Consider the following 288,358-nt stretch of genomic DNA (forward strand, 5'->3'; position numbering starts at 1 on the left):
GCTGGAGAGGCCCCATCTTCCCCCTCTCCCTCCCAGGCTGGAGGGCTGGGGAGCTGGGGGGGTGCTGGAGGGTGCGGGGTGGGCGGTAATTTCCAGCCTTAAAGACGATTTCCACTGTAATTCACTGTGAAGATAGCAATCGGCAGTGTCTCCAGGTATTTACTCACACCCTCCTTTTTATCGGCGCAGGACCCCGCCGTACAGTCGCTGACAGTGTTTATCTAAAATGCAATCTTTCTGAACTCGAAAGCACAGAATTTGTTGCCCCGGACTCAATGAGCGGGGCACCGAGGGTCAAAATCAATAACAACTTACAAGTCGCTGTGCGCCGGAGAGTTGGGTGGCTAGAGCCCGCGGGGACAGCTGGGGAAGTGGAAAGTCTCTGGGAGTGTCCGCAGGCACATGGACAGGCGCGCTTATCTTGTTGCTACCGGGGGCCGGAATCACAGATAGGAATTCATAGCAACTGGAGAAATTTCAAGTGATTCTCCAATGCTCTGAGACTTCTGGTGCTCGTGTCATGCTTTTGTGTTGTATGCTATGGCTGGGCCAGTTTGCAGAATTCCCAGCGTCTGTCCAGCGATGTCTTCCGCATTCTGATGTTTGACTCTTCTGTCTCACATTTCGAATTAAAGGATACGGCTGGTGTTTTTAAATGCATTTCTTACCGTCAACAAATCCTATGAAAATAACAAAATCAACAATGCGTTTGCTCTACTCCCATTAATTTCCGACTTCCCACGTTTCCTTTTTAGCCTTCAAACCGCAAGTCATGGGCTCCAATTGTAAGCTAAAAACCTTGAAATACAGCTCACAAACACATAGTTTCAATTTTAAAAATCGCTAACTGTTACCATGAAGTCAGGCTGTTGTAGTTATTACCAAATCAAATTCAAATGGGAACAAATTCTTCATTACAACGGGGACTATTTTCGGTGCTACGGAACTACTTTCCTGAGATGGAAAACGTGTTTACGGCCGGCTTATTAAGTTGTTTGAGGAAAAAGTCGGCTGGTCCGGTGCATCGCGATGATGAAATATGCTGCCCAGAGCAACATGCCGTTGCTCTGGGCAGCATATTTCATCACAGCTCTTGACGTGTTTTAATCATTTTTTTAATACAATGGAGTTCTATGGCTACTGTACATGGCTTTATTGGGCATTGGCTACATGGACGAGACAGCAAATTCATTGCTGATTTTGTTGTTTTCATAGGATTTGTTGACGCTAAGAAATGCATTAAAAAACACCAGCCTTATCCTTCAAGATTGATCAACTTTTTTCTCTCCGTGGTCAAGAGAAAGTTTGGTCATTGAAAAAAAAAACTCTTTGAGAAGCAGTCCCCTGGGGAATCACAGTTGAATGTGTAGGCTAATGCATTTCCTATTTTCCTTTCCCTCCTGCATGTTGCGGCGTGAATTGGATCTGTCAAAAACACCCGTGGGTGTGTTGCTTTTTAATCAGGATCCATCAATTCATAAATTAAGGCTGATTAAGTCATCAATTTACCTTTGTCATAGTTCTGTCATCATCAGTTAATGGGTGTCCTCAGAGAATAAATGAGGAGATAAGTGGGAGTGAAGGCCCGGCTGTATCCTGTGGGATGATGCGAGGTCCTCTGGGATGATGACGGGCTGATATATCAGATTTGTATTATGATGTCTCACTTTCCTCCCATCGGAGCGCTGGAGACAATTTTGATTTGTATGCAAAATATTCTCGGGGTTGATTTGTTTTCTAAACAGCAATCGGCTCGGTGTTTACCAGCAAATACCTACTGCTCCTACGCTCACCTGGTAATGTAGACAAAGTGGCATCGCTGATCTCAACGAGAGAAGAATGTTCAAAAGGAAAAATGTTCCTGAAACTTGAGGTTAAAGATCATGGAATATGCTCTTTTGGCAAGTTCGTGAAAAAGTTTGAGAGGTTGAGTGTTTACATGCACACCAATATTCTGTAATTATTCAAGATATCCATGTATTGAGTTCTGCCTCATGTACTGTACATATCATATCTACTTATCCTGATTATTGGAAACCCCAAAAAGATAGCTGGGATTTACAGTTCTGTTATAAACTGGGGCACTGACGCATAGATATATGTATTTTATCCGGCAGTCTGCATAAGCCCTATTTTTACCGTAATCTTTGTAAAACTTAATATACACAAAGGATATTTGATATGAAGATGCATGGAAACAGCTTATCCTTAATGTGACTTATTATCCACAATACTGTGTGCATGTAAACTCACTCCCTGGAGGCAATTTGCTCCAAGCGAGCAGAAGAACTTCAGTTGTTTAGCGTAGAGGAAAAGTGATTTTATTTAAAATGAGAACTGAAAATGTATACTCCCCCCTCAAAGATTCTGATCTGATAAATAGGCTGACATAATGGTGCTTGAGGATCGGACCCGGGGGCTTAGGGACGTCCTCTAAATGGAGGGAGTCGTGTTAATCATTGCCTGTGATTAACCTTAACCCACATCTGATTGCAGGGGCAGTTTTTGCAGGACATGGGGTTTCGACAGAGCCCCGCTTAACATACAAAATCAGTCCAATAAAGGAAATCAATAACCCAAAGACAAGAGGGAAGGGAGATTCTTCCTGCTTACCAAGGTGGCGTAAAGTTATTTGAACAAAGTAAAATGAACCACTTCCCCTTTGTAACCTCTGGTAAACAATATGTGATAAACTCTGACAGGTCGCTGAGTGGTCCTCGGAGTCCTCAGCCTGTTGTAGAAACACAAGGGATTGAACAAAACCAAAATATAATGCCATCACGTATATTGAAATATCACAGCTCATACTTATTGGATTTCCTTCACCATCTACGCACTTGAAGCGAGATACGATGCACCGCTTAGAGCTGAAAAAAATAGATACGCAGTAATCTCATCAAGTGAGAAGTTCACTTTGAGGAGAAAAAAAACATTTAACGCTCCATTCCCCTTTGTGTGGATCATGTCTTTATGAATGAATATGTAAGTAATCAAAAAATAAATCCAAATTCACCACACCTCTCGCTAGGTTATACAATCAAGACCATAAACCTGCACTAGGCAACTTCGCACTTTGGCGGCCCCAAGTGGCAGCGGGAGATAATGAATTTTTGAAAGTTTGAAGGACTTCATTACCCAGAAATCCTGTAAGGCGATGTCAGTAAACTAACGTAAGTGTCTTCTTCTTAGTGTGTGGAGGGCTGGAGGTTCAACCATTGTTGGTGAGTCCAGCTTTCTGTCGATGGAGCGCTCACTCTCTGAACTTCACTCTCAGAATTTCATTTGGGCAAATACACTAGAGAGATTCTGCTCGGTCTCAATTGGAACATTTTTCTTTGTTGCAGACAAGACAGGTGGAGTTTTACATCAAAAATATTGCCTGGTGCAGCTTTAAACACTAGCTCAAGGAGATGCTATTTTCTCCATTAGTCCATTAGTCTCTTGCTAGCACAGGGCTATCGGATTGTATCGATTTCCACTGACCTTCAACGCAATTAATGTGCTGTTTTCCACATTCAAAACCCATCTTATACTCCTTGCTTGCCACATGGACAGATCACAGAATGGTCCCGACCCTCCCGTCATGCCTCCCTCAGATCTTTCACACATTTCTGAGTGCTCAAGTACTCGTGAATGACATGCACCAGCGTTGTCTGAGGCCATCAGATGGGCCCATCGGTGCGGGTAATAGGTAATCAATGCTACAAGTCTTTAAATGGTGGCTGGCACTGACTAGTTAAAATAAAGCTGGCAGAGTGATAACACACTGGCAAATCGTAGCATCTCCTCAACGTTGAAAATGAGCATATTGGAAGCTATTTGGGACAATTAAGAAGGAACACTTTTACACCCTAAAGTTTCACATGATCCCTTGTAGGCACACTATGGCAACCTCATGGCAAAGTGTGGACAGCAGCAACTTGTGCTTGGTGTGAAGTTGAGTGTGGCTGCCAATAAGAACCGCGAAATTCCCTCAGCCCCAGCATGCACAGCAGTGATGCTCGTAACTTTAGGGTGTCATAGAGATTAATAGCTTTTAATCGGGCAATCAAATGCCACACCTGCTCAGATCATTTGTTCGTATGATTTACTCGTTCGACGGCACACCCCTCCGCTCTCCTACTTTACTCCTCAGAAACTCCCGATCGGCCTCTTTTATCATCGGGAGTGTTCCTCCAGATGTCTCCTCTTATAGTCTCTTAAGAACCTGGAACAAACACAGGCCATTAGGCCGATCAATACCGCCCTGAACCGCTATTATATCATATCATGGCCTCATTTCATGCACTTTACACACGGAGGAGCTGGACGCCACAGATGGATATAATGTGATGCTTCCATTAACGATAAGAAAACACAATACGGCATAATTGCATCAGAAATCCATGAATAATAACAGAATGTATCAGTGATATGTCAGTTGCAAGCTGCTTTTATATAACAAATTAGGGCAGATGAACACAGCCGGTGCCATGCATAACAACTTTGCTGCAATGATGTATACTATTTGTATTTTAGAAGACACATTGATGCAGTGTGGTTTTGAGTACAGTCTTCATTAAGCAGTGTTTCTTGGCTGCCTTACCTCAGCTGCCTTTGTCTCCCATTTTTCAATACTGCTTGCCAACTTCAGAATCCTATTTTTTTCTCTCCGTCCTACCTGTTGACCTACTGTGCTTTTGAAAGTCCAACACATTTTGTCCATCATAGTGGAAAGATATTGCTTTTCTGCACTCAAAGAGCCACTGTGCAGCCGTGCACAAGATGCTATACTCTTACTGCATCCAAATACTGTTTTCACATCATCTAGGAATCTTTGGATAACAGCAGGAGCGCTTTTATGTGCCACTGATCAGAGGCATCGGTGTCATGACTAAGCAGTAACAGATGGTATTGGTTAGCGCCTGTGACTCTATTCTTTGCTCCAGTTCCATTTATTTAGCACTGTTCAGTATACAATCTGCCCGGCCCCCTTCAGTATACAGTCTGCCTGGCCTGTGTGTGGCAAATCAGCTCTCATCTAGCCTGATGAGAAATGACATAAATAGATTTGGCCTGAAAGGTTTCCTTTCCCGTGATTAAGAGCCACACAGGATGCAGCGAGAATCCTGATTCTAATAAATTTGCTTTCCATATGCAAACCAGCCGCAAAACAAACTCATCAATTTCGCATCAGCTTTCATTTAGCTTAATGGCCAGCCATTAACAAAACCAATCGCCTCCCTCCGCCTCCTCCCTCCTGATTTTCCCTCACTGTGATTCTCTTTGTTATTAAAGCAGTCATATGCACACACACATAAGCATACACACACACACACTCACTCATACCCATATGCACATACATCACTTTACTTACCAAGCGGCTCTGTCCCCCTTCAGGCAGGCTTTGGATCACACTTGAGCCGTTTATCCGACGTATTGTGCAAATATGATTAAAAATTGTGGTGTTACCAGGGAGTGCAGGGGGTTTGCTTCTCAAAGTGCTAAAATATGAGTTGTGTGTTTGTAGTTGCATCAGATAGCAGAGATTGTTACCATCACCTAGGGTTGGGATGAGCAGCGTGAGGAATTTATTGCAAATGTCTCAGAGTCCTGTACATCTCAATGCATTTCAATAATCTGGCACCTTCAAGCTGCGCAGTGCAACAGCTATGCAAAAGAGGCCGTCATGAATAAATGCATTTTTTAGCACGAGTTTAAAGACATAACAGCGCCGGTCGTGATAGAATCGTGCCCCGTAAGCGGTGGGATTGCTCCGTGCTGAAATTGCTCCCGTCTTTGCTCCTTCGATTTTTAAAGTGTGTCAGGATGGGAGGAGAAGGCACGGGCCGTGGGTGGAGGGCGGTTGAGTGGTATATGACAGTCAAACATACTTAAGATAAATGTTTTTAACAGTGTAATAGTCCGCTGCAAGCGCATACATGTGGCGCTTAAAGCAGAGCAGAAGGCTGCCTGGCTGGCCGCTCGCAAAGCGAGACGTGAGTTATGGCTGCCGAGTGTCATTTGTATGTAGCGGCTCCTCTTCCCATAAATCAGAGCAGGAGAGGCGATGCAAAATAACCACATTTCTATTCCCTCTACGGTATTTTGCAATTGTTGAAATGAAATTGCAGGGAAGCAGACTGGATATTGCGTCTTATAACTCAAACCACTCATGCTATCATCAGTGAAATGCATTTTAAAATAAACTGTCTTGTTATTGTAGACAGTTATAAAACGTCAAACAATCAGGATAATACCGGAATATCGCATTTTCTTCATGGCGTATGCTTTTGTTTTGAGAAGTTAATGCTGGTGTTTAGGCAGATTCCTAGACAATGTGCACTTGAGCTGCCTCCTCATACATTACTAAATATTTCAGAGCCTTTGGTCCCTGCTTTTCTCGATGGCTGGCCCACTTCACACATCTCCCACCACTTCTTATATACTTACGAGACTCATCAGTGTGAGCCTTAAGCACTCGTGTGGTTATTGTTTTAGAGGGATAGTTGTGCAAAGGGAAAATAAAACACTTAAAGGCCTGTTATTTCACTGAAATTAGCCTTGGAGGCTCAATTTGCTTGGCCTCATACTGCAATTTTATAGTGTGTTTATATATTTGCGGTTGATGCCACTAAATGCCCGTACGTTAACAATATTTCTGAGCGTTGCACACATTGCATATAATATTTTCATGACACATATTATCTCCAGCCAGTGATAAAATACGATTTTAGTAATGTAGTAGATGTTTTTTTGCTTTTATTAATGCTTTTGTGACAATATGGATGATGTTTTGAGGTGCAAGTACCCAACCTAACACATTTGTTTTTGACATGTTGAAGTTCAAAAGTCCTCATTTGACTATAAATACAGGAATAGTGTTTGTAAGGTGTGCACATTAGACATTAAACCTACCATCTTACAAAAGCTGTCTTCAGCCGCCCACCATTAAGAGCCAAGACATCTCTCTGATGTATTTCTACACATACACAAACATAAAAAAGCCATTATGCTCCTCTTCCAGCACTAGCGCTCAGATGTGCAAAGTGGAAGTGGAAGACTTCCCCTTCTTATGCAGTCTTCACCCTGGAGGACGGGCTGCCACAAGCAGTGATTCTTTAAATAATAGTTTTGGTGTCATGGACACGCTGTCACATACAGTATGCGCAAAATCACCCTGTGATAGTTTGTTGAGCTCCAGCATGACAGGAAGGCCACTTGAAATGGGTTTTCCGACTAAATACAAGGTTGTTTTAGTCGTGTTTTTGTTGCCACCATGACCCGTTTGAGTGCTATGCTCCTTTGAGCAAATTGCATCTTGCGCTACCTTGCCATCTTGGCACACATTATATTTTCAGGCCACATATAGTAAAAAACACTAAGATTTTACATATAGACAAATGTCAGTATCTAGATCAAAACAGCCATTTTCAAATCACACATTCGGACAAAAGCAGAAATTTACATTGGGTCATCTCACCTCAGACACGCAGCCTGAACCGAAAGAAACAGAAAGAGGCGTATGATTTTCTCTGTCGTGACGCTCCTTTTCTCCTGTTGAAAAGGTCAGCCGGTGCAGAGGTATTTGAAGCGATAATTTTCCCATCAGCAACTGTCAGATGCACCACCCACCTCCCACCAGGATACCTGGGGAGGGCTGGCCTCCTCCACAGAGCCCCCAGCCATGGAAACCTGTCAGTCAGCCGGACCTCCGCTTCTGCCGCAGCCTACTCACCAGCAGCATGAAGCTTGCAGTCTGAAAAACGCAGCGAAGGATACCTTGTCTCAGTTTCTTTCTGTTTTCTTCTTCTGCACTTTCCGATGTAAAGTTTTGCGTGATTTGAAGAACAAAACACAACAAGGTATCATTGTTATCAAGGCTCCGAGAGAAGTGGGCTTGTTGTTTTTGATACTGAACTTCAGCAGATCGTGGGAGGCGATCTGCAAGAGTTAAGAAAGACCATTGTGATGCATTTGAGGACAAAAAAAACTGCATTTGATCGCAACCAGCTGTAATCTTTCTCTCCTCCCTTTTTCCTCACCCTGTGAAAGAAAGCAGCTTCTCTCGGCCACAATCATCACCTCCATTTCACCTTTTTCCAGAGCTGCGATCTCACCACCTCTGTTCATCTCAGCCCTCGGGGGAGAAGAGCCTCGGCTGCTGGTTGCTTTTCTTTTCTCTCAGTAATACCTTTCTCTCTGACTCTCTCTCTCTCACAAACTCATAAACATGAAGCAGGTGGAAAAATAAGGGAAACACCTAACGATATATGAATATGAAGTATCTAATAAGGAGTAGGGCCTCCCTTTGCCTTCAGAACAGCTTCAGTCTTCTTTGGATTGCTGAACTGTACAGTTTTTGTTGAGACTGAGTCACAGGTTTAAGCCATTGCATCGACATCTATCTCATCAAAATGTCTGCTGGGTATCCTGTTACAGTGAACCTTGATTTGCCCGATATATGAATATGAAGCATGTAATAAGTTACAGGAGTTAAGTGTACAGTTTTTGTTGAGACTGAGACAAAGAGGTGTTGGTTCAATTCTCTCTTCTTAGCTATAGATGACTACGAATGTCATTATGTTTGGGCTGATATTTGATAATATCGTATATCGCGATATTTTGGTGGGAAAGTATCGCAATATTCAATTTTGGATATCGCCCATGCCTTTCATTTTGACGCTATTTTACCTAGGTTTTCAACGTTGGTTTAGGCCATTGCATCAACATCTATCGCATCAAAGTGTCTGCTGGGTATCCTGTAACAGTAAGTGTCCATCTATCCCTGTTGGTGAGCTTCTACTTGCCACCACTGCTCCTCTTTACTGATGCAGTTTGTATTTGGCAGATGCTGTCATGATTTTCCAGACTGTTACCTTCGCTACATTAAATAATTTTGCAGTTTTTGTGACCGATGTTTCCTGTTTGGCTCCGTTTGATCTCCGCTCGCTGCCTCGCGCTGCTTTGAAAACCTCCCATGTAAAATCAGTGACTGTCAGACCTCTTTTAAAGCTGACACTTACTACTTATTAGCATTCATCTTCACATGACTCGCCTGTGTAGCTGCCTTTGCATTTGGGATTTCGCTACTTCAAAGTCCTTTTTCATGCAGTGTTTCCATTATTTTCTTCGCCCCCTGTACCTTTTTCCTCATTCGCTCCATCTCTAGTCGTCTCTCTGCGCGTGCGTGCGTCTGCGCGCGGCCCGTCATCGTCTCACCCGAGTGAAACTGACACGCACATTTATGATCCTTGCCTAAACTCATCACGTCTCGCCCACCAGAGTAAGGCTGCTAATGGAGTCTTCTACCAGGCACGTACCGGAGCTTCCTCTACTCATGGGGGAAAAGGATGGATGCATAAATAAAAAAAAACAAAACACAGTGCCGACAGTCGGAAACGTCCGCCCACGTGTGCCGACACGCACCGGCTCGACGCCACACTTTGTGAATAGTGACACCGAATTGATTTTTAAAAAGGGAAGGTTCAGGGGGTAAAAACAATGATAAACACTGCTTTGGAACAATAACTAATTGAAAGTCTTCACAAGCCGTCCCTGGTACTTTGAGTGTCCTTTGATGAATACAAACACCATGTGGCAAGCAGACAGACGTAGAAACCCATTGCACCACCATCTAGCAGAAGATGTGTACGCAGTTTCGAGAAAGTTTCCGAGAAAAAGAGGGGGAATCAAAGCAATATAGACAGGTGGCTTTCACATTTAAAGGCCACGTCTCAAACTGCAGAGGAGCAATCTGAATGATGCAGATGTGATTTGACGTGGGATCGCACATGGGCAGGCACGCACACACACACACACACACACACACACACACACACGGATGTCCTGGTTGCCAGGATGTACTCTAAACAGCTTTAAGTCCTCACCACAACAGTGTTTTATCTTGTCAGGACGCATCTACTCTTTCTAGTCGCTCATGAATATTGTAGCTGCGTTATGGGGCCTGACAGAGATTGCAGAGAAAGAGTTGGTCTGTGGTTTGTGTTTGCATGCACTCTCATGCCTATTTAAATGAAATTCACTGTAGATTCACATTGCTCCTACTTATCCAGGGGTCTATTCTTAAGTTGAACATCTGCCACAACAGAGAGCTATGTGGCCAGAGGAACCCTGTGGATTTGAGTGTATGTGTGTGTGTGTGTGTGATGTTGCAATGGTCCTAAAGGGAAGGTGTCCTTCAGAACTGGTCGGGATTTCTCGATCTGACAGGGTGTTCTGTCTTGAGGGTCGTCCATAAACTTTTTCACCAAGTCCTCAAACCGCCGGCATTATCCTCATATACTCTTTCTCCTTTTCACACAAATGCCACATGCAGGAGAGCTGCGACGGGGAAGGAAGCTGTGTGATTTTTTTTTGTGAATGGGGAATGTCCTTGTCTCCCATGTGTGTCGCTGGGTGACTCACACCTGGGTGTGTCTGTCGCCGAGCCAATAATGTCAGCTCCATCAGGATCGTTTAACAGGATCAGTGAACTTCCCTTAGATAACTTCGGCGCACATTAGATCTCATATAAGAGATGTTTGTTGAAGTGATACAAACACGAGATTCTTGTTTCTCTTGATTTTGGCGACACCTTTGGTGATCAGCAATTGCTTTGATGTTTTCTGCTCCTCATTGTCCCTTCCTATCTTGGAGAGATTTCATCTTCGGAAGGCAATGCTGATGTTCGCTCTAGTTTTGGCTCGGCTTTCCTCTGTTTCTTTCTCCTTGGATTTTCTGTTGATGAAGTTTGAGTTTCTGTAGGTTGCGCTATTTCCTTTGTCAGCCAAGGTGGCTATCACTGCTCATGCTAACTTCCCAGTTCTTCTTCTGTTTATTGCAAACATCTGTAGCTGCTGCAGGAAACATAAAATGCATCACTTGCTGTGCAGCAAAAAGATATTTGCCGGGAAAGACGGATCTGTGCATAGGTGTTTAGAACAACATAGAGGGGTATAGAGGCGCCTATAGAAGGGTCACAGTTTGGAATACATTTTCTTATTTAGCAGATTTATCTCCCTCCTTAAATGCATTTAAAAGAAACATAAAAGAGGTTCTGATTTTAGACAGCTGCTAATGTTCATAGTCATACATTTGATCGCTTACCACATATCCTGGAGATTCTTGTCATTTATTAATATTGGTTGTATTAGTTTACTAAATACTATTATGTAACTATATTTCAGTGATTGCATTTTTGTTTATTGTAATAAGAACTCTCAATGATTGTAACTTCATTAGTGTAACCTCGGTGAGGTTTTGAGCTCATATTGGGCTTTTTACCTCACCTGCACAATTTATTTTTTCTCTTCTTTTTTATTATTATCATTATTATTTATTATGTATATATATTTCTTGTTTGTTATCTGTTTTTAATATGTGCAAATAAACTGAAACTGAAACAAATGTAGAAGCTTTCATGAACTGGCTGTAGGTGGAATCACTGTTGTGCGGTATCAGTAATAGAAAGTAGCAAAACGGACATTTATTTCTATTAAAAAGTTGCAGTTTATTACTTTAAGATTAGCTGAGGTTAAAGACAGGTCAGCCAAACATGGCCAGGCGAGGCGTAAGTGATTCCATCTCACAGGGCTCGACAGCGGTTGCCAGCTTGAAAATACATCTGCTGAATAAAGCATTTGCTCAATCTGGCTTCCCACTCAAGGGTATCCTTGTCTCATACCTGCCATTAAAAAACAGCAATAATGATAAGACAATTAGCAGGCTAATTTCAATTAGTGGGCCTTAATAAGTCATTAAGAGCTGACTGTTCTTAATGATCACTGGAGGCAAGCAAACAGAGCGATGTAAATGCCACTATAGAGTGGTCTAATTTAAACCCAGGTATTACATACTCTCCAGTATAATTAATGAGCGCTGGGGTGATTATATAACATGACACTAAATTGCAATACTGAAGTGACCCCAAATTGATCTGTTAATAGGGTAAAGCCCTTGAATGTGGTGTTTTTCTCCCTGGGTGGGAGTCTACTTCTTTAATGTTCAAGCAAAGGTAATCTGGTAATCATCTCTCTCTGCAGCAGAAACTCCTTTGCCTCCTCTGTGGAATCCACAAATTCCACGTCGACTTTAATTGAATATCGATTTGTTTGTTTCACTTTTTTTTTTTCTTATTCACCCTTCTCAAAAATGTAATTAGATATTTTGCCCCCGCATTGACCATACATGTCTAGGAGGGGTTCATCAGAGGCTGTGTAGCCCTTGAGGACTGATTTAATTCTGATATCAGGGTGGGCTCCATAAACACACAGAAGGCACATAAATCACACTTTAGCGTGCTGGAACATAACATGAGACGTTTAATGGGAGTGGAATAGGGGCTGTTGTCGCTGATGCCATTTCTTTTCATATGTTACTGTGTAATTGCTGGAAAGAAAGCAGGCAAGAGAGAGAGAGAAGAGTATATTAAAATTCCAATCCTTATGGTCTTGTAATTGTGTCTATTTAAGCTTCATATGATGATTAATGTGAACATAACAAGGTGGCTGTAAAGAGCACTGCAAAAACATTTTCATTAGATTAGATTTACAGTTTTACATTAACAATATCTCACATTCATTGAAAGTGCATTTAGTCTATTTTGAGGATGCGGGTGGCAGCAGCACTGCCACAGCTTACAGTCAACAAGTGTGCAATTCTAGTCATGTTTTCATTTCATTTGCCACCTAATTGAAATGTATGTACAGTAGCAAACCTATTTCTATCCATTAATATGGTTCATATTAAAAATATCCAATTTTAATCAATCTCGTCACTGCACATATGAAAAATGGGATAGACTGGGTAGGGTCAGACTGATATATGGAGCCATACTGACCTTTTATTTTATTTTATAAAATCGGCCAGTTACTGTGGTCCACCTTTGATATGATGGATATGATACAGTTTGACTGGTTACATATTTATTGGAAGCCCTTAATCTCAACTAATTACAATGCAACATTTTTTACTAGATTCTACATAAGTATGAAATATGTTATTAATATTAGTGGTAGTAGCAGTAGCAATAGTAGTAGTAGTAGCAGTAGTAGTAGTAACAGTAGTAGCAGTAGTAGTAACAGTAGCAGTAGTAGTAGTAACAGTAGTAGCAGTAGTAGTAACAGTAGCAGTAGTAGTAGTAACAGTAGTAGCAGTAGTAGTAGTAGTAGTAGTAGTAGCAGTAGTAGTAGTAGTAGTAACAGTAGTAGCAGTAGTAGCAGTAGTAGTAGTAGTAACAGTAGTAACAGTAGTAGCAGTAGTAGCAGTAGTAGTAGTAGTAGCAGTAGTAGTAGCAGTAGTAGTAGTAACAGTAGTAGCAGTAGTAGTAGCAGTAGCAGTAGTAGTAGTAACAGTAGTAGCAGTAGTAGCAGTAGTAGTAGCAGTAGCAGTAGTAGTAGTAACAGTAGTAACAGTAGTAGCAGAAGTAGTAGTAGCAGTAGTAGTAGTAGTAGCAGTAGTAGTAGTAACAGTAGTAGCAGTAGTAGTAACAGTAGCAGTAGTAACAGTAGTAGCAGTAGTAGTAACAGTAGTAGTAGTAACAGTAGTAGCAGTAGTAGTAGTAGTAGTAGTAGCAGTAGTAGTAGTAGTAGTAGTAACAGTAGTAACAGTAGTAGTAGTAGTAGTAGTAGCAGTAGTAACAGTAGTAGCAGTAGTAGCAGTAGTAGTAGTAGTAGCAGTAGTAGTAGTAGTAGTAACAGTAGTAACAGTAGTAGCAGTAGTAGCAGTAGTAGTAGTAGTAGCAGTAGTAGTAGCAGTAGTAGTAGTAACAGTAGTAACAGTAGTAGCAGTAGTAGTAGTAACAGTAGTAACAGTAGTAGCAGTAGTAGTAGTAGCAGTAGTAGTAGTAGTAACAGTAGTAACAGTAGTAGCAGTAGTAGCAGTAGTAGTAGCAGTAGCAGTAGTAGTAGTAACAGTAGTAGCAGTAGTAGCAGTAGTAGTAGCAGTAGCAGAAGTAGTAGTAACAGTAGTAACAGTAGTAGTAGTAACAGTAGTAGCAGTAGTAGTAGCAGTAGCAGTAGTAGTAGTAGTAGTAGCAGTAGCAGTAGCAGTAGTAGTAGTAGTAGTAACAGTAGTAGCAGTAGTAGTAGCAGTAGTAGTAGCAGTAGCAGTAGTAGTGGTAACATTAGTAGTAGTAGAAATAGAAGGCTAATAGTAATAGTAGTAGTAGCAGTAATAGTAGTAGCAGTAGCAGTAATAGTAGTAGTAGTTGTAGTAATATCCTCGTTTTGAATGGAGAGTTTTAGTGTCCCATGATGGTCTAAATTTCAGAAGCTTTTCCACCATGAAAAGAATAAAATTCAGGGGGAAACACTGAATAATTGCCATTGTAGGTATTTCTGGCAGGAAAATGGTAATATAAGATTCTGAATATCACTACAAAATATGAACTATCGGCAGACTCACTCCAAATGTATCTATCGGCATCAGCTCTTAAAAAACCCTATCAGACAAACCTTCAGACTGGGCTGGGGAATGTAACAAATTGTCAAATTCCTTGCAACAAAAAGCAGCAATCTGCACACAAATCTGCAGACATGCACACTTATCATTCCGCAGGCTTTTTGAAAGCTCGGTATCGCCGTATGCAACGCTCAGCACCTTGAACAGCTCCCCATTTACTGTCCTCAGACGTCTCCACTCACTGTTCCTGTGTTCAGACCTTGGACTGAAGCTCCTTAACTCTGTCAGAGCTGCTGCTTCTTATTTCAGGACCTTGGAAAGCTCCACATTCATCTTGGGGAGAATTGCTGCTGAAAACTTCCACTCTTCTATACAGACAAACTTCCACTTTTGAATGCAGACAGGAAGACACATGCAGGCAGACGGACACACACACACACAAACCCTTTCCTTGTTATCTGCCATTTAGTTGAGTTTGAATAGTTGAGGGGAATGTGATGCTTTGCCTCTTTGCTCAGTGAAATTGCGCTTTGCTTCTGTTGTTGCTCATGTACAAACTGCTCGACTTGGCAGCTGATGATGCCGACTGTTGATGATGATGGCTTTAATCTTTCCTCAGTATCGCCTTCACCATTAGACGTTTTAATTCACCGCAGTGGAAGACTCAAATCAAAGCGCACACCATCCAAAAATTGAACTTGAGCTACGAGGGAGGATGGAAATAATGTCTCTCCGCAAGTTTGAAATGGCTTTGTGTGTAATGGAGCAAATTAGAGTGCAGGCTTTATCACAGCCATGATAACAGTGGCAGAGCCAGAGAGACTCTTTCAACATAATCATCTGCATCAAGGTTTCATCCCCATGCTTTTTAATCCACTCACATTAGTCTTTCATTACTTACTATGCGAGTAGTGGCTTTTTGTGTGCTCTTTGTATCCATGACAACTGCAAATATCATGTGAAAAAGCACAAAGAGAATTAAAATGTCCACATCCACTCAACACGTCTTAAAAATAGACTGTTTATGTAGTTTCACTACATGCCGTCTCGTGAATTAATCATTTCACCTGCTGTTACAAGGGAAATATTGGCGTTAAGCTACAAGCTTACAAGCTTAAATGAAACAGTAAGAGAGAATTAGGAACATTTTAATTGTTGCAAGCTTAACGCAGCATTTGCGAGCGATTTCCAACTAATCTGCAACCTTGTTTTTTGCACAGTGCGCCGCTTTTGAACTCCTGCACAAGTTTTTAATGATCCGCGATAAGAGATATCGCTGTGATGAAAAGGGATTCACTCACTGTTTCACAATGCAAATGTGGAGAGGAGACTGTGTCTTGTGCCGTCTTGAAAGTATTACTTTAATTTGCCTCAAAGTCTGGAGCACCCCGGGGCGATGGCTCCGGCTTTATCAGAGAACGTGTGCATCTAAACGCTCCCTTGTAGCGAGAGCAATTTGTGCACACATAGTTTTAGTTATGCTGGCAAATTTGTAAATAAATTTGGAGATTGGGACTGAGGTGGGGGATGCAGTTTCCCTTCTTGAGAGGCGGCCTGATAATGAGGGTGTGGGGAGGTGCTTTATGGTACATCTGTCATTTTGTCTTTTACACTGAAAATCAGATTGCTGAAATTGCAGTTATATACAACACAACTATATACCAGGGATGGGACGATATATAGAAATTCAATATATCGCAATATATCAATATATTCAAATTGAATAGCGATATTAGCTCCATTTTATTCTGCTGTAGTAATCACAGATGAGATGCTTGCCCATCACAATTTCACAAGCTCTCCATTGAAATTATATTATTGTCACTTTGTAATGACATTTTTAAATTGTTGTTTACATTCTATCAAGACAATACCATCGCTAGAAAGATTTGTGGCTCAGGAATAAACATAATTCTGCACAGTCAGACTTTGTTGTCAGTGGACTTTGATTTATTACATCGTATCATATCGCATATCGTATCGCAAGATAAGCATATCTTCCCATCCCTACTATATACCTTATAGATTTTGGTATTCATATGTTGTATGAAACATACATGATTGCATTCCTGCTATGTGCAGGGAATCAGCTGTTTGCACATGGCTTTGTGGCTTTGAGGTGTTATAGAAGATCAGCAAAGGTCCATTTTGAAACAGAGACAAGTCACCTAAATTCAATATCCACAGCAGGAAATCAGACGTCATGGTGGCAATCTGGCAATGTGAGAAGGCAGCCCATGACCGCTTGAGGACTGTAATTAACTGATTATGCCAATGGCAGGACACAATTAGAGAGAAAATAATAATAACACAGAATAACAAATATGTTCAGTTCTCAAACTGCTCCCAGCGAATAATTACTGCTCTTGGTTATAAATGAGTTTTCTCCTTGTTAAATCCTTGCCAGGCCAAATGGGTGAGAAATTGTTTTGACAAGGCAAATGGGGAAAAGGCAATTACGACGGATAGGTTGCTGAGAGGGTAGAGACGACAGGTGGTCACGCGAAAAAAAGCGGGGCATCCGCACGGAAAGATGGTCTTCAGAAGATGACTGGGAGAGTGACGAGCTGCGTTTGTTGTCGGGGGGGGGGGGGGGGGGGTTTAATCGTTCTTCGGAGGTAACACGCAAGCCGGCGTGACAGGCGCAACATCTTTTCTGCCTTAATCTCCGCGCCGACACCGCCGATATCCGCCTGGAAGAAGATGTAATACAACACTTGAATGCTTTGGCTGCCATTATCTTTTCAAGATGGGTGTAAGTACGTGGTTCGGGTCATATTCAAACACAAGGGAAGACAAGTGTTTTTGTTGAATATTAGCATTATTATTAGCATCATTAACCTTTACATTCAGGTTAGGAGAGTGGTGCTGTTCTGTTTTAGGATTAGATAAAAGAACTACAGTGATTAGTGCTACAGAGCCAGCAGCAGACATTGCATTCCCCCCCTCATCTCAGCAACATGCTTGACTGGAGAACAACACGATATTCTTCTACATTGGTACACCTCTTTAGTGTTAGATGCTTCGGTTTCTTTCTGATCTTCCTGAATGACGCACGGGACTCTCTGCCTCCATCTCCCGCCTCCCCTCCAGCTCCAATCTGTTCTCTCAGACACCAGGCCGGTACACACTGTACAGTCCTCCACATCGCTTTATTAATTCATAACAAACTTCCGGCCCCACCATCCACCGACTGTAAAGTATTCATCTCGAACACGGACCACCTCGGTACGCTTTGAGAGGAATCTAACATAACATCATCCACGCTCCTGCATCGCTCCCCGGCCCTGTTGCCAGGCGGAGTGAGCTCCGGTTTCGGCCAATTAACAGTAAGAGACAAAAGTCCCGAGCCGTTAAGAGTTTCATGTTGTGATCGGGGGGCCATGAATTGTTAAACACCCCCCGGTGCTTTCACCAATCGGAGAGAGCTGACAAATGCAACTGCCGCGTCTGCCAGACGTGCGCTAATTTGACCGTCTACAATCAGGGGAGCTCATATTATCGCCGTATCGATCCGAGTGAGGAGAGAAATGAGCACACATGCCCGGCTCGGTTAGACTCCGTTAGCCCGTCTAATGGGGGAGAGTCATGACAGTGGGGGGAAACCGAGGAGGACGCTGATGAGAATCATTTGGATGTGATTGCACACAACAGGCTATCAGTGACGGCGGTGTGTAGGGAGAAGCGACATTGCGATGGATGTCAAGATATATTACAAATGTCATATGTCATGGTTAATGTATTGTCATGCAGTGTGATTTAAAGGACTCTAAATATAGCAATTTAGATTTCTATACATATGTGATCAAAGATGTTTTATGGAGACATTGTTAAAATTTGATGTTGTTTGAGCAGATACGTTTAAAGTTTAAAGCATTTAAAGCAAAAATCCATTCTTTTCAACAGGCAGTTTTGGACCTAAGTCAATACATCACAACTGAACTTGCTCCTGATTGGCTCACCACTCTAAACAATACTACATTTTACTCCTATCCTGAGCCATGGTAGGCTATATTTGAAAACAAAATCATGAAAACTATGAAAACTGATAATATGGGATCTTTAGTACATCACATGTACAGTCAGGCAACGCACTGTAAAATGTGGAGTTCAAGGAAAGTTTTAGGAGAACACGACTGATCTTAACTTTCACGGCGCTCAGATGTTCGACTTCTTATCAGTCTGATAATATACCAAGTGACTGCATATACAACTTCATCCTTGAGCTGTGCTGTCAGCAGAAAATGGATCACATTCGGAGGATTAATCATGCATGCTGCTGTAGAGCCATACAGTTGTGAATGGTTGCGAATATTAAAGTGGGTTGCACTTAAAGCTGCAATTGGACAAGACATTGACTGACTCTTGCTAGATTCTTGTTTTTTCCTCTTCTCATTTCAGTTTCCATTTACAAATACTGGCTTGCGCTCCCTTTGTGGTCGCTTTGACTCTAATACAATTCAAAAGTGCCTCTAAAGTACCTCCACTTTGTTTCAGCTTGGGTATTTCACCACTGCAAAACCTTTAATTGCTCGAACTGTGTTTGCGGAAGAAACATCAGCTAGCAGCAGATAATGAACAATAGTACAGAAGTAAGCTGCTAGTTTCCAAAGAGGCTGTTAGTTTTGTCTGAGGGTGTTTGTTTTCCGGAAAGCCAAATAGACATCTCCAAACATGTAATACACTATTTTAAAGCTCTGAATACAAAATTTAATAATTCATGTAAAGCAAACTTTTATGTCTTCCCACAACGAGCCTGTTTTTCTTGTCTTATGGGATATCAACTGCACTCAAGGAGTATAAAAAGTATGGGGGAAGTGGCATTCTGAACTTTTGAACTTGTAGACTTAATCTTATCAAATCACTGTTTAGTCACAAAATGTGTGTTTTGCTCAGATGGTTTGCAGATACCATGATGTAAGATGCAAATTTGGTATAAAATATGTATATAACGCCTCATAACTGATTACAGTAACATTTGGCCTTGAAAAACCCTCCGTATGTTACTGTTACCCTCGGATTACATTGTCCAGAAATAAGGAATCTTAAATCACATGGGCCATCGACCAGCTATTTGACGAAGAGCCAGACAATGTAATTGGAGTTGCAGAATGCTCCGTCCATTGAGACACATGCTGGATCTTAAAAGGGGAACCTGAGCACTTTGCTGGTGGCTTGACATCAAATATTTTTAAATCATTTGCCCTCCAATTGTCCCTTATCAGTTTCAGTGCCAAAATAACCACAGTTTCCCAAAAGAAAAATTATGAATTTAATGCTTAAAAAACTACTTATATACAATAGTAAGAGGTGATTCAAGTCATTGTAAGTGCATCATAAAATTACTTACAAACTATCTAAACTTAAAAATATCATTGACTCATCATTAACACTAACCAATCCAACTACTAGCAGTACTACTACAATACTGAAAAAAGACAATATGGAGAAACAAGTCTGCAGGCAGAATGAAGCATTGTTTGGTGTACCCACTGTGTTGCCTTGAAAAAATCAAAGTCAACAGTCAATAATAATCTCATGAATTGAGCTAAACCTCAGTGGGCAGAGCCAAAGAAGTTTTTCAGAGTTCAAATCAGCGAACTGGCAAACTTGAATGACAAAGAAGGAACTCTGGTCAAATGGCTAGATTGCATACTGTCCTGTATGTCCTGCAATCTAAATCTGAAATACATACATGTTCGGCAGCCAACTGATATTCTGTTTGGTATGTTGATAATATGACTCAGCGTAATTGTATATGGTACAAAGCTCAATTCTAACTGCAGACTAGACTTGGACTTGTTTCTCCATGTTGCCCTGAGCAAATTAACTGTAACAATCCATACAGTACAGCAATCACGCTACTGATCTAAATGGCCTGCTCTTCTCCACCAACAGCAAGAATCATACTGTACTCTACCTGGCTGCTTGCCTGGTAATGAGAATTCAATACAGCCAATCGATGTAGCAATAATGGCACTCTCTGGCCCTCTAATTCTGCAAGAAGTGTACAATATACAAAGGAGGCAGATTTGCCATTAAACAATTAGAACGAAACAATAAGAGTGTGTGTGTGTGAACTGTGAAACCCCTTCAGGGACTTATGAGTGCATGAGCTGCAGCATGTGTAGGTTTCATTCAAAGAGAACCGCCTCTAGCCCCCTCTCGCCCGCTTTTTTGTTCGAAAAACTCGGCTCGTTTAAAACAGATGACATGGCCGCTCCATTGACTTTACATCTCTAACAGGCTAAGGAGCATCAATCTCTGAACACGCATTGATGATCTTTTAATTTGCTCCAGCCTCTGCAGCCCGTCCCTCCCCTGCTCCTCCGCACACACAGAGAAATTAAAGGCTGGGCCGGTGCCACGCGAATTCATTATCCATGTCAAAGCCTGTCTTCTCCATGTTATTTCGCTATTTTAGAGCTGCGGCGCTGTCAAGTTAAGCCTCCATTGTGTTGGGCAAGAGAGGAAGGCTGGCATAATAAGACTGCAACTAAATGAGAGCTCGACTGCTTAGAAACAGTTCAGCATTATGCTCAAACAATGCCGAAACATTGAGATATCTTTTTTTCTCAGCGGTTGCGTGTCGCCTGGAAAAAGTAGCACAACGGTCTCAAAGCTGTGATCTAGCTGTATTATTTGGTACCAAAGCAGCCTGCGAAATAATTGGGACTTAAGATGCCATGTAAGAGTAATCCCCTTTATTTGGTTCAACTCGGTTTGCAAGGAAAGTGAGCAGCCTCTTTTGTGCGAAGCCAAGAAGAGGAGAGGAAACGTGGATGAGAGAGGTGGACTGAGATGGCCAAGACTTAGGCCTCTTTAGCCTTTCCTGTGACCAACCAAGACTGAAGACTGAAGGACGAGAATCCGTGTGGAGGTGGAGAGACCCAGGAGTGGCACAGCCTGTCAAGAAAGTGCACCTGCACCTTATTGAATCTTTCCCTTTTATACAGTATCTGTATGTTTCAATAGATGCTGGCAGAAGAAGCTGGCAGTGAAGGACGTCGACACACACAGCCACATCTAACGAGTCAGGAGCCTGAAAAGGCTGGTGGTTCCTATGCAGACTGTTGGACTTGGAGTATTATTCTAGCAGGCGTGGAGCAAATTTTGAGTTCAAGTTTGGACTGCAGATTATTTTTTGGGGCGGAATAAAGTATAGACAGAACCAGAGATCTCGGGATGGAAAGAAACAGCATGGAGATGATGGAATCTCTGCTGTGGAAAGTCCTGCATTACTTTACATCCAGGCTTAGGAGTTTGCTGGAGAAATTCAGTATCCATGTCCCACAAACCGACTGGGTCCAGTGCTGCCAACCCTCCACCCTGGCTGCAGCCGCGACCCCGGTGGAGAACCAACTCTCCCTGCAGCTGACCATAGGAGGATGTCCTGGGGGAGGACAACTCAGTGGCCCCTACTGGCTCTTAATTCCAGAAACTACCTTATCCTGTCTTCACTGTTTCTGCTTCCCTTATCCCCATACCTCACCCTTCTCTCTCTTTCTTCAACTCCATCTACCTACGTTCCTGTTTCCTCTCCCTTTGTGGGTCTGGACCTGCAAGAGGCCTCTCAAAACACAGTGCTGGTAAGTTGGGCACCTCCGAGACAGCTGTCTGTTGATAGAAGTCTGTTTGATAGGAGTCCAGATTGTCATAACCTCAGCTCCCTCTTCTGATCCATACCATATACCAGTATGTAGTGTCTGAAATTCACTGGTGAATTTCTTGATTTACGTATTAAGAATAACTCTTACTGACCAAAATAATGAAAATAATATACATTTTCTCACATAAATATATCACTATACCATTTTCAATGCTTTTTCATGTACAGAATGCAGTACTGTGTGGAACATTCAATAGAGACAAGAGACAATAATTTAAAACTTGCTTGCAATGGGTCATTTGTAATTCATCATGAAGTGACTCGCCACTGGAAATAATGTTAAGTTTTAACTAACATCAGGCTAGTTCACCATCCAGGCAGCGGAGAAACAGAAGTTTAGATGATACTGCTTTGTCCAGAGCAGCGTAACAGGCGGCCAATCAGGAGCCTGTTTAGTGAGACGTTGTTGTCCCCCACCAAAGGAGGGACTATGGATCGGTCTCCGTCCATTAGTGCGTTCGTTCGTTAGTTAGTTAGTTAGTCACACTGTAACGTTGACTTTCTGCCGCTAGGGACCGGCTGGACGCAATACACACACATTGAAAAGACATGAGAACCTGAGAACCATGTGGACTCAATCACAGGATCACAGAGCCAGAAATTTAAGTTTCGTTTCTCCGCCATCTTGTTTCTCTGCTGAGATCGGGAGGTAGTTCGTTTCTCCCACACAGTAAGCAGGCTGACCAATATCATGCATGTGATAAACTGAAGCTTGAAAAGTAAAAGTAAAATCTATACAATTATATCATATCGCAGTTTATTTCCATGCATATGCGCGAGCGCTGTCCACCTGACAGCCCTCTGTTCTGTCGGCGGAGAGAGAGACACAGACAAGCATGGAGCTTTCGGCGTTACTGCCGACGCTCCCCGGGAGCACGGTGGCGGCCAGGGCTGATGGCAGGGCGCTGATTTGTTCCCAGTGATCCATCCGAGATTTCCCGACGCCGATGTGTCACCGGGTGCCCGGCGAACGGCGTTTTCGGCACCGATGGGTACCAAGGATAGTTATCAAAGTTATCATAGGTAACATAATAGTCTACACACGCTACTCACTTGGAGACATCAGACTGGGTTGATGTGTTGAAGTGAGAGTCAATGGACAAAACTTCTAACCACAAGACACTGTAGTTATTGTACAGTTGTTGGACTGTTGTACTGTTATTGCACTCATCACTGCACTACCACTGTGCCGTCAGTGTTGACTACTTATATCATATTACCACTTACCTACTGTGCAATTCCATATATCACTTATCATTTAACATTTATATTATTCATAACACTCACGCTCCTGGTGTTGTGTGTTATATTGTATATTGTATTATAAATTGTATTGTAGTGTACATTGTGTAATGTACGGATTGTATTTATTGCGTATTGTAGTTCTTATATTTTGTACTGTATTGAGTAAAAACAGGACAATTACAGTTACTACATTTCAAGATATAACTTGTAAACCTAATTCTGAGGAGAGTAGGCAACAGAAATATATGGTCAATCTGTCCTTTCATTGTCCCACGAAAATGCTTATACAATTTCACTCATATTTCAAGTACACTCAGCAATCACTGACTGACCCAAGGGTGGAACTACATCACTGGTTGGGGACAACATGTTTACTATTTGCTTGTTTTGCTTTGCTTTGATTGGCTCGCGGTCAGAGTGTATGGTGCTCAGCAGGGACAAAGTTTGAAAATAGGCAGTTTGTGCATTACAGTAGGACATCAGCCTATCATTATGTACTACAATAGCCTGGCTCTAGAGAACCCAGCCCAGCATCAATACATTTACTGCTCCTCTTGCCTATTTGATTTTATGTCATTTTATGTTATTTGTGTCAGTTTATGTTATCCCCAAAACATGAATTCCTAATGAAATCTTCCTCTATAAGGCTGGGAATCTGTCAGAATCTGTCTGGTCCCATTTCGCAGTCTCCCTGTGAATTCATCGCATTCAACGCTAACAACATTTGATCATGTAGACACAGCAAACATATTACGACTCCTTATTTATCGGCACACAGGTTTCATTCACATGGGAAGCTCTTCATAGCTCCAGCGTAAAAAATAAATCAAAATAACCTACACACCAAAGCCTAACAGTAGACTACATGCCGTAACACACGTTTTTATCCAGTCAAGAGGGCTTTTGCACACAAATGAGCCGCAGTTAAAGTAGTCTAAATGAAATCAAATGCATTAAAATCACTTTTTAGTCTTGTCTTCCTTTACAGCCTACTGCTAGTACCTAATTGCCGACTGCATCGCCTTGCACTTGCCTTTTATGACAGCCTTTAGTTCAAGTTTGCGGCCCATTTATTTTCATTGCTGAGTTAATAATTTGACCACTTGTATTAGTTACATTTTAACTTGCAGAAACTGCTATGGTATTTATAGTATTTACCCATTTAGACATTTTTTTTTTTAATGTATTTTCCTATTCTTGGGGCTGGCTTCTTGAGAAATAGTGATGAGGCCCCAGTTATTATCTCAAAAATGTACTGATTTATCCCATTATCCCCTTGTACCTTTACCCTTAAAATTCCCCTTAAGTAGCTTCAAAGTTAGAATTTTGTTTTTTCCTAACTGTACAACATCACATCCACATTCTGTATCTGCTGTTCCAAAGCTTTCTTGAAGCTAGCTGCTTATATCGAATTAAATATTCAAATACAAGACGGCATGTTTTTATGGCTGCACCATTACATCAAATGGAAAAAATCTAGGTGTTTGTGCATCATTATATACACATCTCTCTGTATGTAGCATGACATATTCGGTGTCTTTGGAAAACTTGTTATCTTGACTATAATTTAAAATAAAGTTCTGTCGGTTTGAACAAAGCTTGGCCGTGCAACCTGCGTTTGTAATGATGGACCCAGTGGCGGGGCCGGCAGGGAAGAACAGGTTAAGACAAATTTTACCGGCATTTGGTGCTTAATTTCAGACCATGGCAGTATATACAAGGGGGTACACACAAGGCTGTTGGTCAGGAGGCAGGGAGAGATATAAGATGCACCTGCACCTATTTAAATCCCTCTCTTTATATTATGTGTGTGTTTCTGAAGCACACAGCTGCATCCGATGAGCCAGGAGCCTAAAAAGGCTTGGTGGCTCCTATACAGAGTGTTGGACTCGTCCCTGACAGCTGGATGCGTATTCTGAGTTTCGGCATGTGAATTATTGTTTGATGCTAAATAAAGTACGGACAGAAGCGGAGATCTCTCGGAGCGAACACTGCTACGAGCACGCTTCCAGCATGTTTGTGTTGTGACAATGCAGTAGATGTTGCTCTACTAGTGGAACAGCAGAGTGCATAATGGTGTACCTGACAGCTGAGGATTTCAGAAGCTATGGGACAGGTCAGGTGTTCAGACAGGGAGGCTTTTGCATTTCTTTTTTATCTCTGAAGCGCTGTTGAAGTTGCCGGAATGCAGGATTTTGCAGGTAAGCCGTGCCATCGCGAGCATTTAGGGGAAGTCAAAGGGAAACCAGCCGTCACCTCGATATTTTTTTTTGGGGAAAGCCAGTGTAAACAAGAGCGCCGAATGAGGCTGGGGAAAAACTGCTACAGGAAATTGCCTCGCTCATTCCGCCGATATCAAGGGAACGAGCGTGTTTTCTGAAATGACAACGGCGAAAGATAACGCAGGAACAAAAACAAAATTTGCAGCGTTCTCCAGACTCATATACGGGGGGATTTCTAAAGGTAAATAACAAATCCCTTGCTTTCCTGCTCTAATCCGCCAGCAGCGATTTAGGGCCATTTGCTTTCCTCAAAACTCTGCCTGTCTGGAAGAGCTGCCGTCTTTCTCTCTCTCTCATTCTCTCGCTTTGTAATTTCCAAATAGCAATCACTGTCCTGTATTCTCCGTGGCGCTAATGAGCGATGATCAAAGTGTAGTAATCATAGGCCGCAGAGCCAGGGCGGGTGGGGCAACCGGCAGGATTATGCACCAATTACATGGCCGTACAGGCTAGCAGCACATCCCTGTGTTAATTGATCAGTGCAACCTTCCATAATAGGATGAGGGTCATGTAATGAGACTGGGACGGCTGGTGTTTTCATTCATTCGTGTGTAGGGTTTGCATCGACATTCCTCGTCCGATCTGCAACCATATTCTACAGCAGTGGTTCTCAACCAGGGGTCCTCGAGGGGGCTCCAGGGGGTCCCCAGCAAATTGATGAATTGTTTAATTTACAGTAGATTTTACAGAATTTACAGTTTGTAGGAAAAAGACTATTTTGGTCATAGTTTCACTGTTATCTCTCTACCTACAATACAGATAGTCATGGAATTCTGGACAAAATCATATGACAATAAAAATATTCTCATCAAATAGGGGTCCGTGGCTCTAATGTGGACTAAATTAGGGGTCCTTCATATGAAAAAGGTTGAGAAACACTGTTCTACAAAAGAGGCTTGATGAAAGCGGTGTAAACTCAAGTCCTTAACAAAATAGTTTGTTATTTTAAGCATAATCCTCATATTTCTTCACAGCTAGGCTCCTGGATGTGACATTTCGTTACTGTATTTACAACCGTACCGTCAAGCTGTTGCACATTGTCCTCCCGTTGGGACCGGGCCGCACCTGCAGAGAAACCTGCAGAGGAGTTTTCATTAATCACGGCGGAGCGCCAAAGAAAATAGCGGACACCTCTCAGGACAACGTTTGCATAATGATAGTTGATTTTTACCTTAATAAGCATCTCAGGCACTCAAATGAACTGCGGGGAAAAAAGACTTTGCGAGTGGATTTGATTTATGCGTGTGGCACATTGGCCCAATTGTTTGGCGGTGTGAAAGCAATGCAAAAGCAAGGTCTCCGTTTTTAAGCAACTGCCACTCATGCTTATTAATCTCCAAATGGTGTTACAGTGACAGTTGAGTGGAGTCACTTCAGTGGAGTGTTTGTTGCAGGCATTTCTCCAGCATGGCAGGACACACTGCATCTACCTAAAGCTCCATCAGCTCCCCTCCAACACCAGGTGACCTTTAGCCGCACCCAACCTGCTCCGCATTAGCACTAAGTGGGCCAATCAGCACTCCTTCACTGTCAGTTAATTGGGGTAACATTTCCAAACTGATCTGCAGTTGAAAACTGTTTAGTGGTCTTTTAAAGCCAATTAGCTGCTCAGAGCAGCAATGGGACCTGGCGCGACTGGAGGAAACAGTTTCAGCTGTGAAGGAAGGAACACATGCTATTTTTGCTTCTGTTCAGTGCATGCATTGAAAGTGTGTGTGTGTGTGTGTGTGTGTGTTTTGAAGGCTTTAGTGGAAGGGGTCTACAGGCATTTGGGAATCATCCCTATGGAATCACAGATCCCTAGTAAGATCAGAGAAGAAGGAGAATCCCCTTTTCCATTTAAAATTTGCCAAAAAAAAATCTCCTCCCTTAAGCCACTTAGCTGGAGATGGTCAAGTGAAGAAATTTACAATCTAATACCCATTTGCTAGGACCTAATTAATCCCATTAATTAGCAAAGCGGAAATTTTTCACAACAAAGGGAGTGCAGGAACATGAATTCCCCATGTGCCGCGCTGTTATTTGGGCATTCAGCGCTCTGGAGAGATGACAAGATGCACTTAAAACAGATGATTTTCCACTTTATTGCTGTTAATAAAAGGCACAGTGTGCTGTCTTCAGGGTGGGAGTCCAGCAGAAGATTGTTCTGGACTTGACAGGCTGTATCGGTACCACTTTCGTGAGCCTCTATAATTCAATGCGTGTTGAATGTGTCCTTAAGACTTGAGAGAAATGTGAACATGGATCAGCGAGTAAGAGGGATAATCAAACAACAGCATATGGTTTCCGTCGTGGACCGCACCTGACTAGAATTTCAATTTGTCCCGGGTTCCCCAGATAACACATTCAGACACGCTTTATTAGGTAAAGAGGACTCCTTGTGTCTTGTGTTAATCCTTGTGCAGCTCTTTATCTGGGAGCATCTATTCTGAGAAGCGCTTGTATAATTTCTTCTGTCATCACTCCCTCCCTCCCTCTCTTCTGTTCTCTCTCTTCCTCTGAGAACATGGAGGAATTTGGATATCCTTCGCTTGTTTTCATCTCTTGTCTTTGAATTCCTTCCATTTTTTCCACCTCTGCTTAAAGCTGCACTAAGGCGAGATTTTTATGTAATGCACCTGGCTTATGAGCCTGAGTCACAACATGGGGCTGCAATAGAGAAGAACATAGATTCACCTTATTTGCCCAAAATTCTGACAAATCGAAACTAAAGAGTAAAATCCAACCTGTCTCCTAAACAGCAGAGAAAGCTGGACTCACCGACATCAGATCTTTTCCTCTCTTGTCTCTTTGGTTTCTTTGGTATAAAGCATCACAGACTGGCTGGTTGGTAAACATGAGTGAGCTGTGTGCAGTTCACTGACGTCACCCTACAAGATTTCTGAGCATCGAAGCCCTTAAATTCCAAACTATTTCTCACTGCCTTTTGGAGCCCGCCAACCTGTGAAGTTGCCTCGAGCTGCTTCAAGGTCTGTCTTCTCTGTACAAATGGAAACTGTTGAGCCATGTTGCAGTGATTCAACTCCCCAAAGTGCTTTACCACGCAGAAAAGCCAACCAGGGGTGGGTGAGAATCTCAAGGATGCCCGGGACGGTGTGGGAGTCGATGTGCATTAGGTTCCACAGCCGCGCTCCCAATTTGCTTCTCCTTTTACCGTTTTATGAGATTAAGGAGGGGGTTTAAATCACCTTTTAATCTGCTTGGGCCTTTCTTCAGCTGCCGAGTGGCATCGCAAATCATTCCTGTGTGAAGCGACGCCCCCACCGTCAAGGCTAGTCATGAGACGCCTGGGAAAATACGTTGCAATGCACTCCGTGTTTGCTCTCTGCACTCGGAGTCTTCACATCGACATATTGGGAAGGAAGGGGAGATTTTACCGAGATACATCAGGGGCGAGGGAGCTAATCTTGTACGGTCGGTTTGTGTCATATATTGAATGGCTCCTTGAGTCAGCAACAAGCAGAGGGAGAGAGAGGGGAAGAGATCAAAGACGCTGCACTGTCATCCCACTAATAAACCTCTGTTTTGCTTGAATAACTCCAGACATAAATAAAGTCATGTGGGCGGTGCTGCTGCCTGAAGGGCTCCATCCCATCCTATGGGCAAGGCATGCATGCCCGCTGGCTAGGATTGAATAACACCACCTAATTTACCTTGAAGTGACTCTTGACGCGGTGCGAATGTGTCAAAAAAGAAAAAAAAGGCATGCAGTATCTAAAATATTCTGACATTGTGAATAATGAGTACATTTTGAGTTGTACTGAATACATTTAGTTGCTCTAAAATGAACATAATTATGGGCTGGTTATTTGTGTAATAATGCCATTCGATTTCTGTCAGTCTGAACAGTCCTTCGGTTCTGCCAAGAGGAAATGTAATAAGGTGAGGCAGGTAAACAAAAAGCCAATGAGTGTCCTGTCAGCAACGAGTAGGTACACAAATGAACACAACACTGTATGTGTGAGTGTATGAATTGGTAGAAATTGTATGTGTGTGTACGTATTTGTGTGTGTGTTCTAGTACGTCTGTCCTTATGAGGAACCAAATGTGCTCTCGAAGATAGAAAGATGAGGAAACCTGTCCAAAGCTGGTCCTCACTTCTGCAAGAGGCTAGTTTAGGATGAAGACTTGGGTTTAGGGTTAAGATTAGAATTAGGACTAGGTTTAAATGAGGGTAAAGGTTAAATCTGCAATAAGCACATTTTCTGACCACTAGAGGGTGACAGAAACTGCAACACATTTGTAAATAACACACAGCAAAGCCACTGCACTACAGAGGCCTACCAAGGACAAACTTTAGAAAGCACCGTCCATAAAGGCTAACAGCTAAGCTAACCGTATCTACGGAGAAGTCTGGCCGGTCTCGCTTTGCCAGGCCTTTCTCCATCTGAAGGTTACGTGTCCCGCAATGACAAGTGAAGATAGGTAGCAATTTTACTAGTTTGCTAAGTCTACTTGCTCGCTTCATCGATTACGCTAGTACGAGAACATTTTCAGGAAGGGGAGGGGGTGAGCGCCATTTTTAAACAGCGAGGGAGGAGACAAGCTAGCTTAAAAAAATGAAAAGCTACTGAATGGAGCGGGAGGAGCTTCGTTCCAGAGCGGAATTTGACAACAAGCTTTAGAAAAGAGGTGAAAACAGCAACACTAGTCAACTTTGGACGCTGGCAGCTCCAAATGGCAGCGAGATATTAATTGTTTGAAAAATTTAAACTTCAATACCCAGAAATCCTGTAACATGATGTCAGTAAACTGCACACAGCACGCTCATGTTTACGAACCTGACCGGTCTGTGTTGCTTTATACCAAAGGAACCCAAAGAGACGAGAGAGGAAAATATCTAACGTTGGTGAGTCCAGTGCTGACTCACTTGGGATTTTGCTCTTAAGTTTCAATTCGTCACTCCCAGTGTTTGTACCAACCAGAATTTAATTTGGGCACATAGGGTGACTCCAGGGCGTCTCAATTAGATGGGATGGGACGCTCTTCCCTGCTGCAGCCCCACTTTGTGATTTAGGCCGATAAGACGACTGGATTTTTACTTAAAAGTCTTCCACAGCACAGCTTTAAGGTTAGCGTTAGGATTGGGTTTAGGCTGCGGTAAGATTAGAGTTAGTTAGTTAGGGAATGAATGCGGTCAATGGAGAGTTCTCGCAAGTATAGTAATTCAAATGTGAGTGTGTGGGAGAAGGGGGAGTGAGGAAAGCATCCATCTTAGGTGTTCCCTGGCTTTTTCCCAGAGCGGGGCTAGTCTAATTACAGCCTGTCAGAAACACAGCAGCCTGAGGGGGGTTGTTACGGCTCCGGAGAGATCCACCGGGAACAGAGGGAGTTCCGGTAACGACAGACCCGGTCCCCGGAGACACGTTAACGGATCTTCGAGGTCACGGTGCAGCCTCTCAGACGTAACCAAAACCACTAGCTTTTACTTATTTATTCTTTTTTTTTTACCCACTCGGATTCAGCTGCCAAAATCAAGCGCCTCTGGCTTTCTAAGTCCTGAGGGAGGCAGAGGCTGCGATGGGAACTGAAGGTGTGATGCAATCAGAGGTACGGCCAGAGGTGTGACAGCTGGTGTGTTCGTCTCCTGGAAAGGGACATGCTTCATTCGCTCTGATTCATCCTTGATATATGATATGGGAGACACCTTTGTGGCTCATGCCACGTTCATGTAATGTCAGATTTGATGTAAATGCGTAAATGCGAGCTGCCAGCTGGGGAAAAACGTTCACGTCAGCCTCCTAGTCGTAATTACGACGCCATATTAGGGCCACTGTAGGTGATTCTTTTTTTTTTTTTCTTGCAAATTTCTGACTTTAATCTCAGAAATTTTGAGTTTTTTCTTTGAATATTATTCCACCTACAATGGCCCTAATATGCTGTCATAGGTAATTACAAAAACACATGAGGGATTTTTTTGTTGGCTCTTATATCTCAAACATGCTGTCATGAAGTGCGAAAGAGTGTCAACTCAGGCGGCAAACACTGCAGCTAATCCACTGACAGTCCAAGGTAATAAAAATCCTAATTATGAATTATATTCACATGAACACAATCAACACTACAAGTGAGTAATGTCTGGTCTAGTTTGATTATGGTTGATTTTACATTCATAAATAAAAATGATTTTGGATGTGGGCTAAACACGTGAACGCTTCCAAGTTGTAGCAACGAGATGCCATCCCATTCTTTTGCTTCTTCCGTTATGACATGAATGTGGCATTAAGGTGTAGCTTTACATAAAGCAGCTGTATGTGTAATAGTATATGTGTAATAATATAATTCATTCAGGTTTACCTATCGATTTGCTCTTGCTGCTCCATCTTCACAGTTAGCGAGAGCTCGGCCCGTCTCTCCAGAGACACAGACGGGCTCGGAAATCATGGAAGAAGCAGTGAGGTGAGACGGATTAATTGTCCTGTGTACACCGGATTTAAATAGTGAAATAGCGCAACTGGTTTTTCGTGTTCTCCATGGTTAGAAACAGAAGAAAGATACTCGAATTGCCCTCGCAGGCTTTTATCCCAAGGTTCTGTAAGTAGCCTTCTCTTAGGAATGCACACACCACTTTCCTATACACACATGCGCACTTACATCCACTTACACTGATCACTTTAAATCCACATATACAAGCGTCAGAGAAACCACATCATATTCCTGTAAACCCTTTTGAGGACCTGAAAGTGATTTTCTTTTTTTCAATTAATTTATTTCTTTTCAGGGTTACCAATTTTGAATTTAAGTCGAGTTTTGTAAAGAAAAGCCCTGAATTAGCCGATTTGGGGCCGTCACTCAGCAACGTCGGTTAAATTTATACACTTTGTGCTGTTTTATGACCTTGTCCTTCAACATTTGAATAAATACAGTGAGTCTGAGTCTGAAAATAATTCCGGTCCCACTGTTGGCCCAAAGGTAGCTAAACTACCTTGTTTTCAAGGAAACTCGACTTTTGAAACATCGCCGCCTTGCCCTCTCTCGGGAATGATCTTACATCTTCTATTCTCGACACAATTTTTTCAAAATTGGACTAGACCGCCCAAGCTAATTTTGAAATTAAGTATACGAGGCAGAACAGCCCATGGAGTCAAACCTCCCGAGAATAGTATTCATCTGTTTGACAGCCACAGGACCTTGGCGCCCTTCCTTTTATCATCACAGTCTCTGATTCGGCCCTCTAGGTTTGCAGGTAACAAGGCCGCTCTGTGTCAGACTCTGATCGAGAGGTCACCATTTATATAGCCGGCGCTGCCAGGGGCTTCGTCTTAGAGACACACGGCGCTGCTGTTTTGGTCTCAATAATTCAGATGGATTTGCCCCACAGTACATTTACACTCACACACACACACACACACACGCAGAAAGGCACCAGCCTCTTTCAAGGTTCCATTATTTTCGCCCGGCTTCCCGCCCAGCATGTGGCGGGGGAATGATCACAGCAGTCATCTATATTCTATGAAACGGCGTGGGTTTTGCATTGCAAATATGAGTAAGATCTCATGTGTCAAGTGTCTCAGCTCACGGTGGCAGCAACCAGGCAATCTATTTTCATCAGCGTGAAGTGGGGGGTCAATTCGCCCGGTGGAAAAGGAACAAACTCTGAAGCAACCTCACTGAACTTTGGAATTTGTTGGAAGAGTGAACAAAACAAGCGCTCCTTCGGTCTATCTGTCTCTACATTGACGTGTGTCCGTTGGATCGTTGGTATTAGTGCAAGCGCAAACTGAATTGCGTTGTAATGGTTCTTAAAAAACAGATTTTTGCTATGAACCGAGAGGGTCGATGAAATTTCCTGGAATGCCGGATGCACCCGAGACTTTGGCATGTTCCATATTCATAATGTATTTATAGCAGAGGCATTGTAAGGGCTGGGTATGCCCCGAGGTAAAAATTGTAATGAGGCACGTTTCTGATCTGTTGACAGAATGAAAGCCGCAGGGACGGATGCACAGCAATCGACTCCTATATACACACACCTACTTGTGCTATTTGAATTGTGCATGCGCTCCATGCAAACGAGCGTTAATGCGTGTGTGTGTGTTTGTGTGTGTGACCCTTGGGGGAAGAAGTTGGGCAACTTTTCTGTGTTCCATACAGTATGTAAAGTATGTAATGCACTGTGAGCATGGAATAGTGGGTGGGTGCACATACAGGCAGTATCCCTGACTGTAAGCTTAGGTGTTGCATAAATCAGTGTAGGTCAGCACTGCGGTTCAGAGGTGAGAGCAGCTTTGTGTTTCTGTGTGGGCTTACGCTCACAAGCTAAATGCAATATAGATAAGCTCAGGAGGTGAACGTGTTGGACTCGTTCAGTCAGCCTGAAAGACGAGGACCCGTTTTAAGTTGGCGATTGCAATCAAGAGACACAGGAAACACACGCCATGTGCTCGCTGCACAGGCCGAGCGCCGCCTGAAATGTTTGCAGTTAGGAGCCCCCCGGGAGTTAATTATAGAGGAAAAAGGTGTGTGATTTACCCTTTTTTTCCTCTCATTATTCCATAATCAAATGTTTTCCCGAATTGAGGTCTCGACAGCGAGTTGCTTATCTGTTAATCACGCGCAGTTCACACCCACACGAGGTGTATATTTAAAGCCGGGAGGTAAGTTCGAAGGAAGAACACCCTTTGCCCCCTTCTCTCCTCACTCTACTACCCATCCAGCCAGTAGAAGCTGTGAAGTTTAACCCAACTGGTCAGGTAAAGTGAGATTCTGACATATTGTCTTACTTACATTCAGCCAACGTGGGGTTTACTTTTGCTGAATTCAAGTAAAATGTCAGCTAATAAAACCTAGCTACAACGGCTTTAAGCAGTCATGAGTAGTAGGTCATGCAATATTGTCATGGGTATGGACAGGTATAATAAACTTTATTGCTATACCACCTTTTTTTTTAACATTGTTACAAAGTGCTTCACAGAGCAATGACAAAATACAGCAGTAAAGCAGAATAAAAACACAAAGAAAGGTCAGAAAACATAAAAAAAAAGAAGTAAAATATAAGGAAAAAATATAAAAGAGGACATAAAATCAACATAAAACCAAATCATGACTTAAGGCTTTTTTTAAATATTTTTTTATTTATATACTGTAGTTTAGGCTTGACTTGCTATATGTTACAACAGAGGGATTCCTACTAATGAAGCGACTTCTGATCATCATCTTTATACAAACCACAATGTTGACATTAGGACACGTGAAAATTCCATAATAAGCAATGTGATTGGTAAAAAAACGAGTGCCAATCATGCTGAAAATTTCCCATAAAGCACTGTAAGAAAAGCACCATGCTTTATTCATTTCTATGCCGACTGTTGTGGCAACCAGGGAGCTAGATAGCGATCTCTGTTGTTTTCAGCTGTTTTTTATTCATATGTATGGACACTTGAAAACCTCTCAGACGGTTCCCATGTGCTGGTAACCATTGTATAGAAGCCGTTTGTTGCTGTGATTATGGGGACTTCAGTGCTGCCAACACTCTCGCCTACTCCTCACACTGACCTATAATCACAGCACACACTCTTGGGTGTTATTGCTATAATAATAATTCCGCTGTAGAACTGCCTCTTAGCCAATCAGATGACAATAAATCCGACATTAAAACAATCGATCAATACCACAAGAAAGCGCACAATGCAGGATTATGGATGTATCTAATTATGTTTCTTAGGAACAGGCAGGTATGTAATGTGTTCCTACAGTCTTTCAAGCATTCTTTTTATTCTTTGGATTTATTCACCGCACACAACACCAGCGCTATTCTGGAAGTCATTCTGACTGAGAATTTGCATTACAGTGACAAAAAGAGTTGCTGGTATTAATTCATCAACTGCTCTTGATGCTGAAAATCCCATTAGTTTCCCAGATGCAAATGTCAAGTCAATTTCTTAGACCGTAAATTCTCATAATGAAAATCTATGTTTGTTGTAATTCCTAAATGCAAAAATCTTTCAAAGCTAACTCTTTGCTCGGCTGCTTTATATTTGAGCAAAAAAAAAACCCAACAACAACCGCATAGTCCACCGAATGTCAAAACACATCCCTTTTCGTTTGGATGCGTTTAATGAAATTGTTCTCATGGATGTGTTTTCTTTTATTTGTCATTGTGCGAGTGGAATTTAATTTAGCTTGGTCCCGGTAACATTTTCAGCCACTTACTGGAAAAGAGGGGTTCAGCACATTTTGATATACAGGTCCTTGTTGAGAAAGAGCTTTTTAATTCCAACTGGATCCGCTGCATGAATAAATAATGAGCAACTACAGTAATATCACATTTGTCACTGTGCCATAGCGGGGCAAACACGCTGCACATTTGTCCTGAATGCAAGCATTTTTTAAGGAAAACAGTAAATTAGGAACTTCACTCAGTCAAATATTTGTAAGACGTGATTAACTGTTGCACTTTCATTGCTGTTCCTCCCATAGTCTGGAGTAAACAACATGGCAGGAAGCGCCGTGCTCAGCATATTGTGAAGTGGCTCTTATAGCTCTCCTCGGAAGTCATAGGAGTCCGCTTAGGTAGTCCGCTATAGTCTTGGTGCTACTCAGTAGAGAAAGTAACATTCAGCTGAGAAAATGATGTTGATGAAGCACAGGATATTCATCTGAAGTGCAGAGGCCGAATCATGGAGCATCGATAGCTGGGAAATCTCGAGGGGAACGCTCCGCCGGACGGACTCGGGAACGCCGATGTCCGCATCTGCTCGATAGCGGCGTTTCATCATCTCCTCTGTATCCCACATGGGTGCAGCGGCAAACAAAGCGGCATCCAATGCACACACGAGATGCCGCCCGTCATCTTCCTCCTCTCGGAGCTATCGATTGGTCGAAGAAATGCAAACACTCTTTTTCTTAACCTTTATTCCTCCCTGGTAAAGCCTATGCCGTACTTTTCTTCTGGTGCTGGTACAGTGTTGAAACAAAGTGAAGCAAAGTGCAGAGAGAGGTCCGGACCATAAAGGTCGACTGCAAATTTTGTTAGTGTCTTTATCTTTGGCATTTCCCCCGGACGGAATCCGCAGCTCAGGTTAGCACACTGCAAAAAAAAAAAAAAGCTTGTAACAAGTCATTTTTCTCTCTCAAAACGAGTGGAAAAAAAAATCTTCCAGATGATTTCAGTTGTTGGAATTTCCAATGGAAATCAACATGTTTCTTGAATTTTCCTGCATTAAGTGTCATTTTCTTGATACTCTGTGGAGTGATCAGCCTCGTCCTGCCTTGTTTTATTTTGTTTGACGCTTTCAATGCAGTTTCTGACACAACTGCATTGAAAGCAAATGGAATTGTCTCATCCCATCTGCAGAATTTTTCACTTGTTTTAAGAAATAAATAAGATTTTAAGACTGAATATGAAACTACAGTACATGACTGTTGAGATCTTTTACTAATATTTTTGGATGTAGGTATTTTACAAAATTTCTCTCTCTCTCTCTCTCTCTCTCTCTCTCTCTCACACACACACACACACACACACACACACTTGTCTTATTATAACTGTGAGTACCTTCACTGACAATTCCATCATTCCATCACCTAAACCTAATCCTAATTCTTATCATAACCCTAAACCCAAATCCTAATTCGAAACTAGCATGTCCTCACATTTCCTTACCTCTTTCCAATCTTGTGAGGACATTTTCCCCTTATGTATAGAAATACAAGAACACACACACACACACTTGGTATCGTCTTGTGTGCTGTAGGTTGGAACACCACCGTGCTTTTCCTCCTATCGGTCTGATCTCTGCTCTGATCAGATAGTGGAACAGAGATCTCCCGCCGACACGAATGTCAGGACCACAAAACGCATTGTTAACACGTGATATGTTGCCCTGCCAACACACTGTCCCCTCTCAGTCTGTAGAAAGGAAGAAAAAAAAAAAAAAAAGCTGAGCTCGGGTGATCCCTCCAGCAATGTCATCAGCTTGTTTAGAGACTGGATTTGTGCGACTCTTCAAGGCCTCGGAGAGAGGCGGCGGTTGTTGATTCAGATCATCGGAGCTGGATTTGTGCACTTTTGCACTACAACTTCAACTGAAGTGTTATTTTTTTAAATTGATTTTCCCATTTAGTGTATCTAAAGCAATATCAAGCGAATATCCACAGTCTGAAAAGATAAAGGGAGTTGCAAATAGGCATGGGACGATATACCAAAATTCAATATATCGCGATAAAAAAATGTGACAATATGTATCGTGGGGCAGAAAAATGAATCGCGATATTAAGACAAGCCAATGCCATTGCTAGAAAGATCTGTGGCTCAGAAATAAACATAATTCTACACAGTCATACTTTGTCATTGAGCTTTTATTTATTACATGGTATCATGGTTGTATCAAATCGTGAACCCCGTATCGCGAATCGTATCATGAGATAAGCATATCGTCCCATCCCCAGCATCATGACACTGGATAATATCATCAGACAGTTCCTATAATGGGGTTAGACCAGTTGAAACACAATCACAAGAGAACCAAATACATGAGGCTAGAAAAACAGTGTTATCCATTTACCACTAAAACAAAACAAACCACAGCAACCACAGCGAGAAGCAAAAAAAGAGAAAAAGAGAGAGACAAAGCACCTGTGAATACACAGAACATCCCCTACTTGCACTGGTGTGAAATAGCTCGCGGCCATAAATTGACAGTTCAAATTGGGTGGGATAAGAAGAAACAAGCAAGCGTTTAACCTTTTCCTCTCTTCTGTCTCAGCATTGTTTATTCCCCGGACTAGGGTGGAGGAAATGCATGCGGAGAAATGTGAAAGAGGAGGTAGAGTACTCTACCAATTGAAAAATTCTGTCAGGGAGTTTCTCCACAGATGCGTCTTTCACCTCAACGTCTTCACCGCTTTCCGTTCATTATGATCCTATTTAATTACAACATCACAAAGACGCAGCGCTGGAGCCTCTGCACAGCCGCGGGGCTCGCTGGAGTAATGGTGTCTTTTCTGTCAGTGCGGATGACGCTGCGCTCTCCACTCGTACCCCACCCCCCGGGCTCCGAAACGATCCCAGCACACTTTGGAGAGGGATCTGCCAGCCTCTAATTAACACGTAAACTTTTGTTCTTTTTTTTTTTCTCCGATTTTTAACAAAGCAGCAGTTCCTGCGCCCCTCAACGGCAACACACAACTTAATCGGCGAGAAAAGCGGGGTGATATTCCTGTACCTGGGACTTGTGAAGAAGTGCGAGGGGGTCCCATCTGAGTACGCTATCGTCCCAGTCGCTAATTTTGGGGACGGCGTGTTGAGGCACGATGGAAATAGCCCAAAGCGGAGCAGCGCCACCGAAGTAGCTCAGATCAACACGTGGATCAGAGCGTTTAATCCCGGGTTCTCGATCGGTTGTGGAAAAAACCTTTTGTTTCGCCCAACACCCCCTTCCTACACATTCCTACCTCGCAACGCCACACTGAAAAGCAGCAAAAAAACAAAACATATTCTGTCAAATGGGAATAAAAACTAGGAACATGATGCAGAGAGGGTTTTTTTTTTCTTCTGCTTTTATCTTCCACCTTTACTAAGAGGTTGTCTTCTTCAGCACCATGGCAACGTGATTATGTCTTAAGCTCAAGCAACCACTTTCAAGGACATGGCAGCGTCGTGTTTGGCAAGCCCCAGGATGTACCTTGGATCGAATGAAAAACGTCTCCAGCACACACAAAAAAAACCACTGTTGACGCCAAGATGCTGTGATTCATTGGACGTCTGGAAGACATTCGTGTCGTATTGTCGTTCGTAAAGCGGGGTAAACCCAGAACTCGTTTTTTTTACCCACGTTTTCACATCAATTCATAGCATACGCTACCGGTCAAAAGTTTGGACACACCACATTTTTCTTTATTTTTTTTCTCCACATTTTAGAATAATAGTAAAGACATCAAAACTACGAAACAACACAAATGGAATTATGCAGTGACCAAAAAAGTGTCAAAACTATCTTATATTTTAGATTCTTTAAAGTAGCCGCCCTTTGCCTTGATGGAAAGGCAAAGACTTTGGAAAGAAATTCATACATAGGATCAACTTCACTATTTATATTTGTCTAAGAAACAAAGTTCAAGCATTTAAAGCAGAAGCCTTTAGATCAAAATGGCTTTAGGAGAATGAAAAACATTCATTCATCATACATTCAATCAGGTGTGTCCAAACTTTTGACTGGCAGTGTATATCATAGTGAGTTATATGAAGATAGATTTTACAGTGATGTAGCGGTAAATAAAAAGGTGGGTACACTCTGACTTCTAATCAGCGATCATAAGGCAAGCAATCACTGACATCAAAAAATCAATTACATCTTCATAAAGCTGTCGAATTATGCTTTGATCCTTAAAAGGCCCAATCTTCATAAAACTTACACCAGTTCGATACTAATTAATAACTAATTATGATGTATACTATGTGTGAACATCATACATCCCTGTCTATCTTTTAAGGAAAAAGTATAAATGAATGCTTTTCTGAGCCTCTAATTGTGTTTTAATTAGATTGGCGGTTGCTTGCTTTCTGATTCTAATCACCGACTGGATGTCATGGTTTACCCAGCTGTTTGTTTACCAGCTCATCATTCTGTATACCGTAAGTCTGCTATGAAAAGTTTGTTGATTGAGGTTAGGTGGGTTTATCCTCCACTATATCTGAATTAACCAATTAATTCATCATGTATTGAGTGTAACATTTGCATTGGCTGTTGTGGAGGAATCCGAGTCTTTTCCTTCCACCGCAGTCTATTCTTCTTCTCCGAGAGACCCGTAGCGCAATTAGTTCGGCGGCTGTTAAACGTGTTAAATGGCCTAAAGCTCGCCATGAACCTCCGAATGGTTTGCTATAAATGCCATGTTAATGTTACAGACTATTAACAGCCGCACTAAAAGTCTCGGGAAGTACTTAGAGTTGAAAAGAAGTCATACTCCGCAGTGGAAATGATGTTATGAATCGGTGCCACATTAGACAAATGAGAAGTCATTTTTTTACATTACTGACGATACGTTTTTTTTTTTTTTTTTTGTCCGTAGCGAAATGATTACATAGCCCAAGCGAACGCGATGCCATGACGAGTTATCGCACGCCGACACCCAAGAAGCATGACTCGAGCCGCTTCTGGTAATTAACTGCGGATATGAAGGACACTTGAATGAACTGTTTTAACTCGCTAACTGTTGATTTGATCTGTGATTGTGACATTCGCTCCGCCGGCTCGCACCACACACCGAATGAGAACGTAATTTAAAATAAGGAGCGCCATTTCACAATTGCTATCTCATTCTCTCTCTCTCTCTCTCTCTCTCTCTGTGTCTTCCTGTCTCACCCAGACACATCTTATCACTTGGAGTAAGCCTGCTGAGAGCTTTTACATGGAGGTTATAATAGGCAGTGGGAGGGGAGGGGAGGTGGATGGGGGGGGATTGGCAGTGGGTTTAGAGTGGAATGACGTGGGAGGGCTACATGCGTCAGAGGATGGATGAGAGAGTGAGTAAGTGAGAGAGAGAGAGAGAGAAGAGAGAGTAGTTGGATCCCCACTATCTCCAGCGCTGGTTAGACAATGTTCTCTGCCGACTTTCCTCTGATCAGACAGGAATGGGTGACAGGCTCAGTGTGAGGCAGAGCTGCGAGCCGAGGAGGCTCACCACTACATAAATATGGCTCTACTTTGCTAAAGCTACTGTTCTCTACAAATGCTGCACACACATTCACTTCAGCGAAGGAACAGTGGAATTCATATTGTTAAATATTATCAGATGACAGTCGATATTGGCTCAATTTTCCATGAATTAATCAATCATAAAAATACTATAACTGTTGGAATTTTTGCAGACTTAAACACCCAGAAGACCTGTTAACGTCAGCAAACTGTACACAGTCTGATCACTAAATACTAGAGGTGTGACCAACTCAACTCTGCTCGAGTCCCAAGTCAGTCTCAAGTCTTGAGGCACAAGTCTCAACTCAAGTCCAAGTCTAAATGTAGATGTCCAAGTCAAGTCCATGTCATTAATGTCAAGTCTCAAGTCTAAATGTAGAACAGCAAGTCAAGTCAGAACAAATCAAGAGTCCAGTATCAATTTAATATCTTAAAGAAAACTAAATATCTAGGACTTTTCAATGCAATATGGTTTTAATAGGATAAAAACTTGGTAAGAGCATCATGAGTTTGATTTCTAGAATCAGTTTCAACTTCAATAAATTCAATCATTCCATACAAATTCAGAAAACAGAATTTAAATTCAGTCGTCTGCTGGAACAAATCTCATCACTTTCAATCTAAGTCATTTACACAAACACAAGATCTCAAGTCAAGACTTTAGAAACCTTTTCAAGTCATCAAAGTACAAGTCAGAGTCAAGTCCCAAGCCACCAGAACCCAAGTCAAGTCAAGTCTCCAGCAATTCAAAGTCATGTGACTCAAGTCCCCACTTCTGCGAGAGGGACGAGAGAGGAAAAGATCTAACGCTGGTGAGTCCAGCTTTCTCTGGACGGAGCGCTGCTCACTGCTGTTTAGGAGACACTTCAGATTTTGCTCAAGTTTTGATTTGTCATTCCTGTGGACAGAGAAGGTTTTCCAAAATTTCCAGCAGAATTTAATTTGGGCAAATAGGGTGAATTTACAGAGTCTAAATTAGAGGGGATGGGACGCTCCTCTGTGTTGCAGTCCCACTTAATGATGTATTTTTACATAAAAATGTTGCCTAGTGCAGCTTTAAAGAAATTAAGCTTTTATATCAAATTGTGTAGATGAATGCACTGCAGCACATTTTCTCAATGTCGCCCCTAGAAAATAACATTAGCAGCGATTTAATGTAATTGCAGGCCGTAACAGCATTCACACTCATTCTGGAAGTAATCTGTGAGAAAGGTTACAGGATTGACTCCGTAACACAATTAATCGCGGTCTGAAGCATAAAGTGAAAAGGACATCAGGAGAGTATTATGTAATCATATTCTCTTATATTCTCTTCTTAACTCCACTCTTTCTTTATCCACTCAATCTTTTCCTTTGTTTTTCCTCATCCCCCTCTCTGTCTCGAGGTTCCTTGTTGCAGATTTCTTCTGATCATGCTTCCCCAAAATCACCAGCCTCCATAAAAATTGGCCTTCTCTAGGGTACCGCACCAGGGACTTGTGATTCTAATTTAATTTCAGGCACTGAGGGGCATTGCCTCAGTTAATCCCAGTGTTCAGAAAGATCATTAGTGTTTGGAAGAGAGGAGGATGACTAAAAGCCAGAGCCTTAATTGTGACGAAAGGAGGAAATGAGGGGGGGGGACTGCTAATGAGACATGCTGAAAAGAGTGGCACTGGCTGACATAATTTCTTATGAAATCCACACTTTTGGGGTTTAGGTAACTGGCTGCACATGAAGCGAGGTTGTAAAGAGGCACCAAAGCATCAAAGTGTCCTCAAGAAGCTTGAGAGTTTCAGAGGTACTCAAATGCTAAATTTAGGATCCTTATGGCAGATTGAGGTGGTAGGATTTAAAATGATGTCTCCGGCTGTGGGTTAATTAGGGTCAGTGCAGTTGAGGGTGCGACACCTAATGTTCGTTGTCTTTGGTCTGAACTGTAGTGGAAAAGTTTACTTTGTTGCAGGGGCGGCGCCATCTTTTCAGAAGTGAGAGGGACAAACTTGATTCAAAACTTTTTTTTTTATTTGGGGCCAGCTTTGTGGAATGTCCCTGTCCAAGTCAATTTTTTTAAATGTATCCTGCTACAAGATTCAAATAATTATTCAGATACTACAGGCCTATTCAGTGCAGAAAAATAGTACAAAGCAATGCTAAAGTGTAGAGTAGGTAGAAATCAATAAAAGGATCTCTAAATTGTATAAATACCATGACTGTCATCTGTATGAAGCCAAGCTAACTCTAGCTAGCTACAGTAATAATAGCTAATATCAGGCAGAATGTTTAGCTATTTTCTGTGGTCGTGTCCTGCTGCCCCTCTGCTCTTCTTCCTATTCTTTCTATTGGTAGAACAGTAAAATAAGTGCCAAACAATGTTGGAATTTGGGCTAGCAAGTGAAAAGATTGTCTCCTACATGCATACTTTGACTCTTAGACTGCATAAAGCTGGTGTGTAGCTAGCTAGGTGACTATTTTAAAACATGACTAAATGCAGTAAGTCAACTTACATTTCTTGATTTGAGGTAAATATCAATTGTCTGCTGCCTTTTTGCTGGCTTTATGAACATTTTAACTACCTCTTAAAGGATAAGGCTGGTGTTTTTTAATGCATTGCTTAACGTTAACAAATCCTATGAAAATAACAAAATCAGCAATGATTTTGTTTTGCCAACAAGTCTCGTCCATCTAGCCGGTGCCCAATGATCCATGTCCCAGCAGCCATAGAACTCCATTGTATTAAAAAAACGATTAAAAACACGTCACAGAGCCATGCCGTTGCTCTGCAGCATATTTCATCATCGTGATGCACCGGGCCGGCCAACTTTTTCCTCAAACAACTTAATAACCCGCTGTAAACATGTTTGCGATCTCAGGAAAGTAGTTCCGTAGCACCGAAAATAGTCCCCGGCGTAATGAAGAATTTGTTCCCATTTGAATTTGATTTGGTAATAACTACAACAGCCTGACTTTTCATGGTAACAGTTAGCGATTTAAAAAATTGAAACTATGTCTTTGTGAGCTGTATTTCAAGGTTTTTAGCTTACAATTGGAGCCAATGGGTTGAAGGCTATAAAGGGAACGTGGGAAGTCAGAAAGTAACGGGAGTAGAGCAAACGCATTGTTGATTTTGTTATTTTCATAGGATTTGTTGACGGTAAGCAATGTATTAAAAAACACTAGCCTTATACTTTAACACCTTAAATTGAGTATCTGGCATGTGTGGATGTTTTAGGGTGATGTGTGAGTGGCTTGCCAGGGCTAAATCAAGAAAAGAAGTTGCCAAATCAATCATTCATCTATAGGTTCCAAAATGAATCTCCCATCTCGACTGTGCTGCTAGAATCCTTGTATGCCTCAGAAGTAATTTTGCCTATTTGCATTATCATTATTACCATTGATGAAACTATAAGAGCTAGTAATTGATTAAGTGATTTTTCTTTCACTTGTTCCACCATCTGCCTTGGCTAGAAACTCTGAAAGCTCTAACTCCATTTGCTCTGGAAAAACAGCGCCCTCTTCCTGTTTTGTGCCGTAAAGAAATCCAGCAGATTTCCCGCCAAATTCAACCTGGTGGCTCCCAATGTAAAAAGTAATGTAGAAGCCAGTAGAGGCTGACAGTCTTCTCGGCGATGGGCTTGTTTGTTTACAGTGATTATACTACTGTCTCAAAATTGATGCGGTAATCATTTAATGATGTTAAAATGCTACAGGTAGCACCTTTAAATATACATTAATATATCAATATTCAAATATGCAGATGACACAGTCATCCTCGCATTGCTCAATGACAAGGACTCTCTCTCTGCCTACCAGCACTCCATATCCCACTTCAGCACATGGTGCGACAATAACTTTCTACACCTCAACATCTCAAAAACCAAAGAACTGCTCATAAGCCCTCCTGCAACACTGGATCATACCCCCAGTCACACCATAATTAAGGGAGAGAAGGTAGAGGTGGTTGAGGCCTTCAAATACCTTGGAATCACATTGGACAATAACCTCAGCTTCAATCAACACACCACAGACATTCACAGACGCTGCCAACAGAGACTCTCAGCCATCCGCAAATTAAAACATCTGTCCGTCCAACCTCATCTCCTCCTCCTCCTGTATCACAGTATCATTGAGCCAGTTCTTCTGTATGGTGCCATCTGCTTTTTCAACATGCTGACAGTTGCTAATAAGAACAGACTCCTAAAAATCACCCATTCAGCCACCAAACTAATCGGTCTTCCTACTCCCAACTTATCCGACCGTACCACCAAAACTCTGACCCGTAAAGCACACATAATCGCACAGGACCCAGAACACCCACTTCACCAGCACTTTACCCTCCTTCCCTCTGGTTGTAGATACAGAGTACCCATGTGCAGGAGGGCCCGCTTCAGCAAGAGCTTTGTCCCTTCTGCCATACAAGCTTTAAATAGGAACGCCCCCCGTCCTGGTGGATATTAACTTTCTGTAACTTGTTTGTACAATGTCAGTATGTTTTTGTCTCTGTAAAACTGTACAATGTCAATGTGTTTTTGGGTTTCTGTTTATTGATTGTGTTTTTTTCTGTTATTTTCATCATGTCTTTGAACTGTTTTCGTGTGTGCATCAACTGTGAAAAGAATTTCCTCTCTGAGGACAAAAAACTAACTAACTACATTACAGGGGCTAATTTCAGAGGTGGAACTTTCTTTGGAGTAAACATACCTAACATTGAAAAGAATTACTTACAAAGCAATTTCTTTCAGTCAGTATTTCATTGAACACACTGCTTTTCCCATTTGTACAAGTTTAAGGTGTGATATGTGAAAAGAAAAACAACTCCCCTTATCTCAGATAGAGCTTACTAATATTGAGTTACAAGACCAACTCTGCAAGCCACCCATTTGGCCGCAAGGCAGCTGTTACACTCCATTTAAGCTGTAGCCTCACTGTATCCCCACTGAAGGCTGAGGCATCTTGTTAAACTCCATTTGTAATTCGTTCATTAGCAGTGATACTCTCGGCTCTGTCTCAGTGTGACAGGTTCAATTAGCGCACATGTCTGCGCACAACATATATTTTGCTGAACGTGTCTGGGGGAATCACGGTACAATTACTGTGCATGAGGTGTGGGTAGTGATCTCTGTCAACCTGACAACTGACACTTAAAGGGGCAATAAGGAAGATTTTTACTGACCCATACAACATAATGACCATAATATATCTGCGAGAGAGTTGACAGGGTTGTTGATCAGTACCAATGACTCAATGATTACTTGGCCAGGTGCTGAGATTTCTGGCTTCCGAGACTCACTTTCCAGCCTGTACTCTGTTGTGGAATAAAAACTCCATGCCCCCTCCCACCTGAAATCTAAATACAGGACTGAGGGTGGTGTTAGATCACAAAACTACAAGTTTATCCTGTTAGTGGCAAGCGCCACAGGAAATTGAATTTGAGCGGCCTGAATGCTGGTGTTTCATTTATTCAGATGAATAAGGAACTCAAAGAATGGTACTGGAGTCATTTCCTTTTCTCGGTTATCTTGACATGCCAAACTGTACCGGCGCTTTTCAATCTAATGGTGGCAAAGGATGGGGGAAGGACAAGGATATCACCTTTTACCACTTATTTTATCTGCTTTCTCTTCTTCCAGGATGCTTCAGCTCGCAGTATCACTTTAAAATCTCTTGGCAAGCCTTAATCAGAGGTTTGAGAGGCAGCCGTGGGAGTTCTTCTCAGTCTTGTGGAGCAAGAGAAAATGTGAGAGTTTGATTCAACTCGCCACTCAAACAACCCAGCAACGTATTGACTTCCCTCTCTTAATTGACTTATGTGAGTTCATCCGTGTGTTTGCAAACAATTATTAAGTTTTATAAGTTTATCAATAAAACACCTTCATAATAATGTCCAAACACTAGGCATATAAGGCACACAGTAAAGTAAAGGCACAGAGGCTTGTGTGTCTGACAATAACATTTTTGTGAATCAAGATGACACATTATTGATGACTCAAGTTTTTGGGTGCAAATATTGAATTGAGTTCTCTGCATTACCATCAAGAATCCTAAAACCTTTGGAATTATTGACTTTTTGACATCATTTTAAGCTAAGGGGTAGAAAATACTTGGAAAGGGACTAACTCATGGAAGAATAAAATGAGGAAAAGCATGGAAAGCAATATGAAAATAACAATGAATATCACACTTCCTATAGGTACAATATATAGTATACTACGAATTCACAAAGTAAAAGAGATTGAGTAATGCCCTGCCTGAACTCCCACTGTGGGTTCAATTTCACTGCGGTATATGGCACTGCCATTAAAGGAAAAAATCACATGAAAAATACAACACACACACACACACATGCACACCCACACACAAGGGTATTGCATGGTGAACTCTCATGGGAAGGGAGGCAGTTCCACCTCAGGGAGCTGTGAAGGCCGATGCTGGGTGGTGTAAACCCTGGAATGGAGCCACGGAGGCTGGGCGCATACAGATGACTGGGTGCCTGTATGGGTGCATGCTGGAGAGAGAGAGGGCTCCCACGTGTATGTTGGGGGAAAGGGCAGTACATGCTACTGCAGGGCCTTGGGAACAGATGGTGTTATCAACTGGGACTCGAGAGGAAAGGGACTCCAGGCTGCAGAGAAGAGAAGGTTACAATGTATAGTAGAGTATATGTAGAGTTTAGGTTATGACACATGGTAACATTTACAGTTTGGCTGTCTTACTGATGTCTAATAGCAGGATTCAGTGAGACTTTATTCTCTTGTACACTGTTCGTTTACCTGATAACATACTAACTGTGATACTATGTTGCTTTTTACACACAGTATTGCTATGAATTGGCTGTAATTGTGCATGTGTGACCCATATGAGTTAGCCCACTGTCTCATTTCACTGTTGATTCGCAGATACCCCTCCCCGCCATTATTTTCAGTTGGTAGTTTGGTAGTTTCTTCCTAATTCTTTGCCACTAAGGCCAGTCAGCTCAGTCTTTTTTCTTCATATGATTCCAGGTGGGTTTTGTGGACACCAGGCACCCAGTACAGTATGTAGTAATATATGCTTGCTAACAGAGGTACTGTCGTTCCTGTATTTTTCCTTAAAATGTAGTTTTATCTCTTCACATTCTAAACGACCGTTGGTGCTAGCAATGCTAACGTCAGCCCGCTAGCTAGTGAGTGAAGGCCGTTTATATTATGGAATGCTGGTATGTAACTGAGAACAGAGAAATGTTTCGTCCTTCAGCATTCAAGGGATAAGACCAAAATGTTTGTCTAGTCTCTTCCCTTGAATGATTCAGTAAAATTTGAAAAAAATATTCCATTAGTGCCTACCTTTAGCCTGATTTTCATTTTTTTGGTTGACGCACCAGTTCTGACCATATGTGACTCAGTTATTTGGGAATGGGACACTGTCTTTGTCTATTTAGCAGCAAAAACAAAAGATAATAGAACAATCATTTTGATATATATTTTTGTAAGTGCACTGTGGTTTTGTAATTGAATAGTATAGTCTAGTATTTACTGATTATCTGTCTTGAATCTGTCTTGAATTCCATGTTAATACGTGTAGTAGTTAGTTTTAGTCCTTCAGTTGGCTGTTTGTGCCATCTATCTAATTCTTTGCCACTGAGGCCAGTCAGCTCAACCTTTTTTCTGTATATGATTCCAGAATAAATCATCACCTTTCTAGCTAAATATGTCACCCTGAGTCATCCTTGTGATTTATGGGTGCAACACATGCATTTTACAATACTGCAGTTGAGCAAGTTTGGTCTTGTCATCGCAAAGTCTACAAGCTTGAAATCTTCCAAATTCAAGCTGAACTTGCAATGCATTTACATCTTGCTATACTGTGAAAATATGTGTTTTGCTATTTGTTTGTTGCACTTTTATTTCATACACTCTTCTCATTTAATACAGACAAATCCAGGGGTGCTTATGAATTCTGGGGGCACCAGTGAACTTTTTCTTGTGATCCTTCAATCATTTCTCTCTTAACCTTATGCTCATTGCATTGATTTGGAAAGCAGTACATGATGAGTCATCCTGGACCATGCATAAAAACAGCCCCTACCAGCAGATGCTATTAGTCATATCACTGGCCGTCTGACAAGTCAATTTTCTCTGTAGTGTTTTGCATATTTTTAAAATTGACAAAAGATGTATCATTTATCTCAAGCCTTTTTCACACTGTGCTTATCTCAAGGCTAAGAATGTTCCAGAGCGTTTTTTTAAACTCCCTGGGTGACTGAGACCAGGACCAGCAAACATTTCACACTGGTGCACACTGAAGAGGGCTCTGAAATAAAGTTTTCCCCGCAGGGTTAACAATAGGCTCTATAATCAGGTAATTGGTGTAGTGTTAGAAGTAGCTAAATTATCCCTGGGGTTAATTTAATTAGTGCAAGGCCCGAGGAGAGGAGGCGAGCAAATTATCCGTTTAAAGCACACTTCGATGCATTGGCATCAGTATGGCATCAATTCACTAAACACTCAGGTATCATTCACGACCGAAATTTCGAAAGCTGCTTATACCAATTAAATTTCTGTGGGCAAAGTGGAGCAATGGCTGATGACTGTCAAGATATTACTTAGTGAGTGTGAGGAATTTCTAGACATAGGTCACTAAACTATCAGCTTAAAGGGAACATTTTATTTTTGAACATTTATATATGGTCCCCCAATAAATTTGGGGGTATTTTTGCCCTACTTTATACTGATAAAGACCACAAGATCAAATTTGGACTCACTTAAGCTAAGGTATGGAAAGCACAAGACCTTGCCATACCCAATTGACGCCAATGTCTTCTTCACCTTAGAGAATCTAGTATCGCATCCTAAAGCTACTTCAGTTGCATTACCTCTGTGGAACTTTCTTCCTCTAAAGGTATACCTAAGGAAAAAGATAACCCTATAATTTGCATATTGCAAAATCCTCATAGTTCCAGAAAGGGGAGTCCTGAAATTTGGGAATTGCAAGAGTCTCAAAGTTTCAGTAAAATACCATCGGTTCCACTTTATTTGGATAATCCAATGCTGTTACTCAGTTTACCATCAAGTGATTATCATGTGTTACTAAAAAGTCTACTGAGGACTAGGTGGTACAATAGTGTAGATATTCAGTGTCTGGGATAGGATTAATTTTAGGGTTGGGTTAGGGTTCCATAGTCTGTAGAGATTCAGCAAATAGGCAAGAAAGACTTTGTTGAACATCCACTTTCTTCCACCCGATAGTTAGCTGAGTTTCCACACTGGACTATCCAAATAAAGTATTCCCTAAAAAGCTTTTTACCGTCTCTGTATGTGTAAGATGTGGTGTCCAGGTTAGCAGAGGTTAAGTGTCCAGACACACACTGCACTCCAGTACCCATCCTCTACACAGCAGGGCCACTGCACACTCAATATGTGGACTGCAGCGCAGTAACGATCCCACGCTGAGGCTTCCGCGTGTGTGCGTGGGGTTGTGTTTGTGTGTGTGTACGTACATGTCGGTGCAAGCGAGCAAGTATGTCGGTGCGTGTTTGGGTATGGATGTGGGTATTGTGGGTGACTGTGTGAGTCTTTTTAAAGGTAGGCTTTTTGTTAACTTCCTAACCCCTGGGTGCTTTAAGTATTCTGCTCTGCTGAACACACTCTAAACCTCACCATCCGAGAGAAAGAGAGCTGCTTTCTGCCAATGCATAAGTTCCCATTGATCGTGGGTTAAGAGGGATAAACACATTGATTCCTGACATGTACTGTGTGTTTGTTTGATTTGCACTCGATATGTATTGCGTTGGACCTAATCATCATTGAAACGTATACAGCATCGCCTCGACTCATACAGATGAGGTTAGCCTCCACATAAAATGACTGGAATTGAATGCCAAGAAATCCGTTGGGATCCAGACGCGCTCAGCGGAGCACCGGCAAGAAAATTCTCAAAATCAAACTGCCACTATAAATCTCTGTTTTGCTCATTAAATGACTCAAATCCACCGATGAGGAAAAAATTCATTGGCACCTGGTATATGCTTTCAAGGTAATAAATCCAGGGGAATTATCAGAAGGGAAATGCCGCTCCTCACCTCTCAGATCCATTCAGGTTTGTTTATTTTCTCTTTTGCTTGGTTCGTTGGTAAAAAATTTGAAAAGGCCAAAGGCCAGTATGTGAAATGTTAAAGTTGTTTGTGTCAGTTTGACACGCTAACTCCTGCGCCCCCGGGTGACCTGCAGTAGCAGATTGTCCCAACTGTATTATGCACCTTAATCCCAGATTATGCCTTTAGTGTTCTGAGGTTATAAACAGGTAATCTGCTTGCACTCTTTAATCAGACAAAATGTTGGGTATTAGGGCAGGTGTGCCAGCTTAACTTAGCCTTGTACTGTGCTGTGTGTGAATTTTTTCAGAGTAAAATAGGTCAATGTCACCTTGCCTTCTAAAGTGAAAGTAAAAGCTCTTTGTCGGCCATTTCACATGAACCCAAGCGAATGGGAACAAAATCATTTTCATCTTTGGACACACTTGCTGAGCGTCTTTCATGCCCAATGTGAGAATTCATACACATGCTGATTGTGTTTGGCAGATATGGATTAATGCTATTCCTAGAAATAAGGTTTTAATCCATTTGTGTGTGCATGTGATATTACATACCTTGCAACCATATCTAACACCTCATAATCTATTTTATAGTATCAGAAACAACATAAATCAGCGAATGATTGTTTCCAGCACAAGCGTGGTCTAGAATCACCAATTGGTGTGAATAGTTTTCATATGTGAACATTAGTGTTCAGACAAGCTCACTCCTCCTGCAGAGCTACAGTACAAACTTATTTAAGGAACACACACCCTGGTCCTCTGTTTTCATGGTGCATCCTTAAAGCTACAATATGCAACTTTTTGCTATCAGGCAGCAAAGTGTTTTGCAAATCCCGCCCTCCTTCTCCTCAGTTGGTCAAGTTCACGCCCCAACACTCATCTTGATGCTGTCTGACAATCTAGCTTGCAACATAGGAAACGTAGCAAACTAGCTAGCACCTGTCTAGCAGTAGACAAGCTAGCTCTTTGTGTTTTTGAATGGTTCTTGCCTGCCGCATGTTTAGCTTTGCTGTTGTTTCGTTTCTTACTGTTTTCCGTTATTGATGATGTTGCAATGACTTCCCTGCGCTGTGACCGCTAGCCACCTTGATAGCCACAACGCAGTTACCTGCTGGCCACGCCCACAGCAAATGGTACTCGCCCCAAAGCATCTCCAACATCATTGAAAAGCCAGTTTCAGGCAAACGGGGACAAAAACTGATTATGTACGATATAGCCTCTTTAATTTGTGTTATTTTAATGTAAAAAGCTTTAATTATCAGTTTATCTGAATGTGACCCCATCTCCCTGGCTCCCAAGCTGAAGAGCTACCTTCATCTCTTCTTTGGGGGATGCAGGTTCGTCTTTCCCATGAAACGTGAAAATGTCAAATTTGTGCTATTGTGTGTATCTTTTCGTGGTGAAGGAACGCAATTCGCACACCAGGTAATCTGCTTTTCCGAGTTCATGCTCATTTGACGAAGTTTTGCGAGACGGTGTTGGAAGTGACACATTTTCCAGTCAATGTGCTACAGCCAACTGGGACTTTGACTTGGATGTAGCCTACTCAGCCTCAATATACCAAATCGCTTCTTGAGAACGTCCTGGCAGATGCTTACTACCTCTCTCGCCCCCCTCTCTCTCTCTCTCTTTTTCTCGCCACCCGCACTCAGCCCACAGCGACGCCGGAGTGGCACGCCCGTCCCGCAGGAACCTGATAAGTCTTGGAACGCACCGCTCGCTTTGCTTTGTCTTTTTTTTTCCACAGGCAGGCCATATCTCCGCTAAACCCCGAGACCTGAGCTGATTGACGAATACCCCGGACCCGCAACAATCTCCGTCATCCTTTTCTTCCTCCCCCCGCCCTGGAGACGCGCTCATAAATGAGATTTTTTCTTGTTCATTGTCGAGGCTGCTTGTCTTGGCTTCTTATTTCACGGTGAAATTGACCTCTCTTACTCCCCATGTTGCCAGTACATACATAGAAGCATGGCTTAAACACCAAGTGCTTTATAATACAATTCCAGAGTATGTGTTGTCTTACCATCATAAAGATTTAGCTATACTATATCGCTATACACTAAATCACAGCAGTGCATGTAAACTAATAGATGAAGAACCCAGAAGTATGTTCACTCATTGAAATTCGTATACGAAGATTATTGGACATGAAAATTGCAGCTAAGGTGTTCGATTTTCACAATAATACAACTTTTAATTCCTTCTTTCTTAATTACTGCTCAATAAAGACAGACGTGATTTGCAGAAAATAATTTTTACAACACTATGACAAAGTTTCATAGTGTCAATTTTCACACTAAATTTGGCTCTTGAACACCAAAAAACAAACGACTGGCTTGGAATAAAAGGTAATGGAATACCAGAAAAATGGGTATACCGTATATGTGTAGGAGAGTGGAGAATAAAACTTAAAGGGCCTCTAAAGCGTATTGATCCTCAAGTCATATTCTCTCAATATGTTTCTGGGAGAAATATGGAGCATGGTGAAGCATGAGAATAACTTCTCCGATACCTGACCCCGCATCCCTCGGGACGCTTAAACTGAAATCAAAAGACTGAGGCAATGCGCATGCAGTAAAATATTTACCATGAATGCCAAGGCTAATGCTCTTATCGAAAATTCAAGTAGGTGAATAAACTCCCAAGTCCCATTAAATAAAGATAATAAGATGGGTGTATGAGAGTGTAGAAACGCATGCTCTCGCTTTACTTTCTGCCAACTTTTAAAAAAATTTCACATCAAACGACGGAGCCGTTTCAGCGCAGATGAAACAATTCTCATTAGTGGCGGTAAGCTGATAAGTATCGTCGGGAAGGTGGATATTTTTAAACTCCCCCACCATTTGCTGATTGATAGATGATGTTTTATGGTTATCAGGTAATCTCTCTCTAAAGGCCGCTCTGATGTGCGTGACTGAGGTTTGAGGAGGTTAACTGACAAGAAGTGCTTAATTAAAGAGCTGAGTTTTAACTGCAGTTTGGAGAACTCTGTTTTTAGGACTTAAACGCCCTGAGCCACAATCAGAGACTGTCTGTCCTTGGTGGAATTTGATGTTGGAACGCTTAAAAAAAAAAATGTCTGGTCCATTGTGGAGCTGTGACTTTTAACCTGATAAGAGTTGAGTTGCTATCAGAGGGAGAGAGCGAGAGGAGAGCGAGAGCAGAGCGAGCAAAGTGCTTTGTTTTCCTCTCCACCGTCAGACAAATGAGTCTTTACGTAACGTCCTTCAATCCAAGTTGTCATCTCTTAGAAACTTATATAAAGAAACAAAGAACGTGAAAGAGTGAGAAAACATAAACGTGTGCAATCAAACGCTGATTAGTCATTCCATTAGTCATCATTCACTGACTTTGTGAAGCATATTTTTGAAAAATAGCTGAAGTTCATCATTTAATGAGGAGGATCCACTCTGTACAAGTGTTCTTATTTTGTCAACCAAAGACTTAAGTTACATGCTATCCTTCAAAAAGTACCACAACTTGTTTTAATTCTGTGCTGTCAGTCAGCTTAGAAGAGTAGTTTTCACTGTTTTTTTTCAGTAAGTGGAGATCTCATTATGAAACCAACCTCTTCACTTGTAATTTGAATAATTATGCTGAAAGAATACAGAGCAACTGATCACTCCAGCCAGCTAACCTTATTAAGAAACAGTGGCAATACATTTTTACCTTCAAGCACAAAAGACCATAACATTCAAATAAAGTTAGATAAAATAGGAATTCATGAAATTAATTGGGGCTATTACTGGTATAGTGTAACAATAGTGGTAGAACAATAGTAAACTGTGGTGATTTATTTGTATGTGTTAGACCCAGTGGTGAGGTGGTAAATAAAAGGAGGGTAAATTATGATTCTGCAATTAGTGATCATCATAAGGCGAACACCCACCAAATCACTTCTATTTTCAGAAAAGTGCTATTTCATGCATTTTCCTATGTAAAAGAAGCTATAATCATATAAATTACATCAGTTTGATACAGTTTACTATGACTTATAGTTGGAATTAATGTCAGAAAGTTTTACGTCTGCCTAAAAATAGAAAATTGGACATTGGACAAATTACAGCTAATAGAATAAAAAAATAGAAATGTGGGTGAATTTACCCACATTTCTATATGCATATTATAGTTTATTCACCTTTTTTAGGCAGATGTAAAACTTTCTGACATTAATTCCTACTATAAATCATACTACAAACAGGGCCGGTTTTAGCCTGCTATATTAGGGTGGGCTGGTAGAAATAATAGGTGGGCAACTTGGGGGTTAGGTAGCCCAGAGGTTAGAGAAGCAGACTAGTAGTCCGAAAGTTGCCGGTTCGAATCCCTGGCCAGATGGCACAAAAATCTGGCAAAATGACAGCTGGCAACCGGAGGGTTGTCAGAGTCAAGATCAGATACAAGCTGCTGCCATCGTGCCCGCAGGCCTCTCCAGCTTATGGCTGTGTGTTTGTGTATGGGGTGTTTGGATGGGTTAAATGCAGAAGATTAATTTCCCCATGGGGATTAATAAAGTAGTATTCTATTCTATTTTATTCTAGTCTAATTTATAAAGAACAATTTGAAGCAGGGAAATTGGGAGGTAGTGAAGCAGCATTTCTAAGTTTGCTGCTACCCTATGATTTGAGTCAGTGGAGGGCAGATTGATTTACCCTAAAATAAAAAAAATCCTTCATCCAGATTTTAACATAATTAACTCCATAACATTTCTTTTCATTGGATGAGCTTAGTTCTCAAATAAAATTAAAACCTAATCCAGTGAGCATTCTCACCATAGCCAATATCTACAAAAATAGAAGGTAGTCTTATTCAAACTCAAACTGAAAAGTGACAAAGAAAACAACTTTGACAGCAGATTGACTTACCCTAAAATAAAAAAATACCTTCATCCATATTTTAACATAGAAGAGCGAGAGAGAGAGAGAGAGAGAGAGCAGCGGTGGCCGAGCGAGCTAGAGAGTGAATGAAGAGAGGGAGCGGTGGTAGCGAGAAAGCCGGTGAATCAGAGAAATAAAACGTTATTTTCTGATTGTTTCGCAGCGGTTACGTTCTAAAGCACAAATAAACACGCCCACACCCCTGCACAACCCTGCGGGAAGTGCCGCAATGCCTGATTTGGTGTGAATACGGCCACACTCTGTGCAGCGGACGGGTCTGCTTCAGAGCTCTGTGTGTTTGTGCCTGACCACGATCAAACTAATGTCATTTATATGATTGTGGCTTCTTTTACGTAGAAAAATGCATAAAATAACACTTTTGTGAAAACACAAGTGATTTGGTGGGTGTTCGCCTTGTGACGGCGGGTTTACCCTCCATTACATGCCACACCTGAAGCAGACAGGCGTCATATTAACTATCTCCTTGACTGACGCGCTCGGCCCTCCCGAGGCGGACGAAGCGCTGTCTGTTTCCAGCCGCAACACGTCTGTCACCGCGAGAGGCGGAAAAACAAAACCCCGCCAGAATAACAATGAGACCTGGCCATCTTTGAACACACATATTCCGAATTAATCATAATTAGCCCGAATGAAATCTTTCAACATGTTGCATTTTTCCTCTCACTCTCTCTCTCCTTTTTTCCTCTGTGCGGCTAATCTCTCTCTTTCTCTCTTTTCTTCCCCCTCTCACTCTCTCTCCATCTGTTTCGGAGAAGGCGAAGTCATTGAAGAAAAATCAAATCATTTGGCTGTCCTTAATGTGTTTTGATTTTCCCATTAGCAACCCAGTCATTCTTCCTCGCGCCGCGTAAGCATAATTAGTGTCTTTCATCTGCATAAATTTGGCCTCTGAACCGCGAGAATATCGATCAGGCTCAGAGGCGCGGCCCTACCTGCAAATTATGAAGTCCGCTATGAAACCAGGACGGCTCCCTTGTTTATCAGAAACACATTAACGCCATCAACTCCGGCTCGGGTCACTGTCACGCGCGAGGCCGCCATATCTTTTCACTAATGCTCCGATTGAGCGTTATGTCCTTAACGGAGTGACATATTCAAACCTGAGATGTCATCTTCCTGTGGCAGCACCATTAGCATTAAAAATTCAGATGTCATCGTCCCATTAGTATTCACATCTCCCCATTAGCCAGCGTGAGATAATTGATATCACCCAAAAAAGCTCTCCGCTATCTCTACACTCACTGAAAACTGAGAATTGTGGATGCAAGGAAAAGCCTGGCTGAGCTAATGTTAGTGTAAAGCCTGTATCTGTATATCTACAGGCAGACTGAAAGGTTTCAATTCTGCATAACAGTGTTTCTCAGAGGAAAAAGTAAACCTATCATTAAAATGGTCGTTGTTAATTGGGATCATTGCTAGCTATCTATCTATCTATCTATATATCTGTCTTTCTATCTATATCTATCTATCTATCTATCTGTCTATCTATCTATCTATCTATGTCGTCTATCTATCTATCTGTCTGTCTGTCTGTCTGTCTATCGATCTATCTGTCTGTCTATATCTATCTGTCTATCTATCTATCTATATCTATCTGTTTATCTATATCTGTCTATCTATCTATCTATCTATATCTATCTATCTATCTGTCTATCTATATCTATCTACTGTATATCTGTCTGTCTGTCTGTCTGTGTCTGTCTATATCTATCTATCTATCTATCTGTCTATCTATATCTGTCTGTCTGTTTGTCTGTCTATCTATCTATCTGTCTGGGAGAGACCCACCACATACAAGTTGGCAAGCTGGAGGCATACACACACACACACACACACACACACACACACACTGAGCGATCTCATGGAAAATGCTGCAAGCTGTTTGCGAGCTCCATTTAACCCATGACAACAGACACCATATGTACTTATGAATCCAACCACCAAATACTGGATGAGACACATCTCATTCTTATCTCATAAAGTTTGGAATTTTTGCATGCAGCTATTTCAAATCCCGAACAGTGAGGTCATATTTTATAATTATGGCTTGTTTTTCTCTTGCTTGTAATTGTTTGTGCCCTTTAGTTTGTCCTGTAAAGCGTTCTGCGCCAAACTACTGTAATAAAAAGTGCTTCCTTAATCAATTTGATTTGAGTGCAGCGCCTCAGAAACAATGTCAGTCATCAGAAAGGCTCGGCCTATAACTTGTGAACTCCTCTCCGCTGCAAATAGCTGCCGCAGTGGTGTTTAACAGCGCCGCCTGGAAGGCATGGCTACATGTTTCCAAGTCTTTAAAGAGATCATAATATTAATTGCTTCATTTAGAGTAAAGTGTGCACTCTGTTGAGCTTGTTGGAGTTGATCCTAACATCTGCCTGCCCTCTAGTATCTGGAACGAAGTCTACAGAAGGAATTAGGGAACTTACTCTTCTAACTTTGAATGGCTAGTAGCAAGTAGTGTGTGTGTGTGTGTTTGTGTGCCAACGAATGTATCACTGAGCATTTAAAGGTGCTATGTGTAGCATTTTTAAACATCAATATATCATTGATATATTGGTTTAATTCGTGTAAAAAATGGCAATTAGTAGCCTCCATCTGACACCAGTGGTATTGTTAGTGCTAGTGTTGCTCAAAATGAAGACTACATTTCCCATAAACCTTCCTGTCGCAAAGAGGAAATATGTTCTCCAGTCAAATCAGGGCTCCAGACTGCGACCATTTTTTGAGAGTGTGCGAGTTAAAATTTCACGTGGTCGCATTCGTGCGAGTGCATGATGATCATTAGGCTGTTTTGGTGCCCCTCCGGCACGGGTACTGCGTTAGCCATTGTGGTTGAAAGTAGTACTTTTTCTTCTTCACTGGCTCAGTCTACAGCAGAGTTTTTACCGGCTGGCTTGATGCATTTGGGACAGAGGGACCGCGGTAAGTCAAAACAAACACACACAATCTATACATTTATATCATATTGCCGTTTATTTCCATGCACATGCGTGAGCTCTGTCCACCTGACAGCCCTCTGTTCTGTCGGCGGAGAGAGAGACACAGAAGCATGGAGGTTTCGACGCGTCGGTCGACGCTTCCCGGAGGTTCCCGGGGGCACGGTGGCGTATGAGAAATACGAAGATTTACGAAGAAAAAGAAAAAAAAAGAAAAAAAAAAAAGGGTGCGACCAAATCATGTGCTGGTGCGACCAACTGAGAAAGTTGGTAGCACCAGTGCTACCAGTGGAAAAGTTAGTCTGGAGCCCTGCAAATGTTTTCTCTCTCTCTTTACTGAAGAGGATCAACATGTTGGAAATGATTTTTTTTCCATTGGCTTTTCACTCCTTCCACCATCTGCTGCCAGAAACTCTGAAAGCTTTAGCTCTGTTTGCTCTGGAAGAACAGAACCTCTTCCTGTTTTGTGCCGTAAAGCGATCCAGCAGATTTCCCACCAAATCTGACCCCACAATGTAAAATGCAGTGTAAAGGCTGGTAGAGACAGCCAATCTTCTTGCTGATGTCTCGTTTGCTTGTGGTAATTATACTAATGTCTCATAATTAATGTGAGTTATTGATGCTAAAATGCTACATATAGCACCTTTAAAGGGGCCTTATTATAGGAATTCAAATGTTCCTCTCTCTCTCTCTCTCTTTATACATATAAAAGACCACTAACTGTGTGTATGTGTGTGTGTGTGTATGTGTGTGTGTAGACGTTAAAATTAGAGTTTAAGTGGTTAAATTTAAAGTCATTGCATTTTCAAAAATCGTTTCAGACTAACTGACAGTCAATGCTTCACAACTGGACTCAGCCTTGATTGGCTCCCCTCACTAAATAATTGCTAAACTCAGGCAATCTTCTAGTCAGGCAAGTTTGAAGTCTGAAGGCAAGCAGCATTTGAGTATTGTGACTGTTCATTCAATAATAACCCTTTTAACTAAACTGCATTTATTTGCAAACCATCATGAAAAACATTATTCTAGCATAGCATATTTGAAAATAAAATCATGAAAACTGTATATATGGCACCTTTTCATGTAATACGGCACCTTTAATGAGTGAATGAAATGAGCGAGTGAATAGGCGTATGAATGGGCTTGGAAAGCCGCACTGGAGTTGTGAAAACAGCAATTTTCTCATGCCGCCAGCACAAAGAGCATTCAGCCGGCTGAATAACAATCATATCTCCAGTTCCTACAGAACGCACTATTGTGTGCTTTCAGCAGAAAGTAACCTTTGAAAGATTCCCTCTTAAAAGACGCTGCTTTAAAACCAGGCCCCCATACTGGGAAAGAGATACCGGATGAGACTTGACGGGTAAAAGCATTTTGGTCCAAAGGGACGGGGAGTCTGTGGGGATGTACCTCTCTGATGTGGAAAAGTGGCACTTGAAAAAAAGCAGCCTGTGTACGGTATTGATTGCCCGTCATTCTCTACCTCCCGCCCCGGCTTTTGTTACTCGGAACATCACAGGGGCCACAAGCGGGAAGGGATAAATTGAGGAAAATCATAGCATTAAGTCCTTATACCTTCAAACACCCCGACACGTTCGGACAAATTCGGGGTTTTCAGACGCCGACGCCAGAGAAAATAACAGGCGGAGTAATAGGATTGGTATTTTTCGAAGATAGTGGCGAGGAGACTTCAGCGGTTACCTCGATAGCTGCGGCCCGCATTCACACGATGCCCTATAGAGGTGTTGCGGCGTGATGGTGTGAATGGTGCGGTTCGCATTCAAATGGAAGCCGAGCTCAGACAGTAAGCCTTGTTATTGACAAGGAGGGATCAATACGTGCTGTGGGTGTTTGTTTGAATGTGATATTACTGGGCAGACATGCGTGTGATATCCAGCTGATGTCTGTTGAGGAGTTTCAGTAAAGAAACGCTGATGATACTGTCGTTTCTGTTACTGACCTTGACTGATACAGTGTTTGGTTTACAAACATATTCAAGTGGGAAGCTTTTGCCCTGGGAAAAAGAACTATAATATATCACATAAGGACTTGTGGCTGTGGTACTCAATAGTAGGGATGGGACGATATATCGAAATTCAACATATCGCGATACAAAAATGTGACAATACGTATCGTGGGGCAGAAAAAATGAATCGTGATATTAGCCACATTTTATTCTGCTGTAGTAATCACAAATGCGACATTGAGAAATTTCACAAGCTCTCCATCCAAATTATATTATTTGCGCCTTGTAATATTTTTAAATTGTTTACATTTTAGAAAGCCAGTGCCATCACTGGAAAGATTTGTGTCTCAGAAATAAACAGAATTCTGCACAGTCAGACTTTGTTGTCATTGAACTTTTATTACATTGTATCAGGTTTGTATTGAATGGTGAACCCCATATCGTGTAGTGTATCGTATATCGTATCGTATCGTGAGATAAGCATATCGTCCCATCCCTACTAAATTTAGGTATTTTTTTTTATCTCCCATCACCATAATAGGCCAGATATTCCTATCCTCTCTTAAAAGGGATGTGTCATTTTCAACACAGCTTTATGTCTAGTTTGAGACAACACACATAGGCCTAATATTAGTATAATGTGCCATGAGTATGTTGTTATTAATGTTAATGTTATGTTGTTATATATTGTTAGAAAGTAATGCACTCATGTGTTGTCCCAAACTAGACACACGGATATGTTGAAAGTGACACATGCTTTGTATGTAGGTTATAGTTTTGTTGTGACATTTGTGTAATATCCTTCTAAAATATATTATGGGATTACTATAGTTCATTTTCATATGGGGAAATAGAAAAATTGGAACATGTGAAACTGTGTTTTGCAATACATGATGCATGGAATTCATGATACTGTTTTTCAGTTCTGGTAGAATCTATACCGCTCCCCACTGAACTCAGCATTAAATTAAATATAATATATACAGGGAGATAAACATACAGCCACAGGACTCCGTGTCAATCCGGATAATCCTATCAAAACAGTGCACTCAGCAACAGTGAAAAATGATGTGAAAGATTCTATTTTTTTGACGTGTGGCACCGACAGAAAACACAAATGATTTATATGTATGAAGGGAAACAAAAACATTGTGAGGACTAAATTACACGGTGCGCCTCATGAGTCTCTCTCTCTCTCTCTCTCTGTCTTTTTCATTTTCTCACCCTACCTAAATTGAACATCACACTGCAAAAAAAGAAAAAAAAACCACATTAGCAAGTCTTTTAGTCTAGCTTGAGTCTGGTTTTCCTTAAAACAAGTAATAAAATTTGCCCATTGGCTGAGATAATTTCACTTGTTTTCAATGTAAATCATCTTATTTAAATAATTTCCTTGTATAAAGTCTTTATGTTAGTGGGACGATCTGCTTTATTCTGCCGTATTCCTTATTAAACAAATGACTCTGCACTGGAAAAAAGAATTCACTCACTGTTTTTTTTATTTTTTTTAACAAAAGCAATATTTCAAGACCGAATATGCGACTCAATACCTCGTTGAGTCTGACATTTTCTGTAGTGCGCGGGTCCATATCCACCTGTGCCCCCGCTTGTGCGCGCGTCCGCCGCGCACGTGGCCGCGCACGGTTCCTCCTGAATTCCTGATCATGTGTACTACACCCGCTAAACTGTGCCAGATTGGACCAGCAACTCCACTAAAAACCCGTTAATGAGGACTCAACTGGGTCTGCGAGTGCAGCTTTTTTTTTTTTTTACATTTGGATATGGAAGTCATCATTATTATAAAAAATATCATTAAATAATATCATTTTTTAAAATTTATTTTAGGGTATTCCTTAGATCAGTATTGCTTTTTTACAAATTTGGCTTTCTTTTTTCGTCTTTTTTTTTTTGTATGTAGTTTTAATTTACATTAGGCTACATTGCCGTGTATCAGGACACGATATTCTCTGGTGCGTCAAAGCTGCGTGGTTCGGACCCCCTCCCCCGCCCCCCAGTCCTATTTGTTTGCAGTGACTTTGTCCTCAATCGTTGTAAGTGTATTTTAATTTTTCCCCTTATGTATATCCAACACTCGGTCTTATTGCTATCGGCAGCCTGTGATTTGGAAGAATATGTGCCCCGGTTGTGTGGGATGAATGGTGAAGCGCCAAGCTGCGTCAAACTGTCCAGAGTGAGCCAAAGGAAGACCGGAAATTAGGCGATTTTACCTTCAAAATAAAAGCGTAAAAGTACTGGGGTGTAAAAATCGTGCCAGAATACTATTAAGTTAAACATAAAGTGAAGCTAGATGTAAAACGTGCTAAAAGATTATATTGTAATATGGTGCCTTAAGGAGGCATACATTTAAGGCGAAAAAATATGACTTCAACACAAGAAACAAGCTGAAAAATTTGAGTTTTTTTCCCCACTATCTTATGGAAAAGTCAATTTTAAGTCCATTTGCCACAGTTGGCCGCTATTGTCCCACTGAAACAGTTTAATATAGACTTTATTATGACAGTATATATCCTTCCAAGCTATCTGGTTTGGTGTTTATGAATTTCTTTGTATATTTTTGGCAGCCCAGTAGGCCTACATATGGCATATATAGGCCTATATTCATAGACTATGCTATGAAAAAGACACACTTAAAAAAAAAAAAAATGTAGATTTCCCATTGCCTTCTTTAATTGTTGCTGTTATTCACTTCTGTACTCAGAAAAAAAAAAGAACCTTGCAACTCATAGTCAATATGGCTTTTATTTTGAAAACAGTGACCGGAAGTGTTATTGTTGTTTACTCTGTCTGGCTTGACGCTGGTCCCTCGCAGAGAGAGAGCGAGAAGTCTCAATCGGAGGCTCGCCACCTGGCGATGCGAGTTTCTGCTGAGTTCCACGCGTGTCCAGGTGTTAAATCCTACGACGAGCTGTCCCACTCACCGAGTTCACGTGTTTCTTTTTCTTTCTCTCTTCCCAGACCGAGATTTTCTAAAGGAAACGACGATGTGTGACTTTACGCGGAGAGACGGGACGCCCGCTTGGTGAAACGGGACCGGGTGGATGGATGGATGGATGTGTCCGTCCTAGGGCGCGCTGGAATAATACAGTGAATACCGACTGACTTCGCCGCGGATCAGTAGGCTCTACCTGTCTCTTCTTCTTCTAATTCTTCTTCTTCTTCTTCTTTTCCTTTTTCCTCTTGTCTGGAGTTGACCCGTTTCCCATCTCTGGAATTGTACATTTAGCGGAGGGAAGGTGCGACGTTTCTCCGGCTTTTTTTTGTATTACCTGCTATGAGTCTGATGTGGAAAATACCTGGTGGAAGGTGTACAGCGGGATCCAGCCTGGGAGGACAAGCCATCCGCAACTGATAAAGCCGCTTCTTTTTTTTTATTCCTTTTCTTTTCTCTTTTTTTTCTTTTTTTTTTTTTTACCTGAGCGTAATGTACCTGGAATGAAGACAGAGGATGGATATAATTTGGGAAATATTGATCATTCTCCAGGCCAATTTCATTGTCTGTATATCAGGTGAGTTATGGGGCGTCGTTTTGGCGGCCGCTGAAGGGGGGCAGGTGCGTCAAATTAAAAATCACCGCAAAATGAATTTATCTTTTAAAGTTTTACGAGGGATTTGTGCGGGATGAGTGAGGCGCCGCGGGCGGATGGCGCCTTTTGGGGCTTCGTATTCAACTGATCAAGTGGAAAGGTATAGATAGGGGGGGAATGGGGGGTCTTACTCATTATAGGTCTAAATGTTTCAACGGGACGCGCTGTGGCAACTATTCAGCCTGTAGAAAATTGCAATATGGATAGATGTAGGCTGCTGTGTGTGCCTGGCGCACCGTGATTACCATTCAACATAAAGGTTCGTGACGGTGGATTTAAAGGAGGAATTTTCCTATGCTTTCAATAATTGGTTACCTATGAGACCCGTGTGTGTGCGTGTGTGTGCGCGTGCGTGTGTGTGTGTGACTGAAGACGGGCACGGTGCACAGGACTTGATGCGTACTGGCGCACGCGTGACATGGGTGTTCCAGCACTTATAGTGTCATACACTGATGTTTTTGTATATACTGTGTATATATATATATATATATATATATTTTATTTTTTTTTTTACATTATACTATGGTCATATTGTGACATGCCAGACCCCCCCTTCCTCACTTGGACCCACGGTCCCCTTCGTCGCGGTGAAGTCCCCGCGGGCTCCCATAACAAATCATTCAGAGTTACCGTCACATAAAAGCAGTTGTGCGCACCGGTGAGCGCACCGCACTCTGCGGTGATGCGCGCGGATGCGGCGCCCGCATCATAGCAGCCAGGCCATATACTGTAATACTGTATAGCCTACGACTCCCTGTTTACTGTGCAGGGCCATCTCCACTTCTCAATGGAAATGTTTTTTTTTTCTCACTGAAGTGTGTATCAATATGTTAGTGTTGTGCCATTCCCTTTATTTGAATGATTTGACACGGTTGGTTCAAGTATGACGCCTCTGCTGTATGCACACTGCAAAAATAATCCATTTGTACAAGTTATTTAATCTAGTATTGAGTCTTGTCTTGTTTTTTTTCTTAAAACAAGTGAAAAAATCTGCCATTTCGGTGAAATAATTCCTCTCGTTTCCAGTGCAAATCATCTTGTTTCAATAATTTCCTTAAATCCAGTGTGGTTTTCTCGATACTAATGGAGCGATCTGCCTTATTCTGCCTTGGTTCAACATATTGACGCTAGAAGAAAAACCCTGAAGCCAGTGAATCTGCATTGGAAACAAGTGGAGCTATTTCATCCCAACAGCAGAATTTCCCACAATTTGAATACGATTTTAAAACTGAGACTAAATGAATCATCAAGCTGGATATTTTTTTCAGTGTGGAAGCTGTGACGTGAGTCTGGGAATACTACTCTATAATAACTTGTGCGTAATCCGTGACTGTGGGAGCGTATTACGCACGACAGGCTCTCCTCTCTATACCTCAGCCCTCAGGTTTTTCTTTTTTTGTTTTTATTGCAAAAGATAATGTACATTCGCTCAGCCCTCAGGTCGGGAATGCAGAAAAGAATAGTGACAGCATCCTTCGTCACTGCCCCCCCCCCCCCCCCCCCCCCCCCCGATTTGTGATTGGTTCCCCCTTAAAAAGTGATATTTTTCAATTTAGGTCAGCCAATCAGAGGTGAGAGACTTCACTCAACTAACTTCATCATGGTGTGGTACAGAAAAAAACCCAAATCTGTTCTAATCTAATTAATAAAAGGAAATGAAAGTATTAATTGTGAAAAGTAAATTATGAATCTTGATGCTGCATTCAAGTCCCATAGATATGAGCTTTCTACCATTGACTTCAGCTTTCAGATGGTAAATACTACTAGAAAACACTGTTCACCTCACCACCTAAATTCTACATGGGAACTGGAGGTTTGGCAATGAAACCTGAATTCTCTGACTTACTGAAGTCAGACTTGACCAACAAGTAAATACCTGTAGTCAAGTGTAGGGAATCATAGATTCATGTCAAATAAAACCAACAAAATGAATGATTTTCATCACATAAGTCATTTTGTGATCAGAACTCTTAAAATGCCATGGCAGGACATGACTACTTTTTTTTATGTTGTGGTTGACATTACAATTTTTGTTTTGCTGTAAAACATGAACTCAAATGCATCATCACTCAGTGTGTTCAGTGTGGCAGAAAACTTCCATCATGGCATCTTGACGGCTTCAAACGAGTTTGAATGCGTGAACGCTTCAAGTCGTTTCTTTGAACCGTCAAGCTGCTCCAATGACTATTCCCATAGGACATGAATGCAACATCACATAGTCTGGCATTTTATAATAAAGCACATTGTTATATAAGCAGCGCTTCTATACAGTATGTACTATGCCAGAAGCTGTTTTTGCTAAAGTTACTGTATTCTCCATAGAGATGAAGGCAGCTGATCAACTGGGGAGCCAGAGAGCTGAGATCAAATTCAATTAAACTGATAATTAATTAGGTGTGTTTGTCATCACCGAGTCAAGTTATTAAATCGTTTTGTCACTTTCATCCACATCTTTCAGCCACAAATGTCTGTGGCTGAAAACTGATATGGAGCTCATCATGACATGGCAAAATATGGCCATGTCAACTGATGCCAAGTTCAACTACATCTACAGGAATCATCATGCAGCTAAACCAGACTTCAAAAGCAACATGTTATTCCCATCGCATAGAGTTAAGCTTGGATTTGGGGACATGAAAGTCTCATCAGTGTCAAGACTCTCATCTATGATGTAATCAAGAGACAACGCTTGGCATGGCTCCAGTGACAGTGACTGGGAGACTGACTGCGGACACTGAGACAGCACCCTTAGGTGATTTTCCAGAGGGGTGGAGCTGCTCTTGTGATTATAAAATAAACCTCAGTCGCATGTAAAGGAGACACTATAGCTAGCTAGATAGATAGATAGATAGATAGATAGATAGATAGATGCTTTATCCCAGGAAAAGGTCTTGGTTGTCTGATTTTTGATTGTTGCTCATATTGCATTTACAATCAGAAATAGCATATGAATCTGAATTCTACTTAGAGGCTTCAACCTTTATATACCTGTGATGTTATACAAGGTTAGATTGCACCAAGCAAGACCTGTTATTAAATTAGCTGTGGACTATCTCTCCATATTTGAAGGTGCTATGTGCAGCATTTTAATATCAGTAATTCATTACCACATTAATTTTGAGACATTAGTATAATTACTGTAAGCAAATGAGACCATCACTGAGAAGATTAGCAGCCTCTACCAGCCTCTACACTGCATTTTACATTGTGTGCCACCAGGTCGGATTTGGCGGGGAATCTGCTGGATTGCTTTATGGCACAAAACAGCAAGAGGGCGCTGTTCTTCCAGAGCAAACAGAGCTAAAGTTTCAGAGTTTCTGGCAATAGCAGACGGTGGAAGGAGTGAAAGGCCGATGGAAAAATCACTTCCAACATGTTGATCCTCTTCAGTAAAGTCAAAGAGAAAACCTTTGACCAAAGAAGCAACATCATCTTCAAGGAAGCAACAGGGTTTATGGGAAATGTAGTCCTAATTTGGAGAAACACTCGCACAAACAATACCACTGGTGTGAGATAGAGGCTACCAATCATCTCCACCATGGTCTCATTTGTTTACAGTAATTATACCAAGGTGATGGGGAGAGCAGCTGCATACTCATAGCTCTGATACAAAGATCTATTATAGTAGAGGTAAAAAAAAATTTTAGACGCCATGACACCATGACAATACATGGGCCTACATGGTATTCTATAGGGTTAACTTGAACTACAGATATAACACTCTTATGGATGCTGTGGATGCTATGCACTGTCATTTGGATGTAAAAGGTCACTCAAACATTAAGTCCAAGAAATCAGCACCATTGACTATCAGTGATGTAGTCCTAGGTTGAGTTTCTTGCTGATTAGAGCCTTGGTTCTTCAGTTTCTAGCTTTGGGATATACAGTATATTTTTTCATGCCCACAAATATTGACAAAACTGTCTAAGATCATAAAAATGATCAGTGTGGCTTTGCTCTCATATTGACCGAATCAAAGATCAAAAATTCAAGCTAACCAGATACACAGAAGAGCTAGATTTCTCAGACGTTTCTGAGAGAAGAGTATTGACTCACGCTGGACTCCAGCTGTGGCGAAATCTGAAAAGACTCGCTGTGTGTGTTTCTGCAGTTTATTTCTTTTATGGCAAAAATCCAGAGAGAGACTATGTTATAGTGCTGTGGAGCACACATTGAGAAAAGCGATTTTCACTTACCCTCAATTACAGTATCTTTTTCCCCCCCTGCAGCAGTATGCTTTCCCCTGACTAGAAGTGCTCAAAAGAGCATTGTATAAAGGATTTGACATTATGTGCCAGGTAAACAGTTTTGTCCGTGATTCTCCATCTGTTCAGACACAGAAATGACTTTTTTTGTCCACTTTGGCCTTGCCTTAACATGATCTCAGCAGAAATCCTCGCATCCCTTCACACTGGTACAAAAGAACCGGTTCTCTTTTTTTTCTCCCCATCACCTTCTGTTTATCACTTCACCACACCAAATATCCATCATTGAGTCTATTATTGAGTCTTATTTCTTATTTTTCTTAGAACAAGTGAAAAAATCTGCCAGTGGGGTGATATAACTTCACTTTTTTCCAATGCAAATTTGCTTGAATCAAGTGACAATTTGATACTAGTGCTCATTTGCATTTCTGTTTGATTTTTTTTTTCACTTGTTTTATGGAAAACAAGATTTTAAGACTCAACACTAGACTAAATAATTTAAGAGGGGCATTTTTTTTTTGCAGTGTTCTTGTAGTTGACATTTTTCCACTACAGCATCCAGCCATTCCTCTCTGACTCTTTCTTTGCCTGTCTCTCAGTGTCTTTGTCTGTCTTCTCTCTCTACATGAGAAAACCTCAGGTAGACACAGCAGCACCATTACCTTAGATCATATGCTGTAAAAAATGTCCATCTTAACAAGTCATTCAGTCTCACATTCAGTCTGAAAAATACTGTTTTTCTTAAATCAAGTTGAACATTCTGCCAGTGGGTGAGATAATTTCACTTTTTTCCAATGCAAATCAACTTGTTTCGGGAATTTTCTACTGTCAGATTCTTGAAACAAGTCAAAATGAAGCAGATCATTCCACTAGTATGAAGAGAATGCTTGGAACAAGTTGATTTGCATTGGAAAGAAGTGAAATTATCTCATTCCATTGTCAGATTTTTCCCCCTTTTTTAAAGAAAAATATGATGAAAAAATTTGAGAGTACAGTAGCCAAATAGCTTTCCAATGCTGCTGACAGGCTTAGCTGGTTTCTAATAAGTAGGGTTTTTGTGTAGTCTGAAATTGAATGTGATGGTATACTTTATAACAACAGCAAAATGGATGCTAATAAACAGACTGAAGTTCAAAATGTCAACACAAATTCTTTTCAGTTGAGAAACTTCTTGGATGACTGTGGGAAGCCTATCTTCCTCTTTTTCTTCCTTTGTCTCTCCCCCTTGAAGTATAGGCAAGAATACCTTTGTTTGAAGTAAATCAAATAAAGGGGTTTTTATGAATTTTAGAACCCAACTAGAAGATATTTAAATGTTATAAAAGCAATGAACGAATGGCTTAAATTTTTCTTTGGTCCCCAGAGGAAAGCTTGCCATATATTTTTTTCCCCCCTAAATAATGACTATGCCTAATGCTTATTTATCATGCTGCTCTCCTGGCATGCAAATACTCAAGTGAAAAACAATGCAGTTTATTCTGCATAATTTGAATATGGCTTTTCATGTTCCTTTGTTGTGCATAAAGAGGAATTTGTCCTTAGTTAATGTCACTTGAGATATCACCTTGGCAAGCTTGATGCCAATACTATGTTTAATATGTAAAAATTTGATACTACTGCAATACCATGGTAAACATGAAAAAACAAACATAAAAAACATCAAGCAGTGTGTCACCACATTGACTTTGTAGCAACTTTTGTACAAGAGTTCTGATGTGTTGTTGGGCGTTCGTCTTTGTCAGTTCTTAAGGTAAAATAATTCCAGATATGGCTCCCAGTACCAGTTTGTCTACCAGTTCAGGTGGACTGGGATCCAGTTCAAGACATGGTGGACAGTTTGACAGTTTTAGTTTTAACTTCTCCAACCTATGCTCCAACCTATGCTAAAATGGAATTTCAGCTCGCAGAGAACATTTCGTGAAAGTATTGAAAGTACGTCCAATTCTTCATGGAACTTGACCCTTTGCAACGGTATCGAAGCAGTATGGAGATCTCGATCATCGTGACAACACTTGTAGAGGCAGCGATAAAGCCCCCCACCTGACAAATGACTTGAAAACGATTGGTTTCCGAGGCAAAGCAGGAGAAACAGCTGATTACTGCCAGGGGAGAAAGGCCCATCAGCGGCTCCACGAACTGTTTTCCCTGCTGCACCTCATTTTGCGCGGAACGATGACTGGGGGAGATAATCACACGTTACCTTCTGAGAGGAATGTGCCCTTAGGGAAGCTCAGGAATTGAAATGGGGGAGATGAAAACACCGGGTAGATAGGGGCCTTTAGTGAATTCGTGACAATAACACGTGTCTCCACCAGCTGGCCGTATGCCACTAAGCGAACTCCTGTGTTACCGAGGACGCCCGCAATCACTCCCTCCTACCCGGTCAGTGGATGTGTCTCATGTTGCAAACCCAACGCCACATGGCGCCTGCAATGTGTGCCCGCTTGAATCCCTGCCCGCCCACTTCTACACGTCCGTCTGGTCCGTCTGTGTGTGTGTGTGCACTTGTTTTGCTATCCTTGTGAGCACAAATTTGAGTTTTAGAGCTTTGGACTGAGGACATTTTTGCAAAGTGAGGTCGTTTTGGTCGGTCCTCACTTCTACAGGAGGCTAGGTTAGGATTGGGGGTTTAGGTTTAAGGTCAGGATTACCATTAGGTTTTGTTGGGGTAAGGGTTAAGGTTAACGTTAAGGTTAGGTTAGTTTAGGGTTAGGTCCCGCCCCAACATTCTGTTTCTCCTGGCAATGACAGTCACTCACCAAAGCTTGCAGGTGATAGTTTTCTATAGTATTCTGTTTTTTATAACCACACCATGTCCATGGGAAAGAGGATGCTCCCTTTTCTTAGACAATCTCTTCCTCATTTTTGTTGTTGGCTTTTGTTTGGTTGGAGAATGGGAGGTGTTCTCATTTCTCTTTCACTTTCACTTCCCTCAAGCCTTGTGTTTTCACTTGCATAAACAAACGCACATGGGTGCTGCTCGTAAAGTGTGTTTTCAGCAATTTTGTGACTAATGACAAACTGCTTGACGATAAGTCATCAACATAAATACATCCGCATTCAACCAAAGATTGTTCTGGGGCATTGAGTAGAAACAGTATGGGAAAACCTAACCTTTAGCACAGATTCCCACTGGTGTATCATTTCTACATTATACCGTCCACCACTAGGTTACGATTAGTTTAGGATTATTAGGTTAATTAGGATTAGGTTTAGGTTAGGGTAAGGGGTTAAGTTAGTTATGTAATCGTGACGTTTAAGGTTAGGGAATGAATGTCGTCAATGGAAGGTCCTCACAAGTATAGTAGTACAAATGTGTATGTGTGAATGTATGTGTGAGACTGACCACCTTGTCTGTCCCCATGCAGCCGTAGCTCATCACATCTGCTGCTCAGGAATCTCAAGTCTATATCAGCCAGCTGGAGTGAGACGACCTCCACGCCAGCTGTAATTTACCATGGGGAGATGGGATGGCAAGTGTGTGTGTGTGTGTGAGGGGGGAAGCGAGAAAAAGCAAAATGAGTAAGTCGGTAACAGGGACAGGCAGAGGAAGCGGGACGAGAGGGAGGAAGGAAGGAAGGGGGTGTTGGTGGCGGTATGGAGGCGTTGCGCTGCAGGTGGGCAGCGAGTTTTCATGAGCGACAACGCAAAGCGCTTTCTGCAGTTTTGTACACGGCGGCCATAGCAGCAGCAGCAGCCTGCCGCCCCAATTCACTCACCATCACACACAGGCCCTGCCAGGGAAGCCAAATCTCCAGCCGGTAATCTGATAATCCTGTGCAGATGTGTGTCCTGTAAGGGGAATAGATATTGTGTGTGTGTTTGTGTGACAGAAAGAGAGAGAGAGAGAGAGAGAGAGAGAGAGAGAATGAGTGAGTGAATGTGTTCTACAGTGTGCGGGCGGGTGCGACAGAGACACGGAGAGCCAGTGTTTATCCGGGCTTCACTTTCCCCTCTGTCGCCGTTACAGTAGCTGTTCGTTTCGCCATGTCACCCCTTCTTCCGGAATAATTTGCATTGGTGATTACACAATCTGCGGTGGGTTTACATTTAACACAGCGCTAAGCTATTTGGCCAACTCTTTAATCCAAATTAGCTTACACTGTCACGGGTATAGGGACGTTTTTAGTATACGCGGTCCCGGTGGAGAACGAAGCTCTAACCCCCCGGGCGGCACGCGCTCCATGCTCTACCCATGGAGCTATAGGGGACTGGAAACAGGCATCCACACAATGGAGTTGTGCGTTGGCCCTTAAGAGCCAGTGACCCAAAATGTGTTCGTGACACGCCAATGCCGTTACATAACATCCATGCAAAGGTGGAGCCACTGAACCTAGCCTGCATTGCTGTAATGTTGTACTGTATATAGAGGCATGGATTTCAGTGTATTATAAACATGATTGGCTACAGTCTTCGGCAGTGATGTAGTGGTAAATAAGAAGGTGGATAAACTGTGACCTTCAGTGATCATCATGAGGCAAACAACCACCAGTATGCACAAAAATCAATTATATTTTCTGAAAACTAGTATTTTATGCTTTTTCCCTCTTAAAAGGCCCTGTCTTCATACAGCTTACACTGTAAAAAATCTCAATCTTAACAAGTCATTTAGTCTATTATTGAGTCCTAAAATCGTAATTTTCTTTAAATAAGTGAAAAATCTGGCAATAGGGTGAAATAATTTCACTTGTTTCCAATGCATATCAACTTTTTTCAAGACTTTTTTAGAATCAAGTGTCATTTTCTTGGTAGTAGTGCAGTGATCTGCTTGTTTCAAGATATTGACACTCATTTCTAGAAATGTTTTCTCCTCATTGGCAGAATTTTTCTCTTGCTTTAAGGAAAAATAAGATTTGAGGGCTGAATATGAGACTAAATGACTTGTTAAGATGGATGTTTTTTTGCAGTGTACATTAGTTTGATACTGCTTACTATGTTGAATTCTCTGAATTTATGTCATGAAGTTTTATGTCAGGTCAAAACGGTGGGTAAACTACATGCCACAAATAAAAGTGTGGGTAAATTGAGTTTAGGTGTGTTTACCCTCCACTGTGTCCCTGGTCTTCGATAAATTATCCTTGTGTGACTTTGCGTTCTTATAGTTTATTGTTAGGACACCGCACTGGACCCTATTTGTCTTAACTATTCTGGGCTCGGCGTGTATGCGTGTGTGTGTGTGTGTGTGTACGTGCCGAGACAGAACCGACTGCTGCTGAGCTGCTACAGAATGTAGTAAGTACAGTGTCTAGTCACTGGCAGGCGTACAGAGGGTTTTATGGCTTTCAACTCAATAGGATCACAGGCCCAAGAGGACAAAGGTACTCACCTACTTTAAGCCCCTTCAATTATTGATGGATGCTTCCCTTTCTCTGCCTCGGCACTCCTTTCTCCTGCTCCTCTCTTTGAACACAAACAAAATAATGGATTTCTTCTTCATCCTACACTCAGTAGAAGGAAAACACTGACAAACTTTTAGACAAGAAGTGAGGGGGAAAAGGGCGGGGGGGTGTTAAAGAGAGTGTTCTTGTCAGCCTTGGAGTCAGATTCAGTGTTATCAGCGATCCCCACACACTCAGCCACTTCTCCCTGGCTCCCCTGAATAAACCTCTGACACCGTCCTGATAAGATGCGGAAAAGAACACCGCTCTATTGGCCCAACTTTGCTTATTAGCGGTGAGACAGTTTGCTTTTTTTCCCCCTTATCTGATGTTGGATTATGTCAAGATATTATAGTTGTTCTCAGCGACATAGCTCAGGCTGAGAGGACCAACTAAATAAAGTTACTGAGATAGTAAAGCTACAATATGCAACTTTTTGACATTAAAATAATAAACAAATAGGATATATTACATATTATCACACTGTCTGTGTCTGTGACCCTGTGTGTGTACATGCCTAAATCCCCGTTTCCCTGAAATTGGCTTTACAATAATGTTGGGGATGTTTTGGGGTGTGTACCATTTGCTGTGGGCGTGGCCAGTGATGAGCTGATTGTGGCTATCAAGGTGAGGGTAGCAGCCACAGCATAGGGAAGACACAGCAACAACAACAATGGGGGAAAGCAGTAAGAAAAGAAAGAACAGTGAAGCTAAACATGCGGGAAACAAGACCCATCGAAAAATACGGTGAACATCGGCTTGTTTTCTGTCTAAATCGCAGATTGGCTGCGTTCGCTGCCTGCTTCTTAAACGCCTGCGGTGGCTTTACAGATGCCGGTTACGTCGGCCTCAGGCTACATGCTGGTTCAAGGTAGACAACTTGATGAGTGACAAGTGTTGGGGCGGGAACTTGACCAACTGAGGGGGAGGAGGGCAAGGGCAACAATATACTTTCTGTCTCAAGGTTAGAAGTTGCATATTGCAGTTTTTGAAGTAATAATGTGTGACATTCATTGTGTTCTAAACACCCGGTGTCAGGTAGGTCTTTCCTGGGAAAAATCCTCTGGCACACAAGAAGTGATTTACATCTCTGGTTTGTTTGGAATACATAGAAGAAGAACTGGGTAGTTAGCATGAGCAGCAATAAGAAAAAGACATCAATATTGGCCACACTGATTGACAGGTGATCTTTGGGAAATGCAGTGCAGAAACACCTCAGCAATGAGCGCTTAGCACCAAAGATGGAGACAAAATATAAAAAAAGAGCCAATAAGGAACTCACGGATTACCACTTTAATAGGCTGAAGACAGAATTTGATCTTTTTAACTACAAGCAATTTCATCAGGAGAGCCATCTGGACATTTTATTGCAGTTTCGCCTGTTATGGTAGATTTCCGATGCAGTATAGCTCCTATACTGTCCTGCCTGCCTGTCCCACTGAGCGACCAGTGTCTCCTGAGCCAGCGGATGGAGACAAAGCTGCACTGGGACAGCATATTGCCTGCTGCATTTCAGATTGGGACACCAGTTGTGGATGCTTTGGTTTGATTCAGGGTGTCTTCAGGGCCCGGGCCTTTCACTCTCTGACACAGAGGCAAATGCGACCTGGCACACACACACACACACACACACACGCACACAGCTGGGGCCATTAAAGGGAGGCACCAATAGGAGCTCGGTGAGAGATAATTGTCTCATAAGTCAGTAAGCACAGCTGTTGGCAAGGTCAAGTTTCATTTATGGACGCACATTGCCACTCTCAGTTTTGTCTCAGTGTCTTTTCCAATCTGTCTGCTACTTTCCTTCTCTTTCCTCCCTCTTTCTCTCCCCATCTCTGCTGTCTGGTTATTTACCTGTCCTCCTCCTCCTCCTCTTCCGCCTCCCCCGTCTTTCTCTCTCCCTCTCTCTCTATCCCTCCGTCTTTCCCTCCCTCTCTCTTTCTGCATGGTTGGGCTTCAGGATTGCCTCTGCCCCGCGCTGAATATTAATGGAAGAGTTTGGATATTATATGAAAATGAACTGTTTATTTACAGCGTCTCTCTTTGCCTTTATGGGAGGTGGCGTGGGCTGGCTGAACGCTGCCAGACTCCTAAGTACGAGGATGAAATAGGCCTGTGCTCTGCTAAATGGGATTCAGGTCAGTAAGAGGCTGTGGCCAACTAGATCCGTCATACGGCTTTACTTTAGAGGAGCCTTCTCATTTCAAAACAACACTACAGCAAAGCAAGTCGTTGTTTGGGAATGGGGGATGGATGGGGAACGTCCCAAAGGCGTTTAAAGATCATTCAGATTTGGATTGATTGGTTCTGTTCAGTAAGCTAAATCTATTTATCAAGCCTCTATAAGGAAGCAGTGCAAATTAAACATCAGTGACCAAGTTCTCTACACTTGCCTGATTGTCAGTACCATTAAAGGCAGCAATTATTCTAGATTTGAATTTAGTTGAACTGCCATGATTATCCATCTTAGCAACTCATTTAGTCTAGTATTGAGTCTTATTTTGTCAAAACAAGTGAAAAAAATCTAATGGGGTTAGGTAATTTCACTTGTTCCCAATGCAAATCAACTTGTTCCGAGGCTTGAATCAAATGACCCACCTCATGTCAACATACTGCCACTGCCACAGCATTACAAAGATGTCAGCTCTTACCGTTTTATTGTCCGCCTACAGCGGAGACAGCCAAATGGGCCTGTGTAAAGGTCAACGTTGCTGACATCATAACAGGCTGACAAATACACAAAATGCACATTTACTCCACTTGCAATCTAAAGTATGTGGTTTGGATAGAACTGACAAGAGGACTGGGTTTGAAACCGCCAAGCCCAGCCGGTGTGCATCTATACTTACTGTCAAGAGACTTAGAGAGACAGATCGCACTCCAAACCTGCACTGATGCTGCAGTCCAGTGAAACCGGGATTAAAATGGTTTTTGTTTAAAATGGAGATCATTGATTATGTTACTTGATTATTTGATTGTTGGTTACTTGGCCCTTGTTCTAAGGGAAATCAATAGCCTCATGTTTAACCAACTGATCACTTCACATTGCCTGTTGGGAACAAACTCACAAAAACGTAGCTCATTTGTATAGCTTTCCACCAAGACGCTTCCATATTAAAGGTGCAACAAGAGAGATTTTTACTGTCCCATAGCACAAAAAGACCATAATATATCTGCAGGGGGTTGATAGTCGTTGATCAATACTAATAACTCAACGATTACTTTGTCAGGTGTTGAGAGTTCTCGCTTTAAAAACTCACTTTTCAGCCTGTACTCTGTTTTGGAATCAAAATTCTCCTTCCACTGGAATATTGACTCCCAACACCCCCTCAGTAACGCATTAAAATATGTAATAACTTTGTAATTTCTACTTACATTGTTTCACACATTTAAAGAACAGAACAATTGGCCAACAGGATCCAAAAATCTCATTCGTTTTTTCTAGAATCCAAAAATCTCGGCAACCCTCGAGAGGACAATTTTCAATTGCTCAATGATGAAGCACAAGCAGCCATAAATGTAGTACAAGCGACCAACCAGCGTTGCATGACATTTAAGCTAAGAAGGCTAAAAAGCCTCGTTCTCAAGGCAAAAAAGCGAATGACAAAGCAGTATCATTATTCCAGGGTATAGCATGGTGATATATTACCTCTTCACTAGACATTTCTGTTGGAGCTCTGCTCTAATTAGCTAGCTTACACTTCGATTGTGAAAATGTGACTTTACTTTAAGTGTTTGACATAATATCAGCTGAAGTACGCTTCCAAAACAAAAGCACACTAAGAATGGAGGGAGGATAAAGACCCCAGAAGTTGGACAAAACATCAAGGATGCATCGGATGGTATCTTGAAAGCCCCAAGATTCATTGTGAGAAAGACATATCACGTCCCAACAACGCTAAAGTCTGTAGTGCAGAGCTGCTTGAAGCAGATGGGAAAATGAATAACTGTGCATCTTAATTGATGTCATGCACACAGTCCATCTCAAACTGGAACATGCTCGCTCTCTCTCGAGAAGTGCGTTCTCTCCAAGACAACTTTAGAGGAACTTTCTCCTCAAGGACACAAGCGACGACTCGATACTCACCTAAGGATTACCTAGTGTAACTTTGAAGTTTTGGAAACGGTCTGGCCATAACAAAGTGAAACATACACTGACTCAGTAATGAATTTTGTGACTCGCCTGTATCCATCCGGTGACTCATTGTGACTCGTCCTTAAGGGGCTTGTAGGTGTTGGTTAGACGTCCCACAGTTCAGACAGTTTTTAATTGGTTTTCACTTTGGGGGAAAAGGTCATATTAACATGTGAAAGGGAGGCGTATTCCTTAAAAGCCGAACTAATACTTCCTAATACCTTATCAGTATGCGGCGTACCCTCATCCGCCACTTCGCGCACGTCTCTATTAATCAATAGATTAGACGTCTCACCGTATTCTACCTATAGGATAACCGCTGTCTGACTCGGAAGCCAGAAAGTGGCGATCCATCATTTTCCGCCGCACTCATCCTCCACTCCATGCCTACTTTTCTCACTGCACCCCCCCTCCCCCCCTCCAAACCCCCCCACCCACCTCCTGCAGAGTCTCGTCTGCATTTCCCTTTATAGATTGGAGGCATTTCCTTTCTGCTGATGTCAGGAAGTGTGTTTTGGGGCCACGGCCAGACATTGTGAGAAATGGGACGGTGCTTGTTGTGCTGCTCTGCTCCTCTTTCTTTCTTTTTCTCTCTCGTGCTCTCTCTCTCTCTCTCCTGATGAACCACAGGATGTGATTATGTCTCATCTGTAGGCAAAGTTGCTACCACTTCCTATCAGCTACAATAGAAACCTACAGGATTACGTGCCTGCATCTCAACAAAAAAAGAGATCGAACCTTCAGTAGTATCCGAAAGGCATCCTATTCTCAGATTTCTAATTTGTTATATGTTGCATTTATTTTGATAGCCTGATTATCATTTATTTTCATACGCCATATGTTTCCTGTTTTTAGTATATTGTTTTAGATTCATTCGTTTTCTTTGTCACAATATGCTCTACTGCTGTTATTTTGTACATCCTGCATAAGTGCTGTAATTAATTTATTTTCATACTTTCTACTAATATATTAAAGTGTTGTAACTGTTGGTTGTGTTTTTTTGTTATTGTTTTTTTCTTTTTTCTTCTGTATCCTAGTGCTATTATTGCCCACAGGGACCATTAAAGTTTCATTTTATGTTATGTAATGTTATTCATCAGTGTAGTATTTCAGTACCACTCTCTCTAAAACCAATTGTGATGCAAATGGTTTGCAGTCAATTTTTGCTCATTTTCCATCCCTTTAATGTTAATTGTGACAGTTTTTACATGCATGCACCATGATTAAAGCTATTTTTAAATCAATTTTGCCATACCCTCAGGCTCATTCGCTCCCATCCAGTTTCAAATGGCATAGATAACAAGTCCAGAGACTTAAAATTCGTTTAGTTAATGTAATCCATCACTCTGAATGAGAAGCTGACAATCGCGTTTTGCAAAGTTGCATCAGAACGCAAATATCACGCAATAAACTTTTACATTTTGAAAGAAGTTCCGGTCACTGTTTCATATTAATGCACACATTCTGTGTTTTCCTCTCCAAAATAACATTTTAAACCAATAGCTAATGTTCCAGCTAATGCTAATGCTCCAATCACGCTAGAATTGTCCTTTAAGCAGACACATATAAAAGTGATGGGAATATCAATCCAGAAAGTATGTTTTATTCTTTTTTTTGGTTAGAGACAGCAGCTATGTTATAATACATTACAGTACAGATGCACAGAGAGAAAGAGAGGCTAGAGAGAGAGAACTATTATCTGTATTGTTGTCAGCAGCTTGTAAGAGGATCATGTCCACAGGCCTCCAAATCTCCTTTATATTATTACTTACAGTAGCTGGGATCCCAAGGGCCTCTCTCACACACTACACACACACACACACACACACACACACTGAAGCAGCACTGTACACAATAGATACTATTGTTCACTCTGACCCCTCATTGCTTTTCTCACTCCTGAGGTTTTATTTCATAAGTCATAATGAAAGAATTCCATGGCCGATAAAGTGGTATATACCATCATTATGTTCCCTATTAATCTATACAGTAAGGTTAGACATGTAATTCCAATGCATTACATAGCTAACCATATAGCAAAATATCTGTTTTACTACATTGCTATGCTATGTTCATTTGACTGCTATAGAGTTATTACATTTTCTTGTAAAATCGTAATTTTCTTAAAACAAGTGAAAAAATCTGCCATTGGGGTTAGATCATTTCACTTGTTTCCAATGCAAATCAGCTTGTTTCAAGTAGTGCAGTGATCTGCCTTATTCTGACTGGTTTCAACAGACTGACACTCATTTCTAGAAAATTCTAGAAAAAAAGTGAAGCTGCATTGGAAACAAGTGGAGTTATCTCTCCTCACTGGTAGAAATAAGATTTGAAGGCTGAATATGAGACTAAATGACTTGTTAAGATGAATGTTTTTTTGCAGTGTACCAATCAGGCTACCAATCATCCCAATCGTGGTCTCTATTTTATGGCAATTACACAAAAATATTACAATTAATTTGACAATGGTATATTGATGTTTAAAATGCTACACGTAGCACTTTTAGTAACTGTGATGCTAGAGGATGAGTCTGAATTTTTTTGTAAATTTATCACAAAGAAAAGTTCAACACATAAATGATCTTGTTTATTTTCAAGCGGTGGAAGTTAAAGTTTTGCCAGGGTCCAGCAGAGCTGGGCAGGGGGCCAGGCTCCCTCTAATGGTTTGGAAACTCCGACTTCGCTATTGTTGTTCAATTGGCCACCGCAGTGATTTAGACACGCTCCGATCAAAGGTGGTGTTTACTTCAAGTTCATTTTACATCGAAACGGGAGAAGCAATCTATCATTTTGAGAAACAACTCGACAAACAGGATTGCAAAGATCCATTTTTCGTGGGAGGCCAGCTGCTATGCAGCCCCCTTTTCGGCTTTTCGGAGCGGAGATTGCCCTCGAAGAAAATAGCCTTTTTCGGACCACCATGTCCAGCCGGCCCACCCACTCTGAAATTGAACCACTCTCCAGTGCTGCTGGTACATGGCTGTTCGGGGTGGGGGGGTAGTGTGTGTGTGTGTGTGGTGGGGGGGATGGTGGTGGCGGTTTGTTCGGCCACCTCTACTTCCATTAAAGACAGGCAAGGCACAGCAACCTCTAGCCCCTCTATTAAGCCTCGCTTTGCACGGCTGGTGAATGAACAGGGAAAAAAAAAAGAAAGTTGAGGTGTAAAAAGCAATATCCCGAAGGCTCGGTGGGTAATTCTCGGTCGCAACCCTCCCTTTGTAGCGGGACCTTTGCTTAGTCACCTCAATTATACTGTACCACCCTGCTCTAATCTGGGGCTTTCTTCCACAGCTCACACAACATGACAGAACGCATTTCCATACTAATGCCTGGGGAGTCAAAGCACAGAGGAGTTTGTTTGTGTGTGTACATGTGTGCGTGTGTGTGTGTGTTTGTGAAAGAGAGAGGATGGGTGGACGGAAAAAGAGGGGTTGAGATTCCAATCGGAGGCCTGTTTGCTCCGAGGCGGTCTCCGGGGACTACGTGTTTGCAGAGGCCTCTCGCTGAGAAGGTTAGCGGGGCGTCTGGAAATGATGAGGGTGGAAAAAACTGCGCCGTTTCAGCTCGAGAGCGACTGAACGCAGCGGGACGGGTGTATGTTTTTTTGCCGTCTCGTCTGAATTTTTGGATGCGAGTGATTGATGTGCCTGTTCTGTGTTTCTTCTCCTCACCTCACAGCGCAGCCGAATCCGCCGAAAATTCACGAAGGATGGTGGGCGTACAAAGAGGTGGTGCAGGGGAGCTTTGTTCCAGGTAAGCCCCGTAACAACGTACAGTACCTTGATGCATGGAAGTTTCCCAGAGAATGCTGTTTGTCTGCGTGCACTTTAACCGCATTGTGCGTTTGATCCTGAAGTGGAAGGCTTTCTTGCATATTTAAGATTCTGCCAGACCACCTTGCCATTGGCAAACAGTTTTATTTTCTCATTCTGACAAGACCTCTTTGCCCTTCTCGCGCAGTTGACGTTGTTTTCTCGCTGATTGATTGACAGCAGCTCACTGTTCTTTCCACCCCGTCCATCTCGTTGTGTATGTGTGTGTCAGGCCAATTATTTTCCCAAGATTGTATTTTTCTGCTGAGCTAGAGTGCTTTTGATAAAGCCTGCAGGTGTCTGCGTGTATGTGTGTGTGTGTGTATAGGAGGGTCCGTCTATCCTTATGAGGACCGAATGTGTTCACAAGGAAAGAAAGGAAAATCCTTCAAAGTGACTACAAGGGGCTAGTTTAAATTTAGGATTTGGGATTAGGGTTAAGGTTAGAGCTAGGATTAGATTTAGTTTAGGGTTGAAGTTGCACAAGACAATATCACACATTGGCGGCCCCAAGTGGCAGTGAGAGGTAACTTTGAATTTTGTGGACTTCATGTAAGGTGTCATCGGCAAAACTAGATTTCTTCTCTTAGTTGCTGGTGGTGGAGAGGTTCAGCCATCGTTGTTGAGTCCAGCTTTCTCTGGATAGAGAGCTTGCTCACTGCTGTCTAGGTGACACTTTTCTATTTCGCTCTTAAAGCAATATTCAAATTCGTTTTAACATGGGGGTTATTCGGCACTTGACCGAATGAAACCCAGATGAAAACCCGATGAAATCCAGAATATAAACTAATCACCAAGTTCGGATGCAGCTGGACGAGTTTGTAGCATTCAGATTTTTACTTCCCATTCATTTGAATGAGGCCACGAAAATAGCCTGAAAACTGACATTTAACACGTTCGTGAACAGATTCAACAACAGATCCCGTTACTTTGATTCTCAATTGACTGTGGGTCCAATGTTTTAGAACATAATTTCGCCAAATAGCATTTTTATTGATAGAAGAGAACATAGTGGAGGGATACCAATTAGGAGAGATAGTTCCTGTTTGGGAGACCGGATCTACTTTAATTTTTAAATACTAATTTCAGTGTAAACCAAGTATAGAAATGCAAAATGACAACGGACCAATTACTGCTTTATTGTGTTAAAAGCAGGATATGTTCACGAATCTGTTCACAAACGAGTTAAATGTAAGTTTTCAGGCTATTTCCGTGGCCTCATTCAAACACTACAAACCCGTCCAGTTGTATCCAATCTCGGTGATTCGTTTATATTCTGGTTTTCATGGCGGTCAAGTGCCAGATACTCCCCATGTTAAATTATAGGGATAGGGGGTTAGAGAATGAATGCAGTCCATGGAAAGTCCTCACAGGTATACTAATACAATGCAGCCGTGCCATATGAGGTGTGTGCATGCAGGCATCTGCTTCTGCGTTTCTGCTTCTGAAAACAAATATATATAATAAATATCTTTCCCTGTGCATATGCAGGCATAAACATAAGCAGGTGTCTGTCTGTTTGTCCTTCCATCTGTCAGCAGCCAGTTGACGGTTCGTTGGTTCGTTTTGTTTTTTTGGAGCTCTGCTATCACTCCAGTTCTCCCAGTTCTCAAAAGGCGTACTTGCTTTACTAACCACCGTACAACAGCTGGAGCGGTTAAACACTATTCATGATCCTCCTGTGGCCTTGCAGAGAAATCCCACCTCTAGTTACCTTGTTCTGCAGCAGGCAGGATTTCATAGTTAGGACATAAAAGAGAAAGGAACTCTTTTCACTGCAAATGAAGCACAATTTAATGGTGTGGAGGGAAATAATATTGATTGAACATATTCGTACTGCGCCTATTCTACTTTTAGAGTCAGTGGGAATACAAGATTTTTATTGAAATTTGAACAGTTTGTACACTGGCGTTTCAGTGAGATGTGAACAGTACAGTGTTGGGCACGCCAATGAAAAGTAATATAGCACTCATGACTCGTTACTCATTTCAAAGGTATTACTTGGATTATTACTCCCTGGGAGCAGTAATTCATTACACTGAGCGTTATATGACTTTTCCTTATCTTCTCTTACCATCAAAAATCAGGATAAGTCAATTTCGTCACCTGAGCGCTTCTGTCTGAATGATCAGGAAACCAAACAGCGTTGATGTCCAAAGTTCTTGTCGGCCTTTTACTGGATAAAATCAAAGTGGTGGGAATACTTCCACCCAGAGAAAGTCAACTGTTCTACCATTTCTAATTTAGGTTAGCTCACTATGAGACGATGACAACTAATTAATAGTATGAGTAACATGACTCAGGATGGAGGTGGAATCTAGTTTTTGGATAATTCAAGTTAAATTTAGATGTATTCTATCATTTTTTTCCTCAAATGCTCAGTAATGGTAAAACATCTTGAATTGACCATGTTCTCTCAAGCATATAATAAAAATAACAAACTAAATAAAAATGGGTACCCAAAAAAACAGTCTCCTAATGTTGAGTGCACTCAAGGAAAAAAATGAAACATCTTCCCCTAGCACTCGTGGACAAGTCGAGAGTTCATCCGCATTATAGGGAAAACATCTGGTGCTAACTTTAGCGATGATGAAGAGCACAGAGTACCATACATTCAGTCACATTCTGTCCATAAAACATTTCAACAAATTTCCTTTACCTCAAAATGTATCTCAAAATGTCAACCAACAATTTAAACAGCATGAACTCATTACTATATAACCCCATTAAATGGTTTTGACTTTGTTATCCTGACTGGTTGACTTAACTTTTTGCATCATCACAAAACAAGCTAGCATTCGCCAGTTAGCCATAGCAAGTTTATACACTCACCTCTGCTCGCAACTCCAAATTAACAGATCCAGCTCTCTTCTACGTCAAGAAAAATCGCCAGTCATCAGTTACTTCTTCTTTCAAAACTTTTCTTTTAACTTAACGTCAATCCTCCTCAAGCGAGAGAGAGAAAGTGAGAGAGATCCGCACTATTCACAAGACCATGTGTTCCCCCTAGGGGCCGTTGCCAAAACACAGAGGGACCGTCCACAAAGATGCGCTTGATACTAACATGGGTTACAATAACAAATGTAACCAAAATATTATCACAGAAGTTGAAAAAGCAATTTGTTATACTACTCATCATTACTGGTAAAAGTAATAATGTTTCTCCCTGAAACTTGTGAGAAACCATCGTCCGGCGGCTTGAGACATTCTCTCCGCAAGGTTATGACAGCAAGCGTAATCCTGCTCTCAGGTCTCAGTGTCACAGCGGCTGACCTTTGGAATATTGCGTACCCTTTCTGAGCTCTCCCAATTAGCTTTAACATTTGAAAAAGGTCAGATATGATTTTAAGTGCTGTACCGATCTCCACTTCGCTCTTACCTCCTCTTCTTCAGCCACGCCTCGATGTTCCATCTCATGAGCTCTTAAAGTCTTTGACGGGGTCAAAAGGTACAGTATGTGATACCACCAGTTTCACACGTTATTAAGGGTTTTTCTATACTGTAAAAAGCGTTCATGTTAAGTCGTTTAATCAAGTATTGAGTCTTAAAATCTTTCAAAAATATAGAAAGAACTTCTCGAACACAAAACTTATATTAGACAAAGGGAAGGGTGTCTTCTTTAAAGTCTTCTTAAACCTATTTCAGTTGTACCTAACAGAGTTTCGTGTTTGGGAATTCCTTTGTCTGTTTTTGATAGCGTTTCAGTGGCAGCTGGCTTTAACAATTGTGACATTGAAAAGATTAAAATAGACTTTTTCCACATCAATGTCCTCTCTGGATATGTCAGAGAAGGCCAGTATTCCCCCCCAGCAGAACTCTGTGTTTTAAAAGAAGAGGTAGTGGCACATAAAGCAAAATCGTTTGGAAAAGACATGGGAGGTTGTTCATAAAAGCTCATGTTTTGGTCTGAGACCCAGGGGCGTCAGTTCACTAAACTCTAAACTATGACAAAGCCCCTGCCATCCAATGTTATTTGCCACCAAAATGTCCAAACACATTGACGTAGGTCAGCAAACTATAAGTTTAGAGGGAACATTGGTCCTGAATGCTCCCTTCAAACGTGTGACCAAGTCAACTTTGCTCAGGTCCCTAGTCAGTCTCAAGTCTCGAGTCAAGTCCCAAGTCTAAACTTAAATTCAGTCGTCTGGTGGAACAAATCTCATCACTTTCAATCTAAGTCATTTACACAAACACAAGATCTCAAGTCAAGACTTTAGAAACCTTTTCAAGTCATCAAAGTACAAGTCAAAGTCAAGTCCCAAGTCATCAGAACCCAAGTCAAGTCATGTCTCAGGTCTTCTCTTCATGCATCAAGTCAAGTCTCAAGCAATTCAAACTGTGACTCGAGTCTGACTCGAGTCCCCACCTCTGGCTCCCCTGATATGACTTTTCTAGATATGGCTTCCAGACAGATTTATGGGAATTTTGCTTGATCTTTGCTCTCCATTATCATGATAAAAACTACAAGATCCAATTTGAACTCACTTAGGCTCAAGTATGGCGAGTGTCACACCTTGTCCAACTGATACCCACGTTGAGTATCAGTATTTTCTGATTCTTAAACATGAATTACCATGTCAGTCTCAATATACCTTCTCACTAGAGCAGGTGGTATTTTCTGTGCTTTTATGAATCGCTTCCGAATAAGAAAACTCTACTGTGACAGTCCCAGCCCATAGTGAGTTTTATGAATAACCCCTATGTTGTGTTATTTATGGGTCTCTGTATAGTACACAGCCAGTTTGTGATTTGTTTTTCTTCGTTCTCTTGGCATGAACATACAGCAGGGACCTCATGTGGAGGCGCTAGGCAGGGGAGAGCCACTGATTTAGGGATGGGACGGTCTCTGCGCGCCTTAGGGTGCTGCGCATGTGTTTCCCTTTAAGAAATTATATTGTCACACTTATGAATGTTTGGGGACTGCGCAAGGCAATATGTACGCTGGGAGAAGTGGGTCTGGTTGTATTTAAATGTTGATTGTACCGGGGAGGGCTGCCGGCGCTTTAAATATTGATATTGTTGGCTGTGTGTGTGTGTGTGTGTGTGTGTGTGTGTGTGTGTGTGTAAGTGAGTGTGTAGGTCTGTGTGGGAGTTTTGTGCACTTTTAAGTAGGGCTGAACAATTAATCGAAATTTTACCAAAATCGCAATATGGCCTACTGCAATTTTCAAATCGCAGGAGGCGCAATATTTGTTAAAGGCAAAATGTGTGTCAAAATACCATTTTAAATGTACAGATCCCCGCAAAAATCACACCATAATCATTTTAATCCGTTTTTCAATGAAAATGAGAATAATGATGTAAAAATGATCATCCCCTCTAATATCGCAAATCATATCGCAATTGCAATATCAGTCAAAATAATCGCAATTAGATATTTTTTCAAAATCGTTCAGCCCTACTTTTAAGGTGATTTTAACCTGTTTTGTTGTGATGTCTTCATTAAAGAACATCAAAAGTCAAAGTCTATCTCAGTGCTAAAATATCCGTCTTAACAAGTGCCATTTTAGTGTCATTTTCTTGATTCTAGTGAAGTGATCTGCCTTGTTTCAAGATTTTTTTGGTAGAAAACAAGTGAACCTGCATTGGAAACAAGTGGAATTTTCTCACCCCTTTGGCAGAATTTCTCACTTTTTCTCAATTTTTTAAGATTGGATAGAAGACAAAAATGACTTTATTTTGCAGCACTGTCCCTCTCTCTGATTCCTCCTCTCTATTTCTAACTCTCTTTCTGGAGAAACAGCAGTCTGATTTCCAGTGTGCACCAATGCAACTGGGGTTCGGGTAAATTTGTCCCACTGCGTGGCCAGTAGCCTGCTGGTAGTCGTCCAGTTGGACGTGATGGGACTTGGAGTTAGGAGTTTGGACCAGTAGGTCTTTCCCCCCTGCTTTATCCCATCCAGGGCTAATGACAGATCTGGAGGACAACGCTGGGGAAAAGGAAGAGTTGGACGGAAGGAGAGAGGGAGGAGGTGTAGAGAGGGTAACCGGAGGGCAGAGAGCGACCAGGGAGAGAGAGAGTTAGAGATAGATAGATAGATAGAGAGAGAGAGCTGCTTTTATTGGGCTAATGCGGTAACAATGAATCCACTCTGGATAATGTGGATGGGAAAGCTGTAAAGCAGGGGTTCTCAATGGTATTTATTGAATTAATTTGAAGTCCTGAAGTCCTCACAGTACTTGACCCTGACTGGCCGACAGCAGCAGCTCCTCCAAATGAGGTAAACCTGCTGAGTGGAGGCTCTCTAGTTCAAATGTTGCAAACTGGCCTGATTGGACGGATTTCAGTAATGCTTCGGCGAGGGGAGCCAATCAGGGCCGAGTCAAGTTGTGATGCGTTTACAGGAGTTAGTCTGAAAACTGCCTGGAAAAAAGGATGGATATTTGTAAATGCAATAACTTTAAATTTAACAAACAAACAACATAAATTTTGAACATTGTCTCCTACTCCTAATCATTTTTGACCATATATGCATATCAATAGAGGAAAATTTGAATTCCTATAACAGGGCCCCTTTAAATGATAGACTTCGACCCCTCTTCGTCCTTTGAGGTTTTACACTTCAGACGTTCTCAGGGCGAAGCTGACGGAGTGATCAGTTTGGGACCCGCTCTCTGTTTGGCACATCTTACTGGCACAAGTGTTGTGTAATGCACCGCGCCACTCTGTTTGAGATTATTGTTCTGCTTTTCGCTGTTAACAAAGCGTGGAGGACGGCTCTTGATCTTGAACAAGTGCAAACATCAGATCTAATCACACAACCCCAGATCCTCCGACAATGCCGCTGACGCTCCGCTGCGAAGGCCCTCAGCACTGTCAAAGCATTTTGTTCCATTTTCCCATCACCGGAATTCAATTTAATCCTGTGTTTTCCCCTCCTCGCGCTCGTGTTTGATAGCCACTTTTGTTTCCAGCAATCAAACAAGCGCTTGCAGTTTTTCTAGCAGCCTTGTGAGCTGATTAACAAATGAGAGATTTCTTCTTTTTTTTCTTTTTTCTTGCCGTTTACATCCCACTGAGACAAGAGCCGAGTACCAATTATAGCATTTTTAGCCCGCAGTCGCAAAGTCCAAAAAGCAGTGTTCTGAAAAATCCCCCTTAAATGCTTTTTACTTAATACTCCAGTTAAGCCCCCCCCTCTGAATCAATGGAGGAGGCTAATTGGCAGGTACTTCGTATATACGTCTGGCAGGTAGAGAGCTCTTCTGCGAGTGACAATCGCTGATCGAAAACCAATTAAAGGAGCGCAAGACGCCGACCAGCGGGGCCGCGCGCCATTTGCCACCAGCGGAGTTTATCGGAGGAAAATGGATATCCAATAGTACATCGCCAGCTCTTTTTTTCGAGCCTGTAAACGGTGTAAATAAGATTCTCGGATTTAAGGTTGCGGCTGATGAGATGAAGCCTCCCAGCGGTAGGACCGTTGCCTACAGAGCGGAGGAGATGGGTTCTGACAGCCAACACCGCACACCAGAGGCTGTTCCTCGGGCCCCCAGCGTCTGACTAAACACATTTGGCCACAGTGGGGACGACGGTTGCGGCGGATATTTCTCCTACCTATCACGGTGAAATATTACACCCCCCCCCCCGCGCGCTGATACGCCGCCGCACTATTATGCCGAGCGGTACCGTCCCGGTCTTTTTGCTCTTTGTAGTGCGGCACTATCCACAGATGGATTGGGTAACACTTTGGATCAATCAGCTCCGCTTGACATATTTCATTTCAGCGGCGGTGGCTTTGTGAGAAAAAAAAAAAGTCTTCCTGGATTTTGCGCTTTTATCTGAGGAAGGGTTTAGTCTGCTAGTGCCATTCAGTTCTACAGCTGTGTGTGTGTGTGTGTGAGAGAGAGATCATGTGGCTTATTCTGCTAATTTAATACACAACTTATATTCACTATTTCATCCAAATAAATTGCCATGCTGTATGCACACACACACACACACACACTCAACCACACACCCACCCACCTCCACACACCTACACAACATACTGTACATCCACTCACACACATACCTGCAGACACACATACACACACACACACACACTCATACACAACCACCCAGCCACACGCTCACACACACAGACACCTATCCATTTACCCACTCATAAACACACAGACACGCACATACACTCAACCTCCCAGCTACACACACAGACGCATACACACACACAAAGCAGTGTGTGTGCGATGCAGACAGTGCTAACCCAGGCAGACCCAACAAGCCTCTCCAATAAACTCCACACTTAAAATTTACTTCCTTTTTTATAGGCCACAAATAATTCATAAGGCCTCACCGCTGTGTGTCCCGACACAACAGTCCCTCCACATTTCAAAGTTTTCCTCAGCGAAAACAGCGGATCATTTTTTTGTCATTGCAAGCAGTTTGATTTCACAAAAAAAAACAACTAGCTGATCATCATCTTTCTCAGTGTGCTGTGTGTTCACGATCAATACCCTGGCATCAGTTAGTTTCTGGTATCACTTAGTTTCCAAAGCTGTCGTAATATGAATTTTATCTGAACAATTATATCAATTTAGACTGCCGATATACTGAGCCGATATTAGCCTTCTATTAAATATCAAATATCATGTCTTCTCATCCACCTCTGATATGATGGAGGTTCCTCCCTGACCACAGGTACAGAAAAACAGTCTGTAAAACCTGCAATGCAATTTAATGCAATTTGCACATTTTATTTATTTATTTAATTGTTCAATAATGTCTCCTTGTAGATTAATTCATCATTTAAAGGCCTAATGTATCCCATTTTTCCACAATTGAATATGTGTGGTGGGTCTCCCTGCCTTAAAGAGCTTATAAGCCTAAAAGAATTTGATCAGTCTGGGTTTCAATGGAGAGTTTTAGTGTCTAAATGCTGTTTCAGAGGCTTTTTTTTCTACGCTGCTAATAGTAAAATTCTGGAGGAAACACTGAATCATTCTTATTTTTGGTCAAATTTAAAGATACTGAATATCAGCACAAAATATTACCTATCAGTAGTCTAAAAATATCGGTATCGTTATTGACCTTCAAAAACACACATCAGTCAAACCCATATATATACAGTATCTTTATCCCACCATGATATCAATGATCATTTTGTGCTTGTTTGGATTGGCACTGAACTTGCTGCTACCTGCAAATGCTTGCTGGGTACTTTCCTTGTCCCAAACAGAAGATTTCTCCTCTAGAATCCATGTGCTGCTGTTTCTGTGTTGTTGCTCTCTGTCAGATTGAGTGTGTGTTCGTGTGTGTGTGATAATGTTCAGATCCAGTCTGTTCAGACACGTAAAGATTCTCTGTGGGAAAACATGTGTGGTGTTACCGCTCACTGTCAGTCAGAGAGGGCTGGAGGAGTGAGTGGAGCACACAGACACACACACACACACACACACACACACAGAAATGCACGCGTATACACATGCAGGAATACACATGCAAAAACATGCTGCAAATACATACACACATACAGAGGCGGGCACGCAGGTTCATCACAAAGGATCACACACACAGAAAACATACAGGCACAGTCATAATCACACACACACACAAACATGTGAGTGCACAGACACACTGTCTCACACACACATACAGGAACAGATACACACATGTAAATATACTGCACAATCACACACACACACACCCCGATACACAAGTGCATGAAAACACAGACACACACACTTGCACAAAACACACTAAGGCAGACACATACACACATGCACAAACACACATATATGCAGGAATGCGTGCATACACACACACACACACACACACACACAGTGAATGATAATTCAAACTAACTAACACTTTCAGCAGAGACAACAGTTACATTTTTTGTAACCTTTCATCAAATTATGTACTATTTGGAAAATCCTACACGTACCGTAGCAGCTTTAAATAGATCAACCAACACACACACACTCACACATATATACACTTACACACAGTGACAGCTGTGGGTATTAAGTGGCAGTGTGATGGATGGGGTTCAGACAGGATGGCCCTCATAACCTCCCCTTTATTTACCCTCCACTGACTGACAGCAGAGAGAGAGACAGACACAGGAGAGGAGGGGAGGAAAGGCGAGGAGAGAGGAAAAGAAAAGAGGAGAAGAATATGGGAGATGAAAGGAGATGAAATGAGGAGTAGAAAGGAGAGGAGACGAGGAGATGGGGGAGAAAACAAGAGAGGAGAGGATAGGAGAAGAAAGGGGACGAGATGAGGAGATGAAAGGAAAGGAAACAAAAGGAGAGGAGGAGAACAGAAGAGGAAAGGAGAGTAGAGACGAGGCGAGGAAAGGAGACAAGAGGGGAGGAGCTGTCGGAGTGGGAGATGAGAGGGGGAGAGGAGGGTGGCAGAGGACTGAAGGGAGAAAAGTCAAGTCAGAGTTAGACCAAGCGAGGAGATGAAAGCCGAGGGAGGTTAAAAGAATAAGAGCGCCAGGATAAATAGAGTTGAAGGTTGGTGGAGGGGCGGGGGGGGGAGGGGATTTTCTTAAAAGACGACGCAAAAAAAAAAAAGATCTCGGAGCCTTGGAAATATGACACATGCTTCACAGTAACCCTCTGACAGTTTCCTCACCTCCTTTTTAAATCCTTCAATTCCGCAGGTCAGCGTGTAGCCCCGGCCCGGCCTGTCAATCACCCGGCGACGGCGTGGACTTACGCAGGCGGAGGCAAACTTTCTTTCCCAGACTTGCCCTCTTTTGATCTGTACAGATCACGTAAGCTCATGCTCAGTCAGAAAACCCGTGTCTGGGCTCATCTGCACTTTCCCTCCATCTTCATTTATATCAAATCTGCGTTTTCTCTCTCTCTCTCTCTTTCTCTCTCTCGCTCTCTTTCTTCCTCTGTCTTTCTGTCAGCGCCTTGATTTTTTTCTCTCTCTCTCTCTCTCTCTCTTTCTACTCTCAGATGATGACTTTCCTTGGCTGTCAAATATAGGCTGGTAGCTCTTTTACAGTCCCGCAGAGTGCAGCTTCAATTGAAACTCTCTTTCTGGTTCTATTCATTATGAATCTGAATTTCATTTGCCCCTCAAATCATGTTCTCTTTGAAAACGAGAGCCTCCGCTGCACTGAAGTTCCCCAGAAACGATGCCGTGACGTCGGTGTGCATGGCGTGAGGCTGCATGTTTTGCATGAGCCGATTCCCCCACAGTGCATTTCTTCAGCCCCATTGGTTAACATGCGCTGGGCCCACTGTGATGCAGCATTAAAGTCAAGATCCAAGCCATGCTAAGTAAGGGAAAGCTCTAAAGTCTGTATTCCACACATTAAAAACCCATATTAAAGATGCAAAGATAGCCTGATTTATTTCTCAACATGGACGTCTTTGCAAAAGTGGCATGTGGCTTTTTCCCTTTTTTTTTTAACAATGAAACTGATATTGTGTACAAAGGGGGGATTACTGATATTGTGATAAAACTCAAATAATCTGCCGTCGCCCAGGACAAAGAAGATTACAGGGGAAAAAATAGAAAAAAACCACACCACTACATCCGATTCCCCTCATCTGCTCGCCGTGTTTATTTTTCGGCGACGCGGCACTCCGCCGCGGCGTGTGTGTTTAGCCTCTCCGATGGGGAGAAGTAGTGCCGAGTTGCCGAGTCGCTGACGCGCGCAGTATCCGTGCGTTCTCCGAATCTTCCCTTTGATTTACATCACCTTTGGTAAATCGTGTCGCGTCGGAGCTGAAAGTGAGGTGCGTTCTCCCTCGGGGTGGGTGGGGGGGGAGGGGGGGGACAAATGGCATGTAGTACTGTAGGGACGGATTTGCTTACAGATGCCACACTGTGCTTTATGACACGCCTCCGCTCTTTCATACATCAACTGGTTAGCGGCGTACAGGGCGAAAAGACGAATAAGACATGTTTGTGGATTTATAGTGGTTTTTTAGGGAGTTTTCTATGAGATTCAGCAGCGATAACCGAACCTGCAGCGAGAGGCAGGTAAATAAAACATTCGCTCTGGAGTGATAAGACTTCTTTTTGTCTTGGGGGGGAATCTGCAGAGGAATGTCAGTGGAATGCAAAGGCTGAGTGTTATATCATCAGCCCGGAGAGATGCGGAGATTAAGCCGCACACTCGTACTCCCATTTTGCTTACGGAGGCAGAACGGCAGCGGTGCATAGTAAGTGCGAGACGCCCCGGGTTCTGGAGGCATTATGCAGAGTGGACCGGCAGACGCTGGCTCCATCAAACGCAGACAGATCAATGGCGGTTGGAAGACATCGACTCCTACAGTGGCGAGCGAACGCTCGGCGGACGGAGGCGTGCGGGAGGGAGGCCGAATTCAACGTCAAACCCAAACAAGAACATGTTCTTCATATTCTGTTTTAACTTTCATTTTGGCGCTAGATTTACACAGGTTTTCATCTTTTAGTCTCTCTGTCTCCTTATCTATCTCTTTCTCCACCTCTCTCCCCCATATGTTGGTTCCCCTTGCCAGTTTTAACACTAGAAATGACTGTTGTGTGAATTTTAGAACTGAAATATGACTTTTCCTAGACCCAATTTCTGTACAAACCAGCAGTAGTTACATTTAATCACATTTCTGCAATTGAGTAGCTTTTCTGTGTACTTGTCTTACTTAAGTACATTCTTATTGAAGTATTGTACTTCACTACATTGTAAATCCCAGCCATTGCAGAGGACAGATTTTGTGTCTCTCCATAAGCAACAGAAACTGGACAGTCGTAAATTGCCTAATTGTGGAGCCATTTGCAGTAAACAGTCAGCCGGCAAAGAAGAAGAGTAATCTGGCTTTACTGTGTTCACTTTATTTTGTCATTTCTAATTTTCCAATTAAAAGAATCAAGTTTGAACTTTGTCCTCTCTGCTTTTAGAATCACATGGAAAAGATCACAGCTAACAACGTTCTCTTTTCTAAAAAGGAACTTAGGAACTTTTACTCTGAGGACATTTAAAATTAGCTCCTTCTTACTTTTACTGAAGTAGATTTTGACACCAGTACTTTTACTTCTAGTTAAGTAAAATATCAACAAGTAACAATACTTTCTATTACATTCTAGTACTCTTTCCACCACTACAAACCAGTGTTTTAAGATGTTCAAAACCATGCAAGGAAGTAGTGGATATAATTATATTGACTTCTTTCATTCTGCTAGACGCCCTCCCAAAAAACAAATCACTGACCCTCCTAATTTTCAAACAGCAGTCACTTGAGCTACCAGCCAAGCAAATGAGATTTCTACTCTGCCCACAGCCAGAGATCCAATCCCAGTCTCAGCATCTCCTCCAACCCAGCTCCACCCGCCCTTCGCCCGACATTGAGACAGCGCTCGTAAATACATCTCTTACTCTGAAACAGGTGGAGCCGGCCGAGTCTCCATTAAGTCGGGTAATACGGCACGACACTGTTTAAACAAAGCTCCTCGGCGGGACCCCGCCGTGGTTCGGCCTGCGGGACTCCTCGGGACGGTAATGAGGGAGGAGCGCCTCGGAACCGGACCCCCCACCGATGGAGAAGTCTGCCGTGTGGATCTGGGCAAGGACACAGAGACGAATTAGCGGCGCGGAATTCACAGTGGGATCTGACCGGGATAGGCAGATAATGACATAACTGCTCATTTGCCCTCATCTTTTCCCTTTCATTTTCTTTGTCATCTGTGCCCGGCAGTGATTTTTATGATTTATTTTTTTTTAGCGTGTGGGATGACATTGTGTTCAGTCTCTTTGGGAGTGCAGGATGATGGCAGTGTGGGAGATGTGAAAGGTGTGTGTGTGTGTGACAGAGAGAGCAAGGGAAGGTGAGGTGTGTGTATATACTGTTGATGCAGTGTGACAGCTCCTTTACCCAATACGTTTTTCTGGGGATGAGAACCGTTTCCTCACTCTGTCTGATGGAGCGCTCACATCAATTTTACAGGAAAATCAATTCAACTTAAACAAAAAAATCATTTAAAATAACAAGATCAATTTTTACATCACTCCCCCACTAACGCCTATTTCATTATCTTTATCTCAAAGGTCATAAAAAAAAAAAAAAAGCCCCTGTGCGATTTGTAACCAAAACCCTGTTGACTCACCGTTTTGCAAAGCAACACATTTGTAAGATGTTGACTTGAGGAGAATTAATGGTGTTTTTCATGCATGGCAAGACAGATTACTCCTTTTAGCTTCACTGCAGCTTTCACTGGAAAGTTTACGCACCATCTTTCACGGCGCTGTTTTTCCCTCGCCGTAAAACTTGGAAACTCAGCGAGCCCTCTGCATAGCAATGAGCGAATCGATGGGCGGCGCGAGGCAGGTTAGATTATGATATTATCTACAAGCAGGCAATCGTACCGGTCCAAATCAATCAATCATAGAGCAGCTGGCAGGGGAAATGACTCCATTACGACACCCATCGAACGCGCCATTGTTGAGGCGGATAACTAGTTCCTTTTTGTAAACGCGAGCGCTGTGTTGAATTGTATAGGCTTGTGATCGGCGCATCGCTTTGATTTTTAATTCATTAAAATCAAGATGGAAAATTTACCTCGGCCATAAAGTCTCCCAATCTATTAGATAACACTGTATTTGCCTAAATGTTCTTTATCCACGGCCCCATCACAGTATCTCATTTCCCATTTTTAAGTCCAAACCCAAACTACAAAATAAAAGTCTATTTTAAGAAGTCATTTAGTCTCAAATCTTATTTTTCTTGGAGTGGGAAATTCTGCTAATGGGGTGAGATGATCCCACTTGTGTCCAAGTGCCTTTTTATTCTTGTATTCTCTTATATTGTCAATATATAGGCTAATATCAATAAAGGATCCCATTACCAGGATGGCTGAAAAATTATCTAATGTACTCCATTTTAAATAGTTCCATTTGTCAAACAAATAACTAACCTGTATATATCTAAAGTACTTTGTGTCAAAGATAACATAACTTAAAAATATAAACAGTGCTACACTGTTCTGTTTGTTGCTTGCTTTTGTCTACAAGGTGAAGAATAGAAATGAGACCCCTTTTACAGAGAAATCTGCTTTTCTGCCCCTCTGCCCTGCTGCATCTCTCTGTGCTGTCAGTCTCACCTGTATCTTTACATCGTTACATTACAGCCTTTGACATTATTATCTGCTCTGTTTTACTGCTCAGCAGCTCCTCTGGTCCAGACTGTCCTGCTCCATATTAATCTGGATTGAGGGAGCAAACATTCAGAATCAGAGTTAAAAAGTTAATATTAACGTTATCAGTCCACTCAGTGGATACTGACTAGCAGCTAGGCTATACAGCGTGCTAATCTCGGAAACTCAGCTGTATTCCGAGTAACGTTAACTGTTAGTTCTTCTTTTCGGGAATTCAGTCGGCTGTCTTCTTGGCATGGAAAAAAAATCTCCCTCACGCGTGTGCAGTGGGAGGCGAACAGACGGGTCCGGTGAGAGAGCGAGAGAGAGAGTGAGAGAGAGAGCGAGAGAGAGAGACAGAGACCGAGCAACAGAGAGAGAGAGGGGGAGCAACAGAGAGAGCAAGCGAGAGAGAGAGAGAGCGAGAGACAGAGAAAGAGAGAGAGCGCGTGGAGCAATTAGGGGCTGACCGAATCAAAGCGCTACACGCAGTTCTACAATTAAGTAGTGAAAAAAAAGAAAATTTGTGGCGGTCAGTGCTGATATTGTGGCGCCCCGCCACAAAGTTTTCCATGTGTGGGAAACCCTGGAGGGGTAGAGCGAGGGGAGATCGTCCACTAGTTAATCGATCGCGGATGGCGTCGTTCTCTCGGACGGATAAAAAAATAAAAATAAAAAATGCTAAAATGGGTCGCCAAATATACTTTGGCGGCCGTTAATATACCTGGGCGGCCCGCCCAAGTAAAGTCTATGTGTGGGAAACACTGTACCATTACATTATTACCAGTAGGATGCCAACAGCTCACCTCCTGCCCTCACACGCAGACAGCTGACTTCTCAGAGCTTTAACCGTCTCTCACGGCGGCCCGTGGGCGCCTGCAGGGTTCTGCTCCTCAGCTAAAGGTTAACCAGGGTAATATCGGTTTCATTATCACCCTCGCTTCATTTGACTTCATTCGCTTTTCCCTCTGGGTATAAAAGGGGCGCATGTCAGCCTGTCAGGCCAGAGACCCGGGGAGGAATTTACGCCCCGGCCGGCCTGATGTAAATTCAGCCGGCGTTTTTATGAGCTGCGGCGAGGCGGACCGAGCCGTGCTGCCGCTGCTGGGAGAGCAGACAAATGGATCTGGTTGACCAGCATCTGCAAACAAATCACAGCCTGGGAGGGCCCAATGTGATTTGTGCGTGTGTGTGTGTGTGTGTGTTTGTGTATGCGTGAGTGCGTGTGTGTGTGGTCAGAGTGGGGAAGGATTGATGAATATTTCATTCATTAAAACTGCAGCGGATGGAGCGGGGAGAGCTCAGGGTCACTCTCATTCGCTCACGCATCTCTCCTCTCCAGCTCAAGTCTGTCCTCTGGGCTCTGATACTGAAAAGGAGCTGGACAAATGAGCTGTAAAAAACAACTCATGAATCTGTAAAAACACAGCAAACATTTGGACATGGAATAGATGTTGATAAAACATTGAAAACCTGTCTAATAGGGATGGGACGATATATCGGAATTCAATACAAATGTGACAATACGAGGCAGAAAAATAAATTGCGATATTAGCTCCATTTCATTCTGCTGTAGTAATCACAAATGAGACCCTTGACCATCACAATTTCACAAGCTCTCCATCCAAATTATATTATTTGCACTTTGTAATGATATTTTTAAATTGTTGTTTACATTCTAGCAAGCCAATGCCATTGCTAGAAGGATTTGTGGCTACGAAAATCTTTCTGATAGTAGTTCTAAAGCTGTTTTATTCTGAATTTTTACTGTGCAAGGTGAGGCTGAATCAAATGCTGGGAACTTTAAATCCACTTTATGCAAGAGTTGAGTCTTTGCAGTTTGACCCTACTTACAGCTGACCCCATCTGCTTCCCATATTCCAGATATACTGATTAGTTCCAATTATTTTGATGTTAATTTACCTGGAGAAGGCTTGCTGAGCAATGCCCTCCTTGCTCCTTCACATCCTAAACATTCACGCCTGTTAGCTTCCCAGTATGACCAGTCTGTTTCTGTTGGATGGGAGAACATATGGGGATTTGAAATTTGCGTCTCAAACCTTTAGGCGAATGCTAATCTCAATGGGAAACAGTGCAAAGCGAGTGAAAGTTTCTGAACGAGAAGGAGATAAAGGATTTGGCAGCTAAAAACACATACATAGAGGCAGTCTTTCACTGTAAGCACTACTATCAGTAGGCCTAATTAGTCTGCACTGTTGTTGTGAAGTTTCAAATGTTTACTCCGTCTCTAGGTAACAGATAGCGGGCAAGATTTGCTTCGAGAAGCATGCGTCTTCATTAACAAATTCTAATTATATTTGTTAATGCGCAAAGTCAAGCAGGACATAACCAGAGTGGGTAAATTATTCATTATTCATGTCTTTCATTTTGCCACGAATCACAACAACAGCCAGAACTTCGCTTTCACTGAATTACTAATATCACTAAGGCTCTAAAGCGCCTGTTTCCCAGTGTAGACACGTGGCTAATGATATCAATAGCAATAGTAAAAAAATAACATTAACAAACCACAGCATAACCTGTTTCCTCCCAGTTTATGCAGCATTAAAAGATGAAGTGTGGTATTAAACATATGTGTGTGTGTAGTTCATCGTATCCTGACATAAATACATATGATTTCCATAATCTCCTTATACTGGTGCTAGACTATATTTACCAACATCTGCTGGCTTACTGTAAGTATCACCTCTGCTTTAAGACCTTGATGCACTGAGCATAAGTTGCACTCGGCAGATGGGTGAAAAAAAACGTAGACGTTTCATTTAGCTTACTCACTTGTTTCCCCAGAGAGGGAGCGGGTCTTGTATAACACTGATTGTGTCCCTCTGTACAGCGCTCTGTACAGCAGCTCCCACCAAAACACAGTGTCTTTTTTCAGTATAGGCCTATAGGGTTGGAGTGACATCTATGTTCAGAATACATCTTCCACAGCATGTCCCTTACGCTCATTAAAGGCAGCAATTTCATTAATTTATCACTGCAGGCTTATAGAGATTCTCTGGACTGTGTGTGTACGTATGTTGTTACAATTATATGCAAATTTCCCCGCAATTGCGAACCCATACATACATTTACATGCATGTGTGTGCGAATGCTTGAGCTCGTTTCCCATGTATGCCTGCGCAAATTTCACATGTGCTAGTGCGTTTATAATGGGAACATATGGCGGGAGGAGAAGCAAACATAAAGTAATTGTGTACTGTGCCGGGGCCTTCCCCCCCCCCGCTCCACATCCTCTACATCTGTCGGGGATCTGCCTGTGCAGGTTTTCCCCCTGCAGTACTCCTCAGAAGCCTCTCTAATATTAGCTCCACCGGTGCTGTTCCCACCCCCACCAAGCCGTGTTCGGATGGATTCATTATGCCGACGTTTGCCTTTGTTTCCCCATTGTGGAGCTACTTATCTATTTTGGCTGGTGCGGTTTATTCCAACGCGTCACAGTCGATCCTCCGCTCTTGTTTGTCTTCCCGCCATACGTGGCGTCCCAGTGGAGCCGCGCTCTCCTTTCATTTGCTCTATATCCTTCTGCTTCTGTCTTTGTCTTCCTGCGTCTTTTTATGTTTTTGGTTTCTTATCAACTTTCTTCTTCCGTCTGTTATCGGTAGGGATCGACTGATATGGGTGTTTTGAAGGCCAATACTGATGCGGATATATTTGGATTGAAGCTGCTGATAGCTGATGTTTTGTGCCGAAAATTTTGATTTTCATGCCCAAAAATTCCCAAAAAGTATTCAATGTGTCCCCAAGGATTTTATTCTTGTCCTCTGGAACAGCATTTATACCACGGGACACTAAAAGTCTCCAATGAATGATAATAATAATACTAATGACAGTAACAATAACATATTCCACAGATTCCACAAAATCTGATTCCATGCATCAGAATCAATTCAGGTTAAATCAATTCTACAATAAATATGTAATCAATCAAAATGCATCATACCCATTATATTAAACTGACTGGCCGATTTTTCATAAAAGTCCAATATCAGTCCCTGTACATCGGTCTAACCCTAATTATGGGGGCAGCGCCTCTTCACTGCAGGTCAGGAAAAACGACCCAGACAGACCAGGACTATTGGCATTCCAGAGTGATCATGTCTGGGGCATGCTGGAAATCAGAGGTGTCTTATCTAATCAATTCAATCTGGGCCAGCGGCTCGCCTGGGAGAGAGAGATAGAGAAAGACTGAGAGAGAGAGAGAGAGAGAGAGGCAGAATGATCAGCAGAGAAAGGACAGCCCTCCCCCCCTTCCTTGAAGCGGTGCCCCAAACCATTGATCCCCTGTTTCCCCCTCTGGCAAAACACCAAACATTATAATAAATAAGCCCTTTGACCAGCAGGCCACTGGATCTGTGCAGAGATCTGAGGGACTCTTGGACCTCTTGCTCTTCTTCTATCCTTTTGTTTACTGAGGACCCAACAGTGAAAGGAATACACAAAGCTTTGGGGAGTACAGCTTTAAAGTGATGAGAACATAGACACCAAATTCATCCATGTGTCCCCGGTAGATCGTTGGCTCTGGTGCTCCATGCTAACACTTTAGCATTCACTATGTTGAGTGATAGTAGGCGACTAGCATTATCCAAAGTAAGACTGACCTTTTAGTAATAAGAAGTTGTCAGCAGTTTCTATTAGGCCTATACTGTATATCTTGTATATTCATAAATTTCTAAAAAATGAAATATCATTAATTCAATATTGTGGATGTAGCCAGGTTTATTACTGGAACTATTTCAGGTGAGCAAACCACATATTCATCTATTGCACAGTGATTTTTAGCTGTAAACAGTCTCCCACTCAGTCTCTCACCTTCACTTCCTATGGAAACAGGGAAAGTAGTCCCTTCTAGTTCAAAACAGCATGTTATTTTTATATCATATTTCATGTAAATATTGCCAGTCACAAAACTGCCAGACTAGGCTGCATATCATGTAAAATGACTTACCATTTATCTTTAGAGCTGCTGCAAGTTCTCATTGCCTCACTTTTGAGATAATGCTAGTCGCCTACTATCACTCAACACAGTGTATGCTAAAGTGTTAGCATGGAGCACCACAGCCAATGATCAACCGGGGACACATGGATGATTTTGGTGTCTATGTTCTCATCACTTAACAGGTAAGCTGACCAATGGGACAATGTCCCCAAAACCAGGTGTATTCTCCTTTAAAGTAGCCTTTACAAAGGCACTGAATCAATTATACCATGACAAAATGACATGAGATGACATGTTTATGCATCTGTGCACATATATACACATGCTCATATAGACCCAAACACCACAGCATCAGTATACATGAGTGAATACACACACCCAGACACTTATGCATGCATGCACACACATTCATTTTCAATCATCGATTCAAACGCACCGAGTCATGCCAAATGTTGCTCATGTTTGCTCATGTATGTGTGTACGCATACATATACGAGTGTGTGCGTGTGCATCTAAATGTGCCACCTCACTCATCCAGACCTCCAGCTCCAGCACAACAGCAGACTGATAGATATCCCCGCCGCTGCCGCCGCCGCTGTTGTTGTTGTGATTGCTGTTGATTTGTATTCAAATCAGCCTGCCGAGGCATTCAGATGAGATTCATTGTATATTGTGTTATTTCATTTTACAGCCAACAAACGGCCCCAGCCCCTCGCTGGCCCTCTCTACCCCGCCGCATTACTGCAGCTCAGAGGCTTTTAGGCGAGTCCATTTGCTCAATTCCACCCAGTCAAACAGATAAACTCCCCGCAATGTGCATCAGAGGCAGAGAAAAGAGAAAGAAGCAGGTGTTTCAAAAGGGAGTCCAAGAAAGAGGATGTGTGTGTGTGTGTGTGTGCTGGAGTGTGTCTGTGCGTTCTTGTGTGCAAGTGTGTGCACGTAAACACATGTATACAAAAGTGTGTGTGTGTGTGTGTGCATGTGAATGTGTTTGCGTCTGAAACTTATTTATGTATACACAAGAGCGTGTGTATATGTGTGTGTGTGTGTGTGTCTTTGTTCGTGCAAGTGTGTGCATGCATACAAAAGTGTATATGTGCGTGTTTTCGTGCATGTGTGTGTGTTTGCTTCTGAAAGTTGTTCATGTATACAAAAGAGCATGTGTGTGTGTGTGTTCCTGGGTGTGTGTGCCTGCTTTTGTGTGTGTATGTGTGTTTCTTTCATGCAAGTGTGTGCATGCATACAAAAGTGGATGTGTGTGTGTGTGTGTGTGTGCGCGGTTCTGGGAAGTGATGAATCACCTCAGGCCTTAGTGTGTTTGTCTCTGGAGGGACCTGGGAGTGGGACCACAGCCAGGTGAATGTCTTGTGTGTGTGTGTGTGTGTGTGTGTGTGTGTGTGTGTGACGCTCGCTGCGTCTCAGTGTTTTAATAAGCCGACCCGGGGAGTCACAGAGGCTGCCAGGTGGAGCTGCTCTCCCCTGAGATGCCTTGTCACAGAAGGAAAGGCAAAAACAGAGGAGGAATGCCAAAACCTTGCAGGCGCTGTGGTGTGTGTGTGTGTGTGTGTGTGTGTGTGTGTGTGTGTGTGAAGTCCCCCCCCCCCCCATCCCTACCAATTTTCTCCTTTGCCCTTTCTCCTCTTCAAGAGGCAATTTTTAATCAGTCAGGAAGAGATATGCTATCAAATTCCATCACAGTGGGGAATAATCTTTCTGCAAATCATGTCTGTTCTTTATTGAGTAGTATCTAATGAATAAAAAGAAGATTTCACTCTGACTATGAATCTTCACACCTTAGCTGCAATCTTTCAAACAGCTCCCACAGTTCTCCTCTTGCATTCAAATTAATTGACACGATGTGAGATTGTACTTCTGGGTTCTTCATCTACAGTGATGTATGGCGATATGTAATATGCTATAAGCTATGTTTGCTGTATTTCCCATAGAGGATCAAGTAGGGAGCCAAAGAGCTGAAATCACATTCAAATCAACTGATTTGATACTGTAGACCAATGAATTAGGTCTACAGTATATAGTATTGTGGGACTGTACAGAATCTATACTTGTCTTTATTAGTGTTGCGGCTGGTCTGTTGATAAGGTGTGTGTGTGTGTGTGTGTGTGTGTGTCTGTGTCTAGCAGTAGGAGACAGCAGCTGTGGATTTCACCCAGGGACTCCAAAGTGGGTCCACCTCTTTTTACAGTTGGTCCGACATGGCCCCCTCTGACCCCACCCCCCTACACCCCAACCCACCAACACACACACACACACACACACACACACACACACACACACTCCACCCCATGCCTCGGCACTCCACTCAGATGCCCGTCTGCTACTTTATTATGACTGCAGGGCAAGGGGCTCAAAGGCTGACTAACGTGTTGCGATACACCCTGACACCGCCACACACACACACACACACACACACACGCACACAAGACACCTTTCATCACATGCCATGTTTGCCCTTTTTAAGTCTGAGTGAGTAGAGAAGGAATAAGATGTGCAGGCAGAGATATGGAATCCTATATGGAAGGATTACAGAGCTTTCAGTCGACTTCGCTTCATGTGCCATACTTTCATATCAGTGTGTCATCTGTAAAGCCTTTTGACTAAGTGTGAATAAACATCACAGAATTATCAAAATAATGACTTAGAAGAACAGCGTAAAAGTTCATAATATGGAGAGGTAATGATGCACACTGGCACATCTGCTTCTAACCTGTAAATCTGCCAACGAAGATGCTTCATCTTTATTTATCTGTTTATGCTATTCTCACTATGTTACTGGAGTTGCTCGTTATACCGTCTTCCATACTCTGTATTTGTTCTATTCTTATCTATATCTCTCTCTGCCACTTCAATTTCACCTTATCTCATCTAATTTAATCTTCTGAGTGACATGTTGGTAGATCATGTGTGTGTATTTGAGTATGGCAGGAAGGCAGGTTCTAGTACCTCAGCAGCACGGGTGCTTGAACATTTCTCGAGGAACTTGAGTGACTCTTAGCTACCAGATGGCAAAACGTAATTGGTTGGAAAGCACAAGAAAGGCAATGCACCCTAGACAGGTAAGACCTCTATAAAAATTGGAACAGGACAATTCCTGGCATAATTTTCATTTTAGAAGGTAGTTGGCTGACTTCAAGCCCCACAACGACCCAAAGTGTAACCACAAAGCCAAAAAAACAAATGTGACCCAAATCCTCTCCCTTACTATAAGCAGAGTGGGGTTTTTTGTCACATGCTATTGTTGTTTTACCCTAGTCTAACCCTAATCCTAACCTTAATTCAAGATGATAATCCAAGAGAATCTCCCTTGGCAACACCTTTGGAGTTTTGGACTGCATTTCCCTGTGATTACTTTGTTACAGTGTTGCTAGTGGTTTGACATCACCTGTTTAGTTACATTATTACTGCATATCTGTTACTATCGATAGCTTCAAGCAAATATTCAACTGATAACGTATCAACAAAAGACAGCGACTGCTTACAGTAACGTTAGCATTAGACTAGGGTGAACACATTTTCAAACCCCCAAACCACATGTATGCGCTTATGCACGCACCATAGGCGTTTTCATCAGGATGGGGGACAACTATTTCAGCGCTTAGCACACCTAGTGACTGCACCGTTCAACACCATGGACAGCGCCTCAGCAAACGAAAAATGATGTTTTGTCTCCAAAAATCCACCAAAACATAGTTTATTTGAAAACTGTATAATAACACTAGTAAACACAAAACACAAGGATTGCACTGGTGTAATATAACATATTTATTGATTGTCAGATAACCTTTCAAAACTGCCAGTTTCAGATCACTGTCACCGGCATTTGCCCCGCTGAAGTAGGTCGCAACGGTGCTACTACTAGCTTGTAGCCACCGCTTATGTTTGGCCGTCTTGATATGATCTTTTATGTCGGCATTTCCACCGTGCGTCACCGAAAATGTACTCTTGCAGTGTGTGCAGAACACAGCATTTTCGTTGCCGGCTACTTCACGAAGAAAAGAGTAAGCCTTCTGGAGGTCTTTAGAAAAGACCGACTTTCTCTTCAGCATGACAGCTAACCGTTAGCGTACTGACAGATTCTGTCAGACAGAGCCACAAGCGTCATAGGCTAGCAACAGCCTTGACAACGACACATTAATTGATTGACACACATACGGACAAATCAGTGTTGAATTCAGACGCGTGGTGCATTGTTTATGTTTTTTGATTAGGTAATAATGAGCGGGACAGAACATGATAAACATCTATGTAAGCGCTGAAAACAAGTATAATACTATTATTATTATTTTAATTGTGGTGAAAAACGGGACAATTTGGTAGTGAATGTTGAAAACCGGGACATTTTAGTGTTTTACAGATATTTGTTGGGACTCGGGACACCCATCTTGAAACCGGGACAATCCCGGACAAACTGGGACGTCTGGTCACCGTACATTAGACCTATATCAGCAATGTTGACAAGCTATCACTGAATTTACCAAACTAAGCTAGTCTGCTAACTCGCAGCTCAATGTTGGCACTGGCCCAACATAATAATAAAGACAATAAAGACAGAATATATACTGTGGCTACGATAGCAAAACTAAACATTCCAAAAGAAAAGCACCACATCTGTATCATTCCTCATTGTTCCTTCTCACCTTGGAGTGCTTTTCATCTTGGAAAGGCAATGCCGATGTTCACGCTAGTTTTGGCTCGGAGACGGTCGCTTTCCTTTTTAGCAGCCTGTCTTCCTCTGAGTGATTAATCCGTTTCTTTGGATTTCCTTGGATTTTCTGTTGATGCAGTTTGAACAAACTGCTGTTCCTGCTGCTAGAACATGCGTCACGTCCCGTGCGGCAGAGGAAAGATCTACCAGACCACGGGTGTTCAGAAAAGTGAATGGAAAAGCTTTCAAGCTTTCAGTGTAAAAGTTGGCTATAAGCTGAGTCACTGTTGTATGGTATCAGTTGGTAATAGAGTAGCAAAACATTTATTTATATGGAAAAGTTGAAGGTTATTACTTTAATGCTGCACTATATGAGAATTTTTATGATGTAAAAATACCCCCGTCTTAAAATCATGTTGCAAAATTGCCTAGTGCAGCTTTAGGTTCTTCTTTCTGCCTGAGCCAAACCATATATTAGAAATTATGAATGAAAAGAAAATGTCAAAGATGTACAAGATTCATCACTGGATGGACTGCTTATGCATAGCCTTTTGTAAATATTGTGCAAATCAGATTTTTGGAGGCATTCTGTGAACACAATAATGTAATCATGTTGAATAGTGACAGCAAAAGTATTAGTATTGTGCACTGAAGATTACTTACAAACATGATTTATCAGAAGATTTTTCACGTACTTTGAAGTGGAAAAGCATCAATTAGCATTTTGAAATTAAATGTAAAAATGCACCAAAGTGTCGCCACTTTATTAACCCCGCTGCCCTGAAAGTGAGACAATAGTTCCTCTGGTAAGTCACAAGCTTTTTTCGGTGACTGTGATCTTTGAAGCAGTAAAATGCGGTAAGACTTGAAGGAAGGATTTTGAAAGCAGCCAGAAAGCAGAATAAAAAGACTTTGGCGTGAAGGAGACTGTGGCGCACACAGAGGAGGCAACAAATGAGCTCTCACTGTGCATAAACAGTTCAGCCTTGATGGGAAGTTGAGACGGTGCTCGGATATTGCATCAGCGTTTTAATTACAGCGCTATAGTATGTCGAAGTAAACAACGTAGACGAGGTTAGGAGAAGACAAATTTTGCGTTTACAATTTGCGTACAGGCCTTGAAAACGTTACATTTCAAACGAGGATGAGAGTTAGCCAAGTGGCAAAATGTAGCAGTGACTACTACAGGCTATTGTGACAGTTAATTCAAAAGACACACACACACACATGGACTTGCACAGAAATGACAGAAAAGCTGCCCATCAACTCACCACTAAACCTCAGGAAACTGACAGAGGCAAAGCTACTTTAGAGAAAATATGGTAAATATGATAAAGCTGATATACTGTTAAACCTGGGATGCATGCAATGAAAATTTAATAGCTCTGGCATTTAAAGAATAGAGAAGGATTTCAGTCAGGAAGTGTGAGGAATGGGACATGGAACAGGAAAAAAAACATTGGCTTTTAGTTTTTTATATGTAGCGTTCTGTATGGAATTGTAACATTTTAATAATAGCCACACCGCAATTAAGACCATGTAATAGCATAGAGCTATGGTAACAATTCATCTACGTCGGAATATTTTGTACACAGTGAGAGCTCATTTGCTGCCTCCGCTGTGCGCGCCTTAGTCCCCCCTTCATGCCCGGGTCTTTTATTCTTGTTTCTGGCTACTTTCAAAAAAATCCTCTTTCAAGTCTCGGCTCTTTTCATTTCCTCGCGGCTCACACTGTGCTCGGCCTTAACTCGTGTGATTGGGAGGCTCAGCTAAAAGGCACGGCTCCGTCTGCACCGGGGCGGATTCGCTCCTGGTTCTCTTAACACCTCTGACAGACTGGAGGGGGGGGGGGGGGGGTACAAAGGATGAAAGAGAAAGGATTTCCCGTTAGTTTTGCCCGTGTACAGCTTTGCTGTTTGTCACAATGTTTTCCTTGATTGAAGCCACTGTGGTGTTTCATGTAATTGCGCACGGTAGATGGTGGAGGGTAAACCCACCTTAAGTCAGTTTACCCTCCGTTTTAAGCTGTTATAGTTCATTCTGACATCAATGAGTCGTAGAAAACGAATATAAGTTACGTAGAGTCTTTTGAGGAAAAAGCAAAAATGAATGTTTCTCTGAAAATATAAATGATATTCATTCAATTGGTGGTTGTTTGCCTTGCGATGATCACCGACTGGAGGATAGTTTACTCACCTTATTATTTCCCACTACATCACTGTTAATTAGTCATAGGGGATATGTATCTATTATATATATATATATATATATATATATATGTATATATTGAAATTGAATTTCAATATCGCCCCATATATATATATATATTTATATATGTATATATATATATATATATGGGGCGATATTGAAATTCAATATATTGCAATACAAAAATGTGACAATACGTATCACGGGGCAGAAAAATGAATCATGATATTAGCTACATTTTATTCTGCTGTAGTAATCACAAATGAGACGCTTGACCATCACAATTTCACAAGCTCTCCATCCAAATTATATTATTTGCTCTTTGTAATGACATTTTTAAATTGTTGTTTACATTCTAGCAAGCCAATGCCATTGCTAGAAAGATTTGTGGCTCAGAAATAAACATAATTCTGTATAGTCAGACTTTGTTGACATTGAACTTTTTTTTTTTTTTTGGTTTTATCTAATCATAAAACCCATATTGCGTATCGAATCGTATAGTGAGATATGGATATTGTCCCATCCCTAGTATCTATGTATATGTAATCCATTCTTTGATTGGATTTGGCTTACAATATTCCTTCACACACTGACTGTGTCAGAGTAAAATTACAGTTATTCTTTAGCACTCAAGTATGACAGGTTTCTAGAAGCCGTGGTTTACCCATCTTTGTATAGGCCAACTATGAATTTAGGCGAAGTCGTAAAGGTTTAAAAAGCTAGCCTATACTCTATTTCTCAAATATAAAAGTGGGTGGACTGAGTTTAGGTAGGTTTACCCTCTACTCAGTCCCTATATTTACATCCAACACCCAGGAACAACTAACTCAAATGTGGATCCAGCTGCAACACTGCATTCTTCCACAATTTACTATTATGGGATTTCACCCCAGAAAAGACACATTTGAGAGAAAACAGCGAAACAAAGGTTCATGCAAAACAATGGCATTGATGGAAAATAATATTGAGAGTATTTGTAGAAAAATTGTCTGGGAACGAATTAGATCCAGAACGAGCCGAGGATTACTGTACAGCATTTCTCCAGTCATCCATCCCTCCCCTCGCGCCTCCATCTCCATCCCTTCCTCCCTCCATCCCGGACTCCTAGTGCAACTTCTACAACAATAAGGTAAATGTGTTGTGACTGATGGGAGAAAGCGCAGGGCTAAGTATAGCCCGGGCCCTTTGTACTCGTACCTTTTTCCAGGTCACAGGGGCCCGGGGGATTACAAAAGCAATTGTACACCTATAGCCCCTACATCAAGTGATACGGCCACGTCTGCTCCTTCAGGCCATTAGCCTCCTGTGTGTTGGTGGCCTTGCACTCCCCATGTGATAACCGCCGAACACACGGCGCCCACCTCCACACACACTCATGGCCTCAACCTCCAAACACAGCAACCTACTTTAGCACTCGCTTTTTTACTTGTTCTGTCCATGACATCCTGGTCAAGCGGTGAGTTTACTCCATATATAGTTATAAGACTTGGGAGAGTGAGATGTTTTTTTTAAACATGTTAACTGGTGGTCAAATACCTACTATCATTTAAATTTTATGAGCCCTTATGAGAAAGTCACATGTGAAAACCGACATGTGAATTCAAAGCACATATACCTTTTTGGACACGTTGGTTTTCATACAAGAATATTTTCTTTCATGTTGTATTCTGACACCACATATGACAGTTTATTCTTTCGATGTGAAAAATTCAATTCATAGGTGAAATATTTTTTCCAAATGTGAACATTGTGTTTCACATTTTCACCTGCTCATGATAATATTTGTTTGACATGTGAAAACTTAATTTCACATGCAAAGACACAATTCACAGGTGAAAATGTCACTTTCACATGGGAAATGGGAAATTTCACAAACCTACATGTGTCCAAAATGCACGTGCTTTGAATTCACATGTGAGTTTTCACGTGACTTTTGTTTTTGCAAGGGATTAGAAGTAGAGATGTAGTGGAGGGTGAACCCACCTAAACTCAGTACATCCACCTTTTTAGGCTGACATAAATCTTCATGACTTAAATACATACTATACAAAATAGTAAGTAGTATCAATATGATATAAGTTATATAAAAACAGGGTCTTTTAGGGGAAAGATAACGTAATGTTTCTCTGAAAAACAAATACTGACACTTGAAGTGGTGCTTACAGAGCATTAAAAGGCATCATAAGTGCATTAGAGGCACATTGTGAGTGCATGATAGTTATTATAATCCGAGCATGACATAATAAACACATTGTGCTATAAATATAAGGGGGTTTGCTTACTTTATGGGACAACTGCATAGATAATTACATGGTATTAGATTGAATGTAATTTTCTGGTGTTTGTGTGATGACTGTATTGTAAGAAAAGTTGATCTGAGCTTCTAATGGGCTTATTATCTGCTTGGAATGTATTACAATTAACTTCAATTTTTGCTTATATTGGTAGTTGTTTCCCTTGATGAAAGTCATACAGTAGTTGATCCGCCTTTTTATTTACATCACAGATTAGCAGTCACTATGTCTTGGTCACTGTGACAAGGGAACCTCTGCAAACGTGAGCCAGAGTTACTTTTCTTTCACGCCAAAGGAGACATAACAGCTTTTCTCTTGTTCAACACCCTTACCTTGTGACTCACAATGATATACGGCCACTAAAGGGCCTTTTTCTTTATTTTGCTTTCATCACTTCTCTCTCTCTCTCTCTCTCTCTCTCTCTCTCGCTGTTTCTCTCATCTCCCACTCATGCCAGGAGTGGTGGCTGCTCTCAGCGGGGCGTCCATTTTGTAAGTGCAGCAGGAGTTTCTAGAGTGGCAGTTCTGCTCGCGGAGCTGTAGAGGAAGGGGAGAAGAAGAGAGAGTCAAGAGAGAGGTGATGATGAAAGAAGCAAAAAAAAAAAAGATCCAGCGGCATGAGTGTAGAGGACGAAAGAGAGTCCGAGGAAAGGGGGGGCAAAGCAAAGAATGATTCATCAAATCGGAGAAGAAAGGGGAAAGGAAAGAATGGGATAGGAACAGAGAGAGAGAGAAGGAGCTATGCCTGTCATGACGCCGGTTGATCAAAGGCATTCATGTCCCCTTCAAAAGACGGAACTGTATGCACAATTCCAGTCTTCAGAAAATCTAATTTTGCTGCAGAGATCAACAGTGTCACATTCAAGTCATGATTTACTGTGTGCCAATGATTGCCTTCAATTTCCTTTGATATACGTATATTTGAGGAATACAAATCCCAACATGTTTGATCAAAATCCCTATCTCAAAGTTTAAGGGAATTGCGATGGGGGGGGGGGGGGACAGGCATGAAACTTATATCCCCTAATTTGTTATTCATGCATAGGCTCTGGCTCCTCTTGCCTCATTCATATCATACTTCAAATGATTTGGCAATCAGGCCTCGGGGGTTGTGCTGCAGAGGAGGGGAGCGGAGACAGGAGAAATATTGCTCGGCGTTTCAGCTGTTCAGTAATTATTTCCCGGGCACTGGCGAGGACGCCCGGAGGCTGATGAAAGACCAGTAGATCTTCGGGGGTCCTCGGAGAGCGACGCGGCTCCTTGAGAGGCGCTCCATTAAGCCGAGGCATCATGGGAAATCTTCCTTCTCGGAGCTGGACAGTAGCCCGCTGCGAAGCCTCTCATCGGGCACCATCTCCATCTCCGCCACCCATCTTGGTTTCCTCACAGATGGATTCCTAGCATAACACTCTTAAGGGTTTATGTGGTGTTGGTTGAAATATAACATGTACTGTTATCATTTTTCATCCAGATGCTGACTGATCTTCTCATTATATGGGATGAGTTTTTGAATTATCCTTATCTAGGGATCTATGCAACAGTAAGTCACTCAAAATGTTTATAATAATATCAATAATCTTATTTTATGTGGCACTCTTCAACGCAGTGACAAAGCGCTTTACAGAGAAGTAACAAACAGATGTAATGGAGAGCAAAAGCAATGAAAGCAAGATAAGAACTATAAAAGCAAGGCAAACAACATAATAGTAAACCACAATATGGACAATTTTTAGTAGGTCATTACATAAAAGTAAGTGTGTAAAAGTGAGTTTTAAGAGGTGATGAAGCAGATTTAGCAGCAGAAGTTCCTCAGGTAGTTCAACCCATATTCTAAGAACCTATAATTTGCATAAATATGTCAATAATCTAATATTAGCTGTAATAGCTTGGTGTTAGACCCACCCCTGCCTTAAAAGTGATCAGTCAAATCTTCAAATCAATGTAAAGATGCTAAAATCTGGGTGATGTATTCTTTTCTTTTTGCTTGAGTAAGACTCCAAGCTGCTCTTGTCCAAGTTCCAGTCCAAGTTGAAGATGAGAGAGGGACTTTTGACTGAGGTAGGAATACAGAGAGTCGTCTGGATGAACTCAGTTACTGCAGGAGGCTTTCATTAGCTTTTTAAATCATAGGTGGCTTCCAAATTGCTACGGCTCAGCGCTCTTTTTATTTTGTTTTAAAGAAATCCAGGTTCATCTGCCATATACGCTCAAGAACTTCATTTTAATCAGACACTGCTTGGCCCACAGAGATGCGTACCTTGCCAGGTCCCTCCACTCCTACAAGTCAGCCTCAAATCCAGATATTTCCCTGTATTGACACAAGCCTTTGTAAGACACTATCATATTGGCACTGCCCTCTCATACAGGTGGCCCTGCTTTGTTGCGATGTCAGGCTGCTTCTTAGCAGTTACAAAAGATGAATGGAGGGAGAGGAGGGAGGCAAGATCGGTGTGATCTATAGAGATTATTTGATTAAGTGCATGCCAACTAATGGAGTTTCGTAATTTGAAAGCAAACGGTGCATCTCGGGTCATGAAGGCATTTAATTCAGTCATTTATCCATTTATTTGTTTATTCATTCAGCCCGCTGAGTGTCTTAATTTCCAATTTCGGACGCCTTCTATCTTTTTCCCCCGCGTCCCTCTGACTCTGTTTTGTTTATGATTCATGCAAGTCGAGGCGATCGTTTAATGAAGGTCCTTCCAGATCTGTCACATCAAGCATGGATACCATCACTACCAAAAGGTCAGATATACAGTATATACAGTATATATTCAATATATCGCGATGTGACAATACGTATCATGGGGCAGAACAATAAATCACAATATTAGTTACATTTTCTGCTGTAGTCATCACATATTAGTTTGAGCAGCCTCTCTGTTCTTTGAATGACCCTCCAGGACTTACCAAGCTCAGTGGACTAGTCTGACACCTCTTTAAATAAACGCAGATTATTGTGTTATGGATGCTCATCACAGCAGTTGTCATATACAGTCCTCAGCATTTCAAATACAGGGCATTGATTATGACCAACATTGTAGTTTGGAATTGAAGTTGTTTCCAACCAGAGTTTTGCCTGCAGTCTGCCTGAGAATAATAAATCTTTCTGTTAAATCAGTGCTGATAAGAAATCAAGTCAAGATGCAGTTCACAGGTTTGCTCATGCTTGCTGGGATCAGATGCAGTTCAGTTACATTAGAAAAATACATTTCACATACTGTATATTTCAGAATATATTTAGAGAAATGCTTGAAAATATACTGAAATTTGCCAGATATTTATATAAATGTAGATGGCATTAATTTGAAATGTAATTTGACACTGGAACTACATTTTCTTGGGATGTGCTGTTGATAATGTGAGCGACCTCTCACACACACACTCTGAAGAGATGAGTGTGAACAGCTCAGGCACAATGTTTATTCCTACACTTTCTCTACAGTCAACTTTCTCTCAAAAGTCATCTTTAAGTTCAAGTGCAACTCAAATATTAAAAATGTATTTCAGTGTCAAAAAATATAAACAGACATCTCCCTTTAAACTGCACTTAATAGTCTACTATGCATTCACTCATATAACTACCAGTATAATTTCTTACAAACACACACACAATTACCTGAACCCAATCACGTTAATACATTCTCAACATTAACATTCAAATTGGCCTTAAAACAAACAATCAAATTCTGACCTGACAAAACCTTATTCTCCAAAATATACCTTAAACCCATTTTCCTTATTAATTGTAGTGTGCTGTTACACTGTAATAAATATTAAGTGCATCAAAATCACTTACTGACTAAACTGCAGCTAAACTCTTTCTGAACTGTACCAACTTCAGTCTCTAACACATACCAAGAATTCAGAAGAACCAAAAATACTCTTTCCAAACACTCACTACTAACTGGAATAATATTAAATCACATTACACTTCTTGTACAGATTTAATAAACCCAGAAAAAAATTTTTTTTCACTTTAACCAATGTTAACACAGAATCTTTGAGGGCCCAGTCAGTCAGGAGGACCTTGGAATCTCAGTGGCATCACACATTGTGGTATCACAATGAGAACATTGAGCAGTGTAATGTCAGAACTCCAGAACTATAAAAGAGGGTCCAGTGGCCCACAGAGGCATTTGGTTTCTGAGCATGATGGAGGCGACACAGAAAACAAGACGACAAAGAGGCAAGAAGAAGAAAGGCTGGGAGGTACAGCAGAACCCATAGCAGCAGGATGCCCAGGTATGGCCCTCCCGCAGACCAGCAGGGAGGAGAGCCTACCTAACTCCTCTCCCTGAGGAGAGAGAGACCGGGGTCCCACACCATCTCCAGAACTACAGCAGACAGGAGGACAACTGGACTAGGCGTAGGGAACGGGTACGGGCCCAGGAAGAGGTCTGGATCCGTGCCTGGGCCAAGGAACAGACTGAGGTCCAAAAGCAATTTGGCCCCGAGAAGTATCAGAAGATAATGGAGGAAGAAAATTCTCTGAAGCGGGCTCTGGGCCTGGACTTCCTGATCCAGACCCATGAACAGCCCCAGGAACAGGCCATCAAGACTGATGCTCAGCTGGAGGAGAATCCTGCTGGTCAGCAGACCCAGGCTGCAGAGGATTCTCTGTCAGACCTCCAGCTGCAGCTGAAGGAAGCGCAAAAGCTTGCAGAGCAGCAGGCCAAGAAAATCCAGGCCATTGAGCAGAAGAACAAGGCTCTGCACAACAACATCGAGCAGCTTAACGAGGATCTCCAGAGAGAGAAGAACCTCAGCGCTCAGGCTGAAGAACAACATCAGGCTGACCTGCTGGAACTGCGGCTTAAATTTGCTAAATCGGCCATCCAGGAGACAGATGCTAAGCTGAAAGCAGATGCACTGAAGGACGCTCTGCGAAAGGAAAAAGAGGAGACAGAGAAGGCCAAAAACATCACCAAGCAGGCCGTGGAGGAGACCCAGAAGGCCGTTGAGAAGTACCTGGCCGCCCAGCTGGCTCTGAAGCAGGCTGAGGAGAAGCTGAAGAAACATCTCCTCCAGTGGCAGCAGGAGAGGGCCGAACTGATCAAGGCCAAAAATGACACCCAGCGGGCCATGGAGGACAAGGAGCGAGAGTGGGCTGAGAGAGAGCGCTTCGTGCTGGAAAAGATCACAGATCTGGAGCAGGACATGAGTGAGACTTTGGTGAAGAAGAAGAAGAAGAAGAAACGTGGCCTTCTGAGAAGACTCGCTGATGCCCTGACTCCCAGCCGCAAAGAGAGGAAGAAGAAGAACAAGGAGGACAAGATGGAGTCAACCTCCAACTAGCACTCCACTAAACCTCCAATTCCTCAAGTGAAGCACCATGACACCTGTGCTCACACACCTTGCACTTTGCATCCTGAATAAAAGATATCAACATGATATCTAAAATAATGTACTGCCTGTATAGTTTTACTTCTGTAGAGAATTGTACGTTCCACTACAGTCAACAGTGTGTGTGTAACTAAACTACCAATTGTCATCCTGAAGTCACATCATGGTCTTGGAATTTTAAGGTTCCAGTTTTACTCAAAAATAATTTACTCATACAATGCACCTCTAAAAGAAGTCTTAACATATTGCTGAAGTTTGATATAGATGGGTATATTAACTTAATAGACTACTAGCTGTGAGAAACTAAAAGCTTAATATCACAAACAGTCACAAAACAAGCAAGAAAACCTAAATTAAAGACATACTGTCAAATCAAGAACACTCATATTACAAATGACTTCTGTCTTTATGAATTTCTTCTGGCTAGATGATTATGAAAAACTTGAACCATGTTTTAGAAAGGGAAGTTTCCATATTGCTCGCTCCATTTGTAAAGCATGGGGAAAAAGGTAAACTATTTTGTTTGTGTGATACCTGAATTTGCTGCATCTTTTTCCTTCTTTTACTATTATGCTGTACACCCATGTAACTAAGTGATAGTGTCACGCAAGTCCATGTGGGCTGGGCGTGTATGACACTTCAATCAATCGTCAATCAATCAATCAATCAATAACAAGCAGCTCCTGTGACAAAAGCTACAAGTCTGTACCTTGTTTTCTGAGAGTGTAGCTGAATGCAGATGGAAGTTTACATTTCCAAACCAACAATTATATTATAAAGTTCCACATGGAATAACTGGGTTCTTTTCAGTACAGTGAATCTTACTAAACTCCTACACTGACCTACAGTATATACTCACTATATAAGTCAAGGCACATGACTTAAGCTGCAGGGTGAGAAGGCTTTAGCTGTTTACCAGAGCTGGAGATGCCTGACTGATTACATGCAAGTCTTGACATATACAGTTGGACGGCCTTGTCCAATCCATTCATGCGCCACATGCTTGTTTAATGCTCGCAGGATTAGTGGATACACGATCAAGGCTCACCAACACACTAATGAATGAATTACAACACAGGCTTGTAGCTTCCACACACACACACACACACACTCAAATAGTGTATCCTAGATTTGACGTGAAATGTAAATGAGATATTGATGCAATGGGGAATAAGAGATCCATGTAATTAATAAGGGAGATGGAGTGGAAGAGATGTAGAGGGTGGACCAATTGGTGTACAGTGTGAGGAATTAGTTTGTATTAAAACTCTGCTCGTTAACACTCTTCCTTCATTTGCCACGAAGGGCTGAACAAGAACATGTTCTAAGGCACGAAATTAGGCAATTTTTATCCTTTGGCAATCTGGAGAAAGTCACCCGTGCTTTTATCTCTTCTCTTTCAAGCTACTGCAAATCTTTACTCCTGCTTCAGTGAAAAGGTCCTCTCGTAGGCAGCTTGTACAACACGCTGCAGCGAGGCCCTTAGCTAGAGTTAAGAGACGACATCACGTTACTGCAGTTTTTGTGTATTTGTGACTTACTGGCTTGTAGGATTTAGAATTGATTCTCAGATTTTTCATGTGTCACGGCTGTATTTTGCTCCTGGCTATAGCACTTAACTTTTAACTCCCGTTGACTACATAAGATCCTGTTTTAAACTGAAGACTCAAGGTCACCTGACTAGCAAAATCAGTATTGTATTTTTGATTTGTTTTGATTTATCACTTCTGGCGGGTAGAGAAGTGTAGGGTAAATCTTTGGGTAAATCTATGGGGATGGGATCTTCTCTGCTGCAGCCCCACTTTGTGATTTAGGCTGATAAGACGGCTGTATTTATACATGAAAATGTATAAATAAACTTTTTGCACTCACACATACCTGTACAGGTATATAGACATTATAATGTAATCAGTAAAGCCAGGTGTTCTTGACATGTACAGCACTCAATTCTAATTGAAAGTACAGCTTCCAGTCATATCAAATGCCACGATAGCTACCATGGAGTAAGTTTCACTGTGATTTTTAAAGCTAATGTAATTGTACTGCCATAGCAAAATGAATATCTCAGGTTTGAATATGTCCCTCAGGTCGACATGCTGTATCTGAAATGGAGCGGTGGACACAGCAGAAAAAAAGTGCATGAAATTGGTAGAGATATGTGTTTGAATAAACTGAATATTCTTCTGTTTTGGATGTGTTTCCAAAGCCCCATCGCCGCCCCCCACTTTTTAACAATCACAGTGACAGCATTCGCACTGCTGTAAATGCAGAAATCATCCTAAAGCAAATCGGACCCCGCTTGACCTCTTCCAGAGACTACAGGCGACAGAAACGACAACATCTGACTCGAGCGGAGGGCTTTTGTAGTGTCTGGCGTGAGAGCGCTTCGCAACGGATTCCGGAGCCAAGTCAACATTTGGATGTGTAATACATTGCCGCAAAGCAGAGGGAGTTTCTTCTCTTGTCTGCTCAGTATTCCCCACGCACTCCCAGCTGCCAGAAACCAGCCTTAGGGCTAGCCCCCAGCTCCAGACACACAGCACAATACTGACTCTTAAAGTTCTGCTCGGGACACGGGGAGAGGAGGAAGAAAAAAAAACAACACATATATTGTCCCTAATGGCCTGCAACCTTGAACGATGACTCATCCGCTTTACCTCGCGATATCGTACATCATCCGCTATCTGTCACGCAGGAGTCCCATGTAATGCATTTTTAAAAACTGTTTCGGGTTTACGTCGCGGGAGGAGCCGTCGGTCGCCGAGCTACGTGAAGTAACAGAGGGAGGAGGAGGGGGGGGGCAAGCATAATGAATAGATAGATGTAAGAGTGATCTGGATAGAGAGAAAATCAGATTAGGTGCCATTGATGTTGCCTGGCTGTTTGCAGCCCCGGGGACACATGACACCAGGGATAATCTGGTGAAATAGCTCACAATAATTAAAACATTTTTGACACGCATCACCCCCCCCCCCAATCCATTTTCCTTAAGCATCACACACACACATGCACACACATATATGCATGTTAGCACACACATCCAAACTCACCCCAGATTGTGACCGAGCTCCACATACCTCAACACACAACGCACATCAATGGCACAAGCTGTGGAGCTTTACAATTTAAGGCTGACACGCAGATTGTCATTCATAATCTTTTTGTCGTTTATTTTGATTATTACTAACTCTTAATACCAGCACATGGTAAAACAGATGTAGTGCTTTGAAGACGAAGCAAAACTGTAATCCTTTATGAAAGATAATTTTCCTGAATCCTTTTAACTTGGTTCAAAACAAATGCGCTAATGCTGCTTTTGTAATGCAGGCGATACTGCCTTTTTATCCATGCCCTCTGAATCATTATAGTGGCATTACACAAAGCCAGTGATAACCTATAGTCCGCATAGCTCCATTAGCCTGGTTCCTACAGTAGTGCCAGTGGAGGTTTACCAAAACCTTTTTACAATACCGGCTCCATTTTGCCAACGTTTTCTATTGCCATGTCTCAACAAAATAATCTCTTGAAGTGAGGGAGTCATATTCATTTAGCTTTGTGTGTGGAGGCCCTCCTGACTGTGACTGTGACTGAGGTTTAACCACACCTACTTTTTGTTTTCTTTGAACCATAGTGGGAAAGTTCCCTTTGTTGCATTTTTGTATTTGGTTTGTTTAGATTCACACTGTCCAATTACAAGCAAGCCAGGGCTTGTAAACAAAAGTCACATGACTCACAAGCAGCTTGTTTATTGGACAGAGTTTTGGTAACCTGTCATCCTGCCAGGTTAGAGATTTTGGTGATGGAGAGGTCAAAACAAATCTGATTCCAGTTCCAGTAATTTAAGATAAGCAGGATGGACTTGTCTGCGCTCTTTACTGTAATTTACCTTCTCTGGTGTTCATACCAGTTAAGAACACATGAAGAAACAGCTGAATGTGAGCATCAGTCTAGAGCATGAGCAATTGCTGGCTATCAGATATTAACATCCGTGTCCTTCTACCCATAATCCCTTGTGTTTTGGGTTAATTTCCTGTAGTTGCTTCAGATTACGTTCTCACTCCTAATGAACCGCACCACAGTTCTCTTGGTAGAGGACTGAGACTCACATTTTCAGGCGTCTCGGTGCCATTATTTGATGCCAAATGGAGTTCAAATGGCATTGTCCTCACCTGGCCAAAAAACACGAAAGGTTCAAGCGTTCCCGAGTGTGAATAAACCGCTCCGAACATGCCTGGTGTGAACGCGCCCTGAGTCTGCCCTGAGCCCGGTGTCAGGCGGCACAGCATTAGTCGCCGTCGGTCAGGATTGCACTTAGAAGTCAAATCTGCACATCTGCTGTCGTCTCTCCCCTGCTAGGCATCCGGCCCAGATTTGACTCTCCTCTTCAGAGCTGATTAGATTTTTTTTCCCTCTCTCTCTCTCTCTCTCTCTATCATACATCTATCCCTCTCTTTGTCCGAGTGCGTGTTTGGAGCACAGGAACGTATTAGCTGTTTACTCTGTTTCTTCCAGTGTGGTCCATATGTCCAATCCATATGCTGAGTTAATAATACCAGGAAAAGGAAAAAAAAGAAAAAAACAAACAAACGTGGGTGTGTGTACGCATGCCTGTGTGTGTGTATGGCATGTATGCATGTTTGAGTACGTGCATATTACGCGATCCGACCTCCGCTATCGCCGCAATGACCTTTACATCGCAAAAACCGGGGGAAAATATTAAGGAAGATCTATGGAGGCGTTGGACTTCATTGTCAGTTTATCTCTCTGTGGCTGCTGTGTGGATGCGATCCTCGGCCATGCATGGAAGGAGCTATTTGTATGATAATGTAAAACAGACTCTGCGGACCGGCTTCTCTATGTGATGCCATGCAGGAGACAGCTGACATAAGCACTTATTGAATCTCGCAAACGATTCAATAGAAATGCGAGTAATGCGGGGGGGTGTGGAGAGAGAAAATAAGAAAAATAGGTTCCGCTGGTGGGTCGGCCCCGCAAATGTCAGCTTGGCGGGGCCTCGTCTGCTTGTCTCCGGGCTTTTTAGCATTTAAAAGCGGAAGAATTGAAATCCCTACAAGACGCGAGTCCTCTTACGGTTGTTCCAGCGCCGTGTGTTGACTACGCCGACCAGATTAATGAGCAGCCAAGTCTCCATTCCGCCCACTCTCACTCCCACGCTGCCTTTAGAAGAGCGCTCCGACACATTTCGGGATGATACAACACGATACAACGCACTCTCCCACCTCAATTCATATCTCTTCGGTGAGACGCCTCCTGAATAATGGGAATGTACATTAGTATACTCGGGGCTCCGAAAGCCTGTCTGGAGACATTACTGGCAAAATGGTTCATCCAAGACAAAACACAAATGCATTATGAGGGATGAAAAGTGTGCCATCAGTGTAAAATATGAGCCATTGATTAGTTGTAAATCTATTGAGGTCGGTGCAAGTGGTATACAGCATAAAGAGCATTTCCAAATAGGGATCTTATAGATTTTTCACAGGCTAGCCTTAATAAGTCTGCGAAGGTCTTAGTCTAACTTTAAGGCCTTAGAAGTTAAAACGCATAAAAAACACATAAAAAAATGCTGCATGTGTTTTTTTTTTGTTATTAGAGATATTACGTTTTTTACCATTCAATGACCGATTTCTTTGTGCTGCACATCCCCTCTTAGATTAATACAGAACAGGGTTAATAACAGAGACAGTATTATATAAGACACTATCAGTTTTGAATGTGAAAATGAATGAAAAAGAAAATCCAGCTATCATACTTTCAGGTTGACCCAGCAGCAGAACTTTACTTAACTTTTGTTATTTATTTTACTGATGCAAGTGGGTGGCAACAACTCCGGGACAACTTTGACAATAATTTGAAGTAACATTTTAACAACATATTCCCAGATGTTACCGTCAGCTCCCTACTGTGGACTGCATGCATGACATGACTGTTTACAGTTGATACCATGGCAGTGACAAGTGTATTGGACTGCTGTAAACCAGACTGCTCTGGTTACCGTTTCATCAAGCATGGCGCTGCGTACAAGCATCAGTAAGTGGAAAAAATGTGTTTTTCTGTGACAACAGTGTCCTTTGGAACATTTTAAAACTCCATGTAGTATACAATTTGTCAGTGTTCCTAAATATGAAACGCAAATGATAATACACGTCTGAACTTTAGATACAGACAACTCCCCATTCAAAGAGATCTTGTTAGAGGTATTGTTAGTCACAAACTTGCTGCCCAGGGGGCGTTACCATTGGTGCTGAATTATCTTAAAGGGACTTAATAGTTAATAGTACAGTATTTTTCATCATATTAGCTTTACTAAACACAACTGGACTTCATGTTGCTTAACAGTTAATTTCCTGCTGTTCATATTCTTATAATGACCATTTATAGTTGCTTTTACTAGCTATGCTCAATCAGAAGTGGGCTGGTTTTGCCACCTTTCTTTCTTCATTCTGGTTTTGAAACTGGTCTTAAATTCAATTCCAGGTAGTGCTGAAAAGGTCTTAACAAGTCTTAAGCTTTCAGGGTGACAGACGTAAAGACTAGATGCACCTGGATCCCTTCACCCAGAGGTCCCAGGTTCTTGAGCCAGATGCTGAATCCCTACCAGCTCCCTCCCTTGACCTTTGACCTCCCTGTGCACAAACACAATCTCCCTACAGAGCTCAATAACGTATCACATTCTTATTATTCGGCTGTTCGCACCCACATCCCGTAAGAGGTGTGTGTGTGAAACATCATTGTCATGTCACTGCCGGGAGGGAAGAGGTCTCTAATACCAGTGACAACATTGAGCAGCCCGGGCTTTCAGCTCTAATACCCTCCATCCCCTCATTAGCAGGGACAGCGTGTGTATGTGTGAGTGTGTGTGGGTGTGGGAAAGAGAGAGAGAGAAAGAGAGAAGAGCAATGTTGAAAGATGCTGTCACTCTGCTGGCGTTCCGCTTCAAAAAAAAAAAAAAAAAACACTCACTGGTGGACAGAGTCAAAGGAGAGGCCCTTATTAATATTTCCCCTCTGAAATGAGTCTAAAAAGAAGAAGCATATGGACCATCATTGTCTGTCGCCATTGAAGTCCCTTTTTTGGGGACATGAAAGCGGACACAATGATTTCTATTACCGGGCCTTATCGGGCGCTTAGCCAAGAGATTAGTACTAGTAATTCTCTCTTTTTCAGTGTAAAAGTCTTTTTTGAAATTCAGCTTCATTCTTGGCTCATGGGTTGAGAGGGAGGTGTGAAAAAAAAAAAAAAAAAAAAGAAGGAATGGATTCATTAGCGTGGAACCGGCCCCCTTCAATCAATAGCCACATTTTCAAAATTCCTTTTGTTATTCGGGGGCCTGTCCTCGCCCGGCTTCTCAGAGTATCGCCAAATGAAATGCGGTGAACTTCAGCGCCGACTTATCAGCATCCTTTCAGAAACAGTGGTGCTTTGCCAAACCCGCGGAGAGAGAGAGAGCGCCGCGACTCCGATTGTTCACCGGGTGAGACTCTCGGCGGGTTGAGAGAGAGAGAGACGATCCGGCCGCTATTGAATTGGGTTTGAATGCCCCCGGATTTTTTTCGCCGCCGCCGACAACCCGCTCCGGGGACGGTGGAGAGGAGGACATCATTCAGACGGGAACAATGGGGCAAAGCGAAAACGTAAATACAGAAGTGAGCGCGGAGTCACTGAGCTGTAAGCTTCTTTACCCCTGCTTATTAATGCTGGCTCTATTCCTGGCGTTTCTCATTTGCTTTCTACAAGAGATGTACATTTTGAGACTCCCCCCCCCCCCCCCCCCCCCTCCTCACTCCACCCAAGGGACTGGAGTCAGTGTCGCTGTGTGTTTTAATCATATTCCTTCCTTGTCCATATAGACTAGGAGGCCAAGTGCTGGCTAGACGAAGAGCAGACTAGAGAGAGACATTTCTCCCAGGGATTTTCGAAGCCCACATATAAAGCCCCACGTACGTTACTTGGCCATGCCCGACACGTACTCCGGCAGACCACAATAAAATGTAATGACATGGACTGCGGGGAAGGCCGGAGCACCCCACCGTGATGGAAATGGAGCCACAAAGACGTGGGGAAATTGGAAGAAAAGCCGGCCGCTCCTCGTTCTACCGCTGCACCGCCGACGTTGTTTTACTCACTTCTGGCATGTAAGCCCGCCGCCCTCGTGGTACGCTAAAGTTAATATCGCAAACTCCTTTTAAGCGGGACCATTAAGCATTTTGCCCATTATGTCTGGTTACCCCTGCGAGACGTCCGCCTATTTAACTCAAACGACTTTGCACGGTAGCTATCTGCAAAAAACAGATTATCCCCAGGACAGATTGGCAAAACCATGGGTCTTTTTACCTTGAGGTAATTACTACCGTTGTTTTCGCGGCGCGTACCTGTCTTTAGTCTCTATGGGGGCAGAGTGAGCGCCGCACAAACTCCCGGGGATGAAAGTACATTTGCCGTGAGTCGCAAGGTGGCTATCAGTCGGGGGTCGGGCTTCCAAATGGAGTCTGGAGTCTGCCCTCAAAGATCTGCCAGTAATTAACACGCCAAATGACTGACACACTCTCTCTCTCTCTCTCTCTGCCTCTCTCTGTCTCGCTGTCTCTGTCTTTGAGGGATAAGACTATTTAGCCGTATTAGAACTCAGATAAGGACAAGTCGCTAATGTAGTGTGAGAAGTGTTGGGGAGTTTGACTGCAGTAACTCATTGCATCAATATTTTGTCAGGTTTTCACTGCCAGCCTCTGCTTACATGGTAAATTGCATGATTCCCATTCAAGGCAGCTCACGCTGCTGATTCTGTCTAAGGCTGGGGACACACTACATGACTTTTAGGCCGATTATAGCCACGATTTGGCATCACGGCTGGCTTTCATCAGATCAGAGCTAGTTTGTGGCAGTCAAACCTGATCTTGTAGAGTGTGAGGGTTCAGGACATAAATCACCATTATTTCAAACAGTTTTATAACTCACATCTGCAAGTCTTGATGTTCTCCTGTAGTGTGACCTGGTCAACAAATCAAATCTGAGTGGAGACTGGTGATAGCCAAAGAGAGTTGAGCACCAGACAAGGGAAAAGATAGAGCAAATGTGGAAGAGAAAAATGCTCCACCTCCATGTTTGATTTAGTTCTGTGTTGCAGTAGTGTGAGAGTTTATGTTTTTGTGACATTGGAGGGTTGAGTTGTGTTAGAACTTGGGAGTGTGTTTTCCCCAAATGCAACTGGTCATCAAGTGTGTGTTGCCTAAATCCAACTGGTCATCAAGTGTGAGCTGCCTACATCCAACTGGGCATCAAGTGTGTGTTCCCTAAATCCAACTGGACATCAAGTGTGTGTTCCCTAAATCCAACTGGACATCAAGTGTGTGTTCCCTAAATCCAACTGGACATCAAGTGTGTGTTCCCTAAATCCAACTGGACGTCAAGTGTGTGATCAAGTGTGTGATCCCCAGTGTGTGTTTTTTGTGTATATTTATTTGATTAAGTATTATTTATCCACATCCATTTGGGTTTTACACTGAGAATAATTTGTACATTTGAGAGACAAAGAAACCAAAACAACATACAACCAAAGCCATACAAATATTCGTACTCAACTAATGGGAAAACAAGACAAAAAAAGTGTGTGTTCCCTGTTCCCTAAATTCAGCTGGTCGTTATGCGTGTGTTCCCCAAATCCAACTCGCCGTCAAGTGTATGTTCCCTAAATCCAACTGGTTGTTAAGTGTGTGTTCCCCAAATCCAACTGGTTGTTACGTGTGTTTTCCCACTCACCATCAAGTCTGTGTTCCCTGAATCCATCTGGTTAAGTGTGTGTTCCCCAAATCCAACTCACCATCAAGTGTGTGTTCCCCAAATCCAACTCACCATCAAGTGTGTGTTCCCTAAATCCACTGGTCATCAAATGTGTGCGCCTCTATGATGCAAATACCAGTTGGTCAGTGTATGATATATCCACTCTTTTCAGTCTGTTTAGTGTAGTGCAGAGTCTCAGCTTAAAGTCCCCAGTCCTTCTTCACTCATGGAGAAATCTGTTGGGACACCCTCATTTGTGCAACCCCGAACCCCCGAAGCTCCAGTCAACACCCCTTGCAGTTCTTCTCAAACCCCCACACCCCATGATGTGGCCGCTTACAAAACACCTGGGTCAGAAAAAAAGATGCACTTCACCCCTCCTTCCCCCTCTATAGTATTGCCCCCCCCCCGCCCCCAACTACCCCATTCACTACCCCTCCAGCCCATGATGGATCTGTGTGCGCGTGGTTCCCCTCCCCGGGGGACGTCGTATTTGTTATTCCGCCCCGGAGTGCGAAAGCCTCTGCTGGCCGCCAGGTTGTATATCCCAGACCATTAACAACATGACAGGAGGAGTTAGCTTGACTGGCATGTTTATTGTTCTGTTGACTGGGCAGCGCTAATGAGGCCCTCACGCTGTGCTGGGCCAGCAGGATTACCCCGGCATCACAGGACAAGCACAAACAAGACCCACTGTCACTGACCATTTCCCTGAGAACCCCCCCCGCCCCCGCCCCCCCCCCCCCCACCGCACGTAACACACACTCATTGTTGTTGCTACACACAAGCACATGAACGCACATGTACGTGAACGCACACTAGCACTCGTGCTGCCTTCAAGTACATCTCCTAAGCTACTACTGCTACCTCACTCAGTACTTGCATTTGGTCTCAAATAATAACAACAAAGTGGACCCTGAAACAAAAGTAATTTTTTAGTGGCTGTTATGTTTGAAATCAAGCAGAACAGAGCTATTTTGTAGTGCAGCAACAGAACGAAGGGGAGAAAACACGCATCAGGCATGTAATTGATGTTTTAATTCATTTCTTAGGCAAACGTTGCATGCATACATCACTTTTTCCATCACTTGTTTCCCTGATCTTTGCCACTTAAACGTCATACCTCTGAAAATCGTATTACAAAAAATGAAAAAAAATAAAAAGTCCTAACTTTTCCTGACCTATTTACCTCTTTGTTCAGTCGTTCATGTGCGCTCAGCTCATAATTCCCCGATTTCCTACATCACTTGAAGGCAGCATCTCACAAGACGAACACTCGCAGTGACAGCTCTCACACAAACTCTGCAGTCTGCAATTAATACACACACTGTTGCATTCCTCCCTGGCCCTATCTCTCCCTCTCTGTCACACACACACACACACACAGTCTCAAGTGCATCCACTCAACATCACTCAACATGTGGATCGTGAAAAGTGTTTAGCACCTGAGGTAGTTACCCTCCTTGTAATGGCGGCTCAATGATTTACAGTCGGCTCTGCTAATCGTCAGCAGCGCCAGTGTTAGCCCCATTAGCGCTAATGCTACACCTGATAAAAAGGGTCCATTGATGAACTGTGGTAATGAGCCTGTGAGCCAGGTGCTAAAAGTCTCCACTGCAACACTGCAGTGCCTAACCTGCCGCAGTGGCCATTTGTGTGTGTTTTTGTATTTCTATCAAATGTCCTTCTGCAAAGGGCTGGTTTAGGGATTAGATTTAGAGTTAGGTAAAGAGAAAAAGGCTAAAGAACACAAACACACGGGCACATATTCTCTTCACACCTACCTCTCTTTATATTGTCATTCAGAGAGTATATTAAGGTAGTAGGAGTGGTGTTAAGGTGTCCAATTTCTCTGGGCACATTCACGCCAACCATGATGGAGCGTTTATTCCTTTAGTTCAGTTTTTTTGGCCAGGTGAGAACAATGCCATTCGAACTCAGCTGGCACCAAATAACCGCACCAAGAAAATGCGAGTGTCAGTCCTCTAACAAGAGAACTGTGGTGCGGTTTGTTAGGAGTGAGAACGTAATCTGAACCAACTACACAAAACCACCCCAAAACACAAGGGTTTATGGGTATAAGGAGACAGATGTTGACATCGGATAGCCAGCAGTTCCTCCTGCTTGGAACACCTAGCATAACAAAATGAACTAAGGGCAAACCACAGTCTGGAATGATGCTCATACTCAGCTATTTCTTCATGTGTTCTTAACTGGTATGAACACCACAGAAGGTAACAGACAAGTCCATCATGCTTAGCTAAAGTTACAGAGACTGGAATCAGATTTGTTTTGACCCCCCTCCCTGCCAAAATCTCTTAACCTGTCAAGTTGGCAAGTTACCAAAGCTATCTAATAAACAAATTACTTTTTCCTTGGATTTTCTGTTGATGTAGTTTGAGTTTCTGTAGGTGGCTACAGCTCTTTTCTTTGTCTGTTCAGCCATGGTGGCTATCACTGCTCATGCTCACTACCCAGTTCTTCTTCTGTTTATCCCAAACAAACTGCTGTTGCTGCTTCCAGAAATGTAAAACGGATCACTTCCCGTGTGGAATGTTTTTCCCAGGACTATTTCACTATTGTATGGCATCAATCGCTGTATAGAGAGTAGCAAAACAGACATTTATTTGCGGATTATTACTTTAATACCTTTCATTCAAGTCAAAAGGGTCAATTGTATTTTTGGTTTGGATTGGAATGTCCTCACAAGTATAGCAATACAAAGGTGTGTGTGTTGTGTCCCACTCCCCATACATTTGATTGCTATCTCAGAACATTAAGAATCAATGTTCTGAGATGTTTGTCGCTCAAGAATTAAGCATCTTTTTTATCATGACAGTCTGTGCAGTTTCTGAATATAGCCAAGTTCCAAATGTGCCAAAAAAATGGATGACAAGTTTTCCATGAATTTATTGCACCTGGTGTCTGTCCAGAGCCTTTATATACAGCGCATCTCCTGTTCACAGCCACGCTGAAACGTCTGTTAAAATGCCCCCCCAGCGAGTAAACAAGATGGAACCGGCAGCGCCGGGGCAGTGTTTCAAATCGAGAGCTGGCGGAATATGACATTTTCCTCAATGCTGCTCTTAGACATTCATTATCATTAAGATGTTGTTTTCCATACCTGCTTAGGTAAGCATTTATCCCCAAGCTGTTAGGTCTCCTTCAGCGCGCGCTCTCTCTCTCTCCCATTGCGGACCAAGTTGCAACACAGCTTCGCATCAGCAATTACAAAGGAAGGCACTTTTTATACTTTCTTGATGCTCATCCAAGAAATTGATGTACGGAATGCATTTGGGTCTTAGGGAGAGAGAGAGGGGGAGATAGAGAGAGAGGGCGTGAGAGTGAGAGAGACAGTGTGTGTGTGTATGTGCGTAAGAGCGTGCATGCCTATGCACTTTGCATTTCTCCAATTCCCCCCTGTTTCCCAAAGACTATTACTCTAACTTTTCATCCATATCCAGTTGACAGAATAAAGACATTTCATTAAGGCTATCTCTGCACCAGGGCCTATTTAATGAAATGCATACCTCTGCAGCCGGCAACAATGTCTTTTGTGTGTTTGTGTGTGTGTGTGTGCGTGCGTGCGTGTGCGTGATGTGTGTGTGTGTGTGTCTCATTTAGTATCGTGTGTCTGTTTGCATTTGGGTTAAATTGGGATATTGGACGGGGAGCCCTGCCCTTAATTTTTCTAGTGAAGTTTATGGTATTGATAAATCTTGAATCCCCACCCCACCCCACCCCACCCTCCACACACACACCAATTTAACCCCTGAGGGTCTATCTGCGCATCTGTCCCATCATGCATTTTGACGCTGGCATTTTCAGAGCTGCCCACTATAATGAGAACTTGCGTCTCTCCAGGCTTTGGATTTATGAGTACACGGCTAGCTGTGAGATATGCGGCTGAGGAAGTAATTAATGAAGGGCCTAATTGTGCAGCGCGCGTCTCCCCAGAACTCGGATCCCACCCTCACCTCAACCCTGAACTCTAATAAGCCCACAGGGACGACCCAGCGTGCACTTCAGACCCGGCCAAGGCAGCCACATAATTAGTCTGCACACACGGCCTCGCACACCTATAGGCCTGAGCTGAAAGCTACACTAGACAGGATTTTTATGTAAAAATACACCCGTCATATCAGCTTAAATAACGAATTCCGCCTCACTGGGACATGGTAGATTTGACCTATTTGCCCACACTAAATTTTGGTGTTGAATATGAACACTTCTGAAGTGAAAATTAATAGCGAAATCCAATCCAATGTCTCCTAAACATCAGTGAGTGAGGCTCTGTCCAAAGAGATCTCTTCCTCTCTTGTCACATTACATGATTTCTGGGTATTGAAATCTTTATATTTCAAACAGTTACATCTTGCAGTCACTGTGCGAAATTGACTAGCGCTGCTTTAACTTTATACTCTATACTAACTACTGTTAGATAGAGAGAGGAAGGACAGGTTTGAGGATAAGAAGGTGGAAGGAGTGAAGGATTTAATAGGAGGAAAGATTTTTATCACTGTTTGGCGATGCGACTAAATAACTAGGGATGAGACGATATATCGAAATTCACTATATCACAGTGCAAAACAGTGACAATACGTATCGTGGGGCAGAAAAATGAAAAAAATATTAGCTACATTTTATTCTGCTGTAGTAATCACAAATGAGACGCTTGACCATCACAGTTTCACAAGCTCTCCATCAAAATGATATGATTTGCACTTTGTAATGACATTTTTAAATTCTTGTTTACATTCTAGCAAGCCAGTGCCATTGCTAGAACGATCTGTGGCTCAGAAATAAACATAATTCTGCACAGTCAGACTTTGTTGTCATTGAACTTTTATTTATTACATTGTATCGTGGTTGTATTGAATCGTGAGATAAGCATGTTGTCCCATCCCTATAAATATGTACCATGTGAAATCCCTATTGTCCCTATTGTCAAGGCCCTTTGAGAAATAAGGGGAATTAAATGACCGGTCATGAAACACCCCCCCCCCCCCACCCGTCCGCCCTCTGTTGCCCTTTTCACTCGTACATAACACATCTACTATGGCCGACATCTGCAAAAGGCCACACCATATATCCCCGTCTCCTTTTACAGCTTGCCAATAAGAAATGAAAGTGTCTCTAATGCTCGCTAGTGGACTAAGTGATATATAGGAGTATCGCCGCTATAGGAGGGTCTCTGTAGATTATTGACAGGGCAGGTTGTGCCTCTGTCAGCGGTGAGTGATGTCCCCTGCCGCTGTAGTCGCGTTCGGGAATCTATCAGCGGCTAATAATTATGTGTACATTTACGACATGGGCCCGGGTTTAATGGATCGATTCCCTCACACTCCAATTCCCATTCCGGCCATGGATTTCCTGTCTTTTCCATGAAGGATCTTGCATTAGAATGGGTCTCTCTTTCTCTCTCTCTCTCACTCTTTCTCCCCCTTCCCTCCCTCTCTCCCAAAAGATATTACTGCCCATTTCAATGCTACCTTTAACAAGTGATGACTCGACAAATCTCTAATGTATTTTCATTCTCTCCCTTTTTTTCTTTTCTTTTCTTCGCGTCCCCACCAGGCAGTTTTGTGGGAGTAATTTTCCGTTGACAGCAGGGATCCTGGGTTCGAAATGAACAGCGGTTGTTGGGTTTTGGCTTCAGTGCGATGTGCTAAAGCGGTGGCTTGCGGCACTGTGAGAACATGGACTGAAGAAACCACAGCGGCCAGGCGCGCGCTGTCAGACATGCAGCAGCTTCTAAAACTTCAAGTGCAAATGTGCAAGACTGCCTGTTAGCCCACGCTTGTCCGACTCCACTCATCCCATTATTAGCACAGTCCTGTCCTGCTGAGAGGCTCCTCAGTGGCTTCTGCTCAGTCATATGGCTTATTTTAAAGGGCAATAAGTAAGAGTTTTTTTCTGCCCTGTAGCACAAAACGAGTTGTTGATCAATGTAACACCATTTTCAACTGCTCAAAGGTGGAGGGCGGTGCTACGTACGAACACGTTTCAGCTACGAAGATTAAAAAGCCTCGTTCTCAAGCCAAAAAAGCAAATGACAAAGCAGTATCATCATTCCAGCATTTAGCATGGTGATATATTACATCTTCACCAGGCGTTTCTGTTAGAGCTCTGCTCTAATTAGCTAGCTTACTCCTCTGATGAGCGTCATAGGTTAGGCTACTTAATGCCCCTTTAAATACAACAAGGGCAATTTCTGAACAAATTCAACCCATGGAGCACGAGCTAGAAATAGTTTTTCACTCTTTTAAACACACAAGTAATCAAACTGTAGGTACTTGGAAGCAGGTTGGCCTTGAATAGATAGAACGGTCCTTCCACTGTTTGCTATGGTAATTTAACTAGTACAGCATACAATGGCGATAAAGGAATTTTAAGGGTTAATTGCGATGGTGATGATGCAAGTCTGGGCATTAAGGCTGTAAAGTCTGTCACACTTGCTTGAGAACTGCAGATGAGTCTGTTAGCAAACTGTCAAAACTCAACTGAAAGCTAACGTTAGCGATGAGGTTAATGTAGCTTTATCAAAGACTGTACTTCTCTCTCTAGCTCTTCTACTTAACATTAGCATATTAGCAATCCATTTTGTCCTTGCTGCAAAACTTCTCACCTCAGCGACTTACCGTAAGTCTGTTTATAAGGAAGCTAGCCCAATGGTTCACATAAAAATGGCCACCGCTCCAACCGTCCTAGAACATTGATTTGAATGGGAATGACCATTCTATCCATTCAAGTTCTACCTGCTCACTCATTGAAATTACATGAAAGTCAGCAAAATGACTGAAATCGTATTTGAGGTCAAGTTTTTAAAGCACATTTCATAAAATCAGCTTTTTACCATTTTACTGTGGCATGTTGTCAACATTTATTTTTCAGCTGTGTTGCAGTCAAAGTATTGACAGCACACAGAAAGGACTCACACCTTCAGCAGGATTACTAAGCAAAGCTTTTTCCTGCAGTCTGCGAAGAGAGTGACAGAGGCTTAGCATAGAGATTGTACAGTCTTGTCTTTGTGTTGTGTAACCAAGAGCTTATACCATGACTTATGTCTATAGCACAGCCACCATACTGTATCTGTAATATTTCTCATTATCCATAATTCCATCAAAGAAGGGCTAAGTAGGGGATAATTATTTCAAGTTCATTTGATACATAACTGTGGTTGCAGTGACCATAAAATTGCATTACTTTGATCTTAACACTGTATAAAGGTACTGTGTTAACTCTGCTTGATGTGAGTTCAGTTGAATAATAGATGCGCTTCAGGGAAACTCTTTATAATAAAATGCAATGAGAAGTCTGCTTGTGCATTAAAAAGCTATTTACCAGGGTGTGGTGGTTAATGGGCGAAGGCGAATACCATGTACTCACTATGACACAGGTTCCAATCCAGGTTGTGACCTTTGACATGTCATTCCACTGTCATTCTTTCACTCGCTACTGTATACTGTTTCATAAAAGAAACAGTGTAAACAATAATCATATTTTTTTGAAGCTATATACAAATCTCTATTTCTGAGTTAAAGGGGTCAAACTGATAATAGTTTCCACTATGGTAACAAGTGGGAACTTTTTTTTCTCAAGATACAAAATGTTCAAACAATAAACAAACTCTCAAAATGACATTAAATTGGAGTGCAATGTATTCGAAGAAAATAATGACATTTTAATTAGAGCGTTTAAACGGTATGCCTACTCTTGGAAGTTTTTCTTACTTAATCTGTGAGAGTTTAGCAAATGTTGTTTTTAAGTTCTGCCGGCATCACAAAGTCCCCAGCAATTACAGTTTCATTTCTGTAAATCAATTGGATTAAAAATCAGCTCAACTTTTTCAATTATTCCACATTTCCCATATTATCTCACATTTAAAACTAACAGTTGCCAGAATTTCAGCAAAGTTTGTGCCCAAAATGAATGATGTAACTCACATGAATGCCAACTCAACTTGTAAAGATGGTTGAAAGCTTTATGATTTGTTAGGTAAAATAAGGTCAAAGCAGGATTGTGTTAGCGCACACTAACAACAGCTGTACTTTAGATTAATGGTTTCTGTAGATGTTTTTTTAAGTGTGGGAAACACCATGAAATCTGCACATAGCCCCAGCTAAGGCCGTGTGCATAGAAGAAAGGGTGATGATAGATCGCCACCTGTTCCCATTGACTCCATGCTTTTATTTGAGCAGTGATTTAGTGCCTTCTCTGTCTGTGAGCACTGCAAACAAACTCTCGCAGGACTTGTCGACTTGCCGAGTCCTTAGCTGTGAACTCATACTGTCTGGTGTCGCCTTCCCCGTGATTCATCATGAATTTGCATATTTTCAAATTATCTCTGCTTTTTTTTGGTTGGAAATCTCTTAAGGTGGAATTTGCTTAGCACAATTCCAGTGACTCATTTATGCGTAATAGCGTGTTCCTAAATGGAAAATGCCGCTTGAGGCTATCGCACATATTGTAGCTCAACTGCCTCTTACTCTACTGGAGTTGAGAGCGATAAACCGCGCTTCCCACCCTGCAAAGGAAATAAATGCTTGCCCCCGGTAACCAAGTCTTATGTAAGAAAATGACTGGCTGAGATGCCTATCACTCCCACGGTGCTGACATTCTCTCACTGTGCCATCCTGTCCTGTCAGCCTTATAGTACATGTGTTAGCTGATTATACAGGCTGATTATATTCCCTTTCTCAGAGGGAACCACGGTGCTGTAATATCTCCTCTTTTCAGCTGAAGATTGTGACCGAAATGCTAAAAGTCACCGCAGATTAATTTTGCCCACAAAGGCACGGGATTCTGATCTTGGTTTCTTGCCCGCTGCAGCTCGAAGTCTGGCAATCCTCGCTATCTTCAAGATGGATGATATGGGTGTGAACCTGATGTTCAGAATTAAACGACTTGTGTGATGGAGCAGCTTTCAAAAATGGCTAGGGAACGGATTCAAATCTAAACCATGCTAGGGAGCATGCAAGGTGACCGGCTCCTTCTGCAGCATTGATAAGGAGTTGCAGTGGCAACTGCCGTGGCGTTGTAGTCGGCGTAATCCTTGAATTGTCATACTGTGCACGGTAAGTGCAAAGGGCTCAGATGTAGCATGATGACACGCTGTACACAGTAGAGCATAGGAGCAAGAGAATTCCTTAATGTAGGTCATGTTAAGTATAAGGTTTAGTTGAGTAGAACAGTTTGATAATATATGGGGCCAGTCAGTATCATCCACCTTCAATATGATGGATATGATGCCGTTTGATTGATTACATATTTATTGAAGAAATGATCAATACTACACTGGTTGTCTATGGGAAGCTCTCAACCTGAATTGATTCTAATGCAACATTTTGATCAGATTCTACATGCATGAATATGTTTATGATGATCATAATGATGATTCTGATGATTATTATTATTCTTCTTATCATCATCATCATTGTCCTGGGTTTCAGTGTCACATGATGGTCTAAATGCTGCCCCAAAACTTAAGCGAGAAACACAGAATCCTTGTAAATTTTTGGACTTTCTGGTATGAAAATGGCAGAAAATATCAACCATCGGCAGTTTAACAAAAGTATCGATATCGGTCTTCAAAAACCTGTATCGGTCGAACCCTACTAATTACATTTCCACCACTGCGAAAGCACCTACAGTAAGGCTGGCAGGTTCGAAATAAAAAACTGCTGAAGCCCAAACTCCCTCTGTCACTCCGCGACCTCTCCATAGAACGCATTGCCTATCTCTTCAGTGCAGATGGTAACCCCCCTGTTTTTTTTTGTCCGTTTGTGTGTTGCAGTGCCGTCGTTCTGGGGGCTGGTAAACTCAGCCTGGAACCTGTGCTCGGTGGGGAAGAGGCAGTCGCCCGTCAACATCGAGACCAGCCACATGATCTTTGACCCCTTCCTCACGCCCATAAAGCTGAACACAGGCGGACGGAAGGTAAGAGACGCACCTCTTTTGTCTGCTTGATGGATGCCGCTGCTTTGACCGGTCTTTGTGTTGCCGGTTGCATCTCAGACGTGTCGGGGTTAACCTTGCGCTATTGCCATACTTCGCTATTGTGTGTGTTGTGGTGTTTTTTTTCCCCGCGCTATTGTACAGTTTGCTGTCCCTGATCGATGCTCCACTGTTTCTGTTGGCAGACAAACTAGGCTATTTGTCTGGGGGCGAACAGCCTTCTGGAGATAAAATGCAGAACAATTCACCTATTCAAACTCACACATTGCTTCTGAGTACCTGCAATATGTACTGGAACAAAGAAAACCTCAGCTTTATCTTAAGACAGTAACAAACAGTCTGCACCCTAATGGCAGATAACAATATTGTGTGTTTTTTTACTTCTTCTTATTCTGTAAAGTAGTTTATCAAGGACAGTATGTATCAAAAATCTGTTCCATCCTGTGCCATATGACAGCAGCTAATTGGGAAACCTTCACAGATGGGCCGCTTTCAAGAGCGCACAGTTGCATGGTGAGATTAATGCTATGATTAGTTTATGTTTACATGCCAGCGGTGGGTACAGGGTTAGCCTGGGGCAATGACAGTGCCAACGCACACGGGTGGCGATCCAGATTACCCCCTACAGTAGGGCTCCTCGAATGTTTTCATCTCACGGACCCCCACATAGACCCAATTAGGACCCCGGACCCCCATTTGATCCGATTTTGTCCCAGGGACCCATATGGGTTTTGTTATTGATGATTTAACTGTCTCCGCTGTACATGGAGGAGATAAAAGTGGCGAGAGCGAAATCTAGGATTAGAACAGTCATTCTTATACATTCTCTCGCTGGGATAATTTCTGCTGAATTAAATTACAATGAAATTAAACGATTCCTCATTTTGCTAGGGATCCCCTGGAGCCCCCTCAAGGACTCCACTTTGAGAAGCACTGCCCCATGGCCTGAGAAAGGACATCACTCACAACAGCACAATTTCATTGCAGTTAGGATGGATCAGAGGGAGAGAGGGGGAGAGAGAGAGAGACAAAGAGCACTGTGCTATGTTGAAGGGTTGAAGCTCAAACATTAAGGAACAACACTCTCGTCAGATATTTTGATACAAGGCAACAGTAAAGATGTCTTCACCCATGGATGATGCCGTCCTTCTCTGGGCCAATCAGTAACAGATATGTCACGTTGTGGTTGTTCGCTGTGTGGGACAGGTATAAATGAAGAAAGTCAGTAGGCTGGACCTTTTGAAATGTACTTCACTGACTGGATATTAACATTTTCAAGTTTGACATGTAATTGTAGCGCCCCCTCTTGGGCCAATCAGTGTAATTTTGAAAATGCCTGAACACAGTGTTGAGATGCATCATTTCAAGTTGAAAGAGTGGCTAAATCCCAAACCCAAATCTGTGTAAAGCCTGACATCTAATGGTGAAAAGTAGGTACTGAAGTGGCCATCTGCTATTGGCTGATCTTTTGTGCCAGGTGATGCCACCACCTGTTGTACTCTAGAAGGTGACATCACCTGGCACCAAAGATCATCCAATAGCAGATGGCCACTTCAGTACCCTACCTAGGTAGATAACAGGCTTCACAGCTCAAATCAGTTGTGTCGAGATATCGCAAATGAATGGACCACCAAAACCCAATCCGTACTCTCCCCCAGATTTCTATGACAACAAAGAAACAGCAAATACACTTGTTTTGTTTATTGGCTTGCTTCTGCACAGCATGGTTGGCAGGCTTAAGAATCATCACACATTCATTGGGCGACGCCCATACAAACCCAAGTACAACTTTCTCATTTATCACAGAGAAAAGTTTGCGCCGTCCAAAAAGCGATTTTGGACTCTTTCCTTCTCTCTCTCTCTCTCTCTCTCTCTCTCTCTGCAGCAGCCCTAAATGTAATCTGTTGTGTCTCCATCTCTCTGAGCACCTGAGCTGTCAGCCGGCGAACACGAAGCTGGCTTCACCTTGTCAGTGCTGATTCATCCCCGCTCTGTCTCTGGCTGTTTGGCAGCCAGTCAGCCTTGGCCAAACACGCAACGGAGACCGGTAAAGAGCTTCCACTCGGCTCGGTACAGCTCCGCTCAGCCCCTCTCTCGCCACCACAACACAGAAAGCCTAAACCTGCTTTCTGCCCGGGAGGAAAGGAAAGAGAAAAGATTAACACACACTCCAACCCCCCCCCCCCACACACACACACACACACACACACACACCCCCGTCCTCCCACACACACACACACACACACACACACACACACACACACAGACGGCACAAGAGAGAGAGCAAAAAGAAGAGATTGGGAGAGAGGAAAGCAAGGCGGGATGGAGAGCGAGATGAACTATCCTTTTAATGGGTTTTTGTGCTGGCCTGTATAGCGGGCTAATGAATAGTTAAAGGAAATTAAATTGACCTTCGAAGAGAAATATTAATTAATGACAGGGAGACATGCATCAAGGTTATGTGCGGCGGATTGAAGGAATCACAGTTATTAAAATGTCGCTATTAATTGAATATTTACTCTGGCATAGATGAGCCGCAATTACTTGAAGAGATTTTAATGAATTTAATCACTTTGGTGATGGGGAGGTGAAAAACGGAGAGCGAATCCCTCGCACTGCTCTCCGTGAAGTCGAGGATTTTTTTTTTTTTATGCAAGTTTATGAATAGTGCTTATGAAACAGGATTAGGTCTCTTTTGTCCTTTCGCTGGTTTATTTTTCAAACAAATGCATGGGAATCTATTAGCGCTGTGAAATTGGTAGCGTTCCTCACATTTGGGACACGGGGCTCTTGCCTGCTTTTGTTCTCGCGCTTTGAAGTCAGCCGTATCTGGAGCAGTGAGCAGCAAAGCGTTGTGATCAACGGCATCACTGCCAGGTGGCACATTCTGTAAAAAGCATATTTAGTAATGACGTGTAGTTAAACGCAAATTTGGAGGTCAGCAAAAGTTGTTTTTTTTTAAAGCTTTTAAACCATATTTATGTTGCTTAACAAGCTCCAAACGCCTTCGTGACAAATCTGTGACACCCTCCTCAACATGGGGTGATTTTCTACTCCTGTCTCCTTATTTCTGGCTTTTTCTTCCGCTGTTTATGAAAAAATATCTTCCTGTCCTGTCCTGCAGAAGGCCTGCTCAGCCAGATGGGGAGATGTGACAAGGAATGACAAGCAGGGAGTGAAACTCGCTGGCAGGTTGACGTGTGCACGCGCACATATGTATGTGTGTTGAATCTTGCGTGTAGAGCACTGGCAGCCCTGAATCTGCCTAATTACAGGGAGTGTTAGGTAGAACAACAAACGGCAGGCACTTGGATGGCAGCTGTAGTGGTTCTGAAGGGAGCTGCGGTCTCCGGTTTTGCCTAGCCAGCCAGCGAGCCAACCAATCAGATATCAGTCAGAGAGCCAGCCAACCAGTCAGGAAAGCGCTCCCCGCACAAGGCTTTAATATCCTGTGTTTGATACCAGGTGTTTGATATCACCCTCGGTGTGTACCTGTCTGTGAAGCTGTCTGCGGGCCAGTGCTGGTTCTGCTGGTGCTGCTGGGTCTCTTCCAGGTCGGCTCACTGCAGATGTTTGCAGATTGCTGGTGGGATCCATCGATGTGGCTCTGGGTCCATAGATAATATTTTTTGGGTACTGATTCATGGAGGGGGGGCTGCATTGCAACCTGTGCTTCTGGAGTTTTTACAATGCTGTCCAGATGTCTTTCCATTCCCACTATTATTATCATGAATGAAATCTGCCTCTTAGCACGAAAATGATAGCTGACGTGTTCCTGCATTTTCTCATCAACCCGATTCTTAAAACATTTGCAATGCAACTTCTGTGACTTTTACTTTGTGCCACATTCATATGCGCACGCTGTGCAAACATGACGCTATATCTGGAAAAAAAACAAACATTTTGGCAGGTTTGTGCATGCAACAGGTTTACTTCCAAACACCTGTCATGTACAAATGTTTGTTGGTATACACGTAAGAGTCAAACGCCCCGACAAATGCGAGTCTCCGCAAACACAAACAGATGTCTATTGCAGAAAAGGGGGGAATGCATTACGATAACGTAAATATTCAATTATGCAAATTGCCGATGCAATTTAATTAGACACAAGTTTGGGTTGGCTGAACCTGTGAGGTTGTCACAGCATTACAAAAGGGAGCGGGGGCCCGTGCATGAAAACTGCAATTACCGTCGTCTGACTGAAGCCCCGTTCTCACTTCTCAAGGCGGCCGATTGCTCTAATTGCCTCGGCGATGCGGGCGCCTTGAAGCCGAGGGATTCTTCTCATGTCTCCGGTTCCACGAGATAGCCGGACGTGTAACGCTGATGTCGGAGCCAGCATCCATGGCATATCCATCTGTGGGCCTGAATCTCAATTACACAACCGCAGAACAGGAGGACAGAGGAAAAGGGGGGAGAAGAAGGGAGATGGAGGGGAAGGAGTGAAGAGGAGGAAGGTAGGGTAGCGCCGGTCGGCCTCGAGGTGTCGCTGTCGATGCGTCCCGGCGGCTCAGTTGCCCAAAGCGCAAACCATGTCGTTGCGTCATGTTGGGTCTGAATCTGGCCTGGGACCTTTGGCGTATGTCATCTCTCTCTCTCTCTCTCTCTCTCTCTCTCTCTCTCTCTCTCTCTCTCTCTCTCTCTCTCTCTCTCTCTCTCTCTTCCTCAGTCTTTCCTGTCTCTCTCTACTGTGAATGCCAGCGTTCAAATGTGGCCCATTCAAAACCCTGGAGGAAATCTTGATCCCATACTGTGCAGCAAGAAGCATCTGGTTGAAGACGGGTTCTGATGTGATGGCTTCCTCTTTGAGCATAAACAGATGTGAGAAATAAGCACTCAAAATGTAAATTTTTATTGTTAAAATCCACTTAGAACATCCCAGAATCTGAGAACTCATTGTCCATGTCCACCATTCACCCAACTCCGCATCCATGTGGCAACCAGCCTTGCCTCTAACAGATCAAACTTCAAAACCAGAAGGCACTCAGAGCGCAAACCTCCTCCAACACTGAACAATCCTCCAACTTGCTGTTACACCCAAAGTGACCATTCCTATCACTTAAATTTTAAGTTAAATTGATTTCTTGGCCCTGCAAACCTCCCCTTGGGATTTAGAATTAAGTCTCTATCTCTGTTAATTTCATAGTTATGGCTAAAAAAAAATGCTAATCATCTAATGGCAGAAATCCCAGATCTGGATCACCACCAGAATCAAATCAATTGTTCCTTGGCCCAAGGCCGATCTGTCCACCAGATTTCATGGAAATCTGTTCATAACTTTCCCGCTTTTCCTGCTGAGTGTTCCGCTTCTGAGTTCAAAGTTGATTTTAGCAACAAAATCAAACTTTTGAGTGTCTATTTTTCACATCTATCTGTTGTGTATATGCTCCCAGAAGACGACATTGCACCAGAAGGTAGGGATGTTCCCAAATCCGAATGCCATATTCAGAAAAGCACAAATAATACTGTAACCTTTAAACAAATATTTGTTCCCTTCATATTATTCAGATGCTTTAATAGTACGCCTACAGTCGTGGGGAAAACAATGTTTGACTGAAAATAACTTGACTAGCTTTTCTCAGTGAACTCTGAAGAGAAGGGGGTGGAGTTTGTTTGTGTGTCTGAGTCAGTCTCCTGGAGTCTGCTAGAGAGAGAGGGAAAGAGAGAGTTGCCTGTTCATACACTTTTTGTTTGCTCCGGGAATAGTCTAATTATTCTGATTACTAATTTAGCATTAGAGAGGCCAATTTTTTTCGCTTTTTCTCGTCCCGGCGGGTCTGATCCACGCTGCTGATAGACTTTGCGAAGCGGAGTTGGTTTGAGTGGGAGTGGATGAAGACTCCCTGTCCTCTAATCACTCCACACTACTGCTCTTCACAACATGCAACTTAGAGATGCTTGAGTAGGGGCACAGTAGCCAGAATCCGAAATAAAAAGTAGAGGTAAAATGAAAAAAAGTGGTTGATGCAAAACCATCATAACCATAAACACAAAAAAGTAGGTTACGCACTTTTCATGTAGTTCAAACTGGCATACATTAAGTTCAGTGCAGACTTCTTTCCTGTTTATAATTGCTTATGGCGATGGTTGTATTTATAAAAGCCTATGTTTATGGTTACGTAACATCTAGTTTGTTGTTTAAATACAGCTTTAAAAGCAAATCTGTTTTTATACTTCATTATTATTGATAGGTCATTGTAAAACCATGAGTTTACTGCTTTAATATCTCCACAATAGCAATGGCAATGATTACAAGGGCAACAAGTGAAAAGTAGCACACACTCAGGCACACACACACACACACACACATGCAGCTCCCCTTGAATGTCTCTCCACAGTTATTTCAAGCCTAATCAGCTCTATATGCGGCTCAATTAAAAATAGGAAGATGCGTACAATACTAAGGAGCTCTAAGGCAAAAACACAAGTTGTGGGAGCAAGATACATGATTCTAGACTGACATTGTGGACTGGATGCTAAGACTGGATGGATGCTAAGACAAGGAAATAAACTGTGTTCCAACCAGGACCACTGAAGACCAGGACGTCTTGAAAGTATAGTAGTAAGTTCTCTGTTTCTGCCACTCAAAACGGAGAGAGAAACATGCATTGGGAATATGGGCTCTGATTGGTCGATTGGCTGCCAATCACGACGCTGGACAACTTTGCCCCCAAAAAAGGACGAACCCAACACATAGAAACCTAAGAATTAAAACCTAAGAATTTGGGGGATTTGTAATGTTTCAGTCTAAACCACACCCACTTCTGTGTTAAACTCTGCCCACTTCAGGGATTTATTCGAATACAAATACAGGTAATTTGGTTGGTTGAACAAATACCAATGCAAATACAAATAGTAGCATCTCCGCACTTCCCTGCTGCACGATATATGGTCAAGATTTCCTCAAGGACTTTAAAGGGTTGCGTTCGACCTCAAGATGTTAGGAGTGCTGGGGAGATCAGAGGAAACTGCTCATGGTGTGTGAGTTTGGGTCTTTGTTTGGGAGGAGCGCGACAAAGAGATAGTGTATGTATAGGGTGTGTGTGCAGCGCAGCAGCATATGGCACTATGATTCACAGGCAAGTGGGTCAGGGTGAGTTGTTTTACTGCTCTCCTCCTGCAGTTTCACACCACAGCTTCATGGGCGAAGGGAGGGCTGAGGACCGAAGCACAAGGCCGCCTCCATCTTGGCTTTTCAAATGCCTCTCATAAGGTTGATGAGAGAAAAAAAAAGTCTATTCCTATAAGAATTATATTCGAAAAAAGATGAGCACCACGAGTTGTTATTGTGATTATGCAATTGCTACGGGGAGAATGTTCTAACTTTAGTAATCCACATAGGATCTATGATTTTCCAATGTTCCAAAATCAAAATGAGTCACTGTGTCTCATGTGAGCTTGGCTGGATTCGGTCCCATAGTGTGTTGTAGCCATTCCAACTTGCTTGTTCGCTTCTATCAGACTTGTTTGAAAACTTCTCCCTCTGTTCCTTCCCTTGATGGATACCCTTTCAAAGAGCTGGTAATGACATCTCGAGGGAATAAGTTCAGTAGTCTTCTATCTTACTGGGTTCGGGGCATGGCCAATATGGGTTTTTGAAGGCTGATAGTGAGACTGATATTGGATTGAAAGTGCCGATAGCAGATATGCCAAATGTGCCGATAGTCAATATCTTTATCAAAATGACAATTTTCATGCCAAAGAATTGCAAGTATTCAGTGTTTCCCCCAGAATGTTAATCTTGTCAGGGTGGAAAAGCCTTTGAGACAGAATTTAGACAACAGGACACTGAAACTCCATTTTAACAAAAGCCAATACTAATACTTGTAAGTAATCCAATCCCAATATCACATTAGAATCATTCCGGCTAAGGACTTCCCATAGACAACAAGTGTAGTATTGAGCAATTATACAATAAATATGTTATCTGTTATATAAGGTCCATCATATATATCTATATCAGAGGTGGATGATAAGCCCAATATCCAATTTTTAATAAAAGGTCAATATCGGCAAACTAACCCTAGCTTGTTTAATGATAATGGAATGGAATCATCTTATTTTTGCGACATCGTTTTGCCACTAAGAGCAGCATCCTGCCAGTCTAACTGGGTCACTGGCTGCATGATAATTCCTCCAAATGCTACCTGTGTGAGATATATGGGTCTGATCTAAACAAATCAGGCTGCTTTAATTGATGAAGTCAAGCCAGAGCCCGTCGGGACTCTCGGCGCGTCTTTGTTGCTGATGAAGACGAATTATTTAACCTAACAAGGTTACTAGACTTCCCGGAACTTGGACACGCAAGCCAGTAATTAGAGTGCAGTTGCTGGCAGGTCTGTCACACCAACAGTCTCTCACGAACACACACAGATATGCACCGTGGTTACAGTGCTAACATCATTCTGGGGGATGGGGATGGGGATGGGGATGGGGGGGGGCCAGCGATGGAGCTGGCAGCTGCAACAGAGCAGACAGCTCGCTGACAGACTGGCAGATGAGATGAAAGAAGGAACAGGGGCGTATATTCCTCCACTGTAGATATCAATCCATCTACACAGCTCTGCAGGCTCAGAAGGGGATGGAGGCTCTGGGAGAACAGGCAGATGAAAACGAACACAGCCGCAGCTGGGGCTGCACAATTAATCGTATATTAATCACGATGTCGATATTGGCTTCCACAATTAATTGATTGTGGCCGGGGGCGATTATTCACGCTGGGTTTAGCTTGCTCTGGTGTAGGGCTGCAACGGTTAGTCAACGTAATCAAAACTCAAATTACTTGAATTTTGACCCAGTTTGCCGCTGACCTTTCAAAGCGCGTATAAACTCTTCCATTAGCTTGGATCCAAGTGTAGTATACAATGAAGCACGGGTTACGGGGTAAAATATTTCCTTTTTAATCTCCAACCAGAGACGCGGTACACAGGCGAACGTACTACTTCCTTATTTACACTAATTCTCCCGCGGGTCCTTATGGGAAACTTCAAAATAAAAGCCCACAAACACCCAAATAGACTTCTTACAAAATAAGTGTCTTAGAATACAAATGCCCAAAAACTAAGGCTACAGAGGTGATGGTCCCGGAAAAAAAACAACGGACCCGGTGCACCGGAATCACAGGTTCAAAGATTTGTACATTTGAATGTTTTTTTATTTATAGGTTTATAAAATACATTATGAATGAGAAGGCATTTCGGTTAACTTAAAATGCTCAAGTGCAATAAAACAAAATGGATGAATAATCGTGATAAATAATCGTGATCACAATATAGAGCAAAATAATCGTGATTATCATTTTAGCCATAATCGTGCAGCCCTAGCCGCAGCTATAGACTGTAAACGCTTCAAGGTGGGGTACATTGCAGTGTGCTGATGGGGAAACGTATCCTAACATAATAATAACCTTAATTTGTGTAGTATTTGTAAAATAGCAGAAACAGATAAAATCAAAGGCAGTGTCAGTAAAAGTAAGGTAAGAACCATAAAAGGAAAGTCAAGAACAATTAAAAGATCATTACATAAAAGCAAGTCTATAAAAATGAAAATGTAGCCTAGTGGTTAGAGAGACTGCTCCTCATAAATGCAGGGCCCTAGGTTTGATCCCATGGTTTCTGTTGATGTATCCTTGAGCAAGACATGTAAAGTTTTTGGGAGATTGGCGTGTTGGTCAACTTACCCACAAGTGATGAGAACATGGACACCAAAAGCCATGTGTTCCTGGTAGATCGTTGGCTCTGGTGTTTCATGCTAACACTTTAGCATACACTATGTTGAGTGATAGTAGGCAACTAGCATTATTTCAAAACAAAACTGAGAACTTGTAGCAGCTCTAAAGCTAAATGCTAAGTAGTCTTAAATGATATGTAGCTAAGTCTAGCAGTTTTGTGTAGGAAATTGGTAAAATTTACATGACATATGATACATAAATAACATGCTCTTTTGAACTAGCAGGGACTACTTTGCCTGTTTCCAAAAGGAAGTGAAGGTGGTAGGTAACGTGAGACTGTGTACAGCTAAAAATCACTGTGCAGCGGATGAATACATGGTTGTTCACCTGAAATAGTTCCAAAAGTAAACCTGAGTCAAGCCACAAACAGGTTTTTAGTACTAAAAGGCCAGTCTTCTTACTTTGGATAATGCTAGCATACCGCTACTATCACTCAACATAGTGTATGCTAAAGTGTTAGCATGGAACACTTGCGCGAATGAACTACCAGGGACACATGGGTGATTTTGGTGTCTATATATGGTCTCATCACTTAATTAGTAAGTTGACCAACAAGTTGACATGGTGTAATCCTTTAACCCCTACATGCTAATTGATTCTAAGTCACTCTGAATGGTAGCTAAACGTAGCTAAATTACTAAAATGTAAACACTATCCTGGAGAATCTTCTCCATGCTTCTAGCCTGTGTCCACGCTTATATTTGGATGCTTTTGCATGGTCCTGCATGGTTGTCATTTGAATCTACATGCAGGTTTTTCACCACTTATCTCTCATCCATCACGGCGGCTGACGGCACACCCGAGGCCCCCACTCGTATATCCGTCAGTGGGGACAAGATGGATGAGAGTCCACCTGCTCCATCACTCTTCTCTTCCACTCACACACTCCCTCTCTCTCTCTCTCTCTCTCTCTCTCTCTCTTTCTCCCATAATCCCTTATTCTCAACAGCCATTTCACTCAGTCCTCTAGAGCATTCTAGGACCCTGATGGCGGAATAATGATAGTACTGTTTATGGTTTGGTGTTTCAGTAGGGAGAGGAACATAATAGGGAGTCATTTTTACCCAATGGCACCTGTTTTTGTTTGAATCCTGCTCTTGGTATCTGTAAGATAGTGGGGCATTACGAAAGAGGAATGCGGCAACACCCAGTCCAGGTCCCCAGAGGCATTACAGAGCTATGGTCTTTTGCAGGGACCGGTGAAACTGTATTGGTTTACCAACGCAGTGTGGCAGTCTTTCTTTCTGGGTTACCTGGTTTTCGCTGCAGCTGTGCACAAGCAACAAGTCGATCCTCTGTTGAAATCCACGCCTCCAGTTTGAAACTCCGCATTAACTCCGTTGTTGTTTGTCAAAACAATTTTCGGCGTTCCACCGGAGCTGCTGTTGAACATGTGTGAGAAACTTGTCAGGAGCGGCAGCAGCGGTGTCATCACAGCGAGCACAGTGGGGAATGATGTCGGCTGGTTGTTTGGTTGCTGTAAAGAGGGGATCCTCTAACGTTTTAATGTCACAGACCCCCAAGATGTTGTACCAGGGGAAGATTTTTGTTGAAGATTTTGTATTGAAAACTGTAGGTCTAAACTGTAGGTTGGGAGATAATAGAAGTGAGAGTGAAGCGCATGACTAGAATAGTTATTCTTATACATTCTCTAATTAGAATAATTTCTAGTGAATTTAATCATAATGGAATTCAACTATTCCTCATTTTGTCGGGTAACCCCTGGAACCCTTCAAGGACATTTTCAAAACTATTGTCGTAAAGTATAATTAAATATACTGTATATTGTAGGGATGGGAATACAAAAATGTGACAATATGTATTGTGGGACAGAAAAATGAATGGTGATATTCGCTCCATTTTATTTTGCTGTAGTAATCACAAATGAGATGGCTTGACCATCACAATTTCACAAGCTCTCCATTGAAATTATATTATTTACACTTTGTAATTATATTTTTACATTGTTTACATTCTAGCAAGCCAATGCCATTGCTAGAAAGATTTGTGGCTCAGAAATACAATTCAAGAACACAATTCTGCACAGTCATACTTTGTTGTCATTGAACTTCTTGACTTGCCTCTTACCATTGCTTAGGTAGTATATTGTGGTATGTGCTGTAAGACCTGGTTAATAAGAACACAGAGGATACCTTTCAAACAGTACTACTTTCTGAAAGTCCATCCATTCAGCTGCCATAATGACTGTGAAAAAGCGGACAGCTTGACACTGTTGAAGAGTCCGCTCAGACAACCGTGTCCCTTTTCTTTGTATCATCGCCTCACCTCCTCTCACCCCGCGGTACCTCCTCTGTACGTTCCCAGTGAATATTCCCCATATTTATTATTGAACAAAGATCAAAACACTGTTCACGGCGGACGCCCGCGCACGCACGAAGACAAACTACTTGTGGACCTCAAGGTCACCTTCCTCCTCTCATCCAGAACCCCACCTCACCCCCCCCCCCCCCCCCCCTCCTGTCCCACAGTGTTGCATTTAGCAATGCTGATGACATAATGATGCATTTGGCAACGTTATCGGAGCTGTAGGGATGCACTTAAGGGACTGACACAGTGCCGGAAGGGTATTAAATATGAACGCCGCAGTATTGCTAAAAATAATGACATTCCCATTTACAATATGAAATATCGAAAGTGGCTCAAGTCCGGGCACACGGCTCTCAGGCATTACAAATACTGCGCATAGTGAGATTTTGAAGTTCAACTCCCTTTATGGGTTTCTTTACAGGGATATTTCATAGGCCATTTTGGCAGGGATTGTAAAGGATTCAAGGAGACTCGTATTGTATATGGATGGTAGGAATGTATAGAATTTGTAAGGATGAGTGAAGGTTGTTGCAACGCATGGGATTCACTCAGAAGCTCTCCCGGATTCCTCTTTCTTTTCACACATTAGCATTTTCCCCCTCTTTCTCGCTCATTTTTCCTTCCCTCCAAATGATCACCAGCAGTCTTAATAGGCTCCCTGTCATTGTCTTTCCCTCCTGGCTTCTATTAAGTGTTGTCCGTACCGGGCGGGCGGGTGTATTTTTTTCCCACTCCCCCTATCAGTTCAATATTTCCCAATTTTATAAGGTTAGCTCTGACGCAGATTGAAACACATTGCGGCAGCTCTCCAAATCCAATTGCGCGTCTGTCTTTTCCAGCCCCTTAATGCACAAGGCAAAAAGGGCTTCGTAATGCCTAATGCTTTTATCTCCGCCAGAGGTTTACCATAGCTGAAATGCGGTGTTACACCTCTCTGAGTGTACATTCACTGCGGGTGTTATCTACCTTTCCTTTCTCTCCATCCTATCCGACTGACTTCGCCTCTCTGCTTAAGCAAAATAAGAGAGATATCTAAAAAAAATGGCGACCGGCTTTTACGAGCATTTTTTCACTATCTTGACTTCTTTTATTTTGCACGTCAACTCTTGAAAATGTATTCAACGAGGCGACGTAGACAGTAAATTCCACCGGCAGTTACAAAAGAGTTTTCTAGTGGCGGAGTGTCACGCTAAACGGTGCTGTGTTTTGTCATTGTGCGGCCTCTTCAGGGCAAGAGAGCAACACTCCGGCTTGATTAAGATGTAGATAACCGCTGTACTAATCAGCACTTCTATTTCTCCATTCCTTCCCTCCCTCTCTCTCTCTCTCTCTCCATCTCCGCTCATTCTAATGACGCCGAAACCCGGACTTCTCCCCTCCCCTTCCATTTTAGCGCAGGGCCCATTATGGCCGACAGTGAGTTAATGAACAGCAAATGGGAGAGGAGAACGGTATTAATCATCTCTGGGCCTGCCTCGCGCTCTATTGTCATTCAGCCTCTTTCATCTGGGAATAACCTTTCTGCCGCTCGCGCCGCACTTCCCGCCGGTTCCCCCAATGCCACTGAGTTGTACGGCGTTCCCGCTGGTCATGGAGTTTCTGGAATTTCATGGAATTTTTCGTGGAAAAGTCAGGGAATTCATTCATTCTTTCATTCAGTCATTCATTCATTCATTCATTCATCCACTCATTCATTCATTCTTTCATTCAGCCATTCATTCATTCATTCACTCATCCACTCATTCATTCATTCTTTCATTCATTCTTTCATTCCTTCAACATTAAAGCTGCACTAGGCAAGATTTCTATGTAAAAATACACTTATCAACCTAAATCGCAGGTGGGACTGCAACAGAAGAGTGTCTCATCCTCCCTTATTCCTCGCCTTATTTGCCCAAATGAAATGCAGGTGTTTGGATGGTCATTGGCAGAGGAAGTGACGTATCGAAACTTCAGAGCAAAATCCAAACTGTCTCCGTCCAGAGAAAGCTGGACTCACCAACGTTAGATCTTCTTTCTCTCGTCCCTTTTGGTTTCCTTTGCTATGGTGAGAACTCTGGTTAAACAGTGGCGAAAGCAGCAGAGCGAGAAGTTTACTGGAGGACTGTACGGAGTCCTCACAGCGTGGTGCGAGATGGAACAGAGGTGTAGATGGGTGCTGGCAGTGTGTGTGTGTGTTTTTTCTTTTTTTTTCTTTTTGATGAAACACTTGCAGCAGACGGTGCAGCGGGCGAGCGATCGATCGCCGAGGATCTTTTGTCTGTCTAGGAGAGGCGTACTCACTCCCATCACGAAGGTGCTTCAGAGCTGAATTTAATACTTACTCCCTGGTGTGCGTCTGCATGTAACTGTATGTCTGTCAGTCTCTCTCTCTCTCTCTTTCTCTCTGTGTGTGTGTGTGTGTGTGTGTCTAAACGTAGCCCGCCAGCTCTCCATCTCTGGGCGGGCGAGGTGAAGGACGGGGTCAGGGAAAGAGCGAGGGGGCCTCGGGGCGGACGTGATGCCACTGCTAATGACGGAAGGGTAGACTCGCAACCGGTCTGAAATCTATAGTCCTGTCCTGCTTCAGCCTGCCGTCCTTGGCTGGCCTACGCCCCGACCGACAATACCCACAATTCCATTTCTCTCCCATAATGACACCCTCTTTGTGTCTCTGTTTCAATCTCTTTCTCTTTCTTTCTTTATGTCTGTCTATCTGTCGCTGTGTTTCTCTGTGACATAAATGACTTTCTGATAGCTGCCCATAGTTGGTGTCACCATGTTTTAGTGAGCAGGTCAGCAATGCTAGGATCTGACCTGACATAAGCAGTGTTACTTAGAAAAAGTGCGACAGTATATTAGTCAGTGTACAGTATATTATTACAGTATAATACTAATACGACAAAGTAAGAAAACAACTTTAGTGATATATATCTTATTAATAGGGATGGGACGATATATCGCAATTCAATATATCGCGATACACAATATATGTGACAATACGTATCGTGGGACAGAAAATGAATCGCGATATTAGCTACCTTTTATTCTGCTGTAGTAATCACAAATGAGACGCTTGACCATCACAGTTTCACAAGCTCTCCACTAAAATTATATTTTTTGCACTTTGTAATGACATTTTTAAATTGTTGTTTACATTCTAGAAAGCTGATGCCATTGCTAGAAAGATTTGTGTCTCAGACATAAACATAATTCTGCACAGTCAGACTTTGTCGTCACTGAACTTTTATTTATTACATCGTATCGTGGTTGTATCGAATCGTGAACCCCATATCGCGTATGGAATCGTATTGAGATAAGCATATTGTCCCATCCCTACTCATTAAGTTATGTCACACTACCATTAACCCACCACCCCCCTCCCCAAAAATCTGGCCTCTCTCTGAATTATCAGGAAAACCAAACAGTGTCAGTGTCCAATGTTCTTGTCATACATTTGCTTGATACAATTTAAGCAGTGAGAATCCTTCCATCCCTAGGAAATAAACTTTTCTGCCTAATTATGAGGAAAACAAATTGGCAGATAGCGGTGGAATATGGTTTTTGGATAAGTCAAGTGCAATCTGACTGATTTCAACCGGTTGATAACAAAAGTAAAGACCTATTTTTTGATTGGTAATATTGTTACTGAAATTGAAACAGCAGTTTGTTACACAACAATATCCAAATCTTTTAAAGAAATCTGCACGGTCTTGTGTTTTGAGATGCTGAAATGACTTTTGAGGACTAATTAGAGATTGAGAGAGCTGCTGAGTTGTCTTTAAAAGATCTCGCAGTGTGCAACAGGCATAGGAGAGAGATAAACCAGCTTTGTTGACAAGCGGTTTTCCCCTCCTACATGTAAATGCTCTGAGATGACGGCACTTTCCGCGCCCTAAACCCGCTACATTTTATGGATTTAGATGAAGGCACGCTTCGTTGCACTCAGTCTTGCCATATATTTCAGAATTACAGTGTATGACGCACGGTGCCATAATGGCCTTTTGCATTCAGAGCGTTCGCCGCCTTTGTGAAAGATGAAAATTCATGTGAAACCCAAGCCGAGAAACACAAGGTGAGCGAGTGATCAGGTAAGTGCACCTCAGGGATGAATGCAAAACAGGACGTCGGTTTATTTATTTTATTTTTGGAGCTGCTAGTCACTCAAAAATATATGACACATGAACATAAATGCATGCAGAAATGAAAGCTGAAACACATACACACACAGCCTGGCCTTCAGTCTGAGGGTTGTTCCCGTTCCCCATCGCCCGCCGAGATCAGAAACACCCGGAGATTGCCGCGCTGTCATCTCCTCCCACGGAGCGACGCCAAACAATAAGTGCCACGGTGCGAAAGTGTATCACTAATGACAAATGAAGGACAGAAGGCCGCACACTCCCCTCCCGTCCCTCTCCTGCGCAGCGCCTTGAATCTGCCACAACAAGACGGAGGTTGTTATTTTCCTCCCAGTTTTCGCCGCCGCTGTCAGATTTATCCCTCGCCGGTGTCGTTTGGATTTTTTAAGAGCGGAAATACAGAGCGGATAACCACTGTTTTGATAGGTGAACAGATGGAAGAAACCCTCGTTATGTGCTGTGGCGGGAATTTATTTCACGGGAATCCGGTCAAAAGAAACGCTAACACGGGCAAATTGCCGACATTAGCCGAAAGCGACTAATCCCCCCTGCCGCACTTCATATGCAACGCCCCCCTCTCTGTACAGTGTACAGCGCATGGGAAGAGTCAGCACTTTTCAGAATATATACAGTCCCCTTCTTTAGAGGGGGAGGCTCGAAGATCACAAGGATGTTCCCTGGTCCTTGATGTTTGCTTAGTTGTTTCTTTTTTTCCCTCATACATTTCCTCAGTAATAAATTCAGTTCGAATCTGGCACAGTCTTATCCCACTAGAAGTAATTTAGGATACTTGGCTTTGAAATACTGTGAGCCATGGATGACTAGGTTGCATTTCTGTCACAAGATGCAACCTTTGATATACTGTGGTGTGAAGTTTATAGACCCGGACCGGCCATAATTATTCTCCGTTTATACAATTTACATGATTTTCTCATCCCCCTTCAGTGTCATTTATTATAAAAGATCACTGATAGGCCTATATTGTGTGATGATGTAAGCCGTATGATCTATGATCTGGTTTGGCCACAGAGATTTATTGTATGCAGCTATAGTGCGGTACAGCATGTCGTCTTTTCACTCCATCCCAGAATAACATGGCCTGGATGTCAAGTGGAAGTGCCATATGTGTTCTATTCTGAAGCAGCGCAGCAACCCACACGCTTTATTGGAGCTATGTTTACCCGGGATGCGCATACATCCATCTGCACTCTACGCAGGATCTTAGGAAAGAGAAAGTGATGCGGCCGTACGTAGAAAGAGAAGGTGGAAATGAAAGAGGGGGAGAGAGAGAGAGAGAGGGACAGATAAAGAGAAAGGTCCGATGGTTCCCTATTACCCAAAACATATTCATTCATCCAGATATATTGATTCATCCATCATGTTCGTTCATTTACCAGACAGCCACTCTTCTAGGAACTAGGAACTGGGGGCTTATGGTCGTTGCTGCTGCTGCTCCGGTGCTTTAGTAACATCATGATCTATGGTAGAAAGGATGTTTTTTTTACCAACAGAATCTGATGTAACTTTCCCCTGTGCTGTTTTGGGAGAGCACCTATATAGAAACTTGGCTTGGATGTTGGAGGGAAAAGGGTGAGAGTGAGCATGTCATCGGGGTTATCAAGTGCTCACATAAAAAAAGAGAGTTGGAGGAGTGAAAGTTAGAACTGCATCATGTTTTGAAGCCAGAATATCACCAGTGAAGCGGGTTGATAAGACATGGTGTACGGTCATACTGTACAGCCCTGTGGCTTACATTGAGGCCAGTGTCAGCTGTGAATGCAGTAAGCATTCTGCTCCTTCTCTAATTAGATCAAATACAAGGAACACTGGATGCACGGTGTGTGAGTGTGTGTGTGCGTGTGTGTCTCTGTGAGCATGTGCAAGGGCAAACATTTGCTGCAACTGCCAAATGAGTTGGCATTGGCATCATTGCTTTGACCAACACCTGGTGCAACACAAGGTATGTTACTACATTACACATTACACAAGCTATGAGGGCTCGCTCTCTCCCTCTAATCTCTAATTAATTTGTTGTTCCCCTCTATCCCCAGCTTTTCCCCTGGCCTCTTTCTCAATCTTAGACTCCAACCTCTAACCCTGGCAGTGTACCCCAGCCAATTCTGCTGTAGAGGCTTTGCAGTTGCATCACAAATCTCCTCCATCATGGAGGTCTATTTGGCTGTATGCAAATTATGTCTTTAATAAAACACCGGGCAAACATTTTTTGGTGTGTGTAGGCTGTTTCTGAATTTACATTAAGAAAACTGTCTTGTCTTTAGCCGTAGCCCCTCCTAGTCTCCACTCCTGCACACTAAAGTTGTAGCTGAAAAATAAAAATCAGTCTCAGCTTAATTAACTTGAACAAACAGCTGTTTTTTTTGGCATTGTTACCTAGCTAACTAGCCAGCAGGCTAATTTAGCAAAGCAACTGATGTTAATGTTAATATGTCACTAGCCACTACTAATGCTAGCTTCTAATTATTATAGATTAATTAGCTTGTGTGCAAATAAGATGTGTTGACAACAGGGCAGTGATGCTAGCTAACCATAGTAGGCTATCTGGTTAGCTAACAAGCTAACATTATCTAAACACATTGTATCAGTGGCAAAATGATCAGTTCCCAGTTAAAAACAAAGAAATTAACTGTCTATTCAATTCTGTTGACAGAAGACAGTGGGTTTTGTTGCCCTAGAGCTGTGAACCTCAAATATGGTTGGGTGTTACATCACCCAAAAGCCCTCTATGCCGGGCCATTTATTTCTCCTACTATGCACGTCTTGCAGCACACGTACGTTCCTCTCTCAGCAGTATATCAGCTCTCGCCCCACCTTTCTGATGTCTATTCGTCTTGCCTCCCTCGTCCCTCTCCTCCATCACGCTGCCGCCTCGTTACGCCACCGCGCACACCCCCTAGCCCCTTTCCCTCCCTCGGCGATCTCTAATCAGTTAAGTGTTATTAACCTGAGTTTCTATTGTCTGCTCACTCTGGCTCCACATTGCCTATTTAATCCCTCAGGCCCATCAAGCTATTTCATTCCCTAATGTGTCCCTGGACAGGCCCGGCCCAGCCAGCGTGGCGGGTCTGCTGCGGAGCCACCTGCTCACAGGCCCGTACCGAATCAGTTATTGATACCGTGCCGCCGTAATAGAAAATCAGGCTGCTGTAGGATGTGTCTGAAACTTAATTAGAGCATTGTTCCAGGGCTGTTGTGAGTAAAGATCGACACAAAAAAAAAATTTGCCTTGACACAAAACATCAGCACAAAGGAGCTGCAAGCAGGAACACTATTGTTCCTAATAGGGTTTGACTGATATGGGTTTGTGAAGGCCAGTGCAGATACAGATATTTCTGAATTGAAGCTGCCGAGATTTTGTGCCAGTGCTCCATCGATTTGACCATTTTCCTGCCAAAAAATCCCAAATAATGGTATGGACTCAGTATTTCCCCCACAATATTATTCTTCTCATTGCGGGTTTTACAGACAGACAGCTGAATCTGAGGAGTACAATCCTCCCACATCACAGTGGAATGATTTTTCTGGTCATAATCATAATAAAGCCATATTCACTTGCTGTGATCAAGGAGAAACCTAAAAAATATCAGCTTGATATAGCAACAAAACTGATAGAACAGTCTGACCTGACTTCCTAATGCCACAAACAGTTGGCGCATTCTGCTGTTGCGGCAGATTTTCCTACGCTTGCTACGTAGCAGACTGTAGCCATCTTAACAAATTCACCGGATTTTGCTAATTTAGCATGTAAACAACATATGCTGCTCTGTCAGGCTAAGGCGAGGCATAAAGAGCCTCCGCTGGGTAGTTTAGCGAGTGTATTCTAAAGGCGAGTTGTTTACCTTTCCCTCCCTCCGCTCTGCGCCGCGTCTGGTACTAATGAGAGAGGCGGGGGGGGATGAAGACGCAGTGGGGGGACAGGAAAATGTGACCTTTACCGGCATCCCCACCTTCTCACTCCTCCTTTCCCCACGTCTATCTCTTTGTAACCTCCACCCCGCAGGGTCCGCCGTGGGGGCATCGGGGTCCGCGGGTCAGGGGGTTAAAGACGTGGGCGGGTGGAGGGTGCAGGAAGGCGGGGCACGAAAGGTTGCCAAGCCAGGATAGTGGGATAGCGTGATGCATTTCTGTTTTCATATTACGTTACTGGATAGAGACGCGTCCTGTACTTTGGATTCAGTGCCTTGAACGTTGAAAGCGGAGGCATGAAAAATCCATTGCGTCCGATCGATGAGAGGGGAGATGTGCGTGTCGGCTTGTGTGTTTGTGTGAGCGTGTGTTAGTGCAAAACTTAGTACCCCATTAGCGCTATGGCTTCCTGGGCGACCCCGGCGTTTGACCCTGTCACCCCTGTCTGACAGCTCTCATTCTCCCGTTAACCCTTTGCTGCTGGCCCCAATACTAACAAGCTCACTCACCTTCTGCAGCAGAGGGCAGATGCAGTAAAGGCTGTGGGCTGCACAAAGCAAACTCCTCGCACTTCACTTTTTTAATTGCTTCAACGTACTAAAGCACTGTACTCTACTCAGTGGGGTACAACGGATGTCTCTTGAAGGCCGATAGCGATGCTGATATTTTTGACAGAATATTCAGTCTTCTAAATCTTTATATTGTCAATTTCCATGCCAAAAAAATCACCCAAGATTACAAGGATTCAGTGATTTCCCTGGAATTTTACTCAGGGTGTCAAGGTGGAAAAGCCACTGAAACTTCATTTAGGCTATATGACTCTTCATTGAAATCCAGACTAATTAAATTCTTTTAGGTGGGTTAGCAGCTGGTTAGGGGTTAGAAATCAAGGAAGAACCCACTGACAGCCCCATATTTGAGTTTTAATGGCACATATATCGGCAAGCCAATATATCAGATGGCTGCTATATTGGTCCAAACGTCTAATTAACATCAGCATCTTCGCTGTTACTCTATCACAGTTCTTCACAGTCTTAGTGTGGAAATGCAGACATGCCTTCCTCAACAACAACAATTACTGAGTTGTCGACAGCTGCCGATAATACCGCGCGCTCACCTTGAATTTGAGCTTCAACTTGAACTCGAGTTTACCTCTGATCAGCAGCGAGACGCTTACATTCCTTTGCTTTCTGGTTTTTGTTTTTTTTTTTGGGGGGGGGGGGGTTCGACTCGTGTTTTTCGTGCCTGCACCCGGCATCAGCTTGCGAGGCGGCGTCGGCGCCTGTGTGCAGCCCCGGTCCCGCTCTTCATTTGTCACACTTAGCAGTAAAACCTTGAAAGTGCAGCGTGCTGTAGGAGCCCGGCAGAAACCACCCCGACTGCACTTCGCCGTAGATTAAAAGATTGATGACTGGAGTCGGGAGAAAATGAGGAAAACATAAGATTTCCATTTGACTCCATGAGACTCCATTTGACTTTGGCAGAGGGCCTAGAGAACGGCACCCAGGCTCTCTTTTGGGTGTTACCCCGCCTGCGAGGGAGTTTTAGGAGGGTTTGTCGCAAGGACAGGAAACCAAAACTCTGTCTGGGTTATGATGAAACCCTCGGTTGGGTTTTATAAAGCTCAGCCTGAATCTGGCAAGCAATTCATTTGTGGTTAAGGGACTTGATTCTCCGTTTGTCCCTCAAACACTGACCAGAAACTACATAAGCAGTCTTGGTACGCCGTCCCTCTGACCCACGTGGCTCTTCGAGGCTTTTGGTAAACAAGGTCACTCTCCTCTAACAGGACAAAATAGCGCTAATCCTCTTTCCGACAGCTTTGAACACTTTCCATAATTTCAATACCATCAAACAGTCTGTGCGCATCCAACCTTAAATCAATGCCCAGGGAATTAAAAGCTTCCAAATCTGATCTAAAGCCTTGTTTCTTTTTTATACATTGACAAGGGCGCAAATGACAAAACGACAAAAAAAAAAAAGCCCCTCTCCAAACGAACTCTCTCGGATTCTCTCGCCCCGCCCCCCCCCCCCCTCTTCTATCGCCCTCTCTTTCTTTTCACCCTCACCCCCCATCCTCCTCTGTCACCGTTAATTGCTTCCCCCCTCTACCTGCCCATACTTGGTTTCCACCTGTCTTATTGTGTGATGTGATTAAAATGTAAAACTGCGCGGCGGATGGGGCCGCTTGTATGCCCCGGCCCTCCATCATTCCTTATTGCATTGGGCCTTGGCTGTTTGCAGGCTGCTCTCAGGGAGCGCGCGGGGAAGATTGAATGGGTCTGTGGCTTAGCACGCTATTTCCTCTAATGCACGGCGGGCATGAAGGCTATCGGGGAGATTAATACTGGTTTGGGCTGCTTGCAACACTGGCATTTATTCTCTCCAAAGTCCCAGCCACTGGAGGGCACTTCTTCATCCCAGCTCATGCCAGGGCCTGTTTTCCCATCAGCACCCGGCTATCTGTTGTTTGTCTCACCGGCTTATTCTCTCCGTCTCTCTCCCCTCCTTCTGTGTGTTTGTGTGTGTCTGTCTTTTCTCGCTCTTCCCTTCCATACGTCCGTGTTGGCAATTCTCCAATCTGATCCTCCCCTTTATCTTTCACTCTATCCCCAACTTTCTCTCCCTCTCTCTCTCGTTATTGGTCCTCGCCTTCAGCGCCTCATGCAGGCTGATCTTTGGGAGAATGCATGAAATAGAGAGAATGAGTTCGGGAAATCCAATAAGGATTAAACGATGCGGACTGGTCATCCCCGGCGGATCTCGCAGGCCTGCACGAGATAAACACCAACAAACTGAAAACGTCTATTTTTACGGTTTAGAATTATAGGGTAACCGAGGACTTGAGTACGCACTCCAGACGGACCCTCTGTCAGCTGTCCCGAGTCGTGAAAGGTGGAGTGCACCTCATCAGAAGCAGCCTGCCCTTCCTCCTTCATCTGCACATAAGAATGGCAGGCTCCTCTGAATAGGTAAATAGCGCCTCGCATCCCATCAGCGGAGAGGCCCGGCGGAGTTTGGGGTTTAATTCAGACTGCTGAGCTAAATAAACTTGTCTGTAAGGGTGTCAGCCACATCAGAGTGCACCGGTGGGGCCAGAAGCTGGGGAATCAGTTCCACACACAAACCTCCAGACTCCAAATCGTTCCGTTCATTTTCATTTTTCACCCCCTACCAAGACCTATTTCTTTCTGCAGCGCAAGCAACCTGCAAATTGTATTTCCGAAAATGAATTTGGGGAAAGTTCAAGGTACACACATATATATATATATATATATTTATTTATTTTTTTTCCCCCCATGGTTTCAATTTGCGGTCATATTTTCCCGGGTGCTGACATGCGGGGTAAATTTTGGCGTCGGGGCCCAGTAGAAGAGGCATTAAATCCCCCACCGTTTTCTCATCAATCAAGTGTTTGGGCCCTGCCAAGGAGGCACATGTTAACGGATTTCACAGTAAACCTCACTCAATATTGCCAAAACACTCAGGGGGGGAGAGGGGGGTGCACTCACTCTGTGGAATTTTAAAAAGCATCATTTTACATTTTCGGAAAATGCTGAGTAAAAAGAAACAAATGACATTGTATACAAATCACAAAAACAAACAAACAAATCAAATAGCAAAAACCAATACTGTACATTTGCTGGATTCAGCTACTTACAGCCACTGCAGTACAGTATGTGTTGACACAATAAACCGTGTAACTATAGGATTTTGGTTGGTTTCATAGACTTTTTTGGATTTACTTCCCAAGCCCTCCCTTCATATTTCGGTCCGCACAGACAAACACACACACACACTCAAAAAATGGTTAAGACCCTCCACTCCCATGGGAGATAAGAGCAGGCGAAGAGGTCCCCAGTTTCCAGAATGGCCTGTAATCCTCCGTCTAAGAATGACAGTGGATTGAAATGATTAGAGAGCTGAATTCGCCTGACTGACTAAGAGGAAAGAAAAACGGTGGGAGAGGAATACAGAGAAGGGGGGGTGGGGGGTGATTACCGATGAAAAGACGCTTATGAAAGAAGTGAGAAAAATACTTCCCTCCCCCACCAGTTCTCAACATCCGTCTAGTTGTGCCTCGTCCCTCACGACTGTCTTTCGCTCGCTCATTTCTCCCACTTACGCAATTGATTCCATTTTATTGTGCGGAGGGTTTTGCATGGGGAGAGCACACCGCTACAAGGTTTTCTCCTTCTCCTCCATAGAGAGGATAGCGTGAGTCACGTCTCTCCAGTTTGGCCTCTACCGAAAAAAGGACTGTTGTTCCAGATTTCTTTGTCCCGGCACAATGCCACGCTTCAGTCCAAGTGTTTTTTCGTCCCGCTTGCCGTCTCAGTATGTTTCACTTCCTCTTGTCTTTTATCTCTTTCTCATGCGTCACGCCAGCCGAGGTTAAGAGTTTAAGACGCTGATTGATTGAATGGATTGATTTCACGTTGGAGGGGAACTCAAACACGCTTTGGAAGAGGAATGTGATGGTAATAGTTCTAGCACGATCGTGGTTAAGGATTCAAGTATTTGCATTGACATTTACATCATGGAACTTACCTTAGACTCTTACCCAGAGCGACTTACAATGAGTGCAACAGTAGAATAAGATTCAACTCCAATCAGGTGTTTTGATTCCGATTCAAATTTTTTGCATTTTACCTGGACTAACGGCACAGTTCGCATAACCAGTAGACTCTGCTTATGGATGCATGGCATTGCCTGCCTATGTGGAAAGAAATCATAGTTTTTGTCCAAACAATTATTACATGTTAGTGTGTGCTTGATGTCACCGGAAGTTTTTCATTGAGGTATCTTTGAACTTTGAACATCTTTCGGACAATTGCTGTTGGATTGGTGTATCCCTAATTCCAATGTGACCAAAAATTACAGGCGTCCAAAATAAGGAGTGCAAAGGACACACCAAAAATAGCTAAGAACTAAGAAGAGTAGATTTTATTCCCTCTTTAGAAAACCGTATGCTTTGTTTCCTCTCTCATAGTCATCATGTCTCTACAGAGGGACAGCAGGGAGTTCTGAATTTGTCTCGTTCAACCCCCGATATCTCGTAATCGTTGCATATGTAGGGAGGCCGAGCGCTGTTGCTAACTTGGCGACTTTGTCACTAGATTTAGCGACTTTTCAGACGCCTGGGGACTATTTCTCAAAAGCGACTAGCGACAAATCTAGCATCTTTCCGACCATGGGCAACAATGTTAATGCGTCGACAAATTGGTACGTGCGCTACTTGCTTGTCTACTCCAAAGATGTCCGATGATCACAGCGCTTTCCATACACAGAGTAGCCCTCTCCGTCCGCTAAGAGCAGTGACTGCAGCAAATATATTGATATGCAAATGAGTGCATGACGTCATCTGCCAACAGCTATTCGGAGAGAGGCAAGAGGGAACCAAACGGAGAGGGGCAGGAAAAAAAGACGATGGCGGTTAAGGAAACCGTAAGCAACTGTGACAAGTTAAATTAGGACATGAAGTTTGCAGTGTGCTTCAAAGCACAAGGCGAACAAAGCCCAGGTCGGGTGGAAAGTAAGCAATAGGAGGAGGAGGAGGAGGAGGAGGAGGAGGAGAGGCGGCTCTGAGGGACTTTGTCCTTCACCTCCACGGCGGGGCGAGTCGCTGGTGCCAGAGGCCATCGCTCCGCTCGCTCCGCTCGCCTTTGATCTTCCCTCTCTCTTCAAACTTGCTGCTCAGTGACAATGATAATGATGTTTGGTGAAAATATGTTTTTTCCCCCCCCCCTTCCCAAGTACCTTCTCTTTCATGTGTGCAGGCTTTAACCCAAAGCACGCACACACACACACACACACACACATTAGGACACACAGGCACGCACAAAGACACACACCTGCTGTGGGCAGCAGTACAGAGTAAACAGGATCATCTCCCCTGCTGTAATAGCAAAGGGATGACGTGTGTTCAGCGTGTTCAGTATGTGTGTGTGTGTGTGTGTGTGTGTGTGCCTTCTCAGGTCATTATTTTTACAGTAATCTACGGATTTTTGAAACACCTGCTCAGGCGGTTTCTCCCTCCCTCGCTCCCTGCCTCCCCAATTGAATTTGCTCGTTGTCCTCTTGAACCCAAGCGGCGGCGTCGAGTCAGGTATGAGCGATGGCGGCGCGGGGTGTGTGTGTTCCCTCTCCGGCCGCCGTGATGTGTCGAGGCGGGACAGGCCGGAGGTAAGCCAGCACTTAACGCCGTGGCGAAAATGGAAATGTCGGACCGTCTTATCAAACGGCACTCAGCTTGTTATTCAGCGCACTGTAGCTGTGTTCAACAGCCCCCCCCCCTTACACACACACGCACACACTGTAAATGGACTGAGATGCCTTTGTGGGTGTGTAGTCAGGAGAAGGGGAGGGAGGGGGAGGGGGAGGGGGAGGGGGCAACCAAGGATATAGAGGTGGATCAACCCACCTAAACTCAGTTTACCCACTATCCACTACACAGAGAAAAGTTTACCCACCTTTTTAAGCTGATATAAATCTTTGATATGAATTTCATAGTATATGGCATAGTAAGTAGTATCAAATGAGTGGAATATATATATAAGGATAAGTCTTTTAAAGGGAAAAACTTAAATTAATGCTTTTATGATTTTTTTTTTTTTCATATTGGTGGTTGTTTGCCTTATGATGCTCACTGACTGGAGGTCATAGTTTACCCACTTTTTTATTTGCTTCTATATCATTGATTGTACCTGTGCAGTGGTATGATAATGGTAGTGTGTGTGTGTGTGTGTGTGTGTGTGTGTGTGTGTGTGTGTTCTTATACTTCGCTCCTTATGTAGACCAAATGTGCTGTAAGAAAGATGGAGAAAATCCTCCAAAGTGAGGGAATTTTGCCGGTCCTCCCTTCTACAGGAGACTAGTTTAGGGTTAGGATTTGGGTTCAGGGTTAAGATTAGAAGTAGGATTAGGTAGGATAAGGGTTAAGGTTAGGCATGTAGCGGAGAAGCTTAAGGTTAGGGAATGAACATGGACAATGGAAGGTCCTCACAAGTCCAGCAACACAAATGCGTGTGCGCTTCCTCATCTACCACATCCATGACCTTGCCGCTGTAAAAGACACAAGACAAAAAAACTGCAACCGTCTTTTCCACAATGCATCAAATCACACACCGTCCGACCGGCCCTGACATGAATAACAGATCTAATGTAACAGATCTTATGTGGAACCGCCACAATCCGCTTCCCCTCCCAGACTTTCAAACGACGACTTTGAAACGCGAGAGGAGGCTACCGCCGCTCCTCCGCGCCGCTCTTCCCCTTCGCGCATCTATTGTGTTTGCTATTTATCGTTCCTCGTAAGTGGCTTTCTCCGGCGCTGCGGTAACACAAGCTAGGGCCGTCTCACATCGGAGGATGATAGATTGCGGCAACACGAGCCGCCGAATGCCTCCTCGCCACTCCTTGTAAAGCTTTTATCTCAGATTTTGGCACGAGCGCGCTCACTTGATAATCAATTGGACCGTGAAAACATGTTTTTCACCGAGCCGGGTCGCGTGACTGGTCGAGCAGCGGGGGGGGGGGGGGAGTTCATTTATTTACCTTGTAATTGTTTTGCTTGTAAAGTGCACTTTTTATTCAAATGGACTTTTTGTTATCGCGCGGAGGCCGTGCCGGTTTAGAGTTTTAGCCGGCAAATTTGCCAATGCTGCCGCCTGCTTCAGAAGATCAATGGGAATGGGTGAGATGGGTGGGTGGGAGGCGGGGGTTCAGGGTCGGGATGGGAGGAGCAGACAGATATACGGATGGTCTTTTTCCGGCGGTCGGCCCGGACGCGGACGGCTGAGGCTACGGATGACATTTTGGGCTCTGATTGCCTGGCAGGTCGGCTGACACTCGGATAGGTTGCGGTCCCACAGGGAATGTGACAAAGATGGAGTGGAGCTCGCTCTGTCTCACACACACCAACCCCCACCTGTGTATGTGTGTGTGTCTGTGTGTGAGAGAGAGAGAGAGAGAGAGTGCACCGGGTGACCTAGGTGCTGCAGGCATCCATGACCAATCTTGGGTGTGATTGAGGGGGGATCCAGCCAGTGACCATGTCTAGGCCGTTTTATCCCCGCTGCCTTACCACCTGCCTAACCTCCTGGCCCCACAATCCCGCCACAGGCCGAGGGGATTGCAGCTCTCCAACACAGAAATCAAAGTAATACAATATACTCTACCTAGGGGTCAAAAGAGCACTAAGATAACCTATTCAAGAAGTGCTGAAATTTGACTTGAGTAGAGGTAAAATTACGGGTGTAAAAAAAAAAGAAATCTCCTTAAGAAATAGTAAAAAGAGAATGTTATTCCATATGATCTTTCCCATGCAATGAAAAAAGGGTGAGAGGACATAGAGTTCAAAAGAAAGTTCACAAAAGAAAGTGCATAAATATAGTAAAGCATGAATAGACGCGGCAATTTAGGGATGTGTTAGTGATGGTTTCTGTACAGACCATCCCTGTTTTCTTTACTAGCATATTCAGTGTTTTCAGAGCTGTAAATCTAAACAGGCCAAGGCCATAGACGAGTGCTGGGAGCTGATTTGGATTTGATGTCATTCATTGACTTTCCATTACTTTGTTTCCCTCTCGCGTCGCTCGTAAATTGGCCAGTTTCTGCTGCAATATTGGTGGAGCGGCTGCAAAATTTGCACTTGGTTGTGATTTAAATAACACAGCCAAAACATACGTAAAATTTAACAATGCCATTTTCACATAACCGTTTTAATTTTGAGGACTTCATTACCCAGAAATCCTGTAACGTGACTCAGTAAACTGTCGCTTTATACCAAAGGATACCAAAGGGACATGAGAGGCAAAATATCCAACGTTTTTTGACAAAAATTGAAAATGTCCTACTTTTCTTTTTCTCTTAAAGGTGCTTTTTTGTTCTTCTAATTTTCTCGTTTCGATTCGTCCCTTCCTGGGCATGGAGCAGTTTTCCCTCCAGTGACCATAATTGCCACCAGAATTTAATTTGGGCAATTAGGGTGAATCTACAGCGTCTCAATTAGAGAGGCTCGGATGCTTTTCTCTGTTCCGGCCCCGCTTTGCGATTTAGGCTGATAAGGTGGGTGTCATTTTACATAAAACTCTCGCCTGGTGGACAAAAGCACACAAAAACGCTCAATTACGGTAATGAGCGTAATTGTAATTTGTTACTTCCACTTATCCTATTTATAATATACCGACTCGACGGAATGCAACGGAATCAAATCCTATGCGGAAATCTCCTGCCGGACCACACTGGCAGCGAACTAAAACACAGTATGTAGAATATGTTGAGACATACAGCACATTTGGCAGAGTTCATCAACGTTTTCCCCTCGGAGAAAGCATAAGTAGAAACCAAACTGTCTAACAAGAGGCGAGCTGTTTACACAAAGCTGTAAAACCGCTTACACAAAAGAATGAAACTTTTATCGACTGCCAGGTGTTTGAGCAACGACGCCTCGCTCTATTTCAAGGGTGTGTGTTTTAATGCCGGCCCTCGCCACCGGTGGAGATACAGTCAAACTGGAGGGAGTGGAGTACAGAGGATAAAAGCCGCCGCTCCTAACGGTGTAAATAATTTACATTTATTCACATTGACAACAAACACCCATCAGCTGTACCTCCGCGGGGGCGACAGATCCTTGGATCTACCTCAAAGTCTTTTACCTCCGAACACACACACACACACACACACACACACACACACACACACACACACACACACACAGTACAGCACGCATCCCCTTCCCTCTCTCTCTCTATCCGTCTCTGTCTCCCTCGCTCTAATCTAATGTAAATCATTTAAACGCGGCTCTCCCTGTACCGGAGCCTTCCCCCCTGTTAAAACTGCAGCTTGTGACGAATTCGTCTGCCGCGGGAGGGAGTGAAGCGCTCAGGGGTTGGATGTCCTATTCTGTTTCGGCGCGGACTTGGCTTCGATCTTAGATCTCATTAAATGCTAATATGTTTATCGTCCCTCTCCCCCAACTGGCCTTTCAATTAGAGCCTGCGTTATGCGGCGTCCTCGTCGCTTCCGTGCTCCATAAGATCCCGCGCTGTCCTCGCCAGCTCTCGGCTCCCCGTCCCTCCTCTCTCTTTTGGGATGTTTATAGCCCTGTTTAGTCCCACTCCTTGGGTTTTATGGGGGCCGCTGGTAAATCTCAGACTCAGATTGTGTGATCAGGTTAGACACTTCAGCAGAGGCCACTTAGAGACCAATCGTTGATGCTAGTGTGATCCACTTGAAGAGCTTTGAGTTAACAATACTATCAGGGATGTAGTGGAGGGTAGAACCCACCTAAACTCAACTTACCCACCTTTTTATTTGCAGAAAAGCTTCTACACCTTTTAAGGCTGATATAAGTCTGTATGACATAAACACATCATACTATGCAGTATCAAACTAAGTATTAATAAACTGCAACATAGGGTCTTCTTAGGAAAAAAGCATAAATGAATGTATTTATGAAAGCATAATTGATTCTGTTCATATTGATGGTTGTTTGCCTTATGATGATCACCGACTGTAAGTTATATTTTACCCTCCTTTTTATTTATAACATCAGTGGTGATATATACTGTATATCTTTATATGCAAGTCATCCGTGAAAATATGATCAGTTGTGCAATTTGGACAAGCGACGCTCAAACATAATCAACAACAATACTTTTCCATTACTGCCTTCCAAAATGAGACATTTTTCTAGCTCCACATACACGTACAGTGCCTCACAGCTCAAATTCATACTGAAATGATTACTGAATTATTGCAGCTCTAAGAAGTGGGAAAGGACGTGTGTTCAGTCGCCGTGCAATTCTGTGCAATTCTGTTCTGTCTGCTCGCTGTGAAAGGAGCCTCGTGGCATTAGGTATAAATGGGAAAGTAATTAGCAGAGCATATGCACTTAGACCTCCGAGAGAAAAAATGAGGTCTTTGTAGTGCTGCCTGCAAACCCACGCAGGTCTTTGTGTGTGTGTGTGTGTGTGTGTGTGTGTGTGTGTGTGTGTGTGCTGTACAAGGCCATTCACAACATAGACTGACAGACAGCCAAAGAATTCTGAGAGAAGCAAATACAGAGGTAAACACACTGGCGAACGAATCCACACACACACAGAAACTCAACAGTTCATGCGTTGACATCGCTCTTTCAGTAGCTGAGCTTGGAGAGACGACTCCCTCTCGGCTCACTGTCTATCGACGAACAATCGGTTTCATACAGAACTATAAAGTAGCAAACTCAAAAATATTGACCCGTAACATCATTTCCGCTGCTTTTGTGCTTCATTCCCTAGCTACTCCACATTTTCCTCCTGCTTGAGGACTAATAAATCAGAGTCTGTGGTAGCCTGTAGAGTATTGCACTGCTGTGTATCGTCTCCAAAGCTTCATCCCCAGCTAAGACGTGCAGAGAGGGTACACTGATTACTGTTGCCTCACAGCCCGTCTGTCCTAGCGAATGAAGCCCTGTGCCTCCCTCCTCACGCATTCAAGACGGCGCCCATCGCAGCATGATGCAACGCTGCAGCCGGCGCCGGCGAGGCAAAAGGTCGCATCGTGAACAGACCAGGGTCAAACAGCGTTGGCAAATAATTCTGAGTGTAGCATTTGTTTTAACCTGCTCAGAGTACCAGAAACACAAGGTTCACCACGTAGGATAATACCATGATTGACAGACAGCTTAGACAATCACAGGATAGCATCTGAAAGACAGTTTACTTTAGTATTCCGTATGTGGACAGGTTGAATTCTAGGACAGGCTGGGAAAATGTGGGTGTGGAATGTGAATGAGTAACACTCTCCCCTCCCTCAACAACTACTATCGAGGTTCCCTTGAGCAAGACACTGAACCCCCAACTGTTGCACACCGGCCAACAATAGAAGAATGTGGTTGTACTGGGCAGCTTCCAGTCTGAATGTGTTAAAGCTGAAATTTTTCCCGCTTTGTCTTCCCCGCTTTGTCTTCCCCTCTGGCAAGTATTTGACAACCAACGTTTTTATTTTTCACCATCTCTGCTACAACCATGGAAGTATTATATTATCAAAGAAGAAAGAAGGTGTAGCAGCCAGTGTGGCTCACCAGTAAACAGTTCCCACCGTATTAAAAATGGCTTCCCCAGACCAGCTAACTTGTCTTTCAATGATTGTAACTTTTGTAATGAAATTAGGCAATAACATCACTTATGATGATGTGCTGCTAGCATATCAGTCAGGTTTGCCAAATGTTATTTTCAGTGTAAACTCTTAGTAGTATGCTAACTAGCTAGCGGCACACGGCTTCGCAGAGCAGCTAACCTGTGTTGGCTAACGTTAGCTGGATAGTTAGCAGACTTTCGTCCTACCTAGTCGAAAATTGCTTTATGTAGAGCTTCTCCAACCATGGTAATACTGCCAATTGGTATTGTGTAACCTAACTCTATGGTCCAGATAGATAAAATAACTATTTATTACTGGAAAAAAGTCCCAGATTCCAGGTGAATGTGGAGCAGCTCGCTCAGTCATCTTTCCCCGGATAAATAGGCTAAAGGTAAAAATTTTAAAGATACTCAGAATGAAAACTCAGAATTAAATGACTATTTGACAGGTCTGGTTTCTTCTCATTCCTCTGTTTTCCTCATTTTTCGAGTGCCACTCTCTCTTTGACCCCGTCACTCTCCACGCTCTTATATCCAGAGTGCCTAAAGTGTTGAGCGCTGGCATGGTGCTACTGCATGACACCGCTGCCCCTCTCACTGCTGACTGACGGTTCAATGACGCTCACAGCTTCCATCTTATATAGGATGGTAAACTGCTTTTGTCCCTATACTATGATGTGAGAGCCACAGAGAAGGTGTGGGTGTGAGAACAGGTCCAAGACGCTGGAATTGAAGGATGGGAGACTGGAGTGATGGATGGATGGATTGACGGGCAGACAGCTGGCCAGGTATACAAATAGACGAAGGGATCGTCATTCATGATTGACTTCGGAGTCAGAGAGCGAGAGCAGATTCATCTTTCACCAAGCGTCACCCTTGTGTTTTTTCGGGGGCCATTTCTCGGCGCGTTTCTCAAGGTCTAAAGGCGTCTGAAGGACGATTAATTGCGCCGCCGCTTTTTTGGCGTCTCCCACGTCTCTCTCCCCACTTCCCCTACATGTGGGAGGCTAAATTATCAAGGTGTACGAGATGAGGGTTTTAATCAACTCTCCGAAAAACAACAGCTCTCTCTCTCTCTCTTTCCTTCTTTCTTTCCTTCTCTTCGCCGTCCTCCCTTTATCTCTCCCCTTTTCGATTTTTACACTCACACTTAATCCCGCGTAGCCTCTCCACCTTGCCGACGTCTGATAATGAGGTCATTTATCACCACTATGTAGAGAAGGCCTCTTTTAATGCGTGTGTTTTCACCTTCCTGGAAAAAAGACATGTTTTCAGACAAAATTGCTTTTGGAGTCCTGATAGCGTTAATCCCCCAGAACAGTCATTTTAAAACACCAGACGCCTCTCCATCCCCTTTTCGCAGAGTGCAAAAGCCATTAAAAGTTGTGAGTTTCCTTGTAATGGCATTATGAGTGAATTGTGTGGCCTCTGTCTGCCTGCGCCTCCCTCAGGACATCTCCCACTCTCTCACGTTGTCTGTAGCGTAGGCACTCTCTCACCATAACACGCCCACACATGCACACACACGCACACACACTACTCTGCCATCACTGTTGGGCTTGCTATTCAAAAAGTGACTGTGCTCGTTATCATTTATTACTCATTTCAAAGTAATTCCATTACTTATTACTTGCTTGGAGCAGTAATTGGTTACTCATTATATCGGTTTTCTGTTACATCCCCAAAACTGGCGATTGCATCCTCTCTTACCTTCAAAAATCAGGATAAGTCAGTTACTTTTAGAGAGAAATGGATAGAATACTAGTAGCCAGCTTTGTTATTTGTTAAAAAAGTAACTTTCTGAAGTTCACAGTTATTCACTGTTCCTCACAATGCACAATCTGGCAATCTGGCCTTTCTAGAGAGGTGAATAAAATCCAAAGTGATTTAGTGGAGACGGTTGATTGGCTTAATATATGATGAGCAACGATCATCCGAATCAAAATCTGTCACTCTCACTCTGAATTGTCAGAGTGCCACTACCTCCAGCCAGCCTTAATAAGCAGCCTTGTTTGTGACTGATATGCAGATATTTCTTAGCACATCAGGTGTTAACTCAGTGGTTTTAGTTTGGCATGGAGCATTTTGCTTTTCCCTAGGGCTGGACTGATATATGGGGCCGATAATGGCCTTTTATTAAAATCAGATATGGTCCAGTCAGTGTGGTCCACCTCTAATATGATGGCTATGATACAGTTTGATTGGTTTCATATTTATTGTAGAATTGATCAGTACCGCACTGGTTGTCTCTGGGAAGCGTAACCCGTAACTTTATTTCAATGGAGAGTTTTAGTGTCCCATGATGGTCCAAATGCTGTTTCAGAGGCTTTTCCAGCCTGAGAAGAATAAACTTCTAGGGAAACACTGAATATTTGTACTTTTTTTATTTTTGGTATGAAAATTTAATGGTCAAATTTAAAGACATTGAATATCAGCACAAAACATAATCTATTGGCCGCTTCAATCCAACAATATCAGTATCGGCCTTCCAAACCCATCGGTCAAACCCCACTTTCGACTTTTTTTGTCTTTCCGCCAAACAAACACGCACACACACTTACACGCAAGCGGGCAGTCGCGCACTCATAATGTCCTTTGTAACACTATACACACACAAGTGCTCTCGGATGACCGGAGATCAACAAGAGGGGCGAGACGCAAAGAGCTTCACAACTCACTTACAGCCGGGCTGAGTGATGGCCAGCAGGGAGGAAATCAATAGCGGGAGGGGAGACACCATCAAAGCTGTCCATGGGCCGACATCCCGCTACCGTCGACAGGTTTTAATCCACAAAGCCGGTGTCTCCCCCCTGAACAAAGAGAATGGCAGACAGCCCTTCTCTTATCTCTATCAGGGCTTTGAATTACACTGGCCTGTCCCCACTGAGTTGGAAGGGAACTACGTGGAATAAGACCGAGGATCAGTCTCTTGTGGGAAACGGATAGGTGGAGGTTACATGTTGTCAGGCTGCTGTAATATTGATACAAAGAGAATGTTTGATGTGAAAGTAATCCAAATTTAAAGCAGTAAGACATTGAAGACATTTTCATATAAGTAAATGTTGTTTTGCTACTCTCTATGGCCGATTAATGTAACACAATACTGATTCAACGTATAGCCAGTTCATGAAAGCTTTTATATTTGCTGTTCTAAACACCTGGTGTCTGGTAGGTCTTCCTCTGGCACACAGGAAGTGATGCGTTTTACGTTTCCGGTTTGTTTGGAATAGATAGAAGAAGAACTGGGTAGTTAGCATGAGCAGCGATAGCCACCATGGCTGAACAGACAAAGAAAAGAGAAACTGCATCAACAGAAAATCCAAGCTCCGCCCACACTGTTTGATTGACAGGTGGTCTCTGGGAAGTGCAGTACAGAAACACCACAGCGATGAGCGCTGAGCACCAAAGATGTCGGCTATATTAAATAGCTTACCACTTTAAGTATTAAGACAGGCAGACTTTGCGTTAGATTTGACAACTGTGCATTTTTTAAATTATAATAGATTTTTGAAAGGGTTCATAAGCCCAAGGGTCTTACAGAGGAATGTGTCATCCTTCAATTCAAGTAAAAGCATGAAAATCAGCCAAATTGGAGTTAAAGGGTTTTAAATAATACACATTTTTTTAATAATCAATACGTAGATCTCGTGAATTACCACTTTAAAGAAACTGCAACACGTTTCCCAGTATCAACGCCTAATATGTCAGCCACATCGGTCACATACATTGACGACCATGTATTATAAATGAATATTCAATGGAGTCGGCGAGGAGGAAAGCGCATCGATCCGGTCGAGATCCAACCTGACACTTTCAAGCACTCTCCTTCCTCCGCGAGTCTGATCCCTCTCTTCTTCGTCTTTCTTGGGGAGTTGACTCTCGTTTGATCCACTGGCCTCATTTCCATCGCTGCCGCTCCCATTCAAACCCAGTCTGCGAGTGAATGAGCGCACGCATGAATGTACTTTTGCACATGTGCTCCAGGTTTACTCATTCGTGTATGTGCCTCCGTGCGTGTGTGTGTGTTCATTCGCTGGTGTGTGTATGCGTGCAGACGGGACAGGCTCATGTAATATTCAGCAGACCCCGGGCCCCCGGGTGCCACCGGTGTGCCCTGTGCTGGAATAGAGGTGTCTGCCCTCATCTCACCAGGTGACTGCCACAGGAAAGACGAGCGCCATAACCACTTTACTGCCTCCAACCTCCTCCCACACCTCCTCCCTCATTCTCCTCCAGGCTCTCTCTATCATCCCATCCTGTCCTCTCCCCCTCTGTCATCTCTCCTATATTTGTCCCCCGCTGCCTTTTTGGCTGTTGCCCCCGCCATCTTCCTCATATCCTCTTCCCCTCTCCATATATCTTCTCCTTTAGCTTCCCCACTATTCTCCTCATTATTCCTCTCTCTTCTCTCTCTCTATGTGGCGCAGTCTGCACCGTTCCTATATCTCCTCTTCCTTCCCTCCCTCCCTCCCCATGCAACCTTTCTCGCCCCTGTGTCTGTCTGTTTGCTCTCAGCATGGTAGAATTAGCTCGTCTCTCTCAATTCCTTCACTTGATCCTGCGGGAAATGACAATGTTGCAGTCTGCCGCCATTATTTCACAGATCAAAGCGTTGAAATTGAACCTGGCTCGACTGAAAAAATAACTCGGGCCCCTATCGCGGCGCTCACCTTTGCATCAGCCTCACTGCTCACTGCCAAAGGGGTGTGGGACTCTGTGCTCTGTGTGTGTGTGTGTGTGTGTGTGTGTGAGTGTGTGTGTGTGTGTGGGGGGGTGCCAGCGTGCTTCCATGCCTGCTTGCATCCACGGCTTGCTGGTGTATGTCGTCTGGCTTTTTTTTCCCAGTCTCAACACTCCCCCTAGTGGCTTGAAGCGGAAGGGCAGATCCAATGCATCTGCACCAGCTGAAGGAGGAAGCAACAAGTGTTTTACATAAGAGACTGAGAAATCTCAAGGGCGATGACGTCGTAGCGCTGGTATAGGAAAAGCAGTATAATCATTTCATACAGTGACTTTATACAGCAATCCATAGGACTATTTCTGCTGGGGATCTGTGGAAGTTTTTTTCTGATTACACAGCCCTAAAAAGGAGCACATGCAAATTGTTAAAAAGTGCACGTGTAAAGCCCCACCATGTTGATGATACCAGCATTATAGTCCAATCAACTGAGCCATCTGGATGCCTGTTAAACAGCAAATTACGGCCACCCACAGAGCAGTGTGCTGCCATTGTCTCTGCGGTGCCGCTCAATGCCACTGGTTTTACAAAGATAGTTAGACAATTGCGAAAGAGGCTCTGGCGCAGTTTGACAAAAAATTAGAGCATTTCTTGGTTTTTTGGGTTTTTTTTTACAAGACAACAAGGAGGAGAAGGAGCAGATTATGTGTGATCTCGCAACAGCTGCTGCTGCCAGTGGAAAATGGGAGCAGACAAGGATGGGTGGGACGTGTCAAGCGCAATGGGGGTTTCAAGTCAAGTGGATAATGTTCCCAACACCCGTCACTCCGCGTGTGTGAGTGTGTGCGTATGTAAAGGGGCCGGGTGGGGTTTGGCGGGGAGGGTAATGTGCGCGCACGCCACGGTGTCGAACATCTGGGCGTCTTTTTGAAGTACCCAGGTGCGTAGCGTAGCAACAGCTGCACCCGCTCCCTCCTTGCCTCTCCAAAAGACGAAGGGAGCTTGACAAGCGGAAAATCCCCCTTGATCTACAGCGCATCTCCCTCAGCAGCCCCTCCGAACCCATCTTTCTTCCTCTCGTTCTTGCGTTCCTTGCCATTTCTCCCCCCCCCCACTCCCCCCCGCCCCCCTCCTCCCCTCCACCCTCTCCTCCTCCTTGGATCGTGGAGAGTGATTGGAAGAGCTGGGAGGATCTGGGCAGATGGAGCGGCTCAGCGGGGAGATAAATGCCAACATGTCCCCCCCAAGGAGCTTTTCCCATCAACAATGGGTCAGCTAGGAGGAGCAGAAAGGGGCTGTTGCTTTGGTGGGTGGTCAGGCATGTCAATGAGAGTGAATGTGTATTGTTCTAAGGTTATACAGGCACAGAGGACTGGAAAAAGGCAACAGGGCGGAGGTGGCGATTCACTAAACTCTAAGGTAAAGTGGCAAAGTCCCTGCGTCAAATATCATTTGCCACCGAAACCTCTGGGGATGAAGTGGAGCGATGACTGATGACTGACAAGATATAATTATTTGGTCAGTGTGATAAATGATTAGACTGGAGGTCAGCTTAGAAGGAACATTGGTCCTGAACGCCCCCCCTGATGTGAATTTTTATAGATCCGGCTGCCAAATAGGTTTCTTGGATTTTTGCTTGATCTTTGCTCTCCATTATAATGATAAAAAAAAACCTCTTCTCTCCAATGTGATGAAACTTCCAGTAGTGCTTGGTGAAGATAAAAAGGACTGTGTGTGCTGCTGGAAAGGTTGTCTCAGCAGGCTACAAACTCAGAAATAATTGCTGATTCATTTAATTTATTCCTGATTCAAACCAAAGTTCTGTAGTTTGATTTCTTCAATTTGCACAACTTCAAGTCTTGTATTCACCGCATTTTCTTTTACTTTTCTGTCTCTATGATGTACTTCTAAAGTAATGGATTAATTGCTTTGCGGTGTACTGAAACGGCAATATTGGTTCTGAATTGAATTATTGAATCACGGTATGAAATATGGTGAGTGCCCACACCTTGCCATGCCCATTTGACACCTGTGCAAATGGATAAACTGTGCAAGTATGTGTGAATGCATGGGTGTCCAAGCATTCGTCATAGATAGAGAGGTATGCTTGCAATGCAGTGGGCGTTTTGTAACACTCCTCATGCAGTGGGAAGCTCTGCTCTAGTCCGGTCCATAGAGATAGTCGCAAAGTGTTTCATTCCATCCCCTACACAGCATGCACCTCCATACTCTAATCTAATTTACCAATCAGCCAGCGTAATTACGCCCTAAGATCTGCTCCGCTGGGCAAAATGGCTTCTGTCTTCTGCTCGACTGGCGCAAATAAAACCACTGCCCCGTCGCTCCCGATGAACAGAGAGAGAGATAGACCTGAAGGAGGGAGCATGGGAAAGGGAGGAGAGCGGTGTAACAAATGAAAGTCTTTACAGATTAATCAGGAAAGCCTCAGTTGTGTGCTTCTGGTAATTAAGGGAGAGATTAATGACAATGCTATTGTGGTCCTGTTGTACAAGAGCTGCGGCTTTATGAAATGCCGTGTATGGTGAGCAGAATCCTGACTTACATTTTATATAGAGAGTATACAATGTGGATTTATAAGACATGGATCAAGTCTTGCAGATATTAGTGAAGTTCTCAACGTGACTCCCCTCTGCTTCAAAGGTACCATCGCTACTTTTCATCTAGAACTCCTTCTGTTCCTCTTCCCTCCTCTTCTCCCTTCTGTTCCCATGCCATGGATGTTGTACGCTAAGACCTGTCTGATGAACCTTGAACTGGAGTGGACTGAACTGGACTGAAGCCCAGACTGGATTCCCTCTTTACGCCCCTGCACTCACCACAGGCTGGCATCTTCCTGTACTCACTGATGGGACATTTATTTAGCCAAATGTCCCAGTTCATGACTGTCGCCCTCCCTCCTCCTGTCTGTCAGCGACTTCTTTCACCCTCAACTATTGACTGATCACAAAGCAGAGGGATGCAGTGCTAATAAGACATTGCTGTAAACAGTACAGAGACTTAAGAGCAGGTAGGGGTTCAGCGTTTTGCTCAAGGACAGGAGTTCACGGACGCTTTGTACATGAGTTCCAGGGATCGAGGACGGATTCCAGGACGGACTCTTGAACCACTTGTCCACCCTCAGTCAAGACTCTAGACTCAGCAAGGCAAATCCACAAGCTATTGCTACAGCCCTTAAAATGGATAATCCTGTTGGACTGTATACAGTCACAGGTCAACTGTTATCAGATGTTCAGTCTAGCAGACTCGCCCTCCACGTAACCTCCAATGGTTGAATACATGAGAGATTAGGATGGAGCATATAAACCTATGCCAAAGGTCATGATGTACAAAGGATTAGAGATTATGGAATCTCACTGTGAATGTACAGTATATGCCTGTACTCTATTATATATGTGAACAGACATGCACGCTAAACCCTGTATCTCCAAAAGTGTTAAAGTAATAACCTGTGACATTTTCATATAAATGTCCATTTTGCGATACCCAGTTCATGAAAGCTTTTCCATTTGCTGTTCTGAACACCTGGGGTCTGGTAGGTCTTTTCTGGGAAAAAACCTTTGGTGCACAGGAAGTGATGCGTTTTATGTTCATGGAAGCAGCAGGTTTGTTTGGAATAGACAGAAGAAGAACTGGGTAGTTAGCATGAGCAGTGATAGCCTCCATGGCTGAACAGACAAAGAAAAGAGCTGTAGCCACCTACAGAAAACAGAAAATCATCAACAGAAAATCCAAGGAAAAAGACGTCACAGTACTGGACACACTGTTTGATTGACAGGTGATCTCACCAAAACAAAACAGGAACTCGAGGATTACCGCTTTAAGTATTCATGAATTAAGACAAGCAGACCCAGTGGTAGATCGACAACCATGCATTTTTGAAAAGATACAAAAGGTTTTGAAGGGCTTTCATAAGCTCCAGAGTCATTCCGAGGATCGTGACATCCTTCAATTCAAGTAACAGCATGAAAATCCGCTAAATTTACCATTTTAGGGTTCTACATTTTATCCAGCTGATTTCTGCCAGTTGTACTCCTGCTACCATTGACAGGCAAGCTCCTGTGAACGGATCCATGACTAAGTCTTTGTTTATGTCTGTGCGCTACATCCATCTTTGACAGACTAGGGCACCAGTCAGTACAGCAGCACCCCGTCTCCCCCCCTCATCCTCCTTGTTCTCTCTCTCTCTCTCTCTCTCTCTCCCTCTCCTATCTCCCACAGCTGTGCCGTCCTCCGTCACATCAGCTTTGCTCTGTCATTTCCCCTGCCGTGCAGATGTCTCATCCGCGCTACGCCAGCTGTCCCCTCCTCTTCCTTTTCCCCTTCCTCTTCCTCCTCCACTCCACCTCCTTGTCCTCCACTAACTCATCTCTTCATGGCTGTGGCCCACGCTGAGGGCTTGACTGATGTTGCTGACGTGCAACGCTGCTCTCACCACAGAGACTAAGTAAGAAGCTTTTTACTTAAAGATTTTACTAGCAGTCAGTAAGGGACAACAAAAGTAAACTCATACAGTAATCCATACTCTTTCTAACGTGTTGAAATTGTCAGCAGCATGAGTATATAACCCCACAATTGCTTATATTCAATTATTTTTTCATCGTTTTCATTATTTTTACTGTTTTTATTGCTTGTTTTATTCTCTATTTTGTGCTTATATTTCTTTATTCCCTGCTGCATCCTCTTACTTTTTCTGCAATGACCTAATTTCCCCTGCCAGGATCAATAAAGTTTAATCTTATCTTATCATCCTCTTAAAGAAAACCTGACCTGAGATCACAGTGTTATTCCATCAGCGTACTTCCTACATCCACTTGTCAGAGGTTAGCCGCTGGGTCGCCGCAATCGCATGAATCTCGTGTCTTCCCAGTGGGTTTTTATTGCGAATTGTCAGAAACAGCTGGGGGGGGGGGAGGGGGACACACGAGACACAAGTCAAAAAAACAATATCCTCCGTATTTGCCCGAGACCGTTTCTCATTTTCGAGGTCAAAATCACATTACGGCGCCACGTCGTCACGCGATAGCGGGGTGGCATTTCACGGGGGCCCGGGAAATGAACTAGATGCGCGCACATCATTGGCTTTCCCACAGGTAAAGCTGTCAAACACGCGGGCTAATGCGGCAGACATGGGAGGCGGCTATTAGTAATGTCTCCGTGTATCAATTTGCGCGCTAAATGACCCGTCGGGTTATTCGCACGTCGCCCCGCGAGACGCGTGCGGCACGGACAACCAAATCAATCTCCAAAACCTCATCCACTCCTCATGTCCCAGAACAGATATGGTGATCACATCGAGTCCCCACCTCTCTCTTCTGTATCTCTCTCTCTCTCTCCATGTCATTCTTTCTGGCAGACACCATGCTTTCTGTAATAGAACGACAGGGAGCAGCTTCAGCGCCAGTGAAACCTAATCGTGTGGGGAGGCATTTGGGATATTGTAATGCCCTTGAAAAGATCAGATTAACACGATTGCCTGAGGGAGGATTTAAAAAACAACAACAAAAAAACGTGACAACACACAACGTAAAGAATGAAAAAAAAAAAAAAAAACCCAAAACACATCTCAATGTCAGCCCCGTCTGCGGATTTCTCTGCATACATCACCATTATGAAGGTACTTCAGACGACGGTATGTGACAGTTTTCATTGCCCCCATGTGGATGCGATGACGACTTTTACGCATATCAAGATGAGCAGAAAGGAAAACGTGGATTTTCCTCGAGCGACGATGAACTGAGCTGTGAGGCTCAAGAGAAAATTCACAGTGGGTCTACATCTGTGTGTTCAGTTTCCCTGTCTACACACAGTATATCAGAGGTGTAGTAAGCGATTGTTGATTGAGCATTACTTGCCTATATAGAGGAAATCCAGAGGAAATCACACCCCGCTCCCTTTGTTTTAATATACAGTAGTAGATTAGTGGAGTAGATTTAGAAATCATTTTGCTAGTTCCTGGCATCGTCAACAGTGGATTCCGTGAATTTTCGGGTCTGTCCCATTGGAAGAAAGTCACAGACAAGCTACAGAAAACTGGAACAAGATCCTCCCTTGCCCCTGTGAAATAGGTCAGATGATACACAAGGACTTTTAGCACTCTGGCAAGGGCTTTACGATTAATTTAGTTCAATTTATCACGCAAATCGCCAATACAGTGGATACGGGAGTTTGCTTTTGGCTCAACTTTGCTCTCTGTGTTTGATCATGAACATCAGAAAGGCCGAGCGCCGTCCGTCGACTGCTAATATCTCAGCCTTAAAAATGTCCCCCTACACCCACTTTTTCTACAAACCACCGCTGATAGATTTTCAAAAACCGCACGTTATAATTATTTCTGCACTCCTTCAACCCACGGCTTGTTTGCCCTCTCTTAGACCCCCAAATCTATTGGCCTTTCTGGTGTTAACACGGAGCTACATTCATCATCTGCTTATGTAAGAGGCAGAGCTACAGGGAGCAAGCCAAACAGACAGAGATAGAGAGGGAGAGAGAGAGAGAGAGAGATGGAGAGAGTGTGAGAGCGAGAGAGATGTGTGCATGTAATTGGATGCAGTTGTGTTTGCGCACGGTTTTGTATACGCGCATTCATCGCCTATCTCTCTCTCTCCCTCTCTCTCCCTCTCTATCAGTCTCTGTTTCTGCCTCTCTCTCTCTCTCTCTCCCTCTGTCTCCTTGAGGGATTAGATAAGCAGCTGAAACTTTTGGAGCCAAAGCGGGGAGGAGAGAGAAGAGGATGAGAGATCGCTCTCCAAATCCTCCCATAATCCCCCCCCGGCTCATTCTTTAGCTATAATTATGTATCAGATATGGAGACAACAGGCAGGCCACATTCAGGACCGCGGAATATTACAAATTGTTGCGTTTCACAGACATTTCCGCAAACACTTACCCACTCTCTTGATGAGTGTGCGTAGCGTCTCCGTAGATTTTGCCCGGCACCTGTTTAGTCGGGTCACTCAGCCGTACTTATTGGAAGCCATTCGCCACCGCTGAGTGCTTCTGAACTTGCGAGAGAGGGTCGGTTTATAGGTGATTATAATGGTGTTTGTGCAGCGGGAAACATCAGGCAAATGTGCGATGTTTCCGATGCCATATGCTCTCACGGTCTCCTGCAGAACGGGCATGGCGGGACGCTGGCGTTATTGCTGCTGCAGTCCGCAGTAACGCGCCGTTCCCTGTCTGTTTGGTGTGTGTGTGTGTGTGTTTGTGTGTGTGTGCGCGCCGTGCTCGGCCGTTACCGCAGTGGAATCTCCGTCACTCCTCTCCTTCAATCAGCCTTTTGTCCACTGCTGCAAGGTCCCTAAAATGTCATGAGCACTCACTGTGAAATTGCAATTAAGGACGTAATAAATAAGTGATCGAGAAACACTCGCGCAGGCCGCCGGACGGACAGAGGGACACGGAGCTAATTAAGATTTTATGATCAATTAGGGGGCGTTCGCGGTGAGGGGGAAGAAGCATTCGGCGCAAAACAACACGGCCGACGTAATGAAGTTAGAGATCCGTGCGTCGGGTTTTTGCTTTTTCCAGTTTGTCCAAACGAGACTGTAGCAGTGTGGAGAGTGCGGGAGTGTGTGTTTTCGCCTTTATGTGTGTGTGTGTGTGTGTGTGTGTGTGTGTGTGTATGCATTTCTCCCAGGCAGACACCCCTCCTCCCTCTTGCTCCTCACCATCTGCACACCTCCAGCCAGGTTGGCGTGGGAAAGGGCTGCAAAGTTCACCTGGCAGATTTAAAGTGGCTAAAAAGTTCCCCTCCCAAGTGCCTTTTCTATGCCTTTTCGCGTGCAGCCATGCCGGAGTTAGACAGAGAGAGAGAGAGAGAGAGAGAGAGAGAGAGAGAGAGAGAGGGAGACAGAGAGAGAGAGAGACAGAGAGAGAGAGGGAGACAGAGGGAGAGAGAGAGAGAGAGAAAGGGGTGGGAGGGAAGTCCTCAGAGGCTCAGAGACTGTAATGCGTTTCAGGTTGAAACCAGATCATGGACAATTAGAGGAGAAATGGCTGACTTGGTAAACAACGGTCCTCCACGGGCCCATCTGAAGACGGAGACTAATTCCCGCTCCCGGCCTCCGAGAGGAAGCGCCCGTCTCTCGCCGTCATTAGCGGCGGCAGTTTGGATCGTCCCGAAATTCCTTCCCCGATCGTTTTGAATCATAAAAAATTAGACGACAAATTAGATCCCTCTCTTGTGGTTCTGTACCTTTCTGTCGGGCCTCGCGTTTTCCTCTCCCCCCGCTTCCGAGTCCGACACCCTCTAAGTGTCTTTTGTCTCTCAATATTTCAACGTGTCGCTTTCCCTTTCTCTGTCACTTAGTCCAAATATATATCCGAAATGTCTTGCGCCCCCTCTCACCCCCCCGCCCTCGACTCCTTTCTCGGTCCCCAGATCCCAAAGTGCCAGAATTAGTCACTAAAACACTGTGGAGGTGGAAAGACAGAGAGAGAGAGAGAGAGCGATAGAGAGAGAGGCAAGAGATAAAACAGAGAGCAAAAAAAAAAAAAAAACGGAGAGAGGCAGTTCACCGTAATGAGCGTGACAGATTGGCCTCTAAACACACTAATTGTAATAAGGCATATTCCCTTTTAAAAATAGATGAGGAGTAATGAGGCAGGGACACAGAGGACAATACAGAGTGTAATGGCGTGTGTGTGTGTGTGTGTGTGTGTGTGTGTGTGTGAGGCCTGGATGAGCTTCCTGAAAGGCATATTGTGATATAGGAACATGTTGCGTTGTGGCACGACACGCTCCGTGGCCCCGGGTCGTGGAACCAAATGTTCCCCCGGTGGCATTTTAGTCTTAGCGGGAGGTCAAACGCGTGACTCCTCTTACCTCGCTTTTGATCTTTGTGTGTGCTTACAGCTTACGGTTGATTGGCAGATGAGCGTTGTTGCTGTCCAAAGACATGCAGGTCAGGTGAATTGAAGACTCTAAATTGCCCATAGGCATGAGCGTGTTTCTGTGTAGTATGGTATATGATGTATATGAGGTAGTATATGATGTGAAGTATGTATATGGTGTAGTATAGTGGTCCTCAGTGTGGGGTCCGGGGACCACCAGGGGTCCTCGAGAGGGTTCCAGGGGGTCCCCAGCAAACTGATGAAGTGTTAAACTTCACCATTATTTCATTTACAAGAAGTTAGAAGAATTAGAGAATGTAGAAGAATGACTGTTTTGATCATAGTTTCACTGTTATCTCTATACCTACAATACAGATAGTCATGGAATTCTGGACAAAATCATATCGAACAATAAAAATATTCTCAGATTTTGGTTCAAGAGACAAACTAAATTAGGGGTTCTTGATATGAAAAAGGTTGAGAATCACTGGTGTAGTAAACAATGTATATGAAGTATGTATATGACCTAGTATAGGATGATGTGTGTATGATGTGTATATGTATGTATGAGTATGGTACATGATGGTATGTAAAGCCCTTTGAGACTTGACTGTGATAAAGGGCTGTATAAATAGACTAGTTACTCAAAAAATTGATATATTACTCATTCATTTCAATAGTAAAGCTATTACCTTGCTTATTACTCCCTGGGAGCAACAATTCGTTACACTTCTCGTTATATTAATTCTCCGAAATTGCCAATTGCCTCCTCTCTTCCCTTCTAAAAATCAAGATAAGTCAGCCTCCTCTCCTGTGAATGATCAGGAAACCAAACAGAGTTGATGTCCAATGTTCTTGTCATCCTTTTAGTGGATAAAATCAAAGTGGTGGGAATACTTCCGCCCAGAGAAAGTCAACTTTCCTGCCATGTCTGATCAAGGCTAGCTCGGTGTGAGAGGATGACGGCTAATTATGATGAAAACAAATCCGGGGGAATGGAGTGGCATCTCATTTTTTGGATAATTCAGCTTCAATCTGATATTTACACAGGGTGATGACAAAAGTAGCAATTTATTTTTGGATTGGCAGCTGTAATAATTGCTGAAAATATAGTAATTCGTACTCCTACTACTCATCACAGAGAAAAGTAATATTACTGTAATGTGTACCAGCACTGTTCATAATACTACCACTAAAGTTTTTTTTCCCAGCTCTGTGTGTGTCTTTGCCCCATCCAGATTGCAGCACTCTCAAAGTAGCCAGGAGAGATGGGATTATATCCACCGTAAAGAATAGTGTATGTGTGAAAAATTGGCTTAGCGAGACGTCAGCCTTGAGGAGAGCGGGTGTCACAGCACGTGTCATGCTGCGTCATCGCGTGGCCCATATGCTCCCCCTTCATATCGCTCATATCGTTTCGCGGTGGCTGTCAGCGGTGGGCCCATTCCACTTTGTGAGGAAAGAGTTATTTTATAGAGCGGGGACCACTTGCAGTGACCGTGGCACTGTGGAGTGATGCATGTTATGGGCTGAAACTTGTGCCGCGAGACCACTAAGTTTGAATTATGTGCACTGAATTCTGGTGTGATTCATAACTTTGAATTCCATGATTTTTTACTTTACTGAGCTCAATATTCAGTTTCAGTATAATAAAAAAATGATTTCACAAATGGATGATAACTATTTGCAAATTTGCAAGCGCTCTTGAGTTGAATATAAAATGTGAAAGCTTTTGGACAGTTTAATTTGAAATTGTAATTTGTCCATTTTTCATATTTGTACATAAATAAATACAAAATAAATCAAATTTTCCATTTGAAAAAAAAAATCAGACACCAATCCTTCAGTTTCAAGAACTACACACAAATTCAATGCACATAATTCGAATTCAAATTATTTTCTTTCTGAGGACACAGGAGAATGCAGTCACTTGCAAGTATGGCATGTGCACACACGCATACAACACACACACACACACACACACACACACACACACACACACATACATAAACATATATAGGGACAGTTCCAGTCTTTTAACCAGCCATCAAAGGAAAGACTGACCTTGAACCGAGGGAAGGCCTGCGATTATGATCGGAGAATAACAAAACAACACAAGACTCTCTGGTCGTCGTCGTACCAGTGGGATAACACACTGTCACCAGTGAACTTGTAGCCAATCAATGTAAATCCTGGCTGAAACCTTTTGCCAAGGCCAATTACCCGCCACAGCATCCAACTGCCTAATTATCCCAAATTAGCTGACTCAGTGGATTATGAGATGAATTAGTTGTTATCAAAATCATGCAGCGGTGCTGAATGTTAACAATGTGGTTTAATGTCACCACAGTGAGGGAGGGAGGGAGGGAGGAGAGTGACTGAGAGACTAAAAGCCTGTTGGAATGAAGGAGAGAGAGACAGAGAGAGAGAGACAGGGTAAAAAAGGTGGAAACAAATAGAATGGTAGCACTTACTTATACATATACACCCATAATTTAGAGCAGTCAGAGAAAGCAAGAATAATTTGCATGTGTGTGCGATAGAGACAAAAGGGAGAGAGACAACATTAGGAATACATCTAGTATTTTGGAAGATTGCCCCGTTGTTTAACTTGTTACCTCTTAGTGACCTTGCTCGCTAACAGAGAGGGATGTAATTACTGTAATTGGGGAGGCTTTACTTCAGTGTCTCATTATTTTGCTTATGGAGTTTGGCCTGTTGGTAAACTTGCTTGTTAAGTGATGAGAACATAGATACCAAAATCATCCTTCTGTCCTAGGTTGGCTCCGGCGCTAGATGCTAATACTTTAGCATACACAATGTTGAGGGATAGGCTCCATGCTAACACTTTAGCATACACAATGTTGAGGGATAGGCTCCATGCTAACACTTTAGCATACGCTATGTTGAGGGATAGGCTTCATGCTAACACTTTAGCATACACTATGTTGAGTAATAGTGAGCTTCATGCTAACACTTTAGCATACACTATGTACCGCTAGCATTATCTCAAAAGTGAGAAAATGAGAACTTGTAGCAGCTCTAAAGCTAAATGGTGAGTAATCTTAAATTATATGCGGCCAATTTGGGCAGTTTTATGTAGAAGTTTGGTCAGATTTACACAAAATATTTTAAGTTACTGTTTTGAAGTAGCAGGGACTACTTTGCCTGTTTCCATAGGAAGTGAAGGTGGTGGACAATGGGAGACTGTGTACAGCTACAAATCACTGCACAGCAGATGAATCACCTGAAATAGTTCCAAAAATAAACCATCGGCTGTATTGAATAAATGATGTTTCTGAATCTACAGGCCGTATAATGAAAACCACAAGGAACCAAGGAAGCTGACCAACGGGCCAATCTCCCGAAAGCTATTCCTTCACTTTTTTTTTTTTTTAACAACCAAAATAATGAGACACTGAAGCAAAGCCTCCCCAATTAATTACATCCCTCTCTGTTAGCGAGCAAGGTCACTAACAGGTGAACACAGTGGCGGCGGACAGGAAAAAACCTTCTCCCTCACACCAGACCAGAGAGAATAGAATGCTTATTCTCCCTTTTCTCCTGCATAGCGAAACATTCATCACCCCGGCCTGGAAGCAGCGGCGGTCTTATCACCGTGACAACCAGGTTCACGTTAGTCAGAAGGAGATGGAGGCAACTCCGTTGGCTGCCAACGTTTTAATGGCCCGTTCAATTTAAAGCCATCGTCAACAAGGCCGGTTTTTGATCTAAGCGGGCAATTTTTCTTCATTGGAACCAAGAATTAAATGGTTGAGAGCCAGAAAAAAAAAAAATCTGCTCAGAACTGATTCCCACCTTGTATCTCGTCTTGTGTCAGTCTCACTCGCGTACATTACAACTGTCACCCAGTCACCCTCATATCTGTGATGCAGCCTGAGACATATGGGAGACGGGAGGCAGATTTCGCAGGGTGAAGGAAATCACATTTGGCGTTGACGATTTTAGTCGGTCTGATTATTTATTTATGGGTCACTTTTTTTTTTTCTTTTTTTTTTTTTTATCTCCAAGAATCCAATCTATGAATGAGGTGCGGTCGGACTCCAAGTGAATCACACATCCGGCGGCCCGGGGACCTACAGAGCATCCCGCATAGAAGAAAACATCACTGGGATTATTACCATTCTGCATGAGAGAGACAGAGAGAGAGAGAAAGAGAGAGAGAGAGAGAGAGAGAGAGAGAGAGAGGGAGCAAGAGGCCATATCTCCCCTTGCTAAAATCAATCTTGTGGAGGACTGTGAGCGCGGCATACAGATGAGGCTTCATTCACTTTGCGCTCGCTCTCGCTTTGTTGCTCTCTTGGCTCTTCGCTCGTTCAAAAACACACATCTGAAATTAACAAATGATTTATTGAAACCGTTAAATTCACCTTAACCGGGAGTGTGCGCTAGCGTTGTGTAGTGGATGTCCCTCCTCTCTATAGTATCTCCAGGAGTGTGAGCCATGCATTTACACTGTAGGAGGCATTTATGGTGGTTTGCATGTTGTGAGGGAATTTCACTAGACTAGACAAATGTGTGATGATATCATTTTTCTTCTCTGGCCAGGCTTAGCATAATCCTCTTCTACCCAATTTAGCATGCTTCCTGCAATGGCAACTGTTACACAGCATTGCAAACTCTGTCCTGGAATGACCTCACACTCTGCAACAAAATACCCACAGCAAGTCATTTCATCAAGCGTTTAGTCTTTAAATGGTATTTTTCTGAAGAAACAAGTGGAAACAAACTGCCAATAAGGTGAGGTAATTTCACTTGTTCCCAATACAAATCAACTTTGGCAAGACTTTCCTTGAATAAGAGTCATTTTCTTGGTAGTAGTTTGCATTATTCATCTTTGCTTCAAGACACTGAAACAGGTGAAGAGACAAGTGGAATTATCTCACCCCGCTGGAAGAATATTGCACTCGTTTTAAGAAGAATAAGATGTTTAACGAGTGAAGCTGAGACGAAAAGAATGTATTTTGCAGTGTGGGCATGCAACAGCCGCATTCCACCGCCGCAGCCGTCACTGCAGCACTACAGAGAAACAAGATAGCATCGCAAAAAAACACTCTTTGGCAGAGAGAGACACACACACACACACACACACACCCCCACGCCACCCAACTCCCCGGGACTGTGGTTATCACCCCTCCATCTCTGAATGGAAGAGGAGAGAGGTAGAGGGCGGGAAAACGAGAGAGAAGAATCGAAATCCAAGCGGTCCCAGACAGAGAACAAACTTTCATGAGAATGTGCCTCTGATTTTTTTTGGTCCTGATGTTCGGAGCAAATGGCAGTCAACACTAAAAAAAAGGGGAAAAAAAACAAAGAGTTGGCATTGAAGTATATCCCCGGCTTTTTCATCTCTGTCTCTCTATCTCACACGTTCTCTCTCTCTCTTACTCTCTCTCTCGTGCGCTGTTTGTCCCCCAAAGGCAGAATATTGGAGGAGTCTTTAATCATCTTTACTGCCCACTCTATAATCCCTGCTAAGAGACTAATCCATGCGCCGCCACAATGGAGACCAACCCCACGGAGTCGAGGGGAGGGAGCGGCGGAACAAGAGAGAAAGTCAGCCTCCTTTCTCTCTACCACTTTTGGGATTTTGAATCCTCGTGTGGGATGTCATCGGTTTCCTTTTGTCAGGGAGGAACGGAACATGTTGTAATTTAGACATTTATATGGGTGAGGGTATTTTTTTCCCCATGTCCTAATAACACAAGAACATACAGTTTTTACTACTTGAAATGCCTATAACGCTATATAAAACCTTTCCATCGGCAGGAAGAACGTCTCCTGATATGTGACACTGGCCATCTGTTATTGGCTGATCTTTGGTGCCGGGTGATGTCACCTTCTACAGAGTACAACAGGTGGTACCAAAGATCAGCCAATAGCAGATGGCCAGTTCAGTACCCTACTGTTCACCATTAGATGTCCGGCTTCACCACAGATTTGGGTTTGGTGTTTAGTTACTCTTTAAGTTTATAGGCATTTTATTAGACCTAAGTGTGGTAAGTTATGTCCTATAGTCTATGTGATGCAGCCTATTTTCTAATTTGATCAGATGAATGAATAAACCCAAGAGATGCGCTTGCTCCTGTAATTGTTTTATAATTGGCCGATATGAGGCGGCATGAATGGCTGTAAATTGAGTGGTACTTGGAACAGTACTCGTGTCTGTTTAATAACGTACTCGTGTCGATCCTGACTGGGTTCCCACTGGTCATGGAATTCCTGGAATACCATGGAATTTCAAGAAGTGCATTCCAGACAGACGGGGAAAGTTAAGGGCATTTGATACATTTTCCAGGGAAGTCAGGGAATATCAGGGAATTTTACAAATGGGTCATATTGCAGGAATATAGCAGAACGTATTTTCCGACTTCCCACATATTCGTTGTATTAGCTGGTGGTTTTCAAGCCAGCTGTAGTGCAAACCAGACAGTTCACCCCTTTAGAATGCAACAACATGAACAAACCAGGAAGGAAGAACAGCATGTCACCAATGTCCCTGTCAAACAAAGGACAGTTATGGGCCTCTCTATGCTTCTTTTTAAACAAAAACAACCCTCTTTCCCTTCACCTCTTCAACCCTCCCGGTCCCAAGCTTTGTTCAAACCCACAGAACTTTATTTTAAATTCTACTAGGGTTTCCAAAGGCACCAAATATGTCATGCTGAAATACAGGGAAATGTGTATAAAATGATGCAGAAGACATCTAGATTTTTTCCATTTGATGTAATAGTGCAGCCATAAAAAAATGGCATCTTGGGTTTGAATATTTTACTCAATATACAGTATGCGTGCTATAGCTTCAATGAAGTGCTGGAACAAGCAGATACAGTATGTGACATTGTCGTATGGAAAAAAAAGGTGTTTTTTTTCTAACCATGTTTGGCTCCTACTCCCAGAATGCCACAGCTCAGTCCATGCATATCATCTGGTTTGCCCCCTGAGAGCAGCAATATACACATCTGGTGAGTGAGAGGGTCAGTGTGCATATGTGTGTGTATGTGTGTGTGTGTGTGTGTGTGTGTGTGTGTGGAGGCTGACAGTGACAGCTGGCTGGTGCTTGGTGCAGAGGCCAACTGATGCAGGGATGAGTGCCTTGGCAATAAACATGCACATACACACACACACACACATCAACATTCAAGCTTCTATAATGCAAGCTGCTGTGGTGCGCTACAAAGCCGCAGAGACATAGGTGATAATGTGGCTGCAAGGGTGTGAAAATATGTGTCCGTGTACATGCCCTATTTAGAATCCGCAACACACACACACACACACACACACACACACAGTCTTACTTAAGTCACTTTTGGGGTATTTACATAGACTTACATTCATTTCGTGGAGACTTACCCTAACCATAACCATAACCACTACTTGCCTAAACCTAACCCTTACCCTAACCTTAACCACTGACCCAAAAATCAGCTTTTTACCAATTGGGGACACGGCTTTTGACCCCACACACACACACGCGCGCGCGCGTTAACGCACAGCTGCTGTGGTAAAGGATGAAGTAAAACACATTTATACTGTACATGGATGAGCATCAGCTTGGCCCGCTAAACAGAAACATACCCACAATTCCTTTGAGAGAAAATGTGTAAATATTTGAAGTTTTGATGGCACTCATGCAGAGGTGCCAAAAGGGTCTGCCATGATTGGTACATCACATTGGGAGTGTGTGTGTGTGTGTGTGTGTGTGTGTGTGTGTGTGTGTGCATGTGTGCATACGTGATAACGACCTGTACTTTTGAACTCCCTCGCTCCCCTGACAGTACGCGAGAGTCTACTCTAGAGTGAGAGTGAGTGTGTGTGTGTGTGTGTATGAGCAAAAAAGTAATGATCAAAACCTGCAGGAGCAGAACCATATTTCCCATAGGCCTCAGTGTGTGTGACTCCATGTCCTCCCTCCCTCCCTCCCTCCCTCCCTCCCTTCCATCCCCTCTCTCCTTTCTTTCCTCCTGTCTCACAAGAAAAATGGTGACACAAAATGGAGGGTGTGTGTTCGCCGTTTCTCCTGCCCTGTGTGTGTGTGTGTGTGTGTGTGTGTGTGTGTGTGTGTGTGTGTGTGTTCGGGCTGAACGTGTGCGGTAATGATTTTGCTTTATCCTGGCGTGGCGAGCATCTCTCAGCCGCTTTAGCATCCTCGTAAGCTGGAGGATCCCAAGGGTGTGTGTGAGAGTGAATGTGTGTGTGCTTGTGTGTGTGTGTGGGTTCCTAAGTGTGTGTGATTGCTTGCATTTGTGTGTGTGTTTGCCGGATTGATCTCGGTGTTATTCACAGGAAGGTTTTAAAGGTTCAAAGCTCTCTCCAGCGCTCTCCCCCCCCCCCCCTCCCCCCCCAAAACAAGACATTGATGTTTTACTTTCCGATGAGTTGTTTGGGAATAAAGGTGGAAAAAAAGAAAGAAATGGGCGGGATAGAGGTGTGCTAAAAAAAAAGGATGCAACCCATCAGAATGCCAATATACTGTAGGAGGTAAGGGAGTTTCACCTTAATGGATTTGAGAGGATAGACAGAGATATAGCTCAGTAGTCAGCTCACTCCTTCCCGGTTGAATGCTGAAGCATGAATTTAAAGCAAATCAGTTCTCCACAGTTTTGCGGCTTGACAGCGAACGTCCCGCTTAAATGATGTTGCCGCTATCTGAATAAGTTAGGCACACAGCGGCGGCGGCGGCAGGACGCGCCCGGATGAAGAATGTGCTGTCAGCCGTCTCCGAGTTATCTTATCCGTTTGGACAACCCAGTTCTTTTACCCGCTGCGGCGGAATCGCTTACCTAATCGTTAAAGCGGGGCGAGGGCGGGGCTAGCCCTAAATCACGGCGGCTCGGCGGTGAGCATCCGTCAGCCGTTGACCAGACGCGGCTAATGACCGCCATCATTCCCGCATTACCAGATATCTAGGAGTGATTACCTCGACGCGGCCAGCGCCCCGACTTTCCCCATTGATTGGCATTAGCGGCGTGAGTCGACTCGGCTCGATCGGCCCGCCATCGATTAGCGTCCCGGCTATCAAGGATGCCGGGGATGCCACCGCGCATCGATCCGGCATTAGCGGTGTCGTTAGGAGATATTGACCCGGACCATTTCAGTATGTCCCACGGATCAGTGGTCACTGGCCCGCGGGTGCAGGGGATGCGGTATGAGTGGCATGTTGATGTCTGAGTCGCCTAGCAACCGCCTCAGCGATATGAACAAAGCCTCAAGGTCTCCATGAGGAAAAACCCGCCTCAGTCTATACAGTTAATTGCCATCAATCCATGGAGAACTTGTGCTTTTTATACTCTGCGTAATGCACTATAATGCTCTTAGGCTCAGGTGTGTGTAGATGTGTGTGTGTGTGTACTGTATGTGGGACAGATGTAAAGGGAGGTGTGTATTGGGGTGTAGAGGATAGAGTAAGGGAGGGCGTTTATGTGTGTATTTTTGTATTTCATATCTTGAGAATTGCCCTAAATGGGATAATAAAGTACACCTTTTTTTGTATTACATGTATTTGTCTTGAGAATTTCCCTGAATGTGAAAATACACACTTTGAATTTTGAGCTTGACCTTATATATATGTATTTATGCATTATGTCTGATCTAGTATGATGAGCTACATTTTTCATCAAGCCCTTTATAAACATGATGCCTGTTGCGACAGAATACCTAATGACAGACTTGGCCTAATCACAAACAGATCATGGTATAATAAGGACGAGGCATTGCAGCTGAAAGTATGTTGCATCTGTTTTGCCACTGGAGACTGAGGTTTTGTTTTTTAAGACTATATTAGGGCGAGATTCATAAGCCTTCGCCCTATTTTGAACAGGACTGCACACGGCGATTATTGCGACGCCGGTCTGTGCAATCTTTTTAAGGCACACCTACACAGCACTACAAATCCAGGTTGTTATTATGTCCTAGTGCCACTGCGGGGGTTTTCTAGCTCGAAATATAAGCCTGTTGTCTACGCGGAAATCCAGGAATTCATTTGGGTGATTATTCCTGTCTTCAGCGGGTCCCTTCAGTTTTTGTACAGCCCGGATTCTGGCGCCGTATTACTCGCGTTGTTCTTGGCTGCTGCACAAAATCCCAGGTAGCCCAGGTATACCGTACCACCAGAGGCTCTGTTGAAAAGGAATCACTAATCAGGGACTGGCGGGGAGGCTGTGTGAGAACGATGCGGCGGCAGAGGAGGTCCACTCTGTCAACGTCATTTGATCACAGACAAAACGAAACATACTCCAGTTTGTACTTTTTCAAAAGACTTTTTGCACTATTGGGAAAGCTCCCCAGTGTATGTGTGTGTGGGCACTCGAACACGGGATGTGTCATTTTCAACACATCCGCGTGTCTAGTTTGGGACGACATGCATTTGTGTTACTATTTGACACATAAAATAATGGCAACACATATTCATGAAACATGTCGTATTGAAAAGTAGCACAGATGTGTGTTGTCCCAAAACAGTCACATGGATGTGTTGGAAATAGCACATCCATTTTAAGTGTGTGTGTGTGTGTGTGTGTGTGTGTATGTGCATACAGTATTCTGCATCATGATATATTACCTCCTCACTAGACATTTCTGTTGGATCTCTGCTCTAATTCTATGGTACTCGTTTGTATGGTAGTATATCATTCTGCTAAACTCTGAATTGGGCCTCTACAGTATATGAATGCTCACCTTGGATTATGGCACAAGGGACAATAACATCATATCCTGTGTATTCATAAATACTAGCTTACTCATCTCTGTTGTGAAAATGTGACTTACAGTTAGGTAATAAGGTAAGGAAAGATAGGTAATAATGTACATGCGATCTCTGTGTATTTTGCCTATTTAATTACTATATACTCTATGTATTTATAGAGTATCCTGGTTACCATGTATATACCTATATATGCCTAATCACTGCACTCCAAAAGTGGAGTTTCACCTGTCCTATGTACTTGTGGTGACATCACATACCAGGTGACAGTGAAGCCTATATATAGGACGAATGAACAGGTGGTTCTAATTTTAATTTGACCTGACGAAGATCCATCATGGATCGAAACCAAGCACCCACTGTCATTGTGTGTATAGTTAACTCTTAGCTTGTGTCAATTACAGGCCACTGTAATTTAAGGGGATTTTAAGGGTTCTATTGATGTTGTCGCAATTCCTACATGTTGCCAATAGAGGCCGACAAAGCCCAATGCCCCTTTAAGAGAAATATACATAAAAGTATTAAAATATATATTGAGATTTGTATTGAAACAAGCCTGCTGGGCTCTCAACATAAACAATTTAACATCAGTAGTGAGAAAAAAAAACCTGGACCTTGGCTACTCTTGTTTGTTTCTAGTGGTAATGAGTCAAGGAGTTTGCAACAAACCCTTTAACTTCAGAGTGTCCTGGCTTCAATCGACAGCAGATAAAGAAAAAAAAGGCTTTGAAATGATAGAAGGCCTCTCCTCTCCCGCCTTGCTCGCTTTCTTTCTCCCTTTGTTTCAATGGTGCAGCTCCAACTCTTTGATTGGACCGCTTTTTCGCGCTGCGCATCCGACAAGCCGAGCAGCATCCCTGATCTTCATCTTTCATCTCATACCCTTTCAGCGCATACTCATTTCAGAGGCTATCTCGCTTCTTTTTGTCGTTTCTTTTTTTATTTTGTGGATAGTCTTCACCTCGCCCGCTTACCTGCCTTCTTCGGCTGTAGCCCCCGAGATGTGAACGGGAACCGTGAACGCGATACAGATCACAACGGATCTTATGGGCCACGTTCTTTTTACTCTATCGCGGCGCGCTCCCAGAGGAACTCTACTGTCCAGAGGCTCTACGCAACTTAGATCACAAGGCTTGTCTGTGATTCTGAGCTTTGATACACACTCCAGCCGTCAGCAAACCCAACTCCGTGGCGGTTCACGGTTCACACTCCCAGAACAAGGAGAGAGAGAGAGTGATAATGATGTGAAAAATCGAGGGTGTAGATTTAGAGCTACTGCTTGCCTTGGCCTTATCTAGAGAGCCTGGGGGCCAGGCGTTGGGCTTTCCCCTTTATACAATCCCCAGTGGATCAGTCCTTACCACAAACAAAATAAATAAATCAGAGCCAAGTACCCAGGAGCGAAGTGTCTGTGTGGGCGACCTCCCCTATTTTAAGATACATTATGAGGACAAGGTTTGGGAAGGATGGCTTTTTTTCTCTCTCTGTCTGCAAGCCTCCCCCTCTTTGCTTCACTCTTTATCCTCACTTTTACTACTTTATTCCTTCCTCATCCTTCCTTCTTTCCCTCTTTTCTCCAATTTCCTCTTCTCACAGCAAAAGGAAGAGGTTGTTCCTTCGTTGTATGCGTAGCATGCGTTGTAAGCTCTATCTTGCAGCAGCGCCGTTGTTTTCCAAGCTAAACCCTAAAGAGCTTGTACTCTTTGACAGTTACAGTATGTCAGTGGTATAATCTGTCTGGGTTTAAATGTCCCCCGTCTTCAGATGTGTTTGTTGAGCCGGGCTTGTGACAGCGTCTTCAGCGAATTTCAAATAAAAGCGTCCTAAGTTCAGTCATGACGATCGCTACTCCGAGGCTTTGTTCTGCTAAAGTGCTTTCTAAACAACTCCGAGCGCTGACACACACGAACACACCGAGAGCACAACCTAACAAAGCACAAATACGGGGCTTTTCGACTTGAAAAATGGCCCGAGCGTTTTCCCGCAGCAGTCTGTTGTCGGAACAGGTGGAGCTGTGGTATGAATCCAGATCTTCGCGGGAAGATAAGATACACTAGTTCTGTATCTGTGGGCAGCATCTCTCATGCAGGCAGACGCGTACATATGGCTGTGCTTTTTAACCGCCCCACAATGATAAGTAGGCCGACAGCAGCTTTGCAGTCCCACACTCTGTCTGAATGCTAATGAGGATACCGGCGCAATCAGAGCGGCTTCCCGAGCTCCAGCAGTGAGCTGTGAGTGGCCGGAGCATTCTGACGCTAATTTAATTTAATCCTGACCTCCTTTTCCTCCTCCTCTCCCCCCTGACGAGCGATGGGGTGTGTTTAAGTGTTCATTTGTTACCTGGGGTGGGAAAAGCCTTTCAGAACCCCCCACCCTGCCCTAATCATTGTGTGTATGTGTGTGTTTGTGAATGTTCATAGAGCTGCATATGCAAGCCCTGATGTTTGTGGCACAGTGTGTATTGTATGAATTAAGAGAGTAACTAAACCCCAAACCCAAATCTGGTGAAGCCTGATACCTAATGGTGAAAAGTAGGGTACTGAACTGGCCATCTGTCTATTGGCTGGTCTTTGGTGTCAGGTGATGTCACCACCTGTTGTACTCTATAGAAGGTGATATTACCTGGCACCAAAGACCAGCCAATAGCAGATGGCCAGTTCAGTACCCTATCACTATTAGATGTCAGGCTTCACCACATATTTGGGTTTGGGGTTTAGTTACTCTTTAAACAAAACATGAATCTGTAACTCAATGGATAGAGCAAGGCATTAACACAGCCAGGATAGTGATTCCCACTGGGCCAACAGTGCTAAAAATGTATGAACTCATGGTACAGTAAGGGGTTTTGGAATAAAGCATCCACCAAACGGCATATGTTATGTTACGGTATGATCATGTAGTTTGCAGGGTTTCCACTGGTCATAGATTTTCTGGAATATTATGGACTTTAGAGAGGTGTACTCCAGGCAGAGAAAGTAAATGAATCGGATAAACTCAGGGAATTTGATCCATTTCTCTGGGGGAAGTCAGGGAACATCAGGGGATGTTACGAATGAGTCTGTTACTAACACTTGTTTCACACATTTGTTGCATTAGATGGAGGTTTTCAGCTGTTTTTTCTGCACAGCAAGCCCAGCTGTAATGAAAACCAGGCTGGAATCCAGCATTAGCAAACTAGGAACCTCTGCCTCAGTCATGGATAGCCATGGGAAAAATCATGGAGTTTTACATCAGGGCCGCCGCGGGAACCCTCGGTTTGAAGCATGTCTGCATGTGCGCACATTCGTGTGTAAAACTGTGTGTGTTCCCATTACATGTGTGAGCCTTATTGCCTCTTCCCCTCCATCTATCCTCGGTGAGGTGGCTCAGCAGAAAACAGATGGCGTTTTGGGAGGGGTTCCAGAGTGCCACTTCCTACTGTGCCCCAGTGGCGCTGTCATCTCGCTGGCATGGCCACCGTCTTAATCAGGGCCTTAACGGATGCCACTTCACACCTGCACACTGTCACTCAGCCAGAAAGCACTGACGCCGCCGCCGATGATGATGAGGGTGATGATGATGACGCCGGGGCCAGAAGGCTAGTAATGGCTCGTCTTCGGTGAGACTTGCCTGGAGAGGAGAAACGGCATCCAAACGTCTCTGGGAAGAGAATCAAAGTGGGGGAATGGCAGCCAGCTGGTTTCAAAAACTGCTTGCGGTCTGATAGTCCTGTATTTATATTCCATAAATATACTTCGCTAGACATGGAGGTCACGTCACCACCAGAAAATATGGAATCCCATTTTATCTGTGTTCTATTATCCATATTCAAGACGCACTTTTATGTTATTTTTCCTCTGTGAACATTTTCCCCTGTGACGTTTCCGCCTGTTTTGCTCCGGTATTCCTTTGTGTATTCTTGTGATCTTTAGGGATTTATAATATGAAACCAGCGTCACATGTCCTCTTCAGTTCAAAGCATGTGAACACACTGTAAATTAGAGTCGCCTTCAGTTCCACATTTCACTGTATGCGAATGGCATTATGCTTTCCTTATTTAAAACTGTCCAGCCACATCTGTCTAAGCTCTTTCCCCTGCCGTCCATAGCTAATTGCATTTCAAAGGCTCTTTATTAGCAGACTCAGCAGGTGTACAATGTATTTCTGGATCACAGTATTGAATCAATATCAGCTTTTAGACTTTATATCGCCTCTTATAATAATTACTGTACACGTATATGCAGAGTCAGTCTGCTGCCTCGCTTTTACTCTTTATTATGTTAGGGAGTACGGGTGCTGTAACTCTCATTCTGAGCACAACAACCCATCAATAGCATCAAATATTTATCGTCTTACCTGCCTTCCATCAAAGCTATCGGCTGCCTTTGTCTGTCTTTGCCCTGAGGTAAGCAATACATTGTCAGAAAAGTGGGAGTCGAGAGAAAAGTCTATTATTTTTATTCCCGCTCTCTATATATCTGCACTATAGACATATATATATATATCTATATAACCTTGCCAATGCCAAGAGAACTTTTAAGTCCGGAAATGAGCTAAACCCCCCTGAACCCTTATTGAATTCCAAAACAGAGCCCTTGTCCGGCGTTTTGATTGCAATCAACTGTTCAGAGAGCGGGGCTATGACATTATGCCCAGCTTTTTCTTCTCCCTCTGTCTGCCCCATCGGTCGTTATTTGATTTCCAGCAGTGGTTACAGACAGCTAATCTGCCCGGCTGGCTCTGCACCGAGAGCCGGGGTCGTGGCAGGAATGACAAAGACAGTGATAAGCTCACGATGGCAGGAGGAGGGCTGGAACGCGGCGGTGGCCTCGCGAGACGGAGGTTGAGTCGGCGGCCACTAATCATCAAGCAATTAGGTTCGGTGAGAGGGGGGCGACGGCCAGCGAGGAGCACGCCGGCGAGCTGAGCAGGCAGAGCATGAGTCGGAGCGAGAGAGGCATGGAAGGATGAGGAGATAGCGGGTCGATCTGCTGAGAGAATCAGAGTGTTTTCGAATCTGCAGTCCGTTTGGAGTGGCTGCTTTGGTTCAGTTAGGCCTCACACAGTAAAACTTCAAGCAACCCATCATTTATCAACAAAAGTCAGTTCCTTCACTGATCAGAAAGTTGGTGCAGGGATTTGGTCTAAGGATTCTCTGCCGGGGAAACTTCCGGGCAAGTTTCATGAAATGAGCATGAACTCTGAAACGTAGACTATATGTTGTGGACATAAATTATGTGAAGATTACATTCCTCCACTATGAAAGGACTATGTGACAATAACACAAATTGGACTCGCCATTTTCAAGTGTTCCTCATGTGAAGCGGTTATCTAATGGTCATGTTTAGGCAACTACAACAACTTTGGTCAAGCTTATGGTTAGGTTAGGCAATTTAAACAACTTTGGTCAAGGTTACGGTTAAGGTCAGACAACTAAAACTATTTGGTTGAAGTTAGGGCAAAGTTTTGGTCATGGTGAAATAAGAAAAATGTTCTCTCACAGTAGAGAACTTCTTGGTATGAGTTGGGAATTGATCCCTAGTTGTCAGAGTTGAAGGTAAAGGTATATGCAGCATCCACCAACGGCAAACTAATACTCGTTTCTAGACGCGTCTCGCAATCCTCTCATGATAGGGAAATATATTTCTCTCACTTTTCATGCATGAGTACATTATTTGCATTTTAAGACGTCGTGCTCATTTCATGAAAAGTCGGCGGGATCGCATTCGGATCACGTTCTCGGGCCAAACAAAGCACCCAGGTTTGTTTGGAAACGTACCAAGAACGTACCTGTCAACAAGGGCTCGGTCCAATTGGTTCGGTCTGCGCCCGAGTGCGATTGCTGTGTTCTCATGAGCCCAAATGAACCCAACAAAGGGGAAAACCGCTCCAGGGTTCAAAATAACTGCTCTAAACCAACTAGTCGGACTGAGGGAAAGTTGAGACGCACTGCAGTAAAGAAAAGGTACTATGAGAGAGAGGGAGAGAGGTAGGATTTTTCTGTGACAGAAAAAGAGAGGTCTCTCCTTTCCAATCTGATCCTGTCTCTTTTGGAAGATGGACTTTAACTGATGATCCTCTGACAACAATGGCTGTGTTACGTGCCTGTACTTACACTGGCATGCTGCATAAATAGCCTCCTTTAACTCCGGTCCCAGCGCTTTTTATTTCGCTTGTTTTGATGCCACTAGAAGTTATCTTTAAATGCCATCATCTTGATGGCTGGATCCGGGAGACGCTCCAACAGTTCTTTTGAAATGTAATATTCTGGCACATCAAAAGTCTCTAGATAAACGTGGACCCAAAGAAAAAACATATGCTCCCAGTCTGGAGAAAAAAAGCACACTCTTCCAGCTTTAAAGGCTCAGTGAGGTACTTGTAATTAAAAATGTAACACAATCACTAAAACCATAGATGTTCCCCCTGACCACTCTCTTCTAATGTGATTAAAGGGAGAACTCTATTCCCCTGCTTTCAAACAAGCTGTTGTCCCATCGCATTAAAGCAACCCAAAGCCTCAGCAGCACTGTTTGCTCGCATCCTTTTTTCAACAGCCAACAATGTTAGAGAATTACTCAAAGGAGAAATGTGCTATCTGGATTTTGTTGTTTGTTTTGTGTGCTTTCGCAGTGATTCTACTATCCCCCACAATGCAATGGCTTCATTTACACTGTAGAGGAATCCTACAATCAAATGTGATTGTGCCAATATGCATACACACTACAGTGTTTTGTTTTAAGGTCTATATACATGGTGATAAATGGGTATTCATAGCATAATTGCTGGCCTTGTTCACATGCATTAATGTACAAGATGATTTGTCATCTATACAGTGGATTTACATGTTTCATTTTGGTTCATTTAATGTAGCAAACACTTTCATCCAGTATACATTGCAGGTATGTACAACTGTGCAGAATTTCAAATGAGCACAGTTGTTTTTATAAATAACGTGCATCACTGTACATTTTGAGAAATCATCCTCCGATCAAGTTGAAGATGGGATCCAAGTACCTTTTTATAAACGAGGTCCCCGAGGTGCTGCAGCCTGATTGAATTCCTAATGTTTTACAGGGTCTAATTAATTGCTGCTCCCTCCACCCATTGAGTTTAACAGCCAATTTTTACCGTTCAGAGATTCACAGATGAGAGCAGTTAAATGTTCAAGGAGGGCTGCATGTACATCTACTCCGATACATATGCCAGCACAGAACATTTAGCGCTCTTGAACTGAATGAGACATCATCTCATTAATCGAGTTGGACGACAGAAATTTGTAATGTCCATTGGTAGAGTTTGGGGTTTGTTTATTTATCATTTATCACTTTTTTTTTAAATTGATGACCTAAGATTTCAAAAGTGCTACAATGGAACAAAAATGCAGTGGTTTATGATGGTGGGCCTTCCATCAAGATTTCATTGATCCTTCCCAATTCATTATAACATTATATAGACGTCCCAATACTCGAAAATCTCGCAGACTCCATTTCTAAATGCCTCAGTTCTGTTTTGAATCTTTCTCATCAAGTAGCATTAGTTGCCACAGTGGCTATTGAAAACTCATTGAAAAATGCAGAGGAAATATCTTGGTGACTTCACTTAGCCAGAATCCACACAGCCCTGCCTATATTTAATTCATCCGTGGCTCAGCCTTTCCTCCCTTTCTCCTCTCTTTCTTGCTCTCTTCTTCTTCATGTTCTCTAGGTACACGCCCTGTATCTCCATCTCCATTTACTCTCCCTATCTGTAATCTGCACACCTTAATGAAAGAGCACCAGTCCTCTTGTATTTTAATCAAATACATTATGGTTTTGCCATGACTCAGTGCTTACCACTGCAGGCCCGCAGAGAACATATTAAAAACCATCTGATAATTTCTAAAGCATGCGTGCATTTCACACTCTCTGTCTAATGTATTCATGTAGATTATCTCCACTTCCCCTATTTGCCTCTTTTACGCTGCCTGATGGCACGTACTGTACCATTTGACAAATTAAAACTTTTTTGCTTAGATGTAAGATTTTCTTTCAGATCAAAACCAATTCCATTAGTTAATGGTGGCTGTTATATTAGCAATGTGCCATGTGCAGGTAGCAATACTTCAACCTAATAGCTGCACATATAGTAAGGGAAGAGTTCTTCTTGTAATGAGGGGCAATTTGCTCTATTGATCTGTGTGCTCAGTTGATGATGATGATTGTTGTGTTTTCTCATTACCGGCATGTTACTGTTGTTTCCTATCACTGTACCTGGCCCAGTACTACCGAACCCCCCAGACAGACAACAATCTCTTTTATGACTTGTTTACTTTCATGAAGCTATTACCTCTAATGTGGTGGTGCGTTGCGATCATCACTACCTGTTAAGGGAGGACCGGTGCACAGTGCAATTCCTTTTCGGCTCCATCGTTGGTGGAGGCTTCTCCGAACAAATTAAAAGCATGCTTAGGCTGCTTGGACCAAATGAGTTATATTGGTGGGGGTTACAGGAGAAGCAACGCCATGTTGTATGGCATGGAGATAGTCTGACAATGACGGGACTTTGTAATTTGCACTGATGAACGCAGAGAAGATTCTGTCTCCCTCCCACTCTGCCTTTCTCACTCTTTCTCTCTTCCACTCTCAGAAACACTGTGAGGACTTTTCTTCTCCCCTGCCTCCTTACTTCCCACCTCTTCCCACCTAATGTTCTGTCTACTCTTGAGGGAGCAGCATGATCAGAGCTCCAATGCATCTCACACACACACGCATGCATACACACACACACACACACACACACACACACACACACATATACAGACTAACAATGCATCCCTCCATACTGCTGATTGCCATGGTGTATCCTCCCAAGATCTAAAACAACATGTTGTCTGTCTGTGGGAACACTGTGCTAACGATGTGCATTGTAAAGCCTCGTGTCGGCTGTCAGGTGGATCTTTGATGCTTGTTTTCTGCTTGATTTAGGCGCTTTGTTGATATCTGTATCAATCCCTGTTAGCAGCTCCTTCTGTCTTTCTGATGTGCCTTGATGCAGCGCACTTGTTGTGATGAGTAGAAGTAGCCGCTAGTAGATGTGCAGACATGCTTGTGTTTGATAGGGCTGCTGATCAATACCAATGACTCATTGGTTACTTGGCTTGGAGAAAAGTAGGAGAAAGGTTCTGTCAGTGTTGTTGCAATTCCTAATGGTCACCAATAGAGGTTGATAAAGTTCATAGACATACTGCCCCTTTAAATATGCACTACTAAACATGAAATATGTGCTGTACTGTATATTTATAAGCATACGTGTGTCTAAACATGACATTCTAGACATATCATTACATGAAATAGTTGTGCTATTATGGAAAGTATGGGTATATATGCGGTACATTAGATCCGTTGTCAAACAGTTGCAGGGCATCATAGATAATGCTGTCAACTAAAGAAATTAAAGTGCACCAAAGCATTTCCTGATGTGATTCCTGCAGTCATTAATATAGATGAATGTGGAGACGTGAGGTATGTCGGACAGCTCACTGAGTTTTGGTTGATTACAGCGCAGCAGCCAGGTTCACCGCAGCACAGCGTACAAGCAAACTTCTCTCTCTCGGTTATATCTGACGAGCTGGAATGATTCCCGTGAACAGAGTACAAAAGCCGGTGATCTTCTGCAATGCATTCGGCGGAGAGAACGGAAACATCAACCCCGCAACTTGCTTGTAATAATTACTTCAGTTCTTGCCGAAGTGTCGAGATTCAAAGAATAATGAAAAAGCAGATTGGAATATAGTGCCTGTGCTTTGTTTTCAACCTTTCCACCACACTGACTTTGTCTGGTAATTGTTGTAGTACGGAAACATTACAAATAAGTCCGCTTTATTCAAGTGCACTGGTATCATATTCATTTATTCTCCAAGTCTAGCACCCACCAGCTGGCTAAACACAGCTGAATGTGATCACTTTAAAGTTTCCCTTAATTATTAATTTTTCCGTCTTCATCCAGAAACTGCTTGTGTTGTGTTTTTTTCCCAATATTGTATAGTGGAACATGGCAACATTTGCATATCTGAGATTGCATCACATAAGCCGTTAGTCTTTTGCCCTTCTTCTGCAGCATTAAATGAGTTTTTAACCGTAAAGCAATGACGTTCTTCTTCTTCTTCATGTTTTGCTGTTGTGCTCGCCACTTCACTATCCCGGGCTTATTGATCTCGGGAGATGAAAGAACTACCCAATTAGAAAGGAGAACCAGCTGCTGCTTTATTTTTATTTTTTTTTACTGTACACGCTCTCTTAGCGGCGGGCTAGGTAGCTGTAGCTTTCACTGTAAGGCAAACACGATTACTCTCCTCGCCTCTATCATCCTGACCACACTTCACTACCCTCGCTTCTCAGCCAGCCTCTAGCCATTTACCCTGACATGGGCAATCAGCCTGAACAACAGATATTGGCAAAAAAAAAAACAGAAAAAAAACTGTCATCCTGTGCAGCCGCTCGGCGAACACGACGCTCGCGTGAAGCATTGGATTTGAAGATAAGGCGGGGAGGCGCGCTCCGTATGCCTGGCTTCATAATTATCTTTGAGGTGTCTAATCCCGTGTCTTTGCATCGCCGCATAATTCCAGCCTATTATCTCCGTCATTACCGGGGGCCGTCGTACGTTCTTCATTTCATACGCTTTTGGGGGAGAAAACAACACGGTGACGGAGTCCCGCGGGCCCCCGGTGACCTCCGACTCATGAATAATTGGCCAGAGGAGGTCTTGAGGGGTCTGTGGGGGTGTGTGTGTGTGTGTGTTTCAAGGGGTCCCGGGGCAAACGGTCGCCTTCCCTCGCCTTCGCCAGCAAAAAAAACCCCAAAAAACCTGAAAGAGCTGAAAGACTTTTCCTTCCCTTCTTTTTGCTCTACCTTTTCCTCTCTTTGGCACTCGATCCGACGCGTCTCTCTCTCTCGCTCCCCGCGCTTATCTTCTCTTTGCATCACTCTCTCTCTCTCTTCCTCTTCCTCTCTCTCTTTCTCCTTCTCCTTTCAAATCATTGATTTTTCAGAGGTTCTATAAAATATTTACAATGTGTGGGCAGAGTTCTTTCTCTGGGAATTTAGAGGGGTTGGGGGGGGTTGGGGGGGTCGTTTTGAAAGCGAGTGGTAAAAGGAACGAGGGAGCGAAAGAGAGAGAGAGGAGGGGAAAGCGAAGGGAGTCGAAAGAGGAGAGGAGAAGAGAGAACGAGCCAGATAAGAGCTATGGAAACCCACCCGAAGTCGTGCCTTGAATATCAATGCGTCGCTTTGAAAGTACTGCCGATTATAAATAAATAAACACAGCCAATGATAAAGATCGTTATTTGCGGCTTTTGTATCGCCGCGTTTTCCCCTAAAACGTCTCAAACTATCGATTTCCGAGCGAATTCTGCTGGTTTTCGGCCTTTGAAGGCAAACTCCTCCTCTGTTTTTTTTCACTCAATCTGTACCTTTCCTCTCATTCCACTTCCGGCTCCGCACTCTCTCTCTTTTTGGCGTCTGAAGTGTTGCTGCAATTTATGACATTGTCTCTCCCTCTTGCTTAGATGGGCGCCTAATTAAATAAAGCCCTCAAGACTGTTACTGTGTAAATCGCTGAGCTCTCCGTCGATGATACGGGTCTTGAATGAAGACCCAACCAGTCTCCCCGCTATCGAGACCAAAGCTCGCTTAGTTGTAAAAGACTGCGAGGGATTTGCCAGTCCAATTTATGGAGAACTTGATTTCCACATGTGTAGTTATGCCTCTGCTCTTTTATTCATCTCACACTGAGCAAATCACCATGTGGCACCGTTATGTTGAGCAGTCTTACGTTGTCAAGTCAGCCAGAAATAGCCAGAATAAGACATGGGTTTAAAAAATGTAACTGTAAAAATTTCTCTTTTGAACAAAAAGTGGTGGTTGTCATCTTGCATAGGTCTGAATGGCCGTGAATACAGGTTGTGAAACATTTACCTCCACCAATGAGGTTGGAAGGAGGTTGTGCTTTCACTCCCGTCTCATTGTTAGCAAGATGTCTCAAAAAGTAACAAATTTGGCTGATATTTGCCAAGAATCAGTTGTTTAAATTTTGGTGATGACCCAGATCTGGGATTTCTGGATTTCCATAACTATTATGCTGCGTTTGTGTGCTGGTGGGAAAGTCTGACATCCGGGACTTCTGAGTGAGCTGCTAGACAGCATCACTTTGTCATTTTGTCAGAAAATCAAAGAAAATCAAAATCAAATGATAAACAAACTGTTACAGAGGCTGCAGCTTTGCAAAGTGGAGACATTGTATAGTGTTGGCAGAGTTTGATGCTGGGTGGCTTCTAGTTTTACTCAGAACATTGCAGCATACGTACGTCAATCTTGACGGGAAGTCCTATGTTTTATTCTATCTTGTTTGAATATGATTGCATGTGCATGTAATTAACTCCACCTCGTCTGATCTTCCTCAGGTGGGAGGGACGATGTACAACACGGGCCGCCACGTCTCTCTGCGATTGGACAAGGAACATCTCGTGAACATCTCTGGCGGGCCAATGACATACAGCCATCGTCTGGAGGAGATCCGGCTACACTTTGGCAGCGAGGACGGCCAGGGCTCCGAACACCTGCTGAACGGACAGGCCTTCTCTGGAGAGGTGGGTGTGTTTGTTAGTGTGTGTAGGGGTCCACCAATATGGAATTTTAAAGGAATAGTTCACCCAAAAATGAAAATTCTGTCATTATCTACTCACCCCCATGCCGATGGAAAGTCGGGTGAAGTTTCTTAGTCCACAAAACAGTCCTGGAGCTTCACAGCAAAACAGCGTTGCAGCATTCTCCTAAACAACCGAAGTTGCTGGGGCGCATGTACGCGCCTTTGAGCTCGTGCACCCACTTCAGACGAGGTGCGCGTTAACGTGAACGCTGCTTTAAGCTCAGCGGCTACAAGATTTCGGCTAAAAAAAGGATGTAAATGACGTCTTTTCAAGTCAACTTGGGATCTCGGGGGGTTCCGGAGACTTGGATTACGCCGGACGAGCTGTATGGAGCCATTTTATGGGTTATTTTCAGTTGTTTTTTACGTTTTAAGACAAGTCCCCAGTAACTTCGGTTGTTTAGGAGAATGCTGCAACGCTGTTTTGCTGTGAAGCTCCAGGACTGTTTGTGGACTAAGAAACTTCACCCGACTTTCCATCAGTATGGGGGTGAGTAGATAATGACTGAATTTTCATTTTTGGGTGAACTATTCCTTTAAGGCCAATACCAATACTGATATTTTTTGGATTGTGTCGATAATCAATATCTTTAAATTTGACCATTTACATGCCAAAAAATTACAAAAAATTACAAAGATTCAGTGTTTCTCCCAGAATTTTCTATAATAACATCAAAATCAAAATCCTCATTTGTCTCATAGACAACCAATGAATAAATGAATAAATATGTAATCAAACAAACTGCATCATATCCATCATATGAGAAGCGTATGACACTGGTTGATATTACATTTTTCATAAAAGGCCAATATTGCCCCCATATATCAGCAAGCCAATGTATTGGATTCTAGCCCTATGTGTGTGTGTGTGTGTGTGTGTGTGTGTGCGTGCGTGCGTGCTCGTGTCTCAGTGTACAGGTCTGTAGAGAGGCCAGGCACCCTGGTATTAAACTAGGCTTAGTCTCGCTTGCCCAACTGTCTCTCCACACTTCACTTCATTTCAGTGCTGTGACAGCAACAGGAGGGAAGAACTCCGCCGTAAGCATTTCTCTAGCCCAAATTAAAAAAATTATATCAAGGTGAAAAGAGAAATACCTGTGGTACTGATGTTTAATTGTACATTTCTTCATGATTACCAACCCAGCGAGGCTTTTGTTCAATGCAGTGTGACGTGAGATATGTAATTAAAGTAGTGGAGGGGACTCGAGTCACGTGACTTGGACTCGAGTCAGACTGGAGTCTTGAGACTTGTTTAAGACTTGACTTGACGCATGAAGAGAAGACTTGAGACTTGACTTGACTTGGGTCCTGGTGACTTTGTACTTTGATAACTTGAAAAGGTTTCTAAAGTCTTGACTTGAGATCTTGTGTTTGTATAAATGACTTAGATTGAAAGTGATGAGATTCGTTCCAGCAGACGACTGAATTTAAATTCTGTTTTCTGAATTTGTATGGAATGATTGAATTTATTGAAGTTGAAACTGATTATAGATTTAATGATTTATTGAAATGTATTGATTTGTTCTGACTTGACTTGGTGTTCTACATTTAGACTTGAGACTTGATGTTAATGACATAGACTTGACTTGGTAATCTACATTTAGACTTGAGACCTGACATTACGTAATGACATGGACTGGACTGAGACTTGACTTGAGACTTGTGCCTCAAGACTTGAGACTGACTTGGGACTCGAGCAAAGTTGACTTGGTCACACCTCTGAATTAAAGTTATCATCCCCTGCTCATTGGATAGCATTACAGCAAATTGGAAACTCCATAGAAAGTCCTATTAACAGACATCCTTGTCTACCTGAAATCATAAATGTGAACTGAGTTGAATCTATATAGAAACAGCTTCTTTGTTCATTTAAGGCATATCATTTGGATTTATGGCAGCAAGTTCCCAAATAATAGGCATGTTAGTTGAAAAGTCAACTTTTCAGGAACTAAGAAAAACAGCATTGACTTTAGCTTGACCAACATGTTTTTTGAGGTTATCCAATGGGTTTAATAAGGCCAAGGGGCAATGTCTGAATTGTCCCACAGCAGAGCATGTACTTCAGTTGAAGTTAAAGCTCTATGTGATAACGTTTTTGTGGTAAGACATTCACTTTTAATTGCTATTAGTATTGAAGTGATGCGTTATATGTAACATCTGGGTACTATGGAGTAGACGCTAGCGATAATGCTTGCTACCGTGGCCACGTTAGCATCGCAGCTCTGTATTAGCCTGTTAGCTTTTTGGAGTAGTATTGTACAACGACACAGCATTTTATCCCAAGCATCATACAGTACTGTGAGTGTTTCTGTGTACAAATAGTACCTTTCTCTCTCACATACTGTACGTACACACACACTCGCACGTGCACACACACACACTCGCGCTACGCCAGTTTCGAAGCGCCGAACAATTAGCCGCGGCGGCGGCTGATTGTTCAACAAAGTCATGAGTCACTCACGCCGCTGCATTCCGTAATGTGAATAACCAATTTGGTGTGGCAACAAAATAATTGCGGTTTTGACAGGCAAATTTATTATAATTAATGATAATCATTTATCCTCCCTCAGAGTCTGAGAGCTGATATTCGGATCATTATAAAGAAAGAGTGTGTGCCACATTCGTCGGGGGAGGCGGGTGGGGGGGTGGAGAGTGCTGTGACCCCGAGACGGAGAGGTCGCTCCACCCCCACCCCCAACTCCCCCCCCACACACACACTTCTGCTTCGTTTTTTGATGTTTTCAGCGGGTTAGCGTTGTGTTTTAGGAGTCGTTCAGAACCCAGGAGAGAGAATCTGGAGAGATTCGCGCTTTGCCACCATGATCTGAAATATGATGTTATGTTGCCACCAGGTTGCACACGGCAACAATCCCTAAGGTAGGCAGCAGAGGGGGGGGCAAAGGGAAAGGAAACAGCAGGTTACGTTGAAGGCATGGGGGTCATACTCCGAATCTGTTTCCAATCGTCAGTTATCAATCGGTGGGTTTTTCGGCAGCGCTGCTCAAACAGACTGATGGATGTAAAGCCGCCAAAACCGCAGAGAAAACATGGACAAGGCCAGGAGAGGTTGCTAACAGATGCTTTTTTTTTTCTTTTCTTTTTTTTTTACATCTCGTTCCCTTTTGGCATGTTCTCCTCACTCACTTAGATAACTGTTTCTCAGGAAGACGGCAACTAAAAAACAACCTCACCACTCACCAACCCCCCCCCCCCCCCCACATCCCAGTCTTTGTCAGAGCCAGAGCCATGACTTCAAGGTTTCGCTAAGACGTTTCAAAATTGAAAATGCAGAAAATGCTCTCTCTCTCGCTCCCTCTCCTCTCCCTCTCTCTCTACCTCTCTCTCTCGCTCCATCTCCTCTCTCTCTCTCGCTTCCTCTCTTCTCTCTCGCTCCCTCTCGCCCCCGTCTGTAAATGAGTGGTGGCTGTGCATGTCCTTGAAACGAGAACAAAGAGAAAAATATTAAAACTTAAAAAGCAAAACATCCCTCTGAAATGGCAGCCTGTGGGAGGATACGGACGGGAGGGGTGGGGGGGCGTGTGTGTGTGTGTGTGTGTGTGTGTGTTCATGTGTGGGGAGTGAGTGTGTGTGTGTGTGGGGGGGGGTTGCATTAACACTCCAAAGCATTCGTCTTCAAATCAGCCTTCTCCATCTTCTAACTCATCTTGCTTTTTTTTTTCCCTTCCTGCCTTCCATTTTGCATTTATATGCGTGTGTGTGTGTGTGTGTGTGTGTGTACATGCATGCACACTTTGTGTCCACCTGGGTACCTTCCCACATGAATGCATGGTGTGTGTGTGTGTGTGTGTGTGTGTGTGTGTTACATAAATGCATGCTTGTCTATGCACCCACCCGTCTGCTTTCCCACCTGAATCTATGGTGCGCACGCTTATGTGTGTGTGTGTGTGTGTGTATGTGTGAGACTGATGTTGTCGGGGTGTGTGTGTGTGTGTTGGCTAGCTGCTGCCATTCAAGGCATTCCAACACCTTGGGGTTAATTTATGCGGGGTGTGTGGTGTGTTCAGCTCTGCTCCCCTGGAGCTGATTCACAGCCCAATCTGAAAATGAAACACCTTGGTCTTTTAATAAGTGCTAAAATATTCCAAATATTATTCCTCCGCTAGGTTGGCTCGTGTTTTTTATATAATCAAAGAACAGCCAGCCAAGAACACCCTGTCATCCTATTTTCTCTGGATAAAAAAAAAAGGCTTGAGGTTAGAATAATGTCACAACAGTTTTTTACAATTATATTTTTTTTATTTAAATGGTCAGAAAGCAGGAACATTAGGGTTTTACCTGACAATCTTAATTTGATCTAGTGTTGACTAGGGTTCGACTGATATGGGATTTTTGAAGGCTGATACTGATCACTGTAAAAAATGACAAGTTTATTTCATGATATTTTTTGTCAAATTATCTCACTGCACTGGCAGATAATCTTGCTGGTTTCAGTACATTTCACTTGATTCATGCCAATATGACTTCTTTCCAGAAATCATCACAAGAAACTCCAATCTCCAAGACAATTTCACTTTTAACAAGTAAATGTCCTGAAACAAGTTACATTATTGTTATGAACACAGGTGGGACACAAACGCAAGACAGGGTGGTGTTGGTAAGGAAAAGGTGGTAACACTTTCTATGACGCCCATGTCTATAATGCATTATAAACATACTTATAATGCGTTATAATCTGCTTATAGCACTTTGTAATTATAGTTATAAGCACTCATAAATATTCATAATGCTTTATAACAATAATCATAACACATAAAGCATTTTATAATGACTTATAAGTTCAAGTATCATAATACTTCATAATTGCTGGTCACTCACTGACATTTTTTTGCAAGGATCATAGTGTATTATAATTCTCATAGTTGTAATACATTATAATCATTTTATAATGCATTATAATCACTGTTATAATGCATTATAATGTGATTATAAGTTACTCTAAGTGGTCATTGGGTGCTTTAAGTAAAGTAATGAAATTCCTGAGGTATAGGCAGATATAATACATTACAAGCTGGTTATAAGTCACTATAAGTGGTCATTGTTTGCTTTAAGTAAAGTGAAAAAAATATCATGAAATCTATGCAAGAACAACACACAAAACGTAAAATTAATTTATTTATTTAACGGGTCATAACAGAAATTGAGTACTCCAATTTGACAATAAATTAAATAAGTAAATCTCTCTGAATTAATAAATGGCGGTGCCTCCACTTAGTAGTGTTTAAAGAATTTAAACAATATCTACTAAGAATTTCAATTACTACAATTAACCTGAACTCAATGTCCCCCTTTGAAATATGTGACTGTATAAAACTCAACACCAGATACTTTAAATGCAAACCAATTGCCTTTAGTTATGCAACTAGCAAGATGTGAAATATAAAAATAATAAAATTAAAAATTAAATTAAAAATTAAAATAATAAAGTCATGCTTTACCTTAACAGCATTCACACAGGTCTAACATGTCATCAACCCAGTTAGGAATATTATGATGGTGTTTTCAGGACAGATAGTCCTTTCTCTGCTGCTTCCATGTTCTCCCCTGCGCTCTACCTAGTTTTTGCAGTCAGCGCCTAAGTCCCGCCTCTCTTAAATTCTGATTGGAAGCAATTTAACCACCAATGGATATCAAATATCTACCCGTTTGGCAATCAGTGTGGTAGGCTGTACTACACACATGCAAAACCAATTTAATTTCAACCCAATTTAGAATTATTTTATAACTATATATATAACTTATTTTTTTATATAAACTAACTAAAATTCACCCTGGGCTACACCCTCCCCCTTCTAATTGTCTAGATGTCCACAGTTACAGCAAAAGGTTGAAGACTGGGGGTGTGAGGCTGTTTCAGGGTCATCTCCAGGTTTTGAGTTCAGACTGAACTGAATGACCATCCCATGGTGTTGGATAGTGAACGGCCGGTTCAAAGGATTTCCGGGCTCATCATAGCTCAGGTGAACTACTGGCTTCACAGTTCGTCTGGACGTGCATCTCTATGACGCCCATGTCTATAATGCATTATAAACATACTTATAATGCACTATGATCCTTGCGAAAAAAATGTCAGTGAGTGACCAGCAATTATGAAGTATTATGATACTTGACCTTATAAGTCATTATAAAATGCTTTATAATGTGTTATGATTATTGTTATAAATCATTATGAATATTTGTGAGTGATTATAACTATAATTATACAGTGCTATAAGCAGATTATAACACATTATAAGTATGTTTATAATGCATTATAGACATGGGCGTCATAGAAAGTGTTACCGAAAAGGCTTTATTGTAAGGGAAGATCTGGATGAGGGACTGATGGCAGGGAATGGGAATCCGGTGGCAGCAGGGGTGAGTGATGGTAGGGAGGAGCGGGGCTTGGCGTGAGCGTGGGATGAGGGGGAGCGTGGCAGGCAGGGGTAGCTTGGAGGCTAGGAGGTTGCTGGCAGGCAGGCAGGGAGACTAGCAGGAAGACAGGCAGGCGGGTGATGATCCTGGGACACAAGAGAGGCTGATTAGTCACAGGAAACACGAAGAGACAAAGTCACTAGGAGTTCTAACTAGATTGGCCTTGAAGCATAACTACCACTGAGGTTGAAACAACAATCTGGCGAAGAATGGTTGAAGAGCCGGGGTAAATATACTGCAGGCAGATGAGCTGATGAGAGGCAGGTGAGCAGACTGGGAGAGGTGATGAGCCGATTGCAGACAGGTGTGCAGGATGAGCAGAGCCGGGAGCCAGGAGAACAAGGAAGGGAGACCACGCCCACGCCAATACACACACAAACAAAACATAGACAGAGAGAGAGACAGACAGGGGAGCACTGGGAACACAGGGAAGGGGAAACACAAGGAAACACTAGGGAATCTTCTGGGGGTACGGCCACGGCCGTAACACATTATACTGGAAAAAAAGTCAAATTTGTTGAAACTGGTAAAATTATCTGCCAGTGCAGTAAGGTGATTTCACAAAAATAAATCCTAAAATAAGCTTGAAGTCTGGATACAAGACAAAATAACTTAAGTTTTTGCAGTAATAGTTTTGGATTGAAGCCGACGATAGACGATATTTCGCACCAATATTCAAAATCTTTCAATTTGACCATTTTAATGCCAAAAAATGACAAATATTCAGTGTTTCCCCCAGAATTGTATGCTTGTCAGGGTGTAAAAGCCTCATCATGGGACACTAAAACTCTCCATTGAAACCCAGACTAATGGTTTACCATACAACCATATCGTATTACTTTCTACTTTCCATTAGCGTCTATCTATAGTTTAGAAAATCTTTTTCATTATAGGCAAATACAATTAAGCTGCTTTTCCCTTCACCTGAGAAGTGGAACGAAATTAGCAATTGATCCCTCTGACCTGATCGCACACGATTCCCTTATTAGTAAGCATCCATTATTTACATGATCTGATGAAATCGCATCACGACGGACAAAAAAAACTCAATGATTAAGATTGTGCGTTCCACATAATACGAGCGTTAAGAAGATTAAGCGAGGATTACACCTAATAAATTCAGCTGAGAGTTAGCCCTTACCAACCGGAGACGTTCCATGAGGAGACACTAATGCTTGTTGGTGAAGAGAAGATACGCGGCTATATTTAATACAAATCTCGTCAAGCGTCGGAGAAGGATTCGCTATAGGCAGCCGTTCCAAGCACTTTAAACCCCCCCCCCGTCAATCACCGCCGCGCACCTCCCGTCTCCTCTTTTCACAGGCGGTCACACACACGGAAAATCACATTGGGCTAATATCGCCGCGGCAGATTATCGCGAGCGTGGCTTTTGATGGCGAGGCTTGTTCTGTTTCATTTTTTTCCATCTTCTAATTATCAGTAATCGCAGTTAAACGACACATTTCGCCCACGTCTGCCACCGCGGCGTCCTCATTTAGGTGGGATCTCGTCATTAAAATCACATCAGAACATCGCTACACGGCTTGTTAGGGAGAACAGAGGCGCGCCAAAATAAATGGGGAAGGAGGCAACCAACACTGAGAGACAGAGAGGGAATTTTGCATTGAAACTGGCAGAGCAACCGGTTTTCGTGATTATGTTCAATTACCAATAGAGCATGATGCAGTGCATTAGGAAGGGTAGGTAGATAGAGAGATAGATACATCATACATACATACATACATACATGCATACACATACATACATACATATATACATAGGTAGAGTATGTAGGTAGATGCCTGTGTGTAATCAGTGTGATCGGTGTGTGTGGCAGCAGTGCCTGTCTGTTTGTTAGTTTTATGGACACACACTCCAGTTCATCTGCAGGAGGGAGGGTGAATGGGAAGGGACGTTGTGATGGAGAGAGCCAGTTCCAGCCCAGCGCTTTTAACCCCCCCCCCCCACACACACACACACACACACACACACACACACGCACACACACGCACACCCACAAACACACACACCCCACCCTCCTCCTCCTGTTAGCGCCGTACACCTCTCTTCCCCGCTATCGACTTGCTGTCTTCATATTTCCCTACCCCGGGGCCGGGCAACCCATCACGCAATAAAGAGGCTGTCATGACCCCCCCACCCCCCCAACACACACACACACACACACACACACACCCCACTCCAGAGAGCACGCAGCCCAGCCACGCAATACTGACCCTTCACACTCAATCCGCCGTTGTTTCAATTCACTACACTACGGCTTCGACTGATACGGGCTTCTGAAGGCCAATACCAACGTTTGTGCCAAGGGTTCAATATCATTAAGACCATTTTCATGCCAAAAAATAATAAGGACACCCTGAGAAGAATAGAATTCTGTGGGAAACACTGAATACTTGGGATTTATTGGCGAAAATGGTGGTGAAAATGGTCAAATTTAAAGATACTCAACGTCAACACAAAATATCGCCAATCAAAAAATCTCTGCACTGGCCTTCAAAAGCTCATATCGGTTTAATCTTAGTGATAAATGATGTAGTGCTGCAGGTTCAGTAGCAGTTCTTTGTCTCTTTTGTAAACTGTTAGTTTCTGTCTCATTACTCGCTCACCATATTCTCTGTCTCTTTGCCTTTTGCTCTCCATCGCTCTCCATTTCACTTCTCCATCGCAATTGGCCGCCATTCCCATTTTATTATAGCCCACACTGGCCTTTTATTGCCCGGCACCGGCAAACTTTCTGCAACTTGCCGTTGAGGGAGCGCGGATGAGTTCTTTTGGCTGCCTCCACCGTTCTCGCCTAAAAAAAAAAAAAAAAAATCTAATCAGATCAACGCGGGCCCTAATCACTTCCTCTCCCGCCTTGATTGCATTTATAGACGTTCTGTCGCTCTGCGCTTCCCCCGATCGAGCACTTCATAATTGCTCTCCTCTTACATTTGTTTATTTATATCCGCCGGTACAGTATGTGCCAAGCCCTTTGCCAGCGAACAAGGATGCGAAGTTTATGGAGGTGGAGAGAGAAAGACCGAGAGCCTTGGGAAAAATCTGAAATGCTTGAAATAAGTCGGGGGGGGGGGGGGGGGGGGGGGGGGGTTATTGTGCTTTACTGCTTTTATAATCATAGCAGCTCAAGTATAATACTACTAAAATACAGCAGGGCTACAGGCTTAAACATGGTATGGCTTTAGCGTCTCCTGGTTTGGGTACTGAGGAGGGGCAGGCTATCATTTTTACAACATAATTATTCAAGCAACAGTACTGCAAGCACACAGAATTGAAAAATAAGTCCAAGGGAATCTGCTTAATACTCATATTACCAGTACCAGAAATGACCTAAAAAAACAGCAGCAACAACAACTATGGAGTGAAACAAAAAACCGACCCAGATATTTTTTGTTTTCCTTTTTTAATACAACTTTAGCGGCTGTGGACTTTTCATCCGCTTCTGTTGGAATAGGCCTTGAACACGGTGGGCCCCTCCTTCAGCAGTTTCCATTTTACCAAGTCGAGCGGCGCGGCCTGCCCACGTCAAAACATCATTAAAAGGCAGGAATATTGAACAGCTGGAGCGGATGAACCATCTGTGTCAGTTCAACATTAACCTCATGCCGGGAGACGGTGTAGCGCTTTTCCCCCTCAGCCCCGGCCTCGGATTCCAATTCTCTTATTACTTCTATCCACATCTACGCCGGGAGAAAAAAAAAATATTAGGAACACACACACAGCTCTTTCCATGAAATTGACTGCCTAGGTGAATCCATGAGACCGTTTTGATCCCTTATCGATTTTCCCCCCTTTAAATCAACTTCAGTCGAGAGGTGGAGATGTGGAGGAAGGGGAGGAGATGGGCGAAAGGAGGGTTTTTTTTATGCCTCGAGGCAACTGAGGCATAGATTGTGCAAAGGGGAGTACAATTCGGTTTAAGAGAGGTGTTTCCAGTATTTTGTACTCTTTGTGGAGATCGACCTACTGTCTCACTAAAGTACATACATTAAATACTTAAATCCTGCTCTCGCCCGATGTTGACGAGTATATCTGTCAGATATATCGAGATTGCGCAAATCAAAACTTGCAAATCGCAAAATCGTTTGGTATTTTGTCCTAAAATGTGATTTCCTGTTAATGCAGTAGATTTAGTAATTGGTCTTTCTGTATGTTCCAGGTTCAGCTGATCCACTACAATCACGAGCTGTACACAAATTATACGGAGGCAGCTAAAAGCCCTAACGGACTGGTGATAGTGTCCATATTTATGAAGGTAAGTCCCATTCATTTTTTAATGCATATAAGTTCAGCAACTACCAGTGATAATGTTGTATTTACATCTTACATGATGGGAAATTGTGCTGAGGTGTCATGATCCAGCAGCTGATACGATTGCACATTTCGTAATGGACTATAGACTGTGTTGTATGTACAGAATCCATCAGAAGAGTTTTCCACATTCCTACTGTATTAGTGCTGAATCAGAGTCAGAATCACACATTAATTTGCCAAGTACAGCGGCTGCAGCAGGAACTTGACCCGGTTAATCGGTGTTGACACACTGAAAGGCAGTTACACAATGCACCGTCAAAACACTAAGTGTAGGACAAAATGAAACAAGACCTCGCATATTGTACAGTGCAGACAAGATGTATTGTATATCAAATCCAGTTGTTCCAGTGTAGCAACATTGTCATAGTCACAGATGTGCAGAGCAGCGTTTCCCCCCCAAATGTTATTCTTGTCAGGGTGGAAAAGCCTCTGAAACAGCATTTAGACCATCATGGGACACTAAAACTCTCCATTGAACCAGTACTAATGAAAATAGGTGGTTGGGCAGCTCTTTAACCCCTCCACCTATTCATTGGTAGGGGAAACTCTGGTGTAAAGTACAGCCTCTCTAGCTCTAGGTCTCTACCACACAGTGCCAATTAATTGTCTGACTGTTTGTGTTGGCGTCTCGTAGCCACATATTGGTTAAAGAGAAACCTTTGTGTCAGGGTCTAAATTATCCTTTAACTTGAGGGTCACAGTGCTGCCGCTCACCCTACACTCCCTCTCTCGCTGTCTCTCTCTCTGTCTCTGTGCCTGAAATCTTCTAAATGTACGACTCCAGAACTCGCGGCTCACAAACAATTAGCGATCCAATTATCCCGGCAAGAGTGAAACAATGTGCTCCGCGGCTTTGTGTCAGCGCGGCGCAGGAGTGTCAGGTGGCGGCGGCGGTCCCCCGTCTCTTTGTTGTGTATGAGAGGGCTCCATCTCGAACGAGAGGCTCCGAGATCAGAGAGGCGGCGAACGTCCCCGGCACTGTGTGTACCAAGGCAGAGAAAGTTCAGCCGCTAACTGCTAATTAGCTCCCCAATGTCAATGGGACTGTCAGCGAGTCTTGAGGAGACAGAGGAGACGCTGACCCAGGTCAAAGCTCGCTCCCCCCCTTCCCTCCTCCTCTCTTCCCAACCACCAGGAGGAGAGTGTGGGGGAGGAGATACGAGAGAGGAGCCGGGCTTTTTCGGAAGTGGAGTGCTGCGGGTGCGGTAGGCGTACATGACGGCTTGAGGAAATGGTCCTGTGCAAGCACTCACCTCCTCGCTGGTGAATCACAGGCCCGGTGAATCACAGCTCTCTGAAAACAAGAGTGGTGGTTTTACTAGGCTGCTGCTACCAAACAGAAGATTTTTGTTTCCATGAGAATGACAGTCCACATGATAATGATATTGCCTCTGTATGGCGATTTAGAAAGGTGTTTATTGTACACATCTTAAAGTTGCGTATGTTGTTGAAGAGTTCTTCAATGGTTCTTTGGTGTGAGTAGTGGTTCTATACAGCCATAATGACTCAAAGTACCTTCCTGTTTGTTAAAGCTGCACTAAGCAAGATTTGTATTTAAAATATACCAGCCTTATATCATGAAGTGGGGCTGCAACAGAGAAGAGAGTCCCACCCCCCCTACCTGAGACAACATAGAATTCTGGTATCTGGTATGGTCACAGGCATTGATGAATCAAAACTTAAAAGCAAAATATAAAAATATCTCTGAAATTGGAGTTACCAAAGATGGCTGAACCTCTTCACCATCTCCTCTCCCAACAGCCACTCATGAAGACGACATTTAGGGTCGAGGAGTGCGCAGTTTACCGATGTCATGTCAAGTGATTTTTAGGTACTGAAGTCTTCAGAATTCAAACAATTACCTTGCGCTGCCATTTGGGGCCGCCAACATGCAAAGTTGCCTAAATCAGAATGAATAATCTGGGGTGGATGTTTAATGCTTCTAATTTGTAGCATTTCATAATTTTTTTTTTAAATGGTTCCTTACAGCACCATAAAGCTCCTACTGTATGTAGAACCATTTGAGCATGATGGTGCTATATAGAACTTTTCCAAAAGGATTCTAAAAAGGTCTTCTGAACCAATTTCTGGTACTTTGTTGAGCTTTTCAGATGATTACTGTAGATGTACTGTGAGATGTACTGTCGCTTCGCTCATTCAGGAAATGGTGCAGTACAGAGGAAGATCATTTTGATAATGCCCGCATGCCAAAACCAGCCAAAGTAAAATCACACACACACACACCACCCCCTCACCCACCTACCAGCTCCGCTCCAACTGGTTTCCGCTAATGACTCTCCACTCCCGCCGTCTTAGGCTTGTTTTACCAGGTCACTGTCATCAGTAGTAGCGCTGAACAGACAGGTGGTAATTAGCCACATCTCTCAACAGAACGCAAGCTTTTTTTCCTCGCTGCTCCGTGACTCACACTTTCCAAGGCCTTTTTCGTATCGCCACACACTGCGATCCCATTGTGGTGACTCAGAATGCCAGGAAGCCCCCCCCTCCCCCTCCCCCACTAGCTACAGTGGCAAGAGGCGCCATTAGGGACAGCAGTGGGCGACCGCAACTACGCGGGGGCCACTACGGAAACCAGACGCACAATGGAGCGAGTTGGCATCACAGTGAATGCGGGACAAAGCGGAGAAGGCCATTTCACTCACTGTCGTTCTCTGTGTGGTCTCAATTGATGTGACATATGACTGACAGCCATAAAAAATATGGTACATGATTATCTTATAATATGTCAGATTGACATTCAGCCATATGGTCTCTGTGCTCTTCTGTCCTCACACGCCTACCACATGAGAACATTTCTCTAATTGGTTTCTGGAAAAAAAGGGAAACGACTGAAACCCCCTCAGGTGCTTTTCCAAGAAAACGGCGAAAGCGAATCCCAGAGAGTGAGAGTAGGAGAAATAGTGGGTGTGAGTGGCTGGTAAAGGCATAATGCCTGCCTGGAGAGAACAGGGAACAGGTCAAAGACTAAGTAATTTCAGTTGCAGTGTGTGTGCGGGGTGGGGTGGGAAGAGGGGACTCACATCTCTTTTTAATCACTTCGCCCCAAAGACATCTTGACAATTAGAGCTCGCGAGGAGTCCGCCGAGGATGAGCGAGAGATAGATGGAGTGGAGAAGAAGGCAGGAAGGAGTCGGAGGAGGGCGTGAAGTGTGAGGTGCTTCCTTCAGATAGTACTGAGCATAAGTCTCAGATTTTTTGGGGGGTGGGGGGCGCTCCAGGCTTCTTGGTCTTCGCTTAACAGCCGAGTAGGACAGGCAGACGAACAGTGGAGCTGGGATTTAAAAGCGTCTCTGCAGCTTTCAGTGGAGTGGTTAATACGGTACATTGTGCTGTGGGGTAGTGCCGCTAAGTGGCAAGTTTCAATAGATTTTGGCAGGAGTCTCTGTGGTCTTCAGGCTGGCTATTTAATGTCTGAAGACAGCTTCTCCTATGCCCCATGTTCACCTATAAAGTCACCTTGTAGCTCCCTTTCTCCACGTCCCGCACTGATGTCCACTGGGACCTTTCTGAAAAGTTTGTGTGAAGGATATGAATCCCTAGTTGGCATCCCCCTTTTAAAATGGGATGCCAATTCCCCTCTGTCTTTGTGGTGCGGTGTTTCTGCACTGCACTTCCACAGAGATCACCTGTCAATCAAACAGTGTGTCCAGTACTGTGACGTCTTTCTCCTTGGATTTTCTGTTGATGCAGTTTGAGTTTCTGTAGGTGGAGCTCTTTTCTTTGTCTGTTCAGCCATGGTGGCTATCACTGCTCATGCTAACTACCCAGTTCTTCTTTTGTTTATTGCAAACAAACTGCTGTTGCTGCCTGCAGGAAATGTAAAATGCATCACTTCCCAGGAAAAACCTACCCGACACCGAGTGTTTGGAACAGCAAATGTAAATGCTTTCATGAAATGGCTAGAGGTTTAATTACTCTTGTGTTATATCAATCAGTGATTAGCAGTGAGTAGCAAAACGGGATTGTTATTGATATAAAAATGCAGCAGATTATTACTTTAAAGTACAGAGTACACTTGATTTTATTTAATTTTGATGTGCTCTCTATTCATTATGCTTTTGTGCTCTTGATTTGACCCCTCTCTTTCTCCTTCTCTCTCCCTCTCTTTCAATCCAGATTGCCGAGACATCAAACTCATTCCTGAATCGAATGCTGAACAGAGACACCATCACAAGAATAACATATAAAAGTAAGTGGCAATTCCCGCCTCCTTAGATCTCCCCTAGATAAAGTGGATGTCTAAACATCTCTGCTAATGGGTTTGAAACACCAGCTGTTTGTTGTTTTCCCCATGATCGGTTTCCTTTTTGTGGGATAAACCATCTCTAAATGCGCTGCAGAGATCAATTCATTTCAATATGGTAATGGAGGCCCGCGGAACGGGAATGGCAAGGCGTTCGCACGGGATCCTTTGGCGAGGGGAGGAGGCTGTTGGGGAGGCGGCGTGTTAGGCAGCAGTCGACAGCTCCTCTCCAGAGCCTCCCCTCTGGCGGAGACTGCCAGCCTGTCGTATTGGAGAGGCAGCATCAGCGTGGAGATCGCCCAGGGCCAGCTTGAAAAAAGGAGACCAATAATTGGATTAATGGGGGGGAGCGAATGAGTGGCTGGATAAACACAGTGACCCCTTGTGGCTGGGAGGAGTCTCAGAGGCGCCGGACGGAGCATGAGCGCGGGGGAGGGGATGGTGGGGGGGGGTCCTCAGGGTCCTGCTGGAGGGGCTGGAGAGGAGCATGGACTCTGACAGCTGTCAAAACTCCCTCAGATACACTCTCTCACACACACTGACTCTCTCGCACACACACACACACATTCACACACCGCCCCCTCATGCTTATGAGTCCTCAGGCATATCCCTCTCGCAGCCAGCAATGCTGGCCCAGCACATGTATTTTTCAAGCTCATCTACACATACCCACATGCAAACGCAAAGCACACACACACCATCCAAACAGAATTATTTATGTCAGCCGGGCTATCAAAGATCAGTGATAGAGCTGCTCTTCAGCTACACACTTTGTAGGGGGAGTGGTGTTAATAGAATCTACAGATGATTGATGCCCAGAGAATTTTAAGGATTTGTTTTGGTGTTTTTCTCACCTTAAGGGTATCTTACTCACTAGTTTGTTGGGGGTTTTTTTTTTTTTTTGGCAAACTGATATTCTTTTGCAGTGTAGCGTTCACAAGATGCAGTGTTGAATACTGATGCGAGCACAGTGGCAGTTTGAATTAGCATTGAAGGTGGAGTGGCAGACCGCCACGGCGACCTCATCACAATAGGCAGAGTGGGTCGCCATCCATTTGTCAACGGAGGCCCAAACAGATGACAAGTTATTGAGAGTGTGCTACTGGAGTGTGAAGAGGGAGAGAAATGCAGTCTCTCTAATTACCATTCTGACAGAGGAGACAGTTTGGATAAAAGGGGTTTTGTGTTGCAACACCAACAGCCTGTCATTCGCACAACAGTAAATGATATGTGAAATAAGGAGCGGGCAAAAAGCTGGTATAAGGGATGGACACAACGCATGAGTTTCATAGTGGGGGACATTCATGGCCCGCACACTAAGAGGACGATACTTTCAATAAACCTGCAGCTTTAAAGGATTATACCGACTTTTTGGTATTTTGGCCAATTGGTCACCTTGCCCAGTATGTGACAAGAGGATTGGCACCAAAATCCATCTCTGTGCTTCTGGTAGATAGCTCCGTCCGGTGCACATGCTAACGCTTTAGCATACAGTATGTTAAGTAATTGTAGGCGACTAGCGTTATCCAAAGTGTGAGAATAAATATTTTAGCAATTGTTTTTATTCTATGGCCTGTAGATTAATAACTTCTGACAGCAAAGGGCTCTATTTTTGTGAATCAGTGGCGCAAAGCGCAGTCAACGGCGCATGGCGCAAGTGCACAGGGCATGGCGACTGATGTTTGGTATTTCCGTGGCCAGCGGTGCAGTTGGAAACAGGGCGGGATAAGAAGGAATACATTATTATTAGGTGTGGGTAGGAGCTAGCGTCATCATGACCGATCAAATTACCTCTTTCCTTTTCGGCACGGCGCAATTTCGTGGTGGAACAGTCACCGCAAAAGCTTCTCCCAAGAGGAAGCTGATGTCCTTGTGTGGGAGGTGCAGAATCACTACGAGCAAATATATGGCACCTTATTACCTTGGAAAGAGATAAGACGTTTGGTTAATGTGTTCCTCTGGTCCGTTGCCCACTGTAGGAAACGGTTTAATGATATTAGACAAAGAGTCAGACAGAAGTTGGCGGCGAATCGCAGGGACAGTTTGGCTGTGGGAGGAGGGCCATTAACCAGCCAGTCCCTGACATCTATAGAGGATGTGGCCGCCTCCACAATCCCCACTCCATGCATCACGGCACATACTGACAGTTCCGTGTTAGATAACAATCATTCAACCACAGCCACATGTGTATATAGTTAGAATGAATGAAAAATCATATTTAACCAACAGCTGCTACAAGTTATCATTTCCTCATTTTTAGGATAATGCTAGTCGTCTACGATTAGCATTAGCATTACCATCAGCATGCTTACCGGACAGAGCTATGTACTGGAGATACAGAGATGATTTTGGTACCAATCCTCTCGTCACATATTAGATAAGGAGACCAATGGGCCAAACAGCCAAAAAGTTGGTGTAGTCCTTTAATGCGAACTCGGGATACGGCTGCTAAAGTAAACTATGCTCTGTCGAATCATTGAATATCCCTTTTGCCTTTTTTCTAATCTGTCCATATCGATTCTCTTCCTCCAGATGATGCGTACCTATTGACCGGCCTGAACATAGAGGAGATTTACCCCGAGACACATAGTTTTATCACATACGATGGATCGATGACCATCCCGCCGTGCTTTGAGACGGCCACGTGGATCCTGATGAACAAGCCAGTGTACATCACAAGGATGCAGGTGAGTGTCAGCCGCCAAACCCACGACTGAAACGTAACAGGCAAATTCCCCAGGGATTGTCTGTCTCAGCCGAGGATTTTCTCTCCTGCAGCGCCTGACTATTGTTCTGTCTGTGAAACATGTCAGGCTTTTACTCCAAAACTTTCTCAGCTTTCCTTTTGTCTAATCCTCGATACAGTCCTGCCTGGAAAATAATGCAGCGGATCAAAATGCCTGCCTTTCATTTCCATGTTTCTTCTGCCAGCTTTTCCTCATTGCCGTCCTTTCTCCCCCTCTCTCTCTCTCTGTCTGTCTCCATCCAAGATGCACTCCTTACGGCTGCTGAGCCAGAACCAGCCGTCTCAGATCTTCCTGAGTATGAGCGATAATGTTCGCCCGGTCCAGCCGCTTAACAACCGTTGTATCCGCACCAACATCAACTTCAGCATGCAGGGCAAAGACTGCCCCAACAACAGGGCTCAGAAGCTCCAATACCGAGGTAAACGCTCACGCTTAATTCCCCCTGGTATCATGTTATCTGTCTCTCTATATTTATAGATTATTGGAATAAAGAACAGCATCATCGGTGTATTGAGGTTACAGTACATCTGTGTTTCATCACGCAACACCATATCGCTCGTAGCAAGCTAGTGCTTTCTGTCTTATAGTCGGAAGTCTTTTCCCTGTCTTCTGCAGCTTTATCACCTCTGTTACCCCATAGCTGTGGAGGGTTCCTCAGATTCAAGTTTATTTTTAGTTAAAAGTGCATTGCGAGGCAAGGTCCCGCCTGAATTCATAGTAGGGGCATCAATTCACTAAGCCCTAAGCTATGGCAATGTCACTGCATCTAATATCATTTGCCACCAAAACTTATATCCCACTAAACTTCTGACAAGCAACTGACAAGATATGATTTTTTGGTCAATGTGATAAATTATTAGATGTAAGTCACCAAACTATCAGCTTAGAGGGAACATTGATCCTGAATGTGCCCTTGATATGATTTTCTTTCTTTAGATATAGCTTCCAAATAGATTCCTAGGTATTTTTGCTTAATCTTGGCTCTCCATTATAATGATATACTAACTATAAGGTCAAATTTGGACTCGCCAAGGGCTGAGGTAGTGCCCCAATTGTTGACTGCAGATTCATGTACTAGTCAGACGGCTGGACAGACGGTAACACTTGTTTGGCCCTGACGGACTGACAGATCTGGCCGTTGAGAGGCTGGGAACTGGCTTGTCACAGCTAAGAGAGGGAGGGGAGGGGGAGTGAGGGGAGGGGAGGGGTATCATGTCTGTTTACCATCTCCTCTTCTCTGTTTCAGCCAATATATCTGGGCAACTGCTGCACAAAATGTTGAATTTTACCCCTGAAGCGTAAATACGTTGAGGGCAAGAGGTAACCCCCTTCCCTATTATTCATTGTATTTTTTTTTTTTTTCAGGATTTACTGTACTGTAGCCGACAGACACGCGGATTCTCTCTCTCTCTCTCTCTCCCTCTCTCTCTCTCTCTCTCTCTCTCTCTCTCTTTCTGCTCTGCTCTACTCGCCTCCGAGATGAAATTCTTATTCTGTGCAGCAGTTGTTGGGAGATTTAAACTCTCCCCACCCACCTCAAACCCTCCTCATAGTCAAACAAACACGCACAAAGGCTCAGATGCATGTTGCACACACACACACACACACACACACACACACAGTCGCACCGACCTCTGCAGAGACTCTTTCATTGCACATACACACAAAAGAGAAAGCACACATACACTCTCACTCACGCTTGCAAGATATGTGTGCACGTGCACTCACTCACACACACACACACACGCACACACACAAGTGCACCCCTCTTACCTCCAGAGAGCAAGCCAGAAAAAACACAAAAGCGGAGCTGCGTATTTAATTTGTTTGACTTGTTTAGAGATGTAAATACCTTCAAGGTGAAGCAGAGGGGGGGGGGGGTGCATCTCATTAGAAAGGGGAAATACGTCTTATTGGTTACTTTTGTAAGGTTAACCTTACAAAAATAAGAGGAACGGGAGCACCCCCCCATCCCCACACCCCCCACACACACACACAGAGGTGATCTTCAGGGTAATTGAATGTGAAATCAAGGAGGTCTGATGAGGATGGGAGCCGATCATGCCGTGTGTGTGTGTGTGTGTGTGTGTGTGTTGTTTTTTCATTCTCAGTACCCAGAGAAAGGAAATATTACTATAATGACAAAGTCTAATAAATTCCTCCCTTCACATTGCTGCGAGGCACCTTTTTATCAAATTACAATGTTTACTCATTCTTATGGTGCCTCCTTATTTGGGTATAATTTGTTATCAAGGCTGCCACTCAAAACACATAATGGCTGCTGCGTCCCATACAGATTCAAGCCCACCCCTTCCTCCCACCACCACACACCCATCCGCATTCAGTCCATTCACCAGAGTGCCATTCCTTTTTTTTTAAATTGTATGTTATTGCAAAAGGATGAAATATGGGACGAATAATGCCGTGAGTGCCGTGCATAGAACAGGGCCGCATACTAGCTGAACTGTGGAGAGTGGCGCATATTATAAATCAGTATTCTCACTCCTGTCCCTTCTCCTCTCTTCCAGTGAACGAGTGGTTGCTAAAGTAGCCTCCCTTGGATGAGCATGGAGACAAGTGTCAGAGATGGAGAGAGGGGGGAGAGCGGAAGAAGAGGAGCAGAGAGAGAGAGAGAGAGAGAGAGGAGGCGAGGGAGGAGGGAGAGAGGAGAGAAGTGCAACGGGGATCAAGGCTGCATCTCATCTAAGATTATTTCATGGCATTGTATAAAGAAAAACAACACTGAACATTATCAAAATAAAGGACTTTGCGTGGCGAGCAAAGAGACTCTTCTTTTCATACATTGAGAACTGTTTGAACCCCCCCACCCCACCCCCCACCCCCCGATCTAACACATGCTAACTAGCCCCTCCCCTCCCGTACGACTATATCTATATGGAACGTTTTGATACCGATACCTTTTTTTGGGAGAAAAAAACATCTTGAAAACAAACTAAAAAAAAAAAAGAAAAAAATCAAAATCATGGAAGCATTTATTTGATAGCCTCCTAACCAGTAGGACTAAGTTGGGACTTTGAAGCCTTTGTACATAAAGACGTTGCTATCAATGGGAAAATCCAAGGACTATGTCACTGCCCCCCCCCACGCCCCCTCTCCCCCCCCCCCCCCCCCCCCCCATTCCCCACGCCGGTCAAGATGAAGCGGTCGGCGCAGACCCGTCATTAAAATCACCAACAAGGCATGCAAACAGCAAAACCAAGAGAGAAGGATCGCAGCCTTGCCTTGTCATTCTCAAAAAACTAAAGACGACATGGGAGATGAGCAAATATTTATAGGGCTTTCTATAGCCTGAGAGCAACCAGAGTGTCTTGGCCTCGTTTGTACATATTATAATTATCAATACTGCTGAAAAATGAATATGTAAAGAAAAGTAACGAATATCATTCAAAAGATATATTAAGAGGATTTAAAAAAAAAAAAAAGAGATAAAGACAAAAAGTTGAGTATTTTAAAAAGCTTGGCGCACTTTGAATTCTGGAGCAGTTCTCAGTCTGAGCTGATGCCTTTTTTTCTGTTTTATTGTTTACAATGGTCATACACTGTGTTTGAGTAATGTTATCAGCCCAATAAATGTGTCTGGAAAGTTCACTTTGGAAAATGCTTCACTATACGCGGATCTGACTTGACTGTATCTGTACCTGTTTTGTACCGTTCCATATTAAATGTGTTGATATGTCAATAGTCGCCCCTCAAAGGCATGCTCAATAAGCTTTGGCTTGTTCCCTGGCATCATCCACAAAGCATCCGTAAGAGATTACCATTGGATAATGCACATCTCTGGGGAATGTTTCCGTGCCAGAGCCTATCCCATGAAAGGAATTATCTCCTGTTTGATACGGATGCAGCGTTATAATCTGACTTTCTTCCCATTATGCGCGTGATTCCTGTGTGCTGATACGCGCTCTCCTGACGAAGCTTATCAGCCGCGCGGAGAGGAGGCTGCGTTAGGGTTCCCATGACCCGTCAAGGTGTTTCGCATCACATCAGCGGTCATCGGGGGACGAGGAGGCGACGATCCTCAGCCGGTGCTGATGAGGATACACGCCTAACAATATGGGCTTAATCCAAACGTTCTCTTTGTGCACGTATATGAGGGTACACACATTCACACACACACATACAGCAGACACGGCCACTAGGGTAAGACCGATATATCCGTTTGCCGATACTGGCCTTTTAGTAAATATCAGCCAGTCAGTGTCGTCCACCTTTGATATGATGGAGGTTCTTCCCTGACCACAGCTAGTGTACGTATATGTTTTTAGTATAAACATTTTTATTTGTCTGCAATGAAACCTGCCTCAGCCTGCCTTCAGGAGCTGCTAACCCACCTGAAAGAATTTGATTAGTATGAATTTCAGTGGAGAGTTTTAGTGTCCCATGATGGTCTCAAAGTTGTTTCAGAGGCTTTTCCACCCTGTAAGAACAATATTCCTGGGGAAGACATTGGAATCTTGTAATTCTGGGTGTGTTTTTTGGCATTAAAATGATCATAATTTAAAAATAAAGTGGGAAAAGTATCAATATCAGCCTGTATCGGTTTCACCCTAACACACACACAGAGAAACAAGTCCAGCTCCTGATAGATTTTGTAGCCAGTCTGGCCCGGTGTTTTCTGTTTTCCTCAACAGGGTCCTGCTGCATTGATCCCTCTCTCCCAGCCCTCCTTCATTATCTCCCAATCAATTCAGGATGGCTCTTCTTGTAGCCCTGATGTGGAGAGAAATACTGCCCCAAAGCGTGTGTGTGCGCGCACGTGTGCTTTCTGTTTGCTATGTGATCGGTGGGGGGGGGGGGGGGGGGGGGGGGGGGGGTGAGGAAGGCCGGGGAGAGGGAGAGGGAGAGAGTTCTCAGAGGCCGCCAGCGCCCAAGGTTATGGAGGCCATTATTCTACCTGATCTAGGAGAGGCAGGATTGAGCCAAACCTGGAGGACAGATAATAAATACCGCCAATGATTCAACCCGCCCCCACCCGCACCACCTACTCCAGACCCCCCCACCCCACCCCCCACCTTCCTCCGCCACCCCGACAAATAATCCTTTTTAGCCTCTCGACGGCGCAGATGCAGTAGATCTCAGCGGACTTGGCCGCTATCTGGCCCTGCCAAAAGGAATGAATGTTACGAGATGTGTAAAAAATGCTGCACTCAGATGTTCAGGGGGACATTTAATGATATTGCATTAATAAGAGCGTAATAAGGCGATGCCACGCGGGGAGTTTGGGAGCGGGAGCGGAACAGCTGCCGAGCCAAATCGAAAATGTGCAAATCTTCGCGTGTGTGCGTATGCGTGTTGACTTATGAGACACACCCGTCCAGATGTGTGTGCAGCGGCGGGGCTTTCAATCAACCCTGCTGCAGCGGAGTCAAACTTTTCTCCTTGATACAATTAAGGGAATGCTTGAGTCAATGCCTCTGGAAGCGAGTGTGCTTGAAATCAATTACGCCAAAGCTATTTTTTTAAACCCTCATTTATCTGGGGAAGATTGACTGGCCGCTCTTGCTCTTTTTTTTTTCCAGCAACTCTCTGCTTCATACTCACACTGTTATACACATTCACACCTGGGAGCTGCCCAGTAGAACTCAGTCTTCTACTGCTGGCCACTGGAGCAACTGAGGGTTAAATGGCATCTAAGTGGCAGATGGTGGAAGGAGTGAAAGGAGTGAAAAATCACTTCCAACATGTTCATCCTCTTCAGTAAAGAGAAAAAGAAGCAAACATCTTTGTGACAAGGTTTATGGGAAATGTGGTATTAATTTTGAGAAACACTCGCACTCACAATACCACTGGTGTGAGACAGAGGCTACCAATCATCTCCACCATCATCTAATTAGACCAATGTATCATAATTAATTTGACAATTATAGTATAGTATATAGACATTTTAAAATGAGTAAGGTTGTACAAAAACAAAATATAAAAAGTTCACAAAACTTGCAGTGAGTCAGCCAGCCAAAACGCCTTTAACATAGCCATTAAAGGCAATGAGGACTGAAACTTCCCAATAACTGAAATACATCATATAGAGTGCTAAGCAAATTTAATAACAAATATTTCAACGCTCATACATAATGCATGAGCCGGATTTTAAAAGCAGGACTTCTACCAGAGTAATATGCTATTAGTGTATTCATAAGTTTACCTAGAATTTGTGTACTGTTTCTACCCCTGCTTACTGTAATTGGCTTAATATTATGCCTGAACATTGAATTTGTTTCCTTTTTATTTACTGATTCAAAGTTTTTCCTTTTATTGCCTCTCCCAAGGCCAAACACAACACAACACAACACCATGCAAGGCTATACAGTACTTAACCGACGCTGCAATGCTGACATGTACACTACATATCCAGCAGGCTCGTTGAGATGTTTCACCATAGAACTGCACTGCTATTTAGAAACAATCAACGAGAAGATTACATTTCAGTTTCAATTGCATGTATTTGCCGACATGAAAATTGAAAATGCGGTCTACACAGAGTGATCGGTGAGGACGAGCTATATAATCTGTTTACTCCGTAATCGCCGGCTTCTTCCGAGGCCTTCCAAGCCTCCGAGAGCCGTCCCTAACTCACCCTGTGTTAGCGCCACACCGTCTCAGCGGATGCTAATTGATTTTACCATTCATGTATTCTCGCTCCCTCTGCAGCTGCGCGCTATTCAGGCCTCCCTTTATCCGCCGTGACAGCATTGTTATCGTATACGTGCACATCCAACATGGATACATGAATTCATGCATAGTGAATTGCATTCCCATGGTGCAGCTCGCTGGTGGCAGTGCGGCATCGCACAAACAATCAGCTTGGACCCTTAATCGCAAGACCGAGCGAGCGGAGAGTGTTTATCAGAACTGCTATGAAATTGTCCTATGTCAATATGTTATGATGTCTGTTGGAGTAAATGAGGTTCATATTTGGACATATTTGGTGTGATATTGACAGTCTACTCACCTATCAATTTGCAGGAACACATGATTAAGGACTTTTACTTTGAAGTAACTAAATCACAGTTTCAAAGGCAGCAGGCCAGTCATAGTAGGTTGAATGCCAATTAGCATGATGTGTCAGCTTTAAAAGTCAATCAACACTCTAATATGTGAGTTTTCAAAGCAGCATGAGGCAGCTAACAGAGATCCAAAGAGACCAAACAGGAGTAACAGACACATAAACTGCAAAGTTACTTCATGTAGCGAGGGGAACAGTCTGGAAAATCATGACGACATATGCCAAATAAACTGCATCAGTAAAGAGGAGCAGTGGTGGCAAGTGGAAGCTCACTGACAGGGATAGATGGTTGGTAAAAACTGCAAAACTACGGCCTCAAAAATGAGCAGAGAATTGAACCAACACATGTGACTCAGTCTCAACAAAAACTGCACAGTTCAGGACTTGACAGAAATCCAAGGAGGACTGAAGCTGTTCTGAAGGGAACGGCTGGCCTTACTCCTTATTGCTTATTTGATATTCATATATTATTAGGTGTTTCTGTTATTTTGTCCACCCCCTGTAACACTTTAGGATCATCATTAATAGCATACATCACAGTAATTAGTATCAAACTGATGTACGTTGGTACTTTAAGGAAAGAAAGCATAAATTGATGCTTTTCTGAAAATATGTGATTTGTGTTTATATTGGTGGCTGCCTAATGAAGATCAACAACTGGAGTTCATTGTCTAACTACCTTTTTATTTACCCCTGTATCACTGGATGGAGGCTTCATTTACACAAACCCAAAGAATCCAGTTTAGTGAGCATATCGCCCCCAGATCCGATCTTTTCATTGCCGTCTCCACAGATGGTACGGGATGTTTTCAGTGTCAGATGTGCGCACATCATTCGCTAATCCATGCCACATATAGAACAGTGTGTTGAACAGCCGCAACGACAGTTACATCAACCGGTAATCATGAGATTGGATTTTCTCACCTGGCCTGTGGAGTAAATACAGCCTATATGAAAGTGTAGAGACACATTCCGGCTGTTAACTCTCTATGGAGAGTGTGAATGTTATGGTGGTTGTGATTCCGGAGAGCAGAGCTGATACCAGACCAGGACTGAACTGAAGGTAAAACACATCTAATGGTTTATTGAACTCCACACTGTGTCACCGAGTACACCCTGATCTACAGAGACCCGCTCCCTCTCTAGAGAGAGAGAGAGAGAGAGAGAGAGAGATAACAACCTTTAGATCTCTGAAACAAGCTTATTCTATTCACCTGGTGTCACATAAATCCCCTCCGATATGTGTTGCGGTTTTAACGTACCTGTGACGATGGCCTGCTAGTAACCGAGGTATAGGGGCCACAGCATGAAACATAAAAGACTGCTGCTTATATTATGACCTTACTCTCTCTTTCTCCACCTCTCTCTCGCTCGCTCGCTTTAACCTGGTTTTATTAGCCAACAGATGGAGTGCCCTCTTTATGCTGTTTGAATGGCCATAGCCCACAGCTACGCAGAAAATGCACATCTCCTGTGTGCTGTTTGGCTTTAGCACCACTGTTGAGAATGGATGGGCTCATCAAGGCCAGCAAGTTGGCCTTGTACAGCAAAGAATTGAGCCTTGCATACGGAGAGATGTGTTTTCCTTTGGCAGATTGGAGTTTTAGTTATTACAAAAAAAATCTTGGAGGGAGAGCGGCAGAAATAATCTCACTGGTTAGCCCAAAAAACATTTTTTCTGACTAAGTATCATTAGACTGAAGCCCAGTGAAAAAGGCAAGAGGTAAGAGGAGGTAGCTAATATTATGACGCTAGCGCTCTGCTACTAACTGAAAACTAAGTTATCTAGGTTAGCTAGTTAACCTAGCTGACCAGTTAGCTCAAATACTAGCCGATAGCTAGGTAAGCCAGTTAGCCTGCTGACCTTCCAACATCATGAATGTCATGGTTATGAATGGATTAAAAATGTTTTATTACCATATATTTATTTATATTTTGAACAGAGTTCCTTCTTTGTCATTCAAGCTAACTTGCGCTCCCAAAAAGTGTGGTTCTGTGGCTCTGCCCACTGAGGTTTAACTCAAACAATGAGATTTTTTCTGCCTCCAGAGCAGCTCTGCCTCCAAAAAATGTTGGTATAACTAAAACTCCAGTCTGCTTTCCTTTGCATCTCTCAATATTTGATGCGTTAAATCATTCATTCATTATCTTTCTGCACTCCATGTTGTTTTCTATCTACACTCCAACATTCGCTCTCCTCTCCCTGTTTTTTTGTACATCCACCCTCTTTCTGTTGTGCTGGCTGCAGCCTCTGAAGCATCTCGCCACCATGTCCAGCCAATGGAATCCAAACTTTTCACTCCAATTGTGGCTCATAATGATTGTGCAGCAATGGCTTCAGGCTATTCTGCTTTTTTTGCCTCCTTTTGCCTTATACAAATACCCATTGTCAGACATTATGTTGGGGAATTGTTGTGCTTTAGTGCCGTGTTTTAAACAGCAGTGCTGTTTGGGGTCTTAGTCTAAGCTGCAGAGACTCGGAGAGACTCGGGGAGCCATCAGCAATTAGATATAAGCCTCCACTAAGCCTGCAGTGAGGGTCAGTGGAGAAAAAAGTGTGAGAATCCTCTCCAAATCAAATTATAGGCTGCACCTTGAAGACAGAAGGATAGGGGCCTCATTTAAACAAAGGTCTCATGATTGATTAATTTTATCTTAGAAAGGTATGGAAATCCATGTCTTTATAAATTGCCATTTACTGCTCAATACCACTATATACATCTTTGATAGTATGAGAACAAGAAGATGTAGTCCTATAATAATTTGTAAACTAATAGGGCCAAAGGGCAAACTTGCGAAAAAAGACTAACCTGCTTTATATTTTAATCATGCGGGTTTTTTTTGTATTAATCTGATTAGCTACACCTAGTTGGAGTTGGATTCAAAATTGTGTTTTGTTTCCTTGACAGAAGAGGAGGCTCCACTTACCTGCAGGCTAAATTTACCCCTCTTGTCTCTCATATACAATTCATAGAAATGATCCGAAGACTTAAACTTCCATTTCATTTTTATAAATGAGGCCGCACGACTTGACTCCCAATCAGTCATGTAGGGCCGACTGAGAAATTCATAACCTGAAGTGAGTTTCTACATTACACTTCCCTGAGTTCGGGGTCAGTGTCTTTAAAAGAATGAATAATTAAGGCCACAGTGACCATACTGTATCGGTGCGTGCCAGCAGCATAATAATAGTTTCCTGATTTTTTTTTTTTTTTTTTTTGGTTACCTTCTTCTCTGTTCTTTTTCTTGAAATCCAATTAACAGAAGGAAAGAGCTCTGTGGCACCACGCCACATCAATTATTCATTGTGGGGTTTCTTTATTTTTTTCTTTACAGCGGATTCCTGGGAGTTCCTGTGAATATTAAAGACCTGGGAGCAGCAGACAGGCCAGATGTGTTACATCGCTCTCATCTTGACAGACCTCTCTGGGATTCAACCAATTCCTCCTCCTCTCCCCTCCCTCCCTCCCCCCCATCGCTCTTTCTCTCTCTAATGCTCCGTCTCCGCCAGGTAGCCGTAAATTCAAAGAAAAACTCACTTTTCCCAGGTCTTGTTAGGGAGGGATGTAAACAACTGCTAAAGCTAAAGGGCAACTGGATATGAAACGCATCGCAAATCGTAAAGACGAACGTGTTCATTGTTATTTATGTTATTCAAAGAACTGTCAAGTATGTCGTATGTCAGCAGCTCTCCGTGAAATGGAGTCAAACGAGTGCTTTGCCCTGCTGTGAACTCGTAACGGACAGGTAGCAAGTGCTTTGCAGCTAGTTTATTATTTAAGGTAGCGTTACATGACTTGTGCATCTGGGACATGCCAGCCTGATTCATGTGTGGTACATGCGGCTGGCTTGTTTGCTGACCAGCAGTCTCTGGATAACCCAATCAATTATGTAGCTAAGTGCTTGTCAGAAGCAGCAATTCCTGTATGTGTAGTTGGGTTTTGTCCAGGTCTCACGGCTGTGGCCCTGGCCCGGCCCAGCTAAGTCATCACAGCACTGTTTGCTTTTCTGTCTCCAAGCCCCATCCTTATCATTATTCTTGGCTCAGTAAAGCTTTAAAGGTACACACCAAGTTTTTGGGAAATTTGGGAACTTAGCCTTTAAAGGAAAATTCCACTCTCTATGTATCATCTGTCTGTGATGTCCAACACATTCCAGGAGTTATTTTGTGATGAAGTGTTGTAATTTATTTTTTTGGTGTATCTACTTTCTTAACCTGCCTCTTCTGCTTCAGTTACTGATTTCCTACATTTCCCAGAATGCCTTTCGACAACCCCCCAGAGAACATGCCTGGACTTGTCGTATTCAGCTGTTTGTTTTAGGTGTAGGTGGAGAGAGCAATAACGATAGCAATAGCATAGTAAGAGCAACAGAGTTTCCAGTTACTCAAAACACATCATGTCTTGTAGCTGCATTGCATTCTGGTCTATTGAGGCTGCTGTCAATGGAGAAATTGGTCTCTCTGTCTCTTCTACTATGGATTTCTCCCTGTATGATTGTCGGTGCAAAGTGGCGGCTCTAGAAAGAAGCCCTCGCTCTTTGATTCTGAGGGACTGACACCAAAACCTGATGTTTACCTTTAAAGTGTTTCAGAGTGGATTTTTTCTTTGTGATTTGTGAGTGATGAAAACATAGAAACCGAAATCATTCACATGTACCTGGTTGATCGTTTGCTCCAGTGCTCCATACTAACACTTCAACTTACACTATGCTAAGTGATGGTAGGCAACATGCTTTTACGCAAATTAAGAAGACTGACATTTTAGTAAAATAAAGTAATAAAAAGTTGTTTGTGGTTTTGATTATATTCCCTGTAGATTCCTACATTTTAAAAGAAATGTCATTAACACAATATAGCTGATATAGCTAAGTGAGCAACCACAAATTCATCCAATTGCAGTGATTTTTAACTATACACAGTCTACCATCGCCCACCACCTTCATTTCCTTTGGACACAATTTTACTAAACTTTTATACAAAACTGCGAGACTTAGCCACATATAATTTTAGATTAGTTACAGTTTAGCTTCATAGCTGCTACAAGTGTTCATTTTCTCACTTTTGAGATAATGCTAGTCGCCAATCTCCCAAACACTCGGTATTCCTTTAATCCTCAGCAGAAGTACAGCCCGGCAAAGTTCATTTGGGCCCAATCATAATGGTATATGCACCTCACTGTGAATAACCTACCGCCTTTGAATTAACTTGCCCTGAAGGATAAATTGGAATCCAAAGCAACTAGAGTTTTAAAACTATGACGACTTACAAAATGAAGCAAATTATTACAAGCTTTGTGTAACTGGAAGTCTGTATAATGAATTGATGTCAAAAGTTTTTTCTTCCAACCTGCAGCACTTATGTATGAGCATTCATGTTTTCCCACCTGCTGCCTTGGCAATGGTACAAATACTTATCTTTCATCATTATTCATATGCTAAGTTGCAAGTGCACTTTTAGCTTTGGTTACTAAGTAACTTGCCATATATTATACAAGTAGAGGAATGAACAGGGATGAACAAGATGAAGTTTTGTCAAGTGAATAGCATCTCTCCGCTCACTATTTGCACAATGAGTCCATCAAGTGTCTCCTCTCCAAGGCTTCAGCGTTTTGTGTTTTCCTTTTACGTTTCGCCTGCTCTCCTCTCGGCTATAATGGCATTCCTCCAATTAAGCTATAGCCTTCAAAAAGAGAAAGGAAGAGACAGAAAGAGAGTGGTTCTGCAGAGAGGCAAAATTCACAAATAAGTCTTGTCGTACACCGTTAATGTATTAGCTTAGCACGCTGGCCATGCCTTATCACAGGTGCTCCCGCAGAAGAATGTGTTAGATACTTCCTCTTAGTTGTGAATTTTCACAGATACAGTATTTGGTTTGTTGGCAAGAATAATGAATATAAATGAAATGCAACTCATGGGCACGACTATTCTACATTCTGCGACTGCAGCACATTAACGCTGTTTAAGTCACAATTAAGCTATCATATAATAAGGGTCTGATGTGTGAACAAGCTGGGTGCTGCTTACCGGAGTGTGAAAATGTACCCTGTCTGCTTGCCAGCCTCAACCAGACACCATTGCGGTTCACGCCTCTCCAAGTGTGACTGTTCACTTTGTTCTGCTTGGTTTTCACAATTTCATTTAACTTTACAACATCAATACAACACATATTAAGCCATGTAAGACCCGGCTCGCTAAGGCCCACTAACTAGCCACTAAGTATGCAGTCTGCAGTGTGTGATAGCAAACTTTGCCGTTTTCTAGATGACGTCGCTCAATACCTGTCTTCAATCTTTTTCTGCATTACTCCAAAAGCCACATTGCACCGCAACCCTCAAATAGCTGCCTGGCAGCCCCAGAAGATCAATCAAAGTAATAGAATGAGTAAATGTAAATGTGCAGCTCCATTTCCCATAACAGTAGCTACCGCAGCTATCAGAGGCCAGCTCAATCTGTCCCTGTCAAACCGAGCCAGGAGAGGGGCAGAGTAATGTATTCAGTCATGGAAATGGAATAAGGGCGGTGGTTCCCATGGATGTGTGTGTGTGTGTGTGTGTGGGGGGGGGGGGGGGGGGGGGGGGTAACATGGACGGCCCAGGTCATTATCTGCTGGGCTAAATAAGATACAAATTATATGACTATTATAGCCAAAGGAGGACTGAATGCCTGTTTAAGAGACAGCTCAGAAATGGAATGGTGGGGAGAATTGGGGATGAACAGGATAGCTATGATGGTATGTTTGTGTGTGTGTGTGTGTGTGTGTGTGTGTGTGTGTGGAGAGTGAGTTTGTGTGCATGCATACCAAATGTTACAGTCATAAATTCAAACAAAATTAAAGCAACCCACATCAAACATATTCTAAATGTCATGCCTATGAAATATCCTCTTATTATGAATGGCCTGCTTGGCTATCATTCAGCACAGACATATTTGCCCCAAGACTGTGCTTCATTTGCAAGCCTTTAAAGATGTCCTCTGAAGGACAGCAGGGATACAGCTGACCAGCGTTGGTGTCATACTTAGAATTTATCCAGCACTGACAAGAGCCCAGGAAATGTTCATTAGCCAGGGGTGATGGAGGAAAATGGTGAATGTTCACATTCCAGACTGAAAAAGCAAATGTCCAATAAATGTCTGCTGACAGATAGCCATTTCCACCGTCTGTTTTCAGTTTTATCACTTCATCAACACTGAGCATGGAGCAGAGCATGGAGAGGAAGGGCTGAGAGGATACACTTTCTGTCAAAGTAAGAGTTCTCCTCAGTGTCAAATATAAACTGTTTGACTACTATGACGAACTTCATTTTTTGTGATAGTTTAACACACAGACGACAAACATAGGCACTTGCACAGTGCATAATATACAGTATATATTATAAGATGCACATGCACACAGACACACAAAGGCTAACATAGCTAATTAGCTAGCTGGCTAATTAGCTTAGTTTGTTGAATGTCGGTCCCGCATCCTGGCTGTCAGTAAAATGAATCCACCATTAGTAGCATCTAATGTTAGCTACCAAGCTAACTAGCTAATTAGCCAACATAACATTACAGTGTACTTGAAACCTTCTTTGAACCTACTTGAAACACCTCATGCAGCTTACATTTGAAACTTTTACTTTAACTTTTTTCAGAATCACAATACCAAGCATAGGCTATCCGTCTTTTGTGTTACACTGTAGCACTGATGAACTGAATGTACTTCCCTCCGTATATTAGGCAAAACTGTCCTACTGTGAAGTAGCAGCAGACGAAAAGAGCTGTTGTTTCTATCAGTGAGACAAAACTACCCCAGGTCGGTGGTTCATTTTACTACTTTTTCATCGAGGCGGGGATTCACACAAGGCTTACAGGTCGGAGAACTGCATAAATGCGTAAGTGCAAAGCTCTGCCCTGGAGCAGTCGTGGTTCCCCACCGTTCCTAACAGCGGGGCGCTCTGTACTGTTGTACTCGGCACTGGGGTTTCGGTTCGATCTGGAAAAACTTGTTTGTGGCCTCTGGTCTGAACATTCAATGAAAAAGATTGGCAAGTACTGATGTGTTGAAAAGTTTCACATTGTTACTGTTAGGGCAACCTTTCTGCATAGCTGTGGTGGTCAAAGGTTCCCTGCAGGAAAACAGAGTTGAGAAACATCTGAAAAATGCATTTGGAAACCACAGAGAGGGTTTAAAGTCACGATGTAATAACTTGTAAAATAACTTTTTCACCTTGTTTGCCAATTCTCCATGTCATAAACTTATACCTATTTAACAATAAATGCCAAAAAATGTACAAAATTTTTATCTTCTCGTATTTTATATCATCCTGTTCCTTAGACACCATGGTTGCCTCTCGGTTGCTCGAATTTATTCATTTTAAAGAAACCGAAAACTGCGACAGCTCAACTTCTTCTTCTTCTTCTTCTACTTCTTCTTCTTCTTCTTCTTCTTCTTGTCTTCCGCCCCAACATCCTGTTTCAACCAGAAATATGTCAGATTATGGAAGCAAGACAGCATCAAAATGCCATTTCTTTTAACATTCTTGTTTGAGTAGCCATGATGAGTATTGAATAACTCTGACCTATTTCTGAAAAAAAAGGGGCGAGGTTGTTATTTTGGTATATTTCATAACCGTTTTTGCTTTATTCATCTCAACATCTAGCGCACGCACGTCCTCAGATGACCCCAGTCTGACAGCGTTCACCTTGCTGACTCTTCCCCTATTCAGCCTCCATCTCCAATCAATTAATTGCCAGTAATCCCCAACAATGCAGTCATCTAACCTCAATCCCATGGTGAGTCCATTAAGTTATTACAGCAAGTTGTTGCCTACCTACCTGTTCTGCTCAATCTCGACTGAGGCTTTGTTCACTCTTACCTAGATTGGCGCTTTTTGATTCCAACCCCAACACGCAGTCCCTCATGTTTGTACACGTAGGCACACACACACGCACACAAACACACATCCCCAGGTAAGGTCCATTAGGATATTGCAGAAAAATAGGTAAGAGGTAGAAAATAGAGAGCCAGGGATAGACAGACACTCTCTCAGACACTCTGACGCCCAGTGAACCAGGCAGAGGGGTTGAGTTGGGACAGACATGGCAATTGAGGAGGTGAGCTGCTGGACTCCCAGGAGACTTCAATAAGCGGGCAAGATGGAGTGTGTGTGTGTATGTGTGTGAATAGCTGGGGGAAAGTGGTTAAACCTGCCATTCAGATGTCACCAACAGAAAGTTCCGTCTCTTAGCTTATCGGGAAGAGATGAGATGGTATTAGCGACGGTATGTCAGTGGAGTGTTATAAATAATGCGGCACATCTACCAGGAGCATCAATTTTCCAAACCCTAAGCTATGGCAAAGTCCCTGCATCTATTATCATTTACCACCAAAACTTTCTGGGGACAAAGTGGAGCAATGACTTATGAGATATTAGATAGATATTATTATTCGGTCAGTGTGGTAAACTATTAGACATAGGTCATCAAAATATCAGCTTAGAGGGAACAGTGATCCTGAATTCAACACTGAATGCAATGTTGGCTTGATCTTTTCTCTTCATTATAATGATCAAAAGTAATGAATCAAATTTAGACTCATTTAGATGGGATATGAGTGCCACACTCAATGCCTATGACGTCAGCACTCTTTAGAAACCAAGCCCATAAAATGTTCAGCTACTGGTGCGTTCCGAATCCAAAATAATAACTTATATACAGGGGCGGACTTAGTGATTTGGGGGGCCCTAGGCAAAGGCAAGCATGGGGCCCCCTGAATCCCAACTCTCTTGCTTTTTATTCCAAATGTGGGTAGCTTTGCTTATTTTATTTTTTTAACTTCTCTCTCAGATACTGATGCAGTGGCAAGGAAAATTAGCTGAAAGTCAATTGGTGAAATCACACTAGAAGTGGAATAGCCCACTATAGCCTGACAGAGTAGGAGGGGTGGCCATGACTCAAGATTGAAATAATTTACTGTAACAAAAAGAGGGGTGTTTTTCAATAATAAATTGATTAAAAATAAGTTTACATTAGTAATTCTTGTCTTTTGCGGGGCCCTCTGGCTGCCGGGGTCCAAGGCAGTCGGCTACCTTTGCCTAATGGTAAGACTGCCCCTGCTTATATATAAGGAAGGGAAATCCACACACTATCAGAAAAAAGGACATGATGCAAAAAAAGAAAAATTTAAGACATAAAGTGAATCAAAACAAGTGGCGTTACCCAAATCACCAGGGAGAAACTGAATCCTTCTCTCTCTCTCTCCCTTTATGTTCTTCACCCAGTCCATGGTGTCTCTATTCTCAGCTTGATTTGTTAAAAGCAAGTTGATGTTCTTCTGTACCCACGCCGCAGATAAGTAAACACCAGCTCAAAATGTGTTGTGAAATATTAAAAATGAGGGCCGGGGACGCGGAGCGAAGCGAGGGGGGAAAACAGACGGCGGCGGAGGATGAAGACGTCGAGGATGATCGCGAGGCGTTCAGACAAACAAACAAATCCGGCTGAAGAAATCCATCAATGCAATGAATTATAGGTTTTATTCAAGCAATATCATTCGTGTCATTTTATTTGAGTCCTCGGCGTTTCGAGTGCCTGAATGTGACTTTATCCTCGGAGTGTAAGCCCCGACTCGGGTGACATGTGGCAAGAGGAATTGTCACATCGTTCGGTGCGAAAAGACGGCTTCCGCTCGCCACCATTTCAATTACTGTGGGAATGAGAACGCTCTTTCTGCTATGAAGACAGGAAATCACACTCTTGGCATAATGTTACGGAGGGGTGTATTCTTCTCCGCCCTCTTCATCCCCCCCTCTGTTTCTCCCTCTTATCTGATGTTGCTTGCCGCATATGCGAGCTGATGTTTACATGTCTCGGGGAGGCCAATTAAAAGCTAGCCCGTGGCTAGGTTGCACGCAATGAAAGCGCATAACGTGACACATCCTGAATATATTCATTGCGCGCTCACCTCATAATTCACCTGTGGACGTCGTCAGGCGGTGATCAAGCGCCGTTAGGGCCTACACGCATTTGCACAGAGTGAAGCTCAAGAGCAGGAGGGGAGCGTTTAAATCCCAGTGGCCACATAGATACACGCAAATAGATCTGCAGTCATTGACTTACTCCAGGTCTCTCTCTCTCACATACACATAAATTTGTACTCATTTTCAAATTAATTTTTCAGCAACCTGATAGGAGAATACAGTATTATAGCAAGCTTCCAGACTACAAATATTGTTTCTTTTGTAGAAAAAACAATGTTTTCCTCCACTACACACTATGCACAGATTTTAACAAGACACCTATGAATACAGTAGTGTGGCTTGAATGTTTACCTAGACAGTAAACTACATCGCAAACCCCAGCACAGGTATGCACAAGCACACACATGATACACGTATACATACACACTTTAAGCTTCCATGTTCCTTGATGTAGAAACTCACTTTAATAATAGAGAGCTCCCGGCTGTGCTTCGTCCATCTTTTATTCATATCCTCCTCTCTTTTTTTTTTTTTTTTTGCACTGGGACAGTTTTCTGCTGGTTATGCAAGTGACACCGGTGGCATTTTTCAGCTCCATTGTGAGGCAATTTGAGTCTTTGGCTGGAATCTCAGCAAAAAGAAACAGATTGCAGGGAAGTGTTAAGTCAATGTTTAAAGTGATAAACTTTCGCAGAGGGGATGAAGACAGGAACGCACAGGTGATAATTCCCTACTGCCATCATATTATGGCACTTCAAATAATTTTGGGTGTATTAGGCGTAAGCCTCTATCAACAGAAACTAATTAAACATGTTAATAGGGCTCATTTGAATCGCGTTAGGTGCTTTGGCAAAGAATGTTATCCATTTTAACTGTCTTCATGCACATTTCAGATTTGAGTGAAATGCAAATTAGGAAATGTGAGTGGTGACAAGTGCATGTAAGCGCTTCGGTGCGGCATTTTATGGAGATCAGTTTGACTTCCAACACTACTTAATGTTTTTTTTTTCCGGCCATTGTGATTCTGTCAACTCCCTGCGATGCCATTATTCAATGACACTAGAAGTGAACAGTGTTGTCGTTACTGCGACAACTGTGATTGTGATTTATGCTAAGTAGGGATAATATTCGGCAAAGCAAAAATAGAACGCAAAAGTACAATAATCATTAAACTGCAAGCATTTGCAAATCAGAGCTTTCAATAGACTCAATATTTACCAGAGCTTAGTGACTTAGTGCATTGATACAGTTCTGCATAGCGTGCTGTATGAAGGAGGCTGAGGTTGAACGTGGGCTCAGGCTATGGAACATTGCAACCTTACAACATAATATTACCTTGCTCTATACTGGTCTACAAGCTATAACCTCGTGAAAGAGGTGCAGTGATGCAATGTAAATTATTCTTTCATTGAGTGTCTAAGGGCTCCAGGGAACAGATTTTGGAGAGAAGTTTCTTTAACCTTTCTGAGAGAGAAGAGCCTTGTGTCGCACAAAGGGAATTATTCAAGCTATACTCTGAAAGTATTCTTCCAAAATAGAGAGATAAGGGGAGAGGGAGAGGGAGAGAATGCATGCAGGGAAGTGTGCGCGCATGCATCAGAGAATGCATGTGTGCGCGATGTGCACGTGTGAATGTGTGTGTACGTGCATGCATGGATATGGGGCATGGGCGCCCCTAGGGTGAGGCTGAGCAGGAGTAGTAGGAAAGTGACAGTAAAAGAGAGAGAAGGCCAGACAACTAAAATAAATCCAATGAAATATGCAGGCAGCGAGTGTGGGGGAGAGAGCACCTTTACCTTCTTTCATTTCCTTCCTGTTGTCTATGGGGACCAGAGGGTGAGATGAAAACAGGAAATAGCAGGGGCTGAGAGAAGGAAGAGTCATGTCCCTGGACGGATGGAGGTGGGGATGGCTGAGAATAGACAAGAGAGGGTCTGGGCTGCTTAGAGGCCACAGATGGCCCTGATGGCTCTCTCTCTGTCTGTTTCTGTCTCTGTCCTCCTCCCTTTCTCTCTCTCCCTCATTTCCAGTTTCCAACAGCCAACAAACTTTTGGAATGTCGCAAAAACTAAAATGTGAATAAAGGTGCATTTCCGTCAGCTGGGAAGTGAATAAATCAGCTTCCCGAATGTGAAAAGAAAACACATTCATGAGGAAATGGAAGTCTTTCAAGAATTGAGTAGTATTGGGCAACATGTCATTGTAGCTAATGTTAGCCTTATTTCATGCTGTCCGAAGAGGAAGATAAAGAAATGCTCTTGGCAGTACTCTAATACAGTGGTTCTCAACCTTTTTGGCCCTTTAAAGTGAAGGGATACCTAGTGAACAGTTCAACAAAGAATGATTTTCCCTTTTCAGGTTGTTTCATTTGATTAATTATAAGAGGAGGCTGAAAACTATTCAGTATTTCACAAGAAAAAAGCAAAAATTTGAGAAAATCGTTAAAAACAAAATAGACATGATAATAAATGTGTATAGTAGAAATGTTTTGTCCTTATCACATAAATCATCTCGGAACCCCTTGGGGGGTCCCGACCCCCAGGTTGAGAACCGCTGCTCTAATACAACAAACTAAAAGCCATACACTCACGATGCATGCATTACACATGGGAGCAACAGCAGGTATGGCATTACTGGGAGGTTGTGGTGGACCAATATTTTACACACAACATTTTAAAAACTCCAAGTTAAGCCCCATTTGAATAGTGGTGCAATGAGACCGAATTTATTGGGCTGATCGTGCCAAGCCTACATCATTATTTGTTACTAACGAATGCATATCCATCATAATTTATTGTAGAATTTCTTTATTGAAAAAAAAAAAAAGAAACTTTTCCACTTCCATTCAGCATTTCTAATTAAATACCTCATAATTTGCATACAAATACTCCCAGCCAGTGTCCGCAGAGTAACAGCGCTGCCGCAGTACAAGGGCATAGAGTTCGGTATGAGAAGAAAAATACGGAATATTAGAATGAAAAAACTCCCTGAGACATTAAGTCAGATTTAATGGACCGCATCAGCTCCTTATGGACTTTCTCCAATCAGCAGGTAAATTCCGCCTGCGGTTCTCAGCTTTAGTGAGAGCATGTTGTGCAGCAGCCGAGTGTTTGGACATGACACAAGAAATTGATTTCCAAATACTAAGATACGAAGATGATCAGTTTAGCGCGTCCCCAGGCCCGGGGCATTCAGTCCACCAACACCCTGTTATGTCGGATTTGATGGTTTCCCAATTGATAAACAGGAGAGGAAGCGCTGATGCCGGAGTTTGTGCATTTCGAGTCTTGTTGTCAAGTATTTCTGAGCCTTTAGAGGCAGGCCTTTCAGCCCATTCCTGTATTCATAAAGCTGTCTAGTCCTTTGTTGCCCTCTTCTTATCCTTCCCCCTATGTACTGTCTGCTGTGCAGCCAGTTATCTGCAGCGCATGATGGTCCTTGCAGAAAAAAGGAAATGAAGTTTTTTGAACTGAATTGGATTGAGACTATGCCCTGGATTTAGGGATGTGTTGCAATAACAGCCCTCCCCTCCCCTCCCTCGTTGCGGAAAAAGTAATGCGAGTTCAGTGAGAACTCCACAAGTTTGCCGAGTTTGATGCGCGTTTGTGTCGGCGAGAACTAAGGAACGGTACAAATGAGACCGCGCTCTTCAAAAACTAGGAGCGAATCACTGGCTTTGGAACTTTTTAATGTGCAAAAATGGTATCACACATTAGATGTCCACAAAGTCTTCTTCGCTTTTGTTTCTCTATCTCGCTTCTGTCTTACTCACCAGGGACTCAGGTGATGTTGTTCTTTGGTTTCGGTTGTTGTGTGTTCATATATTTTCTGAAGCAGAAATAAGATATAAAAGGCCCTGCTAAGGTGACACACAGTGTAAAGGCTATCAAGCGTGCTGTGTACGTACGTGTTTGTTTCTGTCTGCGTTTCTATCTTCGCTCTGCTCCTTTATGTGTGTCTGTTTAACTTTCGGCGCAGCTATTCAGCTTCCCCCCTCACCTCATCTCACCTCCTTACCTCTCCGTGAAAGCGCTCTCGTCATCCCTTTCAAGCCGCTCGGGTTGGCAGTTCAAGGTTGAATGTCGACAGAAGAGAAGCAGCGAGTGGAGTAAAAGAAGAAAAAAAACATACTATACCACTGGAGGAAGTCTGTGCATGACCTACGCTTCCTAAAGAAGCGACGGCGTCAGAGTGAAAAAACGCCCACGATGTTGTTTTCTACCTGAATTCCTCGGCTTCCCTTCCCCGCTCTCTTCCTCGGGTTAGAGGCAAGGTTACGATGGGTTCAGCGGCAAACGCGGCCATTGTGTCGTGTCGTCATCGGCGGCAAGGATAAATACGCTTGGCTCGGGATTGGTTTCACACTCAAGTGCTCTGATTTGATTCAACGGCAGCCTGCTGATAACAGGCATACTGTATGCGGCACCCTGCAAATGTTATCTCCCCCCGACTTAGGTAATTGATTTTATGGGCGCAGGCATGGCGTAGAATATCTGACACCTGGGCATTCTGAAGCATATTGATGTCCTATTTTACATCTGCTGACTTTTGATGGGAACAATCAAGTTTCTTTTGGCGAAATAACGTTTGGGGGAACAATAATACGACGTGCCAGCCGCCAACCGTCCTGATCAATGCTGTCTTGTTAAAACCTCTTCCTCAGACTTGGCGCAAGTGAGACTTCCTTATTCCTCGAATATGCTATGAAAATGACGCAGGTGGGTACAACTTTGAATGTTCCGTACTTTGAAGACTAAACCTTCACCTACAGCAGTAGACAGGTGGCATCAAAACACGGAGCAAAAAATACACGGTATATTTTTACTAAGAGGAGCAGACTTTCCACACATTTCTGTCTTTGTCAGCAAGTTCTTTTATGAAAGGCAGACAATGGGGCATCCTGCCAGCATTCAGATGTACAAACACAGAATGTCTTCAAGTGCTCAACTTCTACAACTTCTCTCTCTCTCTCTCTCTCTCTCTCTCTCATTCTCTCATCTACTATCCATTCCCCAGTGGCTCCCCAAGTGCTTGAAGCCTGAAGTTCTTCTCAGCCACTCAAGGCCTTACACTTCAGAGAAACTATGAGGCATTATTTGTGCAAAAGGTGAAGGGTAAGCATTACACAAAAGCCAGAATTTTCCAAATATTGTCTGGGGTTTTTTTTCTCAACTCTTACTCCATCTCAATCTCAAAGTTATATTTCTCTCACTCACATAACCTAGCAGTGGCCAGACAACCTTGGCCAAATCCAGACACACAGTCTTTGATAAGGTTTCCAGTCTTTCAGTGTTATATTTTTTAACCGTTTGCTGCAGGCGAGTGATGTGAAATCATACATATTTGCAAAGAGTATGTGTATGTGTGTGTATGTGATTTGGCCAGTTACGTTATACCAAAGAATACTCATTAGGATTATAAACCAGCTTATAAAGCTACAGTATGTTACTTTATTGCCTTGAGTCAACAAAGTGTATTGCAAGTCCTCCCCTCCTCCCTCTCAGTTGGTCAAGTTGTCACTTGTCACTCATCTTGATAAGTTGTCTACCTTGAAACAACATCTAGTCTGAAGCTGAGGTTACCAGCATCCATAAAGCTACCGCAGTCGTTGAAGAAGCAGCCAGTAAACACAGCCAATAAATAAAAAGCAACACTGACGTTACCATGTTTTTGTTTAGCTTCGCTGTACTTTATTTTCTTACTTATTTCCACTATTGTTGTTGTTGGTATGTCTTCCCTGCTCTGTGGCTGCTAGCCTCACCTTGATAGCCACAACTAGCTCACCACTGGCCACGCTGACAGCAAATGGTATACACCCCAAATCATCCCCAACATCATTGAAAATTTCAGGGACGCACAGGGTCACAGGGAGACACAGACTGATAATGTATAATACATCATAGCCTATGTATTTCTTGTTACTTAAATGTCAAAAGTTGCATATTGCAGCTTTAAAATGCAGTCTGCATTATCTGGATAATGATCAATCCAATCATGCCCTTGCAATTTACACCTGGCATTTAGATGTGTTCTTGTTGTCTGCATTGTGATCAGACTTTATCTTTCACATGCACTTTACAAAGCAGGTGAGTAGGTGGAGAGGTGGCAAGTCAACTAGTGTCCTATATTTAAGTCTATTGTCAACAAAAACGGTGATGGCATTTCTTCCTGCGATGATAATGTTTCTACCCACAGTGATGACGTTTCTACCCGCAATGATGACGTTTCTACCTACAGTGATGACATTTCTACCCACAGTGATGACATTTCTACCCACAGTGATGACATTTCTACCCACAGTGATGACGTTTCTACCCACAGTGATGACGTTTCTACCCACAGTGATGACGTTTCTACCTACAGTGATGACGTTTCTACCCACAGTGATGACGTTTCTACCCGCAGTGATGACGTTTCTACCCGCAGTGATGACGTTTCTACCCGCAGTGATGACGTTTCTTCCCACAGTGATGACGTTTCTACCTACAGTGATGACGTTTCTACCCGCAGTGATGACGTTTCTTCCCACAGTGATGACGTTTCTTCCCACAGTGATGACGTTTCTTCCCGCAGTGATGACGTTTCTACCCGCAATGATGACGTTTCTACCTACAGTGATGACATTTCTACCCACAGTGATGACATTTCTACCCACAGTGATGACGTTTCTACCCACAGTGATGACGTTTCTACCTACAGTGATGACGTTTCTACCCACAGTGATGACGTTTCTACCCACAGTGATGACGTTTCTTCCCACAGTGATGACATTTCTACCCGCAGTGATGACGTTTCTACCCGCGGCGATGACATTTGCAGGTTTGTACAATTCCACCTTGCGTTTACATGTGTTTTACCTAATGCAGATGAGATATCCAGATACAGATCGCATTTTAATACGAGGCATAAATGGGATCATTCTGGCCAAATTGTGACAGATGCTGTACATCCAGCCAAACCATGACATTAGTGTCACCACGATGTCTGTCACACCAGGTTCAAGGCTCTCCATGTAAAACTCCTGCCAGCACCACGTCCTCCCACCTCATCCCACTTCCACAGCACATCATATTTAACAGGCTCCACATTGGGTCCGTGCTACCTCCCATTTATTATAATAGAACATCAGTGACACTGCACACGCAGTAAAACAGGATGCATGAGTTTCGTTTCCTCCGCCATCTGGGTTCTCTGAGAGGGAACACCTTTCATTTTGGCCCCAGTTAGGTTTTATTCATAGGAGAACAAGTCAGTCAACACAGCAGGGAAGTATTTCAAAACAAGAGAATTATCTTTATCCATTGACCAGTAGGCTTGACATTGCCAAAATGATGGCATGACCTTATGATTCAAGAACAAATTTTGCAAGGAAAACTTGCTTTAAGAATTAGCATTTTATTCCTACTGCCTACAGTAATCCAATCAGTATTTGTGAAGAAGTGCTTAAAATTTGAAGAATTTTAAAGACTCTATTGTATAATCAATAATGAATGGCTGGGGACAGAAAAATATTTTTCTGAACAAATAAATGAGCTGTATTTCACAATAGTACTAGTTTTGATCCAAATAACATATCCATCATCCTGTGTATTGCCAATCTCCTTTTCCGATCTTCTCTATCTCATTTTCCGGGCAGCTGTATATTTGTAGGACATCAGATTGATGTGGAACAACCTCTCCTCTCAAAAGGTTCTTGGTACAGCACAGGAGGCAGCACACACTGAAACGTCCTTGGGCATAGAAATAAAAATACCAGAATAAGGAACTATAGTCCTCTTTGAAACATTTTGAAATTTTTTTTAAATCTCCACCTCTGATGAAATGGTGCCCTCTTCCCTGAATTAGAAGAGGATTCGGCTGATCAGGCCGCAGCACTTTAGTCACTCTAGTCATGCCCAGACGGTGCCGCAAAATGACCTCCGCCCTGACTTATCATGACTGAAAAGCGGTCCGATTAGAGGCTAGCTTAGCGTCGTTTTCATTCCTGATTGGAGCTTCCACTCAGTCCTCCACTCCAATCATCTGGACAGGAGACGGGAGGCACCTGTCTGGCCCCCCGTGCTGCTATAACCTGAGGTGACTGGCTGGTGTGTGTGTGTGTGTGTGCATATGTCAAAGATTCCCCTACCATTGAAAAGGTCTATGGGGTCATCTTGCCTTAAGGAGCTGCCAAACCATCTAAAAGAATTTCATCAGTCTGGATTTCAGTGGAGAGTTTTAGTGTCCCATGATGGTCAGAATGCTGTTTCAGAGGCTTTTCCGGCCTGACAAGAATACAATATTGGGGAAACAGAGAGAGAAAGAGGCAGCCCATGCATACATACATGAATGTGCGAGCAACGAGCCTGTGTGTCCATGCATTGCGCCCATGCGCAAAGAATATATTACCATCTCCTCCTCTGCATTAGTGTATTTTTTATTACTATTCATAATTCTGGCGATATTGACACAGTGATAAGCTGAATTGAGTTTATGAGGCTTCTCTTCGGAGAAGGATACCAGTGCACACCTCTCCGGTTGAGTCAGCAGAATAACATCAAAACTAATCACATTTTAATGGATCTCCAAGTCCCAAGGTCACATATGTGAATAAAGCATGGCCTGAAGCGGACTTGGACAACCCCCCCCCTCTCCTCGTCCAGACCACTTCTGATGATCCGAACCTGGGAGTTGGTTTTGCTCGAAATGGACACTACTTGCCATGGGCTGGAATTAAATATTCAGTTTCTCAGCAGGCACCCCTTCAGTAATATCCATAAGCGAAGCCCGGCCATACCCTAAGCTATTCCATTTAATGCCTCACTAGACCTCAACACCAACAGGCTGGGAGTATAAATGCAAAGAAAGAAAGTATGAAATTGGATTTGTGTGTGGTTCAACAGTGTCCAGCCTGCGCACAGAGGGCTTCTCTTCCGGCCCGGGCCTGAAATACCTCATTAAATCAATTAAGATGTCATGGGTTTCTGCCAAAACTGGAATGAGGGTAATGTGAACTCTACAAGCTAGACAAATACACTACAAAATATGTTCCTGATGTAATGAGCAAAAGCTTAAATGTTTGGCGGTGGCAGGGGATCCGTTTCTGATTTTAATAGGAAGCCGAGAATAAAGGAGAGAAAGTTTTTATGGCATGATGAGGCGCCTCCTCTAGATTCACACAGTCAGAGCCAAAACAATATTGAGCTGAAAGTCTTTGTTACTGTTAACAATGTGTCCTCTGGAGAGGGGAGGGAGACGTGGGTGGATATCGCATTATGGGATTTCTGACACTCTCATTTATTTACGAAATGCTCATAGGTTAAAACGGAAGGTCTACAGTAGGGGGGAGCGATCGCTATTTGTCTTTCTTTAATTTCTTTTCTCTTTAGCTCTTAGGAATCTGCTTGAAAAGTTGCAGACGTTTTATAAAGCTGTAAACTCGCCATTCTGCAGCATGTCCCTGCTGTTACACCCTTGACAGACAGCGATACTGAGGAAGGCCTAAGGCTAATTTGTCCATGTCACATAAATTAGGCTCGGACTGCGCGTCTGGATAAGTGATCAATATCCAAAAAAAGGGAAGTCAATGAGTTATTGAGTGACTGAGACTTTTTTGTTTGGCTCTCTATGTAAATTTTTCATTCTCTCACCTGGTCAGATTTTAATGAGGCGCACAAAAAATAAAAAAAGTTGACTTTTTTCTTTTGAAAAATGTCATAGTTATCCATAATATGTGTTGGAAACCCAGAGAATCTCTATGCCTCAAAATCAAAGACAGTGAAAGATTGTAGCTTTAGGTGCTCCGCTCTCAGTGAAGCTAATTTATTGGTGGTCCGAGTCCTGTTTCTCTCCGTCCACTATAGCTTTGCCTCGAGAAAAATACATTAACAAGACATTACCATGCTTACCTTGGCCAGGTCTGGAATCAGAATGACTGTATGGAGAGTTATACAATGTTTTTTTGGTTTTTTATTTCTTTGGCTAGCTCCCGTCGTGTTCTTAAATTTTCAAGTGATTTTACAGGGCTGACACAGTGGGAGATTTTAAGAGTAGACCCCCTCCTGCTTTTTTTTGAATAATGCAAGCGCTTTGGCTCAATACTATCAAGTAGAAGACGGCCTGCTTTGATATCACATGTACTGTAAAACCCATCCCTCATACACCTTCCCTGTCAGAGCTAAAGCACACCCAGTGGGCCTGATGACACCTCTATCAAATGATTAATTAAGACGCACATTCTTCAGAGACAGACATTTCAATTACAGCATTTTTTTAAAACTTACATCAGTCAGGATGACATTCAGATTAACACTAAGTATTGAATATGTATAGATAGATGCAGCATATTAGGATGGTTTTGTCTTTCTGCCTCTTACCTACTTCCTTTAATTTCACTATAATTTAAAGTAATAATCCGTTACTTCTTCACATAAATAAATGCCAGTTTTGCTAGCCACCATGGCTGAACAGACAAAGAAAAGAGCGCCACTTACAGAAACTTCATCACCAACAGAAAATCCAAGCTCCGCCCACACTGTTTGATTGACAAGTGACCACAGCAATGGAGACAAAATCATGAAAACAAGGAACTCGAGGATTACCACTTTAATTCAGTAGAAATTCTCCCAATTAGGGAATGCATAAGAATGACTATTCTAATCGCAGGTTTCACTTTCACCTCTGATATCTACCCACGTAGAGTGCAGACAGTTATAAAATTCAATACTAAATCAACAACAAAAACCATTCCATGTAGGGGTTTGAATACCCCTGCTCTAATGCATGTACACACACACACACACACACACACACACACACACACACACACACACACACACACCTCTCCTCATGTGCCTCCTCACCCTCTTCCCAGCGATCCCTCCAGCAGACCCTGAAATAATTCATCAGCGGCTTCGTCTCAGAGACCTGATCCACAAACAGCATGACATCCAGGCGGCAATCATCTGGGAAATTGATCTTCCCAAAGACTAACATTCACATGGCATGTTTTGGTAGGTTTGTTTGGAGGCAGTGTTACATTCAGTAAGTACAAACATCGAGTAAATATCAAGCTTTTGTGTTGCTCTTCCTTACATCTCCATCCCAATTCAGACTTGGCCAGTTTTCGTGACACTAATCGGAGTTAGCTCCAGTTTTTCTTTTCAATGTTAATTAATATTCACAGTGAGAGGCATTTTTCACCTCGGGGCCATATTGATAAAGCCTTTAAAATGTACTGGTCATGTCAATAGTAAATAATAAAAAGAAAAGTTGCCCTTGAAAAATAAGAGTTCCTTAAGTCTTTAAGTCGCCAACAAATTCTGACAATAGATTTCACCACTAATTCTAAGTCTTACAGCACTAAAAAGTAATTTTCTCTGAAAGTGTTTCAGCAATAAAAGTACTCCCAATACTTGATTAAAATGGGAAAGATAAAGATGTGTTATAATGGAGATAAAAGTCCTCTACAGTCCTGTACAGTACATTGATAATAGCTGTTGTAGGTACTTTACAGTCTTTTCAGTCTTTCAACCTTCTTATGCCAGCACTAGGCTACTGTAGTATGACCAGACATTTTTGTATGATACTTCAAAGGCTTTTAAAGGTGCTGTGTGTATCATTGTAACATTAATAAATCATTACCACATTCATTTAGAGACATTAGTATAATTACCATAAACAAACAAGACCATCACTAAGAAGATTGACCTCTACACTACATTTTACATTGTGTGAGATTTGGCGGGAACATTGTGTGAGATTTGGCGGGAAATCTGCTGGATTGCTTTACGGCACAAAACAGGAAGAGGGCGCTGTTCTTCCAGAGCAAACAAAGCTAAAGTTTCAGAGTTTATCAGCAGCAGATGGTAGAAGGAGTGAAAGAGAGAGATAGAGGCTACCAATCGTCTCAAAAATAGTCTAATTTGTTTATGGTAAGTATCACAATTAATATGACAATGATATATTGATGTTTAAAAATGCTACACATAGCACGTTTAACGGCTGCCGAAAATACTAAACGATAGATTGTTATTCTGGCATTCTTCATAATCCTGAGATGTTTGTCATTTATTTGGTATCGATTCTGGTCAGCATATTATAATTCCAACCACATTGTCAATAGAATCACACAGTAGTTGATGAATTCCACAGCAATGAAATCAGTTCCACCCTTCTTTTAGCTTACCGAGTTGGTCTGAGGCTATATGTCTAAAGGAAACTTCTAACTAGGAATGTTTAAGTGCTTTAACAGATGCACAATGTACTATTATACGCACCAAACACGCTCAAGACCCTATAGATATAACTAAGGATCCTTATAACACAAGCACCAAGACACCAGACCCATCTCTTGTTTCACTTTTACAGTACCATTTTTACTGTTTTGTCTTTTTAAGTCTTGCGGCAAGTCTTTAAGGTGTGTGTGGGCGCATGTGTACGTGGATTTACTGCCAGATGTGAAGCAATAGAATTTAATTTTATCTTATGTCTCATGTTCATTTGTGCAAAGCCGATTCCCCGTCGCTACGTCGCTATAATGTTCAGACTAATGTTTCCCGGTAGAATGAGGCCTCGCAGCGGGGCTTGGCACTTAAAGAGAGACTGTGACATTTTCAGTTATTTTACTTCACCAGGCGGAAAAGAAAATAACTTAATATGGGTCCAAGAGATGCATTGTTAGTATTGGTCACAATGAGAAAAGAAATCAAATGGTATATAAAAACAGCTGCAAGCTGACATGCAATTTTAATGTGCGGTGTATGATTTGTGCACATGATATCTGGCCTGTCGACCACGCGACTACAGCACCAAATCAGTGGATACTAATTACTAAAACTAATCGATATACATCTAGCTCAAAAATGCTTAGTGGCATTTCCCTCATGCCGCTTAGTCATTCCCCTGCAGTTAACAGTCCCTATGACAAGATAAATGGAGCCATTCAGAATAATGAGTGCCAAAAGTACGTAGGTCAAAAGCTCTTTTTAGTATTAAATTAGAGTAAGGGTATTGAGTCACGGGTATTAAGTCAATTGAAGGGTGAAATTTGCACACAGCATGCAGCCGTGGAATTTAGGACGGCACTACAGTAATTGGACTAGATGCTTTAGCTCATAACTTTCTTTTTTTTTTCCTGTGAGCGCAGGGGAAATGAGAGCAATTTGCTATGTAAATGTCCTGCCTCATATGGCCTGCTGAGGCAGGGGTGCTACCATAGACAGAAATGCTGAAGAAAGGATCGGTTCATTCAAAGTATTGGCTGCTATTAATGTTCTAATTGGCTCCCTGTGGACAGTTCCTGGTTGTCTGTACTATAGAGTCCTTTCAAGGTTAGGAGAATATGGTTAACGTAAGCTGTTTTAACCGACTCGCCCATAATCCAGGCGAGTGTCACTATTGATCTTTGAAATCGACTGTATCAACTGTGTTGGGTATCGCTGGATTTGTGAGTTTCCTCTATAGCACTTTGTAAGTTTGTCATATTTGTGTATCAGAGGAGCTTTACCATAGCATAATCTTGCTTAGTGGATTCTTAAAGGGTTAGTCCTGTTAATTTCATGTGATGTTCAGGTGGTTCTTTGGCCTGAGAGTAATATAAGGACGCTTTCACTTTATTTTAAGTGTGGAGTGTGTACTCCTTTAGTTTGGTTCATTTGGGCAGATGAGACCAATGTCATTTGAATGGTGGTACCAAATAACGGCACTGAGAAGGCTGAAAATGCAAGTCGCGGTCCTCTACCAGAGAACGTAATCAGACCCAACTACTGTAAACAACCCAAAATGCAAGGGTTTCTGGGTTTATGGAAAGCCTAGAATAACAATAGAATGAGGGCAAACTTGTAGTCAAAATGAGGTGAAATACGTCCTCAATATATAAGCCAAGGTGCACATTTTCCAACTCTTTGAAAGAATGCACAAGAATACTGAAGTATTCAAGCTGAGAAGCAATCACAAATGCTTAGTTAAAGTTCCAGGGACTGGAATCAGATTTGTTTTGACTCCCCCTCACTGCCTACATCTCTAATCTGGCAGGATGACAGGTTACACCGAAACTCTGTCCAGTAAACAAGCTACTTTTGAGTTCATGAAACTTGAGTTTACACGCACTGATTAGACTGTAATTGGGCAGTGTGAACCTAAATGAACCAAGTACAGAAATGCAGGTTGGTTTGGACCAAAGCAAACTTAAAGAGTAACTAAACCCCAAACCCAAATTTGTGGTGTAGCCTGACATCTAATGGTGTAAAGCAGGGTTACTGAACTGGCCATCTGCTATAGGCTGTACAACAGGTGGTGACATCACTTGGCACCAAAGACCAGCCAATGGCAGATAACCAGTTCAGTACCCTACTTTTCACCATTAGGTGTCAGGCTTCACCACAGATTTGGGTGGGGTTTAGTTACTCTTTAATGTAGGCGTGATCGCACCCTAAGAACCAGGTGACATCGGAATGCATGGTTCGTTTCTTTGGCAGTAGCCGCACAAACATCAACAAATATTATCCACCGCTCATGCTAAATGAGTGGGAGTCACAAGGGCAACCATGGCGTGACTCACATTTTGGACAAAATCATCATCATTTAACATAAGAAACATTGTCATTGATTTCATAACATGTCACTGTCCTCTAAGGACCGAAGGACAGACTACTGTGGTCCTTGGTCATCGTGAAGAGATCTGCTTCATACAGGTAAATCCCATAGAGCTGCTGCGGTCTGTCCATTCTCAAAAGACAGAAATGGAGAGTTAGGGTCTTGCTCATGGTTTTCGCTGATAAGCAGTTGAAGCTGTGGCATTCAGATAAGCCTTCGCCGCACACTGTACCTGATGTTATATACAGTCAAGCTTCATATCATAAACTATCAATGTCAAGGACACCCGATGGGATCACTGCGCCGAACCGGAGAGATTAACACCGCCGTGGCGTGTGCTGGCCTAAGTTATGATAACCTTGTCATCACTTGTCAGCTCTGCAAACTTCATCACCATTTATATTTCATCCCAACACTGGGGAACCCTGTACTTAATGGAGATTTAGACCTTCAACCGTTCCTTATCTGTCCCTATGTATGTCGGTGTGAACCATTCCCCTGCTATTCACATGATTTGCTTTTTGTGTTGGAGCCCTTATGATATGAAATAACTAGAAATCCTATAATAAATGATAGAAGGATATCATACAAATATCACAGCAAAACTAGACAATACATAGAACAAGAAGAAGAATATTATAGTGATACCATAAAGAATGATAAGACCACTATAAAATCACGTTTTAGTACTTAGACGCACTATAAGTCCTTATAGGAATATTGTAATTTTTTGTTAGGGCAAGCCTGGTATTTCCAGATTAATTTCAGCTTTTTAGGAAGCAACTAAAACAGGATCCCAATATAGGGTTTAAATCCTGTCCAAAAAAAAAAAAAAAAGCAACAACACACAAATCATGCGTCAGTACCAGCTCCACTCCTGACAAGATAGTTGTGTGGTGTTAAGGAGGTAGTCATGGCAACAGGATATCTGAGACACACAAGCGTTCACACACACACACACACACACACACATCTCAATTCTGTGTTTTGAGGTGACAAAAATCACATGCGGGGCGCTTTTCTGCCGCCGCAGAAAATTGGAAAATTACTTAAAACATTGTTATGCCACTCATGACTGTTGATAATCCATCTCAGGGGGTTTTAGATGCAGTCTTTTGCATTTTGCTGATGGATGGTCACATTTACATTGCAAAAAAAAAAAACAAGTTAAAACGCAAGCAAACATTAAACTATTAAACTTGATGATTCAGCCTGCTTTATTTAATCTGCAATTCAACCCAGTAATCGATTCTACGCGCCGCTGATTGAAGCTGCAGACTTTTTTTAAAAACTCGGGCCTGGCGTTCGTGAGCCATAGTGAGTGAAAGGACCCGGGAGTTTGTTGGAGTGAATGACTTAATTCAGTCACACCTGAATGGAGGTAGCCTCTCAAGATAGACAACCATCTCTTTTCTATCAGGGTCATTTTGAAAAGGGGCGTCGAAGACCGGAATATCTGGCAGACCGCATCAGTCTCTCTCGTTACACACACAGCACTCGGCAGAAGAAAATGACTCCGCGCTCACTTGAGAGTCCAGTCCTTCGGCTCGACAGCGTTACTCGACATTATTGGCAGGCAAAAGAAATCTTGTCCCCGTTTGAGACGTCGACGTGCTCGCTAATAGTTTTTTAAAGGGGCAAAACGAGCAGACGGAAACCCAGAAGGACAACAGCAACATTACCCAACTTAATGGCAGCTGCGTCCACGTCTGCCTTTGATAATCACCTCATTATCTCGCTATCAATCACCATTACAGGTCGGCAAATTGTAGGAATTGTACGAATTCCCTAAATGATTCACAACGCAAGGCTACGCCGCGTGTTTTTGCATTATTTACCGGCGTTCGTCGGCCAATCGCGGAGTACAGTGGCACGAGTTGGAGCGACGGATCCGCCGCTCCATCATGGGTAATGAGGTAGAGAGCAGGGAGTAAACAGGGGCTGAGGTAGCGCTCGTAGAAAGCAACAGCGGGGCCAAGGTTGCATTCGATATCATTTATTCAAGTTTATATGAAGCGGAAATCTTCGGGCGATGGCGGCGGACAAGAGTCATTGACTCCTCTGGCTCTCCGCTTTAAATCACCGGGGCCAAACACAGACAGGGGGGAACCGTGCGAGAGAGGTGGGGTGATTCAATTCGGCAACCGGAATCCGGAGCGAATCGTTTCGAAGGAGACGCGGCGCTCGCTTGTTTACATGTACGCACAGATAAAGGCTTGTTCTATGTAGATTTTTTACTAGGATGTGTTTCCTCCCACTGCAAACTGCACATGTACCACTCTGCGACAGGGCCTGCAAGTCTCCTACAGTATCCATGCACTGCTCCTGTGCCTGTGTATGTTTGTGCGGCCCTATGGGCGTGTGTGTGTGTGTATGTGTGCATGTTTGTGTGTCTTTGTCCATTCCCTGTGCAGGTGCTTTATCTTACCGTGCCTCAGTTTACAGAGGCTCACAGGGGAGGGAGGCAGACCAGCGGAAAAGAGGCGATGATGAATGACACAACACACACTCTCCCTCTCACACACTCTCCCCCTCCGCCTCCTCTTTATCTCCCCCCCAGTCTCTCCTCAGGAGGAAGAGAAGCTTGTCTTCCTTTCCGACGGGCCCCGATCCTGTCGTCCGCGGTGGATGTTGCTCCGTGGCGGCATAAAGAGACGGACAGCGTCCAGCGGCGGTACCGCCAGACATGATGCTGCTGGCAGCTGGAGAGAAAGAAAAAGCCTTACACATCGCTTCAAGGGCCTGTCAGTCTCTGCCATGCAGCTCAAGGACTGCAGGGAGCGGGGCCACTTCATGTTCAACACCAAGGAGTTGTGGTGTCTGATTTGAATAGAGCTCTGTGAATGCCACTCCGTCTGCTGGAGTCAAGCCAGTGGTTGAAGTAGCACTCTCTGTGGCAACCGCAAACAATGGGGGAATGTAGTCCTGCTCGGTCTTGCCGGGGCGTGTGCATGTAAAATTTGGGCATCTTTGTAGTTATTTCCATGTATGCGTGTGTGTGTGTTTGTGCGCGCCTGCCTACGTGTGATTAGGAAATTCTGCTTCTTGTGTCTCTGTGAACTCCCTGGGAGTGTTTTCAACTCCTATATCAAAGGCTATTCCCAATTTGTTTCTGTGGATCAAGCAACCGGGACCGCCGCTGATTGGAATGTTAATAAAAAAGCCCCGTGGGAGCGCCCGAGCCGGTGTTGTTACCGGTGCAGAGTGAATACTGAGTACCGGGGTGCTGAGACAACAGACGGGAGAGGGAGGAGAGGGTGAGGGGGGTTTGGTCGGACTCTTTCTCTGGCCTCCCCGGGGATGTGCCCCCAAAACCTCCCGAGAGGTCTGCTCTGTTCAGTGTATTTGTGATGAGCTAAACTGTTCTGCATCTCCGCCGGGGGGGGGGGTGGGGGGGGGTAGATTGTGCTTACGGAGGTAGTAGGGGAACATCTGAACGCATCCCAACGCATCCCCCCCACCCCACCCTGTTGCTGTTAAGATTACGATTTAAGGAACGTAAGCTGATCTCTGATAAGTGCCTCAGGGCAACTTTTTCCCCCCCTCCCCTTCTCCATAGTCCCGGTCCCAGTCTGTTTTAAAGCTAATGGCGTAGCCCGCGTTATTAGCACTCCTGTCATGATTTCCCTTCAACGGCGAAGGGAGGGAAAGAGGGAAGGAGGAGGAGGGAGGAAAGGGGGGGAGACAGGATAGAGCTCTTCATGCTGATGAGAGGTGGTGACCCCTGACAGCGGCTGAGATGTGTGCTTAAGCAAATGGAGGAGAGATTGAACTGATGTTGGTGTGGCAGCGGAGTAACCCTTCCCTTCCCAGAAGCTGGAGTAGAGGTGGAGAGACCAGTCCAGTCCAGTCCAGTGTGTGTGTGTGTGTGTGTGTGTGTCCACTCGCGTTTCTATCCGTATGCAGATTGACTGTCCTCACAAGGATAGAAAGATGAGGAAAAACCTCCAAAGTGAGGACATTTTGCTGGTTCTTGCTTATATGAGAGGTTAGTTTAGGTTTAGGACTGGGGTTTAGGGTTAAGATTAGGATTAGATTTGCGTTAGAGAAGGATTAAGGCTAAAATTAGTTTGGGGGGTGCCCCGGCTCACCAAGTAGAGCACGTACCATAAGGCTCAGTCCTTCCCGCAGCGATCCGCGTTCGAATCCGGTCTGCGGTCATTTGCTGCATGTCCTCCCCTCTCTCTCTCCCATGCCTTCCTGTCTCTCACTAACTCTGTCGAATAAAGCATAAAAATGCCCAAAATAAATCTTTAAAAAAAAAAAAAATTAGTTTGGTTAGATTAGGATTTGGGTTTAGGGTTAAAATGAGGATTAGGATTAAGTTTAGATTGGGTTAGAGAAGGATTATGGCTAAAATTAGTTTAGGATTTGGGTTTAGCGTTAAGATTAGGATTAGGAATAGATTTGGGTTAGAGATGGATTAAGGCTAAAGTTAGTTTAGGACTTGGGTTTAAGGTTAAGATTAGGATTAGGGTTAGAATTAAGATTTAAATTAGGGTAAGGGTTAAGGTTTGGCATGTAGTAGAGGTTAGGATGGGGGGTTAGGGAATGAATTGAGTCAATGGAAGGTCCTCATGAGTATAGTAGTACAAGCATGAAAGTGTGTATGTGTGTCTGTGTGGAAAGAATGAATCTAAAGGAAAGATGAGAGGATAAAGAGATACAGAGGACAGAGATTTCAGTAGACAGATAGAACTCCTTTTCCTGTCTCACTTTGGTCTCTAATTCATATTCGCGCATGCATAACGTGCCCACGCAAACACATTCACCCACACGTGTGCACACACACACACACACACACTGAGACAGCCCAATCCCCTTGATAGTCTGACATTATATCACACTTCATGATCATCCATTTTTAATAGAGCTGACAGCAGGGTTGAAAAACCTGCTTCACCCTAACGCCTGCCCCGCTCCTCTCCTCCTCCTTCCCCCACTGCCACCTCTGAGCATGAATGAGTCTCTCTCCTCATGGCTTTCCACAGCTAAAGCCAAGCCATGCCTGGAGAAATTAAACTCCCTATATAGAAATAAAAACACTGGCACGTCCTTCATTTTGAAAATCTTATCTTATAGCGTAAAGGAAATCCTCCAATAGTTATCGGTGACATTTATCAAAATCTCCAGCAGCTTTCTCTGTGCATATTTATCTTTCCACCCATCCTCAGCTTACAGGATACATTTTCTGTCTGCCTGATAATTTATCCAGCCTCCCAAAATCCTGACACATGCTGATGTTTTCTCTATCTCTCCCATCTGACTCCATTCTAAGCCAATGAGTCCTGTGTGTGGCGCAAGTCTGCCCTCCGGTGACCGACCGCCGCCATAACCGCGAGACGTGATGCAACTGCTCAGGCTGTACAGTAATTCCCACATGTCTAACTATGATTATGGGCGGATTCATTTACATAGCTCCATCTCATTTCACTATGTTTCTCACATTCTCCAACTTGCGAACCAGTTAAGCTTTTTTAGACTGGAAAGCTGTCCTGGGACGTGGTACGAAAACAGGAAAACAACAGAAAATACATAATGCACATGACAGAGCACAGTTTCAGATAATTAGGCGCGTTGAATGTTAGATTCAGCAAGTTTTACACAACATATGTTCTTGTTTGTTGTACCAAGGAGCGAGGCATTTCCATTGAGGTTCAACTGAAATGTTTAATCCTCGTCATCTCAAAGTGTGTTGTTGCCATATATAAATGCCACACTTACACGTTTTCATGTGCATCAAACGGGATCTTCAAGCGAATATCTAGCCTGTCTGGGATAAACAGACAGTGACATATGAAGCTCTAAAGCTCTGCTAGCCCCTCTTTCGCTCTTCCAAAGATGACCCCCCCCCCCCCCATTTGCTTTTGAGGTGAGGTCAAAGAGAGAGAGGGGGGGGAGGGGGGGACCGGAGGGAAATGACATTGCTGCGGATGAGACATTTACACACAACTCTCTCACTTTCGCCCTCCATGCTCCCTTATCCTCTTCTCACTCTGTCCCCCCAGCACCCGTGAAATCTACCCCCCAGCTCATGGCAAACAAGAAAGGCTGGGAAGCAGAGGCCTGGTCCTGGGGTAGAGCTAAGCCATGTATCTCTCGCTATAATTGCCAAGTTCTGTGACCTGAACTCGGGGTATCTCAGGGAAAAGAGTGCCCGCCGCACCCCCGCGCTGCTACACGGGCCTAAAAGCTACTGGATCGTGTTCATGACAACGCTGCCATAATGCAACAATAGCTTCTGGGCAGTGATGCCAGAACAAATTACACATCACATTCTGTTTTGATCCGCGGCCAACGTTTTATTACAATATCCTCTACAGCAGCGGTTGTCAAAGCCGGGATCCTTGAGGGGGTTCCAGGAGGTCCCCGGCAAAATGAGGAATATTTTAATTCCCCTATAATTTTACTCATTCGAATTTTTCCCAATTAGAGAATGTATAAGAATGGCTATTCTAACCATAGTGGTGAAAGGGAACACCACTGTTATGTCCCTACATACAGTAGGGCGTGTAAGAATACAATTTAATAGTAAATCAACTACAAAATAAGGGGGTCTTTTGCACAATATCGTATCAAATGGGGGTCCAGGGCCTAACGGGTGTTTATTTGGGGGTCCAAGACTTGAAAACGTTCGAGAACTCATTGCTGTACGCTGCATTGTTCCCTACAAGTCTGCATGACAGTTGTGGAAGTTCAGAAACCAATGTTCTAGTCATTTCGCTGCTTATCTCAGTCCCCCCCACCCATCCCCTCCGTTTGATCCCACTCCTTCACCACGGACTGTTGTACCACTAAGTCTCTCTGCATGCAGGACCCGGGGTGAGGCATGTTGCTCATCTCTTAAGCCCATTTAACAGCTCGTTACCCATCCCTCTCTTTCTCCCTCTTTTCCCTGTTCCAGGCACTCATCACTTCTTGGTCAGGTTCCATTTTGCTAATGCGGCGGAAATGAGCCGTGGGCATTGCAAAGCGGAGCGGAGTCGGTGGCGGCATTTACCACTGCGCACCGTGAAAACACAAACAGGGCCAGCCATAACAAGCCTCGACACCGACAGGCAATGGAGACACAGAGAGCCCAATGACACAGAAAGCGCCGAGGTTGGCCACATGTAATTCAATTGGATGGCAGTTAAACAGGTGTGGGGCGATGTGTTATATGCCTGAAATAATGCTTAATTAAACCGGTTTAGAGGTCAGCTGCTGAGTTTGAAGTCGTTTAGCATTCCCAGAGAGGTTTTTCAACACAGAATTAATTTAGTGGTGTAAAAGACGCTGGTTGGGTTACATTTGCATAGGTACTGGCAAAATACTACACTTGACTAGAGTTTTTTGCAAATTCTTCATTTAAAAGCAGTAATGTATCCAAGAGTTTCCCGGCCATTGAAATAGTAGGGACAGGGGGGTCACCCTGCCTTAAAAAGCTGCTAACCCTAAAGAAATGTCATTATCCTGGGTTTCAGTGGAGAGTTTTAGAGTCCCATGGTGGTTTCAGTGGAGAGTTTTAGTGTCCCATGATGGTCTAAATGCTGTTTCAGAAGCTTTTCCACCCTGATAAGAATTAAATTCTGGAGGAAATCCTTGTTTTTTTGCATGAAAATGATGAAATTCAAAGACTGATGTCGGCATAAAATATCAGCTATCTGCAACATCAATACAAAAATATCAGTATCAGTATCGTCCTTCAAAAACCCATATCGGTCCAATCCTACACTTGACCATTCATTCTAAAAATATAACTTCAACCATTTCAATATTAAGTATACCAACAACAAAATTTCTAATACAAAACAATACAATCTGATAGTGTACACAGTATTTCTTATGAATTATAACCAAGGAACAACCTACCAAGGAATCATTTCAGACAAAAAAATTGATTGAATTTTATAAAACTCTTTAATAAAATATATATACACATAACAAAAAATACCACAGCAACCATGTAGCATCAACTTCACTGTTACGAATTGGAACCGGCAGCTGTGGTGAACAAGCTCAGAAACATTCACCGGGCTCAGTTCTGGTGAAAAACTCAAAGGAACAAGGACATACTCTGAGGTCAGACAGTGGAGTCCAGGGTCTGCTGAGGGTCGGAGCAGTTCATCATGAGGAAGAGGCGCTTGGAAAGCTCGGGACCGACCCGCCGCGACGTCGAGGTCACGCCCTCGCCTCTGCGAATCAGAAGGTCTGACAGCAGGGAGACCTTCTCGCGCTCCGTCTTGCACCGGCGGTAAGCCTGCGGACAAACACAGCAGAACGAATCGTACAGTAGCTGGGATGTAAAACAAACGGAAAGCTTTACAAATGTCTCTGCAGAGTTGCTCGGTGGGAAACATTTAGCATTCGGAGGAGAAAATTAAAATATGCTAATGTGTATGCGGGTATGTCTCATTGTGTATTTGACTGAAAGTATTTAGGCCTAAATGTGTTTGCCTTGATCTTTAAGCCCCCCTGAATCCGTCGTTCCCTTGTAGGCTGCGCCAATTTAACGGAAATGCTGATTCACGGGGAATATCAGGTAATTCATGTATGTAATCCCAATATGTGTCTATGCTAATAATAATAAGAAGACGGCTCTTTATTTACATGCACTTTTCAAAACAGTTACAAGGCACTTTACAAAGAAGTAAAAAAAAACAAAGAACAGATATAATCGACAGCAAAAGCAAGGTAAGAAAAGTAAACGACCAACCAATCCAAAGTCTAGAAGCCATGAGGGCAAAGAACCAATCACCTCTTGTTTTTAATCTAGACTTTGGAACAGCCAATGGGAACATCTTGCTTTTAATGAAGGCTTTTGAACAGCCAACAAGAACCGCTTGTTTTCAATCTAGACTTTTGAACAGCCAATAGGAAGCTCTTGCTTTTAATCAAGACCTTTGAACAGCCAATAGGGAACTCTTGTTTTCAATCTAGATTTTGGAACAGCCAATAAGAACCTTGTGTTTTTAATCTACACTTTGGAACAACCAATAGGAACCTCTTGCCTTTAATCAAGACTTTTGAACAGCCAATAGGAACCTGCCTGAAGACCGCAGGCAATGTTCCAGCTCATATGGGCTTAAAAGGTCTGTGATATAACTTGGTGCCAGACGCATCCCCTGCCTTAAAAGTAATCAGTGAAATCTTAAAATCAATCCTGAAACCACCAGGTAACCACTGTAAAGATGCTAAAACTGGGCTGATTCCTCCATGCGTCTCAGCAGTGGGCGTACCTGCTTAAGGAGCTGTGGGGAGGGGTAGGCTGCCAGGATAGCCGAGGCCATGTCTGGACTGACTCTGTTGAACTGCTGGATCTGCCTCTTCCACACCTGCAGCAGCCCCTTCCCGGCTCTGTCCACCCGCTGGCCGCCCACCCAGTCACTCTCCAGGTGGAACGAAAAGCCTGTGTTCTCCCGCTCTCGCCTGAAAACACACATGGGAAAATGATTGTTTTGTTGTGTGTGGAAAAAGCATCCGTCCAAGTTCTTAAGGAGAAGGCTTGCTCACTTGAACGGGGCCTCTGCAACCGCTTTGGTGGTCATGTTGATGTGATCCGAGAAGTCCTTCCAGGTGGGCAAGAGGCGGACCGAGACGCCGGTGTGGAGCTGGAGATGCACCACAGCCTGATGGGATATTGGAGGAACAAGAGCAACTAAGAAACTAACAAAACAGAGTGAAGAAAGTCCTTATTTCAATTCACCTGCATGTGAATTAAAATTTAAGTTTCATCTGACACTTTAAACGTTGTGTTCTCCTGGCTTTGTCTTCTTGGAAAAGCTCACCACAGGTCCCAGAAATGTACTTTCCCAAGGTAAATAAATTGTGACTAAGGATGGGACGATATATTGAAATTCAACATATCGCGATACAAAAATGTGATGATACGTATCGTGGGGCAGAAAAATGTATCGCGATATTAGCTCCATTTTATTCTGCTGTAGTAATCACAAATGAGACGGCTCGACCATCTCTCTCGAAATTATATTGTTTGCACTTTGTAATGACATTTTTAAATAGTTGTTTACATTCTAGCAAGCCAATACCATCGCTAGAAAGATTTGTGGCTCAGAAACAAACATATCAGACTTTGTTGTCAATGAACTTTTATTTGTTACAGCGTATCGTGGCTGTATCGAATTGCGAACCCCATATCATTATCGAATCGTGTCGTAAGCATATCGTCTCATCCCTAATTGTGACAAATACCGTCTACCTACCTCCTCTACTTCAACTCGGGACACCTCAGGTAGCGCCTCAACTCCATCGTTCTTCCTCCTCTTTTTTCCTGCTCCTTTTCCTGCCCCTCGCTCCTCCCCCAGGACGGCTTCTCGAAACCTCTTCTGGCTTTGGGACTTGTGGGACCTGGGGGGCGAAACGTCCGGCGCACTCAGTATCTGTTTTTCGGGGAAGACTTCTGACACTCGCTACAATCCATCCTCTCGTCTAAAAGGGCGGCTAGACAGCTCCTTTTGCTTGATTGCCCCTTTTCACACATAGTTTTCACCTGTACCCTCCACCCGTTCTCCCAGAGTTTGGCGAAAATAATATGTGACATGTTTTCAAATCTTGGCGCACCATCAGATATGCTCAGTTTAACTCAACAGCCATTTGAGTGGCATTCCTTGTTTTCTTTTTTTTTTAACCTTTAATCTAGGGACAGTTGAATGAGCACCATGCTGTTTTCCAGCGACACCCTGCTTCACATTCACACTGTTGCACAAATCCACACCGGGAGCTACTCACACCCCCTCCCTTCTCTACCCAACCAGTCTTTTATTGTCAAAGTCAATATCACGATAATCATAATGATTTTTTCAATATCTATATATATCACGATATGGCTCACGTATGCACAATCACATGTTAAACAATCAAATTGATGTACATCCCTTGAACCGAATGGTAATGTTAGGTGTGATGTAGGGATGTCAGTTTCAGTTAATTTTGCTTTCGACAGGCCGACACCCATTAACCGGCAACTAACCGGTTAATTTTTAAGAAAAAACGCAAAATGACGTGAAATACAAGAAAGTGCCGCTTTCCTTTTAGTCCGGCGCTCCATTGATCAACTAGTGCAGTGCCCGTTCGCCCCGCTGCTGCACAGAGCGCTGTTCGCTTGTTTATTCAAAGTTTATTAATAATGAACGTGTCGTGTGTCCAAATTGCACCAAGTCCGACACTGCACGTCCTTGGTCCCCAGCAATACACCCGCCAAGTGTGAAGTAGATCGGTTCTCGAGATATGCGAAGGACACACACACTCACACATTCACTCACAGATAGACTCACAGACAGACAGAGATTCCTTGCTTTAGTAGATAGATGAGCTTTGGCGCCGCATTTCGAAGCGCTGTCCATTTGCTGTAATTTGCATTTAAATATCTGCACTTGTTATGCACGCCGCAGCGTAGCCCGTTTTAATATTAAGTGCTGACTCCGCCCACCCGGGCCAGTTTCGGCGTACGGCGGTAGCAATTACAAGTGGACCCTATCCTACAGTCCCTGCTCTCAGCGGAGGGAGGGGGCTACGCTGTGTGTGGGGAACAGTGTGATCGTCAGACCTCTCTGGATTAGATGAGCAAGTAGAGAAAACCGGCATCAGCCGAACCAATTTATTGCCAAATGCTTTGGGATTCAACACATTAACATTGCTTCCCATGGTCAGAAAAAGTCGCCAGATTTGTCGCTAGCCGCTTTTGAGAAATAAAGTCGCCAGGGGGGTCTGAAAAGTCGCTAAGTCTAGCGACAAAGTCGCCAAGTTGGCAACACAATTTAACCTATAGACCGACATGCGTAACCGGTCAAAAATATTCTCGGTGGTTAACCGATTAATGGTTAACCATTGACATCCCTAGTGTGATGTTAAACAAAATTTCCAAATAATAATCCTACCGTACCTCATTTTGTCAGAGTTTTAAAATAAAATGTGCTTGTTATCATCAATTTAGACAGCAGAATTGTGTGTCACAATATCCCAAAATCACCATATCATAACGATATGATTCTACTGAAAGACGATAAACGGTATTATTGAATTATCGCCCAGCCCTAGTGGTTGTTACTCATTCACTTTCCCCATCCGTGTTTTCCCAGCTTGTCGGGGGGGAATCAAACCGACAACCTTCCAGTCACAAGCCAGCTTCTCTAACCTCGCCTACCGCCAAATCTCAAACAGCTCCAAATTCAGATCCTAATGCATGCTGCCCCTCCCCCACACCCCCCACACACACCTGAAGTATTTCTCCAGGTCAATAACCGCCAGGCTGAGGATCCTGCCAGGGTGACGGGCCTGCAGCTCCTGCACCCAGGAAGTCAGAGTCGGACCACAGTCCGGCCTCCCGTGCCTCTGTTCCTGGGTCAGATAGTGAAGGGAGAGATATAGGAATACAGAGGGAGGCATTAGAAACTGTTGTCAACACTGCAAAACACATTTCAATTGGTCTCTACACTCAGATGGAAAGGAGGTGGACCATTACATTTCAACTAGGCCTCTCTCTTTTATCGCCAAAGAAGAGCAAGAACAAGAATGGCCTAAATATAGATTAATATCACAATATAATATGCGAGTATGATGTACAGTTTGCACATCCTGTATATACTCTAATTTCACATATTTGTTTTCTTCATATTCTCATCATATATTGTCATGTAGTACATATTGCATATATCTATATATTTCTAGAATGTTTCACTTATTGCATACTGCACATACTTAATAGTTCTGATAGATTTTCACATCCACATTTTACAATTATTATTTCTTTGTCCCAGCATGTTCTACTGCCTCATACATGCTATAATGCATATTTTTTCTTACTTTTCATCCATATATTGTTCCAGTGTTAAAATTCTCAATTATGTCCCCCCATTTTCTCTACTCTCATTTCTATTCTATTTTCATGGCTGTAACCTATTGCTGTTTGCTGCTGCAACCGCTCAATTTCCCCACGAGGATCATTAAAGTTTCATCTCGTCTCGTCTCATAGCAGTAAGGTCAGTTATTTTGTCGATGCTGCTGTGAAACCTTGACAAGCGGCGCCAGGCCCACCAACCTGAGTGTAGCTGTGGATCAGAGTGATAAAGTCGTCAACTGTCATCTGCATCACAACATGGGCCTCCGGTACACACACCGCATCATCTGGCTGGGAGAGGGAGGGAACAGCGGGGAGATCAAAACATCACACATGACTTATCGATTCATTAAAGGTGCTTCGTGCGGCAGCGTGACATCAATAAAACATTACCACATTCATTTTGAGACATTAGTACAATTACCGTAAACAAACGGCAGCAAGGTAACGCAATTAATTTGACAATGACATATTGATGCTTAAAAATGTTATAAGTAGCACGTTTAAACACAATAAGGCAATGGGAAAGGTGCATGTCATTGATCCCTAATATCCGGCCCGCGAGAGCCAAAAGTCTGGCCCGTGCCGACCCATTGGCACTTGAACTAGAGGTCGACCCAAACCCGACCAAGAACCAAGCCCGACCCGGCCAATACCCGACATACAGTCTCGGGTATTGGCCAGGTCGGGCTTGGTTTTTAAATAAATAATTTGGGCTCGTGTCGGGTTGGGCTCGGTTGTTGTTGTTTTTTCATGCGTGGAAAAAAGCACAATGTTTTATGCTTCTCGCTTTCTCCTGAAGCTCTGTGTCACTGCAGGCTGGGCACACACACAGCCCCCCTCCCTCTGCTGCACTCTCTCTCTCTCTCCTCTCTGTCACTGGTACTGAAAGACGTACAGTACCAAAATGGGCTTTTTTCATCTTTGTTTTACTACTTCATTTTCTGTTTTACAAATGATAAAGGGAAAATTCACGTCGTGAACGCACCTGTCATAACGTGAAATAAAGTGCACAACATGTGAAACTAGAAGGGCACTAGAAGGGCACTAGAAGGCCAAGGCCAATTGCTTGTTCGTGAGTCGGATCCGGATCCGCTCCAAAATTGAATGGGTTCTTCCTTGGCCCATGCTACACCCTTCCACGAAGTTTCATGAAAATCAGGCCAGTAGTTTTTCCGTAATCCTGCTGACAAACAGACAGACAACGGCACCGAAAACATAATAATAATAAATAATAATAATAATAAATAAAGTGCGCACTGCTCTACTTTATTTTGACCTCATCCCACACCGTACACTTGATCAATAATCTTGATGAAATCTGGCTAAAGTTCATCTCTTGTGTAAGAAATTACTGTTCAACACTGAGGAACTGTGAAGTAGGCTAAAAAGTAAAATAATTAAATGGTTGGTTTTGGACTTATTTTGTTTCAAGAGTGCATTTTTTTTTCTTGTGTGACCCTCAACACAGGTTTTGAGAATCCCAGGCCTAAATTATTACTACCACCACGACCACCACTACTACTACTACTACTACTACTACTACTACTACTACAGCGGCCATCATAAAAGGTTTATTAGCCGCTGAGAGGCTAAGTAGGGGAGGCTATCTGTCCGACTCGTTGGTTCCAATTAGGGATGCACCGATCCGATACTGATATCGGATATCGGTCCGATACTGACTCAAATAGCTGGATCGGGTATCGGTGACAATGGGGCCGATCTATTCAATTCAATTCTATGTTTATGTCTACGTGCGCATACTACGTCATGCGTCAGCAGCGCGCCGGTAGACCCGGCCATTTGCCTTCGGTCCGTCCGGTGGCTCCTCCGGTCCGTCCGGTGGCTCCTCCGGTCCAGCAGCTCCGGAGGATCCCGCCTGCCGCGCGCAGCGTCTCACGCACTGAATTCTCGCTCATGGGGCGCGAGCCTCCCGCAGCTAGCATCCAGGCTAACAAGCTAACCTGGCGCCCAACCCTCATAACAGAGCCGGGGTCGGGGTGAGCTGACCGGGGGTCGGGGTGAGCTGACCGGGGGTCGGTGCTGATGCTCGGTAGTTAAAAACACACCTGCATGAATACTTTGTCTCGGTTATATGTTTAAACTCTCCCGGGTCACCGCGCGGCCGAGCAGGCTGCCATTTAACCTGCGAGGTAAAGTAGTTTTCCACCAATTATACAATCGGCGCGTCCAGCCAGACTCCATTCATAAATCCAAGGTTTACGGGGACTCGGCTGTAGGTCAACGTTGTTTCCTGCCACAACACGATTTAAAGTGTTTTCCCTGTTCGTCAGGTACTGCTGCTCCATTCGGCCGACACATAGTCAGACTAACATACCTTGATTTTTTTTCTGAGGGCTGTTTCATAAAGCAAGATTACCAGTTAAGCCAGAGTTATTTCAGTAATTTAGGCTTATTCTGCATATTTTGAATGTTTTGTTTTTACCAAGTTACTTGTTTATACTACTTGTGTGAATTGTGATTTAATTTATCAAGTTTGTTTGCACTAGTTTGTGACTTAATTGTGATTTAATGTTTACATTTTGTTCTCATTTGATGCAGTTGTATTGTTTTATACTGGAATTTTAATTCCTGACCAATTTGTTGCTGCATTTAAAAGGTTTACACTTGAATTGTAATTCCTGTTAATTTTGAAGATGTTTTACCAAGTTGCTGGAGCACGATTATTTATTATTTTAATAATAAATAACAATTGAGTACATTTATATCTATGTATTTATTTGTTACATTTTGTTTTACAAAGTTAGGAAAGCAATGTTAAAGTCAAGCCTGATGTTGCTTTACACATAAAAGAATGATCCCAGTCTCTTCCACACAGTGAGGCATAGCCTACAGTTTATTAATTAAACACTGGTATCGGATCGGTACTCGGTATCGGCCGATACCCAAAGCCCAGTTATCGGTATCGGTATCTGGACTGAAAAAGTCAGATCGGTGCATCCCTAGTTCCAATCAAACACCTTGACTCCGCGGCTGAGTTTTGAATGTTTATTTTGTGCAGTCCGTAGCATCAAACAATGCGATATGCATACTTGAAACAATGCCGGTTTTGGTATAGAAACAAAACGTAAAACGTACGGTCAACAGAAAATAAGGACTCCCCACTCACCCCCTCTCTGCCTAACCAGACTGACTGATTAACAAACAGGTGATATCTCTTCCTACCAACACACACCCCCCCACGTCATGCCCCAAATTACCGTAAGTGACGGTGAAGCAGTGTGAGCACAACACAAACACATACATGGCTCCTACAACTACTACTACTACTACTACTACTACTAATAATAATAATAATAATAATAATAATAATAATAATAATAATGGTAATAGCAGCAACAACAACATCTGCACATAAAACAACTTTTATTGGCGCAATGGCCCTTGACGTTTTGGCCCTTGGGGAAAACTAATTGGGGAACCCTGGTGTATGTGTTTGCGTGTGTTTGTGTGTGTGTATGTGTTAGGCTTGGGCTGATATTCAATAATATTGAGTATCGCGTTTTTTTACGAATATCGCAATTTTTTTCTGTGGTATCGAATAATTAATACATTTCTTGAATAGTGAGATCTAATTGTATTAATAGCCTAGAAATTTGATGTGATTTAGAAGAAATAAAATAAAATACAAAAAAACAGAAAAAATAAATTTTGTAAAATATGAAAATATTGTATATTGCAATATTTTGGCGGGACAGCATCACAATATTACATTTTGGATATCGCCCAAGCCTAGTGTGTGTGTGTGTGTGTGTGTAATCACCTGCACACTGGGAGACCTCCTCATCCAGCTGACACTGCGTGGGAGGGGCTGTTTCTCTATGGCGCAGCTACAACCCAGCGCCTGCACCGACGTCAACAAAGCTCCCCCTCCTTCCACCTGTAAGAGAGCTGCAAACACAAACACTATTCCTCATTTTGTTGGGGACCCCCTGCAACCCCTCAAGGACCTCTGGAGGTCCCCGGGCCTCACTTTGAGAACTACTGGTGTACTACTACTACTGTACATATTGGCCTTCTGCAGACCTGTTAATGTGAATATGGGGCACACAAATTTGTTATATATTCCATGTATCTTGATTATTTTTTGTTTTCATTTATGTCCATACTGAACATTCTGGGATTTTTTTCAGATTGTACATATATTTAATTCAGATTCTTTATCTCAGTATGTGCTACTTGATGGGTTAGGGTTATTTTTATTAGGGTTATTTTTGCACACCCTGCATACACACTGCTGTAATTCATATATTCCTACTTAATGCATTCTAGTGATGTAACTGTCGTTGGTGATATGTCCGATATCACGCTCTTTGCCCTATTCTTATTTATAACCTAGTTTTTTTCTTTGCTCTATCCTGTTTTTTCCTGCTTCAACAACCAAATTTCCCCATTAAAGTTCTGTCTAATCTAATAAAAAGACATGTTTTCAACACTCATGCACAGTGCCAAAGCATTATTTAGCATGGTTTATACTTTGTCTGCTGCTTACCTGGGTCCACCGCCACCACTATGTGCTTGATACACTCCTCTGGCCTCAGGGCTTTGGCTGCCTCGGCCAGGGCTTTCCTCTCCGCTCTCTGTCTCTCTTGTTCCAGCCTAAGCACCTCTTTGTCCCCCTGCTGTCTCCCCCTGGCCTCCCTCCTTTTCAGCGCCTCCTCCTTGGAGGCCTGGATCTCCTCCACCGTCCGCTTGGCAGGGTTCTTCTTGGCAGGGGAGGTGCTGGCGCTCCCTGCCCAGGAGGAAGGCTTCGGAGGCGGCCACTGCTGAGGGAGAGCGGCCTCCTCCGGGCCGTCCAGAGTCCCTCGGTTCTCCATCCTCCTCTGATGGGAGCTGGACAGGGGCTCTGACTCTGAAAACCTGTTGTTGGAATATTGTTCAGCATCTTTGTCATTAGTGACAGAGGAGGATGTGCTAATACTTTCTTGTCTCTGTTTGAGTCTCTGTGCCAGGGGGACGTAGGGTGCATCCTCCTCATCTGATTCACTGCTGATCATCATCACGTTTGCTGCTCCTGTAACTGCGCCCAAGTCGCCCTTTTCTGAGGCTGGGGAGAAGGGGGGTGCCTCTTCTGTATCAGAACTATCCAGGACCACTAGATCGGGTTTCTCTGCGTGGCTCTGGGAGGCTTGGCTGAGGTGGCGACCAGGCTGGAGGAAGTCATACACAGGAAAGTCCTCATCTAGGTCACTGGTGGAGTCGCTGTAGCTGCCCATGCTGTTTCATGTCCGAGTAGAAGTTAGATACAAGATGGGACATGGGTTAGCAGGGAAGAATTATAACAGGGAAACAATGTAGCACCATTCAACAGGCAATACCTAGCCCTGATACTTCTGCTATGGAGAGAACACCACGCCAAACTTCATTCACAAATCTGGCAATTTTAATTTCCTTTGCTTATAGGCAACTGTACATAGCTGGCAAAACACAACTTGAGACCTTTCACGAATCATAACAGTCCCCTAGTACATTCGGCATATAGATAATCCACCAAGCAGCACTTAGTTTCAACAAAATCTCATTTTTCATAATTGGGTCATACTGCTTGTTAACGCCCACCACTGTGTATTTTGGTGGAAGGTGATAAGGGAATAAGCGGCGAACCAATTATAAAAGTTGCAGTTTTATTCAGATAGATGCTGCTTGGTGAATTGGATATATGCCGAACTGAACGGAGGGTCCTAGTAATTCTTAAAAGGTCTTAAGTCGTGTTCTACGTGGCTTGTACATTTGCCGATAAGCAAGGAAACAACAAATTGACTTTTTTTTTTAAATGAAGCTTAGCGAGATGATCTCTCCAAACAAGAAAAAGTGGGACATAACGGGGCTGGCCAAACACAATCAAATTGACTAGAGACATTCTCCAAAATGATAACGTTAGTTAACAGGTAACAGCTAACGACTAACGCTAACGTTAGTTAACAGAAAGACTGCTAAACTTAGCAGGTTAGCTAATAGCTTGCGTTTACTCACTGCAGTCTGCACACTCACTTTCTTCGAAATATTGCATACAAAAGTTGTCCAACTAAAGCATAGTATGATAAATAGTACTTTCACTGTTAGTGCAAACATTCATTTGCAATAACTTCGATTAGGTTTTACGATTAGGAGACTATTCCGTTGCATATGGAACACTCGACCGACCATTTGATTTCCCCGGGTACAGGAGTGCTGCATTCATGTCCTATAGGAAAACATTATGAGCGACTTCACAGCGCTCAAACCATGGCTCAAACTCGTTTGAAGAAAACTTTCTTGGGTTGATGTCATTGAGGCTATCAAGACGTCATGGTTGAAGTATACTTTTGTATCTATATACTTGTGTTGCTCTTGGTCGACTTTTTCACACTTAACCCACACGCAATTCGTGAGTGGTAGGCTACATTTGAGTTCATGTTTTACAACAAAACCAAACATTGCAATGTCAACCATCAACGAACAATCCAGCATGTAGTTATGTCCTCACTGCCCTGCCATGGTGTTTTAGGAGTTATGATTACAAAATGATTTATGTGATGAAAATGATTGCTGAAAGCTGACCTGAACTGGGATTTCAGTAGTATTTACCACCTGAAGGCTATCGGTAAGCTGTATTTCCCATGGGACGTGAACAGAACAGGAGCGTTTGCATGTGACGCACACACGTTGACGTCGATCACGTGATTCAAGATGGCGGCGCTTGCGTCCTTGATTCTCAAATCCAGAACAGGTACCAAATATCTAAATTATTATACTAACTTTACATTAATTCACATATAAAACGCAAACAATTGAACAGCAATTGGGTTATTCCTTAATGTGGTCTACACGTAGCGTAGACAACGAGAGACGCTGTAGGAGCTGACTTAGCTAGGCTAGGTTAGCTAACATGACTTTATATGCATGCATTGAACGTCCCGTTTCCTCACAGGTCAAAGAGACTTGATGCAAGGAGGTTCTAACATCACGCCTAACGTTAACATCTAGTCCTACTCTAAATTACTGTAGACCTTTCACGAATTGTTACTGTCTTCTGGTCAATTCGGCATAGATATCATCCACCAAACAGCAGTTCATTTCAATAAAATCTCAACATTTATAATGGGTTCACACTGCTCGATACCGCCCTCCACTGTATGTTATTTCGGTGGCAGAAGATGCTGAGAATAACAGCTGAACCCAACCTAAAAGTTAAAATTGTATTGAAATAGGCCTAAGTGTGCATTGCTTTATGTCATATTAAAAAGTGAATCCCAGTTATTCGCAAAATGTCTTTTAATGTGTACCACCAAGTATTTACTTTTGCCAGTCTGTAAGACCACGTTAAACTTAAACTTCAGCATTATTTCATTTACAAGAAGTTAACACAATTAGAGAATGTAGAAGAAAAGACTATTTTGGAATAGTTTGGAATTTGGAATTCTGGACAAAATCATATAACAATAAAAATATTCTCATATTTGGGTCCGAGTGACAAAATCTCATCAAATGGGGGTAGTATGTGTAGTACACATTAGGGCCACGGACCCACATTTGGTCCTTGATATGAAAAAGTTTGAGAATCACTGTATTAAACTGACAGATTTTTTAATAGAGTCTGGCGTGACGTCTTCTTCATACAAGAGATCGGGGCTAACTAGGAGTGGGATTGGAACAGGGATGTTGACAGAGTGTTTCTATGCTTCTGGTTTCAGGGCTGTTGGTGCCTTGCCAGTCCTCTCTTTTCGACTCGATGAGGTTTGCATCTAAGAAGGCTGGTGGTAGTAGCAAGAACCTCGGGGGAAAGAGTCCTGGTCGGAGATATGGCTTCAAGAAGCAGGATGGTAATTACAATTGATTTTTTTTTTTTTTTTTCAGTACACAGAAGTGCTGTGGCTATCTCTCCCCACCCTTACATTCACTCTCATCTTATCAAAGAGAAAGCCCAGTATTGCCCAGATATATGGAATCACTTCATTTGCACAGTACAGTGAATGCAGAGGAATTGCTCTTGGTGGCATTGATGCTGAAATGTCTCAGTAGATTGGTATCATTATGGATACTGACACAGTGTTAAGACAGGAGCTCACATTCAGTGCAAAGGGATGGTGCAGAATATGAGATTGACAGTAGACCAGAGTCACCAGACTACATCCCAAAATGAGAGATCTACCATTTGGAAAAAGTAGCACCTATTTATTTGCAACCAAAACCAGGTCCTGTGTTTCAAATTTACCAGAAGCTCACATAGTCTTGAGTGATATTAACTGCTTTCTGTAGGTCAAATCATCAAGTATGCAAGTTTCATTTGATGCTGCAGTGGGCTGTAGAAGCAGACAGGTCAATGATGTCACTAGAATAGTTCCTGGTAGCACCAGTAGTCATTGTGAAGGTTTTTGGCAGCGTTGGCGATATAGTTTGCCAGTGCCATTCATATATACGGTTCATAACATCATTATAACACTTAGGCTGTTCTTTAGTAAAAATGATAGACCAATTCCAAGTCAAATGAAAAAAGTAAATGAAATGTAAATAAGTCAGTGTAAACGTAGCTGGTTTATTTTAGTGTTGCCTGGCAAGTTGTGGGTATGCTAAATGGCACTGGTGAAGAAGGCTGATACTTCTCTCTATCTCTGTGTCTTTGGATGAGTAGTAACAAAAGCCCTCAGCATCCTGCTTAAGAAACGCCTGACGCGGCTATTCGTGACCGGAGTAATCTGAAAATTATTAAGGTTTTAATGTCTCACAGCTGTAGGTCAAATCATCTGTGTAAAGTAAAAGTAAGCAAGTTTCATTTGATGCTGCAGTGGGCTGTAGAAGCAGACAGGTCAAATGATGTCACTAGGTTTTATTGTCTCATTGTTTCAATGTGGTGCAATGAATATGATATTTATTTCACCTATACTGGCGCGTTGGCTTGTGCTACAAAATCCATTCAAAACACAAAGTACTCTTTTCTATCAAAGTAGAATGGAAATTCAAAAAATCATAACATTCAATAACATAAAAAAAGTATTCCCTCTCTTTGCTCTATAGGGTTAAATTGTCTCACTGGAACTTGTTCAGTGTTTCATAACATGTATTATTAATGCTTCATCTTCAGGTGATACTGTGGCATTTTGAAAACATTTTCTTTTCAGATTTTACCTTTCTTGCAAGGAAGTCTCATAACAGGTCTCTCTAGTATATTAATGTGATTTTAGGGTGTGCAGTGTTTTCTGTTACAGAATGCCTGTGCCGGTTGTGGAGTTAATGCATTTGATTCCTGTTCATGGGGTTTGAAAGGATAAAATAAATTGTCCCCCTTGCGTCACTAAGCCTGAAAGTGCAGAGGATGCAGTAGTTTTTTCTGTCCAATTTCCTCAGTGACTTCCATAGTAAAATTAAAGAAGTGAAACTGCACTGGAACTGCACCTCTGTGTTCGGTTTCCCCAGTGTTACATGAGCGCTAGTCATCTTTTCTGAGCCCCATAAACATTAATCAAATGTGAAAAATGGGACTAATATAATGGGAACATTACTGGATAATATGAAGAGTTTAATTCCAAAATGAGATATCCAGCAATTCAAAAATGTGACACCTATTCCTGCAAAGTTATTGGTCGCATGAAATTAAAACTATGAATTATTATTGAAGTCCTTTGTTATCTGATGGATATTTCTTGCAAAATGGTAGCAAAATAGTAACAACATAATCTTATTATTGAAATATTGAACAAAGAACATTGGGTAACACTTTATTATTTTACATGATTCTATAAAGTGATGCCTCCCCTATTAATCCAGTTTACATGTGACATGCGGTTGTGTGTATTCAAACAGAAATTACAAAAAACTACATATGATGCGCAACTTGATCATATTTAAAGAAATGTGATTAAGTTGTATGTGTGTCATGATTGGTCTCTATTAATGCCAATAAATTTAGGCTTTAAACATGGTGACAATACATGATGATAGTAATGTAGGCGATTAGCTCACGTCTCTTTCAATCTGTTTACAAGGAAACTTTGTCCATGCCGGCAACGTCCTTGCAACACAGAGGCTGATGAGGTATCACCCAGGAGCACATGTAAGTGATGCTTTCAGTATCAAAAACAATGATTGGATGGAATTTCAGACTTAAATCTACGTGTTCACTCACTGTTTCACTGTCGCTTTGCCCCTTCGCCTCTCTCTCCACCACTTCTCATCTTGCTTCTAACCCCCCCGCCCCTGCCTGTCCTCCCTCGTCCCGAAAGGTGGGGATGGGACGCAACAACACACTGTACGCCCTGGAGGACGGCGTGGTCCGGTTCACTAAGGAGGTCTACATCCCGCCGCCGCGCAGCCCAGAAGCCACCCAGGTCATCACCAAGCTGCCCCAAGGAGCGATACTCTACAAGACCTTCATCAACATCCTGCCCACCAAACAGGAGGGCAAGTTCAAACTGGTGGACATGGTCTAAGGCTGACTGGACTAGACTGCACTGGGATGTGATGGGCATTTACCTCCTATTCTTTCCTACAGACTCTTGTGGAGTCCATAGTCCTTCAGGATCAAGGAGGTTTTGGTTTGGTGGACTAGCATTGTGAGCGCCCTGGAAGACTTTGGAGGAATCTGTTATATCAGAGGTGGATGACATGATTGGCCGATGTCCAATATTTAATAAAAGGCCGATATCTTCCAGTATCTCTTCAAAGCAGTATATTGGTCTAACCCTACTCAGAACCAATCATCAGGACCAGTGAGGATGAGTCCGGCTTTGCCTCTTGGTGTAGAAGTGCTGGACTTGAATCGCTGCAGGTCATGTTGAGTCATTCATTAGAATCATCTCTCCCTCACTGACATGCTCCATACATATTGGGCCACCAATATGCCAATATGTGGATAATGTAATCATGACAGTGGAGTGTCTCATCATCAGCCATCTGACTGACTTGCTGTGCTGTATTAGATCATCACATCTGTCACGTGAATAAAGTTTTATATGTATAAGTCAGCTTTGTGCCAAGATTATTATTATTCATTGATGTTATATTGTTATTTATTCACTTGTAATTGTTGGTAGCTGTTACAGAAAAATCAAATATGATCTCAACAGTTTGCTTTGGGGGAAAATAATGCAATTCCTTAACCAACCACAAGATGTCACCGGATTACCTATGTGCTCCATCAGCTTGTTTTTCCCATTACAGTGGTATGAATCAGGGTTGGGGTGAACTCAGTTTATGTCCATTCAGTCCAAATTGTACATTGAGATTGCAGTTTACTTAAGAATGTGTCATAGATTGGATGCACGATTCATTTTGTGGAAAAAAACAAACTGATTTTGAAGAAAAGCACTTCCTGAAGCATATGATTTCTCAATCGGATGGATGCATTGCCAGGAAATCCTTGGATGATTCGCAGTCTTTCTTGCTCAAGCTGTGGTGTTCTTCATGTGACCATAAAGCATACTCCGTCATATTCCAATGTAACATTTGTTACACATGGTACAGGCTTATCAGGTATTTTGTCAGCAAACCTTTCCGTTAGAAAGGCTTTCGACAAGAATCAGAGGAGGCGAACGGGAACTGTGGTATTTCAGAGGTTTGTGGTATGCAAGGGAGTGCGGATAACGCCTGGTACACTTTGCATGGGAGTTACAACACTGTCACGAAGCAGAACGAATGATAAATGTGAGCGGTTTAGGGGTATTACGTGCTGACATGGTGTTCTTGGAGTGAGATGGCAGAGGGTAAAATCACTAGATCCCAGCTAAAGCAGGGATGCAGTGTGTGAGTTTAGGTCGCTACTCTCTTCACTGCCTGATTAGATAACCGGGTTAAGGAAATGTACCACGGATAATTGGTACACATTTTCCTAAGCCAAGAGTACAAGCATTTTGATACTTTGGCAAACAGAAAGCCAAGTGTGAATTAGTATAACTGGTTAATGTCTACAGTAGATTTTTTTTCCTCTTTACTTTCTGAAGAACAAATGAGTCATGATGTTACTAAATAGCCTCTAGCATTGTTTCTCAATCTAGGTCACTCAGTTCAGTATACAGTTCATGCTCAATGTATAAGGACACAAAAAAAACTCAATTTTAGACAAATCCAGTTAAGTTCAGCTTGGACACTCCCTGGGATAAAGTGGGTTTCTACTTTCTGTGGTTAGTGTTTGACCTGGGTTAAAGAGTAACCCTTTGTTTTCGTTCTTTCTCTCTCTCTCAAATCCAAAGTAATGGTCACTGCTGATGTGCTCTGGCGAAAATGAGTTACAGTTTAAGCAATGCCTGGTTTTCGCTAATGATAATACATTATTCCTTGGCATGAAAAACTTTTTGAGCCATTTTTTTGCTTTGTGGAAGTGTATGATAGAAGTACAGTGGGAATGTCAACATTTTTTTCATTTCATTGTTCAGTAATGTTTTTTGTACATGAATTCTTCATTTAAAACTCCCAGAATTTCCCCTACCAATGAATAGGTGGGATGAGTCTCCCTGCTTTAAAGAGCTGCTAACCCTAAAAGAATTTCATTAGTCTGGGAATTTCAGTGGAGACTTTTAGTGTCCCATGATGGTCTAAATGTTGATTCAGAGGCTTTTCCACCCTGACAAGAATAGAATTCTGGGGGAAACTCTGAATACTTGGGATTTTTTGGGCCATGAAAATGGTCAAATTTGAAGATATTGAATATAAGCATGAAATATCGGGCCATCTGGAGCCTCAGTACAAAAATAACAGTACCAGCCTTCGAAAACCCCTCCCAATTAAAGTCCACCATTCTTGGAAAAAACCCAATGTGCAATCTGCTGGCTGAGTCCAGTCAAGGCTGAGATTCGCCCCGGTCATTCTGACCCTCTGGGATTGTACAGCTTGAGTCAGAGTCATTATCACGAAATGCCTCAAAGCGGAATCACACAGATCTTTCAACGGTCTGCCTCAAAGCAGTCATTCCCGAAACTCTTTTCTTACTCCTAATGGCGTCATTGGCTGGGCTCTAACAACAGTTGCTCTCTTCCTCAGCCTGTGGCTTGGCAACAAAACTCCAGGACCGTCAATTACCGCTGGAGCTCTGTGCTGGGCTACAGGATGAAGCCGACGGGCCCTGGAGCTCCGTGGATTGTCGACCGGGGTTGTATGTTTCCCGACTGAGGTGTGAGGAGTGGTTGTGGCCGTGGATTGACAGGTGAATGTCCAGAGACCGCAAATCCACATGTGAAATGTCAGCGGACTGGCGAAGGGTCTCCTCATATGTTGGTGGAGGCTATATGTACAACAAAGGAAGGAAGATGAAACATATCCAAATTCAAGCAAAAAACTAGAGATAATGTTGTTAGAGTTTTTTCATGTCAAGGACACCCAAATACACACATTCGATCATGATTCCGTCTTAAGGAACACCATCTGAGAATATTTTTGTTGTTAGTTATGATTTACTACAGAATTGCACAACACTGGCAAGAGTGAAATAACAATGAAATCAAGGCATTCCTCATTTTGACCCCACTTTGGGGACCGTTAAATTACAGTATCTCTCTGCATAGAGTGTCTTGGTTTCTGTGACTTTTGTTGAACCAAGTATCATCACTGAGAAAATGTCTAGCTGTGTGCAGAGGTGTGACCAAGTCAAGCCAAGTCCCAAGTCTAAATGTAGAACACAAAGTCAAGTCCATGTCATTAATGTCAAGTCTCAAGTCTAAATGTAGAACAGCAAGTCAAGTCAGAACAAATCAAGAGTCCAGTATCAATTTAATATCTTAAAGAAAACTAAATATCTAGGACTTTTCAATGCAATATGGTTTTAATAGGATAAAAACCTGGTAAGAGCATCATGAGTTTGATTTCTATAATCAGTTTCAACTTCAATAAATTCAATCATTCCATACAAATTCAGAAAACAGAATTTCAATTCAGTCGTCTGCTGGAACAAATCTCATCACTTTCAATCTAAGTCATTTACACAAACACAAGATCTCAAGTCAAGACTTTAGAAACCTTTTCAAGTCATTTCCAAGTCACCAGAACCCAGAAGAAGTCAAGTCAAGTCTCGAGTCTTCTCTTCATGCATCAACTCAAGTCTCTAAGTCCAAGTCTTAACATTGTGACTCGAGTCCAAGTCATGTGACTCGAGTCCCCACTTGTGGTTGTGCGTACCTCACTGTGGCAGCTATTGAGGCCAAAGCGCTGGGCGATCATGGAGTGGACCTGTCTCTGTCGGTCCTTCTTGCGAACGCTCTCGTAGGACGGCAGCCGCAGCAGAGACCCGTCCAAGTGGTAGTCGTGTGGCTTTCCAATGATGAACAGCCTTCCAGGAGGCTAGATTGCATACATGCAAAATCTCAGTAGCCACCCGGGATGCATTTACAATATTTGCAATTATCAATTCTCATCTATGCTGACTTCCAAAACTGTAATGTCACACTCAGAAGCAGCATGTGCCAAATCAGACATGCATCACTATCCCTAATATAATACATGTGGTTGCTTACCTGCGGTCCAAGAGCTCCCTGGTTCATGGCAGCACTATGCTCATTATGGGCAAAGCCAATCAGAGAGTGCCTGCTGTGGTACTGGGGAGGAGCATCCTGGGAGAGGAGATCATCAGTGAGATTAGTTACAGTTTTATCAAGCTGGCAGTTGAGGCCTCTACCACTTCAAATGGTGCTATTAACTCATAGTCACATATTAAGGACATTGGCAAATATCACAGTCACTGGCAATGTATTGTTTCAATTCAACAACAATCTCTACAGCCATTCTTTTTTTTTCAAAGGTGCTGATTTGTATACAATGGGCTATTCATAATGTTATCAACGTTGAAACAGTGTTGATGGTCTGTGCCAAATACTGAACCAGTGAGTGGCTACAACAGACAGAGGCATACCTAAATCAGCAGTGTAATACTGCAACAAAACTTTGAATTACTATCTTAAACTGGTATAGCATTGCAACAAAATGTCAAAACAGTGTTCCTACTGGTCCCTCAGAAAGGTCACCACACTATAGTCCAGACTCTTTGACGCAGAGACGTAGACACAGCAGTTTTTATTCAATATAACAGTAAGTAAGAGGGGGAATCGAATGTAATACACCATGAACTGACAAAGTGGAATGGTTGAAATTGTTGTTTTGCAAAGACAGAACATCTGCTGTGAGTGTAATCTAAAATCAAATAAAGTATAGCCTGTGTACAAATTCAAAGTCAAGCCTACTCTGAGAGCAATAGTGGGGTAATTTCTGTAAATCCTATGGATCTTCTGGAACAGGTAATGTGACAGAAGCCTTGCAATAGTTAGTTTAGTGGGTGGTTGTTCTTACTGTATAGTGTTCAGGCCCCCGATAGGGCCTGCCTCTGCAGCAGAGAGGATCCTTCCTGTAGAGGACCACCACCAGCATTAGGATCACTATACAGAGTGCTATGCAGGACACTGGCATGGAGAAGAATACAGCACATAGTTACTGTCTCAAAAGGAAAACAGCAAGGTAAATATCACTGCATATAGACAGTAGACTATACATAACACTATATAGACAGTAGACTATATTACCAGTAATGTAATGGTATACCAGGTCTCCAGAAGGTGATTATCATGAGATTATATTTGGTTTTTCCTCCTTAACAGTCCCTATAATATAACTTACATCAGTTTGATACTACTTAGTATGACGACGAATTTCCATTTGCTTCAGCCCAAAAAAGTAAGCAAACTCCAATCCGCAAATAAAACATAAGATACATTGAGTTCAGCTGGTTCTATATCCCTGAATTTATTCTTCCACTCACCTGAAGCCACAATTACAGTCAGTGGATCTCCCGCCAGAGTCGGAGGCATCGTTGTGGCTGAGAAAGACATTTTCACTTTTTTCCCCTCTTCAAGTCAGTAACACACACGCTCCTTTTTAGTCCAGTTGGGAGTAAACAGCTGTCTCTTTTGATTTCTTTCCTTCACTTAGTCCTGAGCTCATGCACCTTGCACACACAAGGTTGGAGAGAACACCCAGGATTACAAACTCTGAGCCAGCAGACCACTGGGCAAATATTAACACCCACTTGTCTCGCCAGGGAAGAATATAACTAATCTAAAACCGTGTTATCATCACATCAGCACTCCTCCTTTGGGTCCCCAAGCGTTAAAAAAAAAAAAATTCCAGTAAAAAAAAAAAAAAAAAAAAAGGGAAGAAAACGCTCTGCGACGCTGTGAATCTTGTGCAACCTCTAGTGGTATGGAGAGGCGTATGAATTTGGACTGAGGTTTAATAATAACAATAATAATAAAATATTAATTATATATGTTAATATAATAAATAGATAAACTACGAAAAAGAACAGCATTCATATATATTTGAGAGGAATGTAGATATCACAGCAAAATTATAAGTCCTTATATACCAGTAATATTATAGAAAAGAACCTATAGAGTATAGTATTACTATCGGATATTTTAAAAAAAAAACAAATACCGTAAAATACAATAAGGTCACTAAACTCACTTCTGAGTAGCCTACTATACTTTCTACTTTCTATAGGATGATTATAGGAATATTATAGTATTATAGTGATACCATAGGAGTAAAAAAACTTAAAGTACGATAAGGTCACTAAACTCAGTCTTGAGTACCACAGGCAGAACATAAGTCCCTATAGGAATATTATAGGAATATTACGATAATCATTATCATCACGATACATTGATTCACTGGCAAAACTTCAGCTTCAGTTTGGCTAATTGATTTTTAATTTAAATTTTTAAAAAAATTAAAAAAAATAGCCCTCTGTAAAGATTGACAGCTCTTCTTCACATTTATGGGAGGTGTGACGACCAATGTAGCATCATAATTGTCTTAAGCTCACAAAAAATATGAATTAACTCTGAGTTTCATTCATGAAACATTTGCAGCCCATTTGCTCTGACTGAATACCCACTCCTCTTTCACATATGAACAAAGGGGCTGGATGAATCAACCACACACACACACACACATACACACACACTTCACTCTTTCTTTCTCCTCCTCCTCCTCCTCCTCCTCAGATCTTCACATTAGATTAGAAGAGATGAAACTTTGAAGATCCCCATGGGTAAACTGGGTCATTGCAGCAGCAGAGAGAGGGGTATACAGAGTATTCAAGATGATATAACAAGCAATTACAGCAAGAGAACACATTGAGGATAATACAATAGATAAATACATGAAGTGTAAAGCATCTTTGTTGACAGATTTACAGGTTAGAAGTGTATAAGCAAGTGTGCATCGCTAGCTGTTTCCATTATCTGGTGTATAGATGGAAGAACATGTGGACAGAAATGTGTCCAGGCATGAAAATGTGCATTGTAAGCTGTTTACATTATCAACAGTGACAGATAGAGTTAATACAGAAATGTGTCCAGGTGGCATATGTGCAAATGTACATTGTAGGCTATTCACATTATCAGATTATATTTACAGATGAAAGTATCATATATGTTATGATATAGTCTATGTATCAGCTCACAGAGACATAGGTCATGTGCAGATACAGGTTATGTGTATAAATGCTGATGAGATCACATCCTCTTCGTCTTCCTCATCTTCATATCCTCCTCATCCTCACATCTTCGCATCCTCTTCATCCTCATTTTATCCTCATCCTCACATCATCATCCTCATCCTCTTCATCAGCCTCCACCTGACATCCTCCTCATCCTCACATCCTCCTCATCCTCATACCCTCCCATCCACACATCCTGCCATACTCCTCATCCTCCTCTTCCTCACATCCTCCTCCTCCTCATACCCTCCCATCCACACGTCCTCCCGTACTCCTCATCCTCCTCTTCCTCACACCCTCCTCATCCTCATACCCTCCCATCCACACATCTTCTCATCCACCTCATCCTTCCATCCTTATCATCCTCACATCCTCACATCTCCCTCATCCTCACATCCACCCGTCTTCCTCATTCTCACATCTCCCTCATCCTCACATCCACCCGTCTTCCTCATTCTCACATCTTCCTCATCCTCGCATCCTCTGATTTTCTTCATCATCCTTATCCCCACATCTTCCTCATCCTCCTCATCCCTACATGCGCCCATCCTCCCAGTCCCCACATCATCCTCCTCATCATCACATCCCCCGCCTTTACATTTGGCGTGACGTGGGTGAATGGTCACGACTGCATTTCCAGTGACAAGTGATGTAGGCAGCCCAGCCTGCAGCCTTGTGATTCACTCCAAAGGAGGAGCTTACATAGGCAACTGTAGCGCTCCGTGCTGCTGGTGGACGCTGTGTCGGAAGGATCGGATGGTTGGGGAGAGACAGAGCGAGAGTTTGTGAGCGGTTTAGTCAGCTGTATTTTCCTCGCCGGCGTCCTCCGTCGTAGACACTTGGAGGAGGACGAGAGGATGGAGCGGATGGAGTCGATGGAGCCGATCTCGGCGTACTACACCACGGCTTACCCGGAGATCCATCCCGGTAGCGCCCAAGGCTCCGCAGAGACCACCGACGACCAGCCAAAGACTCCCCCCGCTCCGTTATACGACGAGGATTTAATGCACAAGGTATGACGAGTTGGTTGTTAATTATTATGCTTTTACATCCAGTCATTACAGGACAGTTTTAAATACTTCATGCACAAATTCCGAACTTTGCAAGACTGGATTCTGGTGCTATCCACCTTACAAAAAGCAACAAACTGTAAAGCACTTTGAAATTAGATTTTTTTTTTGTACCCTTCAATATTTTAAAGCAATGAAAGCTCACATTTTCTGTGATGCTTATGATTACTTTTTATAACGTACAGTATGTCCCTGTACGTTGCTCCGTGCGCTCTCCGCGGTGCTGATCTTGATGCAGATTAGTTGGTCGCTTTCCAGGCTTGTTACGCGTCATATCTGCCCAAACACATCATTTCCTCTATATTGGGTGGTCACTTTTTAAGGCTCCTGCTGTTCCCCTTACTTCTATCAACTTACTGCTTCATTAGGGTCAGCAGGGCGGGACGGGGCTTCCTTCGATTATAAGACCCGGGTCCACGTCCAGCATCCACCCACTGACTAGTTTAAATAGGTTTGAGGTTTTATTGTGTCATTTACATTCGCAGCTCCACAGATTGAGGGTCATGTAGAGCAAGTTTTGTATTTGGTCATTACATTCCCACCTTTTGTAAACTCATGTTTCCTTTATTTGTTTGAATATTGTGTGTCAATATCGGTTTATGATCCAGTGGTAAAGATCATAAGGTTAGGATGGCAGGGTGGCCTATTATCGAGTAAACCAGGCATTGGTCATACCCAGGTTAAGATCTTATTAAGCTGATTACATGAACCTTTGATACTCTGTGGTTGAGTCTCCTTGATGCCATGAATAAACCAGTTAACAGACTGTTCCCCTTCAGTAATAGTTGCTCACCTCCATACATGGGAAAGAATAGATGACCCCATTAGAAATCTGTGCAGTCCTCTTGAAACTCCTGACTCCTGACTATCAAAATGTACCCATAACTCTATATGGGTTTGAGTTTGCACAGACAGCGAAAACCAAAAGTGAAAGGAGTAGCAATAACCTTAATATGGGAGTAAGTCAGGCATCCGAGTTTCTCATATTTG

At 43.1% G+C, this 288,358-nt stretch overlaps 4 protein-coding genes across 4 annotated transcripts in view; 3 read left to right on the top strand and 1 right to left on the bottom strand.

Moving 5' to 3' along the window:
* The first annotated feature begins 64,529 nt into the window (after positions 1-64,529).
* Positions 64,530-226,115, top strand: ca10a (carbonic anhydrase Xa). Its single transcript, XM_071922925.2, has 9 exons — positions 64,530-64,590; positions 82,065-82,139; positions 136,342-136,484; positions 205,403-205,588; positions 216,260-216,355; positions 220,552-220,624; positions 223,211-223,365; positions 223,669-223,843; positions 225,954-226,115. The coding sequence occupies exons 1-9, from the start codon at positions 64,530-64,532 to the stop codon at positions 225,974-225,976; spliced, it is 987 nt and encodes a 328-aa protein (XP_071779026.1). The 3' UTR covers positions 225,977-226,115.
* A 37,839-nt stretch (positions 226,116-263,954) lies between these two features.
* eme1 (essential meiotic structure-specific endonuclease 1) lies at positions 263,955-274,056 on the bottom strand. The gene is made up of 8 exons (XM_071922918.2): positions 273,333-274,056; positions 272,604-272,731; positions 269,021-269,110; positions 268,199-268,320; positions 266,187-266,331; positions 265,477-265,592; positions 265,203-265,392; positions 263,955-264,223 (listed from the first exon to the last, which is right to left on the bottom strand). Exons 1-8 carry the CDS (start codon positions 274,054-274,056, stop codon positions 264,047-264,049), a joined length of 1,692 nt encoding a protein of 563 aa, XP_071779019.1. The 3' UTR covers positions 263,955-264,046.
* A 1,427-nt stretch (positions 274,057-275,483) lies between these two features.
* mrpl27 (mitochondrial ribosomal protein L27) lies at positions 275,484-279,780 on the top strand. The gene is made up of 4 exons (XM_071922924.2): positions 275,484-275,549; positions 276,514-276,642; positions 278,803-278,870; positions 279,040-279,780. Exons 1-4 carry the CDS (start codon positions 275,510-275,512, stop codon positions 279,244-279,246), a joined length of 444 nt encoding a protein of 147 aa, XP_071779025.1. The 5' UTR covers positions 275,484-275,509; the 3' UTR covers positions 279,247-279,780.
* Positions 279,781-287,155: 7,375 nt separating this feature from the next.
* LOC139929864 (ras-related protein Rab-37-like) overlaps positions 287,156-288,358 on the top strand; it is an 8,747-nt gene continuing 7,544 nt past the window's right edge. Inside the window, exon 1 of the mRNA XM_071922922.1 lies at positions 287,156-287,311. Coding sequence (XP_071779023.1) covers positions 287,156-287,311 — 156 coding nt within the window. The remainder of the gene's footprint in view (positions 287,312-288,358) is intronic.

The sequence above is a fragment of the Centroberyx gerrardi genome, chromosome 20 (genome assembly GCF_048128805.1).
Source record: "Centroberyx gerrardi isolate f3 chromosome 20, fCenGer3.hap1.cur.20231027, whole genome shotgun sequence".
NCBI classification, from domain to species: domain Eukaryota; kingdom Metazoa; phylum Chordata; class Actinopteri; order Beryciformes; family Berycidae; genus Centroberyx; species Centroberyx gerrardi.

What these genes read in the sequence shown, in the direction of transcription:
- ca10a (XM_071922925.2), top strand. Translation starts at nt 64,530, where the DNA reads ATGGATATAATTTGGGAAATATTGATCATTCTCCAGGCCAATTTCATT. An exon ending in TTTCATTGTCTGTATATCAG is followed by an intron (nt 64,591 to 82,064) that starts GTGAGTTATGGG and finishes CTCACCTCACAG; the next exon opens with CGCAGCCGAATCCGCCGAAA. An exon ending in TGAACACAGGCGGACGGAAG is followed by an intron (nt 136,485 to 205,402) that starts GTAAGAGACGCA and finishes GATCTTCCTCAG; the next exon opens with GTGGGAGGGACGATGTACAA.
- eme1 (XM_071922918.2), bottom strand. Translation starts at nt 274,056, where the DNA reads ATGGGCAGCTACAGCGACTCCACCAGTGACCTAGATGAGGACTTTCCT. An exon ending in AGTGGTGGCGGTGGACCCAG is followed by an intron (nt 272,732 to 273,332) that starts GTAAGCAGCAGA and finishes TTGTGTTTGCAG; the next exon opens with CTCTCTTACAGGTGGAAGGA. An exon ending in GTTGCAGAGGCCCCGTTCAA is followed by an intron (nt 265,393 to 265,476) that starts GTGAGCAAGCCT and finishes GTGTGTTTTCAG; the next exon opens with GCGAGAGCGGGAGAACACAG.
- mrpl27 (XM_071922924.2), top strand. Translation starts at nt 275,510, where the DNA reads ATGGCGGCGCTTGCGTCCTTGATTCTCAAATCCAGAACAG. An exon ending in GATTCTCAAATCCAGAACAG is followed by an intron (nt 275,550 to 276,513) that starts GTACCAAATATC and finishes TTCTGGTTTCAG; the next exon opens with GGCTGTTGGTGCCTTGCCAG. An exon ending in GGTATCACCCAGGAGCACAT is followed by an intron (nt 278,871 to 279,039) that starts GTAAGTGATGCT and finishes TCGTCCCGAAAG; the next exon opens with GTGGGGATGGGACGCAACAA.